Source organism: Desmodus rotundus, chromosome 13, assembly GCF_022682495.2.
Source record: "Desmodus rotundus isolate HL8 chromosome 13, HLdesRot8A.1, whole genome shotgun sequence".
NCBI classification, from domain to species: Eukaryota; Metazoa; Chordata; class Mammalia; order Chiroptera; family Phyllostomidae; genus Desmodus; species Desmodus rotundus.
In genome coordinates, this window is record NC_071399.1 from 89,698,435 (window position 1) to 89,933,183 (window position 234,749).

The 234,749-nt window shown below is 44.6% G+C and overlaps 2 protein-coding genes across 3 annotated transcripts; one reads left to right on the forward strand and one right to left on the reverse strand.

Moving 5' to 3' along the window:
• Positions 1-29,743: 29,743 nt before the first annotated feature.
• On the reverse strand, positions 29,744-60,992 carry COG6 (component of oligomeric golgi complex 6). 2 transcript variants are annotated; one of them, XM_053916477.2, is made up of 19 exons: positions 60,786-60,992; positions 60,092-60,235; positions 56,918-56,989; positions 56,055-56,113; positions 52,531-52,642; positions 50,530-50,612; positions 50,114-50,184; positions 47,697-47,790; positions 44,384-44,512; positions 44,215-44,306; positions 42,049-42,113; positions 40,176-40,267; positions 38,621-38,738; positions 37,406-37,537; positions 36,902-37,069; positions 34,601-34,708; positions 33,467-33,520; positions 32,796-32,875; positions 29,744-30,836 (listed from the first exon to the last, which is right to left on the reverse strand). In XM_053916477.2, the coding sequence occupies exons 1-19, from the start codon at positions 60,936-60,938 to the stop codon at positions 30,689-30,691; spliced, it is 1,974 nt and encodes a 657-aa protein (XP_053772452.1). In that variant the 5' UTR covers positions 60,939-60,992; the 3' UTR covers positions 29,744-30,688. The 2 variants fall into 2 exon arrangements, with proteins under 2 accessions (XP_053772452.1, XP_053772453.1); XM_053916478.2 differs by lacking the exon at positions 32,796-32,875 and having other exon boundaries at positions 60,786-60,987.
• Positions 60,993-73,578: 12,586 nt separating this feature from the next.
• Positions 73,579-228,137, forward strand: LHFPL6 (LHFPL tetraspan subfamily member 6). Its single transcript, XM_053916475.2, has 4 exons — positions 73,579-73,998; positions 75,790-76,375; positions 209,635-209,733; positions 227,673-228,137. The coding sequence occupies exons 2-4, from the start codon at positions 75,991-75,993 to the stop codon at positions 227,789-227,791; spliced, it is 603 nt and encodes a 200-aa protein (XP_053772450.1). The 5' UTR covers positions 73,579-73,998; positions 75,790-75,990; the 3' UTR covers positions 227,792-228,137.
• The last annotated feature ends 6,612 nt before the right edge of the window (positions 228,138-234,749 follow it).

Genomic DNA, 234,749 nt, shown 5'->3' on the forward strand with positions numbered 1-234,749 from the left:
GGGTCACATGACTTAAAACATTTTTTTCAGATTTGACTCCTTCTGGGGACATGATTATTTTTTGTGGTAAGTATATGTAGCATAAATGTACCACTTTGATCATTTTAAGTGTACAGTGCTGTGTATTAAGAACATCATATTGCTGTGTAGCCATCAATGACCATGCATCTCCAAAACTTTTTCATCTGAAAGAGAGAGAGAGAAAAACATTGAATGGTTGCCTCTCACACGTGCCCCAGTGGGGGATCAAACCCACAGGTTGAACCTCAGATGGGATCTGAGCCCCATCCAAACAAATTAAATTTATATCTCTGAAAATTAATATTGTTTAAAAGTTGAGCAGGTAACTCAAACATGCAGCCAGGATGGAAAGCTGCTGGGGTAAGAAGGCAGGTGAGAAAGAACAGAAGCCCAAAGCAGAAGTGTGTGCAGAAGGCCGGGCCGCTTAGTAGGGTCAGGCGGCCCCGGTTGGCTGTACAGTATTATGTGGTGTGCTTGTCCTCTCCCTCCTGCGGTGCCCTTACACTGGAAGTTACAGTCCATTAGTTGGGTTGGCAATGGCTCCATCTTAACCGAGTTGTCCTGAAGGCTAAATAAACAAGGTGAAGCGTGGAAATCACAGCTCCTGGGACGTGGCAGACGGTTGTCACATGTGAGCATAGCGATGGCACGGCAGAGTCTTACCACGTGAGACGTGAAGTAAGAAAGTCTTCAGCAGGGGGAGGAGCAGGGTGGGAGCATCTCATATGAACGCTGGAGGAAGGCTAAATCGATTTGATGGTCATCACCCCTGGCACCGTTTGCCCCACCTGGATCGGCTCAACACAGTTCAAAGGTAGGATTCAGCCGGGTGGTTTTGTTTGTGTATTTGTGTCTCTAATCCTTGATGGAGAAAAGGACCCACGTCTGTAGATCTGGCTGGACCGAAAGGGTTTTTGGCTACCGTTGACGGCTTCTGAAAGAGTTTGTTCATCCGAACACTAGAGCTTTCACGTCCTGAGAAAGGCTGCGCTGAATTCGTGACCAGCCAGGCTGGCCGTCCTGCACAAACAGCCCAGTTTACTGTTTGTGTGTACACACGGCTTTGGCAGTATAGGAAGTGTGAATCAGAGGGCCCTATTCATGAATAAAATACTTGGTGAAGGGGCAACGCCCCCACAGAGTTACTTTGCCCGTCAAGTCAAAGACACAAGAAGAATAAATAGAAAAGCTAGTGTCAGCGTCAGATAATACTTTGGATATATGGCAAATACCTGGTTAATTTAGTCAGTGTGGAAAAATCAAGGACTCTTCCACATTGTCTGTCCTCACTGACTGACGTATTCAAACAAGTAACGTTTCTCTACGTTGTGCTGGGTAGATGAGTCATGGCAGGTTATACAGTTACGTCATGTAACTCTAGCTACAGTTACGTCTTGGCATAACCAAAGTGGTACAGTACAGACCGACAATCAGAACAAATACTGGTCCGATCAGAGCCGACGTCACCGGTAAACACCGAATGTACACCTGGTGCGCCCACTGACCATCCGCTCCTCCTTTCCTTTTCTCCTTCCCCTCCTCCGTTGAAATGGACCCTGCGATGTTTTATCTAACATTGCAAGCATCCCAGCTGGCTTTCCGCTCTCACCATCTAACCGCTTCCCAGCAACAAAATTTTCTCCTTTTTTTTTTTTGTCGTTGCAGAGATATTTGAGAGAGGAAGAAAAGGCTTTTTAAATTATTAATGTTAACCATGCTCTAGGTGCTTTCCGAATCAGTCATTTAAAATACCGCTGGAATCGTAGAAAACAGCAGAGAGAAACAAGAAGAAGAAATAGAAAGGCAAGCTCCATCTCTGACCAACCAGGACATGTATGTAATCGCAGGAAGAGCTGGACAATGCAGTAAAAGTCAAGGCAGGTGGGAATGCTCACAGACGCAGGCCTCAGCAAATCAGCAGAGCACAGTTGTACGAGGGTGGCCCCTTACAGGGACAAAGCCCTCTTGTCTGAAGAAAGAAGTATAGGCACTCTCAGTAGCTCCAGGAAGCGTGGAAGGTAAGACTGAAGGAGAAATCACAGACCGGCCACTTTGCGGGAAGCAGTCTGCCCATTAAAGGGGGAGGTCCGATACCGAATTCAGTCGGATGGACACAAAGTTTCAGTGACTCACTCACACACAGCCCTGAATGTGGACGAGAATTTCCCCTAGCCTAAAACATGACATCGATTCCTTTCCACATGCATCTGTACAAACAGCTGCTCCAGAACGAATTTAACTCCTTCAAAGATACCACTAAAGGGAGGAAAGGGGTTAAACAGAAATTTAAAATGCACAGAAAGCCAGGAAAAAAGTATCCCATCAATTCATGAATCCATGGATTCATAAATACTAGATTTGTGACTCGTGAAGAGTGGAAAGAACAATGGAGACATATTACAAAGGCCAGAAATACCAGTAAGGAGAGAAACAGCAATAGCTGATGTTATTCAGACTTTATTTTATGCAGTCAGTCCTCCATATCTGAAGGTTCTGTATCAGCAGATTCAGCCAAGGGTCAAAAATACATTTGTTAAAAGTTACATGGTTGCTGATGTGGACTATGTCGTTTGATCCAGGACGGGTGTGTCTGTACTGAACACGCACAGACTTTTTTGGTCATTATTCCGTACACAATACAGTGTAAGAACTATTTACATTGTATCAGGGATTGTAAGTAATCTAGAGATGATTTCAGGTCTATGGGAGGCTGTGCCCAGATTACATACAAACACTGCAGCATCTTCTGTAACAGACTTGAGCGTTGAGGAGTTGGTACCCATGGGGATGTGGAACCAATCCCCTGAGGATATCAAGTGATGGCTGAATCAGGCAATATTGTAAGCCTCGAACAATGTTTGCTTTTCATTATGTTATCAGTAATAGTATGGAATTGTTACTACGTTCGTTCTCACTTATTAGATGAAAAAGTTGGGGCAAAGATAATAAAAAATTTGTTCACGGGTGAACCATTAATCAGGGGAGGTGCTAAGTTTCCCACCCAGACTGACTACAGAATCCACACACTCGGGTTGCTGTCTGAATACACGGGAGAACCAAGTATACGATGAAAGCATATTTCGAATCATTGGGAAAAAGGCAGATTATTCAACACATCATATCTGGTTAAAAAATGAGGTTGGCTCCCTGCCTCCTATCTATTAAAATAATCAATACCAGGTAAAGAAAATATTTAATATTTAAGGGACCAAACATTAAAGAATAAGTGCATCATCACCGCATTATTTGTAATAACAAAATCAAAATATCCATTCAATAAGAACTGGATGATAAACTAGAGGAAATCCATACTATGGAATACTATACAGTGACTTAAAATACTGGGCATGAGAACACACTCAGGAATGGAGTATTACACATCGCTGAGTACAGAACAGAAGGAACAGAACACTGTAAATACTATGCTATCGCTTCTGTTCAGCCTGCGTGTGAACGCGCACACACGGATTCTCTCTAACGCACACGCAAGAACAGGGACGGCCCCTGGGGAAGCGAACTGGGGTGACCGAGGTCCAGGGCAAGAGGGAGACCCAACTGTCACTGTATGTCCTCTTGTACCTCTTGAATCTGCTACAGAACACGTGTTATTACCTATTCACAAATAATAAAATTTAAAAGGAACAACGAGTGAGGATAGCTGACTCATCCTCCGCCTAACACTACCTCTGCCCCCTTCGGTACGCACCGTCGGTGAAACCGCACAGGGGAGCAGTAACGTATAAGAGAAAAGGAAAGCGTGGTGAGAAAAAAGTGGTTCCCTAAATGCACCATTAGGGTTTAATTTTCCTTCGGTCACTCCCTCTTTTGACAATCTGTGGCCACTAAAGTGATCCAGAAAGTAACACACGTTTGAGACAAGGACGTGAACAGCAACAGCGACAGCACTAATGGCTCACGCCCACGCTGTGTACAGTTCACCGGCCCCTGCCTTTGTTTTCCGTCAAACCCTCACGGTGCTCCTACGTGCTGTGTGTCCGTGTTATCCTCTGCAGTGCTCCAAAGAGCACATCCGAGTTTCCGCTTGGTCCATCCCTCCCCTTTCCATTCAACTGTGAGCTACCTCGCAGACAAGGGCCGATGACAAAACCATCTGGCCCGGTTTCCACCGGCCGGGCAGCGTTTTCCGAGACCTCATCACTTCCCAGGCCTGAACCGGCTCCAGCAGCACAAGGTCCTGCACGGGTCACACGATGAGGACGGTGGCCCTTGGGGGTGGCCTGACCTCTAGCAAGTGTCAACGTTCAGAGACAATGTTGCTGAGGGTGCAATTTCCTGCTTTGAATTCTCCGCATTCCTGAGCATCCCCAGTGAGGACCAACACAGAGATTTATCTGAGCCCTGTGGGGTGATGGGTGACGGGCTTGTGATCTTTATCTAAACAGGGCAACTGGACATTCTGCTCCCAGCTGATTAGTGCCCTGTGGTGACAGCTGTCACACAGGGAAGGCCTTTAAGTGTGGCCCTTCGGGACAGTCTCACCCCATATCTTTTCTCCTCACCTCTGTCCCAAGTGCCTGAAATCCTGCAAGGAAGCCTTGCTGTCTCCTGCCAGCCAACTCCGCTTTTTAAATGTAAATTATACACAAGTAAGTATATATTAAATAAATGTATAATCGATATGTGTATATAGCTCTACATACAGAGAGAGCTAACAGCAAATAGAGGAGTGAATTATTTTAGAATAAAAGTATAGAAGTCAGTGTCAGATACTTGCCCTACCCTCTCAATAAATTTGCACCACGCGGAGAGTTTACTTAACCTGAGTGTGTTTCCGCCTCTACACAATAGGGCTACTAATCCTCATTACGGACGGTTGTGAGGATTAAATGCAGACACGCATACACCCCACTTGACACAGAGTCCAGTTAAACGTTCCACTAACATCAGTTTCCTCCCACACTTTCCTACGCAATTAAGCCCATCTTCTTGGCAGGCAGTTCAAGAGCATGTTGCTGAAAGCCAACCGAGCATCTTGCCTGACACGGGCCTTTAGGGCACTGACTGCCCACACCCTTTTGTTCTCTCCACTCCCCCGACCCTTGACCCGGTCTACTCACTGCCATTCAGAGCGTGGGGATCCAATCTCACAACCACCCACGGGGACATTTCCTACCTTTGAAAAAAGTGGGCAGAGGCCCAGCAGACTTGTGGTGCCTTTCATTTCCCATCTGTAAATTCCTCAAAATACTTTCCAGTAAGCCATCGTTCAGGGCTCAGAACGTGATTAATAGTGTTAAGTGTCTCAGTCGCCTGTCACATTTCAGATGAAATAGTGTGTTAAGAACGTACGGTCATTGAATTATGAACGGGAGGGAGGCAGCGCAATCTGCCTGCTTTCCACCCTCATGCATGCCACAACCTCAGAGGGTTGCAAGAATCCACTGGTCATGCCATCAGCAAAAGTTTCCCTTGAGCCCAGCTGTGAATGGACAGTGCGGCTATGGGTGAAGTCAGGGTCACCTCTGGAACCAGGAGACCTCCCCTGAGCAGGCCTCAGCAGGATGGTGTCAGAGCGTGGCCCTTCCTGGGGGCGCTTTAAAACGGCATTCTCAGTTTTGTGTTTGTCCAAAATGCTGTAGCTGTCACGTGGAACTTTAAAAAGCAATTCTGCGGCTGGGAATATACCTGAAGAATCCCGAAACACCAATTCCCGAGAACTTATGCGTCGCCATGGTCATTGCAGCATTATTTACAATAGCCAAGGTTTGGGAACAGCCTGTACCCATCAGCAGATGAGTGGATAAAGAAACTGTTGGCACAGCGACACACTGGAATACAACGCAGCAGAAAGAAAGAAGGGACTCCTACCTTTTGCGACAGCATGGTGGGAAGTAGAGACGATTATGCTAGGTGAAATAAGCCAGTGGTTGAAAGACAAATACCATATGCTCTCACCTGTAAGGGAAATGTAATGAACAAAATAAGCTAATGAGCAAAATGAACCTGAGGCATAGAATCATGGAATGGACTGACAACTGTAAGAGAGGAGCGGGAGGTGGGGACTGATGGTTGAAGGGACCAGTCAAAGAACCCGTATGAAGGACCCATGGACATGGACAACAGTGAGGGGGCTGATTATGGAAGTGGGGATGGGCTGGGTGGAGGGGGGCGAAGGGGGAAAAAGTGGGACAGCTGTAATAGCATAAACAATAAAATATTTAAAAGAAAAAATAAATAAAATGTGCAAGTATAAGTGAGTACAATTTTCTCTCTGCAAAACCTGCTCCAGTATCACGCTACTGGGCTGGGCGTTTCCTGCAGCTATGAGTTTTAAACTGTCCAGCCCTGACAGCAGTGCCCCCCAACCAGCACTGCAAGCCCCCACTGTCCCCAGGCACTTTTCTGAGCCCCCACCCTTCTTCCACGCCACGGCGGGTGGGTTATAGCTGGCAGAGCCAGGGCTCAGCCCCACAGGTCACCGGCCTTCCCAGTCCCTCCTCTGCCTGTCCTCTCCACTGCAGAGGTCCGGCCCAGCTTCCTCTGCTCCCAGAAGGAAAACCACCCCCATTCTGAGCCTGGCTGTTGGACATGGCTGATTTCCTCCTCTCCTCTCACAGGCATTCACTGGCTTCCTTTGCTCAGCCTGCTCCCCGTGCTGCATGCATTAGGAGCTGCGGCCAGCTCTGGGGTTTCAGCCTGCTTCCCCTTTTCCTGCCCTCAGAGAGCAGGATTTCCTGAGCCAGGGCGTAAACAGCTCTGCCCTGACCCGCCTCCCTGGGATCGTCCCCTGCTCTGCCCAACACGTCGCGTTTCCGTCCTGGGGCACGGAGGTCAGCCCCGGCTTTGATAAAGTATTTCCTTCATTCCTCAAAGCTGAGCAAAACGGAAAACCCTTCATCCTCCAGCGCAAGAGCCCCTGTTCTCTCCTGCTTTCTTTGGAGAATGGTTTGCTTTTGCCTGAATCTCCAAGTTGAAGGATTTAGTAAGAATTATGGATATGTCAATAGCTAGAAAAGCAAAATGTTGCATGAGATACACTATTCCAGCTGCAAGCTCTTCTGAGTACACTAAATGTTTATAACGTTGAGTAATTTGAGACTAAAGGGTTTGCAGATATACCTGAATGGTGGAGGAGTGTCTGTAGACACTTTTAACAATTTAAAATACGTATTGTCTATAGGAGAAAACTCCTGAATCGTAACAACAACAACAAAAATGACTGTACAGATACGTGCATTTTAAACCTGGGCAGGTAACATTTACCAGTGGAGACAAAGAGGCTCTGGTGGCCCAGCCCTGGCCCCGAGACCAAAGCATAATGCAGCTGGTCGCTTCCACAGCCGTGGCCTGAGACTGGCCTTCACACACATCCTGCCCAGTCCAGGGCAGCTCCTTCTTCCCAGTGCCGCCTCACAGAGGGGCGCCCCTAACCACAGGGATCTGGAGTCACGCGTGAGCCTTTCTGACTCACTTCCTTAGGCCCTTCCTGGGGCTGTCAGACTGCCCCCTGGGGTTGGACCCTGAACTCACACTCTGGGGGCTCCCAAAGCGCTGTCCCACCTTCAACAGGCAGTTTGGGATAGAAGCCAACCCACAGGCTGCTCTCCTCCTTCCCTCTTGGGGAATTTATTTGGAGCAACTCACTGTTCCCTCCTGTCCCAGGGCTTTGGTTAAGGACACCATCTTCTCATAGACAGGTGTCCCTAACTTTCAGTCTTTAAAATAAAAGGGGTTGGAAATCTTGTGGGCACATGGACAATCTGCTATATTGAATGATTCATTCTCTCACAGTAAACTTAAAATTCTTGTTATTTAAAAAATTTTTTAAAGATCTTATTTATTTTTTAGAGAGAGGAGAAAGGAGGGAGAAAAAGGGACAGACACACACCCCCAGCAACCCAGGCGTCTGCCCTGATCGGGAATCGAACTAGCGACCTTTTTGTTCACAGATTGGTGCTCAACCCACCAGGACACACCAGCCAGGGGTAAAGTGTTGACTAATTCCAACTCACTGAGGAGCCTGCTCCTGGGCTCTATTCTGTGCACTCCCTGAAAGCGGGCTTCTTGACTTCCGTGTCCAATGCTTACAGCCCACAGAGCAAAATACAGTTCAGTAAACACTGGTTGGCTGGCTGTGGTGCCCAGAGGCCACTGTCCCCTCCCAGGTGGCTGTGGTCTTCTCCAGCCTCTGTTGGAGTCTCCTGACCAACCCAAGCCTCTGCTTCTGAACCCTACCACTCATTTCTCAAGGCTCTTCTAAGCAGCACCCTTGCCCTTCAAAGCATGCTCTCCGGAAGGTCCCACACCTGCACCACTCTTTGCAGGTGAGGTCAGGTGGGCTATACCCTGACCTAGGCAGACAGATGCTTTCAGGTGGCTCCTAAGAGTTCTGCGAATGTGAGCTCCCAGCTGACCGTGAAGGTGATGGCAACTTTTCCAGGCTCAGCCTCCTCGTGACCCTCTGTCCACATCAGATGTCCCACCTGGAGTCGGCCAAATGGCACCAGCCCAAAGCGAAGGCTCACTGCAGCCACTTTGCCTCCCTGACCACTAGGGTCACTCCCCAGGCTCCATGCTGCTTGGGGCCACCTCCAGCACGGCTTCCACATCCTGTAGGATAGTGAGAAAAATGATCTCAACTTGACTTGGGGTTGCCTTTATTTCCAAAGATCTTCAACCAGACGGCAAAGAAAAGCTCCTCTCGGCAAACTCAGAAGTTGAACTTGAACGTGAAATTGTATCACTATTGTGTATGGCTCTGTGTAGCTCTAGGGAGACCCGGGTAAGCAGTGCTCAGCCGTCCTGGGATTAAACTGACACATATTCTGAGTCCCTTGCTGGCCTGAAGTTCCAACTGGGGGCCATGTTTCATAATATCAGGTGTCCAGCCAGGCAGGGTTCATTTGAATTGGTCCGTAGTCTAAGAAGACCTCTGGAAAGTATTGTCAGCTCAGTGTCCCAAGCATGTACATGGTACTGCCACCTGTAAAACCATTTTAACACAGAAGAGACACAGTTCTGGACTCCAAGACTTTCACAGGATACACGGAAGAGCATAAGGCATTTTTAAAGCGTTATTGTGTTCACTGAGGACATTAGAAATGAAAAAGGGAAAACTAAAATCTAAAGCAATCAACAACAAATTTTATCCATGCAGTCATTGAAAAAAGCCAGGTTTTTACATTGCTGAACATCCGTACATTTCTTTAAAAATGCCACACCACGAGCTCCGACCAGCACGCCTTTGTCAATGAGAATATTTACTTCTCATGGAGGAGTAAAGCTTTCCGAACAGTGGACATAGGTTTGAATTCTATAGCTTTGTCTCCACCTGCAGGAATGGAGACTGAATTCTTTCCTGTGACTTGAAAATCTGTAAGGCCTCTAGTATCACCATCAAAAATTCATCCAAAATAAAGTAATAATTGGATCAAAATGGGATCGATTAAAAGAGAGGTAATTACTATGGACCACCACCATGCTTATTTTTATGACTCCTTACACACAGAGGAAATGTCACAGTCTTCAATCTACAGCTTGATAAACTGTCACAAAGAGCAAGAGACGGGAGATCAGCAGCACCCTGGAAGGTCCCGCACAAGCGGCACCCGTTTTTAAAGCCAGGATTCCAACCCTAGTGTTTAAGCTGTCCGCCCATGCCCGCCAAGAGGGAAGGGAAGCCACAGGCTGCAGCCACTGGCCCCTGAGCATTCCGGCCCAGGAGCTGCCGGCCCCGCTCTGACAGGGGGGAGGCAGCAGCTGCCCGCTTTCTATGGCTCCGGTCTCTTACCATGGCTCTAAACATGATCACCTCATGCTCAAGTTCAAGGGCAAGGAGAGCACTCATCTCCATTAAGCTAAGATTCTATCAAAATGCTAAATGCAGGTAAAAATAGAGTGGAGGTTGAGGTTCAGTCTAACCAAAACCTGTTTTTCCTGTACTTCTTACAAAATTCGGTATTTTGGGAGGGCTCTTGCCTGATCTGATCCTGATAAGAGTGGGGAGTCCCCACGGTTACAACATCAGCATGTCCAACATTCTACACCTGCACCCCGTGACAAATTACAGACGGCCCAGACTACCACTTCTAACTAAAATAAAGCTGCATCTGATTTACGTCATCCTAAGCTGCCTATTGCCCGGTGTCTTAAAACTATCGTTTCATATAGTTTAAAATTCTTTTAAAAATATATAAAGAGAGGGAAGGGAGGGAGAGAGAAAGAGAAACATCCATGTGAGAGAGAAACATCGATTGGTAGCCTCCTGTATACGTCCCAACCAGGGATCAAACCCACAACTTCGGTGCGTGCCATGACCGGAACCGAACCCATGACCTTTTGATGTAGCAGGTGATGCTCCAGCCAACTGAGCTACCCGGCCAGGGCTCGCAGAGTCTGTTTGGAGTTTTGGTTGTTGCAGACAGGAGAGTACATCCAGTCCCTGTCGCCCCATCATGCCTGGAAGCAGAAATCTGAAGACGTACATGCTCACAGCCCTCTGAAGGATTCTGTTTCTAAAAATACGAAGCCTTTGATGGTTCTTATGCTTTGCTGTGTAATGGGTTTTGTTTTTTTCTTTACCAAGTACAAGCGGTTGCTTGTTTTATAACCACAAAGCCTACAGCTATTTTCAGACTTAGATTTAAAAGCAATTAATATCCCCATCTCCCACTGATTCAGCCTGGGAAGAACAAATTCCCATCTTGATGCGAGGCACCCAAGGGAAAAGGAGACAAGAAGAGAGGAAGAGTAGAAAGGAAATTATGAAACTCAGGAAAATAGCACAGGCTCTATCGTCCATCCAGTTTTTAAAGTACATGTTCAAGTAGTTAGCCCATTTCTCACATTTGCTAAAATCAGTGTAAAACATAGACACTTGTCACTCAAGGAGTTAAACCAGACTCCACGGCGGAGGGGGGGAGGTGGGGGGGGCAGGGTGCTGATGAGGCTGGGGAGCCTGCCAGGTGCTTTTGGGAAAAGGGAGGTGACAATGTATCTAGTACATACACATTGTGGGCTCACTTCAGCCATTCAAACCCACACAGAGGAAATGGGGGGGGAGGGATGGGGCTTAGAAAATGAATAAAAGGAGAAAATGGCCCCAAACTCTGTGCTCTGGCTCTTCATGTGGTGAAAGCCTCCGTTGTGGGGAGCTGTGAGTCAAAATAAGAAGGTTATTCAGCGGCTGCATCTGAAATATGAAATAGTTCTCTGCCAGCTGTTTAGTTTCTCACACTGTAAAAGGGAAAAAAAAGGCCTCCTCATTAGCGATCACATTTTTTTTTTTCTATGGCACAAGTTCATTTCATACTCTTAGAGGAAAAAGTGCATTTTTTAAAAAACCTCTCTTCTTGCAGCTCAAACAAATTTGCATGTTCCAGGGAATCGGGGTGAATGTTTGGACCTAATTTTATGTTTGCCAGGAGTCCTCTGGCCCTCTAACACGTGTCCACCTCTCCATCCCTTCTCTACAGCAGCGCTCTCTGCGTCCCTGTCCCCACCCCCAGGTCCTTCCCTGCCATCTATTTGGATGAGAGTCTCACAGTGAATAGGAGACATTTTAAGAGAGGGGAGGAGGGATTGTGAAAGAGACTTAGGGCCCTTGGAGGAAAATGAATTCAGAATGGCTGGTACCACTCAATAGCTTTCAGTGTTGCCGAGGGTAATGAACATTGTACTTAGCAGCAGCTCTTCCAGTGTCCTCGGCTAATTGGAGCCCATTTTCCAAGAAGAAAAGAAGGGTGTGTGGTTCGCAGCCCCGCCGAGAGCCATCCGTCTTTTCCCGTGCAAACTTTTGTGCAAGGAAGACTCTCCTCTTTGATTCTCTGTCTGGTCCCTGGGGTGGCATTCTTTCACAGGAGTGAACCCAAGGGGAAATTAGATGGTTTGCAATCCACTTTAAAAAGGTAAATTCTGCGTGAAAATTACGTGCAATAACTTGATCGTCATATTCTGCATACAAACATCCTCAGACCTCCCTAAGGCGGTGAGTGCATATAAAATACCCAAGTATTGATCCTGAAGCTGAGTTTTCTGCCAAGTTAGCTGAACGTGTGATACCTTAGGAAACTATGGATTCTCTTTTTTTAGTTTTCATTTCATCCAGATTAATAGGAACCCTTGACCAGAAATAGTAATTTTCATTTGTTGTATTAAAATCTAAATAAAATAAAATAAAATCTATAAATTACATCTCCCCGGATACTGCCTTTGAAGATAAGGGACATTTCTTTCCGGGAAGGGCATGCACGCCAGGGGGCAACGCTCATGCTTCCTGATGGTCTCACCTTCTGTGGAATTAGTCATTACTTTGCGTTATACACTTAAAAACAAAGTTCTGAACTTTTAACTTAATTTGGTTAGGTTTTAGGAGTTGGGGTATTTGGACACCCTCTCAGATTTCTTCTCTCTTTTTGGTCTTCCTCTTTTCGCTAGTGTGAAGGCTGCCCCTGTGAGGATTGGGTAGTAATATTGGTTTCCAGTTTAAACTCAATGCACTTGCAAGTAAAAATTCAAGACTCTCCCCTTAGTGAACTTCCTGACATGTGTTCTTGAAATAGCACTGAATTTTGACTGCAGCAGAAAGCAATTGGTCTAAGATCCTATGTGGGTTAACATTCTGTTCATTCCTCAGAAAGTTTCTTCCAATTGGGGAACTATTATAACGTGCTAATTGTGGATACCTAATAAATATTTATTAATTGCCTGTAGTCTGAAATAACATCTCCAAGGATGGTTTGGTAGCCAGAATCTCGGAACATTCCTGCAATATTTGTTCCCGATAGCTCAATTCTCAGAGGTGAGACAGGGGTGGCTGATTTTGGAATGACTTCTGGCCCTGGATCCCTTTCCTGTGATGTCAGAGACACAGCTTTCAGAGGTGACTTCAGGACAGAGCCTTGGAGAGGCCCTGGCTCAGTGAAGCCACCCGAAGAAGCTGAAAGCATCTATTCAAGGGTTCTTGGAGAGCACCTGGGGGCTCAGCTGGGAGGCATGCCTCTGATTACAGCAGGACTGCTAGAGGCCTTGACCTTCCTTATCCCCCTGCCATTGGACCTGAGAAGTCACATGGTCTGGACGGCACTCTGCCAACCACGTCCTCTGGTGGAAAAAGGATAAGGAGCCTTGACAACAAAGAAGGAAACACGCTGCCGGTCCTGGATCCCCAGCCTCGGCAAGAACAGTGCGCAGACTCATCAGTGCCCCACAGGAGGATGTGGAGAGAGCTCTGTTGCTTTTAGGAAAGATCGGCGGATGTCAGCGTTGGTCGTTCTTGCCTCCAGATTAGCTCCCGCCCAGGCCAGAGAGGTGTGGAATAGATTTAGTGATCAGTCAGAGTAATGATTGCGAATACATACATCCTGCACTGTTATAAGACCTTTACACTAATTCATTTCACTGTTATAACAGGTCTGTAAGGCAGATCCTAATACGTCCATGCTGCTGATGAAGAAACTGGAGCACAGATGTGTTCTATCAACTGCCCAAGGTTGACACAGTGTGAAATCTTCAAAAAGTGGAGTACAAATCTCTTCCTCCCTCGATTGGAATCAGACTTACAGACTCAACACTAGGGAACGGAGTGTGGTGGGAGTGATGGTGGAGGCCTCCTCAGTTGGGGCCAGAGACACTGTCCCTTCTTCCCGGCCCTGTTCTGAGTGGCTCACTCGGGGGGAAGCCCGTCATCACATCCTGAGGACTCTCAGGCAGCTTGTAGAGAGGCCTACATGGGAGGCCCAACGACCAGCACCAGAGTGCGGCACCCCCAGTAAGTCAGCCACCTGGACGTGGGTCCCCCTGCCCCAGCCGAGCCTGCCAATGAAAGCATCCTGAAGACAGACCCTGAGCCAGCTGAGCCCCTGCTAAATCACGAGATGGTAAACGTTCACTGTTTTTGAACTGCTAGCTTTGGGGTGGTTTGTTCTGTATCCATAGATGACTAATTCACAAAGCTGCTAAGTGTCAGAGCCCAGAGGTCTGAAGGCAGAGCCCTAGTCACTATGATACAGTTCTGCCTCTACTGATAAAAAGGGTATTATTTGATGAGCTCAGATTCTGGAAGAATAAGTGTTCAATAATAGGAAGGGCTATTGCATTCAAGCGGCAGAAAGGTCTGGGGTGTTCTTAGACATTTGGAAATCCAACGGTGGCGATACACACCCTGGCATACAGTCGCCCCTTCCCCTGGATGTTCTCAATGAATGGAAGCTGGTCCCGGCCTTGTGCTCTATCCGGCTTTTTCTAGACTCTGGGCAGATGATACCTCTCCATTAGCACATGGCTTCAGACAGGTCTGCTACAATGTAATTGATCAATTACAGTGGTAAATGTGTGTTCCACTACCCACTTGTCAGTACCAAGGTTCCTGGAACACCCATTCAGAGATTCAGCAGGTCCTCGGTAAGTAACCTCACAATTACGTAGAGTCAAGGGAGGCAGGTGACCTTCGAGCTGTTCCAACTGAGAAGAGCTAGCCTGGCCCAGGAATCTGAACATCCTCTCCAACTGCAACCCCCTTGGTGTGTCCTCAAAGACTTGGTCTAGATTTCACCTCATCCAGGATGTCATCCTCCCACCGCACCTGACCTCTGCGCTCGCTCCTGCCTCTCCCCTGCTGGAGGGGACCTGCATCCCCTGTGGTCCAGCAACTCTCCGGCAGACAGCCCCGTGCGCTGATTATGCCACGTTGACGTGGTCTGTTAGAGTGCTTGCTTCTCTCTGTACATCGTAAGCTCCTTGACAACAATGGCAGGATCCTATTTAGCTTGGCATTCCTGGTGTCCGGCAAATAGCGGGTGCTTAGCGAATGCGAGAATGTATACAAAGCCCGGAGCACCACCCCCGACATAGTAAGGGATCCATTTGTGTTGTCCTTGTTACTTTGTGGAAGGAAACCAATGATTAACTGCTCCCATATCCACAAGCCAAACCGTGTTTGCTTTCATCCTGGCAACAACTAGCAAGAGGAAGCTGAAGGAAAAGAAGAGAAACAGAAAACGCACATAGAAGACAATGAGTCTGAACACACTAAAGATAGGCAATGAAATGAGCTAAATCAAGTGAGAGTCATTAGGAAATTAAACAGAGCGAGGGGAATCTGACAGATTTTCCTAGCAGGCTAGGTAGTCTTTCCTAGCAAAGTGGGTTTGAGGGAAGTGGTAAATTACCGGTAAACTGAGTCACTAAGAACTGGGACAGAGGGCATGGTGGAAAGAATGGCAGGCATGGACTCAGCCCCTTGGGGCCGTGGAGGCCTCTCCCCGCCCACTTGCCTGCCTGCCCCGCTGCAGGGGCCAGGCTTACAGTAGCATTTCCCCCCAACAGAATTGTCTCTCCCTCATGTTTCAGAGTGCATACTCGAACCTCCTAAAGGAGAAGCAAGCATCTGTTTAACACTTCGGGGTCTGTTCCGACATTGAAGTCCTTTTGATAAAGAAGTCTCATAACTAAGAATGCTTTGCTTCAGTCGGGCGGCGCCTGCCAATCCTGTACCCACACTGCGTGCTCTTCGTGCGGCCAAGGTCTGCAGCGCCCGGTCTGTACGTGACGGGGGGCACGTGTGAGTTCGGACTAATAAACAAAGACAGCAATTGCTCAAAGTCAAGCCATGGTGTCTGACTTTAGTAATATGTTTTTGTGGTTTAGATGTTCTTGTTATGGTACAATTTATTTCTGTGGACCTCACTACATTGTAAAAATTAAGTTTTGTATATTTTTGTTGCCCTGAAGTACTCTGAGGTGATAAACTCTTCTATTTGTATGTATCTATTACTCCTGCACCTCAATGGAAATTCAGCTAATAAGCTATTAGTTAAATGTAGATCATTATTTGGCAATTTAACAGACAGCCACTAAATTCAGCTTTTTGCCAGTTTTTAATCTTACCTGGTTGCAATAACTTATCATTGCAACATGGACCCTGGAAGCCAGCACATCTATGCACTTTCAACAGTTGGGGATTTTAAGGTTTCCTTTTAGGTAACAATTATTCCCTATAATTTCCTAAGTGATCAAAACCCATGATATTTTATTATGTGGCTTGGCTTTCATTCTCTACCTTTTGGTTACATAATATTCTATCCCTAACATAAAACTTACTTTAAAGGTCGAGCAGTGCAAATTACTTTCCTTTTTCCTTAAAAGCATTGAATAAATTGAAAAAACACTTAAAAAAAAAAAACCAGACCAGCCTACTACTTCATAGTGTACAGTAGACAATTAGAGGACTGGCTGAGTTGCGGTTTCGTTTTTCATCTTTAATTTCCCTGATTCATAAAATAGTCATAAAAGGCTGTACAACATTAGTTATGTCTTTTCTCATTTGTCTTCATCTTTCTGAGGGAAAAGGGCACAGTATTAATAGTTCCTTAGCTGGCCTTACCAAGCACGTGGAATGCGCAAGCCGCGGTGGCTGATATTCAACGAGAGCACTGGGAAAGATAGAGACAGGAATTTTCACTGCAAACTTTTTTCTAACACAACCTGATTACTTTGATTAGGTCTATATTGGGAAGAAGAATTCTTGGGGCAGATTGCTACTGGGTGTTTGCTGATTTATTTTTTGAACAAAATTGGTCAGAATACATTTTCTTAAAATAACACCCGTGCGTGACATACAAGTTGTCCTTTATTCCTCTTCCTCCCTCACCGCCTCCTCTTCCTCCTGCTTCTTCTTCCCCAACCCTTTTTTCAATCTAATAGTTCTAGAAACCAAGGCAGACCCTAGAATAAAAGAGCTGATATTATTATTTTCCTGTAGCTGTTTTCTTCAGCTTTTTCAATACAGTCGTATTTTCCCAACTCTTGGTTGATCAGAACTCTTCTGAAAAACCATCTTTTGGAAGTCCAGTTAACCCCAATCTACCCAAACTTCATGTGCCGTTGTGTGTGGTGCATTTTTAGGTTCATTCCAAGCAATAGTTGGACGTCGTGGAACAAACAGAAACACCCACTGATGTCTGATCTCCATTTCCAGCACACTGAGCCGAGGAGAGGATGTTGCAGAAGGCGGCCCAGGGACTGACAGCTCAATAACTCTCCCAGTGAGCAGAACAAATTATGACAATGAATAGGGACACATGCATATGTGATCAATCTTTTAAGAAATCAAGTGAAAGGTAAGGACAAAATTCAAGAAACGGCTCCCTCTGCGGACACGCAGGGCTGGGATCACTACTCACAGACACGTCCAAAAGGATTGGGTGGCTGCTGTATAAATTAGGTACACTACCTCGAACAAAGTAGATATCTCCTACTCACAACCTCATTTTCTAAAGTTACCAACAGACTACCTTGCAAAGATAGGATGGGCATACATCCCACCGCCACCTGTCCCACCTCCACCACTAGGCACCTAAAGCCTAGATCACTAAAAAGAAAAAAGAAAAAAAAAATATATATATATATGTATCAGACCCAATTGCACGGCTTTGATTATCCAAGTTAGTCTCTCTGGCTCCTCCAACCTGGGGGGCCCCTGGGGCCCCGGCCCAGATCGGTGAGCCGGCCAGTACAGCAGAGCCGGGGAGGAAGAGCAGGCTCCCCACGCAGCCAGCGGCAGCCCTAGGGCACCAGCTGACCACGGCTGTCCTCCTTGGCCTGCGGCAGCACTGAGCCACCTGCGCGAGAGGCAGGGCCAGGAGGAGAGTCAGCGGCCCACCCGCCTGGGGGACCAGCAGGGAGCGCCACCGCGACGTCCACACCAGGCGCCCCGGCTGAGGCCACTGATGTGAGTGGACGATTGCACATAATAGTTAACTATAATTGCCTTGGGAGAACGGGTTACTGAGCCTCAGTGCGAGGGCGAGCAAGAGACGTGTGTTAAACCGCCAGAGAACAAAACTGCCCAAATGAGTGTGAGTGGCAGTGACCTGAGCGTGCCCACTTGTGCCGCCCTGGCAACGACAGGGGTCTTCTGGACGCATGACTTGTCAAACCCACCGTGGTGGCAGCTCTCGTGCAAAGAGGGCTCGGGACTGGGGCTGACAGACGGTCACCAGATCTTTTCTGTCCCCCTCCCCGTCTCCCGAGTGCACCCTGGCGTGGCTACCCGAGCGAGCCACCCACTTGGCGCTTCTCGTGCCCAGTGGCCTCTGAGGCAGAGTTCTGAGCGGGAAGGGGAGCTGTCTACCTGCATGACAGGGAAACCTAACCATCAGAGAATGACTACAGGAGGGGACGGTCCCAGCAACCGCTCAAGCCTGTGCCCACCTGGAGGGGAGCTCGTGCCCACGCCGTCTTCCTCCGTGGCCCTGGGAGTGCGCGCACCAGTGGGCGTGCCCGAGCCCATCACGCCCCACCACTAACGCGCGGGGAAGTCCCGCTCCTCACCCCGCACAGGTGCAGTCAATACAATGCTTCCGGCACCTGCCTCCCCCACCCCCCCCACCCCCCATCTAAGAGCTCCTAAATGGAGAAAGAAATTAAAAAAAAAAAAAAACCAGTTTCTCCTGAAAATAAATTTGTATTAGTCCAAGAGCCACGAGTGGCCATGCCTCCCTGCGTTCTCCCCTGCCCACCACGCGCTCAGTCTGGCAATTAGAACAACGCAGTGTGGGAGAAGCGAAGTCGAGTCCGGAACCCTCACACATTCCAAATGTCAAGACTGACCACGTGCTCACTGTCAGGATTAGCAAGCAGATGAGCGTCCACAATCGGGTGACTCTGGTGAACAAGACTCCACACCAGTGGGCACGACTTAGGTGAGGAGACTGAGACCCGAAGCAGGGGGTGGGGACAGAGGAGGGCCCGCAGCCAGCCCTCACCTGGGGGAACCACACCGGCTGTGTCCTTCGGCTCCCCCTGCTGGCAAGGCCCGGACTTCAAATGCAGATTTTCACTCACGGGGACAGATTTGTTTTTGTGCATGATTTAATATTCTCTTGACTCCTCAGATAAGTTCAGAAGAGCACAAGAGGAGGAGTATAAGCCTTTTTAATTACAAGCAATTCAGCCTGGCAGCTAGAACCCTCAACCTGTCCAAGTCCTGGACTTCTGAGCCTTGCCAAGATCCGCATCTGCTTCTTCCGTGGGGGCTGGGGAGGGGATGCTGATTCGAGTTCCCACAGAATTAGAAAATCTTGGACCGAATGCTTAGCTCTAACAAATAAAGAGCCTCAGTTCTGGATAAAAGTCAAGTTTGTTAAGATATTCCACTGCTCTGGTGTTTTGTCGTGTTTGGGGGGAAGGGCAGGTTACGAGATGGGGTGGGAGATGGGAAAACGACAGGACCATGTTTCAGTTCCTCTTGATGAAATTTTGGTTATAAAGGCTACTCTTGTTCCCCCATGTTATTTGGGTGCAGGTCAGCGGAGGGTGCTCATCACCGCCGTGCCCAGTGTCCTTGGGTGCCTGGATACTTCCGGAGGAGAGGGGGAGGCACAGGGAAGGTGAACGCAATGAATCAGCTGGTCGTCATGGCTCAACGTGTGTGGTGCCCCCCGCTGGGCAGCCGCTGCTGGAGGGACAGGCAGATGGTGGGCAGATGGGCAAGAAGGGTGGGGGCCGAGGCAGCACTGGGGAGAGGATCTAGAAGCTAGCAGTGGCCAGGTGGCAGCTGCTGAGACTCAGCCAGGCTGGCACAAATATCAGGAAGCCTGGAGTGCCACTCTCTGGTAAGTGAGCCAGGGGCTGGTGGCAAAGTCCTGTAACAGATCCCTCCCTATGGGCGCTTGGCATTTAAGCCTTAATGGTTTGGGCACTGGGCCTAATTGCTCGGTTAAAGAGTAATTCCTTCATCGCATCCGGTATCTGCGCACAGCCCACAGGCTGCGACGATTTTATTCCAATACTGCGACCACCAAAACTCTGTGAAACTTCTCAGAAGCTGTTGGGTGTAAACCAAACTGAGTTTTGCATTAACCTTATACTTCAGATGATGGATAGTTTGGTAAGCAGCAGGCTATCCACCAAGCACGAAAATTGCCTCCTTATTTTGTTCACTCTCTGGAAGGAACGTTGCAACATTCAGGGATAGAAAGGATTCCCATTTTACTGTCTCAAAAGGCTGGAAGCTGGACATCAATGTGGCACACCTGCTAATACTGTTAATGCGGTTATGTACCATAATTCACTTTGAGATGTCATTTCAGCTAATGAAATCAGATTATCGCCAGTGCTTAAGATACCACGGTCTCCTAGAGCTGAAAGCCATTAAAGTATTAAAGAAAGCCAGTCAGAGCCGACAGAGCCCAAATCACCCCACACAGGGTTTGAGAGAGGACAGAAGAAAGAGTCCCTGGAAAGGGGACCAGCCGGGGGTGGGGCCGGCCTCAGGCTGGCTGGTAGTGTGTGGGCTCTTGGCTTCCTGCAGGAAAGATTTCACAGCATGACTCCAGGCGACTAGGAGGGTGCATTTATTAAAGCTGGGACAGTGAGTCAAGGAAGGGCCAAGGGTAGAAGAAACGCCAGGAGAGCCCAAGCAGGGCCGCTTTGGCTCCCTAGGAACATTGGAGGAAAGAAGTGAGCCTAGTCGGGAATGCTTCAGCTCACTGGAGTCAGAGAAAAGGGGGCCTCCGGGACAGGGACAAGGTGCCACGGCCCATGCTCCCCTGGTTGGAAGTCTCGTGGTCTCTTAGAGTTTAGGAGATGCATGCCTGTGGGGGATAAAGAGGAGAGAGGGGAAGGTGTGGGCTGCTCCCTGGAGGGAGAGCCCAGCTGGGAATCTCTGTTTGGGGGATTTTCAAGTCTGGGAATCCAGGGGAGGCCCCAGGGGAGGGTCTTAATCAGACATTCATCAGTTCTCTAGGTGTGTCCTTTCAGGCTGGTGGTCTCCACTGATTGGCCTGTGCCAGGGCTGTGGGTCATTAGTCAGTGCCGCTGACCCTGATTTTGCTGATTTTCTGGGCCTGGAGCTGAAATACAACTGAGGCCGAGATGTTACTATCTCCAGGGAGGAGAGGCCAGGAGGTTCTAAACCACGTGAACCGTGCAATAAGCGAGGGGAGGAAAGGCCACCCAGGTGGAAGGTCCTGCACCAGTTTTGCCTGTTGCTAGGCACCCGGGGCTTTCCAGCCTGATGACCATCTGTACCTGGCTGCAAATTTCTCAGTCATTGTGTTCAGCTGTCTGTCTCAGCTTTCCCATTCCATTTGCCAAGACATTTTCCTAGCGTCTACTATTCTGCCTCAGTAGAAATTAACAATATGAATGGTATCCCAATATGCTGTGAGGATTTAGCTTAATGTATCATGGGACCAAAGCAACTGGAGCTGCCAATAGCTCATGTCTCACTGAGTGGCTCAACTGGTGAGTATCCAGTTTATTTTTCTAACTCTGGAGTAGGACCCTGAGAGAGGGGTATCGAAGGGGCGTTATCAGTGAGTATTCTGTTTAAAAAAGTGGACTGCCTCACTCCCTTGCTAAATCTTAATAGAAAATAACATACTTCGAAGTAACTAATGCTTCAAGGAAAATGTTACAATTAATACAATTTAAATACCTAGAAATAGCCTCAAAACATATAAAGCAAAAACTGACAACACTGAAACTAAATGTTAAGAAATCCACAATCATAGTTAGAAATTTTAACACATCTCTCAGAAGGGCTATATTGATGATTTGAACAATAACAAAATGTATGCTCTTAACGTATGTAGAAGACTGTCCCCAATAAGTTCAGAAGACACCATTTTCAAGTATGAAGGGGACATCATTTATTAAAATAGATCGTACCGGACTGTAAAGTAAATATGAGCGAACATAAAGGGACTGGGGTGCCACGTACCCAGGGGCCAGCACAAGTAACGCTGCTTTTTCATCACAAAATCATCAGCATGCCATTCTGGACCATAACACCATCACACTCGAGCACACCATGTGACATGTTAGGTGAAATGTTTGCAATAAAACTATAAATTATCACACCCATATTATTACCCTACCAACCACACCCAAGCAGGCCTTACTTCTGCTGGACCCTGTATTTGCTGGCTATACTGAAATAACTAGGAAATCTTCATATGTTTGGACGTACATTTCTAAATAATTGAGAAGAAATCACAGTGGAAATTAGAAAATACTTTAAAGTGAAATATAATGAAAGTATGACATAAACACTGATAGCTAGGTCTGTGTTTAGATAGAAATACAAACATATTAAATGAATGATTACAGAAGAATAACTCTAAAAATTGATGACATAAGCTTTCACTTCCAGAAGGCAGAAAAAGAGCAAATGCAACACCAAGTAGAAAGAAGGAAATAAGGATAGAGTAAACATGAATGAAATAGAAAATAAACATAAATAAATACAATAAACTAGATTTTTTTTTAAACAGGCTTTTTGACAAGACTAACAAAGTCCATAACCCTTAGCAAGACTAATCAAGAAAAAAGATAGGAAGAAAACACAATTACTAATACCAAGTCCACAGACATTCAAAGGAGAACATTATGACAATAAATTTAGATAAAATGAACATACACCTTGAAAAAGAAAATTCACCAAAACTGACACGTAAAGAAGTGGAGTATATGCATAGCCCTGTATCTAGTTTAAGTCTTTCCCACAGTCACCTCCAGGTAAGAGACTGCACTTGCAGTTTTTCCAAACTTCAGGGAAGAAGTAACAACAATCCTACATAAGCTCAGATAACAGAAGAGAACAGGACCCAGGGGGCCAGCATAACCTTGTCCCCAAGACCGGAGAGGGGCATTAAAAGAAAGAAAAATAACAGGGCAGTCTCTCTCACGACCACAGATGAAAAAATTCTAAATAAAATAGTAGTAAACCAAGTCAAGAGGTATATACAAAGACTATAAATTATGACCACTGGGGTTATTTCAAGACTGCAAAGGTGTTTCACATTCAAAATTCTCCACAGTAAGCACATAAGGGGGAGGGGGACTACATGGGTATCGAAATACATACAGAAATTGTTTTTATAAAATCCAATATTCATTCACGGTTTGAAGTAATTATAACAAACCAGGAAGGGAGGGGAACTTTCTGAATTTGATAAGGCTTATCTACAAAGCGTCCACCCAGTGAAAGTTTTCCCTCCGCCCCACGTTTTGGAAAAAGACAGGGGACCACTATGACCACCCCTTCCCCACAGGGTAACATTGCACTGGTGGGACATCACACAGTGTCGCAAAGCCAGGACAGAGTAAAAGGAAGGGGCAAAACCATCATTAATGACTATTGGGATTGAATCCATAAAGATTACAAAAAAAATCTACATGTAAAGTTTAGAATTAATAAGTGAATTTGGCAAGGTCACTAGTCAATGTACAAAAACAAAACTAAATCCAGTGATTTATGCAAAAAGAGAAAATAACATGATCAATTTAAGATTATCTGAGGAATACAAGAGTGGGTTATCATCAGAAAAACTCTAAATGTCATTTATCACATTAACAAATAAAAGAGAAAAACCACATGACCATCTCAATAGATTCTGAAAGTCATTTAATAAAACTTAACACATATTTATAATTAATAACTAAGAGCATACAAGACTAGAAAAAACTTCTTCTGGTAATATCCTGGAAACCCACAGCAAATGTAACTCTTAATGATGAGATGTTGGGAACATCTGTAATAGCGTCAACAATGGAATAAATTAGACAAAAAATCTGAATTAAGGCAAATGTCCATTATCGCCTCTACTAGTTAACATTGTGCTAGAGGTTCTACCCAGTTTGTTAAAGATGAAAATATAAGGCATATGGATTGCAAAGAGAGAAGGAAAACTGGCATCCAGTCTCAAATAGGACCAATGTCTCTACAGGAAACCAAAAGCAAAATCATCAGCAGTAATGAGTGAGTCAGAAAGGTGCTTGGATCCAATACAATCAATACACGAAAGTCTACTCCATCTCCATATACAGCAACAAATAATTTTAGAATGTAATCAAAATAGATGCCATTTACACTATGAACAAAACTTTAAAGTTTCTTAGGAATAAATATACCAAAGCTTTCTTAGATTTCTACAGAGAAAATTATTGAAAAATTTGATGGGCACTACTACCTTAATTTAACAGGGAAAATTTAACATGTTGATGATTTGGATTATTTAATATCATAAAGATATTAATTCTACACAAATTGATATATTGATTCAAAATCATCCCAACCACATTCCCAGTCGCTGTGGGACTCTCGACGAAGAAAATAAAGTGGAACATCCTACCGGATATCAAGACTTATTATGAAGCTTGAATAATAATTAAGACATTCGTTATTGGTGTAGGAATAGACAGACCAATGAGAAAAATGCAAAAAAGATCCAGAAAAGTGTGCCCATATACCAAAGATGGGTTCACGACAGGGGTGGCCCCACCCCCCAGTCACCACACCCAGAAGGTAGGGAGCAATGCTGGTTCTGCACCAGCCCTGGGGACCTGCAGTCACCGAGAGCCGCGCCGTGGCTAATGATTTACCACCTGCAAACAGAGGCTTTCGGTAAGTGCTAAGAGGGTATTTGCACATTTTTTGGTTTCTGCACATTCCATTATGGTTTATCATCATATGATTCATTACATTAGTAACCTGTTCATATGCGTCGGATGAGTAATTTTCTTCTTTGTAAGATTCAGAACAAAGGCGGGGTACTTAGATACGCTGTTTCCATTTTTACTTTTAACAACAGCTTTCTTGCCTTTGAATGTTTGCTTTGCTGACATCTTTAGGAAAAGGAACTAATACATCTTTTTTTAAGCAAGAAGATTCATGGTCTGCTATGAAATACACACTGCAAGTCTGTGGAATATTAACCAAATCTTTGGTTTCCATTTTTAAGACTTGGCTTCTACAGCAAATGCATTTTTCTACTTCAGCTCGACCCTCATCACCGTCACACATTCCTGGCTATTTGCAGCAGGCCTGTCCGAGTCCTGTAACTGGGATCCCACAGATGGCAGCCCCAGAAGGGCTGGTGGCCTTTCAACACAGGACACCCGACGTAGGGTGGTAGCTCCATGAGAAAAACTGCTCATTTCTTGTCATTTTGCTTTCTGCAGGCAAAAATCTAATGCTTGCTCCCGTGGAATTGCAGATCTTGAGACTGATGGAAATGGAATTTAAGTGAATTAATTTCCTGGTAGCAAAGCTATACACTTGGAAAATCCTAGATCGGCTTGGACTTTGGCTGCTGACAGTACACAGTGACAAAATACTCTGTAAAAAAAAGATATATCCCCTCAAAGCAGGTACTTATGTGAAAACCTTTGGCCCTGTCAAAAATTTTTCTCAGTTCAGCTCATTTTTATAAGCTCAGTACCAGTTATCCTTACTGATTAAATTATCAGTGCTACAGAAGTTTTTCCTTTTAACGTGCACTGGCATTTATGTTAGTTGAATTGGATAGACTAGCATGCTGTTATGAGTATGATTATTATATTCACTTCTGAGCTAATTTGTAGTAACTTTATACTTGGACCTGTAAAAAGACACAATTATATTATCTATCTCCAAAAGCACATTCTCTCTGAGGAGAAATAAATGGGTATTTTCAAGCTGGTTGTACTTAAATACAATTATATCCTCCAAATAATCATATGTGTCTGTAATATTTTAAACAGCATATTTAACTAAATATAGAAACAGATTACTGCCAAGTTTTTAACGTTATTATGTTAACATTATGTGATTGCTTTTTCCTTATACACTTATTTTTAAAACCACATTGTATAAAAGATAAAAATTGATAGCCTAATACAAGGCCAAAAAGATTTATATCTACATTTCCTTGTTTTATAGTTTTTATTAAAATTTGCATTTAGATCTTTGATCTGAGTTAATTTTCGTATACGGTATGAGATACGGGTCCAAGTGGAATCTTTGCATGTGAATTTCCAGCTGTTCCAGCCCCGTTGACTAAAACGATGAGTTTCTCCCCCATTAGTGGTCTTTGCTGCCATGTGAAAGGGAAACTGGCAACCGGTGCACGGGCTTCTTTGTGCACTTGAATTCTATTCCATCGAACTATACGTCTGTGTCACGCCAGTATCACACTGTTGTGACCGCTGTGGTATTAAGTGTTGAAACTGAGAAGATTCAAGATAGTTTTGGCTGCTCACGTTCCCCTCTATGTCCATATTTACTTTAGGGTCAGCTCATCCAATTCTGGAAAAAATAGGACAGATGGAATTTTGAATTGATAGAGATTGCTTGGAATCTGTGTATCAATTTGGAGAGCACTGCCATTTTAGCAATATTATGTCTTCCAATCCATGACTTTCCACTTATTGAGGTCACTTTTAATTTCTTTCGAGTGTCTTGTAGGTTTCAGTGGATAGGTATTTCACTTCCTTGGTTACACCTATTCCTAAGCACTTTACTCCTTGTGGTGCTACTGTAAACGGAGTTGTTTTGTTACTTTTCAGATTGTTCATTGCTAGTGTGTGCAAGTACAAAAGATTTGCACACTGATCTTCCATACTGCAATGCTGCTACACTTGTTAGTTATAATGGACTTTTCTTCTTCTTTAGGATTTTATGTATATTTGACCCTGCCATCTGCAATAGTTTTTTACTTCTTCCTTTCTCCAAGTGCCTTTGTTTTTCTTGCCTAATTACCCTGACTAGAATTTCTAACACAACGTGGACCAGAAGCGGCAGGAGTGGACATCCACAGCTTGCTTGTGAGCTCAGTGGGGGGGGGGGAGCTTTGTTTTTCACCATGGAGCACGTTAGCTATGGGTTTTCATAAATGTCCTGCAACAGTTTGAGGAAGCTCCCTTCTGTTCTTAGTTCACTGTTTTTTTAATCATGGAAGGGTGTTACATTTTATAAAATGCTTTTTCTTCATCTATTGGAATAATCATTCTTTCCTTTCTTCTGTTAATGCACTGATTAACTTGCATATGTTAAACAGACCTAAACTGTTCCTGAGATAAATCCACTTGGCTGAACCATACAATCCCATTTGCCAGTGTTTTAAGGACTTTGCATTCACAAGGGGTTATCAGTCTGCGGTTTCCTTGTGATGCCTTTGCCCGCTTTGTTACCTGAGTAACAAACACTGCTCTCACAGTGTAAGTTAGAGTGCTCCCTCTGGTTGGTTGGTTGTTTAGTTCTGGGGGTAGTTTTTGGGAAAATTTGATGGAGATTAGTGTTCCTTAAACATTTTGTAGAATTCACCAGTGAAGCCATCTGAACCTGAGGTTTTTTGTTGTTGAAAATGTAGATTACTGACTCAATCTCTTTGCTATATGTCTATTTAGACCCTCTACTTCTCCTTGAGTCAGTTTAGTTTGAGTTTTTATAGGTATTTATGCATTCCATCTCTATTATTTATTGTTGACATGTAATTATTCACAGTTGTTTTCCTATTTATTTCTGCAAGGTCAGTTGTAATGTCCCCTTTCATACCAGATTTTAGTAATGAGTCCACTCTCTTTTTTCTTTGTCATTGTAGCTAAAGGCTAGTCAATTTTTTTTATCATTTCAAAGAACCAAATTTCCTGTTCCTATTTTTATATGACTATTTTTATATTTTTTTAATTTTTATATCAATTTCCTATATGTTTTATATATACTTAAACACCTTTCTACATGGTAACACTTCACCATGCAGTACTTCACAGTGAGCACACCCAACAGCTGAAACAGCACTATTCTCTATGACCGAGCAGGGACCACTCCTGGAAGTATCTTCCTACACGTGTCTTTAGACGCTTGTCTGTCTGCACAACGTGATGCTCAGCACAGTCTCAAAGAGAAAACTCTCCTCAACAGGCTATGCAAAAAAAAATTTAAAACATCATTTTTATACGGGTCCAAACATCTGTATTCCAACACAGGTGTCACAGAATGGTTCGAACAGCCAATCACTGAAATGTTATTTTTCTATTCTGTATTTTCTCTATGTCTGTTATAATTTTATTTCCTGTTTGCTTCAGTTTATTTTATCTTCTCTTTCTAGATTTTTATGGTGTAAGATTCAGTTAACTTCCTTTTCTTTAATGTAGGCTGAACATTCCCCTCGGGCACCGTTTTTGCTGCCTCCTTTAAGAACTGATATGCTGCCGCAGGCCAAACTTTCATTCATCGCCAAGTTCTCCCTGACTTCCTTGGCGATTTCTTCTTTGACCCGCTGGCTGTTTAAGGGTGTCTTATTGCATTTCCATATATTCATGCATTCTAAGTTTCCTTTCTTATTGCTCTCTCATTTCATGTCCTTGTACTTGTAGAACATACCTGGTATAATTTTAATCTTTTCAAATGTATTGAGATGTGGATTTTGGCATAACATGATCTTGGAGAGCACAGCACATGCACCGTGGAGAAAGGTGTACTCTGCTGCTGTGACACAGATGCTATTAATTCTAGCTAGTCTACAGTGTCGCCCAAACCTTCCATTTCCTTGCTACTCTTTCTTTTATTGATTCACTTTCTAATATCCTTTCATTTCAGCCTCAAGGACTCCCTTTAACATTCGTACAGGCAAGGTGAAATAATTGATCTGGGATGTCTTAGTTCTGCCTGTACTTTCACAGGCGGTTTGGCAGGATACAGAACTCTAAGTGAACAGTTTTGTTCTTTCAACACTTTGTCTCATCCAATGCCTTCTGGCCTCTATGGCTGCTGATGACAAATCAGGTGTCGATCTTAACGAGAATCATTTAGACATGACGGTTACCTCTCTTGCTGTTACCAAGATTCCCTCCTAGTCTTTGGCTTTTGGTAGTTTATGATATGTATCAATGTGAATCTCTCTGAGTTTATCCCACTTGGAGTTTGGTGAACTTCTTGAGTATGTATTTTAATGATTTTTTAATGAAATTTGGAAAGTTTCCTGTCAATATTCCTTCAAATACTCTTTGGCCCCTTTCTTCCTCTCTTTCCCTTTGGAGACTCCCACGGCATGCACATGGTTGGTACTATCCCGCAGGTCCCTGGGGTCTGTTCCTTTTCTTTCATTACCTTTTTTCCTGTTTCTCAGATGCGATAATCTCAGCGACCTACCTTCGGGTTTGCTGATTGTTCTCCCCGCCCGCACAGATCTACTGTTGAGCTCCTGTAGTGAATTTCTTAAATTTCAGTTATAATTTTCAATTTGAACATTCACTTGTTCAAGTAAAAGCCCAGAGAAAGAAATAGAAAAGTTCAACTCAATTTTTGCCAAATACCTTTTCTCTCTGAAGGAAAAAGCTAGCCTGTGTTATCTAAGGTTATACTTATGCCACATCAGAATAGTTCAAATGCAAACTATGAAGTATAATGGCAAATGAAAGTGTTACACTGGTGGATTAACACTTATAATTTCCTATTTTGACTTAGCGTCAAGGTTGTACTGATAGCACATTCTCCACATCAGCCCTCCACTGGGTATTTCAGTTTGGCCCTATCCTACACTTCCTTTTCTATCAGTACCTTTTCTGAAAAGCACTTTAAAAAGATGTAAAGAAATACTGCAATGATCACTGCTCTAGAAGTAGTTTAACATTTTATTTGAGGAAACTAGGTAAAAGGTCAAATCCACTTTTTTCCTTATAAAACAAAGGAATGCACTATTAATAAGGTAGTAATCTTTCTTCACAGTAAAAATAAATTATCTAAATTTAAGCTCTTGATTTATATCCTGCTTTATTTTCTGTCTTTTAGATGTCACACAAAGTCATTGAAGGAAAAAGACTAAAAACACAGATTTGTAACAAGAGATGATATATACTCTTCTTGCTCCCAAAGAATCGTATTAATATAAACAATTATACATTTCAGATAGATGAATAGACTATGTTCTGTAAATGCTAATTGTTATGTACTTGTTATACAAATTTTAATTTCACGTTACTACTTTTCAAAATATCCTAACCTAGTCAACTTCTCCTTATGCCTCAGTTTTCTCATTTATAATTTACGGGCTTACTTCTTTTGTTGATTTACCAGAAATTAAGACAGTCTACTAATAAGAATTCTCCTCAAAATATTACCGACAAGGCAAGGTCACATGGAAAGTAGTGCAGTGAGAACCCGACCGTTCCTGGAAGGGGCCCCCACGGAGACAGACACCCGTTCTGTCCATCAGCCATGGCTCCTGGCATTCTTTCCTCCAGCGTCAGAGCAAGTAGGTCCTTATGTCTTTGGTTTGAACCTCAGACAAAAACTGGGCCTGGTTGCATTTCGAGTCTGCACCGTATAACCAACACCTACCTTCCAATGCGAGACTTGCGTGCCACACAGGACGCCTGCACACCCGAACTTCATGTTGAATTCAGCCGAGCGCATACACTTTAAATTATTTCCCTCTCTCTTTTCCCTCTTTTTGCTGAGTGTATATTTCTGCTCTTCATCAAGTACACCTACTCACATTAATAACTAATGAATAGCAAATGAATCTCCAGGTACGAGACATTTATTAGGCCCTATCCTCATACTAACTCTTAAGTTTAATTTTTTATGTAGTTAATGTAAAACCGATCCTATAAAAAGGTCCCTCAAACCTCTCACACTACTTTCCCCCCGCACTGTTATATTCCAGGAGGGAGGCAAGCTGCAGAGCTGGAGGGGCGGCTAGCGGAGAGCGGAGCATCTCTCCACACAGAGGGGACACAGGGCAACACTAACACAGGTCCGCATGTGTTACTTACTCACACATTACTGTGACCAAACAAGGCAATTACTGGGACTTACAATCTTATGATACAAAGAAAACTGTAATCACCAAATCTCAACGTGAGGATTAACAGACTAGAAACCAAGAAAACCACCCCGGCGCTCTGGGGAGGCGGTGTTCGGCTGCCGTCCACGGCGGCATCAGAAGAGGAGAGTCTGCACTTGCTGCGGCGAGCGGTGCAGAACGCTCTCTGGGTCCTTGTAGCCGCTGGCCGGGCTCATCACGGCGGCATACACCTCCCCGTAGGCTCTGCAGACCAGCTCCACAGACTGCTTCAGGATCTGCTCCCTGTTGATGGGCAAGCAAAGCGTGAAACCACGGTCTTAAAATACTCACTCGGAATCGCAAGAAAGCTTCGTAGTTGAGCCTATGCATTCCACATCGAGAAGTAGTATTGGTAATTATTATTGGTAACATTATTGATGTGACAATAATTATCTCACCGATAAGAGTAAAAAGTCACAGTACCTCTATACAAGTTACTTATTTCAGTTAGGGATAAAAACGTTTTGATGTATTTCATTCCTCTGTGAAATGTTCCCCGTTAGCATGCAGGTTTCAGGAGGGCAGGGGCGGTGTCTGTTCACTGCTGTACCCTCAGGGCTGCAAGAGCGCCCGGCACGTAGTGGGTTAGACATCTGCGAACCAGAAGCTGCAACCCACCAGCAACGCACTGACTCCGCAAACACACTGGTAACACGTCACAGAAAGAGGCTTGTAACTACTCAAACTCGTTAATACTTCAAATCCCAGAATAACTTATAATAAACTGCTTTTTTCACTTGTACAAACAGACCTTGTTTTATTGTGCTTTGCTTAACTGCACTTCACAGATGCTACAGTTTAATAAAATGAAGGCAAAACCCTCCAGCAGAGAAAAGATTATGACTCGCTTTATCGCGATACAATACTCTTTGCACTGCAGTGGAATCGGGGCTATGCATCAACTCTTTGAAACAGATTAAAATCTCCCCTCAATCTCTGTATTATGAAAATAATGGCATCTTTCCTATTCAGTGATGATTCACACAACTGAACGTTCCCATACCACGTATTGAAACGTGGTTAAATCTAAAATAGTTAAATGTATTTGATTTAAAAATTAAGTAATTTAAGGAAGGCACCAACAACCGGAGCCAGGGCAAAGCAGGGTTTCCTTCATAATCTCTCAGGTCTTCACGATTCCGGTTTTGCAGATGTATGAGATATTTTAAAATAACAAAACATAAAAATAAAAAAACATTCAAGTCATTCACTCTAATCACATTAACCACACTGAACAGGGGACTTCCCTACGTCTGAGAGGAAAACGGTCCAGCCCATTTCAGCAAGCTGTAACCAGCACTAAATTCTTCCGCGTGTTGGGCGAAAATCTGCCTCCTTACTCTCTTCGTAGCTTAGGCTGCTCTCTAAACAACAGGAGACTCGTGCACCCCCCCGCACCGTTGCACCCGTTCAGTATCTGAAGTATTCGAGTTCGACAGTTCTCTCCTTGCTTCCCTTTTTAATTTAAGTACTCGTTCATATGTCTATTTGACCCATCCTATTAATCTCCACGAAGACACTGCAAATGCCTTCTAAATCTTAATCCCTACTGCCCATTACACAGAAAGCACTTAACGCACAGCTGGTTGAGGGGACAAAAAAAAGTGGGCAGCTGTTGCCTAAGTTCCTACTTGTGGACAATTCTGATCTGTCAATATTTCTCTTAAACTCAAACACTTCAGACAATATGATCTCCCAGCTTCTTCCAACTGCAGTGTCCTAATGTTGTCATGTACGTAGCCCCGGCTCTTTGTCCTGATAAAAATATGATACTGAACAGTTGTACAATGTCTCTACAGGAACTGCAGAGGCCCCGAACAGTGTATGAGGTAGCTCACCCGCACTGCACAGCGAATACACTGTTGCTATGTGCACAATTCCCATGCTCCATGTCATTCCGACATGTTTGTTAATACAAGGGAATTCGGTATTACAGCTCCAGAGCTCCAATTATATTCGTGTTAATTCAGAAAATCATTCACTACGTGAAGATTTTGGAGTGGTACACGTGCAAGAAATAAGTACGAACAGGGTAAGGTCGAATCTCTCAGAGGTGCCAAGGCAAAAAAAAAAGGATGAGAACTACAGATCTTCAATGGCAAATCTCCTATTCCTATGAATAATTTTTTTTTCAAAGAAATGTGCTTGGTATTTAAAAATATGTGATTCTTTACCAACTAACTGAGACCCAAATGCACTTACTTCACTGTGGCGCTTAGGAGGAAGTCCAGCTGCGGCATCAGCAGGCGGTCTGGGGTGGAGAGGTAGCGATCAAACTGGACCTGACGACACAGAGTGGCATGACGGGGGTGCGTGCACTCGTCGACGGCCCTCTCAAACATGCCACTGCGTCTGTGAGGGGTTAACCCTCAGCCCAAACCCCATATCCCAGAGAGCAGCTTGTGACCAAAGGGAGTTACTTCTTAAACATTTTAACTGAACTCCCTAAAAGTGTCAACTTTTTAAATTAGTCAAAATCCAGCAAGTAGCACCTACTTTTAAAATTCCGAGTCTAAGCCCTTCATCTCCATCTCGCTCACCAAGCTCCTGAGCAACACTATTAACCAGAAGCAAGGTCGCCGGATTTCCAGTCTCCCTCCCCCTGAGACCCGCTGTGCTTGTCAATCACCGGGTGTGGGGCACAGCACAGGGGCCGCTGTCCTGACTACAAATCGCGCCAGGCGGGCACCTGCGATTATCAGCGGGACCCTCTTGTAAAGGTATGACTACCTGACCACTGCACTTCACACCTGACGGTAATACAAAATAATGTCGAATGAGAACTGTAATTGAAAACTAAAATTAAAATTAAATTTTAAAAGAACACCATTCCATAAGGAAACCGGTACTGAAATGCTTTAGTGCGCACTCACCATTGCAGCCTTCAGGGCCACCGAATCGAGGTTGGGCAAGTTAGCTAAAGCACCCTAAAAAATAAAAACAGGCAAAGAGAAGAAACAAGATGTAAAAAACATGCTATGCATTCCACTTCACTTACAAAACACAGTCCATTGGTGGACTGCCCACGTTTGGACATTTAGCTCATTTCCAGAGAACTCAAGGGTCACTCCTTCCACCTCAGTCAGAGCCAGGACCCGGATTTGCTCGTTTTTGTGTAAGTAGCATGAAAGCACTAATGATATTTGTTGGAGGGAGTGAAAAGCACGTAAGTTTATTAACAATGGAAAAACCAGGATATCTCAGATTTATTCATGAGCAAAAAAAAACCAAAAAGGAAAAGCAGCACTCAGGAAATGACAATGAGTCATGGAGGCTCTAAGGTTAAACTCTGACGATTTTAGATAGTATTAAAAAGACAACAGAACTGGTTCCTTCTGGTAGAAATTTGCTTCCTACTTTATCAAAAGAAAACATTTAGAACTTGTGAGTTTTGAGAGCTTCATCTAAGAAATCCCGGGCTGTAAAATATTCTTCAGATTAACATCATTTAAAAGAGTTCTTTGGATTTTAAAGAAGGTGTTTACCTGGTTTTCAAGAGTTCCCTCACTCCATTACCTATTTACACTGGAGGTCTACAATTTAACAAGGTCACATGCTGCTGGCCATGGAAGTCTCTACCTCTCCAGAGTCACAGGCCAGGACTCGCTACATAAAAAGGGGACGACGCTATTTACACAGTGATGTATGGGTCCAATCAACTGACAGTGACCTAAGACTAAAACTTTTCCAGAATGGATAGTCTTCATGTATTTGTAACTAATCTGTGTCTATTGTCATTACTTTGAACCCTTCGAGCTGTCTATAACGAAAAGGGCACTCACTCCACAGTTCGGGGCGCTACGGTAATCACCCAAGAACTATGCGTGTATTACCTCAGTCTTAGCACCAGCCTAGGAAACACATTTTATTACCCCTCATCTTCGGCAGAGGAAAGAGAGCAATGTCACTTTCCAAGTGAAAATCAGCTGGGACGTGGCAAAGCCAAGGTGCAAACTGGAGTCTAGCTGCAGAACCCAGACTCCGCACTGGAACACCCGTGAGCTTACCTGCTCAGGTTTATGCTGCTGTACGGTGTTATAGATGTAACTCAAGCCTGCTCTAGTTAGGACATAAGAAGCTTGCTCATTTATAAGGGTGTCCAAATGTGCTTCAATCTAAAATAAAACACACAGAAAGAGAGTATTTTAGGAGTTATAAGACTGACGAGAGGAGAAGTAAGTAGACTACCTTGCAGTCGCAGCTCTTCATCATGGGGTTCTTCCTGGAAGTGGCTGTGAGAGCAGGCTGGAAGGCCCCACCCCAGAGATCAGGCACCCCGTCTGAAACGCCTCTGCGCGGTCCCGGGGGCCACCTGATACTCATGGAGGCGGAAGCCACAGAAGGGAACTGCCCCTATCGGGGCGAAGGAGCCCATGGGGGGGAGAAGTCTGCTGCTCCCTTACTGTCAGCAGTCCAGGCCTGAGAGCCGCGAGGGCTTCCTTCCGTTCTGCCCAGAAAGCTCCCTCCACGCTGCCAGTTTGTCTGCCGACGACACAGCACAGGACTAGCTGTGCAGCCGCCACCCGAGTGCTGGCCCATCCCGGTCATTCCAAGAGCTGAGCCACAAACTCACGGGCGGTTTGAAAGAGGTGAGCAGGTTCTAGGAGAGAGCCCATCTGAATAATTAGAACAGGTATCTCTTCGTGGAGGTAACGCTACTGAAAAACAGAGAACCTGGTTTTCCTAAGTGATGCCCGAGGACGTAAAATTACAGTCCTTCCTCTACTAGACTCACTGGAAATCCAAGAAGAACAAGATGTGCAAATGCAAACATTTAATGAAAGAGTTATGGATAAAAACCAAATTAGTATCTGAAAGAAAATGAAAGAAAAGTAATACAGAATAAACATTAGAGAAATTGGCTAAAGGAAAGAGATTTAAAAAGAAAGATTTCGGAGCTAAAGCCAAATAAGGGCAGAAGCTTCAGAATATGAAAAGTAACAGAAGGAGAAGTAACCATTAACTGAAGATAACAGAAAACTTAACTGAGCAAAAGAAAGGGTTGAACCTTCAGACTGAAACGGCTCCGAAAATCCAAGAAGAACTAGTGGAAAAAGGGACACATGAAAAATATCCCGAGGAGACGGCTGAGCTCAGAGAAAATCCTTACAAGCTGCGGACGGATAAAACAGGTTACCCCAAACAAAGAGAAACACCAGCCTGCACTTCTTACTTGAAACATGGAATGAAGCTAAGAAGGAGTAGAAGAAAATTAATAGGATTAGTGGCCGAGGTCTGAAAATCAAGCATCTTTCACTCAGCAAGGCAAGCGGCTACTCTGCAGGGGCGAATGAGCCAGTCTCGGTTTCCCGTGCTCCCACAGCCCTTCCCCACGGACGGACGGACGGACGGACGGACGGACAGGCCTGACGCAAGTTTAATGGCACTCACTCAGGGGGGCCTGTTCTCTTGAAATGTAAAAAGAGAGTCTATGAATATTTAAGAAATGCAGGCAATTGGCGATAAAACAGATGACGGTCACCTGATAATTACCTGAAGGTCTTGAGAAAAGATTTAGACAAACGGAAGAATTTGGAGTTGAATTAGTCATACATGCAGTAAAAAATAACAATTTTTAAAAACAATTTTATTAACTCTACATTAAAAAGTTATGCAAGAAAGGAAAACTTTATTACATTTCTCTTTAAATAGAAAATACCACGGATTTAGATGGATCCACTTACCCCTCAGAAAAACCCCAGAACTTCACAATGAACTTTCTACCACAGCCACAGCCGCCTTGTTTATGTGCTGGTGACAACACAACCACCAAAGTTCCTTAAGAAGCATATCTACCAAAAATCACTATTTCAAAATCAGAACCCAAGTACCTGGTGAATTTTATAAAAGGCTGTTTTAGCCACTTTATAAAACGCTAAGAGACGCCATTTGGTCCAAGGACGACAGTGCTGGTATAAGGAATTGCAATGCCCTGTGGGACGCTGGCTCACACACAGATAAAAGGTACCTGCCCTCCGCAACATCGCCTGCGCTAGCCTCCCAGCTTGAAAACCATCGCACATTACTCACGCCCGAAGAGGGAACTCTGCACACAGAGTAACTGTTCAAATTCATCAGAAAAGCTTCATTCCGCCATCACAGACTGTGGTTTGAATACACCACCTTACGCATCCCATAGTCTGACTTCTCCAAGACAAAACTAAGATGATGAGCACGCCCTTGTGTGTGTGGCCTTCCTTGGACTAACAAAAGGATTTACAGGAATTGGGGCAAAAAGCCAGTAACTGAGCCCGCGTCCAGAAAAAGGACTCCATCACAGTGAGCTGTCCTTTTACGGCAAAACCCACCTGAAACTGTAGCATTTCCAGACGCCGGTCAGTGAATTCAAACATGGCCAAAGTCGTCTTCATCATGTACAGCGAGTTGACCATGAACGTGGCCATGTCGGCGGTGCCTAAGCTGCTGGCGGACACCGTGCACATCTGCAGGAGGGGGTCCAAGACACACGATAAAACCTACCGACGAAGAAGAAAATAAAACGTGCTCTTTAATTCCCAACCAGGGGCAGGCCTGGGTTAATGGCACTTCACGACGAATGCCCAACTGCACTGGAAAGGACCCACTCAGAGAGGCACATAAGAGCAGGGCGAAAGAGTACAATTACCAGAAGAGTTTCTCAAATGAGCATCACTGAATAAACACTTTTTAAATTAAAGAGAACTGATTTAATATTTGAAGAAAAAATCAGTGAGAACGTTTGCCAAAATATATGGGTCAAAAAACACCAGAATTTCAACAGAATTTCCCAGAGAGCAGTAAAAAGCAATCATTAAAAATAAACGTACAAATACCTGCACAAAATCAGCCTGACGGGCATCTAAGGGGACGACTGAAGAATCGTGAGATGCCAGAACTTCACGCAACAACGTGAGAGTCTGATTTAACGCAGAACTCGGCCCAAGATCGGGTGGGGGGAGCTCGACCTAAAATAAGGTATAGTTCGTTATCCCCTGCTTATACTTTTCCACCGAATTTCAATGTGTAAATAAATGCCTATAAACAGGTGTACAGCCAGAGTTGAATGACTGTCCGTGCCCTTCTTGTGCAAACAGAAATACATAAAGCAGGAAAAAATCTAAGGCAAATATTCCAGCTCTAAATATTCATGTTGCTTTTCCACAAGGATCTGAGGTAGGCACGGGGCCAGACGCTGCCCCTCCGGCACTCTGGGATGAGGATGCAGAAACTGGCCCGGTGCCGGGGCTGCACTGCCACGGCCTGTCCCACACTCTCCGACCAACCGGCGCCCCACAACGGCCACGCACACAGCACTGCGACTAAAGAGGAGGAGGGGGAACCAGCGTAGGGCCTCGCACGCACCCTTCACACACATGAGTCCTTAAAAATTACGTGGGGTGGGTTCTAGCACAGTTGTTTTTTTAAAGAATAAAAAAATAACTAAACAAAAATAAGGAAAGATTTGATCGTGATAAACCCATCCCTTCTGGTTCTGCCGCAAGACACTGTTCAACTTAAAATATTAGCTCTCGTAGGATTCTTTCAGGCTCTGTTATTGTTTATCTGGTTTTATTCCTTGAGGGAGAGGTTATTATCTTGTTTGTTTTCATAATTAATTATAGTATTTAACTCAAAAGAGCATAAATTTCCTAAGGACAAAGCTGGATCATCAGAGAGTAAAAATACAAGCAAGCTGCTTAGAAAAAACAGTTACTAAGAGTTCCAGCTTTCTAATCTGTATGTCATTTCAGCCCTGACCTAAAAATAGTAAGTCTGATTTAGTTACCAATTTTTGGTTAGAGGAAAATGGTAGTGAGAGTAGGGCCTGAGAGTCTATCTCCACTATGACTCAACGTTACACTGTTCCAGGAACACGGGCTATTAACCTAGACCCAGTCAGCCACCTCAGAATGAATTTTGTTTTCACAGGAAGACCTCAAAAGAACATTGTATGGGACAGGTAAAAATCGTTACTCAGGTAAAAAAGCAAAACATTCCATGTGAAAGATACACATTCACAGAGTTTAAGAAATGCACTTGAAACGTACCTTGTCCATTAGTTTGCCCGCATGAAGACTCAGGCTGTTGAAGAATAGTTTTTTGCTTAGCAAATGCATCTCTTCGATGGTGGTCAGCAACGCAGCCGCACTGTTCCCAACGATGCCACTAAAAGCAGAGAGCATTTCAGGCTGCAAAACGGGCTACGACGATTCAGTTCTGTGAGGGGCACTCTTTAGAAAGATCTAGAGTTAAATAAAAGTTTTTATACAGACGATAACCTGTAAATTGAAAACAATTACTCCGCTGCCTACGTCCATGAGTTTTCCACTTCTTTGGAAGTCATTTTTGTTCATTTATATTTGTAAAAATCACTTTTAAAAAAAATCTTCACCCAGTGATATGTTTACTGAGTCTTAGAGAGAGAGTGGAAGAGAGAGAGAGAGAGAAACATTGATGCAAAAGAGAAACACTGATCTGTTGCCTCTGGTACACGGCCTGACCAGGCACGTGCTGCGGTTGGGACCACAGTTACGTGCCCTGATTGGGAATCGAACCAGCCACCTTTTGGTGTACTTCTGGGAGAAGTAACCTCCCGGCTGAGACGTTTGGGAGGCGAACGTCAGCGGCTGGGAGGCAGGGAGCATCGCTGCCACGGTCTGTTGGTGCGCTGCCAGCTGGTGACCCCTGCGCCTCTCCCTATCTGTTGGCTACAGTGATCCTCCTGGATTTTAGCAACTGGCATTCTGTTCCTGATACTGCCACACCAGATAAAAGTAATTTGTAAATCGTTTTTAATAGACTAATGTGGAAACTATCAAAAATAAAGCTTGAAAGGACACTGTTTTAACACAACTGCATATATAACATAGCTTTTTTGATTTAATCTTTATTGTATTTTTTCCCATTACCATTTAGCCCCTTCACACCACCCTCCCCCCAGCAATCCCCACACTGTTGTCCACGTCCTTGAGTCCTTTTTCCTAATGGTGTCATTTATAATAAAGCTCCAATGTATGCCATCAGTGGATATATGCAAAGCGAAGTGAATGCAAATTTTGGAGTCAAAATTTAAATTTTAAATAAGTGGCTCCTAATCAGATAAAATCAGTAGATTTCATTTAGAGACTCTAAAGCAGCTTTTATGTAGAGATGCTAATGTAGCTTTATTTAGAGAAGATAAAGCTATGGTTCTGTTTTGTCCTAACAGAAAACTAAGTGATAACAAAGACTTTGTTATTTACATCCAGCACCGGCTATTTCTCTCATCACGTCCTATTCTGAGTACAATGCCTCCCCGCTCTAGGAGCCGTGGATCCCTTCTACCGACGTGCTAGAGATGTACATGGTCATGTCAGCTGTGTGCGCGCCCGTGTGCGGGTGCGGGGTCTGGTCTGTTTGCAGGGGAAAGGCGGAGGGGAAGGATGGGCCTCGGGGAGCAGCACGCAGATCAGCAGACAGTAAGCCCGATGCTTCCCGCACTGCTGTGGGGGCTCCACCAGTCTTACTCGGTCAGCCAACAGTGAAAACCCACACCCCTCACACCGTCCTCACCGAAACAAGGCATCGCAGGGCTTAGCAAGCACGTTTAACCACTCCACGCACCTGATTGTGTGATGGTAAAACTTAAGGAGGTTAGAAATCTTATATAACAAAACTGCTCCAGGTTCAGCAACTATTACTTGTTCAATCCGAACCTATAAAACATGTGAGAAAAATACTAAACATTTTTTCAAAGCATAACTTTTCTGCACTAATCACGTGTTATAAGAAGCATTAAAAAATGACAACATTTTATCGCTGCAGAAATCATAAAATTCCTTCTAAATAAAGGATTTCTGAATATGAAGTCATAGAGGATGGTAAACTAACAAAAACGCTTTAACAGATACACTCTCCAGAAAGTTACCTATTACCTGCAGAACTAGGTGCCAGGCAGTGGGTACCAGGAATGACCAAAGCAGTAATGAGAGCATTTTGCAGCTTTTCACCCGTAAACAATGGAATTTAGTTCAGCACTAAATTGCAAAGAAATTGTGACATCTGTAAAAACAGATTCTCAGTGCAAATGTACTTCTCTCTCACCAAATATTCAGGAAAGACTGAAAGAACTTTTATCTTTAAACTATCATACCCAGTTGCTTTTTATATTAATTACAGAAAGAAGAGCAGATCAATCTTAAATTAGCACCAACATATTTGTCTAATTATAACACTAACCAGGGCTTTATCAGATCTGGTTCTAGATTAATTTGATCTGTGTCAAGATTAACTACCAGGAATCTTCTTAATTAAATTCCATCCGTCACTAATCTTTCCCTTACTTTATGTTCCCTAATTAATGAACAGAATCTGCAGTATGCTGATCCGTGCTCTTTATATATCATACCATACCTGCTCTTAAGCTGCTGCTTACACTGTGTCTCATTTCCTAACTAGATTCTAGACAGGAACACTGTTTTCTGCTTCTTTTACATCTCTACAACCTCTGGCTAAACAGTACACACACAGCAGGTGTTTAATAAACGCTTTCCAAAGTCGCAGTTTCTCTGTACTTAGATTTTCGAACATGTCATAGTGCTGACCAATGGGATTCGCTGTAGTAAGATTTTATGAACGTATGTATGAGTATGCAAAAAATGTCATTTCTGTAATTACCTGATAGAAATTAAATGACCTTTACATTATTAACGTGTTTATGAAACTGATATATCTGTTGGCATAAATCAGTCCAGCTAATACCACAATATTATAAATCATAAAGAGCATTTGAATTCAAAAACCAAAATTTCGTATTACAATTTCTTTCGAATGCCAAGGCTTCAATAGGGACTTAAATTATATCACTGATTCATCACTCACATCACCCACCCATGCCAGGGACCACACGCGCTTCACCTGCACAGCTGTCTCAGTCCGTCCCCGCAACCCTCGCTGGCAGGTATTTTTCTACACAGGTGCAGCGTGAGCAAATTAAGGTGCAGAAGACGTAGGCGATTTGAACGAGCAAGCAAACTAATCTGCAAAGTGGGAATTCTAATTTTGACTTCAAGTTCTGTTCCCTGTGCTATAAATAGTATTGACAATATCACACATGTACTATCCTCGGATTAATCATTATTTATTGCTGTAATAAAATTTACTGCACTTGAAGCAATGAAGTAAATGGAACATGGCAGTAAATCTGTTATGGGTCCAGAGATTAGTTATTTCAATTTAACATACTTTTTCTCAACTGACTGATAAATTACTATGGGAAACATAATAGGTAATATATGCAAACTGAGAATGCTTCAAATTTTCTTTCTTAGAAAATTGACAATAATTATTTTTAAATGTATCTTATTATCATACATTAATGTGTTAATTTGACAAAATTACAGCTTTAATTCAAGCTGTTATCAGTGTGTTTAAACTCATAATAAGGCAGTAATTTAACCCGATACCACATAACATATAGAAAACCAAAGCATTTTACCTTCAGCGGCCTGCACACGCCCTCAGTGATGTGCCCAACAACTTCCTGAATGTTTTCTTCAACACCTAGAATTAGTTATCACATTACTGAAAGATTTTTCCCGTAGTGCACTTTGCTTCACGCTCACAAAACTAGCAAACAATAATGCATATGATGGGGGGAGACTGATGGTGGGCGTCGTGGGGGTGGGGGGGCAGCAGAGAGTGATAGGGACAACTGTAACCGAACAATTAAAAAAATCAGTTTATCAATTTAAAAAAAAAATGCATGTGATTACTGGCACTAATAACAAACATTCAAAATAACCTTCTTCATATTGTATTAAGTCCAGTAGCTCTTAGGACATCGCTACTTATGTTGACATCTGAGTTTAGAGGCAGAGCCATGCTAGTTCATCTGACTGCTGACCAACAAGTGAACGTGTTGCTTCGTGAAAAAGTGAACACAGGAGTCACAGGAAAAGACGACTGTAACATACATTAACTGAAGGAAGAGATGTGAAGACGTATTAGCTTTTGTTCTGCAAACATCCCCTTCCAGGCAGTGAGGAAGAGCACGTTCGCTGAGGGCAAGAAGATGAGCGCCACCCCTGTGAGCTACTGGAAATGCTGACATTTACTAGACACTACTCATCGAGCTCGGTACCAGACACCTGACATTTACTGCTTACTGCCACCTTCTTTATTCATTTATTAATGCTTAGAGAGAGAGGGAGAGAGGGAGAGATGGAGAGAGAGAGAGAGAGAGAGAGAGAGAGAGAAGCATCGATTTGCTGTACCGCTTAATTACACACTCACTGGTTGGTTCTCATACGTGCCCCACCCTGGGATCAAACCTGCAACCTTGAGGTACCAGGAGCAATGTGCTAACCGACCGAAGTACCCGGCCAGGGCCTAACCCACTTCATTTTTACAGATGGTAAAACCAACTCTTGGTTGAATTAAGCCATGCCCACAGAATGACCTATTTCATCTAACTCCAATATGTTTTCTGCCCACCACTTAACGCTGCCTCTCACATTAACTTTACTGAAACAGCTTTTAAGAAATACATTCTCTTACACTTGGGAATCAGGAACACAGAAAACAACTTTAAAAAACACAGACTTTGCGTCGATCTAACAGGCATGCTGCTGGTCTAACCCTGACACCAAGGAGTTAAAAATGGGGCGGCCAGGCCTTGCCACCAATTCATACCTGGCCACCCCTGCAGACCTCATGCTGACACGGAATGAAGGGGAGCCACGCTATGCAGAAACCAAAGTGCGACCAGTCACCATGCTTCCTTCTTTCCACTTCCGATCAAAAACAGGACATCTGGCCCTGAGTGGTGTGGCTCCGTGGGATGGGCGTCGCACTGTGACCTGAAAGGTCCCTAGTTCAATTCCTGGGCCCCTGCCTGGGCTGCAGGCCAGGTCCCTGGTTGAGGGGCGCACAAGAGGCAACCACACACTGATGTTTCTCCTGCTCTCTTTCTCCCTCCCTCTCCCTCTCTCTAACAGTAAATAAGTAAAACCTTTCAAAAAAAAAAAAAAAAACCCCAGAACATCTTCATTATCCATTAGTCCCCTTCAACAGCACTCAAGGTAGTCACAACAGAGAAGATCTGAAATTCTGTGAACAAAAGTGTAAGCAACTAAAAAAAGTCACTTTTCTTCCTTGAAAGGAAAGCTGGAATTGTAAGTACAGTTAGTACATTGGTAATTATTCAAAGAAACTCTCACATTGTCACCTGGCCATAAAGGCGGGGGGGTAGTGTAAATGAAAGAAAGAGCAGCGTGATGACCACAAGCAAGCCTGTCGTCTGTCCCCTCCCCGCTGAGGCGAAGGTGACACTGCCTTTCACCCTCACAGTGAGCGGCGTGCAGGACCTGAGCCAGGGCATGCTGAGGCAGTGTCCTGTACGTGACACAGAGGAGTCCAGGCTCCATGCGGAAGGTCACAAGGGGTCACCATCAGAGTGCGAACCCTCGTGTGACAGGGTGAAAGGGGTGGAGAGCCCGCTTATTAGCAGAAGCGGGGGGCGCTGGCAGAGGGAGACCAAACAGGGTGCCCGCTGTGCCTCGCAGGTGTGAAAAGTTGCCTCCAGGACGGAGTCAAGGGCGAGCACAGAAGCAGACACGTCTGTGTCTGTGTTTAGGCATCAGCAATGACACTTGGGGCCCACCTTGTGCAGTCACCTGCTTTAAGAGAGCTTCGAGGTGTTCTTTCTCAGACGCGGTCGCCTGATGGAGCCACGCCAGCATGTCTCCCACGTACCTGATGGGAAAAGCCGCGTCAGCGACGGTCTCCTTCCGAAAACCACCAAGCCCTCCGGTACTGTCCGACCACTGTACCTTAAAGGGTCGTGGGAATGCATTTCAATGGGTCTGGGTGTGCCACCAGGGCCCCCTCTCGTCAGAGCGTCGATGAATCCACGGACGACTGTGCTTCTTCTGGCCGTTCCAAATTCATCCAAGGTGTACCTGGAGGAAGCGAGTTACAGGAAGAACAGCTGGTTTTCTCCCTAGTGGTTGCATCAAACTATTCACGGGGTGTCTAAGATAAGCAAGACGTCTAAAGCAACTCTCTCAAGCAGTACTGTTTGTAAACAACAACAAAAACTGGAAATAATAATTTATCACAATGAAAACTCAATCTATAGGCACGTATTTTCTCTCCTCACGGGAAGGATGCTGAGATCTGGGATCAATCACAGGGGCTGTGGCGATAAAGCAGACACACGAACAAAACCCCAGCGTAGTCCCCAGGCCCATTTCAGCTCTGCAGCCCAAACGCGAACCTTTTCTTCTGCATTAAGAACCTCCCCTTTATACACATTAATCACAGCTTACCACCGAAATTTGCTCACTTTGACTCTGACATTAGATACACTCCTCAAACTTACTGACCACCTCGGCAGACACAGCAAAGGCCTTCCTTTCACACGTGTTTGCACGTCCCCAGTTGTAGTTAAAAAGGGGGGGAGACTTTCCGCGGGGAGGGAATTCTTACAGAAGGGGGACTTTAAACTGGGAGACGGAACAATTTGGGGTAAAATTCTAGGATGACTTGGCGTGGCCACAGGCACCCACTTCTTTGACTAAAACCACCCTTTGTCTCCCATCACCGCCACCGCTCCTTAAACCCACCGCCCAGCTGAAAGTTCCTTCTATTCTAAAAGTACACAGGAAAACAAAAATCTCCTTTCACAGCCCAGTGGCAGCAGATTCCAGACCCAGTAACTTATAAATCCCTAAACAGCATCCTGATAGACTAAGTATTAAGAATTATTTTGTTACTGTACATATAAACTAAAGTTACCAGAATGTCTCAAAGGTTTCCAAAGAATTAATTTAAGCTACAGTGCCTTCTTTGTTATGCTACTGATTTAATGAAACACATTTTTTTTAAACACAAGCTGGCAGAGAGAGTATTTTTAAATAAAAGTGAGAGTGTAAGCGAAGTGGTCGGTAACGATCAATTTTCAGGAATCCGAACCTTTTTAAAAGACCGGTCAGCAGTGCCCAGATCGTGGCTTTGAGCTCGTTTCCAGCTAAGTGGGAATGACGGTGCGGTTCCCTGCAGCGACAGGCTAGCAACTGCCCACCCGAAGCCCAGACTAAGCTAAGTTTCTTACACTGCACACCTGCCTTGCGTTCGCTTTCTGCTCTGCAAAACAAATGACAACCAAAATGATTTCTTACTGCCATTTTCTCCCTCGTGCTCTTAAATTCTAAATGTTTCAGTGTGAAAACTGCATTTTTTCACCAATTCTAAGAAATGACTTTTGATTAAATGACTGCTTATCACAGAACAAAATTCACAAAATTCCAACTTTTTCAAAATTCACAGACTTCCAGTTTTTTAAAGATAGAAAACTAATCTTCACTCTAGGATCCAGCAAACAATAAAGAGACACAGTGTAACTTCTACTTCTAGGACTGTTCGCTGTGACCAAAAGTTACATTAGAAGCCACCTACAGTGGAATCTTACCTGCATAATACTATGAAACATCAACAAACACCAACATTAATCTGACTACAGTAACAGATACAATTTGAAGCAAGAACAGTATGAGCTACAATAAACATTCAATGATATCTGTAGACATGAAACATCTCCCCAGAGACAGAAGAAAACTTTTTGACCCAAAACAGATTCTTTTCCAACAAAGGTCAAAAATTCAAAATGCTACATTTATTTACAAAGGTGAAGTAAAATTATGTCAATATTCTAAAATGTCTCTAGTAAAATTTTCATTTAAAACCCCCATTTTTATTTTATCTAGCTATAGTTAAAAAAAAAAAGAAAAGGAAAGAAAAGAAAAATCCTGGTCAAAAGGCAAATTAAAAGATGAAAAATTTTGCTCAAAATAAATGAAAAAAGAACAGTGTAAAAGCCTCTCTAAGAAATGCAATACTGTACCTAGTCTTTAATAATTTATGTTCTGAAAGTTTACCAAAAGAAAGAAGACAACATCGATTTTTTTCATTTCCATGTGTAATACATTTCTCTGCAAAGCAATTTCTATGCTTGATTCATCCAAAGTTAAAAACGCACTGGCGTTCCAGTTACATACTAACAACAACGAGAACGGCCACCTCCCCGAAGGGCTTCAGTAACCGCCACTTTTCTAATACACGACGCCTACACGTTTGAGACTCAGTAAGGAAGAGTGAAGCTACTACACGTCACTGAAATAAAGTTCATATGATGCCATCTGGTGGTTAACATGACACATTAAGTTTTTGCCAAATTTAAAGAATCTACCACTTTGAAAACACACGATTACTTAACAAAAGGCCAATTTTCTAGATGTAACAGCTACTATTTAGTGATGAGCAAAGCGTTATGCTAAACACTCTATGAGGAGAATCTAATTTCATCTTCACAAGGACCCTGTAATATAGGCCCCGTTTTTATCCTCATTTTACAGCCAAGGAAACAGAAGCTTATAAAGATGCAGAGGCTTGTCAAAACGCTAGCTCAGAGCCCACCTTCCAAGCCACTGCGCAGTGTGGCTCCTTTCCAAGTGTTGATCAAAAATCCAAGTGTAGTGAAAATCTATTTACATGGTAGAAGTCAGCTGACCTTTTCAAATGTCCAAAACACACAACGGCATTTTCTTTAAAAAAAGATTAACCTTGTGAATCTTTGGACGATGCCACACTTAACAAAACCAGTAAGCTGATAATGAGCAGCTTCCCACTCCAAGCATTATCATCAGCTCTGGGCTAGCACAACTCACGGATCAAAGACCTGCACCCATGCTTTTCCGGAACCCTATTAACACAATTTGAACGTTTCCGTCTCTCGGGCCTCTGCTTGCCCTCAGTCTCTCCGGGGTAGGGCTGCTACAGGAGTTTCACTCGCCATTCCAAGGCAGTTAATGAGATGGCAGGTTGGGGCAACACCCTTCAACCTCTACCTAAGAACAAGGGGTAGTCTACACACAGGGACACCCTGGCTCCCCTTCTATTCGTTAGCATAGAACAGGCCAGTAAACTCACGCTAGCATTGATACATACACATAATGCGAGACACAAATATCATTGTACGTTATTATAAATATCGCTCAAACAGCTATATTAGTAATACCAAAAGTTCGTGTAAATTATCAAAGTAAAAGCAGGGCTTGTCTTTTTTAACCAGGAAAGGTCACCAACTTGTACAAGACGGGCCTGTCCTGCAGGGCTTCCATCGCCTGCGTCAGCACCGGAGAGATGTCACAGGATTCCTGCGTCCGCGCTCTGCACTCACCTGAAAAATGGTTAACGTTATAGCCCTTGCGAGATTAAAGGCAGCTCTCTGTCAGGTCTGCTGCACACGCGCAGTCTAAGTTCTACAGCAAATAGCACTTTAGACAATCGCCTGGGAAAACCTAGAGAATAGGTCTACCAAGACCTGGTTTCTGCCGTCAACCAAACTAAAAATTTTACTTATGTACTTATATACTTCAAAAGACCACATATGCTGTCTGGCACACCCCAAACTTCTCTTTCATTGTTATTTTTAAAAACCTGCAGTTCTAGAAAACTAATCAATGAGAAAATACCCGCCGAATACCGCCATGCAGGGGGAGGAGTACGAACAACACTCTGCCGGCTCCTTCCCTTGCGAGTAACCTGCACACAGTGTGTTAAAAACGTGCATGTAGGAAACTCAGATATAGTAGTAAGACTACGATTTTAAAAGTTTGGACTTTAAACTCTTAAAAATCCCTACACCAGTTTCTTTATTTCACTACACTTATTGAGAGTCCACTATGTCCAAGGACTTCACACTTGTTCGAGAACCCCCAGCCTTTGGTGTGCGAGGACCTCACACCCGCACTGTACTCTGCGCACGCGTGGACGTTCTCACAGGCCCGCAGGTATGAAACGGAGGCACCTTACAGTCCCTAGGCGTCCGAGGCCCGCCGTTTGGAACCACCAGAGCCGAGGGCATGGGAGCGCAAAGAAACCTGAGGCGATGGCCTTGCCTTTGAGAAAGACTCTCAGTGGACAGCAAAGACATACATGTACAGAGGGTAATGACAGCGTAGTAAATTACCGCGTGCCAAGTGGGTATTTCCAGCAGCTAGTGTTCAGAGAAGGGGGAAGTCACTGTAACTCAACGCAGTCACGGAGAGTCCAAGAAAATACAGAACCTAAGCTCAGCTTTGAAGGCTGAGGTAGGACTTGTGTATGAACAGAGAAGAGACAACGTCCTGAATGGGAGTAAACAGTGCCGACCAGAGACGCCGAAAGAGAACCGCGCTCTGGAGGTGACGACCGAGTCACCTGATCCAGACCACAGGTCTTGTCAGCATGGTGCAGGAGTCACCGGCTGGCTGATTGAATCCCACCTCCTCCCAACAGTCAGCCGGTAACACCTATAAAAATGTCTGTGCTCCTGCCCTTCGGTTTTAACAGGCAGTTCTGTGAACTTCCTGAAACACTCTGAAATGAAACTAAAGCAACTAACCATGTGTGATGTGCAAAGTAATGGCCCGCCAAAGTCCTCAGTCCCCGGAACCTGGGAGTGGGTCGCCTTCGTGGCAGAGAGACCATGCAGATGGAACGAAGCTGCCAGACCACACAACAGGGCAACTGTCCCAGATTGCCCGAGGGCGTCCCAGGGAGTCACACCGGACTTCAAGTGGAAGAGGCTGGCGGAAGACTGACTCGGAGACACAGATGGAAGCAGAGCCAGGAGAGACTGAACAAGAGCCAGGAGAAGTGAACAAGGGACTCCATGCTCTGATGCTGGTGTTAAAGATGGAGGAAGAGGCCACAAGGAGGGATGCAGGCAGCCTCTGAAGCCTGGGGCGAGCCCTCAGTGGCAGCCAGCAGGCACGCTCAACCCCAGTGCCGCAGGCTCGAGGAGCTACCCAAGCCCCACACCTCGAGTAGGTGAGGAGACAGGTCACTCCTCAGGGCCTCCAGCAGTGGGGCAACCGAGCCAACCCTGTGTGTGCCAGTGCGGTGAGAATCCCATCTGATTTCTCACCTATCCCCTACAGGAGGGTAAACCGGTGCTGTTCACGCCATTCAGTCGGGGCAACTTGTTAGGCTAACAGCGAAAAATTATTTCACCATTTATAACAGATGGTAAGTAAGTAACCAGAGATGTCTAATCAACTTTAAAATAATCTAATCTAGATTAGATAAAATAATCTAGAAATAGTGACTCGTTTTTTTCATTTCCATCCTTAATCAACATATTGCTTGACTGGTCTTAACAGTTCATAATACAAACATAAAGGCAGTATGTTCAAATGTAAAGTTCGTTTTTCCTTTTAAAAACCTTTTTAAAAGATCTTATTTATTTATTTTTAGAGAGAGGGGAGGGGAGGGAGAAATCGAGGGAGAGAAACACGGATGTTCAAGAGACACATGGATCGGCTGCCTCTCGCACGTCCCCACCCAGCGACCTGTGGGTTCGCAGACTGGCCCTCAACTCACTGAGCCACACCAGCCAGGGCTACGAATACTTTCTGATAGCTAAAGTCAAAATAGTACATGAAATAAAGCCCAAGTAAGATAAAAAAACTCTAACACTGACACTCCCGAGCCCTGACCACCTGAGACACACCACTTACTCTGAGCCCAGCGATACAGTCTCTCGTAGGCTGTCTCCTGAAGCAGGGCCATCTGCTCCATGATCTCTAAGCTACAACATAAATGAATAAAAGGTTATTATGATATAAACTAGTAGCCAACAGCCCACATCTAAGAACCTAGTTATTTCGTTTAATTACAGACAGATATGGTCACATCGTGTTAGCTTTTTATCATTTTACAAAATGAGTTTTCCATTTTTTATAATTAAACACATGTCAAATTTTATGAGTGTCACTCCGTTACCCCACGCTGTGTTACTCTGAGCACACCAGGCTGTCACTCCCTCCTTACCCGAAGACACATAAAAAGCAAACGTTTCGGAAAGAACCCAGAATGTTTTCAGATTTTGGAAATATAAGAGGCAAGGCAATCACGAACTGAAGTGGTTACTCACCCTGCTGTCTGTTGGTTTGTACGCAGGAGAACTTTGACATCATTATGGATCTGTTTCACTCTTCCCAATGCCTTGAAGAAGTCCTTTAAAATTAAGAATGCAACTTTAAAACGTCCGTGTTTTCAGGTAAAAGTACATTACTCTAAGATGAGCTATCACCACAAAGGAAAAACATACGTTCACCTCTCTAATGCTTTCTGTACTGTTCTCAACTTTCTCTAAATTTTTATACGAGGTGTAATATATTGATTCCAATTTTAAAACGTACATTAGACTTCGATGTCTACTATATGCCAAATTGTGTGCTAGCTGACAGGGACAGAAAATTTAAATGAAAGAAAAACCCGTCCTTAGGAAGCGCAGGCTCTAGTGTGAGGGAAACACAAACCTAAAGATGACGACGTAAAGGAAAATATGCCGTGTATTACACATCTTACGACTTAATTAAGCACAGCCTTCACGTCAATAAAGGGGACGTTTTATGTATCTTTTATATACCTGCTGTTGCCCTCACATCCAGGAGCGGACTGCAAAGTTGGATGCGAGAAAGATGCTCATTCAGTACGTAAGAGCTGACGGATGCTGAACTCCAAGCTATTTGTACTTTGGGAAAACCTTTACTAAGGTTTACTTAGGAAAGTTACTTAAGGAAACCTGGCTATCTGGAGCTGTAGTTTCCAGATACCCAAGTAGTGTTCTAAACCTAAAAAGAGTGAATGTGCATTTTTCTTTGATGAATAAAATTTAAATAAAAACATCTTCTCTAATACTATTTATTATTTCTACCAAGTGGTGAAAAGGGTGAGATGTCAAATATTTGAAATGTGGTAAGTTCCTCAAATGACCAGGGCAGCAAATACTGGTGTCCCTACCCATCCTCTCCCTCCCTCCCTCCCTCCTTCCACGCAGGTGCAGGTGCAGGTGCAGGGGCAGGTGCAGGAGCAGGGAACAGCTACAGCTGTCACAGCCGCTGGGAAGGCCCCACCCCCACCGCAAGACCTCTTCCCGCCCTCAGCAGGTGGGGGTTTAGAGTTCCTCCCAGGCAGAAGGAAAGACTCCTTTCTGGAAAAACTGAATGTCTTTCAAGTAAAAATATAAATAAATAAAACGTTTCCCTGGTTTTTAGCATTTTGAGAGGTTTTATAATTGTGTCAGTTTGGAAAGAATGGCATAGGTTAAAAAATTAATTAGATGAAAAATTACGGAATTTCTAATTCCAGGAAAGACAGAAAGGTATAAACTGAAGGACATGTAACCACTATAATGTCACTGTCCTGCAAACAGGAAATGCCACGTCACTGGGCACTGAGGCATGACGGAGAGAGACCATGTGTCAGGGAGGGGGCTGGTGGGAGCGGACTCCTCATATCCCATGGCAGGAAATCGATAGAAAATAGTTAACACAGATCATTAAAATGTATTTTTTAATGGAAGAACATATAGTTGACTTTTATAATTGATTTAATATCCTATACAGCCCCCATCCCCAGGATAAGAGGAGAAAAGCACTAAATTTAGTATAAATAACTAACAGTGGGGAGACCAATGGGGGGAAAATGAGACAACTGTAATTGAACAACAATTTTAAAAAAGTAAAAATAAAGCAAAAAAAACCTAATAGTGATCTTTAAATGTGTTTGCTTGGGGAACTTACTGCCTTTCCATTCCCACTACATTAAAAGCTTATTCTTTTTAACTATACATCTGGAATGCAGAATTTATGAAGGAAGCAACTAACAGGGTTGAAAACAGCTGACAAAGGACTTAGAGATGGCAGGAGTGGACGAGGTGATTAGGTTTTCTTTATAAGCCTGGTACTCTGGCTTCCTTTTAAAAAGGACACAGACTGATTTGAAAAAAATAAAACATTAAAATAACTTAAAACTCGCACCTGAATTTCCAAATTCAAAAATATTTTTTTGATGGTAAAATAGTGTTTTACTTTTCTCTGTAGCACCCACAACTGCTATACTTTAAATGATTGTAACCAAAGCAAGATACCTCAGTGATGGGGCCGTCTCTTACACCTCGGAGAAGGCTCATTTCATCAGAAGTAAGCTGGAACTTGGCCAAGAAAGCATCGGCAACTTGGGCTCTGATTTCTAGTCTTTGACTATAATAATAACAGAGACAAGCAATGAAAATCACGCACACTGTGCATCTACATAGCTTTACAACAGTTATGTGTCTGGCATTCTAACTTTAAAGTAAAGTTGTGAAAGATTCTCAACATCTTCGAAAGTCTCATTTCTGCCTCCAATCCTGTAAGCTCATCAGGCACACAGGTGATAAAATTAGCTGCTACCGTTCCAGCCCAGGTACTTGCACACAGTGAGAGGAGTTAGTAATTATGATGAAGTTCGTTCACAAACGGTCCCTACATTACAAGCTCTCAGCCACTTACAGGCACCTGAATAGCCTACCTTGTGATAGTAAGGTTCTCTTACTGGAGAGAAACAGGCCCACTTGCAGCTGTTTTCATCTCAGGCACTAAAAGTTCCTAAGCCTTTGAAGTTTTCACATAAAGTACACAACCACCAAATATCAGATCTATTGTTCTTTGTTTTGTTTTAATTTTAGGTTAGAGACAGAAGTCAATTTACTAATTCCTCATAAATCTATAAAGTCACTTCTCCACTTTTGTCTTCTTGGCTTTTTCTGCATACTAGGGTAATAAAAAACGTCTTTTAAAATATATTAACTGAGCGCAACCTATTGGGACGAACTGTAAATTAGGAAAAGGCACACTGTAGTCGGGAATGCGAGGAGGGCCTGAAGGCATCTGAGGAGGGCAAGCTGCCTGTGCGGGCCCTCCCAGCCCCGTCTGGGCTCTCGGAGCACAGACTCCCAGAGACGGAGATAAGGTTGGAAGTGCTTCACCCGCAGTATTCACCAGGCAGCAATGTTCTACATCTAATAACACCCGAAAGACACTGAACAAAGATGAGTATCAACACTATTAGTAGAGACAATACAATGTATCTGTTATCTTTGTTTTGTTTGTACTCTCGGGTTGTAAGGTTCTAAATTCAGTCAGATGTCCTGCAGAATAACACAAAAACTGAGAAGGAAAATTCCTCCAGGTGGCAGTAATGTTCTGTTTATATCAAATGGTAACATAAACCAGCTAATTAAATCTACACAGACTTAAATGGCATATGTCCTTAATCATCATATTGCTGATTATGAAAATTCACCTTAACAGGTTTTGTTAACACTCCTTTTGAAATTTCTTTACTTCACATTAATGTATTAACTGGGTTTTATCAAATAAACAGGGAGTGAGAGCAAATCTGAGAGCATCCGGGGACATGTCGCCAGCCAGGCATGAAGCTCAAAAGGGAGAGGGCAGGTCCCAGGGGTCAGGGGCCTTTGTTCCAGCCCCCCCAACATCCCCCCATGGCCTTCTGGGGTGGACTGTTCAGTTGGCAGTGGCGTCCAGTCCAGAAGCCCCTTCTAGATGGGAAAGAGGCAAGGCAAAGGGAAATGAATCCCAGAAACTCTCACAGGCAAGCAGAGGTGCCCTGGCCTCAGCGGCCTGCTCCCAGAAGCTCACGCTAAAGCTCTGGAGGTCACACAGCGGTGGCCACACAGGAGCAAGGACAGGGAAGGCAGGAGTGACTGCGGCTGGAGGCCGGCTGGGATGGTGGCAGATGAAGAGCTTCCCAGACAAGAAGCAGCTAAACGAGTTCGTCACCACCAAACCAGTATTATATGAAGAAGGAAAAACAGATAATAAATATGATCAATACAATGGCAATAAATACAAACCGATCAACAGCTGAATCTGTAAAACAAAGAAAACAAGCAGCAGAACAGAAACAGACTCACAGACACAGAGAACGTTTTGACGGTTGCCAGATGGGAGGGGGCTGGGGGACTGACTGGGTGAAAAGCTGAAGAGACTGAGAAGTACAAACTGGCAGTCACACAACAGTCCCGGGGATGTAAAGCACAGCGCAGGGAATACAGTCAGTAACACTCTAATAACCACGTGTGCCGTCAGAGTGAGATTTTATTGGGATGATCACTTAGTAAGCTACATAATGTCTAATAATCGCTTGGGTGCACACCTGAAACTAATATAATAATAATGTATGCCAATTGTAATTGAAACATTTTTTAAGGTTTAAACAAATGGCAAAAATTCAAGGTGTGGTTCATTTTTTATAATGTTTAATCTTATTAAGCCCAGGAGTGTCCTTTAAAATGTTTTATCTTTTTTTATTTTTCAATTACAGTTGCATAAGTGTCCTTTTTTTAGGAATGTGTGGCCATCACTGTGGTCGCTTCCTCCCACTCTCCTCCCTGACGCCCTGCTCTCTCAAGTTCAGATGCTCACCCTCCCAGCCCCCGCACTGCTCTGCGTGAACTACCTACACGGAACTGGGACTGGCGATGGGATGAGGTCAGTCCCGACGTCCTGCCAAAACGTTAACGCAACCACCTGAGCTACAGAAGGAACGCCGGCTGTTCAAACACGGCAGGCCAATGTCGCTGGGGTTCTCTCAGCCTTTCTGTCGTGCTTTTCACCTCATGTCACACAATAGCTGCTGCTGCTCAGTAAGTTCCGGCATCACTTAATATCACCAATTATCTGGTCAGTTTCAAATTTTCTTGATCATTTTTTCTATCGTTGGGTTTATTTGAAACAGAATCATATTACATTTGGCTATTTTTAAGAATAGTATATACCTTAAGCTCCAAATTTCTTTTTAGGAGATAAAAATAAATCCTTATTTGTTAAAAAAAAATAATAAAATAACCAAAACTATTTAATAGTTTTGAGAAAACAGGAGTACAAGCACAATGTTCTAATATTGCACTTGGAAATCCATGTATGTTAAAAGCTCCACTACAATGCCTGTTTTTCCGTTTTTACTTTATGTTCCCCTCCTGATGTTAATATAGTTGCATTCTGTATTCACCCACTCAAAAATTTTCTATTGAATCTATGTGTTAGGCACCGGAGACACAAGGAGGATAAAAATATTGTCATTGTTCTCAAGGAGCTCAAGTTCAATAGGAAAAGAGACCATCGAACCAACAGGAAACAGGAGACTGCAACACACACACCCATACTGTACTCACCTCCATGCACACACTTAATCAGTGAACAAATACTAGTGTGCCTATGTGTAAACTACTCCAAGAAGAATCGATACTATTAACTTTTGATCATGTCACAGAAAATTAGTCATAGTTAAAAAACTAAGAGACAGTCATTGTAAAAAAAATTGTTAAAAATCTAAAAATATCTACATTTTTAAAAGCAATTACTTTTTAACTGTACAGCAAACAATACCAAAAAAGGAATAATCCCCTAACCTCAGTATCAAGTTTAATGTTCCTTAGCTACTGTTTAGTGTTTGTTTTACTCTTGGACAACAGCTCAGAACCTTATATGTTGTATTGATTTTGAATCAGGTTTTTTATTATTTTAACTTTGATTTGATTTTATCTATCATTTTATTTCCAGTTAATCTTCAAATTAATGAAGAGTGACTACACAAGGTAAAACTTACCTTTCAGCTTGAAGTTTAGTGGTTTTGACTATTAAGTCTTGAGTCTGCTCCTTTGCTGCCTAAAATTATGACCATATGTAATATCAGTACATTTCAATTTTATTATACTTCAAAAAATGAATAGTAATACTTACTGGAGTTCAGACTTATAGCAAATGAGATCGCACTCCAGAACTCAAACGTTTCTCAAACGTTTCTGAGTCGTAACTGAAATAGATCTAGAAACGCCACCCCCGCCACCAAGTTCTGGGTCCTCAGAGGCCTCGTCCAGATCGTCCAAGAAACTTTCTGTGTTCCTGACTTATCCACCTCCCATCAAAAATTCACAGGCCCAACCCCACCTCTAATGAAGCCATTATGAACCTATGCTCCTTGCAACCAAATTAAGTGCCCAGCAAACAGCCGGTATTTTTAAGAAAGCGGATTCGAACAGAGATAACACAGCAGAGGGCGAACTCCTGATGAATGGAGCTGAACATGGCAGTTCCCACCGTCCTGGTTGAAAGATCCACCTCCACTCTTCATCTTGCCTTGTACAGTTTTTTAAAATATAATATTTCCTCAATTCATTTCTGCTGGACGTACGGGATATTTACAGGAAAAGTTTATCAAAATTCTATACAGTGAGTTCTCTACCAGCGAGATCAAAATGTAAAGGCTTCTGCAGTTAACGATATTCGTAAACCATCACCCAAAGAAATACAAAGCACGCATAGGTAAAAAAAAAAAAGCATACTACTTATATTCAAACTTCCTTCGGAGCACTGGGCGGTAGATATGCATACACTGTGTGAGCCCCTTTAACAGTCTTCGGAAGCTCACTCTGTACCAGGGACAACGCTAAATTAGCCATCACACAGCACCTGCAGGCGGCTCGTCATGTCTTCACAGCAGCTACTCATTGCTCGAACATCTTCGTTTATGCTTTCCAGCTCCTGAAGAGGGGAGAAGTGACACCGTTAAATACACTGCCAGAGAAGTGCCTCTTCTCTTAGCCAAATCCTGACCTTCCTTCCACCCGTGACTTTTTCTGCCAAAACACGACAAAAGATCTCATACTTAAGGCTGGAAATGAATAAAAAGACTAACATCAAGTGTTAAAAAGATGTTTAAAAAAACTCAAAAACTAGTATATTCTTTGTAGATGGTGCAGCAATAAAAAACAGCAAATACTTTAAAATTTTTAATACCTCTCTATTCAGAAATCTAAGACCTTACCCAAGGATTCACTGGGTAAGTGTGCAACCATGCATGTAAGACTACAATCAACAGAGGTGCCTAAAACAGATGGGAAGTGTGAAACCTTTCCAACCACACAACAGAAATCTGTGCAAACATTAGCACTGACTGTGCATGTACACACCTGTGTTTACTGACGTGGAAAGATGTCTGGATAAGGTAAAAAAAAGTGCTATGGAACAATGCATAATGCCCCCCCATTGTTTAGAAAAATACGTATGTGTGTGCAAAAGAACACAGGAAAGGCCATACACTGACATGCTACCACCAGTTATTTCTGGGTGACTCGGAAGTTAAGTGTCCTATTTCCTCCTCCAGCCCCCCAAACGCACGTGAATTTAACTGGTCACTAAGCCCTATCATTTATACCCCTTATGTATACGTCATTGTACTGTCGTTACGGATCATTTTCAAAAATGTCCAGAAGTTGAGAAAATAAGAATGCCTATGTACATATCACCCGATTTCAACAATTACCAACTCGTGACCACCTTTGCTTCATCTCTCCCCCACTTGCTCCCTACCTCCCCACTCCCTCCCCTGCAAACTGGATCATTCTGAATTCCAGGTATCATCCATACCCATAATTTCGTCCATAAACATACCCGTATGTAATTCTAAGAGGATCAAAAAACACACAATGCTATTTTCACATCTAAACATAATTTCTTAATAAACAATAATTTCTTAATAAATAATTTCTTAATATCAACTATCTAGTCAGTGTTCAAATTTCCCCACTTGTCTCAATTTTTTTCAAGTCATTCTGTTCAAACCAGGAACCAAAAAGATTCACAAATAGTAATTAATTATTTCTCTTATTTCTTGATACATAGATCCTCACTCCTCCCTAGTTCTTTTTCTTTTTCTTATGCTTTATTTGTTGAAGAAGCCAGTTCATCTGCCCGTACAGTTCCTGACACTGCAGATTTCACTGAATGAATCTTCAAGGTATTAACACACTCCTCTGCCCACTGTGTCTCCTATAAACTGGCAGTTAGATCTGGGAGCTTGACTCTATCTGGTTCAATTTGCTGGCAAGAATTCTGGTGTTATATACCTTTATTAATAGTCACATATATGGTTCCTCTTTTTGTGAGGCTAGCAGCCAGGGATGACCACAGGCTAGATCAGTGGTTCTCAACCAGGGTAGTTTTGCCCCTGAGGGGGCATCTGGCATTGTCTGGAGATATTTTTGATTGAAATAAGTAGGGGGAAGGTGGTGCTACTGGCATCTAGTGGGCAGAGGCCAGGGATGCTGCTAACCGTCCTACAGGGCAGAGGACACCATATTACGCCGTGTATAATGGGCTCCTGTCTGTAATGCGTACCCATGTTTCTGGCCCAAGCTTTCAGAGGAAAAAAATCTCTCGTTTTAATTTTTTAATTTAATTATTTACTTATTTATCTTTAGAAACAAAATAAATTATCATGTTCCAGGGTATTATTTTGCAGACAGATATCATTATTGCTTTCTAGAGTTACACTTTGAATGCATAAGCATAAATAAAAGAACTAAAAACATTTTTAAAGATATGGAATTAGAACTACTCATGTATAACACGCATCCTTATTTTTCCCTCAAAAATTTGGCAAAAAAGTACACATTATACACGGCAACATACAGTAGTCCTCAACAATGTCAGTCACACCAAGGTTGACAAAGAGTGGTCACAACTTCTAATCTAATTCTACCATTTCTGCATTTATTAGAGGGAAAATTTCTATAACGGAAAGCTTGCCCTCAACAACTGCACACAGCTGGTACGAAAGTCAGGATAAATGTTCCTTTTACTCAGCAGTTTTCAAAACAGTAAGCTGGTTCCCATGTATCTACGGAAGATAACCAACCAATGGAGGCTCTGTTTGGTTTTCGGTATGACGGTGAATTCACGGACTTAAACATGTTTCATGTGCTTCGGCCCACTGAGTTATTCTTATTGGTGCTCACACCGTCCTAGGGTCGGCCAGCAGAAGCCTCTTCAAGTAGCTCCAGTCGTTCTGACACCTTCCCAACAGTCGCAGACAGCTGCCCTGTGGGAAGGGTGTTTGGAGAGCGCAGTCTGGATGCACTCATCGCTACTCCTTCTTCCTGTCTTGGGGAACACCACTAAGCTTTCCTTTAAACCTTACAGATTATTAGCCTTCAGTCAATGAAATCCTACCAAACTGTTAAAAATGTTTTTAAGTACTCATTGAAATCATGTATAATTCATACAACTCACACAGAAATATTAACTAGGTAATATTACTACGTAATATAACAACATATTACATGATAAAAAATAGAATATAAAAATAAAAGCATTGTTACCCACTGATGAGTAGACTGCTTACTCAAGTACAACGAATCATTATCTATACATTGAAGTATTCATCTTAATTATTCTGAAACTTTGATAATTTAGGATGCAGTAAACTAACCCAATCTGAATTATAGCCAGTGGAGAAGTGGTTACCCAAGGAAAGTTTATTCAATAAGGAAATATTGCTAGTGGGAAACTATTCGGAGAAATGTTTGGGTTTTTTTTTAATTGTTAAAGAAGCCACAATACCTAAGAGAATATCCTGCAACAAATGTTACACCGTCCTAAGGGCCAGCATTAGTAGAAGTCACAGATTCAGAAACCATTCTAATCCAAAGACCGACCTAGATGCTTCCGGAGCAAGTAGTCACATTCCCTATTTGAACATGGTACACGAAAAACAAGTATGTCAACCTAATTCATGAAAATACTTAGCACAGAGCCAGGCATATAGTACATTTTCAATAAAAACTTAATGAACAGTTTACATACTTCCTTCACCTCCTTGAAAATGCTTACAAATTCTTCATTGATGGCTAAACTCCTGCGTTCAATATCTCCACGTAAATTTCTTCGAGTCCGCAAACTGTTTTCAACAAAAAAGGTTGAAAGGGCCTTGAGAGCTTCCAACATCTCCTAAACGATTGATGACAGAAGAAAGTGATTGGGATCAATTTTCAAATGTTTTCCTCATCTCCAGCCAGAATTCAATGAGACCATTTTCAAATCACGTGTTCCCGTGAAACAACCCCCCAAAATGCTGAATGAGCGTCACAGCCCTGGACAGGAAACTTATTTCTGAAACACCATGAGGATATACTGGCTTGTGCCTTGCAGCGTCTGCACGAGGTTATTCGCTGCAGAACAGTTTGGAATTGCAAAGATCAGAAATAACCTTAACGCTTGATCATTCCCATCCATCCCTAACCCCCTTATCCTGCCCCGGGCCCTGCCCTCCTCCCCGCCTGCTCGGACCCCGAACACGTCGGAGGGAACGGGGGCTCCACCATTGGAACTTTTGTAAATAGGAGTAATGCCCAGGGTCTCCCCCGCCCCCCGGCAACCTCGCGCGGGGCTGGGGTCCCTCGGCGGTGGGGCAAGGGGCAAGGGACCCGGAGCCGCCCAGACCCCGCCCCCGGCCCGGCTCCGCCCCGCAGGCCGTCTGCCACCCTGCCAGCCCGATTACCTTGTCGTTGTCCAGCCGCGTCTCCAGAATCTTATGCAGCTTCCGCGACAGCGGGTTGCTGGTCTGCGCCGAGGCCCCGCCGGCCCCATTGCTGAGGCCGCTGGCAGCCCCGGATGGGGACGCCGCGACAACTTCCCCGCCGGCCTCGGCCATAGCGTCGCGGGTCCACCCCCTGCTCGGTGCAAGGTCCACCTCAGCCCGGCAGCGCCAGAACTGCGCATGCGCACGGTGTGCTGCCGCGCATGCGCGATTAAAGAAAAAAAATAGAACCATTGTACAGGGGTTTAAAGGATTTCGGAATCTTGAGTATATGAAAGTATGAGCTAAGTATTAATAAAATACGGAGAGACTTATGCCTGACATGTAAGTTCACTAAAAGTTAATTCAAAACAAATTCATCTTCCTTGAATGCTTTTTTTGTCTTTGGAAAGTATTGATTGAAGGCATTTTACGAACCAGATACTCTGGTAGGCGTTGGAGGATCTACATTTTCTGTCGGAGACAAGGAACTTAATGTTACTAGATTGTGGTTAGTGCAGAAGAAAACAAAGTACTGTGCAGTGAATCTAATGGAGAGAGGGCCCGGCTTCACCAAAGAAGGTATAGAAAGTAATTGACCTTTGAGCAATTTGCAGAAGAATGTGAAACCACAATCCCCCTTCTCCTTGGCTCAAGATGCCACGTAAGCCTCAGATACCAGATTTGCCCTCTGGTCCCATATTCTTATAGAACCCCCATATGTACATATATGATAAATTGGGTTTAATTTTCCTATTCATCTGTCTCCTGCCAATTTGATTATTAGACCAGCTAGAAGAACTTAGAAGAGTAGAAGGAAAGTTACTATTTTTCTTCTTCTATAGTAGGGAAGGGAAGGGCAATATTTTCAGGGAAGGACATGACACTGTCGCATCGACTCAAAACTAGCCACAGGCAAAACAAGGGCAAAGATTGTACTTTTTAACTTTTTCAATCCTCCATTCCTGGTGTAGGGCTTCTTTTCTGCCCTTCCATTAAAAAGTTAAATACCTTGAAGTAAGGCTGCCCCTACAGGGCTCAAGTCTTCATAGGAAAGTCCCACTATCTCTGCTGAAATATTTCATTGGCCAAAAAGTCTGTTGAGTTTTTTCCATAAAATAAAAGACATATTTTTCATTTTCACCAGTAACTTTATTGATTTGGATATTGAGTATGTCAGCTATCTCCCATGTGGTAGAATGTTGATGTTCTCAATTAATCTCTTGATTTGATCGCTATCAACTTCAACTGGTCTACCCAACCATGGAGCATCATCATCCAAAGAAAAATCTCTAGCATGAAGATTTGCAAACCACTTTTGACACATTCAGTCAGTCACAGCACCTTCTCCATACACTGCACAAATCTTTTTTTGTGTGTGCTTCAGTTGTGTTTTTACCTTTCTTGAAATAATAAAGCATAATGTGCCAAAAAATGTTGTGTATTTTCTTCAATCCTCAACATTAAAATGGCTACACAAAAATTCACCAATTTTGATAAGTGTTTCTTTAATGCATGCTGATATGACAGCTGTCACAATACAATCTAACAATTGTTTTGAATGAAGTTAAAGAGAGCTAAATGCTACTACAGCCATCTTATGGAAAAAAACATACCAACTTTTTGGCCAACCCAATATTAATGGGATAACAGTATTAGATGCATTTTAACTAAGACTCTTCTATACTTAACATTTCTGCTGTCGGAAGAAATGTATATGATGGTTTTTTATATGAGCTTCATATATGAACTTCATGTAATTTTTGCCACTTCACATCTTGTCATGTGAAAACTGAACGAATGAAAGAAAAGAACATTCCATAAAAAGTAAGAACATCTCCATTTAAAAAAAATATCTTTATCCTCACCCAAGGACATTTTTTTTATTTTTTAGAGAAAGAAGATGGGAGAGAGAGAAAGAAAGTGCGAAACCTCATCAATTGGTTGCCTTCTTGTACGCCCTCCCGACCTGGGTTGAACCCACAACCTGGATATGTGCCCTGACCTGGAATTGAACCCATGGCCTTTTGGACGATGCTCCAAACAACTGAGCCACACCAGCCTGGACTCCTTTTTTTTTTTTTTTTTTTTTTGGTTTTAGGATTTATGAAAAGAACAATGGTTGCTTACTGGAACTATAATTATAAGTTTAAGGTCAAGGGCTGCTGAAAATTATATCATGGAGTAGAAGTTTAATTTTAGACCCTAACACATGGTTTTTAGCTCTTTCCTACCCTGGGTGGCTGGTTCCTCCCATCTTATATGCTCTGTTCAGTTTTCTTCTCTTAATCTGTCTTATCTATCCAATAGGTTAAAAGAATAAAGTTCACAACACGAATAATAACTTAATACATTACTTTCTAAGAGATATTTATTTTGAGTAGAGAACATCTTTTTAATTCAAAAGAAGGATGTTCAGCAGTGGAATTTCTGAGATGAACCCCAGGTTGCTAGGTAAGAGGCTCTTTTTAAAATCTCTCAAACCAGTATTTTATGTTGATGCTAGTCTTGACCTATTATTAAAATCAGAGGCTGCAAACTGGCCAAATTGGGACCCCACTTATGACTCACTTAGCCGGCACAGAATTTTAACTAAATCCAAGCCAAAATGTAAAATCTGGTTTTATATAAAAATTAAAATTTCTAGCTCTACTTGAAAATAAAATAGAGGCTCTTCTCAATTGATAAAATTGAAGCTCTTCTCATCTTCTATCAATACTGTCCTTGATTTCCACAAGGCAACAGTTATTTGGAAGAACATACTTTTGCCCCTTTAAAGAGGCCATGCACTTTCCAATTTGTCACAATTCACGTCATTCCCTATGATTTATACACAAATACTGAGGTTGAATGTTACCGTTTACCATCAAGCACACTTCATATTAGAACAATACCAGTTTTTGTTGGAAAAATGAGAGAGAGGCCAGTTGACTTTTCCCATACTTGGGCCTACTTTACCCATTTCTACTCGTTCTCCAGTCTCTGTAGACATTTGAGTTTGAATCTCTTACTTTAACATGGTCATCCACATTGAGACATTTGGCTAGAACAAAAATTATATTTGAGGGTTAAATTTGGGTACAAAGGAGGTTGTAAGGAAAGGAGAGATGTGAGAGTCATTTTATATATAGCAAATATGAATGTATATTTCTGATATTTATGCCACTGCCCTCCACGCCCCCCCCACAGTGAACCCCCCAAAAGAGGCAGGGACAAGCATTAGAGAAGCGCAGCAGTTAGGAGGGTGTGTGCTGTGTATGCAGAGGAGAGCCCAGAGGAAGAACTCACAAAGTAATTCTTTGCCAAGTCTTAAAGGATGGGAGGGATTTTTCTCGGCAGAGAAGACTTCATTACTTCGTGATGAAGTCTGGGAGTAAATATCAGAACTTGGACTTCTCTTCCTTTTCAATTTCTTTTTTCCTATCGTATTCATTACTCTTTACACTTAAGTCCTCACACCGGAAGGGTCAGGATAACGTGGGTACATTAACTCCATCATTCTCGTGTCAGTCAGTCACTCCCAACACAATCACTTCTACTAGGACCTAAAGGGCAGGAAAGTGTGAGATGTAGAAAGAGCCCCGGAGGTGGAGCCACGAGTCCTGCGCATGCGTCCTGGCATTGTGATCTTACTGTGTGGCTTGGAGCAGGACGAAGCTTCGGAGTCGCTGCATCCTCCTATGTACCTTGTAGATGGAAATAATTCCATCTTGCCCGACTCGAAGAGCAGATAGTAGAGGGGAAATCTTACTAAAATGATAGCTACCACGTATTGAGCAGTTACTATGTGCTTGACTCCGTGGTAAATACTTTACATATGCTCATCTCATTTAGTCCTTAGAATTATACTGTGGGCAGATACTATATCCACTTTACAGATGAGCAAACTGAGCTTTAAACAGCTTAAATAATTCACGCGTCTGAGATGAGAAAAGCAGGGACAGGGCCCATAATCTGCCCGCTCTGACCCATAACAGGCCCTGCCCCTGGAAGTGGTGTTTCTATGGCTAAATCAAATCCAGATCAACCTGTCTTGGTGGCAGCTAAATCTTATACATGTATTTACCTTTATTATATCAATACAACAACACTTAATTCAAAGAAACTCTGGAAAATAGCCAGAGGGGAAAAAAAGAAGGATTTTTCTCTTTAGTAAAGAATGAGAAAAACAAGTGGGTTTAGGTTCAATGCTGTGTTGTGACCCCTAACATCTTCTTGCTCTTTGTGTGCTACTGGCAAAATAATCACACCCTGGACTGCATCTTAGAAGAGTGGATCAGGTCAGACTCTTATTGTAGGTTCAACCATGTTGGCTTCTTTGTTACTAAGTGAATTTTAAGATGGTAGAAGAGAAACACTGCAGAACCCAGCTAGGAGAAATAAATAATTCAAAACTGAGAGTTTGGATTAATTCTTTCCATTGGGAAGTTTGATGTCAGGTTGTCCTGTCACTGATCAGTACAGGACAATTGTTATTAAGGCTTTAAGGTGCAATTTTTATCTAAGATATTAAGGATCAAAAAATAGGGGAAAACTTAATCTGTGGCAAAATGGTGCGGCTTTTCAGCTATATCCCTGTTGAGGTTTGTTGAGCCCTCAAGAAGTTTGTAACATACAGGTTTCGCTAACATACTACAGCAGGGAACTTCCTGATTTCTGGCCGGATTGGCTGTTGGTAATCATGTGATCACCCTCATTACAGAACCGTGAAGCTTTTTCTAAGAGGAGAGAATAGGATGATCAGACCCCTCATTTTACGTGGCTGCTTGGCCAAGGTCAAGCTACAATCTAGCAGCTTAGCCAAGCCCAGAACTGTTCTCGCCCCTACCGCTGTGCTTAGATCTCCTGCTGCAATGCGGCCTCCCTGGTTTCTGTCTCTTTACAGAGAAAAATGAAGGTTAGGGAGTGTCAGTCAAGAAACAGATGTTTATTCTCTAAGTCTTCCGTGTCACCAGACTGAAAGGCTCCTTTGAATCTCGGGAACTAGGTCTTTCTTCTCTTCACCATACTATAATTATTTGCTTTCCAAGCAACATCCAAGTTCAAATAAGACATGCAGCACAATTGGGTACAAAGCAGGTGGTAAGTGAAGACTTAAATTTTAGCAGTGAGTGCATTATGCCTAATTCCTGATTGGGCAGCATGACCATGAAAGAAATAATGGCCAGAAATGTAAAAACAAAAAGAAGAAAAAGAACACAAGGGAGCTTCCAGTCAAGACAGAACCTAAGCTTCTCGTGACCTAGTGCCATTTTGCAACACCCGTCTACCAAACCAAGCCTGCTCCCGTGTCAATGGCGTAGGAGTAGAGACACCGGGATGCTAATGAGGTATCCCCAGAAAAGTCAGACAAGGTCAGCCTGAAATCTGACATACGACTTACACCCAGAAGAAAAACAGAAGGCCCAGTGTCCTTTTTGCTGCATTTCTGCCACCAGGAGGCTTCTGGTTTAAAGAAACAAATACTTTGCATTCAGGAAAAGCGCATTCGAACCCAAGCACTACCATTCATTTGAGCTCTACCATTAACTAATATGAATAAGTTAACTGATTCATTTCACCTCAGCCAAGGGGTCAGACGTGATGGTGAATGCTCCCTCGGTGTAGCCAAGGCCTTGCCTTTGTGTAAATGGGTTATAATAGCATTGACATCTGAGTCAGCGGCGGGGCAACATCCGTACTATGGCCGGGTCTTCGACTCCCCACATGGTCTTCTTTCCTCTGCTGAACCCCATGGGTTGTGATCAGGCTGCTCAGAAGCTGGCTGTGCCTCCTCTGGGAGGAGATGAACATGTTTGAAGGCAAGGTAGCAATATAGTTTGTGTTCTTTCTTAAAGCAATAGTAATGTGGGCTTCTTGTTCTGATATTTTGGCTCAGAGGCTCATAAGACAATATAAAACTCATGCTGCATAAATGAAAAGTTGTTTGTAAAGAAGGACCCTCTGGAACATGGTCTGGCAATATATTTTAAATAACTTCATTTTATATTTTTAAAAAGCAGATTGATGTTTGAGCCAGTTAGCATTTGAGGAAGGCAAAACTCCAAATCCCCTTAAAAGAGAACACTTTTATTTTTAGATTGGTTGGGGGGTGGATGGCATTACAGTGCCTTGGGCCGTGCTAACCCCTGCAGGTGAACAACCGTGAGACAAACGGAGAAAGCTGAAATGCTCAAATAGTACAGAAAGCAGACACCTTTTGTTTCTAAGAGAAGCCTGGGAAAGAGGTGTAAGTGGTTCTGAAAGAGTTAGGGGTGGAGGAAGCAGCAACTGAAGGAGGACCCAGGAAGGACCCAGCAGCCGTGGAAAATGGCAGCAAGCAAGAAGGGGATGGTAACCCCTATGACCCTCCCCATGGTGGGGGTTGGGGGACTCCAGATGAGGAGGCCCAGTACTCCACTCCAGGTGGACTGTTCAGCACCTCTAAAATGCAACCCCCTTTCCCGGTCCTCCTCAAAGTCTTTAATGAACTGCCACCTGGGGGGTCTGACTTTGGAGAGAAAGTAGAAGAGATCTTTTGCCACTTGGGGTGTGGTGCGGGAGCCTGTGATGACAGAGATGTGAGATGGGTCTGAGTGAGACCCATCTAGGCTTCCTCCAGCACCTGTAGAAATGCAGGGGCCTCGTTGGCCATGGGTTTGAGCTATTGGACACGTGTTAAAGAGACAGGTAACCCTAGGAGAACAGAAGGGAACAGAAAATAATCTACTAGAACTTCAGACCAAATGTGGATTGTTTTCTACAACGTTTGTTCTACAACACAGATCTGCTCTGTGAATACTTACTATGTTGGACTTCGTGAGGGTTCAAAATGCATGTTCCACTTCAGAAACAACTCCTTTCCTGCTCTGACCTGAAACGTGCTTCTTCTTAAGTCATTCTGTCCAGTCGGTTAGATTTAGTTATTCTCTGTCTCAGAGGGCTTGTTCAATTGATAATTGGCTTCTACAGCTAATGAAACACAATCTGGGTTATTTGAAGAAAGATTAGGAAATACAGAAAAGCCAAACTCCTTCAATATTACCACATTTTAATAATTTCCAAGTAATTGGTATTTCAACGACCCAGTAAAATTTTAACTGCCAATCAAGGGGTGGCTGATTTACCTAGTAGATTTCTAGATAGGTAAGGACTTACATTCCAAACCTTCCATTTTTGCTATACGGAAATGTTTCCAAAGCATATTGTATAATTCTGTGCCTTTAGAAAAACATAGAAATATATAATGTCTTTTTTTAATGTTATGGGGTCTTACATTACTTTTCTTTAATCAAGAATTTATTCAGCACTTTTCCAATCGCCTCCTATCCACTTCATTAATGAGGAAGCAGTCTGTCCACCTAAATCGGGTGAATGGCTGCACGCATGACGCCCAACGCTGGACAGAAGAGGTGGCAACAGTTTATCAATCGTACACACCACAGCCCGGGGAAGGGGGCCCCCCAGTCCTGCAGCGCCATGCCCACGTGGCACTTGGGAGCAGAGTGAACCAGCGGAGGCTGTGCGAAGCAGGCTTTGTAGCAGCGAGAGGGTGAAGCGGCCCGGCCCGGTTCCCAAGGAGGATGCGATTGACTTGTTTGAATAATTCTGGGGGCCAGTAGGGAGGTAACCCATTAGGTTGAGGATCTCGTGGGGTGCAGCTGATCAGGCTGACAGGGAGCTTGCTCAGGTGGGTACCTTTCTTTCTGGGTGGGGAGGCCCTGTGAGACACCAAGACCTCAAGGCGGAGACTCCCATGAACATTGAGGCCTGACTACGTGAGCACCAGCTACATGCTTAGCAGACGGCGTAAGGCAGTTCTTCAAGAGCAAATAGTCAAGGTTGGGGTCCACATTCACAAGCAAATAATTACGCTGCCTTCCAGGAATCCTGACAGTGGGAGTAGCTATAAATTGATCGCAAGCATAGAGGAAGGCCTGGCTAATTGCCTGAGCCAGTTGGAAAGGCCATCATATCAAACACCTGTCACTACTGGGGGCATCACTATGTAGAAGGTGACGAAGGGCTGGCAAACATGGCTTAGCGTCTCCCTGTGTACACTGAGTGCCCCTCGGACCGCTAACACTTCCGAGTTAAAAACTGTGTTCCTCGTGGTGCACCAACACCCACGTAGTAGCAACTGAGTCATTGCAGCCCTTTTTTTCCCATCCTGGCCAGACATGACAAGTGCCCTGTGTCCATGCCTTCAGGGTACAAGACACAACATTGCTACATACCCCTGTGTCCCTGGACACAAAGGAAACCAGAACCAAAAACTAGAAACAGAAGAGGTGTCTTCTCTCTCTGTCTCCACCCCTCTCCCCGGCACTCCCTCCCCAGTTCCTCCCTCTCCCTCCTCCTCCCTTGCCCTCTGCTCCCACACCTCAGCCGGCCATTTATCACAGCATCATCACTTCTCATGTCTGTCTGCTGACATGGGCGATGTCGTGCGCTGCTCTTCGTGCTATTTTTATATCTTCTGCTTCTTGTCACCTAGCCTGTGCTCTCTAGCTTTTAACACGCAGACATACTGCTCTCCGGAAGACGTAACTGGCCACAGAGCACGCTCTCTTCATCTCCACATGCACTGCTGCTGGCAAGTCAACCAAGCACAGCATTGAAGATACAATCTTTGGTGGTTCAACTAAGGGCTAACTGCTGAAAATTAGCTCCCCTCTTTTCTCCTTGACCCCATTCATACGGACCTGGGGTTGCTGGCATATTAGTCACAGCATAAGTAATATGTAACCAATATTTAAATGTGCTTACTTGCGGTTTGTGATAGCTCCTATCGCGGTCTCTGATGGAGCCAGTAAGGAGCACGTCTCCTCTGCCGTCACAACTGGACAAACCCAGGGGAAAGTGGCAGGGGAAGTCCACGACATCACAATTGCGACGGACAAGGGCTGACGTGGAGGGGAAGCTGGAGCTCGGTGAGGGGCCTGCTGACGGAGCCTCTGAGCTGTAGGCGTCCCCTCACTCGGTCTGGGGTCTGGGCGAGTGGCCTCGCTGAGTTACAGAGGTGCCCCTGGCGTGTGGAGAGGATGCACCCATCGGAGAAGAGCAGGGACAAGCAAGCGCGCAAGCGCACGTTCTCCTGCAGTCTGCACGTGTCCCAGGCGCTCCGATGAGTGGACAGAAGCCTGGTGCACTCGAGGAAAGTTTCCCCTGAGGAAAACCAGAGAGCTGGGGAAGAAGCATTTCCCTCGGCCGTCCCACAAAGGCTGTGATATAAATTAGGGACTTCAGAAAAATCGATGTTTAAGTCCCCTTAGTGTTGTAACGCCAAATCAAGTGTTTCAGTTCTGGCTTTCTCCTGTTAGATTACTTTATTGGTATATTTGATTCTGGCAATGCATCTTATTTTGGTGAAGGGGAGGGTTTAAGATTTTAAAAATACCGTTGAAACAAATCTTTTTGAATTTTCTTAAAGTTATGAGTGATTGATGGCAAATATTATCCACAAAAAATTCTGTATCTTTCTGTAGAAAGCACTATAGTCATCTCTTTACATGTTCTAGGGAATTAAAAAAAAAAAAACCAGAAAACATTTGTACCACTGAAAAGCCTGAGATGACTTGATATTGTAAGGGGGAAAAAAAAGAATTTGAAACTAGCAAAAGCATAACACTGACTCCATATTAAGCATAATCATGTACAGCTTTAAAATGCGTACTGGGTTGTGCAGAAAAGGTATATATGTGTGATATATATAATCGATTATGGACGCTTTCCATTTTCATGGTTTAATGTGAAGTGTTCGCTATGTTAAGTGTGATTTAACACTTTACTTTTTTTCTCATGAATAATTTATCGATTTAAAATTTGTATGCCACATTAATTCATAAAATAATTATGCAGAGAAATTATATAGCACTCTCTATTTCCAAAGTAATTCTCAAAGTTTAAATGAATAACTCGAACAGTGCCCCTGGGGCAGGCGGCGCACCAAACACAACTTACTTCCCGAACACTTCCCGAGGAGGGCAGTCACACGGTCGCTGCATGTAGAAACTGCACTAACCAGACCGACACCATTTCCACAAGCAAAAAGAAACCCTATTGTAGCAGGATGTTGCGATTGCCGGGATAAATGTATGTATAAAAATGGGAGAGGGAATTCTAAAAGCAATATAAGGTCTCACTCAGAGACCACTTGCGATGGAGACCAAGAAACAAGGAGAGTAGGTTGAGAATCAACGTTGAGGAGACGACCAAAAGTGTTGTCATAGATGCGTTGCAGCTTTGCACAAACTTTCACATCACGACTGCATCTCCTAACTCCACGAGACAACTTTCCAACCACTGGGAAGCTCAAACCTCGAATAGGAGGTAGAAGTGGCATCTGCAGCGTGGGAACTTCTGGCTGGGAAGCAACTCAAAGATCCTTTGAAGGCGCAAATTTAATGAAAGGGTTTCCAAGATATTATAATGCATTTAGCCTTTAAAGTGTGTATACAACAGCCCAAAGAGTGATTCAGAAGATTTTATAGTTTGGGAAGATAATTACATGGTGGAATGAAAGGACAGATCAGGATACATGGATTCTAGGCTCGGCTTTGGGTCAGACGCAGGAAGGGTTCTGGACCTCCATCACCTCCATTCATTACGTACTTGAACAAGTTAGACCAACCCTAAACTCCTTCTCATGTATGAGTACCTACCTGATTATGATGCTAGAAGTCATGAGGTAGCAGAATATTAAAAATCATCTGTTCTAACCTCTTTTTACAAATGAGATCACTTAGGCTCAAAAGATCGCCATTTGTCCAAATTCACTTGTCTAAGTTAGAATTTGAGTCCTAGTATATAACACACTATGATTTCACAAATAACTGATGCTCCATCCTAATAGATTTTTTTTTAAAAAAATCAGCCTCTTCCTCTATCTTCTTTTTCATCTTAGGCAAAATCTCTCCAATAGCATTTACTCTGTTTAGTAGAACACAGATAATAAAATGACCTCTCTGTAGAATAATAATTGTGTCTTTCTCATAGTTTTTTTTCTTCCTCCTTGTTGAGGACTAGATAAAGAAGTAACCTGTTAAAAAAGTTAGCATAGTGACTAACACAGCAAGGAGTTAATCCCAGCCACCCACTTCAGGGCCTAAAACTCTTCCGAGTGTGGGGAAGGTCCCAGACCCATGTCCTCGCAGGCTGAGTGAGGAGCGAGCCCGCATGTCACCATCATCATTTTGTGAGCACACTGTCCCTAAGGAGAGCAGGAGGGTGTGGCGCATAACTGGCAGCCAGTTACTAGGCTGTCACGGAACTCAGCATCCAGCGTTTTGTACAAGACAACGTGAATCACTTCAATCAGGCCTTCCGAATCTGGGGTTCACGGGTGGGCTGCTGGGGAACAGGGACCCATCTGACATTTCACTGAAATGGGTATTCTCCACCTTGGCACTGTGGACATGTCGGGCCCGATAACTCTGAGTCCTTCTAACTTCGGGTCCTTCACACCGCAGGGTGGTCAGAAGAATCCCTGGCGTCTAACCGCTAGACACGGGGGTGATGACACCTCCCTGGTCTCCATCATCAAAAACATGTCCAACCCCCACGCCAAGTGTCCACGGGGAGCAGGATCTCCCTTCTCCCGCTTGAGAATCACTGGGATAGAGCTTCATGTGTACGTGCAGTTTTTTTCTTCTGGGAGGCTCATCAGCTGCATCCTATTCTTAAAGGGTCTACGGCCTCAAAAGGGCCAGTTATTCACAGCCTTTCAAAGTAGAAATGAAAGAACGCACATCCGTTCTGGGGGAAAGTACACCGTCATGGCCAGATACGATGGCGCACTTTGAACATTTACTATTTGTACACCTACCCATTTATTCCTTTCGATTACTCTGAGGAAGCACCTCACAGACGATATCCGGGGACGGAGGTGCTTCAGAAACTGCTATTCCCAGGTGGCAGGATTCTTAAAACACTGCCTCCAGCAGAGACTTCAAGAGTCTTCTATGGAACAGAGGGTGGAACTTCCAAAGGGGTGAGCACTAATGACACCAGAACACACACACACACACACACACACACACCGTCAAGACTGGAAAGGAAGTAAAAAAAATCAGTTGTTTCTTAGAAAAGAAATCCAATGGTGGTATTGATTGCAAGATTGATTGGAGGGATGGAAGGGAAAGGAAAGGAAGGAGGGAGGGTGGGGAGGCGGGGGGGGGGGGCGGGGGGAGAGAGAGAGAGAGAGAGAGAGAGAGAGAGAGAGAGAGAGAGAGAGAGAAAGCCATGCCTTGAAAGAGGTTCCCAGAGAAGGGGAGAATCTTGGGCGAGGCTCTTGCTGGAGGCTCTCCCAGCCTCCTCCCTGGCATGTCCGTCGAGAAAGACGGCTGCCGGCCTGAAGCCCTGAGCCTCGGGCCGCCGATTTCTCTCGCATTCCCACGCCCGCCTGGGCGCCCCCTCCCAAAGCGACCACCTCCCAAGGGCCTCCTCAGAGCTTACGGGGTCGCTCGACCCAGTCTTCACGGCCCTCGTTCTGATCCGCGGGTCCTGACGGCGGGAGGCCACCGGGGCTCTGACCCCAAAAACCAGACCCACAGAAGCAAACGGGAAACGCGTGCCCCTGGCGAGCACCCCAGAAGACCAGCAACTTTCTCCCCTACTTCTCGGTCTGTCTGCATCCCCCGCTCTCCCCTTTGAAAGTGTCGCAATGAGAGCAGAGCGGGGGGCGGGGGGGGGTGCTAGGGGCTGGGGGAGCCACCCCCGGGGACGGGCTTGGATCGCAGCGGACGGAGGGGCGCGCCCCTCCCCGCCCCTCCCCGCGCGCCGGAAAGGTCCCCGCCGGCCGCGCCTCGTCCCGGGTCCGTCCGCGCCGGGTCCGCGGGGCGCGAGGGGAGGGGACAGCAGAAGGGGGAGGGCCGGGCGGCCGCGGGAGGAGGCGGTGCGTGCCGCGCCTGCCAAAGCGAGGTCCCTGCCCGTGCGAGCGAGCCCCCGCGCCCCGCGATCCGCCCGAGCCGCCGCCGGAGAGCCGCGGGGGGCGCCGGCCGCACCGGGGGCGGCGCAGCCCGTCCTCCCGAGGAGCCTCGGCAGCCGGCCCCCGCCCTCGCCCCCAAGTCGGGCCCGGAGTCTCCGTGGCTGTTAGGGACCGCGGCGAAGAAGGAAGGACGGTCTCCTCGGCCGTGGATGTGCCGCCCAGAAAAGACAGCAAGTTGTGTGTGCGCCCCGGCCCGGGGACAGAAGGTGGCCGCCGCCCGCCAGCCATGTGAGTAAAGCGCCCGGCCGCCCCCGGGGCGTTGGCTCCGCTCCCTGCTGCCCGCGGCCCCCTGGTCCCCGGACGCCGGAGTTGTGCTGCCCCCGGGCTCCTGACTTCCAGCGCGGGGCTGCCGGCCCGGCTCCCCCAGCCCGCCGCGGCCGCCGTGGGCGTCTGCCTCCGGGGGTGGCCGCCTCCCCATCTTTGTCCCCTCCCTGCACAGGCCGGCTGGAAAACGCCTCGCTCCCTCTTTTGGGATTGGGGATCCTGTGTGTCTTCGGGGGTGGGCGGGGTGGGCGAGGCCGAGGCAGGAAGCTGCTGAGGAGCTATCTCGGGGTACTCCAGGTGCTCCTTACCCTGCTCTCGGTGATACCCCCCCCCCACACTCACCTTCCCCAGCCTCACGACCCAGACAGACAACTTCAGTCGCTAACGCAGACGTTGGCCGCGGTTGACAAGATTAAAAAAACACCACAGTATCCAGAGCTCCCCTGGAGTGACACCCGGGACGTGCGTGGGGCGGTGGGTGGAGAGGAAACCGCAGAGGCGAGACTTGGGAAGGGGGAGCGGTGAGAGAAGGGGACACTCGCTGGGGACTCTGCACGCTGGAGTTGAGAGTTCTGGCGCTGGAACTCGGGGATGCGTGGCCTTTGTGCTTCTGTATTTATTTTTTTTATGGAAAGTGTGGGAAATGATTCAGGAACTCTGTTTGAAAGGGAAGGAGGTGGTGGTCGTCAAATGCATGTGGAACTATTTGAACGATTTCATTAATTCTAGAGAGAAGGGAAGGGAGGGAGAAAGAAAGGGAGAGAAACAGGCACGAGAGAGAGACACACATCTATCCTATATGCCCAGTCTGGGACCCGAACCCGCAACCCAGGCCTCTGCCCGACCTGGAATCCAGCTGGTGATCTTTTGCTTTTCCCGAAGGATGCCCAGGCATGTGAGCCGCACCCACCAGGGCACATGTGGAACTATTTGAATGACTGGGGTTGGGTGTAGGGTACCTATTACTGGAGCTGGAAAGTACGTATTACTTTTCATTGTAATGAAAAGTGTCAGATTAGACACTGACAATCACTGAACTGGAGAGATAGTTCCAATAATTTTATCAGAACCAGTGAATCAAAATTGCAGCTACGAAATTAAGTCCTACACCAGCTTTCTTCCTTCCTCTGCCGTAGGAGAGGTTAGTTAAGGTGGAAGGGATTCCCAAACGCGACTGGATGAGTGCTGGAAGGGCCCAGGAGCTCCATCCCTTCCACATGTGTAGACGGGCCGTAAAGTCTATCCAACTGATCATGCTTTGCAGTTGTGAAAATTATCCTGATTATTTTGTGGGGGCTCCTGCAGGGAGTTAACACACCGAAAGGGACACAGAGAAGTTACTACAAATCATGAGCATAAACTTGCAGATCAAGTAGACAAACCATGGTTGGGTTCATTGGATTATGGTATTTGGAACTGTGTTTACTGCCAATAAAAATGCTACCTAACTTTTAATGTGAGTCTATGAAATGAATTCATTTGCAAATAGAGGTCGTGCATTTTTTTTAAAAAAGTAAATAGCTGTCAGAGTTACTTTGGGAGCATTTATAGGAGATCGAGACACGAAGAAGTTTTAAGCTAGTTTGACAAAACCTGAATGAAAGAGACGTTTATGGAGAACCTTACGTTCTTCCCACTTTTGAAGTCTTGAGGCAAGTTTGAAGGCGTATTAATTAAAAGTTGTGGAGCCACTGAATTGCTGTTATCACTTCACTAAAAACCTGAGACCCTTACTGTGTCTTCTTGTTCTCCCAGGGATCATCGTTGCCCTTTCTGCAGAGGAGGGGGAGTGGAGGCCCCGGAAGACTGAAGAGCCATTCTGTTTGTAGGCAACTGCGCAGTACAGAACAGCGGATTACCTGTGGTCCCAGTCCCCGGTGGTGTCACACCTTCCCCTACTCCTGAAGCCCCAGCAGCCCCAGCAGCATCCCTTTGCGTCGCCCTGCCTTGGGAAAGATGGCATCCAGCCTGACGTGCACTGGGGTGATCTGGGCTTTGCTCTCGTTTCTTTGTGCTGCTACCTCCTGCGTGGGGTTCTTTATGCCTTACTGGCTCTGGGGGTCCCAGCTGGGCAAGCCTGTGTCCTTCGGTACTTTCCGGAGGTGCTCGTACCCTGTCCATGATGAGAGTCGGAAGATGATGGTGATGGTGGAAGAATGTGGGCGCTACGCCTCCTTCCAGGGCATCCCCAGCGCGGAATGGAGGATCTGCACCATCGTGACCGGCCTGGGCTGTGGCCTCCTCCTCCTGGTGGCTCTCACGGCCCTCATGGGTTGCTGTGTGTCGGATCTCATCTCCAGGACAGTGGGGAGAGTGGCTGGAGGAATCCAGTTTCTGGGGGGTAAGTGACTGGCTACACTCGAGTTGTTTACCGGAATCCCAAAGCAATATTGAAAATTATGTTCCAGTTGTCTACTGAGATTATTATAATTGACATTTGGAATGCTCTGGAGAAATAGACGGAATGGCTTTGGTGATAGATGACCAGACTCAAAGGTTTTTACCAGAATTGCTTTCCCACTTGGAGAGTTCTTAATGTCCATACATCCTTAGACACACAGGCATCATTTGCCTGCTAAGTGCCAGCTACACGCGGCAGTAGCATTGAGGTCCTTTATAATGTAGCAGGGGAGACGGTTTGCGTTCCATCACTCCTTACTCTTTGTGGTCAACAGTAAGGAATTAGATTTTCTGTGTCTTACTGGAATTCTCAGGTCTTGAATGACGAAGACGTCATAGAAAAGTAGAAAAGGCTTTTGATCCCACTTAGTCATCTTAAGTCTGTAATTCTCCAGTAAAATCGACCCTTACCCAATCTTAAATTCTATTTCTAAATAAGCAATTACTGTTTTAAATCAGAGCTCTCTTTTACAGTGAGAACTCTGAATTTCACTGCAAAGATAGCTGTGTAGCCTCAACTACCTTGTTAGGGTTTCATTTCCCTGGGTACTCTTGCTGTTAAGAAAAAAAAAAAAAGAATATTTAGCAAATGATGTGTACTTGTTCCAAATGGGCTGGAGAGTCTCACTAACACCAGAAAAAGTTTGATTTTTACTTGGTTTTTCTCCAACAAGTACTGCTTCAATATCTCTGGTCATATGGTTCTAATTATACTTTATATATTTTCCGCTGTGCCTTTCACCTCCATTTTTCAACCTGAAAGGCTGAACTTGTCTGATTTATAATCTGCCCTGATGAAATATGACAACCCTCGTAGATAATACAGAGTGAAGGGGGGAAAGCCAGGAAAATGTGTAAAATATATTTGTAACTTCATTACAAAGGAAGAGTCTGTAACTATTCCATTTGGTGTTCTCTTCCAGTCTTTTGTGAAAAATCCAGAAGAAAACAATTAAAAATGGATAGTTTTGAGATAGAGTCTACATATTGGAGAAGCCCCAACAGATGATTTCAGATTATTTGGTATAAAACTTTCAATAGTGTTTTCAGTAAGAAAATTCTTATGATGAAACTGCAAGTGGCACAAAGTTTTGCGTTTGGAAAGAAGGAATAGAGTTGTTTGCAGTTCTGCATTTCCTTACCAGATGTAATTTTGTTTTCATCTGGGTTTTTTCCCTCTGTAGTTTTCCATGTCACGCTGCCCTAGAAGGCAATTTGAGGGACTCCACCCCTTCTTTATTGTCTTAGTGTTCCACACTGACAGAAGCGTTGCGTGTGGTATGTATATTCATACAGAAATACAGCACGGCTACTATGAAGCCGAAAAGGTCCGTTGGAAGTTGCAGTATAAATCCAGAGTTTGCAAACTTGTTGATACCTTGGATGTTAAGGATAAAACGAATGCCAGGAGCATTTAACTCTTTTTCGTCAAGAATAAACTTGATTGGCTGTTTTTGTTTCACTTGGCTCTGGAAAAACGCTTAGGCAGTTTCTTTTTCTCCTCTTATGGTAAATGTTACTTTCCTTTATTCCCCTTCATTTCAGGGCAGGGGCTGCTATTATTTCTGGCAGAACAGGAAAATGCTTACAAAGAGAAATCATTTCTCATTGATTATCTTTAAACATATGATGAAGGCAGGCAACAGAAAGTGAATCTGAGACCCATGAGATTTATGCTTCTTTCTGTAAACTACGTATAGATTTTCTGGATTGTACAGAGCTAGACGCTTAACTTTACAGAAAAACGCAAGAAGAAAGACCAATGAGGGAAGTTATATATATTTTTAAAGGGACTGGTTTTTTGTTCTTTGTGTATGCTTTTCATGAACCCTGGCTTGGTAAGTTACTGACATTAACCTAAGAGTAAAGCGTATGACCAGCAGTTGGCATCCTCTCACTCCCCATATATATATTTCATATCTGGCAAAAAAAAAATTCCAAATGTAAAAACTAAGAGGGTTTTTCGGAGTCAAAGCTCTTGAGGGCTCAAGGAGGTAAATACACCCTAGTACCCGAGAGGATAGTAAATTTAGAATTAGAAAAGAACTTGAATCATGGGGAAGGCTTAGGAAAAGCCTGCCCTTCATTGCTGTCATGTTGTGGTAAACCAGCTGACAGAAGCAAAAAAAAAAAAAAAGTGTCACAAAGAATTCCTCCTGCTGTTCATTTCATCAGGGTTAGGGTTTTTATTCATATCCACTTCAGTGGCAAGTCATTTTATTCTATGCAATGTTTCATAAGATGGGTGGGCTTCGTGAAGATTGCCGAAGTCCACGGCAGTGAGTTCTGTGGGTTCCACGGGTGGCAGATGGCAGAGCTTCAGGATTGGAGTCAGCGCGGAGGGTACTGGGCTGTAAGGCGGGTGCTCTTACTAAAAATGGTTCACCCCGAGGGTTATGTTTAGCTAAAGTTAGGGCTGTTCCAGCAACAACAGGAAGCGGCAGGATGGCAGAGTCCAGAGGCATCCTGCCTCGTGCCTGCTGCCTGCTGGGTCCAGAGCGTGCACATATGGTGTGACATCAGGCAGTAAACCCCGGCAGGACTTTGGGACTGGTTAAAGGACAAAATGTCAACCTTAATTTTGAATAATCTTGCTATGGTTGGTTAGAGGTTAAAATGTCACCTGTCAGCCAATAGAACACCACAAAACGGGACTCTCGCACCTGGCCATTTGCTACCTGGGGGAGGAATCCTTCCATGACTTCTGTCTTCCCTGAAGTAACGTGAAGATAAACTTTCTATGCCACCATCTCCCTCTTATATTTTAAGTCCTATTTTTTTGTCATCATTTGTAAAAACAAGTCTGAGTTGAGTTTTACCTCTAACTGAGTTTCTAAAAGGCATGTCGGCAGCCTTGGAGAAATAGAGGGTATAACAAATATGGTAGCATTCGCATGGTGTGGGAATGTGCTCTGAGAAAATCGAGGCTTTAATGCTGGTTTTGTTTGTCGAATAGAAAACTACGTGCTTCCAAATACTGCTGTAGTCATTCAGTACTGTGATGGAGACTTCAATGTATGTGTTGGTAAGATATGTTATTTACGTGCTCGGTAAATGCAACCTTATTAAATGTAATAAGAACATTGTGAAGACACCCTAAGGAAGTTCCGTCAGCTGGTGCTCGCAAATGCCAGGATCTGGATTTAGAGATTTCACCTTCGGAAACTGTCATGAGGAGGCCCTGCAGAGAGTCCCAGATTCAGAGTAACCCACATTTAGTGTGAATGGGAGTCACATGTATGCAGAAAATGGGTGCAGAATGCTCAGCAGCAGCAAACCACTCTTTTTCCAGGGGAGGCGCTCCTGTGTTCTAAGAAGCCGCGGTCCGAGCATCGCTGTCTCTGTCTGCTGAAAGCGTCCTTGCCTTTGCAGAGCCCCCTCACAGCACGGTCCCACCTGGGCCTGCCTTTCACCCCTTCGGACCCCCCGCCCCCGCCCCACTTTAAGCCTGACCTGTCATACGATCCACCACACTTTGCTTTTCTTCATACCAGGTTCTCTGTCAAGTGGCAGCTGAAGAATAAGATACATGATGTGTTGGTGCATTAATGAGCAGAGGGGCTTTATAGTGACCGTGTCTTAACTGGAGTTGCTCTAGTTTTAGGAAACCCCGGCCTTTCGGGGGCCAGTGGGAAGAGCAGGCAGGTCTCGTTTGGGTCACTGCCAATGATGTCGTGTAGATGCTTCGGTCAGCTCCCTCCCACCTACAACTTAAGGTGCTGGTGCCTTGTCTTGAAATCTGAGCCAGTGGCTCTGAAACTTTAGCACGCACCGGAATCTCCTGCAGGACTTTATAAAACACAGATTTGGGGGGCCCACCCGGGAATTTCTGATCCACTAGGTTTGGTGGGGTGAGGGGACTGAAAATTTGTGTTTCTAGTACAGTTCCCCGATAATGCTGGTTCTGAGGCCACATCTTGTTCTCAGTTAACTGTTTCATGTTTTTAAAAATGTGGCTTCTGGTAGACAGTTTAATTCCAGAACTCAGTTCTCTCTCTTAATGCATATTATATATGTATTATAATATATTATATATACATTACATAATGTGTATCATATGTATTTTTCATTTACCATTACCCTTTACCAGAAACAAGATTTTATAGCTGGAGAACTAAAAATAAAGCCTTAATACACCCTCTGCAGTTTTCACGCAGTGGATTTTCAGCGAGGACTTGCCAACTGAGAGGCACGAAGGCTGTACTGCGGACCAGAGAGCCCGGCCCAGGCAGCCCTTGGCCAGCTCTGCGAAGCCTTGTACCTCTGGGAAAAGCAGGATGGGGAGGCCAGGAAGGCCCGCAGGAGCCAGCCAGTCTGAGCGGCCGCTGCTGGGCCTGGCGATACCTGAACCAGCTTTGACTAAGGGCAAAGCCACCTGGTCTCAAACAGCCTTAGGGACGTTGGGGCACTCTTGCTGAATAATAGTACTTCCCAGGGCCGCAGATCACACCTGCCACCACCACCGTAAGTCCCAGGTACACTGATAATAACGAGGAATGGGCTTGAGATGGACAGGGTAACGGGGCGGGCAGGGCCTGGCCAGCCAGGTCCGAGTGGGAGGGACAGGCGGTGCAGATGGCCAATAGCCAGCGCCACTCACAGCATGTGGGCCGGCTCCGCATTGGTTACAGGCAGGGACGTCGACAAATGCACTGATCTTTAATAAAATCTAGGACGTCAAATTTTATATGGTTGTCCCTAATGGTGTTTTAAAATTACATTTCCAAAACAATCACTGTCACCAGGTTTTGGGTTTTTTTGTTTTGTTTTGTTTTGTTTTTCGTGTGTGTGTACTTTCTTCCCCCAGGAGAACTTGGGCTTTAAGCCTTAATTTGAAAAGTTTCTCATGGTTTTCAGACTTTCCTATGAAGCTTCCAAGTTCTGCATATGAATAATTGATGTCAGAATTCAGTGCACTATTCTTTTAACTCTCTAGTGGCCCTAAACGTCACCTAAGAGTTTACTCCACAGGGATAGTCCAAGGCCCTGCCCCACAGAGTCTGACTCAGTAGGTCCGGGTGGGACCGGCGAGAAGCACTTTGAACGAACACCCCCTCCCCGGACCACCACCGTGGGTTCTGGACACATTTTGAGAAACGTGAGCCAATTTCATTCCCCTAAAACCTTCCAGGACATACACTTATATCAACTGTTAAGCTCTGTGTGGATTATCAGTCTCTTTCCATCCAGCGTTGTTTATTTGGGGACGATGTGCTCTTAGCAGCAAAGAGTGGAGTTGGGGCAGGAACAGGGCAGTTTATAACTGCGTTCTGCTTTAAGGCAGGCCTGAGCGGGTCCTGGTGATGGGCAGCCGCGTGGGCAGCGTACCCACATCTCTTCCACGCTGTGCGTAGACGGAAATGCGCGTTTTGACGTGTGACTTCAGCTGCAGATTACAAGCCGGCAACGCTGTGTTTGTATCCTTCGCCCTGGACAGGGAGCTGTGGCCGGCTCCAGGTCCCTGAGGGTGTGCTCAGATCCCTGGTTTCTTTACTGCCAAGTGCTCAGTGTTTCCTTATTCTCAGTTAGTAGTTTTTACTTCCTAGGATTGTGTCTCTGAAGTCAAAAATCACACTGATAATTATTCTTAGAGCTGGTGGAAGAAGGAGTTATCCACTGTACTTGAATCTGTCATATTCGAAGCTATGCAAGACTTTTTTCTTTGACTGGTGTAGATTGTTTTATTTACTTAATTTTTGGCATGATCCAATCTTCCTTTGCTTTACGTGGAGCCAATTTTATTCACTTAAAATATGTGGCATTTTTCTAAGGGAGTCATTTGAAGTTTGACTTACTTACCTTTCGTACCAGCAGCTAACACAGCCACGGGCACGTCCAGCTGGGGCCAGGGTCAGTATGGAGAGTGAGCCTTCCTGACTCATGGACTTCGCTGTCTGGCAAAATCTTGTTGTTATTCACAAGAAAACCAACCGAGGAATATAAATTTGTAACTATTCCTATTTTAAAAACTTAAAACACCTCCCGAGAGCTTTACATCGTTGCACGTAGTATGATAAGGTGCATAGCGTGTTGCACTTCCCAGTCATCGGCGTTACACTGTTAGTATTTCAGCCCCCAGCTCCCCAGCTTTCCCAGAGTGGTGTGTCGGGTATAATGACAAAGAATAAGCAGTGTCCAGTTCAAAAGTGTCACTTTAGGTGTCATTCAAGTTCACCTTGCTGTGCTCTGAAGGTATCACCCTCAAGTGTGTTCTGAGCAACACTGATTCCCAGGCGCACCAATAGGCCTCAACAGGAAAAAGCGAAATAATTTGGGGAACAAGTAGGTTGGAGAAACACTTGGCTGTGGGAAGTTCATAGATCCCATCGCAGCAGAAGTCACAGTCTTTTAGTATGTTGATGGCCTCTTACCTCCCTCCTGCGGGGACAGGGGGAGGCTACACTGTATGCTAAGTGTAGCATTAAGTGTTTTTCTAACTTATTGGAGCCCTGCACACCACAGGGACCCATGATCTGGGGAATCTATCCAGTTCTCATTTCACCCCAGTGAGGCTGGTCATTTTTTTTCTTTACAGCTGAGGTCACTGCATGTTAGAGAGTGACATCCCCAAGTCACCCCATTAGTTACTGGCTGAGCCGTGAATACATCACCAAAATAGGGTATTCACTGAAATTCCCCATTGTATTATGTATAGAACCCAGAATTCCTGACCATTATGGATAATAACGTCCCTTAGCGTGACATTTTTAATGCATCTGTGGTCATCAGTGTCTGTTTGTGGTCCGACAGAACCACGTGGAGTAATATGTGATACACTAACATTTTGCCAGTTCTTGAGAACTAAGTACATTGCGGGTGGATGTTAATAATGTTACGTGTGGTAGAGAGGCCCTGAGAGCGGTAGGCCAACCCATATGACCAAAGCAAACATATTGTCCTTTGAAAACTACTTAACAGGAGCGTGTGATCTTCCATTATTGTGTGCTGGCCGAGGTTTCTAGCGTACATACCTCACTGTCCAAAGGCTCCATAATAATCCTCCATCACGAGTGAAGATGATGTTAATTCCAGAGGACCGTCTCCTTAAATAACAAGACCAAGGGCCTTGTGCCTGTCCTTAGAAATGAAGGATGATGTTCTAGGTTGTCAGTCTTGATCAATAAAATATTATGATAGAAACAAACGAGTTCTAGCCAGAAGACTGTAATGGAGCCTGGTGATCCCCCAGGGACTTTCGAGGGATTATTTTTAGAAGATCACAGGGTCAGAGTCACTTTGCCCCAGTTCCGGCACGCTGATCTCACCGACTCATTAGTGGGGGATCTCGTTAGCCTTCCCTTCCTTTACACGGTGGACATCACACCACTTCGTGATTGGCTCCTGGAGGTCATGAAGCTCGAACTGTACTGTTAGCTCCAGAACTGACCTGTGTATCATATTTTTAATAATCAGGCAACACCAAGTACCTCGATGGACAAAACATGCATAAAAACACTGTTGGATAAAAAGAAAGCTCCTTTTATGGTTCCCTGTTTTTCTTGTATGTCTCATCTCTTCAAACAGAGCAGGAACTAAATTTATGTTTTTCTTCTAGCCCTGCAGTGAGTAGAATAGTAAACATCTTATATTTTCAATTATTACTTGATGTATGATTTAGTTTTAATTATTTATTATTAGCCATAGTTCTTTTTATCTGTAAGTTGTGACCTTGTTCTTCTATACCTCACAGAAATATTTCAAAGATGAAATAAAATAATGTTACAGATGTGGGCATTTAAAGCAATATCCCCTTAACGAATGTGCCCGTGTAATGTTCGTCCGATATGTTGAAATGGTACTGTATAACACGTCTTCCTCTTTAAGGACATTTTAAAATGAGTTTTATTTATTTTCTGCAATAAAGGAACCAACCGCTATGGTTTCAACGTTCGTGTGCCCCACAGGTCCATTTGGTGAAATCCTGTTGCCCAAAGTGATGACCTCAGGAGGTGGGGCCTTTGCTAGGTGATCAGGTCATGCGGGTGGAGCCCTCGGGAATGAGACCAATGCCCTTGTACTGGAAGTTGGAGAGAGCACCCTTGCCCTTCTTGCCATGGGGGGAGACAATGAGAAGTCTGCGACCCAGAACAGGGCCCCACCCCACCCCACCACACTGGCAAGCTGATCTCTGACTTGCAACCTCGTCTGTACTATTTTGTTACAGCAGCTCCAATGGACTAAAATAACAGCTTCTCTTTAACACTGTTTTTCAAAAACTAATATGGAATGGCAGAGTCCCGTCCACCTGAAAAAAGCATTAACACCCATTTGAATCAATGGCCAGCAGAACAAGCTTTGGGAAATGCTGAGTTTTACACCAGAGATAGTGTCTATAGGCACTTAACAGTATTCCCTGAGTGCCTACTACATGCCAACTATGGCAGGAGGTGTCAGGATACAAATTGAGGCAGGGCTCTGCCATTGAGCTCACAGTCTTATGCAGGTGGCCCACGTGTGAGCTGAGATGAAAGCCCAAAGACTCCAGGTAGGTGCGCACACTTCCACGTTTGCCTGCACAGTGCTGAGCGAGGCAGCCAAGTGGGCCAGTCGTTTTCCCCTCTGCTCTTCTGCTTGGCCGTGTATGCCTGGATACTTGGCATCTGGCATCCAAATAATGTGCAGCCGGTGGGGGTGGGGACAGCCAGGGTATTTCTCCCTCTCTAGCTCTTTCTCGGGCAGTATCTTTGACAGCCGTTGTCTCTCCTCCTAGAAGTTTTCAAAGCCAAGGAGTTAGGACAAGATCTCATGGGAGTTCAGGGACTGGCAATAGACTAGGTATGACTTAGGGAGGGTGGGACAAAGCGTAAATGTGGAGAGGGCAGATGGAGTCAGGTTTGGAAGGTTCCTCTTTATATTTCAGGTGGAGAATTCTACAGTTAACCAAACTTCAGCCTTTGAGTGGCGGTGGTTGAAATTGACTTAGGAGCTATGTAATGTAGTAACAGTGAAGAATGAACGTTGATTTGGGGAACACCCCAGACCAGAAAAATCAGCGGGAGTTGGTAGAGTAGCCTCAGACCGAGATGCTGAGAACCTCGTTAAAGCTGTGGGAATAAAGAGAAAAGGATTTTGAAGACATTTCTGAGGGAGAGGCAAGTAGGTCTCGCGGCTCCTATCTTTAGATGAACAGATGAATGAATGAATGAATGAGTCAATAATTCTGTATTTCTGTTCATATAAGAAACTAGGCATTTTCATTTTTTTCTAGTTTCTCATAATTAAAAAAATACAAGAAAATATGACTTACAATAATATTGTCATTCCAGTGTGATTTGTAGTTCTCATATATTTGTTATATAAAATCTTTGAGAAGCAGAAGTATGTCTTTAGGCTCTAAAGCAGTTCGATTTTGTGGCTGTGTGTTATTCTCATTTGATCTAGTGCGTCTGGGTCGCTGTGTGTGAGACACGACCGTATGTCTCCATGTCGCGTGGGTCGGGCACATGCACGGGAGGTGGCGGGCTCCCTCTAACACCATGGCACTCCAGCGCACGTGTGGTGGAAGGGAGGGCAGAGTGCACCGTCAAATTTGGTAGAGCTTTTCCTTACTCCTGGCCACGGTTGGCTCCTCGGCACATCCCCAGATTCCCACCTTACCTCTCCTCCCCGACTATGTGTGCACAGGTGTCTTGGATTAAAAACATATGATTTTTCACGTTCTGTCCCATGAGGGTAGGACATCATTTTTGTCACTGTTCGTTTGATTCATTTTTCTTATTTGGCATTGCAATTCCTAACTTCCATGGAAAATGGTAATCCTGAGCAATTAAGGCAACGTCTTTCTCATCTCCCTCGTCCTTTCTAAGCAAGTAAGAGTTACTTCTCCTGATGGAGCGCTGAGGAAGAACATCAGTTCCAGCCTTAAGGGAAGTCACCCTGGTATTTACACGGCTTGAAAGTGTAGACATACTGGATGTGACAACGTGAAGAAAATTTACTGTGGTGCTTTTGTTCATTTACTCAACGTGATTTTTACGTGCCTACTATGTGCCAGGCTCCCTTCTAGGCACTGGAGCTAGAGCGCTGATCGGAAAGGTGTGGATCGTGTCTGCCTGGCATTTTAGCGAGAGCGATGAACATCAATCCAGCACTCCTCCAGATGAATGTGAAGCTGCAGGCGTGGTCCATGTTAGGAAGGAAAGGGGCACCGTAGGCGATCGTGACCTGGATGGGTGCCAAGCAGTTTCTCTGAGGATGTCAGGTTTGAGCTGAGACTGAAGCATGGAGAAGTAGGGGGGCAGGGACACGTGCCAGTGACCTGCAGGGACAAAGCATTCCGTGTGAGCCGGCAGAATTAGCGGAAGGCCAGAGGCAGGAGTGCAGATAAGGCTGAGAGGCCTGGGCCAGAGGGATTGGTGGTGAGGACGCTCACTCGTGAGATAAGAAGCCAACGAAGTGATGAGGAGGTTGAGCAGGAAGGTGCTGCTTATCCTTGTCCATGAGGAGCCTGTTCATTTAAGGCAGGTGAAGTGAAGTGGTGGTTGGCCGGAAAGCTCCTGGATTCTTTGACTGCTACTAGTCCTTCTGAGGCGGAGGTAACCATAGTTATCATGTGAGAAGGGAAAGAGTCGTTATGGAATTTCTCTGCATAGTGTATGTGTGTATGAGGTAAGGGATACTGATGTCTAGGTACTTGGTTCTGGGATACAGCTGTTAATATTTCATACCCTTTGAACAAACGAACGGGATGAAAAATGAATGGAAAAAAGTACCCGCATGCAGTCATTTTTTGTTGGCATTGCATCTAGTCCCTTCACGGTGTTTTGTACACCTGTACACCTGTACACCTGTGTCACTTCATTTGTGCAGATGTGTGGACAGTGTCGTTGTTCTCTGACTGCTTTAACCCCCTGACGGCAGAGGCCTCTTCGCTCTTCTCAAAGTCTAATACAAGGAGTTGCGCGGACACATGTGATGCGGATGCCCCGGTGATTCAGGGAGAAGTTACTGGGCGGACGTCCTCAAGGTCCTGAGAGACGGTATCCATATTGAACAGGCTGTGGAACAGGTCGGCTGCTGCCAGCCTTAGCCAGACACAGCCGCAGACCCTGAGTGCCTTCTTCTGAGTCTTCGGCCCTGCTCATTGAAAAAGCTGAAAGGGCCAGAGGGCTACAGTGGAAGCTCTGTAATGATTTGCTGTGGATCAAGTTCCTTTGTGAAATACTTTTCCATTTCGTGGGGGTGGGGAGCGGGTGTCCGCCAGGTAGCTACATGGTCATGGAACTGCAGTCTCCTCCTGCTCTCCTGCTCTACAGGATTGGCTCGCCCCGCTCTCCTGATTTTCCCAAACCTCCAACCTCCCCACCCCCGGATGGTAAAGTCTCACTTGACTGCACTTCCCTTGGCTGGGCCTTCCGGATCCTCCCTGGGGATCTGTCCAGTGAGGCTCTGGCCCCTGGGAAACGTAAGAGACAGAGAGATACAAAGGATGGGACACAAACACCACCCGTGGGGCTTGGCAGTTGATCGTCAGGGGTGAGAATGCATGTCAGCGGCGCCTGTCCGCTTTGCCACTGTGAGCCTCCTAGAATGAGGCTTTCCCCCTGGAGACCGGGGTGCCAGCCGCCGGCGTGGTGGGGGGGCAGGGTGATGAGCTGGGGCCCGGGCAGGGTGTGGTTCAGGTTTTGGTGGGACTTGAAGGTGGAAGGCCACGTGGCCAGTTGGAAACATGGGCCAAAAGCTCATGAGGACGATCAGGTTTTATATTTATATGAAAACAGTTTCTTTGAAAACGTTCATGTGAGAGTGTTACTTCATTTACTCTTTTTTCTGTTATTGATTCCAGAGAGAGAGGAAGGGAGGAAGGAAGAGAGGAAGAGAAACATGGATTCTTGCACATGTCCCAACTGGGGCTTGAATCCGCAACCCAGGCACATTCCCTGACCAGGTATTGAACCAGCAACCTTTCGGTTTGCAGGATGACACCCAACCAACTGAGCCACACTGACCAGGGCTGCTTCACTGACTCTTAAAGAGACATGGCTTTCAAATCCTGACACTTTCTCTTACCATTTAGCTCTACTGATTGGAAGGCAAGCTCCTCGCTCTGTATAACTCAATCATCAATTCCAGGCCTCCCTCAGGATAGTGCCCAGCGCTTAACAGCTACTATGAGGATGGAGCAGGATTCTGAAGTTTGCTCTTTGAAGGAATATGTCCTATTTTTTCTGGAATAAATGGCAAGGAAAATTGAGGTAGAGGGAAAAAATCATTTTGCATAATGTTCACTAACACAAAAAATCTAGAAGTGGCCATGCAGTGAGTAAGCAGACGTGTGAAGGCTACGTATTTTAACCTTTTTATTTTTTGTGGTTGGGGTCTCATGCATAAAGATGGTATTTTATTCAATATTTTGATCTCCTGGTGAAAGACAGTCAGTTCATTTATCTCAGCCTCCCACTGGTGGCTTCCTGATTATAGTGTCCAGGTAAGCGCCGTTTAAAATTCAGCTGGGCTGCCTGTTGCCCTTGGCGCCCAGGAGGTTTCATTACAGCACGCAGCAGTGAGCTCGTCCTCCCTGCCTGGGACTGTTTTGCATACCTGTGACTTCAGTGTACCTCCAGACACCCGTGCTTGGTGTAGTGCGGGCCTGGCAGTCCAGTCGAGGCAGACCTGGAAGTCTGGTGAGATTTTAAGGTGGTGGAGAATATTGGACAAGGGAAATGTTTTTATTTCTCTCTACTTTCTCTCTTTAGCTGGTTAGGCTTGTAAATTGTGGCAGATTGTTTTTGTGGCATTACTCACAGCCTAAGATTAGACTATCAACAGTTTTTCCCACGTGGGATGCTTCCAAATTTTACATGCAATCAGATCCCGGAAAAATATGTTTCTGTAACACCAAATAAAATGAAATGTTAGTACTTTTTTCTTATATTAGCAAATCTCCAAGTAATGCCTTCTGTTCGTGTGTTCAGATTGTTCTTTGGCCATGTGGTGTTGTGCAAAGCCAGTGAACACAGGGTCTGGGCAGGTGAGGTCAAGTTCTGCCGCTCGTTGGCTTCATGGCCCTGTTTCCAAACTCAAGGGGTTCGCCGCTTGGGGTGCTCCATTCAGGAGCGAGAGGTGGTTGCCCTGGCTGGTGTGGCTTGTTTGGTTGGAGCTTTGTCCCGTAAAACAAAAGGTCACAGGTGTGATTCTGGTCAGGGTACATGTGTAGGTTGCGGGTTCGATCCCCAGTTGGGGTACGTGCATGAGGCAACTGATCGACTCTCACATAGGGTTTCTCTCTCACATAGATGTTTCTCTCCCTTGCTCTCTCTCCTGCCTGTCCCCCACTTCTCCTTTCCCTAAAATCAGTAATCATGTCCTCAGGTGAGGATTACAAAAAATAACAAGAAGTGGTTGTCAGCGAGGTAGTTTTATTTTCTTACAGCAAGTAAAGGAGACAGGGGATTGGTATCCAGAGCTCTGTCTCCCTGAAGGGGGCTTAGGCACTGCTTGTATACGCTAGTCAATTACATATTGATTTCTTCTTTGTAGTTGGCTACACTTACCCAGTTGGGTTCTTGCCCAGCTTACCCTGTTTATGGCAAAATATTGTACTGCATTTTTACACTTAGCAAGAATAGCAGGTAGTAAGAATGGCCCAGACCTTGAGGCTCTTGTCCTGTCTGACCGTCCTGATGCTCAGCTTCACTTATCAGCCTCATACTAATAGTCCCGCTAACTCACTGGGTTGTCGTGAAGGTTAAATACGTGTGAGTCACACCGTGTCGGGCCTGGAAAACCAGGTTCCCAACAAATGGTGGCTATTCCTAATAGTTCATTCCACTTAAAATTTTAAACTTAACCTTACCTTAAAAAGTTTATATGCTTCATTCTTTACACAAATACGTATGGAATCTCGCGTGGTGCTAAGCAGCATTCCAGATATCAGGGATTAAGAAACGAAGTGAAGAAAGGACTATAAAAACTATCAAGAAAGAACTTTGGCTATGCTGCCATCTACTTCTAGTCTGCTATGGGACCCTACTTCCCTTGCCCGGCCAGTTTTTGAACTAGTAGTACTCTTCCCTGAGGGTTTTGACTGGCTTCCTGTGACTGCCACAGATCACACACTCAAGGGGCACTATACACATCTCTATAGACATTCTCAGCATTTGAGCAAATGGGTTTCTTTTTTTAGCACGTGCCCCCATATTGGGGGCTTGCTTCATCGTGGCGATTTTTTTATACCACCTCAAACACTCTGTCTCTTCTTCGATACAATCCCTTGTATTCGCAGCCTGGTTATTACTACCTGTCTGTATTTGTATCCCTCATGCGTAACCAGAGGCGAATTGAAGGCAAAAGCCTTTAGAGTTCAACGCTACTGATGTCAGCTACTTTTAACGTAGCCTTTTATAACATCCAGCACGCTTTTGTACACACATTTTCTCAGTTAATCTTACAATCCAGCTGCAGCTGTGTGCTTGAAACTGTGATAGGTGGCTATGGAGGACAAAAGAAGTAAATTGTATTTTACTTCTTGTGACCTGGGGAGCAGTTTATAAATTCCTGGCTTTGGCCACTAGACTCCCCCTTGGAAAGATGCCATCGCCGTTGCGCCAAAACCAAGCTTCTGCATCGTGTTATACAGCTGGGTCGCTATTTTATCTTCACAAAACGAAGCTTGCCAGCGATCTTTGCAGGGAGCTTGAGGTGAAGTTTGCTCAGATTAGAGCTCAGTGCAAGGGTTTTGGAGCTCTTGTTTCTGGTCCTCGGGGGACCTGAACCAAATAAAAGGAAAATACCTTTGATGGTTATATATAATTCTTTAAAAACTGTACCAAGTATATTGTAAAAGAAAGATAAAATGCTTTTTGAAATGGGAAATAGAAACGGGGCAAAGAATGTGCAATAAAACAGTGAATTACTTTGCTGTCAGAGGCTGGATTCTATAGAACGATGAGAAATTTTATTGTCTTGAATTTACTGTGAAAAAGTTAGTTAATAGGTAAGTAGACATAATTGAAACATGCCACTACGGTGGTCATCATCTCTGAGTGGCCATTAAAATAAAACACTTGGCATGAAATGGTGTTCTCAGTTAGTGTCCTGGGGCACTACATTTCTTTCAAATGGCTCAGGAGACTTGTGCGAGGCGGAGAGTGTCTGTTATTTGCCTGGCTCGCTTCCTGCACACCCGCCTCCCTCCACAGCATCCCAGGTTGCCTCCGGAGCCATCTTTTCCGCTGTGGTCATGGCCCTTCAAGGCCCTTGGAGTACCTCGGTCACTCCCAGAGGATAAAGACCTTCTACAGCGCTCCGCTAAGTTCCATTCGTTTCCTTAGCATCCACTGACATCCTTCCTGGGCGTTCCTCTTGGGCCAGCCTGAGCTTTCTCATGGTTCTTGTGCTCTCTCTACCCAATCCCACTCTTGTGCCTGTGCAGAAACTACTCCCTTCGCATTTCTCTTCCCCTTTTCACAGGCCCCAAATCTACTTGTCTTTCAAGGCCAGGTTTGAAGGTTGACTTCCCCATGCGGTCTTCTCAGATTGCACAGCTGGAAGGAACCGTGCTTGTTGTGGGTATCTTTTCAACTTTATCAACATTTTATTCTCTAGCGGAGGCCCGATGGGCACAGCACTATCTACCGCGTACAACTGTCAGGCCCCTGCTGTAGTGTCTCAGCCCACCCTGTGCTCGTCACAATTGTCACACTTACCTGACTGCTGATTCGCTTAAAATCATTCTGGAAAATTTTAAATCCGGGAACTCACCTGTGCAAGGTACTAATTTGGGGTCCGTGGCATGGTTGGCCTGCATTCTCTTTGTGACATTGTGAATTACCCCCCTTTCTTTTGGCTAGGTCACTTCTTGTGTCCAGCACTCATGCCGTTACCAAACCAAAAAAGGGGGGGACTCGGCTGTCCACTGCCACAAAAGGCAGACTCAAGAGGCAAAGGCTGGTGAGAAAGGAAAGAGGATTTTACTCGTATGCTGAACCATTTGGGAGAATGGGGGACTCCCCATCTCTAAGCTCATCTTCTCCGCAAAATTCAAATAAAACCCAGCCGTCCTCAGCAAGACCAAAACAAAAGCCAGTGCCCAGAGTTCCTGCTTCAGTTTAAAGTGCCATCCTTTGGAGCCCGCAGGTGGCTACCAAGCAGTCATCCAGGTAGCTTAGCTTATTCCCAGCTGCTGTCTGGCTTCAAGCTTCTTCCAGGAGGCTGTGTGTGGGGCCAGCACAGCCATAAGCCTTGTGGCTGCTAAGGCTGCAAGGTCATGTGCTCCCAGGCAAGAGAGCACAGGAACACACTGGTGATTGCTCCACCAGGTCAATGAGAGAGAGAGACAGACAGACTTCCTCCTGCAGGCCATGGGTCACATGACTACTAAGGACACATGGCCCATGCAGAGGACAGGTCAGTGCACCCTCCAAGTGTACCTCCTGAGCAGCAAGCAATGAGCCAGAGAGCTGAGCAAGAGACAGTGTCTCTTTGTTCCCCTGGGACATGTGTTTTGTTCTGGGCATGGCACAGGGCAGGTGCTTGTGCGCTTCAGGGGGCTGGGGGTGGGGGGTGGTCTGCCTTCCAACCAGTCTTTCCTTTCCACAGGCCAGGCTGACAGGCCTCTTTGGTCCAGCTCCTCTGTCTGCTACTATCATGGCCGATGGGGGAGACTCCTGTGGCGCTCCATCAACTCCACGCCTCCCATGCCCCGTCCCCACCCACATGCAGGGAGTTATCTGCACTCAGGGCCCACCTACGGAGAGCTACCGAATCAAAGGCCTAAGTAAAGGACCCTGGAAACCCAGCGAGGCCTCTCAGGCTGTGCTGGGGGCGACCTCAGTGGGTGGGACACAGCATCTGCAGCCAGGACCAGGACCTCCGCATGAGGCGGGGCGGGGGAGGCAGAGGAAGGTGCAGAGCATCCACCAGGCACACCCGCTACTCGGGCAATTCGCCCCACGGTCCTGCGGTAGTGCTGGGAAACGCTGTCCTCACCTCGGCCCGAGGTGGCTCGTTAAGGCATTCTTTGGCTGCTCGCCCTCAGTCCTCAAACCTCTGACCTCCGTCTGGAGGAACGTGACTCGGCGCACAAGCAGCTCCCAGGTCCCGTTCCCACAGCCTAGCTCTGTCTCCCCAGCAGCCCCTTCTGCTCCCTGCCTTCAGCCCGCTCCCTGCAGTCGGGATGGGCTGTCCATCGGTGTCCATACCTTACAGCAAAATACAGATGTATGGACTTCCCTGTTTTAGATGTCAATAGCCCTGTGCCTAAAGATCTGTTTCAATGTACGCATTTCTGATCCAGTTAAGTTGAAAAGAGTGTCTTCTTTACCTGTTCCTATTTTAGTTCCGTTCCAACCAGCAGACAATGCTGACACTGTCAGTCATTGGAAATGGAGCTGTGCAGAGTCCACGGCTATTACGCCACGTTGATGGAGTCATTTTGGTCAGGGGTCTTCCGTTCGGTGCTTTGGTCCCGCCACTCCACAGTGACTGATTCAGCCAGGTATTCTAGAGAGAAATTAGGTTGGCTGCTCCTTTCCTATAAAGAAAAAAGAACAATTGTCAGCCGTAGGGGCTGAGACACACTGCCAGCGTGCATTTGAAAGGCGGTGAAGGTGCTCAGAAGTGTCCTCAATTCAGTCATCGTTGATGAGGAGCCTTTCCTATCTGGCCAGCTGCCAGGACATCCTGGCTGAAATGGAGCAAATCTAACCATCAGCATGGAGGTGGTGAGGAGGAGACCCCTGAGCCATCGATTACTGGAAACATCGCGGTGTTTGTTGGGGCCACCACACCCGACACGATCCATCTAGTGGGGCAGTGGCTCGTGGGGTGCGGAGGGCGTGGCACGTTTGAAATAAGTGGAGCACGGGGATGGTGCGTGCATCGAGTCTCACTCCCGCACTCGTGTTTGGAAGTGCCTGCGCTGCTTTCTGAAATGCTACCTTTGCCAGCTCGGCAAACGAGGTCCTGGTGCTGTGAACCCCAGCTGGCCCTCCCTGAGCGTTGACGCCCGTTTGCCTTGGGGGACCAGTGCTCTTCACTCAGCTCCCAGGTCGAAGGACAGAAGGGGGCGGGGGAAGACTAAGAGCAGCAGCCAAGTGGGGTATGTTTGTTCCGTTGAGGAATACTTCCGTTTGAACGGCCACGTGGAATTTTTGTTTACAGTTTTGAAGGTCAGCTGAGCACTTAAATATTTTTCTTATTTAAATGTTATTTTTCACTCTTTTGTTTATTTCTTTAGCCTGTTAACTCCATGAGGATAATGAATATACCTGTCTTCTTAGAGTTTCTCACATTTTTTAGCACACAGTCAGTCTCAGCAAACAGCTATGGAGTGAATGAGCGGATGAATGCTTTTCTGTTAATAAGCAGATAAGGACGATAGATCGATCATGTGCGTACCTCTCGTGCGGGACTGGTGAGGTAATTTCAGGGGCCCTTGCAGAGAAATGCAGCACCCTTGTTTAGACACTTCAGACGGTGACAGCAGAGCTTGGAAACCACGTGTGACCCTGTGCGGTCACACCAGGGAGCTGCCCCTCCCTAACGCAGAAAGGAGCCTGAGGTTTGGTTTCCCATTTTGCTTGTTTTTGCTTGTGAATGAAACATAATCTGTTGTTTCATTTGTAATTAATAGCCCCAAAGCTTGCTTCTTTGATTCCTAACGACATAGAGCATTAGTGCCTGTCACACCACAAATTTGAGTCAGTGCTTAATTTACCATCTTCAAAGTCAGCCCGTGCCAATTTTCTTAGCATAAAGTTGAAAGAAGCAAACTCCACCAGCCTAAGCAATCTACTCCCATCAGAGCCCTATCTTTTCCTGACTTTAACTGTGCTGCATTAGTAAATCATTTGACCCAAATTTAGCCTGTGGGAACTCTGGCAAGACTCAGTGAGAAAGGAGCTGACTTCCTCTTTGGCTTTGGAAACGCAGAAACAGATTCAGTGCGGGATTGCCAGACAGTCGCTGGTCCCAGGAAGAGGTGAGAGAAACCTTTGCATTTAAGCGATCCCCTGGGGCAGGTTTGTTTGGGAGAGAAATGGAATTGTAATAAAGCAGAAGGGAGAGGTACCTCCTCCAGGGCTCCTCACACAGCACATCTACCTGAATGGAAAGAAAATGTCAGCCGCTCTGCGGTCGGTCTCCGTGGATTTAGAAGTAAATTGGTGATTTCTAATCAGACGCATCAGGACAGATCATCCTTCAGCCTCTGAAAGTACCTCTGACGACCAATCCACTGTGTACCCCGGGCCGCCCGGTGTCTAGAAATGAGCCCCAAGGACAGACCTTGAGCATCCGGGCAGAGGGACCGGTGCCCCTGAGGAGGGCGCTGGCCCGCTCAGAAGTGTCCCTGTGTCCTCACCACCTTGGAACTTTGAACTTTTAAAATGGCAGGTTGCTAGCAGTGTTCTTTGCTGCTTTTTATCCTTTCATGCCTACCTTTATGGCATATCCTTGGTGCCAAAAGCTAGGCCTTTCAGAATTAAAAATAAAGCTAAAAATAAATCTAGCCACTTGTATTTGTTGATCCCTGGATACAAAGGTTTAGTAATGAAGAGGAAAGATATTATGGCTAACACAATACATTATGACTATCTGTGGATTTTCACTGTGCTAGTTTGTAATTTATACAGATAACAAAGTGCATTTCCTGGGGAAAATGTTTTAAAAAATCATTGCTTAACTATGGGCAAAACTGGGCAATGCAAGTAAGCGTACCAGCAACTTCTGAGAGGATCGTCCCGTGGGTGTTCGCTGGATCACCAAGCAGGGGTGATGATCATGTCGCCTCTCAGCCTCCACACCCGGCCCCGTGCTCTGCTCCCCCCAGGAAAGGCAGTATAGCTTCAGTCACCCATGTATGCGGTCGCGATTGTGCTTTCTTTGTTTTTTCCTTTTTAGTGAATTGATGGGGGTGCCTCTGGCCAACACAATCACACAGATTTCAGGTGTTCAGTTCTACAACACGCCATCTGTACACTGTGCTGCATATTCACCATCCCAAGTCAAGTCTCCTGCCACCACCGTTTATCTTCGTGTACCTTCCTCCACCTCCCCCACCACGGCAGTCAGTACACTGTTGTTCGCGTCCGTGAGGCTGCTCTCTCTCTCTTTTCTTAATGCCTCCACCCTCCCCCCACCACCCACAGCTGTCAGCCTGCTCTCTATCTATGAGTCAGTCTCTCATTAGCTTGTTAGTTCATTTTGTTCATTAGATTCCACATGTGAGTGAGACCATATGGTGTTTGTCTTTCTCTGACTGGTTTATGTCACTGAGCATAATGCTCCCCAGGTTCATCCATGTTGTTGCAAAGGGTAAGATTTCCTTCTTTTTTATGGCTGAGTAGTATTCCATTGTGTGAAGGTACCACAGCCTTTTCATCCATTCTTCTACTGACGGACACCTGGGCTGCCTCCAGATCTTGGCTATTATAAATAATGCTACCGTGAACACAGGGATTTCATTGGCTGAGATAGAGCAGGGAGGAGGGAAGAGAAGGAAACTTGTGAGGGCCAGTTGCTTTCCTGATGAAGGAGCAAGTCCCACCCCGAGTCCAGCTTGTCCCCTTCCAGCATGTGTCCAGCCTCTTGTGAAGGCGTCCCGATTTGCAGGGACCTCGGTGTGTCATCGTCCAACACACTGTAGGCTGGACCCTTATCTGTAATCTTCACCAGCTCCCTGCAAGGGAAGCGTGGCCCTATTCCACAGAGGAGAAAGTGGAGGTTTATAGACGTCAGGGGCACGGTGCAAACTCGGGCCGAGCTGGAATTCAAACACGAATCAATCAAGTGAGTCCAAAACTGTTCCTCTTTCCACGATAACGGGCGTCTTCCCCTCCCACGACACAGACGAAGTGGGATAGAGCTGAACTTCTGTTGAGAGCCACCTCGGTGTTCTCTGGGACGTTTAGGGAAGGTGCCGTAGTCCTGTGTGTTGGTTGTGAGCTAGGCCTGGAAACATCATCTGTGACGTGACTTATTAGGAGACCAAAGAAAAATATGTCGAGCTTCCCTTTTTATTTTTATATGTATTTTCTATTAAGTTTCAAAAATATGAACTATTAGCCAACTCATAAATATCAATATTAGGAAGGATTTACTAGATGGGAGATTATTTCCAATACTTTCTTGTGTGGCCAAGTAGAATAAAGATACTCTGCCATTTAAAAACTTATAAATTTTAAAGCATTTTTTGAGCAGCCGTGTTATGTAAAACAAGGGCTTATAAAACTTCTGACCTTCAAGCCTGGAAATTTTTTATTTATGGCTGTGGTTACTTTTCCTTAGATATAAATATTTATTCATAAACTTTAATCTATTGTGTTGATCATTGGTCGCTAAAACGTGCTTTTCATTTTTATTAAAATCTCCTAAGTATTGCTGAATCCCAGAACAAACTCTGTGTGTGCAATTATTTTAAAAACATACATTGAAAAAAGATGCCTTCCTTTTGAAGGGTAAGACCTGTTGATATATATTCATACTTGAATTGTAAAATGACCTATGCCAAGAAGCAGTTTGTCTTATCTACTTGGTTTTTTTCCTTAATAGATATAGGAGTATTGAAATAAGACCAGATCTTTATTTTCTATTTTCACCCATTTTGACAGGGGAAGTGTTCTATTAAGTCTATTTTGTACCCCATATGCTGTTGTATGTAGAACTGTAGCCCTGGCTGGTGTGGCCCAGTGGACTGAGTGCCGGCCTGCGAACCAAAGGGTCACGGGTTCAGCCTGCCTTGTGCAGAGAACTGTGCTGTGGCACGTGTGTGCCTTTTCGAAAGCCACAGAAAGGAGGAATAAAGCTTCTTCCTCTGGAAGAGAGAGGTCGAGTAACAGGAAATGCACATGCCGTGTAATATCACCCCCTGAACAAAGGACTTGAACCTCTGAGCGCGGACTTCTTGCTTCACACATTCGTGGGAGACGGACGGCTGGGCCCTGCCTTTGGGTCTGTGGACCCATCTCTGGAGGGAGGTCTCAGACTTGCATCTGGTTCCCAGTGGGAACCGTGATGCCCAGAGTTCTTATAAAAACAAACCATTACTACAACTCTGAGCCTTAGATGAGGAACTCTTTAGATTGTTCCGTCTTAAATGGTTCATTTTATATGTGATTGTATTCCATTTCAGGTGGCAGGATTTCTAAGAAAGCTTGGTATTTTGTTACTTAATTGTTCTTTACGTGGGACGCAAATACTGATCTGCTCTAGGAATTCCTTGGCCTGTGGTATAATAAATGGCATGGTCCGCTTTATGTGGTTTCCATGATTTAAGATTACATTTGTAACCTCCTACATATGTAGTCACAGACATCGATTCCTCAGCCTATTCACAGTAGGAGGCTTCTCTGGAGATTTCCTGAAAGGAGTAAGTTTGGCTAAAATGGGGACTATATAAAATGGTTAGATTTTTCCTTGTTTTTACTTTCCATCACATGGTTCTGTGGTTGTAGTAGTGGGAATTAAAGATTCTTGTTTACTGAATCTAATGGGATGAGGTGATAAAGAATCTAAACTGAGGCTAAACGAAATCATAGGGTTCTCCCTACTTCGAACATTTCTCTTTAAGGGATAGGATTGTTTATTTTAGGCTATTTCTCTTTAAAAATTATTTTCAACTTTATTGTTGACACTATTATAGATGTCCCCTTTTTTCCCCCTGTGCCCACCTCCCCCTATCCCCCAGGCCCCCTTCCCTCCGGCCATTACCACACATGGGTCTTACTTGAGGTTCTTTGGCTGATCCCTTTACCTTCTTCCATCCAGTCCCCCTTCCCTCCTCCCGACTGACAGCTGTCAGTCTGTTCGATGAGTCCCTGCCTCTCTGTCTATTCTGTTCATCAGTTCAGTTTGTTCATTCGATTCCACACATGAGTGAGATCGTGTGGTGTTTGTCTCTCTCTGACTGGCTTATTTCACTTAGCGTACTAATCTCCACGTCCACCCATGCTGTCGAAAAGGGTACGAGTTCCTTTCAGGCTATTTCTTTAAACACTGAGAAGAAAAACAACAATACCATGTGCCCACGAGCACGCACACGCTGTTGTTACCAGGCTGGTAGCTGATATTCCTGGAAAAGAAAGAGTGTGTCTGCTGGGGCTTTCCTCGTGAGTAAACAACCATGGTTTCATGGTTGCCCACAGGTGCTCACTGCGCGCGATTGTCTTGCTTAGTTCTTTGACTATCATCCTATCAGATAAGCTTCTACCCCCACCTCCTCTTTTCTTGACCTGTTTTCAATGAATCCTGCCGGATATTTTAAATTAGATAAATCTCCTCGGAGATGAAGGATTTCAGCTATCCAGACTTGGCGAGTTTGTGGTTTGGAATTTTCCTTGCTTCAAGCTCCAAAAGCCTTCCAAGAACATGTGAGGGAATGCAAGAGGCAAAACAAAGAACAATTTGCTTATTTTCATTGCTGACATCCTGACACAACTTTGGCTTCTTGTGTTCAGTCCCTAAAGATGACTTGGCAAACAGAACGTGAACAACACGGAATTTGGGTTATTTTGGTTAAGGAGGAGTTTGGAGTCAGAGTGCTTTTGGGTTTTAATCCCCATCCTCTATTATTTATCCTTGTGAGCGTAACCTTGAGGCTGTTTTGAGGAACTTGGACTCTCACTTGATATGCAGTGCAGAGATATTGTGGTTTTGTGTTTTAGGTAGACCACCTTCTGCAGAAGAGATTGATACAGAGATGTGGTTCAGGGCAGGGGATCCTAATGGGATTAGCGTCCCATTTGGGTGAGAAGAGATGAGGGCGTAAACTCAAGCAGTATTGCAGTGGAGAAGAGCACTTAGATTTGAGTATATGCAGGATTTCAATCATCAGAATAAGCCTGTGGTCATGTTGCCAATTAAAATAAGTTCAGCTCTGGCCAGTTAGCTCAGTTGGTGAGAGCGTTGTCCTGATATGCCAGGGTCACAGGTTCGATCCCCCATCAGGGCGCATACAAAAATTAACTATTGAATGCATAAATAAGTGGAACGGCATATCGATGTTTCTCTCTCTCTCTCTAAAAATCAATAAATAAAAACATAAGGTGTTCAGGGGGTAAAGACTCTGAGGGGTACTGATGACTTCAATTTTGGACACGGATGAGTTTGCAAAGTGCTGTCTTGCAAGCACTCAGATACGTGGCCGTGTCTGAAGGAGCAGAGCACGGCAGGACGTAACTTCTGTACTTGTCAGTAAATTGTAACACGAACGCTGTGGGAGTGAGTGAGGTCATTCAGAAAGCACGCAGGAGCCAGTAGACCACTAACATAATAGTTGCCAAACTTGTAAGACATACAAACATGACTTTACAAGAGTCCAGAAAATGTACAGAGAAAAATCTGTTTTAGATGGTAGACGAGATAAAGAAAAGTTTAAAGGTAACAGGGGATGGGCCCTTCAGGGTGAGGAGAATTTTAATAAAGGAAGAAAACTAAAATGATGCTATAATTAATATAAAACATTAAAAACGCCTTCAGGAAAAGAGAAAAGAGTGTGTAAAGGTGAAAAACTCTGGGTGTGTTTGGGAAACTGCACATAATGAAATTGCCGTGGAACGATGCATGCAAAGGAGTAAGGAAAGGTTGTGCTTGAAAGCTAGATGGGAGCCGGAACCTGCACCTATGCAGGGTCTTCATTATGACATTGTTCTTTTGTGTATAGATATTTGGTGAACTTACAGGTTTGTAAAGGGAAAGGCCCATAGGATACACGTATCTCTCAACATCCTAGACAGTCGGATCTGCCTGTGCTTGAACAGGCGTTAGACTTCCGGGAGTTGCTCCATCTATTTCACAACCTTCTTAATTGTTAACATTCTCATTACTTCATTATTTAAGCTTGTACTTTCCTCTAACTTCCGTTGTTTCTACTTGGGCCTGCCGTACATGAGAGAAGATGAAGATGTTAATTTACTAACAGCACTCTTTAGTGATAATTTTTCAATCAGTTTTGAATCCACTTTACTATCCTACTTTCCAATCTACGTTTTCCCATTTTGACCATAAAGAACACGAACATTGTCAAATATCTCGCAAAAATCAAGACATAGAATGCTTGTAACATTTTCTTAAACTTATCAAACCTAAAAAGGAGGTGAATTTAATGCAGTTTACTCTGAGTGGCACCGTGCTGCTTTCTGGTGATGCTGTGTAAGGGTTAACGATACAGGGTGAACAAGACAGACTCGACCTTCTTCGCTCTCACGGATCTTACTGTGTTTGGGTTTCAAATTGCCGAGCAGTCATGAAAACCGTATGGAAGATGTTTCGAAGCCTCCAAGGAAGGGGGAGTCGCTCAGGTTGAGGAAGGATGATCAAGGAGAGTGGGCGAGTATTCAACAGAAAACCCCTCTGTTGAATCCCATCATTCCTTGATCTCCAGCATTGAGGTCGCTGCATAAAAGCAACTCAGATTCTGGGTCTGCTGTTGGGAAGCAAAGCAAGAGCCCTGCCGTGGCGGCTGTGCCAGTGGCACCTGCCCTGGACAGGTGAGCGGTGTTGGGGGGAGCATGGGAGCCAGGGCCTGAAGCTACTAAATGGGCAGGAAGGAGTCTTGGCTTTTGGCATTCTGTAGTGGGAAAGTGAAATACAAACTATGAAAACAATGTCCCATCACTTTCCAAGTTTAATTCTAGGATAATTTAATTATTTTCTAGGATGAAATACTCTATTTACAGAATTGCAAAAAAGCTGGCTTGTTGAGAAACATAGCTTTTGAAAATTATTTGGATTTGCTCTATATATTCATAGAAGCAGATATGTATGGTGCTTTGCTCTGTTTACATAGTTGGGTTTTTTTTCACTTTTCTTTAAACTAGATTGAGACTGATCAGTGAACAGTTTGAGAACCGAGCTGGCAGGTCCTTGTCATTAGTATACTGAGTGTGTTCTAACGCGCCACACAAATGCAAGTGCACCCAACGTTCCCATTCCACAGACAGACGTCTATCCCGCCTCGGTTTACGTTGTATATCCTAGTCTGGGGTTTTGTCGGCTTCGTATTGCTTCTCTTTCAACTCTTCGTGAGACACAAGATTCTCATTCTCAGTCGTTACAACAAAGATGAACATACAGCCACCTATTTCAAGAAATACGCGGATGTCCCGAAGTTTTCTCTACCCCATGCTAGCTTCTTGTATAAAATGTATTTGTTTTTTTGTCTTTTATGATGTTTCAAACTGGCAAGAAAAAAATAACTCTCAACAAAGTAACTCAGGCCATCGTTTTAGTTCTTCTTAGAGTGGAAAGAAAGTTCTAGTCATGATGCATTCTCATTACTTCAGAATAGAGTTGGCAAATATTTTCCTGTGCCAGGCCATGGTAGTAAATATTTTTGGCTTCGTGGGCCCTGGGTTCTCTGTTAAAAGCACTCAACTCTGTCTTTGGGGTGAGAAAGCAGCCATTTGTAAATGAGTGGGAGTGGCTGCGTTCCAATAAAACTTTATTTACAAAAACAGGCAGCAGGTAGGATTTGGTTTCTGCTCTGTCAGCTGACCCTGCTCCAGAACAGGAGTTGGGAAACTGTGGCCCTCGGGCCAAAGCTGACCTGAGGCCTGTTTCTGTATGGCCACAGATCTGAGAATGGTTCTCACAGTTTCAAAAAGTTGTTTAAATTTTAAAATAAGGGGGGGAGGGGGGAGGGGAAGGAGGAAGGGGAGGAAAAGAAATGACAGAGACCGAATGTGGCCTGCAAAGCCTAAAATATTTTTTGTTTGGAGTTTTATGGAAAATGTCTATTGACTCTCGCTCTAACAGACTGTCTGAACCAAAATTCATGTTAGACTATAATAAAGAATAAATGTAAATTGTTTTATCATCTAAAAAAAACTTTTAAGTGAGATTATAAAACACGATTGTGTATTCCTTCTTAATTCCGTGCCTGAAATTTGCAGTCTCACGAGTTTTATTTAGGACGGAGCATGCCCTATCGATATGACTTTTTCAATAACTAAATGTTCTGTGATGCTAGCCGAAAAAATCATACCAGTTAACATTAATTCAGTGCTCACTATGTGAAAGGCACCGTGAGAAGTGCTCAGCACACATTTTCTCGCAAAGATGCTAAGAAATAGTGTGTTTATAAATTCTAGGTCGAGAGCTGAAGGGATCAAGATACAGAGAGTAACTTGTCCAAGGTACCGAAGCCAGTTATGGCGGAAATGGAATTTGAGCTCAGGTTTTGTGTAACTTCCTCAAGTAGAGGTCACGTTCAGTTTTTCTTCAATGTCTTTCAAGGTGAATTCTTACCCTTTATTCATCAATCTATAAACTTTTCACAAGTGATACTATAGTAGATTATATCAAGAGTCATCGAGATACTATTTTTGCTCTCTAGGGCTTTATTTTCTTAAAATGATGCTGGAAGCATAACACGTAGAAAGATCAGTTGCCTTCATAGAATATCAGGGGAAAGGAGGAGCTAGAAAATTAGCAGTCAAATGTTAATTTGTTCTTCCCTACAGATAAATACAGTGTGCACCCCCTTAAAGAGGTGGGTGAGCAGTTCCATTTGAAGACTTCCTCCCCGTTTTCTTTCTTGTCTTTCCCACTGAATAAAATCATGCATTGACACTTTGAGTTCAGCAGGCACACACTTGATATAAAAAGTATTTACAGTTTCACAAGTTCTCAGAAGCACTTTTTTGTATTTGTGTTTCAGATGTATTTTGGGGGTATAATAGTTTAAAAATTGAGTTAAAATAATCCTGGCTGGGTTACTCAGTTGGTTAGAGCATCACCCCAATGCACCAAGGTTGTGGGTTTGATCCCCAGTCAGGGCACATACAAGAATCAATGAATGAACGCATAAATAAGTGGGATAATAAATCGATGTTTCTTTCTCTCTCTCTTCCTCTCTCTGTAAAATCAATAAATAAATTAATTTTTTTTAATTGAGTTAAAATAGAAAAAGAGTTGCCTTATGACCTTTCTATCGATTTGGATCATTTTATTTGGCGTCAGGCGTTCTCATCACACGTCTGTGATCCTCAAATGACTGTGTAAGCTGGTTTGGTCAGGGCATCCCCACAAGCAGTGGGTGGAACTCGTGGGACCTGGGAGCCCCAGTTCTGGGACTGAGGCAGTGAGTCAACAGGACTGGAATTTGCTCACTTCACAGTGGTAATTCTTATGCAAATAGTTCTCAGATTTTCACAAGGAGGGCCTGTCAGCTTCCTACTCTGCCAGAATTTTGTAAGAGTTTTACCAGAATAGACAGAATGTCCTTTTATAGTAATCCAATGTTCATTCAGAAATAAGCGAATTAATGCATACTGAAAAAAACCCCACTATTCCCACCAAAATCCCATTCAAACTGCCTGCCACTTCCTACTCGGACTCTTTGGTCATTTCCCCTTCATTGAGTAGCTTCTTTTCCATAGTCTCTGAGACCCATGTCAGCATTCCATCTTATTTTAACAACTACACAAGTAGAAAACCCACCACACCAAAATTTGAGTGGGAGCTTAACTTTGCACTATTTAAGAACTGTATTGTCATATAACTTGTCAAATATTAATTGACTATATAGGCATAGGTTGATTTCTGAGCTCTCTGTTATGTTCCATTGATCTATATGCCTGTTCTTAGCAAATACTAGGCTGTTTGGATTCCGGTGGCTTTGTACTATAGTTTGACACCAGGTATTGTGTTCTTCCATTTTTGTTCCTCTTTCTCAAGAATGCTAAGGCTACCTGGGGGCTTTTGGTTCCATATAAGTTTTTGGAATATGTACGCTAGATCTGTGAAACATGCCATTGATATGTTAATAGGAATTGCATTGAATCTATAGATTGCTTTGGGTAGTATGGATATTTTCATGATGTTAATTCTTCCAGTCCATGAACACAATGTATTCTTCCACTTATTTGTGTCTTCCTCAATTTCTTTTTTCAATGTCCTATAGTTTTCCACCTACAGGTCCTTTACCTCCTTGGTTAAATTTATTCCTAGGTACCTTTTTGTTGTAGTCATTCTGATAGTTCATTATTGGTGTATAGAAATACTACCAATTTTTGAATGTTAATTTCGTATCCTGCCACTTGGCTGAATTTATTTATTAGCTCTCGTAGTTTTTTGGTGGGGTCTTTAGGGTTTTCTATGTACAATATCATGTCATCTGCAAATAATGAGTTTTACTTCCTTCTTTCCGATTTGGATGCCTTTTATGACTTTTTCTTGTCTAATTGCTGTGGCTAGGACTTCCAGTACTATGTTGAGTAAGAGTGGTGAAAGCAGACATGTGTGTCTTGTTTCTGATCTCAAGGGAAATGTTTTTTAGTTCTTGCCCATTAAGTATGATGTTGGCTATGAGTTTGTCACATATGGCCTTTATTACATTGAGGTATGCTCCCTCTATTCTTAATTTCTGAGAGTTTTTATCATAACAGGTATAGATTTTATCAAATGTTTTTTCTGCATCTATTGATATGATAATGTGGTTTTTATTCTTCATTTTGTTTATGTGGTATATCACATTTATTGATATGCAGATATTGTACCAATCTTGCTTCCCTGGAATAAATCCCACTTGATCGTAGTGTATAATCTTTATAATGTATTGCTAGATACTGTTTGCTAATACTTTGTAGAGGATTTTAGCATCTATGTTCATCAGGGATATTGGCCTATAATTTTCTTTCTTTGTAGTGTCTATCCGGTTTCAGAAGTAAGGATAATGCCGGCCTCACAAATGAGCTTGGGATATTTTCCTCCTATTGAATTTTTTGGAATAGTTTAAGAAGGATAGGTGTTTGTTTTTCTTAGAATGTTTGGTAAAATTCCCCTGTGAAGCCATCCAGTCAGGGCTTTTATTTATTGGGAGGTTTGGGGGTTTTTTCTGCCTCAGTTTCACTACTTCACCAGTTATAATCTTTCTATTCAGAGCCTCTGAATCTTCCCGATTCAGTTTTGGAAGATTGTATGTTTCTAGGACTTTATTCATTTCTTCCAGATTGGGCAGTTTGTTACAGGGGGATCTTTCAAACAGCATTGGTCATTCTATCTTTGGAATATTCTTAGAGCATTAGAAGGTGGAAGGAGGGTTTATGCCTTGGGATTGCCAGTCACCCAGAGCGATTCCTCTGTGAGACTCTTTAGTACATTGCCCTTTATTGTATTTGTTGTTGAGGGATGCTAGCTCTACAATGTCAAGGTACAGAAAGGAAGATAGGCAGGTCTTACTGAACCGTGCTGCACAGGGCCTTCTTCACTCTGTCACGTTAGAGCTGGTGTACTGCCTCACTTTTCAGATAGAAATCGTTCACCGGCAGAGTATGCACGTGGTATTTGCACCCTTTTATACACAAAGGCTTTGTATTTAAATAAGCAAATTTAACCTTTCTTCAGTGTCTCTCTCAAGATCCAACCTCAATTCACTTGCCCATAGTGAGATGCTTTTACCTTGTTTTATATTTCCCAAGGGCGGCCAACTAGTGCTTTGTTACAGGAGTCACATCTGGCGCCACAGTAATTCTTTTTGATGGACACTTCACCTCTAGGTGGGCCGGCTACAGGTGATGTATTACAAGCAGCAACCGGGACTGTTGTCGGTGCTCTCGGGCTTTTCACTGCCTGGGCCACTCGCTGCAGTTCAGACACATGAAGGCACGCAGACGCTTGTTGTTCTGGCCCAGCCTGGATGACCCCGTCTGGATGGACTGGGTGCAGATAGACAGACAGATAGAAATTTGATATGCATTTCTTCCTTTACTTCCTTCGCTTGGAAGGGATTAAAGCGCTCACCTCGTTTCATTCTGTCAGTAGGCTTTAGCATCTTTATCAACTACTCCTCATTAAGCACTCTGGACTTATAACCGCACACCTGGGGCTGCATTCAGAGTGTACTAAACAGAGTCGAACTCTTGCCGTGGTGACTCGTCTGCTGCTCTGGCTAAACGCGTGCTGTATTTCTTTTCGTTTCTTTTTCCTCTTCTTTTCTCTTCTCTCTCTTTTTTCTTTAAAAAAGCCTCCGTTTCCCGGATTTAATGACTCTCCAAGGCAGGCAGCTTCCAGCGCAGGGACGATTGCACCCATGTTTAGCAAGCATTCCCCTTGGGCCCTGCAGGGTACTAGGAGACTGATGCATATGTGTTACACCAGTGTGGTGGCCTTTTGAGAAGATACAACAAGTGTCTGTTCTCCTCCTGGACAGCCCGAGGGGATGGTGTCTGTTAACATAACTTTACAGGGGAAGAAGCAGACTCCGAGAAGGAAAGGAGCATGTCATTTCTTATTCTCAATTTCGTTTTCAATCTGAGTTATCTGTTATAGTTTGGGACTGGAAATCGTGACTATAGTCTGTTACCCAGGCAGGAATAATAAAATACAGACAAGACATGACATGGATTAGTAACTGTTGAGGAGCAAGAACCTCCCAGTCACCTGAAGCGATGCTGCTCCCTGGAAAGCAGGAGTGATATTCCAAGTCTGCTACCTCCTCTTTGCCTTGTCTGTTCCCCATTAGCCAGGAGGGCATTAAAATATGCGACAGTGCTGCTCCTGGGAATGCCTCTGTGTTGCCGACTTGTGAGCTTTTACCTTCTAAGGATACGTTTAGCCCCTTGTCTCATTAGCCAGCACCTATATTGAACTTGTACAAAGTCACTTATCAACCCAGCAGACTCATTCATTCCAGCCAGTTAGGAATGTGTTTGCTTTCTTCCTCCGCACAGAGATATGCTCTGTGTCTTGTTTCTGTCAGCAGCAAATTTAGTGACTTGAGGGGGAATGGACCAGCCCAGGAGGGGGTTGCTTATCTGATCCATCCTTCTGCTTTTTTCTGCTCCCTTTTATTTTTATTTCATCCTGATTTTAATTTTTATTTAACTTAGCCCTTTACTTTGGTCATTGTTGCTTTGCTGGATAATTCAGAGCTGTTGAGTGTAGATCTGTTTCAAGGGCTGCCCATGATTTTTATGACTCACTCAATGAGGAACTAAAAAAATATTATTACTCCTTCTGCATTCATTATCCGTTAGCAGTCATCAGCTTTCTGCATAAAATATTTTTTCTTCGAACACCCTCTATTTCCCCTCTGTGAGAATTTATTCTTCTCTCGTTGCGTGGGGACAAATTACATTCATAACAGTGTTAATGACAATGGGAAGCGTGTGTAAATCTTTGACGCACCGAAAGCTGAGTGGCAGCCCCGGGGCCTCCTCTTCTCTCTCACCTACCCGGTTTTGTTTGGCGGCATGGGCTGTAGGTCAGTTACAGTGCCCTTCCTTGTATTTTTCTCTTCACTGTGTGTGCAGGGCATGCACTCATGCACATGTACACACACGTGCACACACACACAAGTGTGGTCTCAGGAAATTAAGAGATAGACAAAATAAACTAGGTTCTCACATGTGATTCTTTTCCACAGAGAGCCCGACTCTCCACCTGAGTTCTTGGCTTCTCTTTCCTACGTCCCTCCACCGTAGCCTGGGCTCCCGGCACGGCCCTCCTCACGCTGGGGGAGGTTTGCTCTCCATGGGTCGGTATCCCCCTGAGAGCAGAACCGCTGCAGTTGCCTGCCTCTGTGTCTTTAATACAGCATGGTCCCTGGTGGGTGCCCAGTGCCATGTGACTGCCTAATAGACGGGTGAGTGAATGGACATCGAAGCAAAGTGTCTGCTACTCCTACCTGGGCAAATTCTAGTGCTAAAATAAACGTCGCATGAGCTGTTGGATAAATGTTTGTTCTTACCTGTAATGCATAGGATACAGTACAGGGAAATGAAGACAGAATTTGAAGTTAGAAAGTTTACACCCACTTTGTCCTGCTAATTACTGGCTGTGGGAGTTTTAGGACATTTTCATGAAGTCTTAGCCTCAGTGTTCTCGTCTGTAACATGGAGAGAATAGTTCCTAACTAGAGCGTTGTTGTGAGACTCCCATGAGAGCACACATTCACTGTGATTCAGCAAACATTGACTGAGCAGTAGCTCTTTGCTGGGCTCTGTGCTGAGGTCTGAGAATAAGACTCCACTGCTCTTACCCTGAAATTCACAGACTGGGAGACTTCTGAAGCACCCGGAAGCCAAGGAGAGCTCACGAGCAAGGTCAGTTCTGATGCTGTCGGTTTGGGTAGCCGCTGAGAGCCCCAGGGGATGTTGGCACTGCAGGGTCCTGGACCGCACCCTGCTCAGGAAGCCTTTTGAGAGAGGCTGGCAAGCAAGTGCGAATGCAGGCTGGCAAGGGCTGCTGCCCTGGCATTCTGCAAGCACGATGAGAACGCAAGGAGGGAGCAATCAGCTGGTACTTGGGAGAGAGGATTGGGCAGGTTCAGCAGCCTAGAGGTGGGCCAGATGGGTCCTGAAGAGCTGGGCTGATTTACCAGGCGGAACAGCGGGAAGGCCTGTGGTCAGAGAGAGACATGGATGTGGTTGTAGCTGGTTGGGCATAGAGAACTGGGAAGGCAGAGGGAGGCAAGGGACAGAAAGAGAAGGTGAAAACATTCACCTGGGCCCAGTCGGTCCTGTTTGCCATGCTAAGGCCACGGGCTCAGTGCTGGAGCCAACATGGAGTCATGAGGGTTAGCAGAGACGTGTGGTGGTACCTGGAAATCTGCTTTGAAAGAAGCCAAATGCTACGTCATGTTAGGTAACGGCCACAACTGAAAGCAGATTGTGCTTGACTATTCCCAAGAAGCAAATGAAAAGAGTAAGATTGTAGGTAAAAGGCAGGTTTTTAGATTTTTGGAGTCAAGCAGCAGGAATTGAATTCTGGCCCCACCAGATGGATTTTATGTACTAACTATGTGATCTTGAGGTAATTCATTTCCTTTCTGAATTTGAGTTTTCTTATGTATAGAGGTATCAATACTGTCTCACAGGATAATCATGGAGGTGAAATGAGGCCATTTATTTAATTCATCGATACACCTTTTTTTTTCTTGCAAAGCTTTCAGTTTGTTGTTAACAGGGAGTCTTTACTAACTTATTGTTATTAATAATGTTGATTTTGAGTTCATATAAACTCTTATCTAGGAAATAACTTAGTGGATTTGGACAGTTGCTATGTTGATAGATTGCCAAGTGTCTTTTCTCTTGTGTGGAATTTAATGCCTTCTTAGACCAGGAGCTCAGGTGGTTTTGTGGGTGGCAGGGATTACCAGTTGTCTGACTGGACAATGTTGTCTGTGTGTCCCTCCATGTGTGCGTGTATACACACACACATGTGTATATATGTACATATATACATATATATATGAACAGTTCCCAAAAAACCTATGTAAATACCATGTAACTACCATCAAAGTGAAGATACAAATATTCTTAGCACTCTAGAGGTGCCTGATCCCTCTCTCCAGGCAGCCTTCCCACTCATTTTAAATGAGCATCTACTATGTGTCAGGACTGGAGCAGATACAAAGATGAAAAAGGTGCTCCCTGCTCTTTGGCAGACCAGAGCTCAGAGATAGAAGTAACCTGTGAACAAATAATGTGATAACTATTCTAATAGTTGTGCAGGACGGTGAGAGCAAAGGGAGCTAATCCACGTGAGCCGGAGGACTTCGGGAAGACTGTGCCTGAATGAGGAGAGGTCACTGGAGTTGAAACCTGAAGGATACCAAGTAGGATCTGCGGAGGCGGAGTCAGAGGGTGGGGCCTCCAGGTTGGGAGAGCACCTGCAGTCGAGGCTCAGCGGCAGGAGTGACGGTGGCAGGGGCCTGTGGAGGGGGACAGTCTCGCACCAGTACATGACTGATGACGTCATGTTGCAGAGGAGCAACCTCTGGAAATCCCTGAACCCCAGAATAATGAACCGTGCCTGCAGGATTTCATCTGGTTCATTTTTTTCTGTCTGAAAATTGTCATAAAGAGCAAATGTGGAAAAATGGCAGGATTTGATTTGCATTTAGGTTGCGTCTGTACAGCCGCCCAAACCAAACTATCCCTATTACAGGTGTCCATGTGACCATTTTCTCCACGTTGGCCCAGCTGGGTGGGGGGCAGAGGGTGCTCTTAGGAACAATACTGGGTCGCCCAGAGACAGCTGAAGCTTCCACGCTGTGACCCCCGTGGCCACCAGTAATACAACCTGCTGAACTGCCCAACACCTAAACCTTTACCAATCTCGTCACATTTACCCATCTTGTGCAGAAAGTACACTTCTTGCATAATTTTCTCGGCGACAGAGTGCTTGCTAAGTATCAGTCATTCTTTCCTGCTCAGAACCAAAATGTGTGTTTTAGTTTCTCATGAGAAAAAAAAAAATTCTAAAGGCTTTTGTTTCAACTGTCTGGTCAGTGGTCTTTTATCTATGTTAATAAGGAAAGAGGTTATCCCAAATGACCTAAACAGAGGTTTGACGATTTAAAATAATTTGAAAGGAGTATAATTTTATTATTTGCCATTAAAACAATTTTTTCAACTTTTAGATTAGTTTTGTCTAATGGAAGCCTATTTTGCAGAAGGATACAACTATATTATAATTATGGTATGAATTGCTAACCCCAAAGCTCTCACAGTGGGTTGAACTCATCCCAATAAGTGGATCACATATATCCCCGATGATCACATTTCCCATCAAAAAGTCCCTTCTGCTGGGTTAGGGCGGAGATAAAGCTCCCTCCCTCTTGACAAATTTACATAAATTTCAGGGCACAAATTGTAGAAATGCAATAGTATTTCTAGTAATGTAAGTTTTATTTCCTAGTAGGGTATAATACTTAAAAGCAAATTATTTTAAAAATATATGTTTCTATAAGCAACTTTCTAATAAGACTTAAAAATTGTAGTTTCTTTTTATATCATTTCTGGTTAATTTTAATTAAAAATCCCAAAATAATTCATAGAATTAATAAGAGGACTCTAATGTGATATTTTTTCATGAGTCTCCTACTTTACTGCCCAATTTGAACCATAAACTATATCACCATGAAAATGTAGTTCTATATATAGCTTTGTATTTTATTTCAATTACTTTTATGACCTTGAAACTTGGCAGGGATTCTATTCCTGTGCCTCAGCCCCCACCCCCATTTCCAAAGAATTTATGGGCTCTCTTAACTCCACAATTTTTCCCTCTAAAAATTTAAGTCATGATTTTTTTATTAATAAAGCATCTATATAACATGAATTTTCTCTAAATTTTTATTCATCATCTCTATGAAACTCTTTTAGAAACTAAGTCTGTTCAAATTTCATGCTACCCCATATTTATAAAAGTTTATTATAGGCAGGTTTAATGGCAGAGCACAAAACTGAATAGACTAAAACATTCCATTATATGGGGTGGGATAAAAGGAGGTCTATGGTTGTTTGTGTGGAAAAATAATACAACAATTAGTAAGTAATAATACCAGAATAAACTGTTTAGCGTACTCACAACTGTTAACCTGCTTTTGATTCCCCCAGTTTATCAAGTTTTAACAGGGAGTCTGAACCCCTGTGCAACCGAATTAGTCCTCTAAATATTTTATCCTGCTTCTACATTTCTACTGTCATCTGAAAGAGAACTCTGAGTTTGGGGGGAATCACTTATGAGCATCCAGACAGACAGACACATATGGCATTTTCACGGAACCTGCACCTATTTGGTAAGAGGTACTGACCTTACCTCTGCTGTGTGCTGGTTCACTGAGGCCACAGATGGGAGTTGCCCCCGGCCCACGGGGAGCACCCCCCCGCCAACTGGGCACATGCATGCACATTGTGCAGGGAGGTTTGATTGGCCGAGTACCCAGCGTCCCGAGGACCTGCTTGGTTAGAACGGTGCAGGGAGGTGACTTTTCCATTTGCCTTCAAAAGCTTGTTGAGTACAAATCAGTTCCAGAACCAGAGACCCCTCGTGCATTGGGGACTGAAGAGCCTTTTCAGGGTAGAATTCTATGCTGATACAGTTATTTTACTTTATAGGAACATTGATTTTTTAAATAAAATTTCCGAGTCACATGATGGAGAAAAGATTAGCTGTGTAGGAAATAACTTGGCAGCTATTGGAGTCTCAGAGTGAATAGGTACCATATGCTGCTACTGTAGGAGAAGGAAAGATGGAGCAAAAGGCCAAGGCCAATTCCTGTTGTATATTATGGCCAAAGATTATATTTGTTATGAGCCCAGCATCTACTTTTAAATGAAGGAGTATATCGGAGACTGCAAACTGTGGCTGGTAGGCCCCCCTTTTTTGAATATGTCAAAAAAAAAATAACATTTTTGTGCAGCCAAAAGAAAATTAGTATACCTAACAAAATTAATAGTTATTCCTTCAGGTAGTTTGACGCATTATGTAAAAACTTCAGTTCACGTAAAAACTTCTGAATTGCTTTATAAGATAGAATTTAGAATTTGTTGGTCCAAGCCAGAAGGCAATCTGGGACTACGCCTTGACCCTCGTGTTTGTGCCTCTCCAGTCCCCTTAACTCAAGATATGTCCCTTTTTCCCTGACGCTGACTTCCTGGAAAAGCCAGGCCATGTGTGCTGTAGGACGTCTCACTTTGCAGAATGTATCCGATTGCTTTTGATTGGCATCATCTAGCAAGTCCCTCTGTGCCCTAGATTTGCCCTAAACTGGCCATGAGATCTCAACTCAAGACATGTTGAAGATGATTGTCAAGAAATCACGAGAACCGGTCCTCAAATCTGCACCAAACCTGAGCATTGATGCCACTGGTATTTTAGTGGCACTAAGACTGACTGAGTTATTTTAAAATTAAGAAAAATGACGTCCAAGAAGTAAAAATATAATGCGAGAAGTAAAGACTTAAAAACAGAACTTGGAAGCTGCCGCGGATTCCCTGCCCTCTGCCCCGTCCAGGCTGCCCTTCAGCAAGGTAACCTGACCTTGATGCTCCACTGTGTTTCTAAGTGGTTTTGTCCCTGGACCACACTCTGCCTTAATGCCTGAAGTTCTGTAGTAGTAACAGCTTAGTAAAATGGGCCTCGACCTAGTTTCCTGACAATTGCATTTGGAGTTTGGGTTCTGAGTTGTTGAGAGTTTTGCTTTTGTTTTATTTTTTCTTTGTTTATAAGTGAAGTAATATGAGAGAAAAGGAACAAAATGATAAAGGTTGTAAAGGCTGATCATGACATGGAAGGAAATCGAGAGAAGCTGTGGCTGAGATGATCATAAACACAGAAATCCAACCTATAAGCTAATAATTGCCTTTGAGTAATTACCACCATTTCAAACTTTTGAGTGGGCTTTTAAAGCATGGAAATTCCCGGGTGTGGAAGGTGGCTCCTTCTCCAGCATCAAACGAACTGTGCGGCCCGATCAAACTCTGGACCGTGTTGTCCTTGAAGACGGACTTTCATCGTGTTGGTCTGAATTTTCTATTTTCCCTTATTTCCTGTTATTTCCTTGGTTGACGAACTTACGGTTTACAGCCCCGGTAGAGTTGCTTGTACATCCTCAGAACAACTTTAGAATTGTGTGGTGAGCGTGCTCAGGACTGGGAACTTAGAGCTGCCCGGACCTGGCCCGTTATTTTCAGGCAGGAGTGTGTGTATGGCCCTTGCAGGAGGAGGGATGGAGTGAGAAGCAGGAAGACACTCCAGAGAACGGGAATGAACTTTAAAATTCCCACAAGGTTTGGGGCTTCTGTCGGTAGGAAGACAGTTCATCAAAACGAGAGGCACGGAGGTACAAGTCTGTTGCGGAAACAGGCTGGACGGCCCTGCAATGGCATCCAGAAGATGTCTGAGCTTCTCTTGGATCAGACTGTATTAGAATAGGTACAGATGGGAGACAGCCAAGGCTCAGGAGTTGACAAATGAAGAATCGTGCTTCATCGTTCTAGGAAAAGTAAGTTGCCTAGAAAGAAACTGCCAATCGCCTGCTGGGGAAATCTTCCATAAATCAGAACTGGATTCGTTAGTGACTGACTCACTAGAATGTTGGTTTAAGTCAGATTTTAACTGTATTCTGCTGGTCTTCCATGGTCAGACATGGAAGAGATCTCTGGGTTGGGAGGGAAGATCCCGGTGAGTGATAGAAGGAGAAGGATTCAGAGGAAGCACAGAGAGAGCTGCCAGCAGCCCAGGCTCTAGGCATGATCCCCGGGAATTGAGGGAAGGCAGGAAGAAGGCTTGGGTGGGAAAAGCATCGGAGTTCAGTGCAGTTCTGAGACCTCAGCCACGTCAGTGGGGAGTCCTTGTGCACCGATTGCCCATTAGAAGAGACCTAAATGAGGCGGGAGTGGCTAGGGCTAATATTAAGTGCCCTTGCAGTGCTCAGTCATTGGCTGGGGGAGTGCTGGGGGAGGCGTGGCTTTGGCAGTAGTGCAGAGGGCTGGAAGGTACAGTGACCAACGTTCACTCTGTGGACCCTGCTTCATGCTTGAAGGGAGATGTGAGCGGGGCGGCTCCATGGCTGCCACAGCCAGCGTTGCCTAGGAAAGCACCCTCGGCCACTCCCTCCACCCCCTTTATTCTTGGTTCCCGTGCCCCTGTAACCATCACTTGGTTGCATAATTAAATTTAAAAAAGGGAATGACATTTTGCGATGCATACTTCTTTTAAATGCAACTTCAATCAACGAGAGGGAAGTGCTAACATTAGAATCTGTGCAAATGACAAGCAGAACAAAACAGTCATTCTGTGGTTTAGAGGAGGAGGTACACAGGTAATTCTATGTAAAACACAACACATTTTCTCTCAAACAGTTGAAGGCCTAGGGACATTTGAAGGGGAAGAGAGTAGATCTGGCCTGGGGAACTAGAGAAGGTTACATCTGCGTGGCCCTAAACCAGCTGAACCTTCCAGGGGGTGTGGAGGGCGTGGCGAGCACACGTGGTGTGTGCCCGTGTAGACGGACTCATGGAGGCCGTCATGTGGAATCAGGCATCTGCTCTGAACCGTGAACCATGGGGTGCCCGGGGGGGAGGGGAGTATAAAATGTTGGTGAGTTATGAATCTCGTTCTTAACCTCTAATCTTTTCATCACATGACATGTACATAAAATGCACATCCAGCAAATGACAGGTTTGCGGTAGAAACTGGCTGTCTGTGGTATTTGGCATTTCAGGAAACTCTGAAGTTGTGCTTTCTAAGTGTCAATTTGAGATAAAAGGATCACACAGGTACGGTGACATGCCCTGCACAGTGAGGTTGTTGGAAAACGGGGAGTCTTTACTTCAAATGTGGAAGAAGTATGGACTGAAGCTCTGAGCATTTGCCTTTGGTGCTATCTCTGACTCGTCTAAGTGCTCCCTCCAGAAGGGTGCAGCTACCTGTGCTGTGAAGGTGAGACAGCTGTTAAAAGGAAGGAACAGAAGCAGTGTCTGTGAGGACACAATTTTAGGATCACGTAGAATTTGATCGAGGGCCTGTGGGATTGGATCCTGCCTGGGTCCCAGCATGCATCTGGTTAGGGGCCCAGTTGCCTTTGCTTCATAGCTCATGCTGCACGTGACCCAGTTCTAGTCATTCTCCACGCCAGCTGCACGGGGAGCTCCCTTTGGACACTGCATGGCACCAGTGCCGAGGCCCCTGGGTGCCCCCTTCCAGCATTCTCTCTCTGGGGACACACCCTCGATCCCGCTGGCTGCCCCTGACACGGAGGCCGGTCACAACAACCACTGGGTGCCACGTTCTCAGGTAGCTTTGCCCTTGGCTGATTCGAGGTGATGCACTTGAGGCTGGGTCTTCTCCTGTGCTCCTGGCATTTGTTTCCGTTGAGAAGCTCAGGCAGTAGCTTGGGGTCCCTTCAGATCTACTTCCCTCTGCGCTAACTGTAGGTCATTGAATCTTACGTAGCCCTTTCAGGATGCAAGGTGTTCATTCAAAGGACCCCATTTGAAGACTGGGCTGCTGGGTGTTAACACTCCTAGCCAGCGAATGCGGATTCTATCCGTCAGCGGTCTCTGAAACAGCCTGCTTTCCATGGAGAGCCCGATTTGCAAGGCTTGGAATCCCTTCCAGCGCGGGCTCTTCCTAGGACCCTCTCCCTGCCTGTGGAGTTCAGTGGTTAGTGTGGGAGCCTGGAGCACCACGGGTCCGCAGGCAGTGGCGTGAGTGTTAGTGATGTGCCTTGGCTAGATGCACTCCATTCCAGTCTTTGCTTTGTTCCCAGGACCCAGGAACCTAAGTATGAGGACTTGCAGACGCTCGCTCTTTTATTGACACAGAAGGAGAAAGTAAGGGGCTTACCCGAAGGTCACAGGAAGAGTAAGAATAAATTAGATCTTTCATTCTTAGCCTCGACGACATACTTCTCCTACATCACCCTTAGCTTCACAATTTTAGCTGGTGCAAATGCTTGGGGAAAATTATTTGTGTTTGACAAGTAAGGATTGTATGTATCTATTTACTTATTTACTTATAATTGAGGTATCATTGAGATACGATGTTTTATTAGTTTCACGTGTACACAATTTGGTATTTGTATACATTGCAAAACGGTCTCCACAGCATGTCTAGTTAACATCTGCCACCATAATAGTTACAATTATTTTTTCTTGTGATGAGGATTTTGTTTGTTTGGTAAGGCTGGGAAATGTGAACACTCCCCTGCTCTAATTTATCTGATGTTAGCTGCAGATGGAAAGGAAGATGTAGACAGGGATAAGCTTCCAATATTCAGAGTGTTTGGGGACTTGAGGCTGACCTAGTCCGTAATTTGAGGAAAAAGTCCTTGCTAGCTTCATTGAAAAATTCATGTGTTCAACAGCCAAACCTGAGGCAAACAGATTACTGACTCTTTAGAAATGGCTTTATCATTGAATATCTATCATTAGCACACTCCTGAAATATATTTATATTTGAATTGGACTTGCAAAATTTATGATTTTATGTCTGTAACATTTCCACATGTTTTTAATCTGTGGTTTTAAGGCAACATAGTAGAAAGACTTATTTTAAGGACGGTAGTTTCATTTTGGTAGAATTTTGCTGACCTACCAAGATATGATCATTTTAAGTACATGGTTTCCATGAATGGGTTGCTTTTTGTTATTGCTGTGGGTCTGAATGGAATTAGATAGAAGCTGGTTATGTTCGAGTATTCAAAGAAGTCACTAAATAGCTTTGAGTACCATTCATCCGTCACTTGAACCTTTCTGAGGGAAAGCATCAGTTTAGAGTGATGTGCAATGATTTGGCAAATCTTTTGACAGACAAGTGACCCTGTGACCTGTGACCTGTGACCCTGAGGTGAGACACCAGTTGAGTCAGCTTGTGGAAATCACCAGTTGGGGGGCGGGGTGGTCGTGAGGAACTTGGGGCTGCCTCACGGGCTTGCTCTGTTAAGTGTGTTTATCCACAAGCGAACATTGCTAGTGCACATGAATGTTTCTTTAACACCACCCGGACCAGCCGTATCACAACCAACATAATAAACAAAACTGGATACATCATGTAAAACCGATGTCATCAAGTGAGAAATCCAGTTTGAACTCCGCATCTAGTTTTCTCTTAACAGCTTTTTATGTACACGAATCGATAGTATACTTAGCTCTGCTACACTCTTAGCATATATAGACATAGTTTTAGGGTTCTGTAACATTTGACTAGTGTTGATAGTATGAAGCAAGATTATTAGACATAAACCAACGTTTTAAAACATTTACATATCTTAAATACTTTCTCACATACCATGGCTCTGATTTTCCAGGCAGCAACTTTGCTTACTTAACCCCGGGTTTAGTAATTCACGTGCATGTTGAAACCCAACAAGCTTGGATGCTGCTGGCTGGTCGGTTCTCTGGGTGTTCTGTCGTGGGCTGGATTCTGCTCCTCGCTGTCCCACTGCAGGGGCACACACCTGTCTGGGCCTCATATCCGAAGACCCTGATTCATTAAATCACAGATGGGGTGCCTAGGCATCTGCGTTTTTAAAGCTCTCTGGGAGATTCTAACGTACGCCAAAGCTGAGGGACAGTGCTGTCGAAGGACTCAACTAAACACCAGACAGCGTGGCCTTCAGAATTTTTCCATCCCTGACATTCCTTTACAGGTTGGCCCATGCGAGGTATCTCAAAGGTTTAGAGAGATTTAGGAAGCTTAGGAAAATGAGAAGTTAATAAACAGAAAGCATACGCTATAAGAGAATCCCTATCATTCAAAAGGATTCTCTACAGGGCTATTTCAAATAGAAAGCTTCCCTGGTACATTCAAAACGTACGTTGTTTAAAAACACAAAAAGTGACAGAGTTTTCTGAGGCACAGCTACTGGGGACTGGAACCGGACTATCCCAGAACCCCTGTCTTTTACCAGAAAAGTTGATGAGGACCTCAAGTACTGGCTCCTTAACACTTGAGAACCCGGGACCACTAACTCCACATTTGCATTGTTATCATGAACAAGGAAGTTCTAATACAGTCTCATTCAACTGGCCGGTCCTGGGAGATGTATTGAGTGAAGTCAAACGATCCGGGACTTGGGATTTTAGCACTGCGACCTTTATTCTGAGAGCAGGCGAGGCCGGTGAAGCAGGGACTTTAGATTTTGCTCCGGAAAGATCACCCAGAAAGAACGGTGCTCGGTGCGGCCTGCAGGAGGCGGAGGGTGCCGTGGTGAGTGGGAGTCCTGCTAACGCTGGTGGGGGATTCAGCCCTCTTAGCGAGGGGCAGTGATTGGGGCTCCCTGGAAGCTGGTGGGTGGAGTGGACGGGGTGGGGAACGTGCACCCGGCGGCCACGTCACTCACCCTTCCAGTCTGGGCGCTGTGAGGGTGAAAGGGAGCCCCAGCACAACGGGTGTCCCTTGGGACTGTCCCAGAAAACAGGGACCTGTAATGGCATTAGGTGTGAGGAGAAGAGAGACAGTTTCTTAGGGTTTTTCAAGCAGTTGGGGAAGTTGGACAGCCATTTGGATCCGGAAGCTGCCTGGGGTGGGGTGGAGGCCTGCATTTGGAACCTTCTGCATAGATAGTAGTTACACACGTTGGTGGCTGGTTTACCTGACTGAGGTCATTTCCGATTCTGAATAAAGAAAGGGGAGTCAGGACCCTGCGTCTATTTGTGAAATCAGAGCAAAAAAGTTTTTTTCTTTTTTCACTTGATCCTGAAAATCTGGGATGCTTGGGGCATGAACAGAGAAAGAGTTTTTATCTCCCTCCTGTTCCATGAATGCTTGATGGGTTAGTAAGTGGTATCTTCGTTTATCTTTTTTGTATTTCACTGGCCCCCCTTTCCCATCAGCAAATTGCACTGTAAATATTCCCGAGTGCTCAGGAACTAACTGTGTAATTTAGAAGTGCAAAATTTCTCATTACCCCCCTACAGTCTACAGTATTTTTCTTTGGGGCACACCGAGCCCTTGGCAGTCCTTTCCCTTCAACCTACCCATGGGGGGTTTTCTTTGAAGCAATTTCTAGGAAAAGATATTATTTTTAGATCATGTAGGCAGATAAAAGAAAATTTTAAACCTCCTTCTGTCCTTGAAACTCCACAGCACGCTGTATTTCCGACATAAAGCCTCTACATTGGTCTTCTGTAGCGTGCTCTACATTAAGAGAATGCCACGCAGGCTGATTTAAGAGACGTTGCATAATACGGCCCACAGCGAAAGTGATGCAGCTCATCTCTGAGACTGTACTTTTGATGTTTGCTTTGCGTTTTGACTCTCATCTTTGGGATTGCAAATTGCTCTGGAAAGCTCATCACAGTACATTAAATCCAGCCTCGAATTTTCATCAAGGTTTTTGTTTGACTCAGTTTTACTGTTGGGCTAATTGAAGCTTTCCAGACGCCAAGTGCTGTGGCCAAAGTGTGGAGCAGGTCCTCGTCTTAGATGAGTCTTCTTTTAGCCCCCGATGATGCCTGCATTATATATTCATCAGTCTGTTCATTCGCAGCCAACTAGTCCTTGTTGTTCTCTCTATCGACTGGCTGGCTGTGTTTAAAGGGTCCTTCCTACCAGGGGGACTTTCGGGGAAGCCTGCTTCTTCATTCATTATCTTTTATCTACAGATGATGAACAGATAGACATCAGTTAGGATAATGCCCTGCCTGGCAGATTCGGCTCTCTGGGGACCTGTTCCCCAGCAAATCCAGCTGCGTGCTGCCCGGGCTCAGGATGCCTGGGTGGGGTGGAATGATAAGGAATGTGCCGTCTGGTATCTGAAGCTGGCATGGGCCGGGGCGGGACGGCCTGCAAATAAATGACTTCATTTCAGGGGCGTGGAGCCTGTGCCAGGAGACACATATTTTGCATTCATTTCCTAGAGGCTGCTGGAAGTATGGCAGAGTTGTTAGATTTTTGTCACTGCTGCTGAAGGGCTTTGTCTGCCCGGTACCAAGTGCGGAGCTCCCAGGAATCCAGCTGGAAGACTGTTCACAAGGATCAGCTTGATAGAAACTCGTTAATTAGCCTGCACCGTCTCATGCCTTCTAGGCTATGCTAGGTTGCAAAGCTCTTTGAAAAATTCTGTGGTTGGAATTTAATTTAAACATATTAGCATGAATAAAGAGAAGGCTATACTGTAATTACATATAACTTCTGAGGTGTGAATTCATATAAAACCTTACTCAAGCTACAGGTTTTCATTTCTCTCTATAGCAATTATTTTTTTGTGAAAGCAAATGTCTTGTGTTATTGGTCTCCCTTCTCAGGTAATCCTGCTTTTTATTTAAGCCCTTCCTCCCACCCGTGTCTCTTCCTTCCTTCATCCCCACTCTGAGAAGACACAACGATGCTAATACAGAGGCAATCTGAGTGCTAATCACCTTCCTCAGCACAGATAGCGTGGAGTGGCTTTGGGGTCTTGTAGGACAGAGATAGAGTACAAAGGGAGAAAGATAATTTTAAAGCAATGCCTCAAGTGATTAGCAAACAAAGGCAAGCATTTAGGAAGCTGTAAAGCTGGAGAGAAATTCCCAGGAAGGAAAAGGCAATGAAGGCAAATGATAAAAATAAAGCGTCAGCCCAGGTACACATTGTGTCAACCCCAGGGACTAACGGCCAGTGTGGTGCAGTGTGCTTTGGGGACATGTGCTCTTCAATGCATGACCTTGCTTCCTGATGCTGATGTATAGCTTCATGGGCCTCCGGCTGTATTTTGGTTTCTGAAAAAATCCTGGACTCTGGGCAGAGAAGGAGGCAAAGCTGGAAGTGGCAGTGGAAGTGAAGGCACCTCACCTCTTGAAGGCACCAGGCCCTGCCCCTGGTGTAGGTCACTTCGTAAGTGGAACCAACAGGCAGGACAGCACTGGGCCAGGAAAAGCATCAAGGGCAAAACAGAATAAGCTTCTTTGCAGGAGAAGTGAGGAGAGCTATTGGAAGTGCAACCACTCCGTTTGAAGGGGATGTGAGTCCTATCAGGATCACATGAATGAACCACCATGGCAGAGGCTCAGGTGGCCCAAAAGGCATGTGTAGGACTGATTGGGTAGTTATGTACTGATGTGACCTATTTCGGATACACGGGGGATAGGAGTCTCTATCCCTCAGCATGTTGCTAGTTTTCTTTTGGTTTTTGGCTGGCTGGAATTAAAAACATTTACATCAATCAGCTGTGTCCTTGGTCAGCTTCTTCAGCTTTGGGAATATTAAATTTTTTCTTTTCTGAGCAAGCCCGGAAATGCATTTACATTGAAGTGGTGCTCCGCTGTTGGTATTGATGCTCTGCTGGGCTGGCAAGCCTTACCCCTGCCCCTCTCCCATCCAAGGCATTCCGTGAACCTTGGATGAGTAACAATGAGCTAGTCTGGTGGGTTTCGTGGCTCAAATTTCTTCGGTAGATGCTATTTTTACAGGTAGCACAGGGTTCCTACATAGGTTATCATGGTCCCTGTCTGTAACTGGATCCTAGCAATAACCTGCTCTTTAGAGCAGGTACAAGCGTGCCACCAGGGGACCAGGCCACTTTCCCTTTCTCCGTGTAAACGGTGGGGAAACTAGTCAGGACAGACTCTGGGTCACTGCCCTGCGGAGCCCCAGGGGCAGCTGCGAGATGGGGAGGCTCTCGGTCACCTGTGGCTCCACCCCTCCTTTTAGTCCATTCATAACCAGGAAAACCAGGGGGAAATGCAAAAGCTGCAGCTTGGTGAGACTTTAGAAGTCATCTTCCCAATCATTCAGTTCACAGGTGGAGGCTGGGAACCCAGTTGCCGTATTTTGCTGTGTATAATGCACCCCCACATTTTTGGCCCCAACTTTCAGGAAAAGAATCTTCCGTTTTAATTTTTTAATTCAATTTTTTATTTATATATAAAACCAATGATACTATTCCAGGGTATTGTTTTGCATACATATATCATTACTGCTTTCTTGAGTTATACTTTTAATGCATAAACAAATTAAAGAACTAAAAACGTTTATATAGATACAGAATTAATACTATCCATGTATAATATGCATCCTTATTTTTCCCTAAAATATTTGGGCATAAAGTTGTACATTATACACTGCAAAATACGGTACTTTATTTTTAAATTGAGTATGGCGGTGACACCGGTAACACAGCTCTGTGGGCCTCAGGCGCACAATTCCACAACAAGCCATCTGCACGCTGTGTTGGGTGGTCACCAGCCCCATCACCATTTTTCCCCCCTGGGCCCTCTCCCACCTCCCCCATTTCTCCTCACCACCACCACCCCCTCCCCCGGCAATCCCCACACTGCTGTTCTGTCCATGAGTTTTTTCCTTTTTTGCTCAATCCCTCCACCATCCGCATCCCAGCCTCCCACCCACTCCCTACACAAGAGATAAGTCCGAAGTCCAAGTCTGATCCTCTTTAGCTGGGTAAACTTTATTGAGTTACTTACTCTTGGGGCCAGAGGGGCATCATCTGTGTAGTAATAGGATTGACTACAGTTGCTTTTGGAGGACCCCCCCCCCCATTCTAACATTGAATCTTCTACAAAGGAAGGTAAAGAGGCAAGGCAAACATAGATAAAACGATAATGCCCATTAAAAAGCTTAATTTCAGTAGCCTTTTTCCACAAGGTTTCTTGTGTCTCTAACAGTTCGTCAAGAGCTTCCTTTCTCTCAGTACCTCCTCCTGTCCTCGCTCCCCAATTTTTTTTATGATTACTGGCTCTGACTTAGAAAAAATGGAATATACCCGTACTGAAGCTATTAGGCCGGGCCTAAACTGTATATATTATTTATCCCACGATGCACTAGTACAGTCAGGGTCATATAATACATAGCCAGTGGACACTTCCTGAGTGCGCCTGGAGAAAGGCAATCTGGGAGCAGATGACGGTCACATACAGGCTGTGATTGATTAGAAAGGCCAGGGTCACAAAGGCCTGGGCTTAGATCTTGACTTACAAGGTGTGTGACCATGGACAATAAAATTTATTCTCTCTGAAGTTCAGTTTCCTACCTGTAAAGTGGATCTAGTACTTCCTTTATAGAGTTGTTGTGAAGAACAAATATGCAACTATGAAAGCTTCTACTACAGTGCCTGGCACATAGTAGGCACTCAGTAAAAATACAGTTTACTTTCCTTAGTTTTACCTTACTTTCCCCACAAGCCGGTTTCTGTGCATCCTATAGAACACATATACTAATAATTTCTTTACTTTCATATCTTTCTGTTTTTATGTAGCTTTAGCCCCTAAGACTTTCAGAGACCATTTTGAGATGTTCGAATACAGAAAGCCATGGAAGATTCCGGATAGAAATACAACCCAGAAGCAAGACTGAGTATAGAAGATGACCCCCTCTTGGGAGTGCAGGAGCTGGGGGCGGAGAAGGCTTTACAGTCTCAGAATCCAAGAATTGCTTTGGGTCAGAATTCCATGGATGCCATCAGAGGAGCAGTCATTTCTGTCTACTTCCAGTGGGAAGTTACTTGATTTGATCTAAAATACTTAGATACTTGCTATACTTAGCCGAGGACCAACACCCTTGCAAACGGTATTTCCAGTTAGTAAAATTTTAAGCTTATTCACTACTATTCTAATAACACCCAGCACATTCTGGCCATTAGTCAAGATAACTGTGCCCTGTTTTTAGAATTGGAGAGCAGTCTAAAGACACAGATATTTTCCAAAACAACCTCACAGACTAAAATAAACAAAGAGGATAGCATTGGCTCAATCATTTTGTCACAGAGAGAGAAATTTGATTTTATTTCTTATATATTTTACATACTACGAAAAGAAGTAATGCAAGGCATTACTTGGTTGGGGGTTAAGGAAACAATGCCACACAGAGGGGGCTGTAGAGTTAGGGTGTAAGGTAGGAGACGCCATGAAGACAGGGTGTGAAGCATGAAGGAGAAGGTAATGGTTGGGAAGCTGTTGAAATCTGGGGAAATATTTAAAACTGGATATCTTCCCTATCATTAAGTTTTCAAATAAAGAAGCATTTTGACTACTCATCCCACTTCAAAACCGGAAAACGACAGGGGTTAGTGGGCGGTTCTCAGGGAGTCGTGACCCACTTGTCTGGGAAACAAACTCTTAGAGAACCCACAGGCATTGGCTGGGATGGGTGAGAAATCTAAGAGGTAGGTGGTGCAGAAGGTGCTGGAAAATCCTGAGGGAATGACAGGGAGTGACAGTGGAACGTGCAGGAAGGGACCCAGTGTCACTGTCATTATCGAAGAGCATTTCTCCAGGACGGCTCTGCACCTGTTTTTGTTCCACGAGGCAGACACCGAACAGTGGGCAAAGTCTCACACTGTGGAGCACCAGAAAAGCAGGTAGCAAATACCTTTTCAGTGTAGTAATCTGCTCTTATCCCCGGGGATACGTTCTCAGACCCGCCGTGGCTGCCTGAAACCCTGGGAGTACTGAGCCCCATATGTATTACTTTTTCTACACACCTACCTGTGATAAACTTAATTTGTATATTAGGCATGGTAACAGATTAGCAACTATAAGTAGTCATAAAATAGAATACTTACAACAATCTTCTGTATTATTGTTTCATGAATGTGGCGCCTCTCTCTCTCTCATAACTGATTTGATAACCGAGACAGCTGCTAGGTGACCAATGGGCAGGCCGTGTGTGCAGAGCAGAGACGCTGGGCGCAGAGCTGATGCACACTCCAGGCGGGCCAGAGTGGGAGGGCACGAGATTACATCACACGACTTAGCTCAGAACAGTGCCTGGTTTAAAGCTGTGAATTGTTTATTTCTGCAATTTTCTATCTAATACTTTTAAACCGGGGTCTGCTGCAGGTATCTGAACCCACAGAAAGTGAAACCATGGCTAAGGGGCGACTGCTGTAAAGCTCTGGATGCAGAGAAAACTAGAAATTGATAACTTTAGAAAACTTTAAATTGATAACTTATTCCAAAATAGCACTAGAATTCAGAGGAAAAGGTAGTTCTTAGTTTTCGTCCTAACCGTTGCCCTTTCTTTAAATGCTTCGACTCTTTCACAGAAGGAAAATAATGTGGCTTGAGGTTATTCATTTTTCATAGAGCAACATTTCTGTGATTATTCATGAAGTCAAGCTAATTGGTCTAGAAAGTTGTGTTTTTTTGCTCCCTGTCTTCAAGTGGAACCCTTGGTCCCTTTCTCTTGTGCATTTGTGGGGGGTGGGATTTTCCTTTTTTAACCAGCTTGAATCGATTGGTAGAGGTTACGGAACAGGGAGAGCCATGATGGGTTGGTTGCTAAAGCCTGAGGGGGGTGGCAGGAAGTATGTTAAGTCTATTTTTCATGCCTTATAGTTCATTCTTATTTGTAAATTTTTAATCAAGAGTGATGGTGTTATAATACTGTGTTATTTTTAAAAATAAATTTGGTAAGATGTTAAGATTAGATAAATTGGGGAGTGGCTACAGAAATGTTAATTATGTAAATTCATGACTTTCTGTATATTTGAAATTTATGAGAACATGTTTTTAAAATAATAATCAAGGATACTAGTCATTTAATTTCAGGTTTAAACTGTATTTTTCAAATTGCAATCTTTCTCTTTGACTATTTTTGCTTGTTCGTTTTACTTAACTTTTCCTCCCAGGAAGCAAAATTATCCATTTCTGTAAAGAACACTTACTTTCAGCTATTTCCTAAAACTCCTAACTTGTTACCTTTTTCCCAGTCTGTCTTCCTTCTTTCTTGCTGGAAAGATGTACTCTAATCTCCTGATTAAGGTAGGGTTTGGTGAAGAACTTAAGTTACAGACCCGGGGGTTGCAGACCTCTGTGAAAGACACAACTCCCCAAACACCCCCCATCCCACCTGTCAGTGCTGCAAGGAAAACCCTGGAGCAAGAGAAACGAGTGATTCTGGATTTTCAGTTTTCAGGGATTTTACCCCTGGAAAGGGACAAAGAAAGGCTTGCCTTTGGCAGTTGCTACAGACTGACAAGGCCACCCCAGTTCGCCCTGGGGTAAAAGTAGCACCTCTGGAAAACAGTGTCTTGTGTTTTAATTCAGAGGAAAGAGGTAAAGGTAAAGGAAACGTGAGGAACGTCACTTACAAACCAGCAGCACTCAAAGTGTATGTTTGGGTAGACTGAGCTCTGTCTGCCCCAACCGGTGATGCTGTCTTGAGTTTTTGATCTCTCCTAAGGTGCCCTGACCACACAGAACTCCAGAACAACATGCATTTACTGAGCTGCCCTTCACTGTTGTCCTCTGAGGAGGGGCCAGCGGCCACCCGCAGGTGTGCAATTGCGCCGGCTTCAGCCCTCCGCCAGGATCCTGGCTGAGCCGAGTGTGTTCCTCTCATACAGCCCATTCTATTTCTTATAACATCTTCCTTTAATATTGTCTGGTTTGTGCCATTTACCATCATTATTTCAAAATCTCTTATTTATTAATGATCTTGTCATTCCTAAAAAAAAATCGATAATATTGGAATAGAGGGAGGCCTTGAAGTAGTCAAAAATTAACAGTCAAATATAGAATAGTGAAATTAAAAATAATCAAATAAATAATGTCGATATATATACAAAGAATTCCAGCTCATAACTGACACCATATTCATAATTAACCCCAAACATACTATATGACAAAACTATAAACCTGTAGGAGAAAATAAAGGGAGAAATAGTTATTACCCTATGTTAGGCTAACATTTCTAGATACAACAACATCAAAAGCATAGTCCATAAATTTTAAAAAATGACTAAATCTGACTTTGTCAAAATTAAAAATGTATATCCTTTGAAAAACATTGGGAGAAAATATTTGCAAAGCACATATTCAATCAAGGACTTGTTTCCAAAATATTGAAAAACACAACTCAACAATAAGAAAACAAACGATGGAATGAAAAAGGGGCAAAATGTGTGAACAAAGATATACAAAGGCAGATAGGCACATGAGAAGTGTGGAGTGTCATTGGTCATTGGGGAAGTGTGAGTCCCGGCCACGATGAGCTATCATTTCGCCCCTGTCAGATGATGAAGGTTAAAGAGATTTGCCTTACCAAGTGTTACTGAGGATGAACCAGGGCATCCCCGCACTGCTGGTGGCACCGTGAAATGGTAGAACCACTAGGGAACACAACTCGGCAGCTTCTTTAAAAACTTAAACATACACATACACTGTTATCCAGCCATTCCACTCCTAGGTGTTCACCAAAGAGAGCTGAATGCGTATATTTGTACAAAGATTACGAACGTCCAAACCTGCTGTATTTATCAGCCCCAAACTGGAAACAATCTAAATGGTCGGCAGCAAGTGAACGTATACACAAACTGTGGCGTGTCCATACACTGGAATATATCCAGCAATACAAAAGGAAAGAATTCAAATTCTAACCCGTCTAGATTAGTGGTTGCCTGGGCTGGGTAGTGTGGAGTGGGGGCAGGGAGGAATAACAGAGGGTCGGGGAAAACTTTATGGGATAATGAATTATCAAATGATGGTGATGTTTTTACTGTTATATACACATCAACATTGACCAAGCTGTACACTTTAATTTCAGCTTAGTATATGTCAAATAAATCTTAGTAAAGCTGTTAAGAAGAATAGGAAAGGGGAGGGGAGGGGAGGGGAAGGAGAAGGGGAAAGGAGGGAAGGGAAGGGAAGGGAAGGGAAGGGAAGGGAAGGGAAGGGAAGGGAAGGAAAAGGAAGGGAAGGAAAAGGAAGAAGGGAAGGGAAGGGAAGGGAAGGGAAGGGAAGGAAAAGGAAGGGAAGGAAAAGGAAGGGGAGAGGGAAGGGGAGGCCTGGATTTGCAGCCAGAGACCTGGGTTGAGATCTTGAATCTGTCCTTGCTTTGGCTGTGAGCAAACTGAGGTTTTCTTTTCTGTAAAATGAGGTCAGTGGCAGTCATCTCATACACGGACAATGTACTGCAATGTGCAAAATGTTTAGTAAATATTAGGCGTTATTATGAACATTACTTTCCGTGTTTATCAAGCCCATGAGAGCTGCAGCGGTTTGGGGGAGGAGATGTTGGACCCCTGTGGGCTGGGAGGGAGGTGAGAGTGGGCAACGCCCCAGGTTAATGCGGGCCACAGAGCCGGGCTCGGCTGGCTGTGTGGTGTCTTTGGCCTGCCCCAGTAGACGGGAATTGAAGCAGAAACGAGCAATAAATTCTTAATGGAACGCACACATTATGCATCATGCTATTTTTAAACAAAAGGCATACCATGCATTTTCTCTGGAAGCTAAAATACTTTTATTTATACTTGCCGAACGGTGGCCAAATATTGCTTGGATAACATAAAAAGCCTTTACAAACATCAAAGTGTTTAGAAGGAAATTGTTTACACGCATGCAGACACTGTTGAAGAACATGCAGTTTCTCTTCCCGTGACACATCTGTTCCTCGGATGGCCCAGAGCTGGAAGTGGATGCGAAGCACTAAGTCATTTAAAATCCAAACGGGACTTTAATAAGGCAATGTCATGTTTCATTTCAAAGATTCTCTTCGCCTCCTTTTCTCAGGCTGTCAAGTGAAAGAGAAGGCAGCTTCCTAATTACACGGCCACCTCAGCTTCAGGTTTTCTGTGAGGTCGCAGATTATTTCCCACACCTTTCCCTCGGTTTCTCTCTCTCAATTCCTAGCCCACCTCCTTCCCCCTCTGCCAGCCAGCCACCTCCCAGACCCCAGCTCTCCGACTCACGCTTCCTTCTTAACGGGCTGACGTAGTGATGGAGCTGTGTGGACCAAGTTGCTGAAAGGTGGTGGCTCTTATTAACTCAGGGGGTGAGAATCAAAAAATAAAATAAAATAAAAGACAAGTGTGAAATATTTCTGACTCGGATCGTCATCCAAGCCTGTCTGGGTAGAAAATTAGGTGATTTGGGTTTCCACTGCTCAGTGGAGTGTGAAATCAGATGGAACTTAACTCTGTCCGATGTTTTGGCTCTTCCCTTCCACGTGCCCTGTGCTGTTCCTGTACCTGGAGGGCGTGGCTCACAGTGTTCTTCACTGCACATGAGTATTTCTCACCCTTCGTTAAAAACTTAGCAGCAGTAACAACAGATTCTCTTTCATTTTTCTGTTCACGACGATTACTGCGCTGTTGGCCACAAAATAGGAATGAATCCACGAAGCCGGTGCCGAACTCTGGAAAGGATGGCGTTGCCCCCTAGAAAGTGGTATTGTAACGAAGACAGTGCGGCAGACCCTGTGTAGAGTGAAGCTGTTGTTTTCATTCTGTTCCCTGCAATGACAGGCTTGGTGTTGCTTTGTCTGTAAGAGACGGTTTCTTGCTGGGTCGCCCGCGTGACCTTTAAGGTGGTTAGCTGTGACCTCGGGCTGGATCGAGTTGGTGGTGAAGGATAGAGGGAGAGGGTGTCAGAGGTTCTTTACCATGGCTGTTGAGGTCTGAAGAGACTTTGGATGATCCATTTGTGAGAGTAAGGTGATGCACCCTTGACTTTTATTTATACTGTATTTTATTTTATTTATACTGTAGACAACATATTACCCAGACCATGCAGACAAGTGGACGTTGTCACTCGGTCTGTCACTGGAAACCTGTAGAGAGAATGAACCTAATGGGAAGAGTTTCCTCACACATGGAAGGAAACGAGGAAGTTGTTCATTCTCGATCTGACACGTGAATCCCGCCCCAGCACCCCCGAATCTTAGTTAGATATGTTCGGTGAGAGGGAGCTCACTACCCATCGTTACTGGACAATTCTCTGAGACAGTTCATCTTGTGCCCGCACCAGCGTGGCTGCGTGGCTGAGGCACAGCATGGAGGCTGGGTTGCAGAAATGCGGTGTTTTATTAGAATGACTTTTGTAATAAACTTCTCCATTAAAAAAAACCACACAGTTTATTCTAGTAGGTCTGGGGTGAGGCTGGGAAACAGCATCTTTAAAAAGCACCAAGTGATTCTTATTTGCACTGGGGTTTGGTAAACCAATTATAAAATGTAAGAGAACATCCCAGGGTAATAAACTTGTTTTTATCACAATCCACATACCTATATGTCAATCCTCTGCCCAGAACCCGAGTGACTCCCAGTTTCACTCGGCATGAGAGCGAGAATCTTTACCGCGAACTCCCAGTACTACGTGGTCTAGCCCACTGTTGTCTAGCCCAGTACTACGTGGTCCTGCACACCATCGCCCCCTCCTGTCTCACCCAGGAACTTCTGTCTCTGTGCCTGGCACCTGCTCTTCCCTCTGCCTAGGACACCCTTCCCCTAGACACCCCCGGGGCCAGTTCCTCCACCTCCTAGAAGCCTGCTTAGCGGCAGCTCCACAAGGCCTGATCAGCCTGTTTGAAACTGCACCCATCCCCCACCCCTGTAACTCCTAAAATAGAAATGAATTAATTAAAATGAATTTAACTACAACTAAGATTTCTGCTTTTTCTCATCAACAGCAGAGAATAAAAGAACTTCCATTTTCCTTGAAGCTCAGGCATTCTCCCTAGATATTTCATTTTAAGTTTGCACAGACATGCCCTTCCTCCCCCTCAACATTCTTCTCTGGGCACCAGTGTAAATTATTAATAAAAAGAGAAAGGAACGTCATCCATTTGAGGGAGGATCGGTCTACCAATCTTGGGGGAAACATGAGGTTAAATTAGCGGTTTCAGATCAACCACGTACAGATGTTACCAATTTCGAAACATGCCAGGCATCACGGCCATTTCCACACTCCACAGAGCGGAATCAGGGTGGAATACAATTGCCAGTAGCATCTCAGTGGATTTCAGAGCAAATTGGTGCCAGAGTTATGTCAAGTCACATGTTCCATATGTGTGGGAACTGGGCGGGCCCCTTGGGGAGATCGAGGGAGGAACTATGGAAAGGGGTGAGAAATGTTTTTACTTGGTGAATGAAAGATTTAGCAGGGATAGGAGAGCTGACCCTCCAACCTACAGGCTCTCAGGCAGAAGAAGGATTCGATTTATTCTCAGAGGCTCCAGAATGCAGAGTTTGATCAGATGGTTCACACTGTGAGAGGTTGGTTTTGGCTGAGACGGGATAAGAATCACTTGGTGCTTTTTAAAGATGCTGTTTCCCAGCCTCACCCCAGACCTACTAGAGTAAAATGTGTATTTTTTTTAAATGGAGAAGTTTATTATAAAATTCATTCTTATAAAACACTGCATGTCTGCAACCCAGCCTCCACGCCATGTATCAGCCACGCAGCCACGCTGGTGAGGGGACAAACGGTACCCCCAGCATGGAACAGCTGGCCCTCGGACTCCTCAGTGGGTCTGCTCCCACCCTCCTGAGGGCCAGAAAGGGGCTGAGCACTTAGGCGGGATTCCCTGGGCACCGTGTGCCCACCCCATCCTAACTCCACCCCAAGCAGTTCATCCTGGAGGGAACAGCAGGTTGAGGTCCAGGTCCAGGTGGATCCCCACCAGGCTCAGCAGGATCTAAAGTTCTTAATAAACAGCTCAGGTGATTCTTTTGTAAGCAAGAGCGTTCACAAATCACGGGCTATTGGAAAGATCGAGTTCGGTTCCTTCCTTTCCTAGCAATGAGGCATGGGTCAGGTGAGGTCACCTGGCCTCACAACACCTACCTTGCGGAGTGGTTTTGAGGTGCTCGTTAGCAATCTACAGCAGGCAGTTGACACTCTTGCAGATTTTCTCAGGTGCAGCATTTCCGCCTGGAAATAACTGGTGACAAATTCACAGGGAGTGATTTGTCAGAAAACGAATTCTGCCTGCGAACAGTTAGTCCCACTGAAGGTCCACCGGGGTGTGTGCTACCTCTTCTCGGAAAGTTACGTGGGCCTTGTGAAATCTGGAAGCCCAGGGCCCCTTCGATCTGCCTACTTACAGTGAAGCATGAAAAAAATGTTCATTGCTTGGTTCTTGGTTCCTGTTTTCCTGAGCATCATGCTTCTCTGCGCTGGCTCACATAAGCTTTTGAACACATGGCTGATGCCTCTTCAGAAGCTCCATGGCCACACTAGGAGCAAGGCCCCAGCCTGCGCTCTTCGCGGGGGTGAGTGAGAGAGAGCTGGGGACAGCAATGTTTGCCTCTGGTTTTCGTGTTTTTGTGAAATGCCCAACTAATCCTCCTCCCTGGTGGGAATATGATTGAGAATTTCATAGACAGAACCTGTGGGAAGTCTCAATATATTTTCTAGGCAAACGATTTATAATTGTCGAGGAGAAGAAACGGGACTATTTTAGGCTCAGTGTCCAATTTGTTTTAAGGCCCAAAACTTTCTAAAAATTGAGTTTTTTATTGACTAAGGCTCAAGGGGGAAAAGTACGTTTTCTGTTATAAGGAAAAATATCTGGGTTTTCAAAATAAGGCAGTGGGAACCATTGTTATAGGACGGAGTGACAGAATGAGACGTTAGAAAGGATAACCTTAGAGGCCAGTACTATAATGAAAGCTGTCTTCCTATCAGACACATTGGGGCTGAGTTGAAAGAACACTGGGAAACGAGCTGTGGGAGGGCAGGTACTGGAAAGGGGGGGCTTCAGGCCTGGGCTGCAGGAAGACGGAAGTGAGAAAGGCTAGAGAAAGGAAGACCAGGGGAGAGGCTCTGGTCCCAAAACCAGGTCGGACTGATGAAGGCCAGGCTTGGAGTCATTTCTGTAAAACCAATGAGGATGAACTTGAACCATCCTTGTAAAGAAATAATGACCCTGATTTTTAAAAGAAACACACTGCCTTGTTGTGCTTGGAGCACAGGAAAGACAGTAGTGGGTGCACTTGACAGTCACGGTGAAGTGAGGAAGTTGGGAGTCACCGTGGGAGGTGTTTGTGGCTGTGAGTGAGAGAGGCACCGTCCCCACCGCAGCCAGAGATGGAAACTTCACTCTTTCACTCCCTGCATCCTTCGTCCCTGAATTCTCAGCACAGAGCTGGCGGTCCTTCTGTGCGCTTGGTCTCGGGGGTTAAACTGGCTATTGCAGCACTTGCGCACCCCCCCCAACCCCAGTATGTGCAGGGGGAGCCTGGCTCCATTCTGGCATCCTAGCCACAGCTGCACACTCTCCTTTCTCTGACTTTCAGGCACTACTCATCATCAGTCCCTGATTTTAACCACTGCCATAAATACATCTCAGGAGGAAACGTGGCTAAGCTATTGTAACTTGCTAGAGTTAAAAAGTATCTTGATGCCCCATGTATATGTGGATGGGAAACGTGCCCAACTTTGGAAACACACCTTTTGGACTCTGCTGAGCCCCCGTTAGCCAGGCTGAGGCCACTCAGTAGGTGCTATAAATGCTCTTTATCTCAGAGAAGGGCTGACTGAGAAGCAGAGTTTTCAGTTAATTCTTCATCAGGCATCAGATAACTCAGACCCTGGGAAGGGCGCCTGCACTCTGCAGGTTTTCATTAAGAACCAGAACACCTTCCTGCTGCGGAATGGCCCAAGAACCCCTAAAAACAGAGTAACACTCCGGGAAATAAAGTGACTCTAAAATGGTAGATGCGCCGGGAGCTAATCAAACCTCAGAGGAAAGTGGAAATGTGGGAGGGTTTGTAACTGATAAGGACGCTAGGCGGGGTTGGTTGAGCCTGGCTCACTGAGGCCGCTTCCCTTGCAGCTAGGAAGAGCAAAGCTTTGAGTGTGGACTGGCGTGAACCTCAGCCAGTGTCTTCGTGACACTGTTAATCACAGTGGAATTCAACTTGACAGTGTGACAGGGACGCTGACATCAGAGTCACTGAAGGGAAAACACTGCCACTCAAATCAAATCAGAGGTTATTACTGTCGTCTCTGGCACTCTCAACACTATGGAGACAGCAGAGAAAATAAACCCCAAGTACAACACCTGTGTGCCTCTCCCCCCTCCGCCCCCCGCCCTGGCTTTGGGATCCCTGTCATAATGCCAGAAGATTAAAGGTGAAATCAAAGCAGGAAGGCTTATCACAGACTGACTCCTATCAAAACATTAAAAATGTATTAGTCCCAAACTAATTTTTCCCATGGCTGTAATAAGTCAAAAGGCATCTTTTTTTTTTCCCCCCCCTTACCCAAGGACATTTTCATGTGGTCTTTTAGAGAGGAAGGGGAAGAGAGAAACACCGATGGGAGAGAGGCACCGATGGGCTGCCCGGCATGCTCACAGACCTGGGATCCACACAGGGGCCGTGGCTCCCATGCCTGGACCAGGGATGCGCCCACCACAGAGGCCTGTGCCCTGACCAGGAATCAAACCGCAGCCTTCCAGTTATAGGACGATGCTCCAACCACTGAACTCACCGACCAGGGCAGTACAAATACATCTTACTGCTCAACAGAAGTAACTTGAGCTAGTAAATTCGAGCCAAGTATTCTGAAAAATTCATACTTTGTTCTTCTAGAAGGTTTGCTCCTCGTGCCCCTGGAGGACCTGAACTTGCTCCTGGGAAGTGGGTAGAGCTCCCGAAAAGAGGAGTGTTCTCTCTTCATTTCTCTTCCTCAGTCCTGGTGACATCAGCACAGCCTGCGTATCAAGGACAAAACCAGCTCTTTCAGACCCCTCTCACCTTGACGTTCTCCTCTTGGGCTGTTCTCAGGCAGTGCCAGGAACGAAAGCCCTGGTGGTTTGGCTGTTGCTGGGTTCCCTGCCTCGCCTGTGCCCAGCATTACCGTAAATCCCGCCACCAGGCCCCAGCTGCCTCTTCAGATACTGCAGTAAGTGGGAATTGGCTTAAAGCCCATTAGTAGATTTGGAAAGTAGTTTACTTGCCAAGAGGATGAGCGAAAGGGCCTATCACTAAATGAGTTCTTCCGCCTGACCTTGAGTTGTTCAGGCTTTCTGGCTCCGCCCTTTAGAGCCTGCGTTGGAGATGAGTGAGGCCTCTGGATTCTGGACTGGAGAGTGTTGGGATTCAGTGAGTATGGAGGTTTTCTGGGGCTGCCAGCACCCCAGAGCTGCTGCCAGTGCTGTGGCCTTTGCTTCTGCAAACTGCCCCACTCAGGGTTTCCTGCAAAGTAATGACATTTCCCTGTGCCTGGCTTGCCAGTGGAATTTGCCCGGGGAACCAGGGACCCCTGGGGCTCTGCGGTGGCCAGCAGGGCAACCACCTTCTAATTTGGAAAGCACTTAGCCTTTCCACTAACAACAGATTGCCTGCCTCCCTGCAGCGAGTGCATTCAGTCCAGCCCCTGGCAAAGACGTGTGTTCTTGGCTGTGGCTCTCTGCTGGTGAGGGCCCCATTCTGTCTTGTGCCAGAGGACTGTCTTTCCCTGTCCTTCAGACACTTGGTCCTTCTGTGTGTCTGGGAGTGGACATGCCACTGCAGGCATACAGTTTGAACTGTGGTTCTTGAAAGAGCCTTCTTTAGGGCCTAGTGTATCACATTCCATAACGCTGCGCTGAGCAAGGTATTGAGGGACTGGGTTGGCTGAGCTCCCCGTCCTTCTCACTTTTCCCCTACTCTGCCCTCTCCACAGAGTTCCTATTAATTGACTATGCGTCACACATGTACCAGCCACTTTATATCCATTATCTTATTTGACCTATATGCTTGCTCTGAGAGGTTTTCTCTGTTGGCTCTAAAGGAAGGAACTGAAGCTCATAAAAGTAAAATGAGTCCCAAGGTCACCTGGATGGTACGCAGTTGAGCCAGGATCTTAATTCTAGGTCCCTTGGGTTCCTGAAGCCTGAACGCTTTCCACAGCACTATTGGGCTCAGCCTTGACTACGCAGCAGCACCACCTGGTGAGGGGCCCCAAACTCCTGGCATTACATCCACAAGCTTCTCGTTTCTCCAGCCCAAGCTTGGTGCCTGGCTAAGTTCAACACTGTGAAGAAATGTAAGTTTAGGGAACGGAAGTGCCTTGTCTAAGGTCCCACTGGGACCAAAGTCCAGGTCCCCTGATGTCCAGGTCATTGCTCCATCAAAGAGATTCTTTAGCTCACGAAACAGAAGAAACTATCAGCTTTGCAAAGCGATTACTCAAGGTCTGTGCAGTTTCCTAGATCTTCTGATGGTTAGCATTTAGTTCCTGATGTCGGTGTTTGATGACGTCGGACCACTAGTTATGACGCATCTGCTGCAACCACCTGAAGAGATGCCTCGGAGCCTTCCGCAGCAGAGAACATATCAACGCTGAACACTTTGTTGGCAGGTATGTTTCCATAAGAAAGGAGAGATGGGAGTCTTTCAATGACTTGGGGCAGATCACACCTGAGAGTAGGGGACAAGGCATAGGAGCCACATCAACTGGACAGGTTGCTATTATGGAAGCTCCCATCTCCATCTTCCTAATTCTTACCGAAGGACATGGAATCTGTAGCAATATCTACAAAGTCCCAGGTGTCGGGCCTAAGTAGTGGGTACTGGTGACAATTTATTGTTGAGAACGTGCACCATGATAAACATCTGAAGACTGTCTTAAAAGTGATCACCGCCATTCATTGCATGGTCCCGGGTCTGAGAGCTCATGTGACTCTTTAGGAAGTAGGAGTCCGGGGACCGGCACCTGCACATGAACAGTCTCATGGGGTCACGTGTCAGCACAAAGTGCATTACAGTGAACAGTGTATTACATGATCTGACCTGGTTGCGGCTCCATTCGGTGGTGAAGATTTCCTTCATGTGGCTGGAATAATAGAAGCAGGGTTCACCTCACCTGAACCTGCCTTAGAAGCTGCCTGTTTGATGGGAAAAGAGGACGCAATGCAGGGGAGAGGCAGAAAGGAGGTCACCGTGACCGTGTTAACGGTCAGAGCGGGACAAAGAACAAACAGCTGGAATGAAAGGGAGCGTCGTCTCGCCCATTACCCAGGACCTGGTCTCAGAGTGCTCTTTAGAACCATCAAAGGTGGGTCTTTCACTTGGATAGTTTATAATTCTCACTAAACTGGGCTAAGTAGCAAAAGCAGTTAAAGAACATCTTTTCTTTTTATGTTACCTAAAGCCTTGACCACCAAGTAACCCGCCTGCGCTTGACCATGCAAAGCCTCTCATGCAATTCTGTGGGCCGTACGCAGGGTCCTGCAGGAGGGAGGCCTGCTTGAGCGCGGCTGGTAGGGCAATAATATGGGTGCGATAATTTATAGTTTTCATTTGAACATTTCACCTAAAATGCCCTATGTTGTGCCTGAGTGTGATGTTGTTATGTTACAGAATTACACGCCTATGACTTTGTAATAAAGACTTTGTAATAAAAAAGGGGTGTTATTTGTGCCAGACCCTGTATATTAATTACTGTGGAAATTCACTATTGTTGAATGCTTTTAAAGCATCAAAGCCCTTTCAAAGCCCAATATGATTAATTCATAAAGCACCTCAATGAGGTGTGTAGGTGTTGAGCCCTATTACTGTTGTCATTATCCTTCTTACTTCACAGTCGGACACGCTAAAATGCGAGCGCCCTGGCCAAGGTCGCATAGGAAACCAGCGGTGCAGCGAGGTCAGGACTGGAGCGGTCCCGGCTGAGGCGCCTTTGTCCACTAGACGTGGAGAGATTGCTCTTTGGTCTACTAAACATTTAGCCCAGAGGCTCTGTAAGGTTTCGAGAATTGAGGAATCGAGTCCATATTCTACTTGTTTCTTGAACAAAGTTGTAGGGTCATATAGGACTGTCTAGACTGATGGTCCACTGATCACTTTTAACAATTTTCGGGAAGACAGCCTTCCCAGAGTGGCTTTTTTTTTGTCTGTGTGATAGCTTCCCAAAGCCTCTCAGATGATGTGCTTAGTTTCAGACAAACAGCTGGCATTTCGTTGACCAGAGAGTTAACTACATACCTTTCTCTGGCTACAAAGGGTGAATAGGCAGCTCATTGAGTTGAGTGTTTGCCCTGTGTGAGCTGAGGCTGCCTCAGAAGATTTTATACGAAAGTTTGTCGCGTGCTGTGTAAGTACCATTGAATGGATCAACAAGAACATTCCCCCTACTCTTAGTAATATAAGCAAAGACACAATTTCAATCTTTTGTAATGTGTTCTAAATTACTGGGGCAGAGTAATTTAGTGGGGAGCGAAACTGTGTTCTCCTTTGAAGTTAGACACCCTGACACATTAGCATGTCTTTCTGTTTTATAACTGAGACTCAAAGGGACCCTGCTCTGCAAGCCAGCGGATCGCACTTGCACTCGGAGTGACGGGTTGCAACGCCTCTCTTCCTGACAAATCTCTTTAGAGTGGGGCAAGCCACCCTAACCGCAGTCCTCACAGCAGCACCAGTAGTGAGCGAGTGCTTGGCATGGTCCAGCTTACACACCAGCAGCAGCTCCACTGGGCTGATGGGATGGATTGGTATGCACACTGCCTATTGATAAACCCTATAGCATAGGGTTGCAATACATTTTTTTTTTAAATATTCGCTGACACAGTCTATACAATACCAGCTCTTGCTGGTGGCAAACACACCACCATCCCTCTGCACAGCAACTGCATGGCCGTAGCTGGCCTTTCTGTAGAAACAACACTAAAACCAGCGAAGACCCTCCACCATGAAGGGGACTCAATCAATGGCACTTACTGAGCACAGCACAGAAGACCACGAGGGGTGGAATTTCCAGGTCCTTGTCCCACTCAGGGTTCCTCCCCCACCCTCTGCTGGATACTACTGTCTTGTTAGGAAAGAGAACAGGACCAGGAAATGGCTGAACTTGACTTTGAGAAAGCTGCATGGGGAGGGTCTGGAGGTCAGCCAGGCTTGGATTCAACCCCTATGCTGCCACTGACCCAGCAGCCTTTCCTGGCCTTAAGCAGGTCACTCACTCCTGAGTCAGTTTTCTTATCAGTGAAGCAGGAGTGATAATACTTATCAGTAAAGTAGGAATGATAATACTTCTCTTAGAGGGTTGTTGTGAGGATTAAAAACGTGAGAGGTGCCTTAAACAGCTTAGAACTTAGTAAAACATCAGTAAATACCAAGGCTGCTCTTACCAACAACAACAATGCCGGGGCCAGGTGCCAGTGGGCCATAGGAGCATAAATGCTATGGGAGGGCAAAGCACATCACGGTTCTTCCACTGCAGTGTCTAGATTTTTAAACATTGGGCTCCCTCGTCATTTTCCTTTAGTTCCATCTCGATTTCTTTAGTTCCCTGAAAATGTGCTGATTTTCATAGCTGCCCTCATATTAGCCAGCTTCCGATCGTTCACCGCGGTGAAAGCCAAATAACGTAGAAATGCCTGAGACTCCAAAGCAGATATTCTAATGGCAAAATCTTATTTCAGTCTCTTTTCTAGTCCAGGCTAGCCTGTGCCAGAATTCTAGCAGGTATCTAATAAGCAACAAAGAGAACTGTTTTGTTTTTTTTTAAACCTTTCCCTATTTCTTTTCCATCGTCCTGTGGTGCTGCTAATGAGTTGTGAAACAAATAAATTATGCCTGCCTTTTACTGTGGGAGGAGAGCAGACTTCCCTTGAATCATGTATAAATTAGATCACCAATTGTAGGGTCCTTGACAAATAGCCAAGCCTATTTCTCTGAATCTAATATACAAATAAAGTTGGTAGAGTATGAAAATGCCTCTACGGCACTGCTCAGTTAGAAAGTGGCAGGGTTTGTCATACAAACTAGGAGATATCCCCCAAACAGTCCTGTTTGTGTTGTGTATGTCACATGACCTTTCTCCTGACAATCTACCTCCCTTCACATTTTGCTTCATCTGGTGTTACGTGTAGTTGGTGTTCCCTGAGCAGAGCTGGCTGATGAGGGAGAGCGACCCTGAGGGACGGGGGAAGGCTCTCTGGAATTGAAAATCTGCCATGGAAGAGCCACGGGCTTACACGCGAAGGACTGTGGATTGACTGTAGATGAGACCTGTCATGTTCGGTCCCTTGTTTTCCTCACTGTCAATATTGGTCAGCACTTTCTTGCTGTACCAGGAATGGGAGAAAAATCCTTCAGTCATTCTGAAGGGTAGGGCCGTGGTGGCCAGCCACATACACAAATCTCTGGGGGGCTTGCCTACCACACAGAGCCCTGCACCCCCTCATTTTGATACTCAGAGCCCCCCTTGCCCAGGCGAGAAGGAAATCTGGTATTTAAAACACGTATAATGGACTACAGCCACCTACTATGATGTTTTTATTCTTTTAGAAGAAGGTTGCATGAATGGAAAAGAATCTACAAGGTACAATAAATCATCCCTGGGCACGAAGGGAGGGAGGAAAAGAATAAAAAAAGGAGAGAGAAGGAAAGGAAGGAGAGTCTGCCGACTTTCCATCAGTGGCAGCTTTTCCCCAGAAAAATCCGCACTGCTTATAATGCGGGATCACATGTTCGTTTGAAGAAGTTATTTTTCTGACTGGCCAGGGTTTTCGCTCATTAAATTTTCTTCCAACTGCAGCAAATTACGGTAAAGCAAAATTTAGAAACCTGTCTTTGGAAAGGAGAACTACAGAATACTTATGTCATTGTATTCCTGCCAGTGAATCTTTTTAAACCGAGAAAAATAACTTCTCACTCAGCTAAGACGATAACCCGTAATTCTTGTGGCGGGGATAAGGAATGTCCTTCTTGCTTGTGGAGTAGCAGACTTTAAACTACCTCGAACATCTAAAGTCTCCTCTACATGACTATCAGCCACTTCCTATTTCTTAGTCCGTAAGCTGTTCGCACTGCCAGCTCCGTCTTCTTCCTCTCTGATTGCCTTTTGGTGCTTTTGTAAAATCCTAAATTGGGTGGGTCTACTTGGATTCTGTAACCAATGAAGAAAATTGCATCAGTATTTCATCTAAAAAATGAAAAGGAAATAAAATCTATTTCAATAAACTGTATGTTTCATGACATTATAAAATGCCTCGGCAGAATTAAATACAAAGCAGCAGGGTGTGCTTTTCCTTAAAAAAAAAAAATTGTGACCAGACAGCCAGGAGTTAGGGATAATCAAGACCTACTGTTTTTGTATATATGACATTTTTATGTTAGACTTGAGGAGGGGCAAAGAAAACGTTCGTTTTCTGGTTCAGGTCCAAAGTTACCGTGGCTTGGTACAGCTTCTCTAGCCCTTGCCCCAACACAATGCCTGGAAAGAAATAGACAAGGCGGGGGGCATTTTTGGCAGCTAGAGAGCTGGGACAGGGCAGAGATTATGCCCCCCCCAAAAAAGTTCCTATTTTAAAACGTATGTTCAAATAAATCTCTTGGGTAACATTACTATTTTTAAAGTCTTCAGATGTATCCAGCTTGAGATTTTCTCTTTTTGTACTTTTCTAATACTCTCGTCTTTGAAGAAGGCCTTCTTGAAACTGACACATTCGGAAAGATCTGTGCCACAATATTCCTGGGGGGTTTCTGTGCTTGTGGAATTAGGGGTGGAGTTTTCCTTTATTCTTATTTATCTATATTTTCTAGTTGATTAAATTAGCTCGTTAGCAGGGTTTCCAATAACATGGGAACGTGCTAATTTTATACTGTAAGATCAAAAGACCGGGTTGTGACATACAGCATAAACACGCTTGGACCCACGAGAACGCATTTTCGGCTCTTTGGTCGCCTTTGGCCGGGCACTTGCGTGTGGAAGTGGGCTCGAGTTAGTCTCGGGGGATTGCCAATGTCAGCCTGCCCTTAAAACATGCTTTCTGACCCAATAACGCTCAGAGTGCTGATTACTGTTGATGGCATTTCCATTATCTACTCCCATTTTGTCCTTTTTTTCATTTGTCTGTTCTTCTAGTCCAAAGTGTTATCACACAGTGGTGTGAAATGCCCTCCGGGACTGTGGGGTAGAGTGTGGCGCGCATTTCGTAGCAGACGATGCAGGTGCGCCACAGACACCCTCCGCCGCCACAGACAAGGGGGGAGCTGGAGCGCCAAATGCAAAAGAATGGGGCTAGATTGCTATCTGACACGTAAAAATTCACTCCAAATGGATTAAAGACTCGACTATAAGGCCTGAAACAATAAAATACGTGGAAGAAAATGTAAGTACTAAACTTATGGACTGGCGTCTCAGAGAGGTTTGTGTGAACTTGACCTCAAAGGCAAAGGGTATAAAAGCAAAAAGAAATGAATGGGACTCCATCAAACTAAAAAACTTCTGCCCAGAAAAAGTAACCATCAAGAAAACAAAAAGGCAACCAATCCAACGGGACTAGATATTTGCAAACAATGCCTCTGATGAAGGGCTGAGATCCAAAATATATAAAGAACTCATACAACTCAACAACAACAACAAAATCCAGTTAAAATGGGCTAGGACCCAAACAAACACTTTTCCCTAGAAGTGTCTGGGTGATTTCCCAAACACTTTGGATGTCCCAAGAAGACATCCAAACGGCCAACAGATACATGAAAAGCTGCTCAACGTTACTAACGATTAGGGAAATGCAAATCACCACAATGAGATTCTAACTCGCTCGTGTAAGAACGGATATTATCAATAAGACAAGTAATAACAAGTATTGGAGAGGATGTGGAGATAAAAGAACCCTCACACACTGCTGGTGGGAATGTAAGCTGATACACCTCTATGGAAAACGTTATATAGGTCCCTCAAAACACTAAGAATAGAGCTGCCATATAACCCAGCAATCCTTCTGGGTGTCTACCTGGAAACTTTGAAACCATTTATTCACAGAGATATACATGCACCCCTATGTTCATTGCAGCATCATACCTGGTGGCCAGGACATGGAAACAGCCCACGTGTCCTTCAAAGAAGACATGGTACATGTATATGTTCCATGGAACACTACTCAGCCATGAGAAAGCATGAAGTACCGCCATCTGCAACAACATGGATGGACCTTGAGACCACCATGCTAAGTGAACTACGTCAGGTGTAAGAAGTCAAGAACTATATGGTTTCACTCATATTAAACAGAAAGCAACAAGCAAAACAGACGTAGTCATAGAGATAGATGTCAGGGGTTGGGGGGATGATGAAGAACGTAAACAGGGTGAAATATACGATGGAAAACAGTAGACTTTGGCAGGTGAGCATACAGTGCAATATACAAATGATGTATTAGATTGTACATCAAAACTTATATAATCTTTTTAACAAAGCTCGTAAGTTTAATTTTTAAAAGATCTCCCATTATGAAAAACAAGAATAACTTCTAAAATATTAATGATGATGCCTTGGCTAATTTATTTATAAGGTTGACCATCCTGCCCCTAACAATATATATAATACATGTGGTCCAATATATACATAACTCTCACTATATAACATAAACCCAGCTAAACTCTTAGCCACGGATCTGCATGTGTTCTTGATACACCAATATGCAGGGGGTTCAGAAATGAACTTGATATTCAAGGAGGCAAAGAGGGTTGAGAGAGTCTCTGAGGCACTGGGACGACATAGCGCTATTCTTACAGGACTGTCTGGCTGGGCCGTGTGGATAAAAGGCTGTTCAGGCATCGCTACTCTCTGCATGAGGAAGCAACAGCCCTGTCCTTTCTGTCCTCACCAGGCCTGCAGTCATCACAGTGCCTAAAGCCTTCTAGGGAATTCATATGAATGCCTTCCTGAGAAAGACCTGAGAATCAGAAACAATTGGGATGGAGAGGAGGGAACAGATATCAGTGATGTTTTCCGGGTGGAAAAGTGGAACTGGTAGAAAGTCGTGCCTCCATTGTCTGCTGTGATCTCTTCTCTCCGACAGCTCGGCCAATCCTTCCTTCCCCTCCACTCTGACTGAGCACACGTGCTTCTGTGCCTGCACTGTAGCAGTTGATTTTCTTGGGGGTCCCCTGGCTGGTCTCTAAGTCCTTTCAGGACAAGAACCGTCCTATTTCACTTTGGAGCTCAGCGTGCCCAGAATAGAGCTTTGCTAGCACATTGCGGTCGCACAGTGAATATTTATTGAGCAAATGTCTTTAGGTCTGAAGTGGAGGGTGAGAGAGAAAGGAGCATCTGGAATGACGATCGGATTTCTGCTTTTGGACCACTAATTGAGATGTTTGCTATTATTACATAATAACACTTTATAAATGGAAAGATGTTATCCAAAACCTGAGTAATTATTAAAGTTATTTTGAAGTCAGGATTTATTTCACTCAATTTTTTTTTAAATTCACTTCCAAGCTTAGAAAGTTGTCTGACTAAGAATCAGGCTTTTCTGTGCAGTTTGGCAGAAGGATTGTAAAATCTTTTACCCATATACCATGGAACAAGAACCTAGAGGAGTGCCCTTTCCTCTGCGTAGTAAATTAGAAGCACATGTGTGTAACTGAGATGCCATCCATTAAGCCACAAAAGAAATTTTTGTTTTCATTTGCTGACACAGTTTAAAGCCTGCATTTGTAATTAAAATAAGTTTTCTTTTTAATTTTAGAAGCCAATGTTTCATTATCAGATAGAAAAACTGACACACAATGGTGATTAAAAAGTTGACTGAAAAATATCAAACTATAAACTGAGAATAAATGGCTAACAAATTAAATTGAATCTGAAGTTCATTATTTTCTAAATTTGGCAGGAGCTTTAACATGTTAGGGGGCTTTCCTTTGCACTTCTTTGAATATACTCAGCACAAAATGTTATATTTGGTATCAGAGATATTGAAGAATAGCAAATCCTGCCCATTTAGTTTAGCATAATTTTACCAAAGGAATTTTTCATTTTAGCTAGGTATTTTGACTTAACATGAGCAGGAAGGGAGGAGATCCAAGATTGCAGCGGAGTAGGTGGAAGCTACACTTAACTCCTCTAAGGACTAAACTGGAATTAAAACTAAATTATAATACAAAACAGTCATCCTGAATAACCAACTGAAGACTAATAGAAGAGAAGTATTATGACCAAGGACTTACAGAAAAAGCCACATTGGGACTGCCCCAGACGGGTTGCCCAGGACCAGTCACAGGCAGCATCTGACATAGGTCAACACCAGCTTCCTCTCCAAGAGGCCCAGAACAAACACACCCAGTGGCCAGCTTCAGACAACATCAGAGCAAGATCCAATAAGCTTCACAAGCGGCATCTCCAAAGGGAGATCTCCAGAGGCACCAAAACCTAGTGCGGCAAATTTTGCTTCGTGTGATCAGCACCCACACAGCAGCTTGTACACTGTGATTGGGCAGTGACCCCCAGGAAGGGCCTGAGAATTGCACCCAGTGGCACCACACTTAGGACCCCAGTCACAGGCTTTTAGAGGACACCACCACCCAGCTCCACCAGCCGAGTCTTCTGAGCAAAAGAAGGCCTCTGCTCAACCCTGTTTGAGTGAAAGGTGCTCTCTCTCTCTCTCCCTCTCTCTCTCTCTCTCTCACTGCAGCTGACTCCTTTCTTCTTCATGCTGATTCAAAACCTGGGATTCTTACAATGTGCTGCCTCTGTTCCCTGAGGCAGCCCTAAGATTCCACCCCTGGAACCACGTAGGATAGGTTTGGTCTATTGTTTCTACAGACGAATATTTCAAATGTTTTCAGACAGACACCATAAAGTCATTTCCCAGCTTGCCTGTTCTAGACAAACATCCCTAGTAATGTGCCGTGCTCAGCTCCTAACCATCCCTCCTGGAGTTGGATGCCAGGATGGAGAAGAGCAGGTTGGGAGATAGGATCTCAGGATGTGGGACTCCCGTTTCCTTTAACCTAATGTTGTGGTAATTGGGTGATAGGTATTTGAAACATCTGAACAGGTTGGGAAAGCAGCTCCTAAGTGAGGGGAGTGAGTGCTTTAGAGTCCACAGAGACGGAAGACCCTAGAATTTGTGAGCACTCACTCATGGAGTGTCTGGGAATTGCCTGGCTGAATGTCTCGTTAATGATGGATTGGGATGCCACTGGCCATTCTAAAAATTCGTGTCAATAAAGTCATCTAAATGCTTCAGAAGAGAAGTGATGGCAAAAGATTATTACTTTATGGCTACAGTCGATAAACTGGTTTTTCTCTTTATGGTTTCTGATTTCTGTCAAATCCCATGAGAATAAGGAATCTCTCTGATAATCAAATCTTCAACCCTTCCTTTATCGCCATAGCAACCAGATCTGTCTTTACTACTCAAATTAGTTAATTAATCCTGGTCCCTGATTTATGCCCTTTGACAGCAGCCATCCCTGAAGATTACTGGGCCTTTGTTCTTCTCTAGCCAATAAATGCCGTGATTGGGAGGCAGTGTTCCTAGATAAAATATGCACCGAGTTATCCGAAGGGCTCCCCTTCGGTATGTGAGCCTGAGGTCTCACTTCAGGACAATTAGTTTGAATAATAGGTAAGGCCGTGTTTTCCCCCACTGTGCGTTATTGATTAAGGGGAGAAACACGTGCACATTTCCAATTCTCTGGAAATAGGTCGTGTATTTTATTTCTGCAGTGCCTAAATGTTTCAAACCCCAATCGTGATATTAGGTTTGACTAAAGACTTTGTTCGTGATACTTGAATTTATTTACATTCAGTCTTTCAAATGTTACAGAAATAAAATCATACTTAGGTACTTTATTAGTTAATACACTTAATTGACTAGAAGTGAAGAACTGAAGAATGGGCTTTGTTACATTTTTTGTAGCAGTTTGGTATTAAAACATGTGGTTTTTGTTTTTGTTTTTTTACATGTATTCCTTCATATGGAGGTAACTACTACAGTTCATCCCAACTTCAATAGTAACAGTCTTTAGCCACTTCAGGGCCATGAGTGTACCCTCAATTTTATTTGACTTCCATTTCCGTTTAGTCGACTACTTGCACCTTGTTTTTCTGGGTCACATGTGAAATGATGACTAGCACTCGCTGGTTTCTGTAAGGTGTGTTTGCTGGCCTCAGTCTCTCAATTCATTGATTTGTATACAAATCACCACTGGAAAGATATAATTGGCCCCAAAATATCACTTCTAATTTGATATAATCCATTTATTCCCACTGGTGTTTCTCTACTGCACTGGAGATTTTTTCAATGTATCGCTCCTTTGAGTCCTGATTCATGAACTACTTCAGGGCTGAGCTTATAAGAAGGACATGTAAATCACCGACCTACTTGAAAACGCGCCGTTGTTGAACGTTTCCTTAGCTCACACTTCTCTTTGTGTCTGGCATAGTTTTAGTGGTGCGGGGTTTGTAACCATGTAAATTATGACTCCACCTCCCAGTTGTCACCATAGCCTTGCCAACAGCAGCATGAGAGTGACCACATCACAGCCAAGGGCTCCGTGTCCCGCCAGCACCAACGTTCTAGGATTGCTCAACTTACCTGTTAGTTAGAAAACCTGCAGCCAGATTGCAGAAGTAGCAGACTCCCGTGCCCCGCCCCCCCGCCCCCCCCCCCCCCCCCCCCCGTGTGCTCTTATCATACCCGGGAATGAGTCAGGGTTTGTTCGTTTGCACACGGCCAATTATAACAGGGGTGCTACCACAGACACCCTCTGGAAGCCCATTACTACAAGGGAGTCCCCCCTGCAGAGACGAAGAACTGTGAGGTTCCCTACCTTCCTGCTCTCCTTCCTCCTAACTGGCCTCAAAGTCTCTGGCTGTGATCTTCAGACCTTTCCCACCCAGCTGGGGAGTCTTCGTGTCTACAAGGTCACTCATGGCCTGTCATCATCACCCACCAGGAGTGTAAGGCACTGTGACCTTGAGCTCTACCCCAAATTAATATTTTTATGCAACGTATACATTAACAGGAGAGCTGGGATAGAGTAGATCATTTCATGTTGGATAGTTTTTTGGTATGTTACAGAATTTTTGGATCAATATAAGTGCCCTGCCAAGGCTACTGGATCCCACACGCACCAGTGAAGCCAACGTGGGAGGATCGACTGGAGATCTGAGACCCACGCCCCCAGTACTGACAACGTGCCCTCAGTGAACGAAATCTTCCTGCGGTTGAGGAGAAGCTGCAGGGATGGCGGCAGGGGAGGTAGAGGTCCTGTGAGTCTGAGATCATTGAGCCAGACACGCACCAGAAACGCACAGGGAGTGAAGGCGGGGAGGCTTTGCTGATTGCGCCTGCACTCTCGTCATGGCCCAGAACCTTTTCCGCCACCAGCCGCGACAGCACCTCTCCATCTGTGACAACAGTGATGACGCCCATCTCCATCTCCATTGCCTTGGATTGCTCTGCAGGTGAGGTAGAGGAGGAATGCAGTTGCGTAGGACGTACCGTGCCTTTGGGAGCTACTTTCCCTTCCTCAGCGTGCTCAAGGGACTCCCTGGACACAGCACAGCGGGCACTGTCACATACTGGCGTACATCGTCGCAGCCTGGCTTGGTTCACCTTTCCTCTGAGACACTGGCCCTAACCTGAAGAATGATCCTAAGCCTTTCAGAGGTGGCTTCTCCTCACAAAACTTGAATTCCTGAGGCTTTTTGAGGGTTGGCCTAAGCAGAGGAAAGGATACCACTGGAACTTGGAGTCGTGCGGAGCGGGGTTTGATGCTTGCCTCTGCCACGTCCCGCTTGTGAGACCTACCTGGATTGGTTGTCTTATCTGTAAAGTAGAGACAGTAATAATCATTCCCCACTTCATGGTGAGACCATAATGGAAAGTGCATCGCCTAGGAGGTGCTATGTATTTGTTCCTTAGTATAGATTTTTTCCCTTTTCTAAAAGTTCTCAAGTGACATACAACTTTATATGGCTAGGGTGCTGGAATTTGGAAATCTTTGTAGAGAGAAATGACTTTAAACATATTGAAAATTATGTGACTGAGAGCAAAAGATGGATATCATCGATTCACTCAAATTCCCCAAGGGCATGAAGCACGTGATACAGGAGGGCACATGCGAGGGAAAAAAAGGTAAGCAAAGCACAGGAATTTAGCTGAAGTCCAAAAGAAGCTCTGTCCAGGGAACACTATTTTGCAGTGACATGTTGATCGATAAATCCCTGGGAGAGTGTTTCTGAGGGCTGAGTCATCTCTTCTCCTTCCTCCGAAGGTAGTGTTAGCGCATTGTCATCCCCCGGCTTCCTGAAGAGGGAGCTGAGGAGGGGAAAGGGACCAGTGGCTGAGAGTCCGCTCCACCCTCAGAGAGTCAGAGGGTGCCTGCTCAGTGAGAGAAGGCTGGCTGCTGGTGGTCAAGTTCCCCGAGCCTCTGAGTCATGAAACCCAAGAGTCAACTCCACCACGTTGAGCACGGACGGACTTGGGAGACTGACTTAGCCATGGCACTACTTTCTGCAAATCCTGATCTATTCTTCTGTCTGTTGTTGTCAGAGATTTCTAAAGAACACTCAAAAAAATCAGGGATTAAAAAATCGTAATAGTTGATGATATGACAAATGCCTGTGGTGAGTTCTTACTATGGGAAGAAGCATTTCCAACTGAAGTACCACTGTATGCTGATTTGAGACTTTCTTTATTAAAGAGAGGGAGAGAAACATCAGTGTGCAAGAGATACATGATCAATTGCCTCTCTCACACCCCCTACTGAGGACCTGGCCTGCAACAGAGGCATGTGCCCTGACTGGGAATCGAACTGGCAACCCTTCAGTTCGCAGGCCAGTGCTCAATCCACTGAACCCCACCAGCCAGGGAAAAACTTTTTAAATACACATCCTTCAGCAGGTAGGTATTTTTCCAGCAAATTTCCAGGTAGATGTTTTTCTTGGCTTTTGCAACTATCCCTCCACCTCCACCCCCCTCTGATCCCTTCCCCGGGTATAACTAGTAAGAGCCAATTTTTTTTTATCCTTCTGGGCACAAACTAGCCTCAGCATCTCCAAACATATACCTCAGCTGTAAGGAAAAACATGCCCAAAGCACAGTGACTGGTGATGATGTTCAAGTTCTCCAGACAGGCTGTACGTTGCCTGGGAGTTGCGCTCCTCTCCCCTTGGCCTTGCACATGTAGCCGTGAACATGGACACATGAGCACACTTGGCTTTGAAGCACTAGCGGGACCACAGAGGGGGTCTTTTCTGCCCATTAATATATTCAAAGAGCAAACTCAATGTCTGCTCTAAGGGTGCTAAGTCCTATGAGCATCTGTTAGGAGTTTAAATCACTGAAGAGCATGACTCCAAAAAAAAAAACCCCCAAAACCGACCCAACACTCTGCATTTGTGTTGACATCAGAAACTGCATGTTAAGTGCCTGCAAATGTCCTGGTTGGTTTCTATACCAAGTAACTTAAAAGAACCAGCTACAGTGGACGGTGCTGAAAGATGCTGCAAACCTTGGGCTAGCTGCTTGTCCGTGCTCTTTTCTCCCGCAGGTCGACACTGGCGTGCGTGTCACCTGGCAGGCCCACACCTTCAGTATTTGCACCGCTGTCCTTGTTGGGGTGTCTCCTTTCAAGCGTCCTTGGGAGGCACTAGGAGAAAGTGGAGGGAGGAGTTCCAAGACAAGCAGGGATGTGATCTTTCTCCCCTCTACCGCCCAAAAAGGATTGGAGTGTCTTACTGATTTTATCCAAGGGCTTTTCACCACCTTCTTACTTTAGATAACCAGCCATTGAGTTCTTGAGTCTTGACTTATATAAAGGTCCATGTACGCTTTGCTCTTTCCGGAGCTGCCGCGTCTTCCAAGGTTGTATCAAGTTGACGACCAAGCATCCTGTGTGACGTGATGTTTTGGTTGAAATGCCTGCCAGTTTGCAGACAACTGTTAGTCACAACATGAAAAGAGAAATTCCAATAGGCACTCAGGGGACTTATTCAATAGCAAACAGTAAGTTAAGAAAAGGAGAGTTAAGGTCTGTAAAGGTATATTATATTTTATTGAAAAAAGATCTTCTTATGTCACATTCTCTCCGGCGATAGGGAAAATCTCAGAGTTGAAAAGTATGCTGATATGCCAATACCAGTTAGCCTATTTTCAAACCTACTTTAAGGGATTTCTTGAACATCAAAATCTTTGCCAAAACAAGGCACATGTTTCTGAAACTAATATGTTTTAGGCTGTTAAAGAGTTTTTGTTGTTGCCATAAATGATTTTCCTTAAATTCACGTGATTGTTTTGACAGTCTCGACTCCGAAGGGGCCTTGGGTGGGCTCTCTTGTTATGCTCAGTTTTAAAACCCCAAACTGAGTTAGGAAGGCATTTAGGAAACGGGGAGATAAATAATGTGTATAACTAGAAAAATGCTATCTGAAAAGACTTAAATTCCCATAGGAAAGAATGTGGCAAATCATAAGTATTTTGAAATCTTTGAAAAGAATTATAAAACATAATGTTTACAATTAAATGTCCTAGGAAAGTAAATTGAGTTAAGTTTAAGGGAGCTAAATTAGATTTTAGAAGGCCCCAGGAAGGTTACATTTCATAGAAGAGGGGGGAAAAAATGTGTTGAGAACCTCTTGGAAAAAAATTCTTCCAATTATTTCTCTGGTATTTCCTTAAAATACTTGGATTTTACAACAAAAGAATGCACTGACAGACTCATACCTCAGCGTTCCTGTTGAAGTTGGGACTCCTTAAGCCTCTCTAACTTCCTTTTTCTTTCCTCATTTGTACTTCCCATATTTTTCTTTCCTCTTCTTACCTGTTCTATGTGGCTTCTGACTCCACTCGCTTCCATTTATCTTGACGTCTGTTCTCACGTCTATTTTCCTCTGTGTGTTTCTTTGGATGTCATCCAGCTCGTCCTCTGCTTTTCTCTCAACCTCTTTCATGTTTCAGCTGGTCCTCTTCACTGCTGTGTTTGTCAGGGGTCTTTCCCCCGGTGGGCGGGCGGTGCTCCAGCTCTCCCTCCATCCTCTCTGCCTCCCACTCCTCCCTCTTCCCTTCTCCGAGGCTAGCTAATGGCAGGCTCCCCCTGGAAATCTGCCATAGGAACTAAGCTGTCTCTCCATTTTGTGATCAACTGGGCCCAGAAACAGCTGTTATTACTGTTATTTTTTGTGTGAACATGTTTTACTTATTTTGTGAACATTTTTCCACAAAATAAAACACTGCTGGATGATATTCATAGCGCCGGAAGGTAGTTTGCTTGGGCTCGACTTCACATTTCACGATCTGGATTTCTCAAAAGTCTTACCTTCGTTGTGTTACTCCGTGGTCATTTTCCCAGGGACTGGGTCATTTTCTTCATCAAAAAGCAGTGGGTAAAGGAAAATGTGTATGTCTTTTTAAGTTTTATTTGTTAAGGTATTTTATAAAATAAAATCGACCCATTTTAAGGATCTGGGTTGCTCCATTTTGCTGGTGTACATAGTAGTGTCGCCATGACCACCATCGATGTATGGAATAAGTCCCTCTTTCTAGAAAGGATCCTCACGCCCTGGTTGGCGTGACTCAGTGGAGTGAGTGCCAACCTGTCCACCAAAGGGTCACCAGTTCGATTTCCAGTCAGGGCACATGCCTGGGTTGCAGGCCAGGTCCCCAGTTGGGGGCATGTGAGAAGCAACCAATTTATGTATCTCTTGCCCATAGGTGTTTCTCTCCCTCTTAAATAAATAAAATCTTTTCAAAAAATAAAATAAAATAATTAAAAGTTTCCTCGTGCCCCTTTATTGTTCGCCTTTCCCTCTACCACTGAGCGGCTTCTTATCCTTGTAGGTTTGCTTTTGTGCCAACTTCAAATTTTATTTCTCTTGGATAAATTCCTGGGGATGGAATTGCTCAGTTGTACGTCTATAATTTTGTATGAAGTTGCTCTACTGTTTTCCAAAGTATAGGCAGCATTTTTCATTCCCACCAGCAATGTGTGAGAGTCCCACTTACTCCACATCCTCGTCAGCACTTGGTATTGTTGGTCTTTTTAACTATAGCCAGTCTAGTAGGTGCGTAGTTATATCACACTGTGGCTTTAATGAGCAGTGATGTTGAATATATTTTTATATGCTTATTGTCCATTTGTATACCTTTTATGAAATGTCTGTGCAAATATTTTGCTCATTTTTAATTGGATTGTCTGTCTTGAATTCTTTATATATTCTGAACACAAGTTATTTGTTGAACATACATCTTGCAAATATTTTCTCTCAGCCTGTTGCTTATATTTTTTCCTAACTGTAGCTTTCAAAATAAAAAGATTTTAGCCTCGATGGAGTCCGTTTTAGCAATTTTTGAAAATAATTTATGCTTAAATTAAAACCACAATGAGGTACCATCTCACACCAGTCAGAGTGGCCAACATAAACAAATCCACAAACAAATGTTGGAGAGGATGCGGAGAAAAGGGAACCCTAGTGCACTGTTGGTGGGAATGCAGACTGGTGAGGCCACTGTGGAAAACAGTATGGAATTTCCTCAGGAAACTAAAAATGGAACTCCCCTTTGACCCAGCAATCCCACTGCTGGGATTATACCCTAAGAACCCTGAAACACCAATCCAAAAGAACCTGTGCACCCCAATGTTCATAGCAGCACAATTTACAATAGCCAAGTACTAGAAGCAACCTAAGTGCCCATCAGCAAACGAGTGGATCCAAAAACTATGGTATATTTACACAATGGAATTCTACGCAGCAGAGAGAAAGAAGGAGCTTATACCCTTTACAACAGCATGGATGGAACTGGAGAGCATTATGTTAAGTGAAATAAGCCAGACGGTGAGGGACAAATACCATATGATCTCACCTTTAACTGGAACATAATAAATAGAAGAAAAAAGGAAACAAAATATAACCAGAGACATTGAAGTTAAGAACAATCTAACAATGGGCAGGGGGGAGTGGGGAGGGGACAGTGAGGAGAGGAGATTACAGGAACTACTATGAAGGACACATGGACCAAATCAAGGGGGAGGGTGGAGTGGGGGGAGGGAGGGGGGTTCAGCTGGGGTGGGGTGAAGGGATGGGGAGAAAAGGCACATAACTGTAATTGAATGACAAAAAAAAAATTAAAAAAGAAAAAAAAAATTTATGCTTAAGAAATCTTTAAGAAATATTTACTTAATATCACAGATTTTTTCTTTTCTATTTTCTTCTAAAATTTTAGTTCTTATATTTAGGTACACACACCATTTAGACTGAATTTTTAAATGTAATATGCAGTTAAGAATCAAAGGTCTTTGGTTTTTTTTCCATGCAGATATTAAGTTGCCATAGCACCATTTGTTGAAAAGTCTCTTTCCCCCATTGAATTACCTTGGTGATTTACACTGATTGCCTTGAATTCCTGGGATAAAAACCCCCATTTGGTCATGATAAATTATATTAATTATATATTTTTGGATTCAATTTCTTAATGTTTTGTGAAGAATATTGTTCTGTTAGTTTAGGGGTCTATTGGTCTTTGTTCTCTTTTCATGTGATATCTGGGCTGACTTAGCATCAGGACGTCCCTAGTCTCAAAATGAGCCGGGATGTGCCCCTTCTTCCTGTATTTCTGACGGAGCGAGTTAGGATCGGCATTATTTCTATATCTGTGTTCACGATGCAGAGATAATCTAAGAGAATGCTATACCAAGTGCAGACACTCACATACGTCCTGCAAACCTTCTCATCTCTGGGCTTGTTCTGGACTCCTTGGTCTAACTAAAGTGACAGGATTTTCCCCATTTATCACAAGTCAAAATCCGTATTTTGCTATGATCAACGTCTTACAAACTTGGGAGTGCAGTCAAATCCTTGCGTAGCCATTGTCTCAACAGTCCTCTGGAGTTTGGAAGCGTAGGTGTATCCTGTAACAGGTTCCCGGTCCCGCCGACCACACGTGTCTCCAGGGAGAGTTTGCTCGGGATGCGTAACAAGTACCTTCAAGAAACTAACACTTGTCTGGATGTGAGGGTTAACTATGGCTTTAGCCTTCCGGAAGCTTCTGTCCTCATCCTTCCCTTGCTTACTAGTAGACTGTTCTTAGCTTGTTGACCATGCTGAGCAACGCGTTACAGCGTTTACCACGTCCCTACAATCCCCTGAATACATCTGTGTCCTTTGTAGCGGGATGAGGAGCTGAGGATTTTCACCCTGCCTGCAGGTCTCAGAAGCATGCATGTGTGCAATTGCACACCCACACACTCCCACACACGGATGGCTCATCATAAATTGAATCAAATTTCTATGATTACTTTTTCATATGTGTTTTATTTAAACAGCAATATTGATTGCGTAATTTTAATGTGGTTAGAAAAAACAACCTGTTTTTCCCTACTCTCTCACGTGGTAATCTTATTTGCCACTGATGACTAGAGCAGATGAAGTCGGTGCTCCGTAACATTTCATAAACGCATGACGTCTACAGGGCGAATTAACCAGAGACTTTGAAGCCTTGCTCCCTAGTGAAATAAAATCAGGTTATTGTCCTCGTAAGCTATTTCTCTTCCGCAGTTTCCTCAGCAGGGGTCATTGCTGCTGTACCTAGTGTGTCTATAACTCTGGAACTAACAAAACTCTTGTAAATTTAGAAAAACGCTCCTTATTTTTAACAATATGGAAAATGAGGGTGTGTTATCCAAACGATTTGCTTTCACATGGATTGCAGCACACATGTGGGGCACACCTTTTCTTCTTCGCTGAGAGCAGAGCACCTCTTTGCATGAGGTGATTTGAGAGCACGGGGTATTTCAGAGCTGGGAACTGGACCTTCTCCATTCTCGGTGTTCAGAAAAGAACCCAGACTCGGGGAGGGGGTCTGCGGCTCGCCAGCTGGTAGCAGCTCCACTGCAGAGTTCTGTGTGCTTGGGCTGCCTAGTGAATTTGTATTAAGTGATTTAGACGTTAAAAACCACTTGATTTTAACTAACAGAATCTCCAAAGTGACAATAAGAAGAAGAAAAAAGTGAAGGACACTCTACAATGATACAATGGTAACATTTTTTTTTTTCCAGATGGGTTAAAATGCCAGCAATTATATGCACTTGACCTCTGGGATGAAAATATTGTATCTCCACTCTTCAAACAGTATCACTAGGAGGCCAAAAGTGGTGACTACGAATAATATGAATTCATTCTGACTATTAGAAGTGCTTTTTAAAACATCAGTGTTAATCAGGTGGTGTAAAATGGAATTATAGAAGGAAGAATTTTAGTTTTATCCCAACTCCTACCCAGGCACCCTTTAATTGCAACTCTTACGGACACGTTTAGAAAAAAAGAAAATCAGATGGTGTTGAAATGTGTTTTAAAGTATAACTATCGGTTTCAATAATCTTGATTTTATTATTCTGGGCTTTTTGCCTGTCTTGTAGTGGTGTAATAATTTACAATGGAGTCAGATTAGAAGGTTATACTGGTAGTTTGAGATCTAATGTTCCTTAAATTCTCACCTTTACATCAGTTATTGATTATCCACAGGGACGGAGAGAACATGGATTGGACCACTCAAAGCAGCTGATAATTCTAGAATCAATTGCATTTACTTGGGGGGGTGCAGTGAAAAAGCTGAATTAAAGCATATCTGGGTATGTACCTGCGGACACCCAAAACCTCTGGGCCTGGCCTTGACTTTGACCTTTTCTCAGTTCTCTCTAGTAGTTGACGGTCCAGTGTTTGGAAGAGAGAAGTTCAGCTTCTTGTCCTTAAACATATGATGCCCATGACTTGCTTGTCGAGCTCTTTGTCTCGTCATGGGGAAGACAGACTGCAGTCGTCTGTCCGTCCCGTCCATCCTGTACGGCTGGTGTGTAGTAACCGGGCTCAGGTAGCCGGGGAGGTCGCAGGAGGAAGAGCACTCCATTACTCATGACGCGTCTCGGTTCTCATTCCTCTTCTCTGTACATCAGTTTATACCCCTTAACAGGGGATAACAACACTGGCCTTGCCAATGCCACGTGGTTTGACGAAAAGGAAAGGAAATCGTTAACCTAAGTATTTTTTTTATTTCAGCACTGTAAAAAACATGTTACATAAAAGATTTTGTTTGCTTTTCAAGATAAAGCGTTGTGTATTTTCAGATGAAAAGCGCTGCATGTGTTTTATTGTGAGTTCAAGACTGACAATAAAACACTAGACAAGCCTAAAATTGATGTCACTTAATTAATCTTTTTTAATTAGCCCGATGCTGCCTTTTTTCTGTCCTCATGTACATTTAATGACATGTTGCTTAGATGTTTTACTTGCATAATTAAACTAGCCTTGTCTTAAGCTATAACAGCAATGTCATCAGTTAAAGTGAAAATGTATTCTCTTACATGGAAGAATGACTCACCTCCCACGGTAAAGCCAGGGGGAAAAAAAAAGGAATGGGCTTGTTTGTTCCTCTGCCCAGTGTGAGTGGAGTCATCAGGCTGCCCCACCCTCAGGGCCCATGAACAACTTCTGAAAGGTCAGAGTTCCAGGGAGATGTGCTGTTGCCCGCATCTCAGTTCCCCCCGGCTGCCTCTGGCACACTCAGCTCTGCCCTTCTGCAGGGCAATGAGGTTACACTCTCCGGGGGGAGGAAGCTGGGACAGATGGACAAAGCTACGGGATGGATCGGAAAGATGAAGAACCGCGCCAGCTGGGGGAGGGGGACATGCTAAAGAGAAAATACGAGGCTGTGCTGAATCGTAATTGAACGGCCTTTTCAGGTAATAAAATCAGTGGGTATCTCTCTCTTTTTCTTTCTTTCTTTTTTTTTTTTTTTTAATTTTTAGACAGAGGGGAAGGGAGGGAGAAAGAGAGAGAGAGAAACATCAATGTGTGGTTGCCTCTCTCGTGCCCCCTACTGGAGACCTGGCCTGCAACCCAGGCCCGTGCCCTGACCGGGAATCGAACAAGAGACCCTTTGGTCTGCAGGTTGGCGCTCAGTCCACTGAGCCACACCAACTGAGGCTAGGGTGTCTCTATTTTACCGTCTGCATTTATTCACTGCTTAGTATCCCTGCTGTTCTTGCCTTCAACGTCTTGCCTGAGGGTTTGAAGGGGACCCTTATCGGGGTGGCAGGGCAGGGGTATGAGTGAGACGCCCTGTCTGTGCGTCACCGTGATGGGCCACCTCTGAGCTGTACGTGTGCACACACACACACATAGGTACTGATTTGAGCCTTTTCAAGGGATGTCTCCTAAAATGCATTAATAATTTTATGACCTGTCCAACGGACTAAGGAAACAAAATATTAACTTTTCCAGATGAACTTGAATGGCCTTCAAGTCTTTGGCTACGCACATCTTACCTATGGGACTGGGTGTTAGGTGTCACCACCTTCTGCCCAGACCTGTGCACTTGTCGGTGTGAGTAGATCGTCTGTTCCTCCCGCTGTGGTGGCCACCGTCTCTCTCTGCTCCCACAGAACCACAGTGAGCCTTCACCCTACTTACTTGTGGCTTCTAAGGCATCACCAAGCCCGTCATGTTTTTCAGGGAAAGCATAAGCACAAATAATCTGTGAAGCGGAAGGGGTCAGAGCCTCTTCTTTCAAGACACGGTGGAGAGTTTTGAAGTTTGTGATTTGGCTCACTGATTCTATGTTCCAAATACGTGAGCTGGTCAGATAAAGGTTTGTGGATAAATGAGGGGAACCAGGGATGGCAAATCCAATGCAGAGCTGGTAGAAATGATCAAATTATGCCGTATTATAATTTGAAAACCTTTCTGTTTATTTCGCCTGAGAACCATTGCACCCTGAACCATTAGCCTTGGATGGACTTGGCATTTGAACCCCATGCATAGCTACTGTTTCTTGGTTGGCATAATACCATTTAGTTTTCAGGACAGCTTCTAATGACGTCTACAGTGATGAAAGCTTCGCTGCCTGGGAAGTTTGGCTCATTGTCTCTGCCTGTATCCCTCTTCTACTCTGTCCTAAAGCTGAGCTCCAACATACAAATTAAAGGTAGGGCAGTGTGTTGCATACATTCAGGCCTATTTTAAATTCTAAACTTTGGAGCGAACATTAATATTTCACAATCACAATATTTTTAAATGGCAAAACTCCAATCAACTTTTATAAATGATACGGCAAAAAAACCATAGTGCCTGCAACCTTGAGAAAGTGCTGTTTCTGTCAACATTGCTTTCTCATCATCCCCACTCCCCTGGCCACTGACGCTCTTGACTGTGACATCTGGAAATATGGGTTGTGACTCTAGCCCTTTATGTAAGTAGAATTTCTTTATTGTGTAATTTATCATTAGGTGTCAGTTTCTGGGGTTTGCCATTAAAGTGCATTTCAAAGATGTGTGTATTTAGTGCATATTTAAACATAACTACCATGCCCTGGCTGGTGTGGCTCCGTAGACTGAGTGCCGGCCTGCAAACCAAAAGTTTACTGGTTCAATTCCCAGTCAGGGCACATGCCTGGGTTGTGGGCTGAGTCCCCAGTTGGGGGTGTGCACGAGAGTCAACCAATCAATGATTCTCTCCCTCCTGCCTCTCTTCCCCCCTCTCTAAAAGCATCTAAAAAATAAAACAAATGTAACTATCGTGAAATATAGTACACAGTATCACTGGTTGCTGGTGCAGAGGATTGGTTTCCAGGGGACCCGGACTTCTGTTTCTATGAAAGGCATCAAAGTTCATTGAAAGCTCTCTGGGAGGTCAGTAGCACCCCCTTTTTTTTTCTATTGACCCTTCGAACTAGTTGCATGCACATGGCTGAGGCAGTTTTGGGAGGTGGGACGCTTTGGTGTCGCTGGTTCCCGGCTCAGGTGATATCCAGTGCATCTGCTAATGACTTCGCCAGCTCCGCCTGGCCAGGGTCCCCCAGCCCCTTTCATTACAAGTGTAATCCCATTAGTATTTTTCCCCTTCAAAAAAACAGAGCATTGCTATCCTCTTTTGTCCTGAAATAAACTCATTAAGGAATGTATTAAAGCTTTCCAGTAAATTCTTTCTGTTATAAGCAGTTTAAATATTTCCAAATGATTTTGTCAGATTAACATCAGGAAGTTAGAATCCGACACCCTTCTGGATGTAGAGTTCTCTTATGAATTATGATTTGAACAAACAAAAATTCTAGTAAAAAGAATTCTAGCCCTGTGATTTCTCTTAAAAAGCTTTTTCCACGTCTAAATCTGGAGTGACCATAGACACTGTGATAGCAATTCTTTACTTACAGTTGTATACTGTTTACAAGAAATAAAAGTAGAGCGATTGGAGCAGATGATGAATTTCTAGTGTGTGAACCTGGTTTTACTTTTCATCATTACCGAATTTATCCCACATGCCATATTGTTTAGCTGACATTCTCTCTGCCTCTTCTAGGTGCACTCTGAACTCTGTGCCCCCCCTCATTGTTCTATGAGGTGAATAAGTGAGCACAGTGCAATCCACACAGGCGAGGCCCCAACCTAGGGCCTCGGGACTCAGAATGTTAACTCAGGAGAGGTAGGAGCTAAGGTCAGCCCATGAAAGCGTATTTAACTCAAAAAGTCCCTTGAATACCCATTCGATCAAATTTAGTCTTCTTGGAGAACATCATTTCTATGAAAAAACAGACTTCTGAATTCAAGACAACCACCAAATCTGCTTTCACCAAAACTGGGAAGCATTGAGATCCAGGACTTCCTACCACCCATTCCCGAGCTGTGGGAGGGGGCTCCAAAATCTGCACTGGGACTGCTGTGGCTGGGGCGTGGCTGGGGCCTGGCTGCAGTGGACAAGATTAGGAGTTTGGGAATGAATAGGGCGGTGCAAGGAATTACAATAAGCATAGGAGGAAGATGCCAGGGGGGTTGGACTGAGAGCGGAGGAATGCAAGAGCAGCCCAGGATGAGTCCCCTTCTCTTCCTTTCTTCCTTCCCCTTCTCCTTTCTGTTCCTCACTTTCTGGCCCTTTCAACAGTGTTGAGCATTTAGGGGGGCTCCAGAAGAGCAGGTGCACAGTGACTGTACTAGACAGAGGATGGGGCCCCCTGTTCTACTTCCTTATTTTGTCCTCTCCTGCCACGCAGGAACCCAGCCCTTAAGTGACTTTGCTGCAGGCGAGAAGCGGGTGGGTGGGGCATGTGCTGCTGGAGACACCTGAAGTCCAATAGCGGGAGGTTTGGGGAGGGGAATTCCTTGGTCAGGCTTTCTGGGCTTACAGATCTCACTAGTGTGTGTGTGGTGCTGTTGCTTTTCATTGAAGACACGCTGTCTTCCATGGGCTATGCCCCAATTCAACTACGGAAGGTCTGATTTTCCCTGTGGGGTAGAGTGCAATGAATCCGATGAAAAATTGGCACTTTGACCACTATGCTTTTAAGAACCCTGACTTCCAGGTTAGATGTATCATCTTCAAAGGAAAAAGAACAAGAAGAAATGAGGTAGCAAAGCATAGGCATTATTTCTCCAAGATAACATCAACATAAGACTATAATGTTCTTATAGCGGCCATCTGTTGGGTGGGCTACTCAGAGAGCCAGCGGTACATGGAGTGCAGGCATGTGCCTGTTCACTCTGCGCTCCTGCACAGGGTGAGCTCAGGTTTGTGGTTGGAAAGGATGTAGACCCTAATTTGTTCCCTTAATAGCCTGTGGCTAATTAACTGACTCGGTTAGAAATCAGCCCTCAGGAGCTTAAGGTCAAGGGTTAGTTTCCTTGTGGACCGTCTGTCTTCTCTGTCTTGTGGTCATTGATTACGCTGCTAATCCCTATGCGGGCGGCTTGCAATGTTATGTGATTGATCGCAGAAATCGGGTGGGAAGGAATCAAGCACAGCAGGTGGAAATGGCAGGCCAGATCTGGCCACCACGCTCCCTGTCGGACAGGACCTAGACAACTCTGGTTTTGTCTCTTTACTAGAGTACTGGGCAGATGTTCCACTTCTCTAAACTTAGTTTCTCTACAAAAGGAGGAGGGGATCAGCCTCACCGGGAAGTTACGGGGGTTATTAAGATGTTAGATGTGACTGGGGGGCATTATGCCAAATAAAATAAGCCAGGCGGTGAAAGACAAACCCTATATGATCTCACCTGTAAGTGGAACCTGATCAACAAAACGTGCAAGTGAGCAAAATAGAACCAGAGATTTGGATATAAAGAACAAACTGACATTGACCAGAGGGGAGGGAGGAGGGGGATAATGGGGCAAGAAGGGGAATGGGAAGCAAAGGGACACAAATAGAGGACTCATGTGCACAGATAACTGAGGGGTGGGGGATTGTGGGAGTGGAGGGGACGAGGTTGGGGTGAGCAAGGGGAAAAAAGGCAGGGCAACTATAACTGAATAGTAATAAATTTAAAAAGAAAACAAACATGTTAGCTGTTATTCCCAGGATGGGGCAGGATCCTTGCTGACCCTGGCTCAGCTCCCATGGGGTGCGCTTTCTGCCCCATCATCGTCCCAGGGGCCCCTCCCACTCCCCCAGACTCTGCTTCTGTAGGTGCTCAACCCCCTGCTCCCCGGGGGAGTTCACACTGCTGCTGTCTGCAGCCCTAGACCAGCAGAGCTTGCCTGCAAGGGAGGGCCATGGGTCCCGTGGTTTCATTTATTCAAAAGCACCCTTAAGCTGACCAACTTGTTCTGAGTGGTGGGATTGTAAAGCGCAGGGGCAGCTGGGAGGCTCCCAGGTATGTCCACAAAGGTGACTCAGCCTGAGCTGCTGGAGGAAATCGCATGGATGGTCTGCAAGCTGTCTCTGCATCTCCGTGTTCCTTCCACATCATCAGGGCTTTGCAGCTAGTTCTAGTCCTGAAGTCACTTTCAAGTTTGTGCTCCTGAGTAACTAACTACCCTTCCCGTTTCCTCATTTGTGAATTTGTTCATCTCCTAGGGGAGGGTCGGAAGTAATGGGGACCAGAGAGAAGACTAGACGTACAGATTATAAATAAGATCAATAAAATATATATGATGGAATGTTGCTTTTAATTCCCCTTCTAAGATGACTAGCTCTTTTTTCACGGAGAGAAAATATGCAAATATGATGCTAATTATGAAGATCCATCTGTTATCCTTAAACTACCATAGAAAAAAGCCTAAATTTAAAGCTGCTCCACAGTGCTTTGCCATGTTTGAAGACCCATTTTGGAGAAGCTGTTTCCCTTCAAACGAACTTTGATGTCCTCTAAGGTAGCAGCTCTTCTTGGAGGGCTCTGAGCTTCCCTGTTCTTCCTGTACCACTTTTTGTTTGTTTTATTCTATAGAAAATGTGGTCTCTACCTAATAGGTAGTTACTGGACAATCGAATAACTATTTGCAAAGGGCTACCAAGTACATTACGAGAAGCAAGTGTTAGGTAACTATCCATCCCCAAGTACTCATTCAGACTGTCTCTTTCAATACCTCGCCCACCCGTCAGGGATTGCGAAGAAGACTTTTACAAAAGTGTGATAGAATCTGTTCTGCACTGGGACTGGGCACTCTCCCTGCTAATGCAGGTGAGGTCCAGCTTAGCCGCTGGGTGAGCCATTCATCTGACCTTTCTCATTCTTTGTTTTTAATTGGTGAAATTGGAAAAGGTCTTTTCAACAGGCCTTTACGAAAAGTCCTGAGCGGAAGAGCCTCAGTCTTATCAAATCCCCAAGTCCGTTCCCACCACCCATTTCCATTATGCGATGTGACATTGTGAGGCCTAGAAACAGATTGGTATGTTATTGCTGCAGCGCCACCCGCGGCAGACACTCGGCACGGGCACCAGGTCCGTTATTTGAAAGAGGAGGGGAGAGAGCGCGGTGGTTATTTTAAAGGGGAGAGGAGAGAGCATGGGGGTACAGACAGTGAGCCACGATGGCAAACGGAAGTCATGGAAAGGGACCCTGGACTGCGCTCGCACTAAGAGCCAGGGAAGGCATTTTCAGAAAGCGTGTTGTCTGCGGTGCCAGTGACCCAGAGGGGTCCCAGCCGGCAACAAGGCAAACATGCACAAAAAGAAGCTGAGAGCAGAATTTCAGGGCCCAAAGAAGATGGCTCAGATGCCTCTGAGAAGTTTAAGTACCACCCTCCCAATGACCCACACCCCCTGGGAAACGGAGGTCAGGAAAAAGAAGGTACTTGGGAAAAGCCACACCACCAGTCAGCAGCGGAATCTTCACCTAGGCATAATTTTGTAGCCGACATTATGGAAAGGTCATTCGGAAAGTTGATTTAGTGAGTTATAGCAATCTTCTAAATGGATACCAATGTATCAGTTGGTACACTTTACAATAATTTAAAAATTTATTTATTAAAATAACTAATGGCTTTACCTGACAGGTCTTTAAGTATTGAGAAGATCCCAAGCGTACTGTGATGGATACAAATTTTCTAAATCTTATTTTTGCTTGAAAGCGCAAATGTTATCGTTAGCAAAAAAAAAAAAAAATACTGTCAGTGCTAGGTTCACTTTTCCTTACCTGGGAAAGAAGACACCTGCCAAATTCTTGTCTGAATAACACTTTATCATTGGATGTTTCAAATAAACGTGTTTCATGAAAAATGAGGCCAGTCCAGCTTGACACTCAAAGCAATCTATTCCACCAGTGCTTTACCCCAGGAGAAGCATCACACTTCTGTGAGTGTGTGTCCCCTCTGTCGCACACAATGTTAAAGGCCACGTGTTCAAGGGTTGGCGTTAAATAAAATTATTCCCTTTTACTTCATCAAGGATATTGTTAAGTGACACTGGCATTTTTCAGTAGCAAGTGTGCAGTGGTGAACACAACATGGCTGCTGGTGCACCTCGGTGTGGCTGCTGGTGCACATTAGTGTGGCTGCTAGCACAGTTTGGTGCCACCAGCTCAACGTGCTCAGGTGTCTGTGGGTTCAGCCACCCTTGATTGCACTGTTGGTGCAAATGTCAGCACAGTAGAAATGGCTCATAAGATTTGAGTGCTGTGTCTTTTTTTTTTTTTTAGTTTTTTTAATTGTATTTTTTCCATTACTATTTATCCCACTTATACACACCTCCCCTCTGCAATCACCACACTGTTGTCCATGTCCATGAGTCCTTTTTCCTTTTTGCTCCATTCCTCTGCCCTCTAACCTCCCCCTGCATTAGCTGCCAGCCTGCTCTCTATGAGTCTGTCTCTGTTTTCCTTGCTAGTTCCGTTTGTGCATTAGACTCTACATATGAGTGAAGATATTAGTGCCATTTCAAAAGCATATTCGACCGCATGAATCCCCTGCAGTCCACAAAACCACGATACCCAAAATTTCACAATTAATTTCAGCTACCTCTTGTTTGGGAGGCATTTAGTTTTTCTAGAAATATAAAGACTTTTGTTGGGTTGTATTTCTAGAAATGAAATTGCTGTATTAAAACAAACACTTTGAACTTCCAGCCAAGACAGAGGCATAGATAGACACACCGCACCTCCTCGCACAACCAAAAGGAGGACAACAACAAATTTAAAAACAAAAAGCAACCAGAACTGCCAGTAAACCAAACTGTATGGAAGTCCAACAACCAAGGAGTTAAAGAAGAAACACTCACCCAGACTGGCAGGAGGGGCGGAGACAGGCAGCCAGGCAGAGAGGACTCGCAGCGAGGGGGCAGCTGGAGGACCCGGGGTTCCACATCCACATGCGGATAAACCGGGAGGAACAATTGGGGAGCAAGACAGACCACATGACCCAGGGCTCCAGCAGGGAAATAAAGCCTCAAACCTCTAACTGCAAACACCTGTGGGAGTTGAGGCAGCGGGAGAAACTCCCAGTCTCACAGGAGAGTCTGTTGGAGAGACCCACAGGGTCCTAGAATGTACACAAGCCACCCACCCAGGAACCAGCACCAGAAGGGCCCAGTTTGCTTGTGGGAAGTGGGAGAAGTGACTGAAAGCCAGAAGAAAGCAGAGCAAGGGGCACTGTTCCCTCTTGGACCGTCCCCCACAGACAACATCACAACACAGCCACGTGGGTTGCCCCGCCCTGGTGAATACCCAAGGCTCCGCCCCTTACTACACAACAGGAGTGCTGAGACAAAAAAAATGGCCCAAATGAAAGAACAGATCAAAGCTCCAGCACTATTTTAGTTGAAAAAATACAACTAAGCGATGAAGAGATAGCTGATGCACAGTTCAAAACACTGGTAATCAGGATGCTCACAGAATTGGTTGAATATGGTCACAAATTAGAGGAAAAACTGAGGGTTATGAAAAGTGAAATAAAGGAAAATGTACAGGGAACCAACAGTGATGGGAATGAAAAAAGGGCTTAAATAAATGGTGTGGACCAGAAGGAAGAAAGAAATATTCAACCAGAACAGAATGAAGAAATAAGAATTCAAACAAATGAGGAGAGGCTTAGGAACCTCCACGACAACTTTAAATATTGCAACATCTGAATCATAGGGGTGCCAGAAGGAGAAGAGGAAGAACAAGAAATTGAAACTTATTTGAAAACATAATGAAGGTCCCCAATCTGGCAAAGGAAATAGACTTCCAGGAACTCCAGGAAGCTCAGAGAGTCCCAAAGAACTTGGACCCAAGGAGGAATACACCAAGGCACATCATAATTACATTAGCCAAGATTAAAGATAAGGAGAGAATTTTAAAAGCAGCAAGAGAGGAAGAAACAGTTACCTACAAAGGAGTGCCCATAAGACTATCAGCTGATTTCTCAAAAGAAACCTTACAGGCAAGAAGGGCTGGAAAGAAGTATTTGAAGTCATGAAAGGCAAGGACCTACATCCAAGATTACTGTATCCAGCAAAGCTATCATTTAGAATGGAAGGGCAGATAAAGTGCCTCCCAAATAAGGTCAAGTTAAAGGAGTTCATCATCACCAAGCCCTTATTATATGAAATGTTAAAGGGACTTATCTAAGAAAAAGATGAAAAATACGAATGGTAAAATGACAACAAACTCACAGTTATTAAAACCGAACCTAAAACAAAGACAAAAACAAAAATGAACTAAGCAAACAACTAGAACAGGAACAGAACCACAGTAATGAGATCACATGGAGGGTTATCAGTGGGGGAGTGGGAAAGGGAGGGCAGGGGAAAAGGTACAGAGAGTAAGTAGCATAAATGGTAGGTAGAAAATAGACAGGGGGAGGTTAAGGATAGTATAGGAAATGCAGAAGCCAAAGAATTTATATGTACGACCCATGGATATGTTCTAAAGGGGGGAATGCGGGTGGGAGGGTGTGTAGGGTGGAGGGAAATAAAGGGGAGAAAATGGGTCAACTGTAATAGCATAATCAATAAAATATATTTAAAAAATAAAATAAATAAAATGAACACTTTTCACAACTTTTAAGGCATATTACCCAATTGTCCTTTAGAAAGTTATACACACATGTCAGCCACAAAATTGCCCACATCCTTTTCATACGGCTTCTCAATAATGGTCTACAGTTTCACGTTTAGAAAATATTTAACTTGGTGCCAAAATGGTGAAAACATTTGTGCCGATTTGATGGCCACGTAACAGGTGAATGGAAAACGCCGAAGGGCCCCCTGAGGCTTAAATGCTCGGTGGAGAAACAGCGCTTGCACCCCGGAGCGAGAACCACAGTGCCTTCTCTGGATGTTCATTAGCTACGTGACTTTGGAGGAGTGGCTCACCCTCTCAGATCCTTCATCTGTAAAATGTCAGCAACAATGAACTTCCCACACAGACGTTTGCTTTAGGGGTTAAACGAGACTACACGTGGAAAATGCCTGATATACGATAGTACCTCACCACCACCGTGACAGTGAGTGTTCAACAACTGGAAGTGATTAAAGTCATAATAACGTGAGAAAACTCTTCCAAATCCAGGAAACTTTCCAAATCCACAGCTCTCTCTGTTAACCTGTAGCTACCTCCAAACGTGCAAATCGGAGAACCACTGATAGATGCGTGGCAGAAGCTGGGAAGACCAGTGGGAATGAGAAGCCCAATAGGAGAGTCTATAAGAGTTACCAGAACAGAAGGAAGAGGGTCAGAAATAGACCCAGATTGCCAGGGGAGCAGGAGGAGGGAGTCGCTGTGCAGGAAGGGGTAGAAGAACCAAGGCTGGGATGGAAGGAGGCCCCGGTGGCTTCCGGGTCGTTTGAGCTCTCTGTGGCTGGCACAGCCCAGGCACAGGGCCACAGTGAGACTTGTAGGGAGGGATTCCTGTACTTTCAGGCTGAAGGAGAATTTTATGGACAACGTGACTGCTCTGGGTAGCAACCCAGAGCTTCTAATTTCCGTAGAATCTGAGGGCGTTCCATTTGCACTTAACTGGCCTGTTTTGTTACTACCCCTGGCATCATATTGGATGTTTGGCGATAACTGTTTGTCACTGAGAATCAGATCAACACTATTTCTTTCTCTAGGCTCTTCTGTTAGATCACTGACTTTCCAACAGATGTGTGTCCAGATGCCGGCGACCTTGTCGGGAGCTTCCTTGGCCCAACTGCTGCTTTTGAATGTTTATTAACGACTCATGTCTATTGAAGGGACATGTGTATTACATGCTGTTTATGTAAAGTGCATTAAAGCAGAGTTGTGTGTGCCCGTGTAACATATAAAGTTATAAAATTCTTAATTACCCATGGTTTCATGAGTAAATACATGCTTAAGTTTATCTGGTTGTACCTTTTAAGTATGTGGAGTTTATTGTTTGTCACTTATACCTAATAAATCTGCCTGAAACAATTTAAGGGAACAAAGTAAAACGAACGTCAGTAGTTCAAAAAACGTCTCGTTACTTGGCCCTACCACTTCTAAGAGTTCCGGGAAATACTCTCAGGATGCACAGTGCCTTCTCAGTTTCACATGAATTTGTTGAAGACGGGCCCAAAGATGCAGTGCCTGAAGTTAGACCAGGAAATTTTCATCATTTTCAAAGTTGCAATGACTTTTCTAAAAACTGATTTGAGAGAGCGAGAGATCGAGATCAATTTGTGGTTCCCCTTATTCATGCGTCCACTGGTTGCTTCTTGCAGGTGCCGTGCCTGGGGGTCAAACCCACAGCCACGGTATATCGGGGCAGCGCTCCAACCAGCTGAGCTACCTGGCCAGAGCTGTGACTTTTTACTGGTTTTTAACTCTGTAAAAAAAGATCTTAAATTGGATGCTCTCTCACTACCTATGTATGTGAATGTAGACAGGCACACAAACAAGTGCAAGATTTTTCTGTCGCTCCACTTGACATTTCCCTTCACACGTGTTTCCTTCACGTTCACACAAGGTGGCTGTTCGCTCCGCAGCCCACATCCTCAACAGGACCGCGGGGCTGAGCGCGTGGTGTGAATCTTCGCAGCCTTGTTCGGCAGTCTGTTTATAACTACTTGCTGTTTCTCATTTTCACCTCTTTCATTTATTGAAGCATTCTTATTTCAACTTTACTCCCCTCAATTGTGAGGTGGAGGCTCTCGGGTAGGAATCTACTTTTTCTAACTTTTGTTGAATTTCCAAATCTAAAGTCAAACTCTTTTTTAAAAGCTCTTTCATCTTATTACCAAATTTCAATAATTTTGGTTTTATTCTCATATGAATGCATGAGGCACTTTAGGAAAAACCATAATTTTATATAACCATTTTATATGTGCTTTTAAAATTGTGTGTATTTATGCCAGTTTACAGGAATTCGATAGAGGTTTCTCTTCCTTCTCTCCCACTGCCGTTACTGGGACTCACGTCCCGTCATCCCTGGAGTCTTGCTAGAGTCTTCCTGGACAGGTTTCACCCACTTCTAATTTTAAGTCTAGACAGAGGGAGCGTTCTGAATTATCATCATGTCACAATACTGCCAAGAATCCTTCTACAACAGGGGTCCCCAACCTCCGGGACAAGGACCGGTACAAGTCCCGGCCTGTTAGGTCCTGGCCTGTTAGGTGAGCTTGAAAGGAATGTGCTTGAATCATCCTGAAACCATGCACCCCCACCCCCCAGTCCGTGGAAAAAGTGTCTTCCACCAAACCGGTGCCTGGTGCCAAAAAGGTCGGGGATGCTGCTTCTAAGCATTCCATCACTTTGGGAAGGAATGCAGACTACTCAGCGTGACTGCCGTATGGTCCGGCGTACCCTGCAATGACTTTATCTCACTCCTCCGTGCCTGTCTCACACTTGACTCGTCCTCCACGGAACTGCTCCACAGAACTGCTCCTGGGGCCGTTTCACACATGCTCATCCCTGGGCCTGGGTCACTCTTTCCCACCACCTACTTCCTGCTTGTCTTTCACGCCTCCTCCAACACTCTTCTTCCTGGAAGCCTCCCCTTTCCCAAGCTGAGTGTGATGCTTCTCCTTTGTGCATCTTGAAGCACCCCCATTTCCCCTAGCAGAATCTTTATTAGAGTATTCAAATGTTCTGTCACCTGTTTGTCCCCTTGGACCTCAAGCTGTGTGAAGTTGGGGACTACGTCCATCTTAATCGCCGTTTTATCCTCCAGACCTGCCTAGCGTACTATCTGGTAGGAGCTGAAGGACAAATGAATGCTCTTGAAACGGAAAAGTGCATGAAATAAACTAAAAGCCATTTGTGATCATTTTAGAGCACAAAGGGAGGACTTTTCTTCTATGCAGAATTAGATAACTAAGCCAGCTATAGGAGGTCTGCACATAAATAAACGGCAAGTTAATTAGCTTGATGTGTTTATTGCTTAAGATAAATTTTATTCTACTTGCGTCTTCTAAAATTAAGCCAACCAATTTCACATATATGAAATACCTAGAGTGGTGCGATTTACGGAGACAGGAAGTAGAACTGTGGTCACCGGGGGAGGGAAAGGCGGTGTTATTACTTAGGGGGAACAGAGTTCCCCGTTGGGAAGATGGAAATGTTCTGGAGATGGATGGTAGTGATGTTTGCGCAACAGTGCAAATGGACTTCATACCATTGGACCACACACTTCAAAATGGTTACAATGGTCCTGGCCCATGTGGCTCAGTTGGTTGGAGCGTCATCCCATACACCAAAAGTTTGCGGGTTCGATTCCTGGTCAGGGCGCATGCATGAACAGTGGCTTGGAGCCCCAGTCCAGTCGCACAGCAGAGGAAATCAACGGATGTTTCTCTTTCTCTCGCTGACATGCAAATAATAAGTTTTACTTCTTTTTTTCCAATTTAGAGGGGGAAAGCATGTCTTTAAATTTTACTTTAGAACTTTAAGAGATAGTGCTCAATGTAGCCTTGACTAAAAATTCTTTGGGTGTTTAAATTTGGTGCTAGCTTTATCTTTTTTGAAAAAAATGGTGTTATTTTATTTCATAATACTTACTGTTTCACTTAACCAAGTATTTGGTCAATGTTGTGTTTCCCTGGTCCACAATAAGCCTCATTTTGTATTGTGTCTAAGAAATACAATAAACCAAAATCAAGAAAATACTCCAACTATTCGAAGTATTAAATACTACTTTAATTAGAATACCAAGAGTTTAAAGCACCATTCTGAATGTGATAACTGCGGGGATTGTCCAGGGAGGGGAGGTAGCATTTTAGTTTCAACTCTGTGAACTTTCTAAAGAATCTGCGGTATCAAACTGAGCTCTCAACTCACCTGTGGCCTCAACATCACCCACGTGGCGGCAGCTTGGCCTCCAAAGGCCCGCGTACTCTAACCTGACGTTTTGTCACAGTTACACTGTACAACTGCATGGAAGGTAGCGATTATACATTTGCATGGACAGTTCGGTCTGTGCAATGGGGACAAGACTTTAACCAAATGTACACATTCGTGATCTAGGAATGTCGAGTTTTCCCACGCAGTGATGGACAAGGAAGTAGACAAGTTGTCGGGCAAGGAGGGGACAGAAATTTGGACCCCTGATACGCTGATGATGAATTAGGTACTCAGAGTTTCTGTTTTGTCCATAAGACAACAGATGATTCTGTGGGTCCCACCAGAAGGTGGAATAAATTAAAGGAAATAAGGGAAATGAAGGCTCTTTGCTGGGATAATTCTCAGCTATAGAAATGAGTATTTGCCAGCTCCCATGTAGGCTGAAATTTGGCCCCTGCCGTGTGTATGATTTTGAAGATCTCATCGCACCTTGTGTTTGAAAAGTAAATGCTTCAAATATCCCCGGAGCGAGAGTTAACTGAAGCCACTTGGCATATGGAAGTGTTGTTGACATTCCAACCAGGTAAAATTTTGTGTTATGTCTGAGATCGTCTGAGGACTGCAAGAGCCCTTTTGAGAATAATAGACGTGTAATTTGTGTGTACAATCGATTCTTTGGCTCCAATAAAAGCCACCAAATGAAGCTTCTGACTCAAAATAAATTGCCGAGGTAACGGGCTTTAATAAGAGCTTTCCAGATAAAAGGGCATATTTTTAATAAGGAACTGGTAGCTGTCAGCCGCTGTATTTTCTTCTTGAAATGAAATGCACCAGCACCATCGTTTAATTTTAGAATTAACAGTACCTAGCATTAAAACACACAATGTCCTCTGCTGCCATTTATATAGAAGGCTATGATAGCAACGTAACTCCTTCTGTAACTTGCCATTCCTGGGGCTCGCCCCCAGGTTATTAATCCCAGTTCATCTCTGATAAAATCTGCTAAAGGATAGGAGATAACGTCATCTCCTGGAGATGTAAGCAAAAACACACACATACATACATGTCTGCATACACACATACGTGCAATAATAAACAAGCCAAACTTTTTGTGTATACTTCCTCCGTCCTTGACTTCACTGTGCTCACCAAGTATCAAGACAACCAGTCTACCTGACAGTCTTCTATGAGCGATCAGACTCCTTGGGGTGGCTTTGCATTTGTATGCAAGGTGGGGCAAAAGGAGGTTCACAGTTGTGAGTATGTGAAACAGAGTTTATTCTTGTATTATTAATGTATTAATTTGAGCTTGGAACCTTGGACTTGGGACTTGCAGCCCATTAACATGGAATCTTGCCAAGTGCCTGTCCTTTTAGAAACGGTAATTAGTGGTGTGAAATATCTGATTTCATACCTTATAAAACAAAAGGTGGAACACTGGACTGTCACTCACCCAATCAAATCATCTAAATGACCTTGAGGATGGTTTTTAAATTCTTCCAATGTGTGGGATTAGTCATAAAGCTGGAATCTATTTCATCAGAGTGTGTGTGTGACTGGTGTTTTATGAACCTAAGTCTTAAAGGTTTAGGAATTCGACCTTCAGTAACATCTGTATGAGTAATTGTAAATCATTAGTTATATTTTGCAAACTATTTTTAAGCAGACATGGTTGTAATTGAGAAATTGTGAACCAGCAAACAAATATGATATTCAAATATCACTTTTTGAGATGCATTTTGAAGTTCGGCTTTCAATCTGTTGGCTTTTCTCCGTGATTGGCAGCCTGTTTGCTGGGTTATAACAGAAAAGGGAACGGCCGTCCACACTTGCAATTTAGTCTCTTTGTGATCTAACAGACAGATATTAGATATTGCTGCCACCAGGAATAAGAAGGCCCTCCTGGCAATACAGAAATGATAAAGCGCAACTCCTTTTTGATTCTGGTACCAAACTGTTTTCCAGTTTTGAGAAAAAAAACAACAACTCAGACTCAGAATTTAAAGGCAGGATATTGCCGTTAATAAGAACCACACTGTAGGGACAAAGGAAGAGAGTTCTTTTCAAGACAAAAACAACTTCAGGACTATTGGTTCAGACTGAGAACAAATGCAGACTACAAAGTCCCTAACAGTTTTGACCTGCTCACAGGGGTTTGCAGCACCATCCCAGGTGGGTCCTCTTCCCCATCCCCCTCTGTTCATCTCCCTCAAGTATCTCGTACAATTAGAGTGAAAATAGAATTCTTGCAAGCCTTTCAAAGAGCCTTCTGAAGGTTTTCTCATTTTTGACCCGGTCTGCTTTCTACATCCCTGCTGAAAGTCTGCAGGTGTTGTCTGCCCTACCTGTCACAGGCCCGCTGCCTTAGCACTCACAAGCTGATTCTTGGAGGAGGTCTGGGGTTAGAGCTAAATATAAAAGAAATCCTGTCGTTTTGAGGTTTTAAGAAAACTTGTGGGATGGGTCCCAGTTTCTGGCTGTGAGCACTGTCCTCTTTTCTTCCTTTAAAATAGTTCTTATAAATGGCAAAGTCTCATTTTTCCCCACAATGCTATCCACATGAATTGCTACCTACAGAAAGGTCACACAGAGGGTGAACCTACAGGAAGTAGTTTGAGGCATTAACCAGACTTTGCTAGGCAAAGGCATACTCTGTGTGTTGAGCATTGCGTAGTAACCCAGACATAATATTCAGACACTCCAGAGTCTTTGGGGGAAAAGCCCCCTTCCTGCAGGTGTGGTTTGCCTTAATTAGAAAGGAGCTCTGGGAAGAAGTGGGTATGGAGTCCAGAGTCTCACTGAAGGAGGCTTACCTGATACTACGAAGTCCAGGTGCCACGGAGCAGGTGCCAGTACGGCGGGTGGTCCAGGCCTCTCAGGTTTTCTTATTTAAAAAAGCGCCTTTGGGAACCTCGTTGAAAATCACCACTCCCTCCATTTTTACTTCTGTAAAGAAAAACATGTATCTTACTAACAGTCATAGACAGTGCTTGGGTCTTTAAAGTATCTCTAGAAAAAGTTCTAATTCATTTTATTCTACATTGGTGACCTTCAGACTGGGAAAATACCCTTAAGAAAAAAAGAGAAAAGTAGTTTATGAACTTTCTGCAGGCAGAGAAACGTGACTGCATTTGAGGACTGGTATGTGCAGAACTCACAGTGAGTAGAAATTCCAGTAGAAATTAAGATTTAGAAGGAACAGTGAACTTGCATCACTCCGCTCAAGCAATTGGGAATATAGCCGCCTTAGTAGAAGTTAAAACGTTTTAATTAATTTTACAAGACTAACTCAACTTTTATTTTACATATGGGGAATAGGGAGTTTATTGGTCGTAAAGCTTTTTACTTAGCATTTTTAATGAATGAAACATGTTTATTAAAATAAGAATTTTAGTAATTTATGTCACATTTTTGTCCCAGAGAAGCGGGAGGACCACCAAATATGTTTTGGAACCCTTTCACCCAAAGCTGCCTGCAAACGTCCCTTTCTTTCTTTGTTCGCAGCTACAGAAAAGACTTCAACCCTAGCCCACGGTGCTCCCATCAGCGGCATCAGTTAAACTTAGGAGGAGAGATGAAACTGTGCTTGTACTGTACAAGACGTAAGAAGCCCCAGAACAGACAAACAATGGGTTGTTATGTCTCATTTCGTTCTCTCTTGCAAACAAGTTCGAGGTCGGTAAAGAAGGGAGTTCAGCGTGACCGGGGTTGTCAGGCACTGTCTTCATAAACTAAGCGAGTGGATTAGCACAGCCAACATTTGAAGTGCAGACTGAGTCACCTGCTGACAAACTGGGATGCTTAATCCGCCCCCCAACTTTCTTTGGAAAAGGGGGTGTCACGTTGCGAAAACATTTCAGGAAGAGTGAATCTGTAGATGGCTTGCTCTGGCCACAGAGCAGCAGCTTATACGTCACTAAGGATGGAATCCATCCCCCTCCCCGCCCGCCATGCTCCTCTGGGCAGCTCAGGATGGTTGTGACTGTCCCCTGGCTGTCAGGCCTGCAGGGTTGGGTGGGTGGCCACACAGGTGTTTTATGTTAATGCCCGAGTATGAGACAGGAAAAGGTGATGCTGTTTCATTCCCCAGAGATGAGACAGCATTGTGAGATTTCTGTAGCCAAATCAGGTATTTTATTTGGAAAACAGAAGGAAATGCACAGCTGCTACTGGGACGTTAAGGAATGCCGCCTCAGTGGGGGTCTGGCAGAGGGGGCTGCTAGTGTGTGCGATCATCATCAACAGCTGTGCACATGCCACCTAACGGTGGCTCTGCCATGCTCCCTATGCGGCTCCTGCCCTTGGCCGATGCCACTAGCATTATAAGGAGATCCCTGGATAAAATGTAGGATAGACATAAACCTTTTAAAGATAGGGGGTAACGCAAAAGTAGAAATGGCCAGTTCTTTTTAGCCCTACATTAGCTCTATTGCATCCTAAAACAAACTAAAGCATTACTCTGTTCTTTAAAATTTTATATTAGGAATCAGAGTGTATGTATCACCAATCAATTATTTATTCTTGAATCTATTAAACTTCATGTGGATAAATGTGGACAGCTACATTAATTTGTTCTTTAAGTTCACTGAACATTTAAATATCCCTGCAGCATTTTCTTTCAAATCTCATTAAAAAAGAATAAGCAGGTATTTCAGCTTTTGCTTTTACAATATTCAAAGAAATAGAGAGATGGAAATATATGGGCAACTGTCAAAGAGGACTTGTTCATTCATTCATTCATTCATTGGGTCCTTTGTTTGTTCGGTCATTCATATGTTTATTTTGCCAGGGACAGGGCAGAAATGGGCTGGTGACATGGGAAGAGTAATTGTGGGTTTGGGTTGGTTTTAATTATGAGCTTATCTTGGAAAAGGTTGTATAATCTCATCGGGTAGATCTGCCTCTAGATCGGCTGTGGGGACCCACGAATAAACCCTCTTTCTCTCCCCCATAATGCTCTAAAAAATCTTCCTACAATACTGCCCCAGTGACTCCAAAGTCCATGCTTTTTTTCTCCCCTTCCTTTGCTTTCTAAACATGTTTGTGTTATGAATCATACTCAAATAGGGGACCCATTCACAACGGGGCGGGGGGAGGGGGTTGTCCCTTGTCACCACCTCACTGAATTGGAATGCAGCCCTGCACTAACCCAGGGGTTGCGTTGGGCTGGGCTGGGCTGGGTGAGAGTTTATTGACATGCTGAATATCACAAAGACTTAATTCTGTGTTGAAAGGGTTTTTGTTTTTTTTTTTAAAAAAAAAGGAGGAGGGGAGAGGAAAGGGGAGAGGAATAAAGATGAGGTCTGTGGAGCATGATTGATTCCGCTAATGAACTTTCGCAGAATGGCTAACGAGGAAGAGTCTTGCTGAAGGAAACTCAACCATTAATGTGACCCGTCCCCCTAGTCTTTGCCCTTTGCAAGGAGAAAGTTAGATGAGCTGTTGGTTAAGTGAGGGGGTTGGCCACAGAGAGATATTTTTTAAAAGTTAAATAAAAACTCCCACCTTGGCTTCTAATTCACACTTTTAGGAATGTCGGCGTTTCACAGATTGGCTCGTGCAGCCTTAATCTAACCTTGTCACTCCGCACGCAGGGTCCTCCTGCGTTTCCCTCTGCACCACGGCCGGCCACCAACAGACACTGCCTTTTGAGGCAAAAGCTGGGGATTTGGTCCTTATGGCCAAGTCTAGTTTCATTCTCTCTCAGGAGATATACGAATAGGCCAGGGTGATTCAAGGGAGAGAGGAGACCCTGATTAGAAGTGTAACAGAAGTAGCTCAGCCGGTTCCACCTCTGTCTCTTCCTGGAGTTGGCCCTTTGGCCCTTCCAACTTGGTACTAACCTAAATGTAGAGGCAGGACAGGAGAAATCTGCAAATGGCATTTTAAAACAAAAATGGGTTCACGTTTATGAAAACAACCTTATGTGAGTGTACAAAATGAGTTCACTGTTTAAACACTTGTGACAAATGTTTCTATTCCTGCTGTAGGCCACAGGGTAAAAACAGGTGCAGGAACCAGCAGAACTGAGGTTTTACCAGCTTGAGGAAGAGTTGATTTGCGTGTCATTTACAAATGATTCCTACCACCTTTGACACCAAAGTTACAGAAGTGTAAAAAACGAGTGTCTTTACAACTTCCCTGTATTTGATTTATGTTCCTCAAACTGCAGAAGAGAGAAAGCTGGCACTTTCTCCTTTCTTGCAACCAAATAATGCATCATACATAACATAGATAAATCCTATTCTATTGTTTTCCAGCTTCAAACTTTAGATTTTAATGTAAGAGGTTGTATGGCAGAGGAGTATGAGGTGGGCGAGGAGAGAAAACCTTTTATTCTCTATCTTTCTATCCTCTAAATTGCAAATCACAAGTGTCATTGTGTGATACCACAGGCAGACAGTACTGCTACCTTCTGCTCTCAGCTGAGAAACTGTAAAGGGAATGAACTGGCCAGCTAAGGCACCTAACATAATAGAGTTAAATGCCCTCCTTCCTTTAACTTTTTAGGGGTTATTCATTTCATTCATGCAACACATGAGTGCTGAGCATCTGCGATGGGCCAGCCATTGTTCTAGACCCCTGAGGTATGCTAATGAGCAACCAGATCAAGATACCAGCTATCTTAGGGCCTATACTCCAGACCAGAATCTTGGTCTCAGTCACAGAACCTGCTATAGATGCTCAGATGTACCACACCCCCCCCCCAAACTTCTCGATATTCTTTTTAAAAAATCCTCACCCAAGGATATGTTTATTGATATGATAGAGAGAGAGAGAGAGAGAAACATCAATCGGTTGCCTCCTGTACGCACCCCGAGCAGGGATCAAACCCACAACCTAGGTACGAGCCCTGACTGGGGATCGAACCCACAACATTTTGGTGCACAGGATGACTCTCCAACCAACTGAGCCACCCAGCCAAGGCCTTCTCACTGTTCTTAATCCTCACAGACTTCAGTTGGTATGAGTTTTATTTACCACTGCCCTTGCAGTTCATGCTTGCTGAGCGCTCTGTTTTCAGATGCTACCCAGGGAGGCTGCATAATCTCACCCACTTCACCCCACACCCATTCTGTTTCCGATCAAACACTTCCCACAGGCAGAGAAGTAGAGAGGGGATGTCTGCAGGGTCTTTCTAGTTCTCATTCTGTAAACACCTAAGTATCAAATACCCACTCCAGCTAGATACGTCTTGCTCTTTTCTCTCCTCATTTCTGAATGCACTTACCAAACGCTAAGGAGATGGCTGGGAATGGGAAAGACTTGGGTCAGATTCACTTAGATTATGAAGCGTGGCTGCTTGTTTGTTGGTTTGTTTGTTTTATTCTCCCATGTACCTATTTATCCACGTACTTCTCCCCCAGTAGACTTTCGGTGACCGCAAACTCTGTGGCAGTCCCCGACTCAGCCACTGAGCAAGGCAAGAATAAACCGGATAGCCATCTGCCCTCTGGAACTTCATCCCGTGGGGGACCTTGGTGTGTCTTTGCGAACACAGTTCTTGATTTCAAGTCATGAAGGGCGTGGGTGTGTCTGCAGCTGGCTTTTGTATTTTTAAATATCTTTACGGCACGTTGTCCTTGCCATCAGAGGAACATTCCATGAGCACGCCGATTCGAGATTCAAAATATTTGGCACACGTGTGCACTGATCAGACGCAAACACATACTCACACGCAAAAAGACTGATTTTTCCACAACGTCGCTGAACTGAGGTTTCTTCAACTGCCTGGTGCAGCCGTGTAGTGACAGACAAGCTTTCCAGAAACCCGACGAGATCCGTGCCCAACTGAATTATTTCATTCTGGGCTCCGTGTCATTTCCTGGAAGTGAACAATAGACCGTTTCACCACCGGTCTTTGATCCCACCAGTTTAGTCATGGTATTTTTCCAGATGTTTCCGTCTTGGGTTGCTATTACAAAAAAGCACAACACAAGTTAAGCCAGGCCAGTTGGCCTGTCCCGGCGGGGCTGAGGAATGTTCTCTTCCCCAAAGAACTTGGTCGTGTGCTACTTGAGGGTTGGGAAAAGAAAGAAACACACAGGAAAATCTGAGCAAGCCCTTGAAATTGAAGTGTTTTCAAGAAAAATGCCATTGCCCAGTGTCTTCACGAAGACATCGTTGCGGCCTGTCCTAGTAAATTATTTACGGTTTGAAACAAGACACTGTGCTGTGTTCTTTCAGTCTAACTGACCTCAACCTCTCTAATACACTCGAGGGTCTAAAATAAAGGCCAATAGTCGTGAAAAAACCTTTACGTGCCAAGGGATTATGCCCCTTAGGTGCTTTGGCAGAACAAACCCCAATCGTTGACATTCCTATGCCCTCCATCAACGTTTCATAAGCAAAAATGTTAGTGCACGTTTTAATACAAATGTCAAAAAATGGGCCCTCAGCATCAGGAACTTGAAATATTATATGTGAAATTAACTTGATTGCACTAGTAATAAGGACAACAAGAGGGGGAAAAAAGTGTCCCAAGAGAGATTCCCCGATGCTCACACATCAAAAGCAGGGACTCCTGTGCTGGCTGCACTTGAGCCAAAATCAGCATAAAGACCTTTTTCCGATGCCTGGAGCACACGCCCTAAAGCCCTGTGTGAGAAGTTAAAGGCAATTTCTTGGAAAAGGACAAGAACGAGGCTCCTTGATTGGCTACTAGTAACCTGTGGCTGAAACCCCACTCTGGAAAAATTAGGAAGACTCTATTGTATAAATATTGACACTTCTATTCTCACAACCAGAGTTCACGTTATTAAGGCTTTCTCTTTGGACCTGTGCTATTACTAACACATGACACTATTTACTGAACTTGAATTCAAGGTAGGAAGTAGCTTTAGAAATGCCCGTGCACTCTGTGATTTAGCAGTTTCAGTCTCAAGTATACTCCGAACAGCAACATGTAGATTTGTGAATGAGAAGACGTATACGAGAATGTTCATAGAAATGTTGTTTGCAGCAAACAAAAACTAGAAGCTCTGGAAGTGCCTATCAACAGCACACTGGATAAATTGTGACATATGCACAGAATGAAAAGCAGTAACGACAAGCCAATTGTAATGACGCTCAGCAATATGGATAATACAAACATCTCACAAACATAAAGCTGAGGGAGAGAAGCCATACAAGAGTACATAATGTATGATTCCATTGGTATGAGAACGAAGACAGGCCCAAGGATCAGTTCTGTTAGAAGTTAGGGTAGCCGTGATTAAGAAGGGGCCGATGTAAGGTTTCCGGGACACTGGTCACTTACACACAAGAGTAAGCAGTATCTCTGTATTCTAGCCCATCCGCATATTTTAAGCGCCAATGATTTTACTAACCAAATCCCCCACCTCTTACATCCATTTTGCTAGTTATAAAAACTTTTAAGGTTCGTGTGAAGAAAAAAATAACTAAAGCAAGTCTGTAGCAGCCACCCTGGAATGTGTGGCCTTTTGGTACAACTCCAGCTAACGACAGTTGAAGTGTGTATTCCTGGTTAGAGCAACTGATTGCCCGTGGGTACCGTGAAGGTTATTCACACTCGTAGGGTGTACTGCCCGTGCAGAACTGTATTTATTACAGGTAACCTAACATTATGGAAAACACGTTCGGCCTTTTATTCAAATATCCCTCTGGCAGATGTGTTCACCTGGGAGGATTTCCCTATAAAAAAAACCACCTATTTTTAATTCTACGGTTTAATATGTGATATTTGCTTGAAATAGGAAATGTGGATTGGAAGCCAAGCAGCTGTGCTGTGCTTTGAGGAAGTTGTTGCAGATTCCGGCCATTACTTTTTTCCCCTTCAAAGATAACAGAGGACAATGACTTCCGGAGTCAATAATCTTCCCCGGAGGGGGAAGTAATGAAAAGTTGACAATCTTCGGAGACTTTGTTCTTGGAAAACCTCCCAAAGCCACTCCACGCCGATTGCTCATCTGAGGAGGGGTGTCCTCTGGTGGTTTTGTACAAAATGCTTGCGTTTAGGTTGTACTAAAAGTAGCTGTACCTCCCCAGGCTGCGGTGGAAAGTCTCTCTTGTGAATGTTATTTATACTTTTTTTTTTTCAGGTACTGGAGCATTCTTCTTGTCTTTCATGAAGTAAAGGTCTTTTGCAGTTTTGATCACTGTTGCTGGTGGGGAATGGGGAAGAGGGTCCGTCCTCCTGAATGTTTGAAGTGGTGCTTTGTACGCCCCAGACAGAGGGCTCATTTCTAAGTTGTAGTATTTAAGTTCCGTGGCGGTGTTCCAAAGGAGACCCCTCACTGTGCGGGGTTGCGGGGGAGCTGCCAGCTTCATCCGCTGTGGCCTCTCCATGGCAATCGGAACAGAATTTCCAGCTCCCTGAGTTTCTTTGCATTCTTAAGGAAGCTTCCATGGCACTGCTGGGGACAAAGCGGTGGCCTGCTGAAAGCTGAGCGAGTGAATAAATGTGGCCTCTGGATTTTGAACTGTTGTGAAAGACTTTTTGTTTCCTGGCTCTTTTTTTTTTTTAATCAGTAAAAAAACAAATTTTCTTTAGATATATCCTTATCATCCAAAATGTGAAATGTAATTCAGATAGGCAATTTTAGCTCATGAAAGTTATAGGTAAAATTATCGTGTATCTGAACAATGACTTCCAGTCTGGCTAGTCTTTGAAGGATTTTTTTCTTATGTAACAGCTCTCCTTTGGAACACTTGCCTCGCATGGGGTGCTGAGCACAGGATCGCTGCGTCTGGAGCAAAGATGACAGACTCTCCGGAACCGGGCTGCGAGGCCTGGCCGCGCCACTGACCGGCACTGAACAATATCGAATCGTTCTTTCTCTAGAAGATGACTGAGGCCAAAAGGAGCCTATTGCTATAAAACAACTTATTTTGGATTGATTTTTTTTTCCTTCTTCTTTCCTTTTATTTTGACAGGGGTGGGGAGGTTACACTATGCCTTTCCTAACCCAGAGCCAGTTTTAAATATTATTTTGATAAAGTTTATCCAAAGGCCCCCCACGGTCCCTTCAGGAAACGAAGTTACCGTGTATGTTGTCATGCCAGATTTTGTTCAGTGGAGGGCAGGCATTCAGCCCGATAAGACACACGAGCGTGTCCAGGCTTAGACGCCACGGCGGCCCAGGATGCCTGTCAAGGCCAATCACGTGTGGTATCTCCGTGCATCTTAATTTGAACGATAAAGTGTTTAGATGTCAGGTCGATGAACCAGGGAGTTATGATGTCTTTAGAAGTATGAATCAAAGCCACTTTGGCCTGTAGATCGAAGTGATGTTGTCTAAGCGGCCGCTGAAGACTGTGAGCTCCTCCTCTTTTTCGGTGCACTAAGGCACTCTCCCCCTGTGGCACCCTAACCTGTAATGCTCTTACCGTACGGATGGCTCTTTACAAAGATCCAGGTTGTTTTGGGTGGAACAACTCAAATGAGAAGTCTTCGTTTTTTAAAAGACAATCAGTTTAGCCAATTTCAAAGATAACAACAGCACAAATTTCTCATCACTTTCTTTACTATTAAAACTATTCTCTAAATTACATTTCCGGGCATGCTGCTGCAAACTCCAAACTGTAACTGTTTCTTTTTTTTTTAATCTTTATTTTTCCATCTGAGGTCGACAGGCAGAGTGCTATTGTCCCAGGTTCTGAGCTTTGTCCACTCTCTTTCAACTTGAGTTTTATTTTTCAGTATCTCTAGCCACAGCAGCTCAGTCTGGTCAGAGGTAAAGAATAAAGTGTTTATTGTGCGTTTGGTGCAAAATATAGTAAAACACCATAACAAGAATAGAATTGGCCCAAATTGTGGGAGGATGCATTATTTATTAAAGCATCTTAGTTTCCTGAAATGAGAACTGGGAAGTCTCTGGGAGTGCATAATTGGCCATATGCAAGCAACTGTCCTGAGAGATCTGCATTAGAATCAAATAAACTACACTTAATGAAAGTGATTGTACAAATAACTTCATAACATTGTTGTTAATTTGAGGTTGAGAAGATACCTTCATTATCACAGAATAATTCTCTGGCCTTCAGTTCTGATAGTCTGGGCGAAGATTTCTGCCTCCAATAAGACAGCTTAGTGTAGTCTATAGACCATCGAGGTGTCATAAATACAATAACAATTTCAAAAAAAACTCAGCTGTTTCTCAGCATCATTGAATAGTTTGTATTGGATAATACTATAGTTTATAGTATTATTAGTTCAATAATTTTTGACATTTTTAGGCTTGCATATATGTTGTTCCTTAATTTCCATTGTATTTCAAAAAGCATTTGAGAAAGCTGAGTATAAACATCCCGCTTTACACCGTGGCAGGTACAAGGAGAATCCAGCAGCCTCCGGCATCTGCTTCTGCTCCTGGGTTATCACGCAGAAGGAAAGCACAGGGCCAGACACTGTGTCCCCGACGGGCTACCTTCCATTAGTGCTGAGAAGGGAAATGCTCCTGTTTCTTTACAGAAAATCTAGCACTGTTTATGTGGCTCTAATAGGTGGTTTGTTATGTAGTCATTGATGGCTAACCAAAAAGTCAACTTTTGTAACGTGGTCCTTGGGGAAAAAATAAATGTTGTAAATTAGTTATTAAAAATCATGGGCAAAGGTATATATTCAGTGCAGTTATGTATACAGATGAATCAGTGGCTACTAAAGGTGCAACACCCTATTAGGCAAATATTTACTATGTAGAAAAGTATCGCTTTCATAGCATATTATATTTAATTCCTATTTGCAGCTCAGATTTCTTTTTCAATCACCAACAAATAAGTTCAAGTCATTTTCCATAGGAAATACCAAGTTTTGACTTGGTATTTGACCGAATTCTTTCAGTTTTCAACTTCTGAGATGCTTAGCCGATTGACACTTATCTGGGAAGGATCAAGAAAACTTAGTGAAGATGTTCATAGCTCAAAGTCTGGAAAATGGAAGTTGCATGGGACAGATTGTCGCCTTAGCCTGCATCAAGGTTAATGTCATGCCGAGCTGTGTTTAGAATATGGGGGTGGGGGGGGGTGCGGGGAGGGTGCGCCTGCCCAGAGCCTTGCTCTGGAAAAGCCAGGTTTGATTCTACCCTAGAAATTCTACAGACGGAGGATCTACACAGTATTGGACAGGCTGGGGAAATCATTTACTGTGTGGTCAGTACATTAAAAAAAAAAAATGTGGGGGCGGGGTAGAGAGGGAATCTATGGAATCCAATGGAGAAATCGAGTACCTGGGAAACCCAAATAAATAAAATTGAAACAGTGAAGGATATTATCAGCTCTTAACTTAATGAGGGTTGCAAAATTCTGTTGGTGGAGGGAAATTCAATAGAGACATGGCTTTCATCAGGAGACTTGGGCTAGGACCACCCTGGCTGCAGGCATGTTCTTGCACCCCATGTTGACCTACTGCCTGTCCCAACAGACTTTCCATGGGATGCTGGTGGCGAAAATTACACTGGCCCGCTTGCCATCCCGGAGTTCACCTCTCGGTTAAAACCTGCAGTTGGTGTTCAGTCACTTCCAGTAGGTGACGGAGCCTCAAATGTCTGCACGTCTGTATGTCACTGTGACCCCAGAGTCGTCTGAAGCCATTCATTTGTTCTCATAAGAAGGCTTTAAATGTACGCTGTTTAAGGAAATCACCCTAGAATAGTAAATGTTTTTAGATCAGGAAGTCCAAAGGTAGACGGCAGGCTGAGGGGCCATCTGATTAAATTAAAAAACAGATAATGCACTCTTCTATTCAGACTTGTGCTTTTAAGTGGAAATATTAATAAATTCATAAATAATACTGGACCATTTGAGATAACTTAAGATCTGCTATGTTTAAGGTTTAATTTTATAGTTTACAAGAGCTTATGTGCAGAATAGAGTTTGTACTCAAACAATTGAGGCGGTTTAGGAAATTAAACATAGTAAATTTGTCAACGTAGCTTAAAGTTTTTAAGGAGCTTGATTACATTGAGAAATCGGACCAGTTGTTGATCAAAACTCTCCTCAAAAAAATTGTTAAAATTTGCTAAATTTCAAAAGAGAAAAGAAATATTTTACAAATTGAATTTAGAAAGTTTGGAGATATTTATTTGAAAAAAAAAATACCTTTTAGATAATCTTAACTGCACAAAAATCCCTCTTGGGGATACTAAGTCACACATGAGCCCTGGCTGGTGTGGCTCAGTGGATTGAGCTCTGGCCTGCAAACCGAAGGGTCACGGGTATGATTCCCAGTCAGGGCACATGCCTGGGTTGGGGGTGTGCAAGAGATGCACATGGATGTTTTTCTCCCTCTTAAACTCCCTTTCTTGCCCTCTCTCTAAAAACAAATAAAATCTTTTTTAAAAAGTCACACATGATACTATTCTGATACAATGCTTCCTCAAATAGTATATTGCTCATTGAAAAGAAGGGAACCCAACTGGACAACATTCCCCGTAACAGTCTCAAGCCGTGACTGGGACAGAGTTTCTTCCGCCTTCTCCTGATTTCCCAGCCATCCTGGACTCTGGGGAGCTCGGTTACAACGCAGAATGATAAACGTCAGCCGTGCCCACGAGGCCTGTAACTCGCTGCCAAAATAGTTTGAACAAATTCTGCCCTTTGTTTTAGTAGGGTGGGTCCTGCCGTTAACTCGGATTTAGCCTAGAAAAGGGGCTGTCACCGCCTCCAGTAGCTTTGGCTAATCTTGCACGTCCTTCCTCTCACCATATGCCTTCCTTCGCCCTGGAGCTCCCTGGAATTTGCTCATCCTTCCTCAGGGCTATGGCCTGTGAACGGTACTTTCATTGGCAGAACCTGCTTATAGCAGGAGGCTAAAGGGCCTGAGAGCTTCTTTTGGTCTGTTCGCTTATGTGCTGACTTCCTGAAACCGGCAAGAACATTGATGGCCCTTGTCCCCAGTCTTGGTTTCTGCTCAGTAGTTATTTATTCATGCTGGAGGCAGGAACTGTGGTTTGTAGAGACAGCCCAGCAAATGTTTATATCATCAAGGATTTGGGTGGGAGATAAAAATGTGAGGAGAATAAACACCTTGGAACACACAAACAAGCCTGTGTCTTCCAGCACAGCTCTACGATTTATCAGGCTTGTAATTTCAATTCTATCCCAAATGCTCGATCAAAATTAAATAAAGATGGCAACCGGTTTTCAAGACGATGGCATTTTTCCCCAATTTTGTGAGTAAGTCTAGTTTTCTGATGCCGGTCAGCCAAAGGTTGCTGGTTTAGGAGAACACTGCGCGAAGATCAGGGAGCCTTGGAGCTAGCAGAATTGAAACCCTGAGAGACAGAACACAGAGCTGGGGTGGGTGGACTGTCACACAGCCCGGACTGTGCGACTTAGGAATTTGACTACGTCCGGCTTCACTCATGTCTAGGAAGACCGATGCCCATATTCGTGTGTTACTCCTCACCTTGCATTCCCCGTCCCTATATTTCAACCCTTGTTTTCTACATACAGGGTGTGGAAGAAGGAAGGCCTGCTAGTGAGGTGGGTAGGGTAATAATATGGGCGTAATAATTTATAGTTTTAATGTGGGCATGTCACCAAAAATGTCCTGTGGTGGGCTTGACTGTGATGTTGTTAGGTGACAGAATGACATGCTTATGATTTTGTAATAAACGAGGGGCATTATTTGTGCCGGACCCTGTATCCTGCTGTGTCCCGTTCTCCTATGATTTCATGCACATTAATCACACTTATAAATAGATTACAAATTCCCTTCTATCATCCCAAAGTACCTGTGAGAAGACTGGTCACCGAGCAAACACTCAAATATCTGGTGAGTTGGCTAGTTCTCATTGGGGGAAAAAGTCTCCATGAAAAGACAAATACTGAATTCACTGATTCATTCATCTTGCACAACTATATACTGAGTTCCTCCCTCGAGCCAGGCACTGTCCTGGCTGTTTCAGATGCTGAAATGAGAAAAACAAGTTAAGTTCTTGGCCCTCATAGAGCAGATGTTCACGAGGTAGATGGCTCCCAAACAAAAATGGCGCAACTAATGATAAAATAAGAAACTTACAGAGAGCCATGAGACAGGAAACTGAATTACAGAGAAACCTCAATTCGGTAGAGTGATTAGTGGTCTCTGCCAAGAAAAAAAATAATGCTGAAGCCAGTGCTTCCCAAATGGCTGCAGGAATGGAATCAACCAGGAAGTATGTAAAAACACTGAGACCTGCCCTGACTAGTGTGGCTCAGTAGATTGAGTGCCGGCCTACGAACTAAAAGGTTGCTGGTTCAATTCCCCATCAGGGCACATGCCTGGGTTGCAGGCCAGGTCCCCAGCTGGGGGCTTGTGAGAGGCAACTGATGAGATGTTCTCTCCCTCTCTTTCTCCCTCCCTTCTAAAATTAAATAAATAAAATCTTTAAAAAAAAATACTGAGGCCAGCCTCCCACCTCCAGAGATTCTGATTTAATTTGTATGGGGTGTGACCCGGGCTACAGGTCTCTTTTAGAAGTTGTCTGGGTGAGTCTAACATGCCGCAAAGTCTGAGCCGGTGACCGGTGCCTAGACCTGAACAGTGCGTCGGGACTGACCGGGTGAGGACGCTGCTGAGGCAGCAGGTGTTGGACACTCACGGATGGGACGGAGGCTCCCGTGTTGCATCAGGGTGAAATGGGGCTGTCGCCCACTGACCTAAGCCATTTTGCTCATGCACAGCGCTGAGCTTCATTTTGTTAGATTGTAGCAGCAACTAAGGAGTTCCAAGTAGGTAAGCGAAAGCCACTCCCTTACCACCTGGCTACCAGGTTCTAAAAATATGACTTTCACACAAAATCTGTCAGGCCTTTATTTCATCAGTAGCCTTTAGCAGAGGAGGCACAAAATAGTTCATACCTTTCTGTTCCTTGAGCTCCACAGAGTCCCAGCCATCTGTATTTCTGGGTGTGCTGACCTCACCTTGCATGAAAGGTTTATTGGAGAGAAAACACCAGAACACCAGCATTTACAATTCAGGATATACAATTGCAGGCCCTCTGCTTGGCACCAGACATCAGAAGCCCTTCTAAACCAATGGCTGGGCACAGATCCATCTTGGGATCAAGCCACAGACTCCATCCCTCCACGCAGGGCCAGACTCATGCCTGAGGCTTGCAGAATCCAGGCCCGCTGGGTCCTGAGACCCTCATGCAACAGTGGGGCATGGCTGAGTCATGTTCGCTCATGTATACACTTTGAAACGCTGAAATGTCACCTAATGAGATCCTATTATCCCATCTGTCGTGCTAATGAACAAAACTTTACTCTCACCAATAAAAACCTCTTACTGATATTTACTGGCAGTTGGCACTGTTGGTGCTCTTGATGGAGATGCAGATAATAGCAGGACGCATTGTAGCTATCTCTGGACTGTGGCTCTTTCAAATCCCTGTCACCTCGCCACCTGGCCTGGGCATGAAAGTTTAAGCCAACTGGTCTGTGCACAATATCACCCTGATTATAACAAAGACGCTTAAAGTAAATTACACTTTGTAACACGGGAGTGAGGGTCACCCACCCCTCAGCCCAGAAATCCTGGAACGGAAACAGGGATGAAATTCTTCGCGGATGAGAGAGCTGACACTAATTACCCTCCCTTCCTGGCTGTTTATAGAACACAAGAGCTTCCAGAGGGCAATGACATAAATTTGAGGAGAAAGGAGGAAGTGGAGAGCGGTTTGGGCGCTCTCTTTTCTGAACAGTCTAGCTCTGTGACGAACGGAATTGCCACCAGATAAAGTCACTTCTCTCAGCTCTCATGTAATGTATGGATTCCTATTTTTCCTTATTTCTTAGTATCTGGGGGTTCAACTCTTCTCAAAACTCTGGCGTGTCGTTATCACATCATCTTGCTCTCTCTCTGGGCCATTTTATACCCTGCTGGAGGAATTCTTTCCGGGAACCTTCGGCTCTTTTTCAGTCATGAGGTGCCATCTTCGATCAAAAGACAGCCAAAGTGGGGACTGGAGTACCTCAGGAGTCACAGCAGCCCCCGCCTCTACCAGACTGGGAGACCTACGTCCTTCCCACAGTCAGTTCAAAAAGACGAGGCAGAGGTTTTGAAATCTGTGTTTGGTTCTTTTCGATGCTGCTCGATTCCTTAGCATCAGCGGTTGACAAGACCTTTATGTGGCTCTCAGTCGTGAAGATGCTTATCCCTCTTTCCCCAGTTCTAGCCACTCTTCTGCTTTTGTTGCCAGAGGATGTTTGTGCCTCCAGAGCAGATAAGTTTCAGAGTTGCTTTTCTTCAGTCATCACGTTCTAAGCTCTTTATCCTACAGGGTCGTGTTGTCCATGGAAAGGGAACAGGAACGACACACGTCCTTCAGAATTTTCTTGGAGCCACATTTTCAAAAGCAAAAAGAAGCATGAAAGTCATGTATTTTTGTAACCCAGTATATCAAGTATTATCACTATAACACGCATCAATATAAAATTTATTAATGAGGTATTTTATTTTTTTCAAACTAAGTCTTTGCAAACATTATTTTACACTTTCAGTGTCTCTCAGTTTGGATTGGCCACAGTTCAAGGGCTCAGGAGCCCCACACAGCTAACGGCTATCGTGTTGGACAGTAGAAGTCTGTATGATATAACTGAGAAACTTATCTAGATAGTCCATTTCTATTCAGCTTATCTTCTGGATTAATTTTTTTAAAGTATATGCCCAGATCCTTAACTGTTTTTCCCAGTGGTTCTCATGACCTATGTGACGATTTTTGAGATGACAGGGTTAGCTGAAGGGGAGCTAATGGTGACCCTGAATTCTTTAGCCCCGCGCTTTATCCATTTGGGTTTATTGTTTACAGTGACACGAAAGTGGTAAAATCAGACTGCGGGCTCATGCTGGTAGAGAACTGGCAAATCGGGAGGGATAAGAGAACGATTATGCAGTCGAGCTCGTGCAGCGTGTGTGACACCTGAACCTTAAAACATCAGAAGGCTGAGCGTGCGTATCTCCAGCAAGCTCGGAGCTGTGCAAACTGCTGGTCTGTCTGCTGTAACCCCAGGCTAATAATAAGTACTGGAAAGAACAGGCACAGATGGAAAGCACCATGCCCCCCCTTTCAGAATCTGACAGCGTGAGGTGGTGAGGTCATCCTTCCGCCCGTGGGTCCCACGTCTCCCTTATCTGTAACATCGTGAATCGGGCGGTTTCCCCTTCGTCGGTGAAAACAGAGAAGTTCTCCATTTTGAAGGAGAGAAACTGAGAAGGGTAAACAAACTCCTTGTTTTCTTCTTTTCTGGTTTCTACTTTCATGGTCATGTACAGAAGAGGGTTCTTGCCAATGACTTAAGCACTCATGTCCTTGTTTAAAAGTCCCAGCAAATGTTGTAAAATCGCCCACATTTGAGAGGTCTTTGCAGGCCCCGGAAATGCTGGACTTGCATACTCAGTGCGTCTGCCGTGAACAGGTGCAGTTAGGCTAAGCACCGTCGTGGGACCAGAACTTGACGTCACATCTCTGCAAAGGAATAATCCCGATTAGCTTTCTGTGTATTAAATTATTTGACTTTATTTTTTTCTTTATTGTATTTTTTATTACCATGTAGTCCCCTTATGCCCCCCTCATTCTGTGTATTAATTATGGGACTGCATGCTACATGTTTTCATTATATTTTCTATAACATTTCTCTTTGTTTATTCCATTGGTGGTTAAGCTTGAAAACAGGCGAAGCCGAGAGACAAGAGTAAGTGAAAGGGAAAGACAGACACTTAGAGCAAACACAGTGGTCAACGCTGACAGGCCACGTGGGCCAGGAAAAGCCAGAAAGAACGTACTGGTACCAACCATCCTTACAATAGCTTGAAGGGCTCGACTAGTGTCCCCTCCGAAGCAGCGTGCCCGGCACAACTGTCTGAAAATGACGGTGACGCCTTACACCTGCGCTGTCCATTTTGAGCCACTGGCCACGTGTGGCGATGGAAAGGCCACCAGTGTGATGAGAACCTGAATATTTAATTTACACTCTGATTGAACTCGGGTCAATTGACTATTATTTTCCAGTTAACACTAGCAGAAAATACCGACTGAAGCCAAAGGCATCATGTTGAGGTGCACATTATTGCCATCCCTTGTTCTACGTTCGATCACTACTCATTTCTACTGCGCTTTGGGTTTGCTTTCCTGGATCAGACTTTGGGCCATGCGTTTCTGTGTTTTAACCCTGGGAGTCATAGTCCCCTGATCTCCAGAGCCCCTTCTACCCGCCTCGCATGCTGATAACAGTGCAACTCATCTTGCCCAAGATGCCGGGGCAGCACTAGGCAACATCAACCTTCTGCCTTCTCAGTGAATTTCATTCTTTTTCACAGTGTCGTCTTTAGAAAACACTCCCTTTTCAAGTCCCCACACTCCTCCCCCTTGCACAAACACGAGTCAATAATTCCCACCTTGCCTTCCCAGTTCTGCTAGTCTAAGCTTCCAATGGAGGTATCCCTACATACACGCTTTTCGATAAGAGTTTAGGAAGGACGTGTGCATCCCCCTTCCAATTTTGTGTCTTCCCTAATGGTCTCTTCCTTTCTCTAATAAGTGCTAATTAATATATTTTTCTTGCTGGGTTAGAATGTAACAAAATGAATATAACTGCAATGAAAATAACTAAACCACTGTTTTAAAAATGGTTGAAACAAAACTACTGTCCTGTGCTTCTCAACAAGATGGGGGCAAGTAGTTACAGAGCTTAATATAAGGAGCAGAATAAACCAGACCGAGTGTTGAGCTCCTTCGTCTTGCAGACCCTTGTGTTGGAAAGCCCTTGGTTAGAATTGTTACGACATCTGGAAAACCTTGGGGTTTTAAAGACTTTAATTCTTGTACTTATTGTTGGCTCCAGGAAAGACTTCAAGTTGTGGGTTGGGCTGGCCACACACATGCCCAACGATCGTGAAAAGTGCTCTGCTCTATTAGAGGCTGGTGGCGCTTGGCTACATCCCATCAACCCACAACATCCAAGAAGACAAACAAATGCTGACAAAACGTCCTGGTTGGTGAAATGGTGCTCTTGGCTGGCTGAGTCCCCTCAAACACAAACTAGTCAAGACCGGAGTGGCTCGCTGTTGCCCTTCGTAGAAGAGCATTAAGCCCCAGCAAAGCAAGAGAACAGATTTTAACGTTCCTCACTGCGGTGAGTCCTCACTTAGCGTCCTCGATAGGTTCTGATGCTTTAAGTAAAATGACATATACTGAAAACGATTTTACCATAGGTGAATGGATGTCAACAAGAGCTAAGTTTCCCCAGGGACATTGAAAGAAATATTATTCAGAGAATAATTAAACTGCTGCCTTTGGTAAATTAAAGGCAGAATCTCACATGTCAGAGAATCCCGTGTTATGTGCCCCCCCTTTGAAATTAAAAAAAAAATTATTTTATTGACTTGAAAGAGAGAGAGAGAAACACCTATTTACTATTCTACCCATTCACGCACCCACTGGCTGACTCCTGTATGTACCCCAACTGGGTCTCGAACCCACAACCTTGACATATCAGGATGATGCTCCAACCTACTGAGCTACCCAGCCAGGACTGCATGCCCCTCTTTTTAAATTAACTTCTTTCTCAGGAAAATGTACTGACCTTAAATCTTTGCCTAATATCCATAAAGGTGCTTAGGAAGTAGGACGGCTCACTCAGAAGCTCAGATAAGAAACAGGCAAAGGAGAAGCAGCCCTGCCTAACATAGGGGATGAGGCCAAAGTGCCGCTTCTCCAGTCTCCTGCACTATTCCTCCTCCCCAGCTCACTCACACACACACGCAGCCATGCACACTGAGTCTCCTAGCCCTCAAGATTACTCAGGAGTTACAGCTGTTCAAGAGATGGTGGTTTGGGAATAGACTGGGCCTTTCTGAGCAACCCCTCCAAAAAGGGGACCGGGAACTGGAGCCGATTTTCTTCTATTCCCTGGGAGCTCCCATAATAGGTTATATGGAAATATGAACATCAGCTTCAAAATAAAAGTATGTCTATTGAGAGAAGAGAATCTGAACGATCCTGAAAACAAGAATAAACAGACCAAGTGGCCAAACCTTGGGAGGCCAGGGGAAAGGGGGACATGTGACCTTACTTCACCTTCTTCACGGATGGCTTGCATGGGTTAATTAAGTATAAGTCTGTACATTTCTTTGAGTCCTTTGGAGAAAGACGCTATTTAAATACAAGTTACGGTCATGCAGCTTGCCTCTCACACGTCAGGCATGTGGGCTAATGGTGTCTGATGTGTAAGTGACACTTTCTTCAGGTTATAACAGGATCCTGGTCGGCCTTCCTTCTGGGACCCAGCAGTAATTTATGGCTTTGTGTGGGGTGCCCGTGTGCCCGCTGCCTGTCAGAGCCTCAGCGCTGGGCTCAGAGAAACCAGAGTCTCCCTGAATGTCTCTTCCTGGAGGCGTTTTCTTAAGAGACCTTCTGAAGGGGGGTGGGGGGTGGGGCAGGAGTTGGTTAGTCAACTGAGAAAATAACTTTCTACTTTCTTTCAGTCCATGGACTTTTCTCTATCTACTTATTTCCTGAGAGGTTAAAAAAATTAAACTGGGAGAAGAAAACATTTTTAATCATGCATATTAGTTTCCCAGGGCTGCTTCAAGAAAGGACTACAAAGGGGGGGGGGGCGACAGCTGTGCTTCAAACAACAGACATTGTTCTCGTGTAGTTCTGGAGCCTGAGTCTGAAATCCAGGTGTCGGCAGGGTCAGGCACCCTCTGAAGGCTCTTGGGAGGGGTCCTTCCTTGCTTCTTCCTGCCCTTTGGTGGCCTCGGACATTCCCTGGCTGTGGCTGCATAACTCCATACTCTGCCGCCCCGTTCACCTGGCCACCTTCCTCCTGTGTGTCTGGGTCTCTTTGCGTGGTGGTCTTCTCCGAGAGACACCAGGGACATCAGATTAGGGACCTGCTCTGCCCCAGGGTGACCTCCTCTTAATTCATTACATCTGCAACTGCCTTATTTCCAAATAAGGGCACATCCCGAAACCACCCCCCACCCCAGGTTAGAACTTCAACATATCTGTTTGGGAGAGAGAGGCAATTCGATCCTAATACCAGGTCAGGATGGTTTTCAAAGATGTTGAGGAGCTGAACTTTCCCTCTTATGAAATACCACGTGGATGCCCAGGAGCTGAGCGGGGGGCCAAGCAGCCCTGGTGGACACAGCTGCGGAGCCTGGGCTTCTCCACGCTGTGGGTCTTCTCGCCCCTCGCCACTTGTGTTTGTGCCATTTGGGTACCAAGGAGGTCTCCCCATCCCACCGCCCCCCACCCCACCACACCAGGCTCCAAGGGGCACAAGCTGTGGACCTGCACGTTCCACTCAGTTCCTTTCCCAAGTCAAATCTTATGTCTCCAGAGCTGGCCACTAGAAGGAGCATAAATTCTGAAAACGCCTGTTTATGAAGCTTGTTTGAAAGCAGCTGCCTTTCCTTTGTTTATTGGTTTTAATATAAAGGAAATAGAATTATACTGAAAGCAAACCCCCTCCAGCGGCTGCACGAAGAGAGCTGAGTGGAAAGATTGCCTGTGGGTGAAAGACTGAATTTCTCTCCCCCTGCATGTGAACGCCCATGTGGAGTCTTGGCATACAGTTCGCTCTCTACAGTCTCCCCTCTTCCATGAAAACTGGGAAAGCAGAAACTAATCCTTGAAACCGCTGAAGCAGACTGATTTATAGCCATCACTCCCGCCGGGCGGCACCAGATCCACCAGCAGAACCAGTTACTTCCTGACGCTAACTCAGGGACTCCTACGAATCCTGGCCTGCAGGAGGGAGCACTGGGGACCAGTTGCCCAGGCTCCTGGAGAGAAGGCAGATCTGCTCGGCTTTGGGAGGCTGGGCCCCCGGGCAGGGAGAAATCACGGTACTTTTAGATGGCTAGAAGGCTGTTGCAAGAGCAGGGTTTGGGAAAGAACACACAGAACAGCCCAAGGGGAAAGTCCGAACTTGAACTCCATGAAAGGAGGCTTTCAGTGGTCTCCGCTGATTCATGTGTTTTAGAAAATTGTTTTCTCTCAGCCTGCCTGACGGGAATGCTATTGCCAGAACCAGGGATGAGAGGGAGGTGGACGTTGTGTTGCGGTCTTTTCTGTCTCCCCTGGAGCCCAGGGTAGGACAAATGATGCTCAACAGCTTTGGCTTACAGAAAGGAGGCATTTCTCTCAGGCTCTGTTCTCTCTCTTTGCGAACAAGCTGGAAACGTCCTTCCCCTGGAGGAAGCCTTCACACTGCTGAGGCTGCTCTGCGTTAGCACATGGTGGGGAGAGGGCAGCGTGGTGGGACCTGGGGGCGTCCACGGGGCCACGCTGGGGAACCTGCGTCTCCACCCAGGGTAGCACTGAGTGGCCCCTGGACCTTTCGGAATGTGATGCGCTCTGTGCCAGTCAGATCTGGTACTTCCTTTTCTGTGTGACAACATGGTTTTGCAGAGTTTGAGAAGCACTCAATCATATCATCTTGGAGGTTGCCTTCAGCTCTGCTGTCTGGGAACTGAGTTCAGTAACTTAGCGGTCCCTTTGTCCGCTAAGTAAAGGCCAGCTTCCTTGGCCCAGAATTAATGACCTTCTACAAAGGTCACTGGCCCTGTCTCAACCATTTGGCTGTTACTCTCCTCTGCTCTCTTGATTCTCACCTGAGTCTAGTTTCATTTCCCCCAAATTTGCCCTGCACGTGCCTGTCTCCAGGCCTTTCCGTCCCCTGGGATGACTACCTCTACTTAGAATTCCTGATCCTACCTTCTGCTAGTTCTGCTACGCAAGATGCTTAATATGCCTTTCAGGGTAATGAACCTATTTGAAAAAGAGATGAGCAACTTCATTGTGATTGCCTGTGTTCGTGTTTGTAATCCTCAGAGACTTTTTCCATTGTAAAATACTTTGTAACCATATCTCCAGCTATATTTTTAAATATTTTATATATTTAATTATCCAAAAAACACTTAGGAGAGAATGTGGTATTTTAAAAGTTGCATTAAAATGAAAATACATTGAACTGACTGGAAACAAATTCTTGGGTACTTTCAAAACTTGTTTGGGATCGGCCTGTAAATCACAGCTGGAAAAGTAAAAAAGTTTCCGTTATCCCTGACGTTGCAAAAAGGAAAGAAAACAGAAAAGGAAATCATTATAGCTGTCTTGAAAGACATTGCTTCCACATTGTTTGTCAGCTATTCCAGATGGCTTTACTCATTTTTAATGGAATTGATAATATTTTTAAAAGACCTGAGGAAAATAGGATGAAGTTTTTCTTTCCTGGTGGCCCTGAAAGTGGATGAAGGAAAAAATATATATGTTAAGAGATGTCTGTTTTAGTATGTTGGCTTCATTGATACCTCATTAAGGACCTCATCGGCCTCATTACGAATTGCCTTCATTAAGTACCACTTCACTGATAGCGCCCATCCATGATTTTATATGTTCACATGCTCTAAATTTTAGTGGTGGAAAAGGTGCTTCATGAGTCTATAAGTAATGAAAATAATATATACTCTTAGCCAGAAAGTCAGTAGAAACCTATTATAAATGTCTTATATAATCTAGTAAAAAATACGTATGTGCATATATAATATATAAATATTGTATTCAAATACTATGAGCTATATATAATCATGTTTGTGTGTATGTGTTTACATCCACATATGTGCACATGTATATAAAACAATCCTGATGGCAACTATATGATATGGGTTTTATTCCTATTTTATTGCTGAGAAAGCATGCCCCGGAGAAAGGAGAAAGTCAGCCAGGGTTCCAAAGCCAGAGGGGCGCGTGGCCGCCCGTCCCAGGCCTTGCTCTGAACCACCGCAGGACACTGGAGCAGTGTTTGCGGAGTGTGTGCGGGGCTTGCTCCCACCGCGGCATTGAAATCCATCGTAAAGACCTAGATTTAAGTCTGCCCTCTGCGACTGCAGCGTATGGGACAAAAAAGTCCAGACAGCTTCAGGCTTACATTTTTTGTTCGGAAACTTGGTCTAAGTAGTTAATACCTGCAGTCAGGCTACGCAGACCTCGGCCCCACTGGTGTGGCTCCGCTGGTTGGGCTTTGTCCCACCCACTGAAAGGCGGGCGGTTTGATTCCCGGTCAGGGCACACACACGCCTGGGGAGCAGGTTTCGTCCCCGTCCCCGCAGTCGGGGGCGTGTAGGAAAGATCGGCGTTTCTCACACATGGATGTTTCTCTCCCTCTCTTTCTCCCTGCCCTCCCCTGTCTCCAAAAAAAAATTTTTTTTAATTGAGAAAAAAAAAACGAATATCTAGACCTTAATGAAAAAGTACCATATCACTGCACGATAGTCTAGTTTTCTTTACGACACAGGAGGCTCACTTGATACTCTCTGCACTACATTTTCAAAAGTATTTCAAACTCCTTCGCCTGAGGTCCGAGGCCTGGAGCGGCGCCCTGTGGCAGTGCGCACTGCACGGAGGCCTCCTGCACGTCGGTGTGGAGAAGGCCACTAACTGTTCCTTCCATCGCGTGTGGACGTTTCTACTTTCAAAAGATACGCCTGGCGTTTTACTTTTGTTGTCATGGGGCCCTGACTGAAGTAATTAAGAACCTGAGACATGAATAGAAAGATAAGTCATTTCTTACCCTCACATGTTTTAAATAACAGCTTTATTGAGATCTATTCACATACCATAAAAATAGACCTGTTTAACATGGACAATTCCATGGTTGCCGTACATTCACAGAGCTGTGCAACCATCTCCACAATTTCCAAATATTTTTCTCACTCCCCCAGAAAGAACCCCATCCTCCCCTTAGGCACCACCCCCGAACCCCCGCCGTCTTCCTGCCGCCTCTCCCTCCAGCCGCTGGCAACCACTCATCTGCTCTCTCTGTCCACGGGCTTCATGTAAGTGGATCATGTAGTATGTGGCTTGTTGTTACTGTGGTTTTTTTTTTTTTTATTAGCGTCGTGTTTTCACAGTTTGCCAATATTGTAGCTTGTCAGCGCTTCATTCTGTCCATGTAAGAAACGTCCAAACATGTAGAGAACTTTTACAAGACTTTATTTCAGCCCCACTCATGACATTTGCCAGGGAGCAAGATCTCAAACGCTCCACGGAGGAACAAGTTTGCAATTTCTTTTACTCATTTGCAATGAAAGAGGGGACATAAGATTGCATGCAAGTGGAAGAGGGGATTGGATTATAAGATAGTTAAAATTATTTGCTCTTTTTAAGGAGGTTACATCTTAGAAAGAGGGGGTTTGAAAAGACACATTCAAAGGTATGTTAACTCTGAGGCACAGAATCTGTGGACAGGCCTTGCTTAAGGCAAAGACAAGCCTTTTGCTGAAGTGGTGTTCGTGAGGGGTTGCTACCACCACGACTTGCCCAGTGAGGCATTTCTGATCAGAGCACTCTATGAGGTTACTATCCACAGGACCCTTTCTTTCATCCACAGTTCCCCCTTTCAGTCATAAATCAATCGCCCCGAAGAATGCACCGCTGACCAATGTTTTGGTTGGATAGTGTGGTCTCACGGGACTAAGAAGGCTCATTCCTGGGAAGCCTCGGTACCTACGTCTTCTTGTTGACCACCGTGCGGGGGCAATGCCGTAACCATCCCATCTGAGGTGAGGACACCTTGTTCCCAAACAGAGAAGGGCAAGAAAATGGCAGACTGTCGGGTCTTACAACTTTCGTTGCAAATAAAACACTCGGGATCATTGGTATCCGGGGAACTGCACGCCAGGGATCCCTGTTCAGAAACGCCGTTGGGGCAGGCCGGGGTGCGGGAGTTACTGAATAGGACGGCTGTGGCGTGGCTCCAGCAGCTGGTGCAGGCCTAGGATTGGCACACCTCTCTCCTGCGGGCGCAAGTTCCGCTTAGTCAAAGAGGCTGATGACTCAGTCCCACTGTCTACAGCTGAACCGGATTATGGGAGGTGAGCATGAGGCATTGGGGTGGACTTGTCCACGCCCTGGGAATACAGTGGGTAGAAAAGAGCCCCGGATAGACTAGGCAGGAACCAAGAGCCTGGGACCTGGGACGGATCCGGACTCTGTGGCCTTGGACAAGCCTCTTCCACCCTCTGGGCTTCAGTTTCCAGGAGGCACTTTGAAAGGAGGTGTGGTTTGTGAGAGAGACAGCCTCACTAAGCCTCCTCCTTAGAGAATGCTTAAGTAGCTTCCCCCTTATTGTGCTTAGAAGTTCTGAAGAGTTAAATACTGGCCCTTGCACTCTCGTTCACTCCCCACCAGTGGATTTATTTTGTTGTTACATTTTGTAAAGGGACCATTATCTAGGTCTGAAAGGAGACAGATATCATGTACGCGGATTAGCATATGGAGACTGGAAACTGGAAAAGTGCCAAAGTCTTCCAAAGAGAAGTCCAGATAACAGGCTGCAAGACTGAGCAGCTTTCATGGGAAAAGTAAAGAAAACAATTTCCCTCGTTGCTTGCCACTGAAAAGAAGATAAAGGAGCTGGAGGAAGGATAAAAGTATCCACAAAAAAACATAAAAGATGCATTCATGGGAAAAGCTGGTTTGACCACCAAAAGGGCGATAGGTGGAAAAAATCACACTATTTAAAAAAAAAAAAAAAAAAAACCCAACTGTGGAAAAAGAATGGAGAAATAGTCATGGAGGGGGAAAAAAAAGTGAGATCACATAAAAACTTTGAAGAGCGGCCTGGAAAAAATAAGGCTTTATGAGTTTAATGTGAGGACTCTATTCTCACTACCCTTGCAGAGGAATCGGCATTGGGTGACCAGAGGTCTGCGCTGCCTTTTTGGCAGGAACCCAATTGTTATGTTAATGTGCTGCTGGCTCTGTGTTAAGTACAGACAGAGAATAGAAAGCGTTTTACCGAAAGGAAAACTCCCAGCATCCAGTTCTTTCTTGGACCACTGAGCTCTCCACGAAAACGTCAGACCTCATACTCAAATTCTAAGACATAATTAGTGTCGTGGCAGATACTCCCAGCACTGAGCAAAACAAACACAGCTTCAAATAGGGACGCTCTCCCGTGGGTGGTTTATGGACTGGCAAAGCATACCCGGCTCAGATTTGGGCCCGGCAGCCCACGTGGAGCTGAAGGCAGACGTCTCTCACAGCATGGCACCCCGCCCAGCTCCCCAGTGCCACCTCTGTGCACCTAGTGCCTGCTCTAGTAACACTTGCTTCTCCTAGGAGGCCGATCCACTGCCCTGGCTCTTCGAATATTTTAATCGTCTTGTTTGGGGCAAAGCCAACACTCTGGGGCACCCAGGTTGAAATGGCTTGATGATCAATGTGATATTCATTTTTTTAAATTGAGGAATTGTGAAGTCACTTGCTGGGTGGTTATTTTATCCTTTTTAGGTGGCAGCATCTCTCTAAATTCCTGAGACCTCCCACGCAATGATCTTCCCTGGGACTTCTTGCTCCTGAAAGCTGATTTCAGCTGAGTACTGGGTGAAAACTGAAGACTGAACTGTTTACACTAATTTTGTGATTTATTCATGACCCCTTAAAAGTTACAAAGAGTTTAGAATTGCAAAAAATAAATTGCTTCTGAATTGCAAATGAGCCTGTAGCTGCAAATGATCTCATACCTCCAACCACCCACCGTCTTCCCACCTTCCTCAGGTTGTTTTCCAGCTTCAGGCTCCTTGTCTCACTTCCGCTCCCATACACACAATTTCCAGAAAGCTGACAATGTGATTTTTTTTTTCATGATGTCTTTTTTGGCAGTGACGCAGGAATTTGGTTAAAATGCCACATAATTAAGTTCCTGTGGTATCCACAAAGTTTACAAATCTAATAAAGAAAATCTATGTAAATGCCATAAAAACTTGTGAGTCAGAAGATTCTAATAGAGCCATTTACTTCCCAGGGGCAAATTCGTCAACCAGAGTTATTGAAACTCATTATGTCATTAAATATCATTTGGGCAACCGCTTTAGATTCCAGAACATTCTCTGTGCCCTATTTCAATGTACAAGAGAAGGTTGTACAAGAGAACTTCCAGCCTGAGAGAAAGTCTTAGGAGAGTTTATTTGAGCCAAACTAATGACAACTGCCAGGAAGCAAACCCTCAACAGATTGAAAAATGCTCAGAAGAATGGCAGTTTTGCAGCTTATTTTATATGTTAGAACCCAAGGAGGCGATGGAAGGAGGTTACATGAAATCCACTGGTGGTAGATTAAGGGGCTGGACAAGCAAAGCGGGGAATGTCTGGGATTGGAAAAGAAGTGAAATGGAGAAACACGTGCTTCTCCTCATTGGCGGGTGCAGGACAGGGAACATTTACAGCACATGGAGATGGTATGCGGGGAACAAGATGACAATGTGGCCTTGCCCTGGCGGCTGTGCCTTCCAGGGGTCTGGGAAAGAAAATTACTCTGACCTTTTAAAGGTATGTTATCTTAGACGCACAGAGACAACAGGCAATTTCAGAGGTAAAGATCGACCTTTGTCAAGGAAGCTGCAGGCCTAGGACGTGACTCCCCTCCATGACTTGCTGTTTGTTAGGAATTTTTACATTTAGACCCTGTGTGGTTACTTTCTGTCTGTAGGTTTATAAGACTCATCGTGTGGGCCTCCTCTGAGCTTCTCAGATTTAGTATGCGGCCCCCTTTTTATCCACAACTGTGGTTTCTAAGTGGTATCCAATTCAGGGGTTTTCAAACTACACTTCCACCAAACCTGGATTTCTACAACATCGTCCAAGAGTCAACAGGGCTAAAACTGAACAGTGGCAGATTTTTTCCACTAAAAAAAATGTTTTCATATTTATGTTTAATTGTCTCTCACTTCACAATATTCATCCTTAAGTACAACTGATAAAATGCTAGCCGACTCCAAGCTAAGGTCAGTTGACATTTGAAGTACCTCTTCTGAAATCCACATTCCAGGACAGGAAAACGAGCAGAAGTTCCCCAGCCGGAGACCACAGCCTCAGAGGTAGTTGACGCAAAGCTTTCTAAGGTTACTAACCCAACTTACCCCCAGGTTTAATAATTAGCGGAAGTCATATTAGAGGCCAGGTTTAGTGCAGAAAATGGATGATGTTCAGGTCATAGAGTAGGGGCAATAGAGATGTGTCCCTCCCTGCCCTGGAACAAAGCGGGCATGGACCAGCCAGGGTTTGGCCGGCTAAAGGAACCTCTTGGGATATTTCAAGCAGGAAGGGATGTAGCCCAGGCATATCAAGTTCCAAAGACCTATTAGAAGGCCTGGGGAAGTGAAGTTCAGCAAGGAGTGCAGGAATTGAGGAAGTGCGGGATTGAGAGAATCTACGGTTGATGATATGCCTTCGCAGGTGATACTGAGGGTACACCAGGGAGCCATTGGCAAAATCACGCCTCCTGTTTGCAGAAAGGCAAGCCCCACGCTGCAGCTGCCCAGGGGAATAGGGTTTATCCCTCTCTTATCTGCTAAATCCCCGTGGAAGGCTTCTCAGCCACAGAATTGAACCAGAATTCCTGTTAGGAGGAGACTTTTTGAAACGTAGTCTCCTGGCCTCTAGCTCCACCTAGAAAGGGAGAAGCTAACTGAGCAGCGGTGATTTTGATTGTGAACATGCAGCATCAAGCATAGGGTGTGCGAACCTGGCCAGCCCAGCATCCTTTTGAAGTGGTGCTTTAGGTCTAGAACAGCCCTCTCCAGGAGCACTTCATGCAGTTATGAAATGGTCTGTAATTGAATACCCAATATGACAGCCACTAGCACCGTGTGGCTGTGAGGCACTTGAAAATGTGGCTAAAGCAATTGAAGAATTGAATTTTTAGTTTTACTTAATTTTAATTCATTTTAATTTAAACTTAAATACCTACACGTAGCCTGTGGTTGCTGCATTGGGCTGTGCAGGTCTAGAACTCTCTTTGGTCCTCCTCCCTCCCCCTCTCCATTAAATGGGAGATATTACCTGGTCTGCCCCTAAGTGTCCCTGATCCTGCCGTTTGAATATTCATTGTATTTATCATGTGTCAAAGGTACTTATTAGAATCCAGGGTATCCAATCCATGGCCCATGGGCCACACGCAGCCCAGGATGGCAATGAACGCAGCCCAACACTAAATCGTAAACTTACTTAAAACATTATGAGATGTTTTGGTGATTACATGTCGCAATGTATTTAATGTGTGGCCCAAGACAACTCTTCTTCTTCCAGTGTGGCCCAGAGATGCCAAAATGTCGGACACCCCTGGGTGATGGAGTTGGGTCTCACCGAACTAACAGAATTGGTTTTCTGACCGCTTTTCAGGCCAGCTTGCTAGTACACATCTGTTGTGTATTTGGCTGGATTCATTCATTCTGTGATTTGCTTTCACTTGAGCACACAGTGGCAGCAAGGGAGCTGGGGAGAGCCCTGCTGTTTGCCCACAGAACCTAATAACTGTGACAGCCGATTAGCCTGATCAATTTGCAACATACACTTCTCTCCCAGAAACGTCTCTCAGACCTCTGGGACCTGCCCTGTCTTTGCTCTCAGCAAACACTACCAGATGGCATAACGAAGACTACATAAATCTTCCCATAAAGATCCAGTTACGTAAAAACCCAGATAAGGTAGTTGTCCTCCACGGAACACATTTGAATGTGAGCGTATTTACAACAGGTATTTTTTAATTCGTACATGTAACATAAGTTTCCTGGGTATAAAATTGCTCCTAATTTCTGTGGTTGAACCTCCATTGCACAGGGTCACGAGGACAGCCCAGCATTCCACAACTGCACCCCGACTGCCAAGCACTCTGCCCCTAGACAGCCACAGGCCCACTGCTCCCCGTGCAGGCATTTGTAAACTCCCCTCTGCCGAGTTTCCCCAAGGCCCGCATCCTATTGGGCCACAGCAGGTGCTTTCGTGAGTATGTGACATATATTTTTCTGCCATTCTGAAAGGAACATTAGCAAATGAGACTGTTTATCATTTGTTTGCCTCTCAAATAAAGAGAAAATGATGGTTTCACTGTTGGCGTTTTTCACTTTTTTTTTTACACTTGAGCATTTTCTGGCCTGGTTGTCTTTCTGCATGAAAAAAGTTGCTCACAAGATCTCAAAAACTGGTGTTACTTATTAATTCAAGAAGTGAGTATCATGGAAATGATGCCACATTATTCATTAAACATTCATGGAATTCGGTTTACACAAACATTCACATCCTCATTAATTATCTCTTTACTGGGTTGTGGATAACACTAGCTTGTTGTCATCAGAAAGCTTCATAAATTCTCTCACGGGGGCGGGGGGGTAGGGGGAGCCTAAGGAAACCAGTCACTGGGGCATTTGCTTAGCCTGTGAAACCTATTACCACTTCCTAAACTGCTCTTCAACTGTCGGCCAAGACGGAGGGGTAGGTAGACACATGGTGCCTCCTCGCACAAACAAAAGAAGGATGACAACAAATTTAAAAACAAAAAACTGACAGAAAATTGAACTGTATGGATGTCCGACAACCAAGGAGTTAAAGAAGAAACACTCACCCAGATGGGCAGGAGGGTCAGGGACAGGCAGCCAGGCAGAGAGGACTCGCAGGCAAGGCGGCGGCTGGCGGAGCAGGGGACCCGCTTCCGTGTGCAGATAAACCAGGGGGAACAACTGGGGAGCAAGACAGACCCACAACCCAGGGCTCCAGCAGGGAAATAAAGCCTCAAACCTCTGACTGCAAACACCTGTGGGAGTTGAGGCAATGGGAGAAACTCCCAGCCTCACAGGAAAGCTTGTTGAAGAGACCCACAGGGTTCTAGGATGTACACAAACCATCCACCCAGGAATCAGCACCAGAAGGGCTCACTTTGCTTGTGGGTAGCGGGGGAAGTGACTGAAAGCCGGCAGAGAGCCCAGCAAGCAGCACTGTTCCCTCTCGGACACTGCCCCACACACAGCGTCACAAGGCAGCAATGTGGGTTGCCCTGCCCTGGCTAACACCTAAGGCTCTGCCCCTTACTAAGTAACAGGTGTGCTGAGACAAAAAGTATGGCCCAAATGAGAGAACAGATCAAAGCTCCAGAAAAAAATACAACCAAGTGACGAAGAGATAGCCAGCCTATCAAATGCAGAGTTCAAAACACTGGTAATCAGGATGCTCACAGAATTGGTTGAATATGGTCACAAATTAGAGGGAAAAAAATGAAGACTATGCTAAGTGAAATAAATGAAAATGTACAGGAAACCAACAGTGATGGGAAGGAAAACAGGGCTCAAATCAATGGTGTGGACCAGAAGGAAGAAATAAACCGTCAGGCAGAACAGAATGAGGAAACAAGAATTCAGAAAAATGAGGAGAAGCTTAGGAACCTCCAGGACAACTTTAAACGTTCCAACATCCAAATCATACTGGTGCCAGAAGGAGAAGAGAAAGACCAAGAGATGGAAAACTTATTTGAAAACATAATGGAGAACTTCCCCAGTCTGGCACAGGAAATAGACTTCCAGGAAGTCCAGGAAGCTCAGAGAGTCCCAAAGAAGTTGGACCCAAAGAAGCACACACCAAGGCACATCATAATTACATTACTCAAGATTGAAGATAAGGTGAGAATCTTAAAAGCAGCAAGAGAAGAGGAAACAGTTACCTACAAAGGAATTCCCATAAGGCTATCAGCTTATTTCTCAAAAGAAACCTTGCAAGCAAGAAGGGGCTGGAAAGAAGTACTCTAAGTCATGAACAGCAAGGACCTACATCCAAGGTTACTCTATCCAGCAAAGCTATCATTTAGAATGGAAGGGCAGGTAAAGTGCTTCCCAGATAAGGTCAAGTTAAAGGAGTTCATCATCACCCAGCGCTTATATGAAATGTTAAAGGGATTTATCTAAGAAAAAGATCAAAAATATGAACAGTAAAATGACAACAAACTCACAGCTGTTAAAACCGAACCTAAAACAAAGACAAAAACAAAAACAAACTAAGCAAACAACTAGAACAGGAACAAAACCACAGAAATGGAGATCACATGGAGGGTTATCAATAGGGCAGTGGGAGGGGGAGAGAGGGGGGAAAGGTACAGAGAATAAGTAGCATAAATGGTAGGTAGAAAATAGACAGGGGGAGAGTAAGAATAGTATAGGAAATGTAGAAGCCAAAGAACCTATATGTACGACCCATGGACATGAACTAAAGGTGGGGAACGCGGGTGGGAGGGGTTGTGCAGGGTGGAGGGGGATAAAGGGGGGAAAATGGGACAACTATAATAGCATAATCAGTAAAATATATTTTTTTAAAAGAAAAATAAATAAATAAATTACTCCAGCCCCGACTAATGTGGCTCGGTAGGTTGGGTGTCATCCCACAAAGCGAAAGGTTGCCGATTCAGTTCTTGGTCAGAGTTCTGGGTTACAAGTTTGGTCCCCAATTGGGGTGTGTACAAGAGGCAACCAATGGATGTTTCTCTCTCTCTCTTTCTCCCTCTGTTCCCCTCTCTCTAAGAATAAAGAAATAAATTTTTTTAAATTTATTTTTATTTAGAGAGAGGGGAAGGGAAGGAGAAAGAGAGGGGGAAAAACATCAATGTGTGGCTGCCTCCTGCGCACCCTGCTCTGGGGACCTGGCCTGTGTCCCAACTGGGAATAGAACCGGCGACCCCTTGGTTCACAGGCCGGCACTGATTCCATTGAGCCACACCAGCCAGGGCTAAAGAAATAAAATCTTTAAAAATAAAAGAAATAATAAATTACTCTTCAGTCTCAGCACAATTCATATTTACACATAAGACATCCCGGGATTAGTGCTTTGCAGTCGCAACAATTCCGTGCAGACATCCCCTGGATCGCAGCCCCTCTGCACTGGATGGTCATTATACTATTGACCAAGGGGACCGGTTGGAGGTCAGGGCACCAGGGTGGAAAATGTGTGTTGGTTCATGGGGGAGGGCTCTCCATACTGCTCAGCACGGAGGTTGGGGATGGGTGGGTGGATGGAGAGCAGCTTCTCCTTAAATGCCTGTGAGGAAACACACTGTGAGGGTTACAGCTGCTCCAGGTGCCCACAAGAGGCGGGCTGGAGAAAAACCAGAGTGGGAAGAAAGACTGAACAAAGCAACTCCATGCAGAAACATGGGAAGTCTCCTCTAGATGCACTGGGGCCCTGCCATGCTGCCTCTGCGTTACCATAGTAACGATTTTCCCATGGAGGGGCTCCCTGGCTTAGCCCTTACAGTCCAGAGTCCCTGAGACAGGGATGGGACTCTCACTAATCAGAGAGTGTGCACGTTTGTCCCGCTGGCCCAGCACACCTGTGGGACTCTCGGGTGATGATGACACTGGCAAATGGACATGACAAGAGGTCCCTTTTACATTAGCCCACAGATTCAAGCGCTGGTGCTTAGGTCCCATTCAGCTTCTTCTAAAGCCATATGGCCCTGATGCAAAACTAAAGACTAGTCAAGCCAGTAAAGCTGCCAGCACCGAGTGTGCGGCCGTGATGACTTACGTTAAAATGAAACCATCACTTTCTTCAGTTCGGGTGTCAAACCTCTGGGCTTTAGCTGCAAGGAGGGCTTAGGTTGCAGTAGGTGCTTGTCCTCTAGGGAGTTTCTAAGACAGGCGGCTGCTCCTTTGTGTTCAGCCTCTTAGCAGAGAGCGTTAGAACAGATCAGTCAACGTGCCGGCGTGCTTTGTGAAAACCCTTGTGCTCTCTCTGCCCCTGGTGGGATTCGATGATGCTGCAACATTCTATTTTGATTCTTTTCTTTCTGTTTTTATTTTTTAAAGATTTTTATTTATTTATTTTTAGAGAGAGGGAGAAACATCGATGTGCAGACATACATCAATCGGTTGCCTCTCACACCCCCCCAACTGGGGACCTGGCCCACAACCCAGGCGTGTGCCTTGCCTGGGAATCGAACCAGCGAACTTTCAGTTTTCAGGCTGGCACTCAGTCCACTGAGCCACACCAGCCAGGGCTATTTTGACTCTTAAATTGGAAAAATGATCTAATGAATGGGGAATCATAACCAGTTAGGCACTTTTGCTTGCTCTCGAATGGCTTTAAAGGGACCGATGGCAGAATTGGGCAGCTTTTCACAGGAGTAATTAAAGGAGCTTCTGGGTTATATTTCCTAACTCAAGGCTTTCGGAGCCAAAGATAGAACCAAACTTAGCTGCCTGTCAAGATTTGTGATTTGGTTTTGTTTTTCAATTTTTCCTTTTTTCCCTTTTAAGCAGACTTGAAATTATTCTTGGAATCTAACCTTAGAATGCTTTCTGAAACACAGACACCATGCTCCTTTGTTATAGTGCTAATGTCCTGCTTCCCTGATGAAGGGGCACAGAGGGGCACTGCTGACGCCCTCCTGTCTTCTGTCCTTGCAGGCTTGCTGATCGGTGCTGGCTGCGCCCTCTACCCCTTGGGCTGGGATAGCGAGGAAGTTCGGCAGACCTGTGGCTACATTTCTGGCCAGTTTGACCTGGGTAAGTTCTCCTCATAGATGCCGCCCCTTTCAGAAAAGAACCTATCTGACCTTTCACGGGAACAGGACGTGGAAGAGGGACGGGGAAGCAGAACATGTGCTGGTGTGGCAGCCAGATTCGTGGGTAACAATACCCAGACATTGGTTTACCCTTCTGTTCTAGCGAAGACCCGTGCGTGATCTGTTCACCTGAACTACAGGAAATAGTGTAGATACAAGAAAAGAAATAACCCTTTCTCAGAAGTGTTTATATTTATGGACTAATTCATTCAACATCATGGAATTATGATTCATTGCGAATGCTAAAAATAACTGTCTGTGAAATTCACGCTCTCTCTGAGAAGATAAAACAAACCAAACTATTTGAGGAAACGACAAAGGCTGAGGGATCTTTAGCAATGTCCCTCTCAGGCAACGAACGACTTTATGAAACGGGTAAGCCTCAAACTGGGTTCGGGAGAAAGTGACGTGTGTGGATTACCTGGCAGGAGGCAGAAGCAAGGAGGAGGGTACAGCAAAGGGAGGAAGGAAGGATGGGGAAGCTCAGCAGGAGACCAGAGAGAAACAGGGAAAGTACAGGGTTCATGAAATTTCTGTGTATAATCAGAACGTTTCAGAGATTTTTCTCTTGTAGATGTAGAGTATTCTACCCAGCAAACTGTAACATTTTTTTGCCTGCTACATGGCTTTCACCATGGTAAGTTGTAATGATGGGATAATATTCCACTGGGCTGGAGAACCTACGTTTACTTAACTACTTCCTTAGTTCTTTCTATTCCAGTTTCTGTCATTTAAAGACATAGTCTAATGAGTAGTTTAATGAATAGCTCTTTTCCTAATTCAATTATTTTCTCAGGATGTTCTTCTAAAATTGGCCTCACTAGACCACAGACTACAAACCCATAAGCCACACTGCCAAATGGTAACAAGTGCATTTCCCCTCATGGGTGGAGGGGCAGACTATTTTTCACTGTTAGTGCATAGTGAGTGACTAACTTAAACATCCGCTTTCCACATGAACTATTTCACTCTTACAAGAGAATATTTGAGGGAATCGGTCTAATGGCAGTATCACCATATCTCAAACCATTGCAAATTATTTTTATATCAGAACGTCTAGTAGAAAACTGTTTTTCTATTAGACACCGAGAAGAATGGACGGATGCAACATCATGTCAAAGGTCTGTGAACTTGAAATGAAGCCATTTTCATTGGCCTCAATGGGTGACAAATACCCTGTTTCCCTCAAAATAACGCTGGCTCTTTTGGCAGAGAAGGTGGCGCTCCCAATACCACCCAATTCATGGGAACAGAAACTCAGAACGTCCCGCCGCCTGCTCTCCCCCACTTGGTGACAGGGCTTTCCCGGGTCTAGATCCTCTGCGCTTGCCAAGAATTAACAGGAGAGGAAAAGGCAGGTGCAGAGTTGACAATCAATGCTGTTCTGTTTGTGTTTGTGTTTGGAAAGCAGACCGTGTCCGGGGGAGATGCTCTAACGCGGTGTGCTGCATTTTCCCTTTTCCTGGCGTGTGCGGCTTTCTTGGCTGTTCCCACCAGGCTTCAGCTCCATTTGGATGCTGCTCTCGCCCATCTCTCCTGTTGCTGCGTGTTGCCGTGCTCATTAGCAGGTTATGATGAAACTCGGATCTTGTCATTTTGCATTCATTACCGCACCCCAGCGGTTTACATCTTCTCAGCATTGTGGATTTAAAAATGTGGATGAAAACCTGTCAAACTTAACCTAAATAATAAAAACCTCTTGCCTCTTTTTTAAAAAAAATTATTTTATTGTTGTTCAATTACAGTTGTCTGCATTTTCTCTTCACTCCTACCCCCCACTCCAGCCAAACCCACCTCCCTCCCTTGCTTCCACTGTCCCCCTTGGTTTTGTCCATGTGTCCTTTACAGTAGTTCCTGAAAATCATTCTCCCCACTGCCCCCTCCCCACTGCCCTCTGGCTATTGTTAGATTGTTCTTAACTTCAATGTCTCTGGTTATATTTTGTTTGCTTGTTTATTTTACTTTGTTGATTAGGTTCCAGTTAAAGGTGAGATCATATGGTATTTGTCCCTCACCACCTGGCATATTTCACTTAGCACAATGCTCTCCAGTTCCATCCATGCTGTCGCAAAGGGTAGGAGCTCCTTCTTTCTTTCTGCTAACCTCTTGCCTCTTAACTAGTGGTAATAACATCTTCAAGGTTATTAAACTCCCTGCAGCCATTTTAGCAATTTAAAAACTGTAGTGTCATTTTAATTTTTGCCTTTTTCTCATTAAATTTCTCTCAGATTGCATGCTGAGGAAAATAAAAATTGGCATCACCTGCAGATGAAATGAGTTTCTAGATTCCCTGAATGAGTATCTTGGCCTTCTCTGGGTTCCTATCATTTTTGCACACTGTTATCTCAACTTTAGAGAGAAGGTGTGAGCCACCAGACTGCCACATTTCCTGTCTTTAAGAAATTGTTACCTTTCCCCTGAACAATGATGAAGGCTGAACTTCCGTGAACAGGTGCAGTCACAGATCACGGAGCAAACTGGGAGTTGGGGCCCCAGCAAGCACATAAGGGGGATTGTTCTCAGTAAGGGGAGCTCCAGGGGCCTAGTTTTAGCGGCACCCCCACTGCTTGCTGCTGCCACACCCTCCCTCTGCCCCATCTGAGAATCCGAACTGATTTCTGCCTCCTTTCCAAATAGACAGTGGGTGGGCATGCCTTCCCCCCAGAGGCTGGGAAGTGTTCATGTTATTGAGGTCAGTGCCTTCCTTATTGTGGACTATGGGACACTTTCCTGGTGTGCCATCACGGAAATGTTGTTACTCTCTTTCTGGCAACTCCTGGAGGAAGCCTTTGCTTCTGTTCCCACGTGAAAGATAATCTAAGGAGTGCATTCATTCACTTACTCAGCCAGCATACCTTTACAGGGCGCTGTTACTGTGCCAGACCTGTGCTTGGGAGGCGGCCCCACAGGTCATTTAAATAAACACTACTGACTGCCCTCGGGGACCTTTGAGCCTAGCGGGAGAGGCAGATGTTCAGAAAGATAAGGCACGTGGGAAGTGTGTTAGGGAGGAAAGTGTTGGGCGATGCAGCAGGCTTGGTGGTTGCCTTGCCAATATTAGTCCCCTCTGATTGGTGAGTCTGAGCCAGAGGTGTGCAGACGTCTCTGTGAGAGACAGGTAAGTGAGTATTTTCCGCTGGGTGAACCCATATTCTCTGTTTTCACCACTCAGCTCTGCATCTGTAGCATGAAAGTCTCTTCATGTATGAATGGGCATGAATAAAACTGTGTCCCAATAAAACTTTATTTACAAAACCAGGTGTTGGGACTGTAGTCGGAGGACCCCTGATTTCAACCAAAGCAGACCCCTGACATACCAGAAATGTCTTTATTCCAGTTGTGCTCATTTATTGACCCCTTCTGCCCCCACGGCAGCTGGTCAGGGCCTAGGTCGGTCCAAGACTCTGCAGAGAGCAGCCGCATCCACCATGCAAGTAAGCACTACAATGTTCTCGCTGCTCAGAGTTGTAAAATATGGTGGCGAGCACTGTCCATTCATCTTGCTCAACCCACTTCCTAACACTACCGCAGGATGGGGGCGAGCTTCCCCCCAGTAATGGACTACAGGTCTCTCCCTCTAGTTAGGCCAACATTACCACATGTCCACGCCTGAGTGAATACATGCTGCCAGGGAAGACCACGCCCTCATTGGCTTCTTACAGTCCAGGATGGACGTGTTCAGAGTTTCGCAGAAGCAGACTTTACTGAGAAGTCGTGGTGTGTGTATGTGGAAGATGAGGCAAACAGGAGAAAAGGCCCCTATCTCAGTGCGTCTTTCGTTGGACATCAGTGCTCTGAAGTCCATGGTCATGGTCAGCCATGGCTCATGTTGTCTAAGTGTTAACAATGGTAATTTTATTTATTACTTTTTAAGAGAGCAAAACAGCCCTGGATGGTGTGGCTTAGTGGATTGAGTGCTGGCCTACAAACCAAAGGGTTGCTGGTTCGATTCCCACTCAGGGCAGATGCCTGGGTTGCAGGCCAAGTCCCCCGTAGGGGGCATGTGAAAGGCAACCCCACATTGCTGTTTCTCTCCCTCTCTTTCTCCTTCCCTTCCCCTCTCTCTAAAAATAAATAAATGAAATCTTCAAAAAGAGAGAGAGCAAAATAGTACAAGTGATAAGAATACTACGTAGTGTACCACAGCATGTTCACATAATGAAAGCCCCAAAGAGGTTCGTTACTATTATTCATATTATTCTTGCAGGGCCGTTTTTAGGGACTTATTTGCTGGTCAATCTTTACTCTCCTTTTTACGTTTCATAACTGTACGTTTGGATTGACACATAAAGCCTTACTAATCACATTGTCCAGCTGATTTAATTCATGCTTCAGGGGTATTTTTATCCACCAAAGACTTTCTAATTATATCCTGATGCTTACAATTTTAATTAATTTGTTTTGCTAATTTGCCAAGTGAATTGGAGCAATCCGTGCTCTCATTTTGTTTTTAATTTGATCCAGAAGCCATCATGCTTCCTGTTCTTGAACTTGTGCTCTTGGCTTCTCAAGAACAGCACCATAAACTCCGAAAACTGAGAACCTCTTCATGTTGGAAAAGATGGGAGTCTCTTCTTCCGAGTTTTCGGCCCAATGAGGAAATCTCTTCTCCAGTCACCTCAGCAGTGACCTCCCCGCCTCCCTTTCGCTCTGTGACTCCTGACTCCTATTGCCCTTCTTTCAAATCTGATTGCATTTGAGAAAAATGGATTTGCAAGTTATGGGCAAAAATGGGAAGAAAAAGAGAAAACGTGTTTTCTGAGCTTTCTGAAGCTTGGCGGTAGTGGGTGCTTCGTAAGCAGGGTGGTCCAGCTCCTCCTACAATCCACACTTAAGTCTCTGTTTCTGCCGACAGCCACAGGACTGTTGTTCGCTTCTGTGATGTTTAACAGAGAAGGCCCTGCCTGGGGGCCCGTGGGCATCGGAGGTGCGCACCACAGCGGGACTTGCCCGGGAGGCGCTTGCAGAGAGCAGCGGTCAGGGCCTGCCACTTGGTTTCTGGGAGAGACTCCTAACACCTGATGCACTTCTGGCCACCACTTAAAGCACGTGTATGGTCCCACTCTGACAGGGCTTTGTGGAAAACGGGCCAGTAGTGAGGTGTGGAGCAGACACTGAGATTCAGCCACATAGGAAGTTTCCAGAGCAGCCCTGGGTCTCCCCTCCTCCGCGCTGGATCTGTTCCAAACCTTGACAAGTCACCGGAAGTCATGTAGCAGAAGCCCGCATCCCCTCACACACAGTGCAATTGCAGGGGACAACAGAGGGGAGCCAGGCAAGCTGGTGAGCTGGGTGAGCACAGGGGGACCCAAGGGAGCCCTCTGGAATTTGACACCAAACCATCCTAGGAAGTTCCCACGGGCAGAGGAAGTCCAGCCCAGTCAGTGGCGAAGTGCAAAAGTCTCTGTCCCTTTATGTCATCCTCAGCTCCGCGCTCGCCCCCTGCCTTCCTGTCCTGCCACACGTACTCACAGCTGCATCTGCCTGGAAACAGCTTGACTTACACGTGATAATCCTGGGGCCCTTCCCTTAGGGGGCACATGCTTCACCTGTGCGAAGCCCTTCTACGTACCTGCTGGAAAAACCCCTTTCCTGCAGGGGAGTGTGTAACCACTCCATCTCGGCTGGCCCGAGAAGTGCTGCGGAGGAAAACGTGCGCTCTGTGCCTGGTCCTGTTCTGGGCCCCCGCGGGGGACGTCCTGGAGAGGATGGGGCTCCGTTCCCTGTCCACCTGGGTACGCTTGTCCTGCACACATGCCCTCCTCACTTACCATTGGGCACGATGTTATGATTCATGCTTGAATGTCATCTTTACTCGGATGGATTTAATCTGTAGGCTGTTTGCTCCATTGTTTGTGGTTGGCCGTAGCTGGTGGGAATGGGCCGTGGCTGGTGGGAATGGGCTGTAGCCAAATACAGGGACGTCCTCGGTGACCCTGCTGTGTGCTGGACTCAGGAGGGCAACACATGCGAGTGGCATGGACGAGGTGACCGCGAGTCTGCATGAGGCAACCACACCGTAAAAACCGCCATGCGCAGCTTTCTCATTTGCTGGGTAATACGGCCACCGCATTTACCGAGTCCTTGTTCTTTATACTTACAGTGTGAAACTTGCCCGCTGACTTCCTATGCGTGCATACGTGTGCGTATATACATAGGTGCATATGTACGTATGTTCACAGATAGTTAAATTTTTTACATTTGCTTAACTTTGATTTGAAATAATTTCAGATTTATAGAAAAGTTGCAAAATAGTACAAACACTCCCAGGTACTCTAATGTTAAATTTCCTCGTGTTTCCTTTGTCCTTCTCCCCTGCCTCCTGCTGCGCCCTCTCTCAGACACAGTGTCCCTCCCACCACAGGTAATTAAATGCATAATGTCTTAAATTAATAGTATTTTACATAGCAGGGCAACTACCAAAATTAGGACATTATAATTGATACCATAACTTCTATCTAACCTAGAGACCATATTTGACATATTTCAAGTAAAGAATGATGGGTGAAAGAAATGGAATTTATTTTTCTCTTACTGGGTATTGCTTGTTTTGGACTTTAATTCTGCTTTATGGTTCTCCATTTGCAAAAAATAACAAACATAAAGTAGTATTTAAAATCTCCATATGCTCAACCCCCCCCAAAAAAGAATGCTTGCTGTGTATACCTGCATTCTGATAGTAGAACTTACCAAGATTGCAGGAGGTATTAATAATTATAGTAGTAGGAGTAATAACAAACAGAGCTCTCTTTTCTCCCTGATGGGTAGTTTGGACTCAGTAGGACTGAACCTGAAGTCAAGTCCAGCCACTCTGCTGGCTGTCCTTCCCTCTGATGAATTTGAGCAGCGGAGCAAAGTGTGAGACTGCAGATCAGTGCTTTCCGGTAGATCCCCAAGTTCATGGCCAGCACGTCTCCTGGGAGACAGCAACAGCACTTGAGTAAAACTTCTTTTTTTCTGAGCTCCTTATCCTAAAGGTGGAGCTAGAACATTTCTATGAGGGCAAGAAAGACTCAACAGAGGACATTCAAATTGTAACTCTTTAGCAAGATTTGGGGGGGAATCCAGCAGAGAAATTTACACCATTGACTAGAACTGAAAGAATTTATCATTCAGGAAGATTTTTTCCCCTAAAATCTGAAACCCGCCTAACATGTTCTCATGGTCGCTGCACAGCCAGCCATTGCCCCCTCCCACCCTCACCTGGGGAGCCCCTCCCCACTCCTGCTCCAGCTGCAGAATGCAAGCAGCTGTAGCAGATAAAATTTACAAGGCTGATACATATTTTCTTCTCAGAACTCGCTGTAATGTATCTTCTGAGACAGCGCTGTTATGAGCTCCTTGCAGATACATATCTTTTGCAGAGAGTAAATCCCTGCCCCCTCTTACCAGCCCGGTATGGGCATCGGTAGAACCTCCCCCACTACCCCCCACCCCAGCTAACGCTACAGCTTGAATGTGTTAGTCCCTGACAAGGGCACGCCTGCATTTTGTGTTGTGGCTCTGTACATCCCAGGTATCTCTGTGCAGAAACAAGGTGAAAAAACACGGTAACGGCTCTAGAAATGTCTTGCCTCCTCTTTTTCCGGAAGCAGCGTGCGTCCAATGCTTTAAGCTAGAACATCCTACCAGGGGTGTCCAACTCATAGCCCGCGGGCCGCGTGCATCCCAGGACGGCTATGAATGCAGCCCAGCACAAAATAGTAAATTTACGTAAAACCTTTTCTTTGCTCATCAGTTTTTGTTAGTGTTTGTGTGTTTAATGTCTGGCCCAAGACAACTGTTCTCCTTCCAGTGTGGCCCAGAGATGCCAAAAGGCCGGACACCCTGCAAGTGAGGCATAGGGTGTGTTTTGGGGAAAAGATATTCAACTTCCAGTGGAGTTCAGTCATCTGCACCTGGGAGTGAAGGGGCAGCAGAGGCAGAAAGACGTTGTCAACCTAGCACATTAGAATCCAGAGCTGCGGTTCCGGAGGAGATGTGCTGGACCGGCCCTGATCACTGTGCTGCTGTTTTGAAAACTTAGGAGGCTTGAAGATGGCCACCCCTTCTGGGACATTGTGCACCCAGACTCGGTGCTAGTCTTTGGGGGGTTCTACCATTCCGTCTAAGTCTGCTTTGTCTCCTCTCAGGAGGTACTAGTGGGGCCCATTACTGAGCTCTATTTGGGGACGCAAGTCCCTGGAGCCCATGTCTGGGGTCCATAGAGTATATCCTGGAGCTGCGTGCAGAGTGACCCTGCGAAGCCATGGGAGTTTTCACCTCCAGTAACAAACAAACAGCCCTGGCTGCTGTGGCTCAGTGGATTGAGTGCCGGCCTGTGAACCAAAGGGTCACTGGTTCGATTCCCAGTCAGGGCCCATGCCTGGATTGTGGGCCAGGTCCCCAGTTGTGGGTTTGCGAGAGGCAACCACACAATGATGTTTCTCCCCATCTCTTTCTCCCTCCCTTCCACTCTCTCTAAAAATTAATAAATAAAATATTTTTTTAAAAAAACAGAAATGTGCAACAGAGCTGGAAACAGAGCCACGCCTCACACACTCTCCTCCCAGCCCTTTAACTTCTGCTTTCTCCGTTTTTTGCACACCAATCACCTTTGGCGTTCTTCTAGTCTCTTCTGACCTGCGAGGGATCCTTTTAACTAGTTGTTCCATTGAGAGTTTGAATTAAAGTTTTTGTATGTTTTAGGTCAAAGGTTTAAAACTGATTGCTTTTTCTACTAGAGACAGCTTTGTTCGGTAACTTCAGAAAAGAACAAATGGAATCGGTCCTGTGACAGATTATTTTGTTCTTGGTTTTAATGCATATGCAAACAAGATGGCTGAATATGAAGAGGCACAAAGGAATTTATTCAAGAGGAGAGAGCCTGGGTGAACTTTTGTCCATGGTATTGAAGTGTACAAAAGTTTTTTCTCTCTCCCCTAGAGAAATACTTTTTAAATCACACCAACCATTAAGTTGCTCATTTTGGACCTCAGTCAGTTGCTGAGTTTAAACCACAAAATGTATAACTCGGACACACAAACTTGCATATCTGTGTATTTAGTGGCAACATTTTGTAACATCCTAAAACATCTTCTTCACCTATGCTGTACCTTTTCTTAAAGATTTTATTTATTTATTTTTAGGCAGAGGGGAAGGGAAAGAGAAAGAGAAGGAAAGAAACATCAATGTGTGGTTGCCTCTCATGTGCTCCCATACTGGGGACCCACCCCGCAACCCAGGCATGTGCCCTGACTGGGAGTCAAACCGGTGACCCTTTGCTTCACAGGCCAGTGCTCAGTCCACTGAGCCACACCAGCCAGGGCCCCTATAGGATGCTTTTAAAGTAGCTTTATTTCAAGTGTTATTCTTTCTCATGTTTACCTGATAAACAGTGGGTCTGACTACATGTTTTATGACACAAATGAGAAAATCTCCAGAAACATAACACTTATTAAAAATGACACATACACACTAAGCAAGTCCAGGAGTTGGATATTCCCCAGGAGGAGGGTGGAGCAGGGAGAGTGGGTGACAGCTGCTGCCGAGGGCTCTAGTCTGGCTCTGGGTCCGTCAGGGAACGGCAGGGTTTGGGTGTGTGGGTGGGGTAGCTGGTTCAGCCTCTGACACCTGAGGCAACGTCACAGACCCTCGTTATGATAAAGAAAAGCAACGAAGATTTTATTCAGTTGCTCTCGTCTTAAATTGGGTTCCCCAGAGCAGATCCCGAAATGAAGATGCACGTTCAAGTAACCAAGGAAACGCACCCGTGGACAACTGGTAAGGAGCTGGGAGAGCGAGGTAGGAAAGGCATGAAAACTCAGTAAGGGCGTGCTTTCAGGGGATGCCCCAGCCGAGGGCCAGGCTCTTCTGCTCCCGCACCCGTCCATCCTTGGCTGCAGGGCAGGCCAGGGGGCGCTTCAGCTCTCGGAACACGGGGCCGAGCAGCCCTAATCCTCCAAAGTCCTCTGGTGGGGTTTGCACATCCATGCAAGTAAGTGGTTAGGAGCAAAGCACAAACGGAAGCGGAGGGATGAGAGCCCAGAACCAGCGAAGCGATCGGAAGGCGTGGGGTGGCACAGGCACCTCGTCTGCCACAGTTCCCCTGGCGGACAGAGGCTCCTAAAGTTTCAGCTGCTGCTATTTTCTTGACTTCCCTGCGGGAAAGATGTTCTGCTCTCTGCTCTCCTTGGTCCTCCTGCGGTCAGCTCTCTGGTGGCTTCTTTTTCCATCTTTCTTCAATGCACATGGTTAGTGTCGAATACAGTATTCTCAGCCTATCAGCCTCACCAGCTCCTTTGTTCACACAAGTGTCCAATAATTAATAAAGAATGACGTCCTCCGCTTTTTATGTTGGGCCGTGGAACTGTTTGTCAGTCAATACCTTGTTATTAATGGACAATTGATGGTGTTCTCTATTATGGACTCTGAGCTAAATGTACCAACCACAAATTTTGCTGACTTTCTGAAAGCTTCTAAACTGTCTGCCATCTCTTAGCTGCCTATTAATTCTTCATCCCAGATTTATTTAATCCAGTTAAAAAATAATTCAATATGGAGACTCTTCTCGAGAATCATAGCCACAGTAGCCTGTGGTTATCAGCAAATCTGATCCATGAAGCGGATTCTGTTACCCCTGAAACATTCTTAACCCATCTGTTGGTATTAATGGAGGTCATTGTTCCAGGGAGGCCATCCCGGAGGTGGAGAGGTGACACTTCGGGATCTGTCGTCATCCTGTCCCACTTAGCACAGTGTGCAGGCACCTGTAAATGCACGGTGACTGCTCTCGGAAGTTCACTGGCAAAGCAGGACCAGAGTTGCTCTCAAAACAACATTCCAGAATCATTCCATTTTTCAGAGATAGCAATAAATTGCTATCTCTGCCTCTTTTGCTTCCTGTCTTTTTATTTTTCTTTTTCCTCACTTTTCGCTCAACATTGATTGAGTGAGTGTCTGCCATGGGCCAGGCACTGTTGGAGGGGTACAGTAGGGAAGAAAATATGCAAAGATCTCCCCTAGTTGACACTGAAATGATAAGTACACACATACACGGTATTTACAAACCATGGTCAAGTGCTACACACACGATCAAGTGGAGAGACGATTAGAATGACTGGTGAAGCAGGTGTGGGGTGGGAGGTATCTTGGTAGGGGTGTCGTTGGAGAAGGAGCCAGATCTCCAGGGACCTGGACGTAGAGGGTTCTGGGTGGAAAGAAGAATGAGTGAAGCACCCAAGCCAGCAGCAAGCCCGATGTGAGCCAGAGAAGGCAGCCAGTGCGGCCAGAAAAAAGACAAGAGGGAAGGTAGTTACGAGGTCTTAGGGGAAGGCAGATACCAGCTTTCCTTGAACTTTCCTTGGCCTTAGTGTTCCCATCTGAATGGTCGATGGGGACGATACTCATGGACCTATCGCATCGAATTCTCCTGAGGATGAAACGCACTCATCTTTACTTGATGTAAAGCTCTTCTATCAATTTACCGCAAATAGCAATCTATAATTACATCCACCAATAAATTGCTATTTTAAAACTATTGCTATTATCAGATATGGAAAGGGAGAAATCAAGGATGATGCTTAGGTGGAGAAAGGAATTACACAGCTTATTGTCAGGGCTATAAATGCCCTAGAGCACTTTTGAGACATGAAAGTCCCTAACCAAATTTTGCCACTCTTTCCTGATGGTGACAAGATGATGACTCACTTAACTGTGCCTCACCTCACCTTCTAATCCCTAAACAGGTCCCATGCTATCTATCTCCCCAGTAAACTTCACTAAAGGTATGAAGTCAAGTTGCATGCTATGCCTAACAGTCTTTGTATCGCTCAGCAGAGAAGTTATTAATGAACAAGGTAAAAATACCTGACTTGTAAAAAAAAAAGGACATAGTTTCTAATCTGCAGTTTATAACATGTTCAATGACTATGAAATTCAAGTATCGTTGGTGTACATGTTTATTAAACAAGAACAAAAAAATGGAGGGAAACAGTTGTTGGAATATTTTATGATCAGATCATAAAACTAAAAGACTGATTAAAATTGGTGCAGCCCTGGCTGGTGTAGCTCAGTGGGTTGAGCTCGGGCCTGTGAACCAAAGGGTCACCAGTTCGATTCCCAGTCAGGGCACCTGCCTGGGTTGCGGGCCAGGTCGCCAGTAGGGGGCATGTGAGAGGCAACCACACAATGATGTTTCTCTCCCTCTTTTTCTCCCTCCCTTTCCCTCTCTAGAAATAAATAAATAAAATCTAAAAAAAAAACAAAACTGGCACAGAAAAGACAATGTTCAATGAGAGATACAGAAGCCTTCCTTACTGTGCACACAATAAGAATAACTTGGAGGCTGTAAAAAGAAAAAGGAGGAATGAATACAGAAGCCCATGTAATTATCTCACACAGGGTACTTTGAGTCAGCGACTTCTTACTCCTTGAAGTTGTACAGGTTTGAGTCCTGGAGGTGAAGTTGCTTCCAAGTTTCGGCAATTGTGGATGAAGCTGCTGTTCAAATCCCCGTGCAGATTTTTGTGGGGACATAAGCTTATCGCTCCTTTGGGTAAATACCAAGGAGTGTGATTGTTGGATTGTATGGTAAGAATATGTTTAGTTTTGTAAGAAACTGCCAAAGTTTTCCAAAGCGACTATAATACTTTGCATTCTTGTTACCAGTGTATGAAAGTTCCTGTTGTTCCACCTCTTTGTCAGCATTTGGTGGTGTCGATATTCCAGGTTTTGGCCGTTCTGATAGGTGTGTAGTGGCATCTCACCGCATTCCCCTGATGAGGTCTGTTGTGGAGCATCATTTCATATGCTTATTTGTCACCTGTATGGCTTCTTTGGGGAGGTGTTAAGACATTTAGCCCATTTATAATGAGCCCATTGTTTGTTTTTTTAATTGTTGAGTTTTAATAGTTCTTTGTCTACTTTGAATAACACTCCTTTATCAGATGTGTCTTTTGCAAATATTTTCTCCCGGTCTGTGGCTTGCATTCTCATTCTCTTGACACTGCCTCTCAGGGTTTTTAATTTTTAATGAAGTCCAGCCTGTCAATTTGTTCTTCCATGGATCGTGCTCATGGTGTTCTGTCGAGACCCATCACCATACCCAAGGTCAGCTAGGTTTTCACTTGAGTTATCCTCCAGGAGTTTCATAGTTTTATGTGTTACATTGAGATGATGATTTACTTTGAGTTAATTTTTGTGAGGGGTATAATATCTGTGTCTGCTTTCTTTTTTGTTCTTTTTCTCTCTTTCTTTTTTACATGGACATCAGGTCGTTCCACCATCATGTGAAAGAGAGACTGTCTTTGTCCCATTGTGCTTCCTTTGCTCTTTCGTCAAAGACCAGTTGACTGTATTTATGGGGGTCCATTTCTGGGTTCTCGCATCTGCTCCACTGAGCGATTTGTCTATTCTTTCACCAATTCCTGGAGATTTGTAGTAAGTCTTGAAGTCAGGTAGTGTCAGTGGAGTAACTGTGTTTTCCTTCTTTAATATTGTGTTGGCTTCTCTGGGTCTTCTGCCTCTCCTCATACACTTCGGAAACAGTTTGTCCATAACCACAAAATAGCTTGCTGGGATTTTGATTGGGGCTGCATTGAATCTACAGATCAACTGGGGAGGAATTGACATGGTTACAATATTGAGTCTTCCTGTCCATGAACATGGAATATCACACCCTTTATTTAGTCCTTTGATTTTGTACATCAGAGGTTTTTGTTTTCCTTGTGTAAATACTGTATGTATTTTGTTAGGTTTACACCCAATTATTTCACTTTTGGGGTGCTAATGTAAATGGCATTTTGTTTTCTATTCCAAAATCCACCTCTTCATTTTTGGTATATAGGAAGTAATTGATTTTTGTATATTACCCTTGTATTTGACAATCTTGGTATAATTCCTTATTAGTTCCAGAGTATTTTGTGGATTCTTTCACATTTTCTACAGACAATTATGTTATCTACAAAGAAAAACATGTTTATTTCTTTTTTATCCAATCTCTATAGTTTTTGTTTTCTTTTTCTGCCTTACTGCATAAACTAGGTTTCTAGTTCATGTTGAAGAAGAGTAGCAAGAAGGGACATCCTTGCTTAGTGCCTGATCTTTGTGGGAAAGTTTTGAGTTTTGCACTATTAAGTAGGATATTGGCTATAGGATTTTTAGAGAATTTTTCATCAAATTGAGAAAGTTCCCCCTATTCCTAATTTAGTGAGAATTTTTATCTTTTGTGAGTGTGGATTTGTCAAATTCTTTTCTGCACCTATTGATATGATCATGTGATTTTTTTTTAGTCTGTTGATATAGATTATATTAATTAATTTTCAAATGTTGAACCAGCCTTCATGCCTAGGGTAAATATTACTTGGTCATGGTGTATAATTCTTTTCCTATATTTTTGGATTCAATTTGCTAATAATTTGTTGAGGATTTTTGGATCTCTGTTCATGAGAGATACTTGTCTGTAGTTTTCTTCCCTTGTCTCTGTCTGGTTTTGGTGTTAGGGTAATGCTGGCCTTATAGAAGGGCATTGATTTCTACTCTAGTTCTTCTTATTTATTTTTTTTCTTTGAGTTTAATCTGACTTTCTTTTTGTAGGTTTCTAAAGTAGAAACAGAAAGTTGATGTTAAATCTTTCCTTTTTTTCTAATATATGCATTTAATTTTCCTCTGAGTACCATTTTTGCTGAAACTCAGAGATTTTGATAAGTTGTCTTATTTTCACTTAGTTCAAAATATTCTAGGACTTCTGGCCAAAAGGGAGGTGTAGGTAGACACACTGTGCTTCTTCCCACAACCAAAATAAGGATAACAACAAATTTAAAAACAAAAAACAACCGGAACTGACAGAAAATCAAACTGTTTGGAAGTCTGACAACCAAGGAGTTAAAGAAGAAACACCCAGACCGGCAGGAGGGACGGAGACAAGCAGTTGGGCAGAGAGGACTCGTGGTGAGCAGCAGCTGGCAGAGCGGGGGTCCCACATTCACATGCAGATAACCGGGGAGGAACAATTGGGGAGCAAGACAGACCCACAACCCAGGGCTCCAGAGGGGAAATAAAGCCTCAAACCACTGACTGCAAACACCTGTGAGGGTTGAGGTGGTGGGAGAAACTCCCAGCCTCACAGGAGAGCTTGTTGGAGAGACCCACAGGGTTCTAGAATGTATACAAACCACCCACCCAGGAACCAGCACCAGAAGGGCCCAATTTGCTTGTGGGCAGCGGGGGAAGTGACTGAAAGCCAGCAGAGAGCATAGCAAGCAGCACTGTTCCCTCTCGGACCCTCCCCCACATACAGCACCACAATGCAGCCACCTGGGTTGCCCCACCCTGGCAAACACCTAAGGCTCCACCCCTTACTACATAACAAGTGTGCCGAGACCAAAAAAAAAAAAAAGGCCCAAATGAGAGAACAGATCAAAGCTCCAGAAAAAATACAACTAAGTGATGAAGAGATAGCCAACCTACTAGATGCAGAGTTCAAAACACTAGTAATCAGGATGCTCACAGAATTGGTCGAATATGGTCACAAATTAGAGGAAAAAAATGAAGGCTATGTTAAGCGAAATAAAGGAAAATGTACAGGGAACCAACAGTGAAGGGAAGGAAACTGGGACTCAATTCAATGGTGTGGACCAGAAGGAAGAAATAAACATTCAGGCAGAATGTAATGAAGAAACAAGAATTCAGAAAACTGAGGAGAGGCTTAGGAACCTCCACGACAACTTTAAACATTCCAACGTTCAAATCATAGGGGTGCCAGAAGGAGAAGAGGAAGAATAACAAATTGAAAACTTATTTGAGCAAATAATGAAGGAGAACTTCCCCAATCTGGCAAAGGAAATAGACTTACAGGAAGTCCAGGAAGCTCAGAGAGTCCCAGAGAAGTTGGACTCAAGGAGGAACACACCAACGCACATCATAATTACATTACCCAAGGTTAAAGATAAGGTGAGAATCTTAAAAGCAGCAAGAGAAGAGGAGAGAGTTATCTACAAAGGAGTTCCCATAAGACTATCAGCTGATTTCTCAAAAGAAACCTTGCAGGCATGAAGGGGCTGGAAAGAAGTATTCCAAGTCACAAAAGGCAAGGACCTACATCCAAGATTACTCTGTCCAGCAAAGCTATCTTTCAGAATGGAAGGGCAGATAAAGTGCTTCCCTGATGATAAGGTCAAGTAAAGGAGTTCATTATCACCAAGCCCTTATTATATGAAATGTTAAAGGGACTTATCTAAGAAAAGGAAGATAAAAAATATGAATGGTAAAATGACAACAAACTGACAGTTATTAACAACCACACCTAAAACTAAAACAAAAGCAAACTAAGCAAACAACTAGAATAGGAACAGAACCACAGAAATGGAGATCACATGGAGGGTTATCAGTAGGAGAATGGGTGGGGGGGGGAGGGGAAGAGAGGGGGAAAAGGTACAGGGAATAAGAAGCATAAATGGTAGGTAGAAAATAGACAGGGGGAGGGTAAGAATAGTATAGGAAATGTAAAAGCCAAAGAACCTATATGTACGACCCATGGACATGAACTAAAGGGGTGGAACGCGGGTGTGAGGAGGTGTGCAGGGCAGAGGGGAATAAAGGGGGGGAAAAAGGGACAGCTGCAATAGCATAATCAATAAAGTATGTTTAAAAGAATAAAAATATTCTAAAATTTCTCTAGAGTTTTCTTCTTTGGCACATGTGTTATTTAAAAGTGTGTTGTTTAATCTCCTCACATTTGGGGGATTTTTTTCTAGCCATGTTTTTGTTATTGATTTCTAATTCAGTTCTATTGTGACCTGAGAGCAGAGCGACAGTGTATGGTTTCTCTCCATTTAAGTGAGCTGAGTTGTGTTTTATGAGCCAGGCTCTCGGTGAACGTTTCCTCTTCCTTGAGAAGAAGGCCCATTCTGCTGTTGCTGGATGTAGATGTGAGTTATATCTGATTATGGTGGTGTTGAGTTCAACTGTATCTCTGCAGGCTTTTACTGCCTGCCGGACCCGTGCATTTCTGACAGAAAGGTGCCGACGTCTCCAATTGTGATAATGAATTCATCTACTACTTCTCCTTGAAATCCGTCCATTTTTGACTCGCCTAGTTCGATGCTTTGTTGTTGGGCACACACCCATTACGGATTATTATGTCTTCTGGGAGCACTGACTCATCTATCATTACTAATGCCCTTCGGTATCCCTGATAACTTCTTGCTTGGGAGTCCGCCTTCTCCGAAACGCATGGAGCTGCTCCTGTTGTCTGTCACTGATTGTACTTCAAGTATCGTGGGGGTTGTTGTTACTTCTAGTACTGACCCGACTCTGAGCTCTCAGGACCCCTGCGGGCCCTTGTTATCATGTTCTCATTTACATGATGCTTTAACGTAAAGGGGAGTGTTGGCCCCAGGAGACTCTGGGAGATTTTCCTCTCCACTCCATCTGCATGAGTCATTTAGCAATGGCATGTCAGTAGTAGTGGTCACTTCAGCATTGTCCTTCAAATGAGTCTCCTTCATGGAGTGGCCCTTTTCAGAAGGGCTGTATCTACTCTGAATTTTTCCCCAAGGTACCTCATTGTGCACATGAATTTGGGTGATTTAAATTAGAATTAATAGCTCTTCATCTCTTCTATCCTGATTACTGCCCTTCTTCCTTTTTGTCACTAGGCCTGTGGCCACTGGAGGCCGGAAGTGTGGGCCTTGAGGTCTTTCTGAAATGCACAAACTTTCTTCAGTCTGCAGAGAGCTTTCTGCATGCACTTTTCTTCCACTGGGCTGAGTACACCACACGTAGAGTAGGTATTTCTGTAGCACTTTGCTACACAAGGAACACACACACTGGGAGAAATCACGGAGCCCCCGAAAGAACCATCGTGATGCGCCTGCTTTCTCTCCCCTCTTGCTTCTCCAGGCAAGTGTGAAATCGGCTGGGCCTACTACTGCACGGGAGCAGGGGCCGCCGCTGCGGTGCTGCTCTGCACATGGCTGGCTTGCTTCTCGGGCAAGAAACAGAAGCAGTACCCGTACTGAAACAGCGCCACCCAGAATACACCAAGGCGAAGAGAGGCTGAAGGGGCATGGGGGACTGAAGCATCCAGCTGCTTTCAAAAGGTGGAACAATGGTTCTAATTCATACAATGCAATTGCCATGAAAGCCGGCAGAGTCGGAACCATACAACATGGAAGGTTTGTATGGAAGGGTTGTACAAGGTTTGGGAAAGAAATGAGAGCATGGAATGATGGTAGGAAAAAATGGACCAAAGGCGACAAATATTGTAGGGGTATTAGGTGTTTCTGTTCCACAGAGTATCGTTAATGTAGAACATATATGCAGGCAAAACAAATCTATATATGCAAAGGTTTGGGATTTTTTTTTAAGATGAAGACTCATCATCAAAAGGGCTAGTAGGAACAGTGTTACATTGGGAAGCAGGGTACCTCTCCAGGGTCCCCGCAGGCCGCGGCGCTTCTGAAAGCACACAAGCACATAGACACATCTGCACCCACACACACGCCCACATGCAAACCTAGAAACTGTCGCGAAGAGCGCACAACAGGTTTAGCTGTGCACTACTCCTCTGCGTTCTTTTTAACATGCATTTAAAATCCTGTATTGTCACTTTATAAAGCATACATTAAACCTAATAGATGGACCAATAAGCCACTTTATCAGTATTTTGTATGTTGTGCATAAACTCCTTATGCCCTCAATGTGTTTTCAGTGTTCATGTAGACCTCTAGAGTTAAGCCTTCGTATTCCAACATTACTCAACACTATGCTATATTTCCCTGTGTAGCTTCTGCTATGATATTCTAATGAAGGAAAGGGGCATATTTCTGTCCACTTTCCAGTCATTAGATCTTGGGGGTTTTTTTTTTGTCCATTATTATACTGTGCTATACCACATTTATTTCAATATTCATTTTGTAAAAAACCAAAAAAAATGCTATTTTGTTTGTATTTGAAAAGCTCTGTGAATAAATTCTCTCTTTGATCAATAAGTAAATGAGTTGTGGAATGTTAAGTTACCTGATTTGCTTCTGTAATTTCATAAATACAGCCTTTCATTCCAACAGCCCTGTACATTTTATTTCCTTTGAAGGCCTCGCATTAACTCACTTGATAATTCTCGCACCGGGTGTTCTAGGCACATGGGATATTAAAGGCGAGTATAAGATAGTTCCCGCCTTCAACTAAAATTCTTTGCGACCAGAAATCTAACTTCCCATTCTTCGCACTTCAGTCATGACCAAATTTTTACGAGAGACGAATTTCAGGCTTACTTTGTATTAAGTGTGAGATGGGCTATATTCAGAAGTGGCTTAGGGCAAGGAGGGCCAGGTCACAGCCAGGAGGTGTCGGGGCCAACGTCTCCTGGACAACAAGCTGCAGGTGACTTGCTCCTTCGCTTCCCACGTGTTCTGTATAATTTCCCAGTGCTTCTATGCCAGGGCAATTTCACCCCTCTCTTTGGGGAATCTTGGCCCTTTGAGAAAGATCATTTCACACTCCTGACCCCAGCAGAAAGCCTTGACTAAAGAGGAAGATTTGGACCCTCCATGACTCCCTAACAGAACCAGCTCTTCCAGGAGGTAAGATTGCTGACTGGGTAATAGGTAGATTCTTTACTGGGCAATGCTGGATATTGCATCAGACCCTTAAAACTTCAGTCACAGTGAGTTTCCAAATTACAGACTCTTCATGTTTGGAAACTGAGCATTCTGGACATTTGTACATATAACGATATTTTCTGTTCTCTATGTTTATCAATTTAACTTGAATATCCAAATATCATGCTTGCTTCTGGCACTTTTATTTTATTTTTTTTATAATTTAAAGATTTTTTAAATTTATTTTTAGAGGGAGGGGAAGGGACAGAGAAAGAGGGAGAGAAACATCAATGTGTGGTTATCTGCCACACCCCCCCAACTGGGGACCTGGCCCACAACCCAGGCATGTGCCCTGACCAGGAATCAAACCAGTGACCTTTCGGTTCACAGGCTGGTGTTCACACCACTGCGGCACACCAGACAGGGCAACTTCTGGGACTTTTAATCATCCAGGGTGAGGACTCATGCTGCCCTGCAGGAATAATGCAAGAATCTGACCGGTAAAATTCTGGGCTTTTTGAGGCTTTGTTGCTATGGTAAAAGTCACTCTCTTCTCAAATGCTTAATTCCTAGTGTGCTGAATGTCATTTGATTGTGTCTTGTCCACTGAGCAGGGGACTCTCCACTCTGTGGTTTCCTGCAGAGAGGAGAAGACAGCACTTTGGTCCCTCAGTTAGGCCGTCATTTTTATATATTGCTGTTGCTTTTCGAATGTTTTTTTCATGGCACTTTCCTGTCGGAATGGTATGATGACTGCGTAGCTCCCATTATCAAGCTGGAGTTCTCTATGGAATTCATTAAAGTCTAATTTCTTGAAGAGCTTTAATAACAACATCGTCATTTTTATGTGGCCCTTATGACTTCAGACATTAGGGAAACTCCCTAGATTGAACCGTTGATCAGAAATCAAATAAGAAACCCTCATAGCTCACATTCTGACTCGGTAACATGTCATTTTGAGATCAAGCAAAGGATATTTATTCCGAGCTTTTGTAGCAAGAGTGGCCTTCGTCACCGCGGTGTCTGGCAGACAGACGCAGAGGTGGGCTGAGAGCTGGAGTCCTTACAAGGGAGATAAGGAGGAGCCTCCAGGCGCACCGGTGGGAAGCCTTTTGACTTGGCAGAGCTGGAAGCAGGCTCCCTAGAAGCAGCATGTCCTCTGTGATGGACTAGGCAAGGACATTTGGCTTTTTCTTGTTAGTCCTAAGTTGGAGTGGGGACAAAAGCTAAAAAAAAAAAAACAAAAAAAAACCCCTGGAAATTATTAACCAAATCTTGACTGGTTTGGGCCAATAGGGTTATGATTTGATTTCCTGGGTCAGTCACTACAGACTGTAGGTGGGTTTCCTGGACTGGTTGCTGCAGGTGGTGCCGAATTTTAGTTTTTATCTATAATCTAAATCTTATCCATGTTTATATTAATCTCTCACTTCTGGTACCATTCAATTAGGTGGGTTATAACGCGGCTTTGAAACAAGACTGTGAATACATACTTCTACGTTCTTCCCAAATAGTAGTTGAACAATTTTTAATCCTTTTTATTGGTGGGTAATTAAAAGAACACATCTGCCAGGTTAATGGCCACACACCAATTCTAGATGCTGTTCCCTCTTTCAACAAAAGAAATCACATTCGGAACAACAATATCCCAGAGAATACCCCTACCCTACTCACCCCTTTTTAAATTTATTTTTTTATTAAACTTAATGGGGTTACATTGGTCAATAAACTTCTATAGGTTTCGAGTATAAAATCCTACAACACGTCATCTGAACATTGCCCTGTGTGCTCACCATTCAAAGTCTAGTCTCTGGCCATCACCGTTTACCCCTCCTTTACCCTCCTCCACCTGCCCCCTCCGCCTGCCCTCCGGGCAACCACCACACTGTTGTCTGTGTCCGTGAGGGTGTTTTGGGCTTAATCCCTTGAGCTATTTCATGAATTCCCCAGCCTCTGTCCTCCCTGAGAACTGTCTGTCTGCTCTCCAAATCTATGAGTCTGTTTCTATTTCATTTATTTTGTTCATTAGATTCCACATATAAGGGAAATCATATGCTATTTGTTTTTTTCTGACTGGCTTATTTCACTTGGCATAATATCCCCTAGGTCCATCCATGCTGCCGCGAAAGGTAAGATTTTCTTCTTTTTTTTCCTTTGGAACCTCTTTCTTTTCCTCTTTTTTAATGCTGCTCTGATTGGATGTTTTCTGCTACTTTGTCTCCTAAATCCATGATCTGATCCCCTGCTTCATTCAACCTACTGTTCATTCCTTCTATTGTTCTTTATTGCAGATGTTGTATTCTTCATTGTTGACTGGTTCTTTTTTTATGGTTTCTAAGTCCTTTTTACGTTTGCTATCTTTCTGTTGTTCTCACTAAGGCCCTTGAGCATCCTTATAACCATTTTTTTTTTTGGTACTCTATTTCAAATAAATTGCTTGCCTCCATTTCATTTAGTTCTTTTTCTGGAGTTTTCTTTTTCCTGTTCTTTCATTTGGCACATGTTTCTTTTCTCTCCATTTTGGCTGCCTCTCTGTGTTTGTTTCTATGTAGTAGGTAGATCTGCCACATATCCCAGTCTTGGTAGGGTGGCCTTATGGAGCAGGTGTCCTGTGGGACCCAGTGGGGCATTCTCCTTGATCACCTGAGCTGGGAGCTCTAGGAGTGTCCCTTGTATGGCAGTCTTCGCTGCCCTTATAATCCTGAACTGGCTTGATCTTTAGAAAAGCAAAACTTTCCAGGCTGGCTATCTTGCTGTCGAAATATTCTTGGAGCTTTTATGCAAGGACCAGTTGAAAGTCCCAGGGTAGTGGTTTCCAACTCTGGCTACACCTAGAACTACCTCGGGAGCTTTTTAAAGTATGGCTGCTTGAACCCCCTCCCTCCAGAGACTCTGATTTAAATGGTCTAGGGGAGCCAAAACTCTATTCCCCAGGTGCAATGTGAACCAGGACCGAAAGCCATTGGCCTGTGACAAATACTGGCACATGCCTGAGCTCTGACCCAGATGTGTGACGGTTGTTTGTGCCTGCTTGCTGTGTGAAGTGGGATTTTGTTAGAGACCTGTTCTCATTGTAATATTTTGCCTGGAAGCAATGTTGTTGGGAGACGGAGTGTATAGCGTCCCTCCTACTTTAAGCATTGGAGGCTTCCAGAACTTAACAAAGAGAACAGACAGTCAAACTGACTTGGGTAAGTTCACAAAACTGGCTTCCCAACTGCCAATTTCCCCTCCCAAAAGGCTTCCGTTCTAGGTGGGTCCAGGGCTGAAGCCCATGACCCAAGCTAAATAAAATAGCAAGGACTGGGTTTTGAGGTATAGGGGGAGAAGCAATGACTCAAGGGAAGAAATACAATTAACTTCAGGAATGTAGATGCACAGACGCCTTCTCTCCGCTAGACATGAACGTGGACACATATAATTCAGGGGGCTGCTGGCCGCTGTTCCGGGAACCCAAAGGAAGTGGGTTTAGGATAAAGCCAGCACCTCGAAACACAGAATGCAGAGAACAAATCAAGTGAGGGCGCTGCAGCCCTGGATGAAGCCTCACGTGGATACCTCGTCCCTAGACAAGGACCTTCCCAAAGTAGGTTTGCCTCAGGCCAGCCTGTAGAGTGGGGGTTCTTGACTTCATGCAGAAAAAATCTCACAGCACGAGTCCAGGTGGGTTTGAGAGGGCGTTTATTAAAGCTGGGGCCAGTGGGACAAAGGAAGGACTTACAGTAGAAGTAACAGGAGCGAGCCTGGGTGGGGCTCTGCTTCGGCTCCCTAGGATCGTGGCAGGAAAGGAGTGAGCCAAGGTGGGCGGCCGTCAGCTTACGGGGAAGTCAGAGAAAAGGGGGCCTTGGAGACAGGATCTGGACGTGAAACTGGGGCGGGGTGCCGCTGCCTGCTGCTCCCCTGGTTACGAGTCTTGTGGGGACCCGTAGAGTCTAGGAGGAAGTAAAAAGTTCATACCGAGGAGGAGCGTGGGCAAGCTCTAGAGCGAGGTCCCACCTGGTCTTTGCCCTGGTCTTTATCTCTCTTTTGCAGGTGTTAAGACTTTTTTCTTTTAACAACTGAAAGACTAACTAGTCTTGTCATAAAATAATGAGATATAAACTCAGACAAATGAAAACCATCCTTGGAAATTCCCGAGTCAGAGGTTTCTAAGTAAACAAAACTCAGAAGCAGTTGCTTTTGGATGTTAAACCCGCTGATTTCATCCGGCCGGTGTTCCGAAGGGATCTTCAGTCCAGAGAGCTATCTATGAAGCAGTAAACATGACAGAAATTGTCATTCCCCTTGTCACGCCAAAGAGCCATCTGCTCCTGAGTTAAAGCCATTTCTATTAAATTTACCAGCATGCTAATTACAGAATGGCCGCAGCATGGCGAAGCCACCAGATGATGCTCGGAAGCTCTGTATCACTGTCTTTTTAGAAGGTTAGGCAAACATTTAATTAAACCTGCAGATGCCGTGGCTGCTCTACCCACCAACACAGCTACCTCCCCTTCACCTGGGGAACCCATTTCGCCTGAGTGTTTTTCAAAAGACTTTGCTGAAATGTTTAATGCCTTTATGCATGATTTAATTAACTGCTTCAGTAATTACATCAGGGGGACTTGAACTGACTCCCCTTGGGGGTCTTGTGTCTCCTCATGACTCATCAAACACCTCCTCAATGGTTCCCTTATTTGTAGGAGTCGAAGTACAAGGAGCCTTGCTTACATGTGGGTGTCCAGCCTGTCTCCATGATATTTTCCTTGGGCGCATGAGATTTAATGCATCGGAAAGGCCTCTTCTGAAGAAAAGCAGAGAAGTCCGAGAGGAGATGGAAATACCACGCCGGGGTTTGCTTGTTACAGAACTCTTGCCAATGACAGGACGGCACCGTGGGCCTTGACCGACCACTCTCTTCCAGAAAATGTACAGCCATTTCCTTTTCCAATAGAACATGTTTGAACATTGGACTTACACACATTCTGCCCCACTCTGATGGAGCACAATACTTTGATCATCAGTGATTTTAGCTAGAAAACATGCTACATATTGCATAGTTAAAAAAATAACAAAACAGAACTATTAATGGAGGCTAACTTTGGGCCAGAACAGAGACCATTATTTTAATCACAGATCTCAAAGGCTGGATGTAGTCCCTCCCTCAGATGGGTTTTCAGGTCAGTATTTTCAGGGTCCTAGGCAGTGCAAAGGGAAGGGAGGGTGGAAGAGTCACAAGTCGGCTGAGAGAGGAGCTCCGGTTGCAGCCAGCTTTGCCTCCCTGCCCAGCAGGTCCCCTGAGAGTTCCAGCAGCCACGTTGGTGAGCCGGCTTGCCTGGAAGAAGTGGCAGGACAAGGCAGTAAGGGTATGACAACCATCCTCTGCCTGGATTTGTGC

Excerpts from the sequence above, each read along its gene's own strand:
- COG6 (XM_053916477.2), bottom strand. The coding sequence starts at position 60,938 with ATGGCCGAGGCCGGCGGGGAAGTTGTCGCGGCGTCCCCATCCGGGGCT. Across the intron at positions 56,114-56,917 it reads ACATGACGAGCCGCCTGCAG|GCAGCAAAGGAGCAGACTCA; the intron begins GTGCTGTGTGAT and ends TCATAATTTTAG. Across the intron at positions 37,538-38,620 it reads CGGGCAAACTAATGGACAAG|GTCGAGCTCCCCCCACCCGA; the intron begins GTACGTTTCAAG and ends ACCTTATTTTAG.
- LHFPL6 (XM_053916475.2), top strand. The coding sequence starts at position 75,991 with ATGGCATCCAGCCTGACGTGCACTGGGGTGATCTGGGCTTTGCTCTCG. Across the intron at positions 76,376-209,634 it reads AGGAATCCAGTTTCTGGGGG|GCTTGCTGATCGGTGCTGGC; the intron begins GTAAGTGACTGG and ends CTGTCCTTGCAG. Across the intron at positions 209,734-227,672 it reads TTCTGGCCAGTTTGACCTGG|GCAAGTGTGAAATCGGCTGG; the intron begins GTAAGTTCTCCT and ends TTGCTTCTCCAG.